This window comes from Lepidochelys kempii, chromosome 1 (assembly GCF_965140285.1).
Source record: "Lepidochelys kempii isolate rLepKem1 chromosome 1, rLepKem1.hap1, whole genome shotgun sequence".
Classification (NCBI taxonomy): domain Eukaryota; kingdom Metazoa; phylum Chordata; order Testudines; family Cheloniidae; genus Lepidochelys; species Lepidochelys kempii.
The window spans coordinates 163,327,127-163,615,484 of NC_136380.1; the positions used below are offsets into that span (position 1 = coordinate 163,327,127).

The 288,358-nt window shown below is 42.2% G+C and overlaps 5 protein-coding genes, 1 long non-coding RNA gene and 2 pseudogenes across 22 annotated transcripts; 2 read left to right on the forward strand and 6 right to left on the reverse strand.

The window, feature by feature from the left end:
• Window positions 1–8,383: 8,383 nt before the first annotated feature.
• DOP1B (DOP1 leucine zipper like protein B) lies at window positions 8,384–96,130 on the reverse strand. 7 transcript variants are annotated; one of them, XM_073361204.1, is made up of 37 exons: window positions 95,916–96,130; window positions 90,656–90,830; window positions 70,410–70,591; window positions 70,151–70,321; window positions 66,610–66,799; window positions 63,547–63,645; window positions 62,573–62,696; window positions 60,012–60,112; window positions 59,421–59,529; window positions 54,053–54,173; window positions 53,320–53,439; window positions 52,037–52,139; window positions 50,090–50,281; window positions 48,172–48,865; window positions 46,241–46,509; window positions 44,290–44,442; window positions 43,098–43,198; window positions 42,160–42,350; window positions 39,028–40,645; window positions 38,655–38,766; window positions 37,362–37,550; window positions 34,455–34,580; window positions 32,886–33,020; window positions 31,037–31,092; window positions 30,045–30,149; window positions 29,887–29,953; window positions 27,280–27,424; window positions 23,065–23,147; window positions 20,762–20,871; window positions 19,646–19,792; window positions 19,149–19,210; window positions 17,259–17,387; window positions 16,723–16,859; window positions 16,281–16,336; window positions 15,671–15,829; window positions 13,564–13,693; window positions 8,384–10,724 (listed from the first exon to the last, which is right to left on the reverse strand). In XM_073361204.1, exons 2-37 carry the CDS (start codon window positions 90,791–90,793, stop codon window positions 10,467–10,469), a joined length of 6,882 nt encoding a protein of 2,293 aa, XP_073217305.1. In that variant the 5' UTR covers window positions 90,794–90,830; window positions 95,916–96,130; the 3' UTR covers window positions 8,384–10,466. The 7 variants fall into 7 exon arrangements, with proteins under 7 accessions (XP_073217305.1, XP_073217315.1, XP_073217296.1 ...); XM_073361214.1 differs by having other exon boundaries at window positions 39,028–40,642; window positions 46,241–46,512; XM_073361195.1 differs by having other exon boundaries at window positions 46,241–46,512.
• On the forward strand, window positions 22,840–26,386 carry LOC140917809 (uncharacterized). Its single transcript, XR_012161006.1, has 3 exons — window positions 22,840–22,891; window positions 23,759–23,844; window positions 25,225–26,386. It is a non-coding gene; the product is annotated as an uncharacterized LOC140917809 (long non-coding RNA).
• Window positions 96,110–174,226, forward strand: SETD4 (SET domain containing 4). Of its 10 annotated transcripts, XR_013636406.1 has the most exons (14): window positions 140,541–141,119; window positions 141,594–141,677; window positions 142,128–142,232; window positions 143,317–143,412; window positions 144,766–144,803; window positions 145,476–145,564; window positions 149,452–149,881; window positions 151,740–151,914; window positions 153,235–153,316; window positions 153,786–153,866; window positions 154,660–154,783; window positions 160,698–161,723; window positions 164,806–164,967; window positions 166,101–166,294. XR_013636406.1 is itself a non-coding variant. In XM_078854610.1 (12 exons), exons 3-12 carry the CDS (start codon window positions 142,160–142,162, stop codon window positions 160,830–160,832), a joined length of 1,323 nt encoding a protein of 440 aa, XP_078710736.1. In that variant the 5' UTR covers window positions 140,541–141,119; window positions 141,594–141,677; window positions 142,128–142,159; the 3' UTR covers window positions 160,833–164,767. The 10 variants fall into 10 exon arrangements, 2 of the variants coding, with proteins under 2 accessions (XP_078710736.1, XP_078710737.1); XR_013636405.1 differs by lacking the exons at window positions 164,806–164,967; window positions 166,101–166,294 and adding an exon at window positions 171,706–174,226; XR_013636407.1 differs by lacking the exons at window positions 164,806–164,967; window positions 166,101–166,294 and adding an exon at window positions 173,045–174,226.
• Window positions 99,100–108,737, reverse strand: LOC140905350 (carbonyl reductase [NADPH] 1-like; annotated as a pseudogene).
• On the reverse strand, window positions 111,456–136,322 carry LOC140917797 (carbonyl reductase [NADPH] 1-like; annotated as a pseudogene). The gene is made up of 4 exons (XR_013636409.1): window positions 136,236–136,322; window positions 122,613–122,918; window positions 115,404–115,514; window positions 111,456–112,283 (listed from the first exon to the last, which is right to left on the reverse strand). The product of XR_013636409.1 is annotated as a carbonyl reductase [NADPH] 1-like (transcript).
• LOC140917787 (uncharacterized) lies at window positions 118,976–122,581 on the reverse strand. The gene is made up of 2 exons (XM_073361337.2): window positions 120,208–122,581; window positions 118,976–119,618 (listed from the first exon to the last, which is right to left on the reverse strand). Exons 1-2 carry the CDS (start codon window positions 120,764–120,766, stop codon window positions 119,095–119,097), a joined length of 1,083 nt encoding a protein of 360 aa, XP_073217438.1. The 5' UTR covers window positions 120,767–122,581; the 3' UTR covers window positions 118,976–119,094.
• LOC140917794 (carbonyl reductase [NADPH] 1) lies at window positions 133,861–140,497 on the reverse strand. Its single transcript, XM_073361350.2, has 4 exons — window positions 140,242–140,497; window positions 138,710–139,028; window positions 136,236–136,343; window positions 133,861–135,417 (listed from the first exon to the last, which is right to left on the reverse strand). The coding sequence occupies exons 2-4, from the start codon at window positions 138,993–138,995 to the stop codon at window positions 134,981–134,983; spliced, it is 831 nt and encodes a 276-aa protein (XP_073217451.1). The 5' UTR covers window positions 138,996–139,028; window positions 140,242–140,497; the 3' UTR covers window positions 133,861–134,980.
• Window positions 167,922–169,637, reverse strand: LOC140905394 (myb/SANT-like DNA-binding domain-containing protein 7). Its single transcript, XM_073328691.2, has 2 exons — window positions 168,842–169,637; window positions 167,922–168,288 (listed from the first exon to the last, which is right to left on the reverse strand). The coding sequence occupies exons 1-2, from the start codon at window positions 169,422–169,424 to the stop codon at window positions 168,203–168,205; spliced, it is 669 nt and encodes a 222-aa protein (XP_073184792.2). The 5' UTR covers window positions 169,425–169,637; the 3' UTR covers window positions 167,922–168,202.
• Window positions 174,227–288,358: the final 114,132 nt, after the last annotated feature.

The following is a 288,358-nucleotide window of genomic DNA, read 5'->3' on the forward strand; positions in this document are numbered from 1 at the left end:
TCTATAAAATTGGTAACCACCTTCTCTGTTTGCCAAGCAGGAAGGAACTGCGTGAGGCTAGCGCAGGGCCTGTTTGTGTGTGTTTGTGAGAGACTCGCTAAGAGGAATGCATAGCTCTTAATGTCTAACATTGGAGTTGTGTGCTTAATATAACCCTTTACTGCTTGTGTCATTCCTTCTCAATAAGATGCTGTGTACTGAAGATAATTACTGTGGTCCTTTTTCACTGATAGGACAGTAATCTGCTCTACCAGGAGCCAGTAAAGATCCATTTCAGGGGTAGTAGCACCACCTGTTGTCAACACTCATGTATGCTGATATTATCCACTTAAAACAACATTCTTCATTAGCGTAAATCAGTTTTCACTCAAACATCTTACCCAATTGGAATTGATGACTTGCATGATGACTTTAGTATGCTGTAAAATTTCTTCAAATGTATACAGCACCTATTATTCAGTAGAATTTTCCAAATACTATGCAGCACAGCTGAACCCTAGCAACTTCGAGAGGACAATTGAAATTATTTGTTTCACAGTACTGCAAAGGTGTGCTAGGAAGGCAGAGAAAGAAAGGATAGAAATTTTAATACAGTGACTTTCAGTTCTGAGCAGTAGCAGAATCATTGAACTTAGTTTTAAAATCCAAAGATACAATAGACAAGGTGGGGCATAGAGCTTTTGGTGCTTACACCATATGGAGCAGTTGCTTAAGACAGACCCTGTCATACAGAGCTGTGCATTAGAGCTTGCCAAGTTGAAATGAAATTCTGAAGAGACTTTTGAGTCAAAGAAAATAAAATGATCTGTGAGGACAGCCTGTCAGAAATGAGTAGTAAGACAATTAAAGTTCCATTTGAAGAGGTATTTCAAAATAACATTTAATGTTAAAAGAATTACATTCAAAAAGATAACACTGAATACACGTAAGGCCTTTATTTCATATACCACGTTTCAACTTCTGCTGTTCTTTCGCAGTAATCACCTTTTTCTTCTGGAAAATTAAGCTTTAAACCTATGTGACTTTGAAGTTGCAGTTTCTATAAAAACCAACTGAACTAGTGTTTCTGCTTTACCTCATTAATTTTGCAAAGAAAGTATCCTTACTGGACACATACTAAGCAAAAGTATTTTTTACTGTTCCTAACGTCAGGCTTTATGCTCAAGTTTCTTAGGGCTTGTCTACACCCAAGTTATATACTGCATTATCCATACCAATATGGCTAACGTGTATATAATCTCCCTAGTATGGCTGCATTCATCAGTCTAATCTACACAGCATCAGATCAACACAGCATGGCAATACGCACTAGAAGATGTGATTTCTAAAGTGTACCAACATTTGGGGTATGTCTACACTACGAAATTAGGTCGAATTTATAGAAGTCGGTTTTTTAGAAATCGGTTTTATATATTCGAGTGTGTGTGTCCCCACAGAAAATGCTCTAAGTGCATTAAGTGCATTAACTCGGCGGAGCGCTTCCACAGTACCGAGGCAAGCGTCAACTTCCGGAGCGTTGCACTGTGGGTAGCTATCCCACAGTTCCCGCAGTCTCCGCTGCCCATTGGAATTCTGGGTTGATATCCCAATGCCTGATGGGGCTAAAACATTGTCGCGGGTGGTTCTGGGTACATATCGTCAGGCCCCCGTTCCCTCCCTCCCCCCGTGAAAGCAAGGGCAGACAATCATTTCGCGCCTTTTTTCCTGAGTTACCTGTGCAGACGCCATACCACTGCAAGCATGGAGCCCGCTCAGGTAACCGTCACCCTATGTCTCCTGGGTGCTGGCAGACGCGGTACGGCATTGCTACACAGTAGCAGCAACCCCTTGCCTTGTGGCAGCAGACGGTACAGTACGACTGGTAGCCGTCATCGTCATGTCTGAGGTGCTCCTGGTCGCCTCTGTGAGGTCGATCAGGAGCGCCTGGGCAGACATGGGCGCAGGGACTAAATTTGGAGTGACTTGACCAGGTCATTCTCTTTAGTCCTGCAGTCAGTCCTATTGAACCGTCTTATGGTGAGCGGGCAGGCGATACGGACTGCTAGCAGTCGTACTGTACCATCTTCTGCCAGGCAGGCAAGAGATGAGGATTGCTAGCAGTCGTATTGTACCATCTTATGCCAGGCAGGCAAGAGATGAAGATGGCTAGCAGTCGTACTGTACCATCTTCTGCCAAGCAGCCATGAGATGTGGATGGCATGCAGTCCTTCTGCACCGTCTGCTGCCAGCCAAAGATGTAAAGGATAGATGGAGTGGGTCAGAACAAGAAATAGACCAGATTTGTTTTGTACTCATTTTCCTCCTCCCCTGTCTAGATCACACTGCAGTCACTCACAGAGAAGGTGCAGCGAGGTAAATCTAGCCATGTATCAATCAGAGGCCAGGCTAACCTCCTTGTTCCAATAACAACGGTAACTTAGGTGCACCATTTCTTATTGGAACCCTCCGTGCAGTCCTGCCTGAAATACTCCTTGATGTACAGGCACACCCTTTGTTGATTTTAGCTCCCTGAAGCCAACCCTGTAAGCCATGTCGTCAGTCGCCCCTCCCTCCGTCAGAGCAACGGCAGACAATAGTTCCGCGCCTTTTTTCTGTGCGGACGCCATACCAAGGCAAGCATGGAGGCCGCTGAGCTCATTTTGGCAATTAGGAGCACATCAACCACCACACGCATTATCCAGCAGTATATGCAGCACCAGAACATGGCAACGCGATACCGGGCGAGGAGGCGACGTCAGCGCGGTCCCGTGAGTGATCAGGACATGGACACAGATTTCTCTGAAAGCATGGGCCCTGACAATGCATGCATCATGGTGCTAATGGGGCAGGTTCATGCTGTGGAACGCCGATTCTGGGCTCGGGAAACAAGCACAGACTGGTGGGACCGCATAGTGTTGCAGGTCTGGGACGATTCCCAGTGGCTGCGAAACTTTCGCATGCGTAAGGGCACTTTCATGGAACTTTGTGACTTGCTTTCCCCTGCCCTGAAACGCATGAATACCAGGATGAGAGCAGCCCTCACAGTTGAGAAGCGAGTGGCGATAGCCCTGTGGAAGCTTGCAACGCCAGACAGCTACCGGTCAGTTGGGAATCAATTTGGAGTGGGCAAATCTACTGTGGGGGCTGCTGTGATGCAAGTAGCTCACGCAATCAAAGATCTGCTGATATCAAGGGTAGTGACCCTGGGAAATGTGCAGGTCATAGTGGATGGCTTTGCTGCAATGGGATTCCCTAACTGTGGTGGGGCTATAGACGGAACCCATATCCCTATCTTGGCACCGGAGCACCAAGCCGCCGAGTACATAAACCGCAAGGGGTACTTTTCGATAGTGCTGCAAGCTCTGGTGGATCACAAGGGACGTTTCACCAACATCATCGTGGGATGGCCGGGAAAGGTGCATGATGCTCGCATCTTCAGGAACTCTGGTCTGTTTCAAAAGCTGCAGGAAGGGACTTTATTCCCAGACCAGAAAATAACTGTTGGGGATGTTGAAATGCCTATATGTATCCTTGGGGACCCAGCCTACCCCTTAATGCCATGGCTCATGAAGCCGTACACAGGCAGCCTGGACAGTAGTCAGGAGCTGTTCAACTACAGGCTGAGCAAGTGCAGAATGGTGGAAGAATGTGCATTTGGACGTTTAAAGGCGCGCTGGCGCAGTTTACTGACTCGCTTAGACCTCAGTGAAACCAATATTCCCACTGTTATTACTGCTTGCTGTGTGCTCCACAATATCTGTGAGAGTAAGGGGGAGACGTTTATGGCGGGGTGGGAGGCTGAGGCAAATCGCCTGGCTGCTGGTTACGCGCAGCCAGACACCAGGGCGGTTCGAAGAGCACAGGAGGGCGCGGTACGCATCAGAGAAGCTTTGAAAACCAGTTTCATGACTGGCCAGGCTACGGTGTGAAAGTTCTGTTTGTTTCTCCTTGATGAAACCCCCCGCCCCTTGGTTCACTCTACTTCCCTGTAAGCTAACCACCCTCCCCTCCTCCCTTTAATCACCGCTTGCAGAGGCAATAAAGTCATTGCTGCTTCACAGTCATGCATTCGTTATTCATTCATCACACAAATAGGGAGATGACTACCAAGGTATCCCAGGAGGGGTGGTGGAGGAGGGAAGGAAAATGCCACACAGCACTTTAAGCACAGCACTTTAAAAGTTTACAACTTTAAAATTTATTGAATGACAGCCTTCTTTTTTTTGGGCAATCCTCTGTGGTGGAGTGGCTGGTTGGCCGGAGGCCCCCCCACCGCGTTCTTGGGCGTCTGGGTGTGGAGGCTATGGAACTTGGGGAGGAGGGCGGTTGGTTACAGAGGGGCAGCAGTGGCAGTCTGTGCTCCAGCTGCCTTTGCTGCAGCTCAACCATACACTGGAGCATTCTGGTTTGGTCCTGCAGCAGCCTCAGCATTGAATCCTGCCTCCTCTCATCACGCTGCCGCCACATTTGAGCTTCAGCCCTGTCTTCAGCCCGCCACTTACTCTCTTCAGCCCGCCACCTCTCCTTCCGGTCATTTTGTGCTTTCCTGCACTCTGACATTATTTGCCTCCACGCATTCGTCTGTGCTCTGTCAGTGTGGGAGGACAGCATGAGCTCGGAGAACATTTCATCGCGAGTGCGTTTTTTTTTCTTTCTAAGCTTCACTAGCCTCTGGGAAGGAGAAGATCCTGTGATCATTGAAGCACATGCAGCTGGTGGAGAAAAAAAAAGGGACAGCGGTATTTAAAAAGACACATTTTATAAAACAGTCGCTACACTCTTTCAGGGTAAACCTTGCTGTTAACATTACATACATAGCACATGTGCTTTCGTTACAAGGTCGCATTTTGCCTCCTCCCACCGCGTGACTACCCCCTCAACCTTCCCCCCTCCCTGTGGCTAACAGCGGGGAACATTTCTGTTCAGCCACAGGCAAACAGCCCAGCAGGAACGGGCACCTCTGAGTGTCCCTGAAGAAAAGCACTCTATTTCAACCAGGTGACCATGAATTATATCTCACTCTCCTGAGGATAACACAGAGAGATAAAGAACGGATTTTGGTTGAATGCCAGCAAACATACACTGCAATGCTTTGTTCTACAGTGATTCCCGAGTACGTGTTACTGGCCTGGAGTGGTAAAGTGTCCTACCATGAAGGACGAAATAAGGCTGCCCTCCCCAGAAACCTTTTGCAAAGGCTTTAGGACTACATCTAGGAGAACCGCAAATGCCAGGGCAAAGTAATCCTTTCACATGCTTGCTTTTAAACCATGTATAGCATTTTAAAAGGTACACTCACCAGAGGTCCCTTCTCCGCCTGCTGGGTCCAGGAGGCAGCCTTGGGTGGGTTCGGGGGGTACAGGCTCCAGGTCTAGGGTGAGAAACAGTTCCTGGCTGTCGGGAAAACCGGTTTCTCCGCTTGCTTGCTGTGAGCTATCTACAACCTCCTCCTCCTCCTCATCTTCTTCGTCCCCAAAACCTGCTTCCGTATTGCCTCCATCTCCATTGAAGGAGTCAAACAACACGGCTGGGGTAGTGGTGGCTGAACCCCCTAAAATGGCATGCAGCTCATCATAGAAGCGGCATGTTTGGGCTCTGACCCAGAGCGGCTGTTCGCCTCTCTGGTTTTCTGGTAGGCTTGCCTCAGCTCCTTCAGTTTCACACGGCACTGCTTCGGGTCCCTGTTATGGCCTCTGTCCTTCATGCCCTGGGAGATTTTCACAAAGGTTTTGGCATTTCGAAAACTGGAACGGAGTTCTGATAGCACGGATTCCTCTCCCCAAACAGCGATCAGATCCCGTACCTCCCGTTCGGTCCATGCTGGAGCTCTTTTGCGATTCTGGGACTCCATCATGGTCACCTGTGCTGATGAGCTCTGCATGGACACCTGCAGCTTGCCACGCTGGCCAAACAGGAAATGAGATTCAAAAGTTCCCGGTTCTTTTCCTGTCTACCTGGCCAGTGCATCTGAGTTGAGAGTGCTGTCCAGAGCGGTCATAATGGAGCACTCTGGGATAGCTCCCGGAGGCCAATACCATCGAATTGTGTCCACAGTACCCCAAATTCGAGCCGGGAACGTCGATTTAAGCGCTAATCCACTTGTCGGGTGGAGTAAGGAAATCGATTTTAAGAGCCCTTTAAGTCGAAATAAAGGGCTTCACTGTGTGGACGGGTGCAGGTTTAAATCGATTTAACGTTGCTAAATTCGACCTAAAGTCCTAGTGTAGACCAGGGCTTGGTGTACTAACTGACTCGTACAGACCCTGTTGGCACACACTAAAAGTTCTCTAAGTGCACGTTAACATAGTGCAACAGCACATTAGGGAACTTTTAGTGTGCACCAGCCGGGTCTACACAGTCCAGTTAGCATGCAACACATTAGTGTGCTCAAGAAGTCACACACCTAGTACATATTGCTGCACCACGTAGGCAAGCCCTTAGAGTGCTTTAAATGGATACAACTATTCCCATACAAAAAGAGGAATAAGTTATGCTGGTATAAAAGTGTTTATCTGCGTCCACACTAATGTGGTTGTACTGGTATAACTATTTCAGTAAAAAACCCAACACCACCCATAACCAAACTAGCACATAGACGACCAATGAGACAGTCTATATCCCTCTGTTCACCCCCTTTTACAAAACTATAATGGATTTTGTACAAAGTGTGCCTTGTGAGGTATCATTTGAAAACTCACAATGTGCTGATCATTATTGTCCTGGTACAATGTGTGTGGCAGCATTGTATGTAAAGTTAAGATTCCTCTGTATAACAGTACTAAGACATATTTCATGTTTAGAAAAGCAGGCACCAACAGGTTCCTCGGAGACAAAAGGCAAACTGTCTCTGCCTCAGCCAGGTGTCAGTGAAGTCAAATGGACTATCACCTGGTTAAGCAGCCAAAGAAAGGGTGAGAGTAAAAAATATACATCTTGGCAACAAAACAGCTGGAGGTTCCCATCTCCCCAGACTTCTTGTCTCCTAAACCCTAGCTGGAGATGATTTTCAAAGAAATAGAGCTGTAAGAATGGGAAACAGAGGCCCCCAATCTCTCTCCCTTCATGTCTACTCTCAACATCAACAGCACCTGAAGGACAAGGAAATTAACACTGAACTGAGGGAAAGATCCTGGCTGAAAGGATTTCAGCCATAAGACTGCTAAAGCATGTGGTGAGAGAAACCTTTGCTTGTATTTACTTAGCTTGTTAAGTTAGGTATTAGTTTGCATTTTGCCGTTATTTCTTTGTAACCAATTCTGACTTTTATGCCGCATTACTTGTAATCTCTTAAAATACCTTTCTGTAGTTAATAAACTTGTTTTATTGTTTTATCTAAACCAGTGTATTTGAATTGAAGTGTTTGGGAAACTCTATTGGTTAACACAAGATTTGCACATATCTTCTATTAACGAAATGATGGACTTTATATGAGCTTGCATCGTCCAGGAGACTGCTGGGCATTACAAGACGCACATTTCTGAGGGAAAGTCTGGGACTGAGAGTTTACTGCTGTTGTCTGCAGCATAATTCACGGGTGGCTGACTATAGCACTCATACAGTATAGCTGGGACTGATTTACTTGCTGGAGGCTGTGTGGGCAGACCAGGAGTGGTGGCTCTCACAGCAAAGCAGTGTAAAAGGTACCCCAGGTTGAAGGGGACATAGCTGTTCATCAGCCCAGATTGTCTGGGTAAATGTCACAACCAGGCCTTAGTCACTTAAAAATATAAACATGTTTTCTTCTTCAAAGTCAGCTGGCGCTGTAGTGCAATTAAATCATTCTACAACTATGGGTCGGTGGCCCCCAGACACTTCTCTAGAGGTCCTTAAGGACCATGAAAACAAGCAGAATGCCATATGGAAGTTGGGGGGATTTAGAGCTAAGTGATACTCAAGGGGACCTTGTCTTTACAAAGTGGCCTGCAAAAATCAAGTACGAGAGAGAACCTGTGGTGGAGTGGTTAATGCTATTTGGCTGCTATGTGGGGAAATGTGTTTGAAAGTGACAGAACTCTAGTACTTGTGACAGCTGAAGCTTGGGGAGTCAAAGGTGATACCCCCTGTCTCACGGGATGTGGAAAGGAGAGCAACAGAAAGATGAAAAACCCAGGGAGACCGGTCCACCACATAAGTAATGCTGGTACTGTCAGTGCAAAAGGAATCTGTTCAGGCAGCTGAATAGATCTACAACTGAACTGTGGACCTAGAATGAAAGATTTGGTGGTGAACCACCCCGGACAGCCCTCTTGACATAAGCACTTCATCTGGGTTAGGCAGGAGGAGAATCCCTCACTGAAAACAAAGGGTGCCTCTCGCCACAAAAATTAGTTTACAAATAAAACCATCAAAATACCCTGAGTGTAGCCTGATTTGCCGATTACACTGAATGAAAAAATTCTAGAAGTAACATACGTACTTAACTTTAATAAATGTTCTGCTTCAGTTTGATAGTGATTTATGATTGAGAAGAGATACTACATCTTTGTACCCGTGATTAGGCCAACAGCTTTCACAGATCTAATTTGTCAATAAGTTACATTCGGAAAGAAGTCTGATAATTCACATTCATAATGAGTAAACAATACTACCCTTAATTTTATTTTTACGAGTGACTTAATTGTACCAACGTTTACAAATTATTAAAGTTCAACATAGGACTATAAGTAAATAACTATTCTTTAGTCAATGGTATAGCACAATTACAGCAAAGCATGTTTTGTACGTTTCACCATTTTATTTTGTATCAAAACAGATGAAAAACCTAAGTTTATCTGGAGGCCAACAAGAATTGCAGAGTAGCCTCCCGTGTTTCTCTATAAATCTTGAAAAAAAAAAATCTGTCTGCACCGTCCAATGCCTTTACTGTTTACGGAGACTTTTTTAAATAGAAAAGTGTGATAGTGTGTTTGAAATCAAAAGTCTTGGCATGTCTAGCTTGGCATTGAGGGTTCCAATTACCACTAGTAGCAGTGGCCAACTGCTCAACAATATTGCACAAAAACAAGTCTTTAGAGATGACGGTACTAAAACAGAACAAGTAAAGATCTTCTCCCTGACAAACATGAAAAATGTAAAAAGCCCCCAAATAATTCAACCTACACAATTTATTATCTTATCTGTTGATCTTAATGATTTTATACTTCATTGGATTAATAGGCAGTTTGAAAATTCAGCAACATTTGCTTTCTCAATTAAAAAAACCCAAAAACTTGTAATCCTTCTTCTGCAGGTAACTGCCAGGATGCTCACCATGAGGCCACGATCAAACACATGGCATCCTAGGCAGTTAAGACATATAGCCTTACTGTGTGGAGGGAGAATAAGCCAGTCAATCCCTTTCCTCTAAATCCATCAGAAGTGCTTTGCCACCAGAATTCAGAGGTTGCTCCTGAGCCTTTCAGTCACAGCCCCATGAACTGTCTCCTCCTATCTTTTGTGCCACCTAAAGCAGCAAAGACATTTACCTGTACAAAGAGTCTTTAAAAACTGTAAAAGGTTTTGCTTTTGATCACCTATGAAAGAAGTCTCTACGAAGGACATAATGCACATACATTTCAAGATGTGTAAGTTTCTTATATACAATCGTTTACATTTTTACAGGACTACCTTACTTAAATTGCCATTCAAAAGCTGTAAAGTGATTTTAGACTCTGAAAGAACAATTCCTGAACAAAGTTTTCATTTTAGGAAAGTGACCATTTTTGAATTATGGGAATAATTTAATTCAGCGATATAAATTGCAATAAATGTTACTGAATAGGTCTGTCTTCTAAATTAAATAATCACTGATCTTACAGAATATATTACTATAATACAGATTTGAGATTACAAATGCAGTACATCTGCACATTACTTACATCATCTTAAAGCTGATAAAATACACCTGTTGGTAATTTAAATTTACTTCTGTAGAAGTTTAGTAGATAAATATGTTTGGGCAATTGTTAAAGAAAGAGCACCATAATCAAAATTTAAACAGCTTCTGGAAAATATTTATATATGCAAACTGACTGTACACGGACGTGCAATTTTTGGAAAGTTACATTAGTTTCTTTTTACCTTTAGAAGAAAGGTTCTCAGAGTCAGATTAAAATATCTTCCTAATTTGTTAGATAAATAGTAAATTTGTCGCTTTCCTTCATTAGTCAAAATATTTCTACTTTAATTTCAAAAAGTTTTCTTCAATCCTATTCATGTTTCTATTGTGAAGAAGACTATAATGATAGCTTATCACTGGTACTAAATTATGTTACCTTTCTTTTCCACAGAAGCTGAGCAAAAATCCTCACAGTTCAACACAAAGCAAGAAACAAGACACAGGGAGGTGTACTTTATACCAGTACAAAAAAAAGATGAACTGCAGTTTCAAAACTGGGAGTGTGTGGCAGAAAACACAAAATAAAAAATCAGAAACAAATCTCTAACAATGAGGTTGTAGCTTGGTTTCACAATTTATACCAACATAAATCAATTCTCCTGTAATTGCCTTAACTTTCCAGATTTTCCAAAAAGTCACATTCAACACTTTCTTCTAGTTGTTTCAAGATCCTTGTGCTGTTGCCAACAGGATATTCCACTGACAGAGATGCTGAACTCTGTGCATTTTGGGACCTGTTACTTTGTGCTTTGAAAGCACAGCTCAGGGTCCTAAAGAAGGGCATTAACTGTGTGATGCTGGATATAGAACGAAGGTTCAAAAGAGGATATTCACATTTCTCTGAAGTTCTCTCATTAGTGTTTGTTTCCTGCAAACAAGCATACAAACCAGAAGATTCACTGAGTATTATGCAGAAAGCTAGTTTATTCTTCTATGACATAACTTGGTTGAAATTTGCACTAGATACTATTTGTCAATCAATGTGAGATCTGCAGCCTGCTACACCAGGCATTTCTTGCATCACAAGAGGATTTGTACAGCTGTTGCCTTAAAATGGAGTTTTACTTTAAAAAGTGAGTTTCTATCAATGGTATGTGGTTCTATATTCTCTCTCCCCCACAAGTAATCCCTGTTGGTCACCTGCTTAGGAACGGTCAGTGAGTGCTGTTCTGTAGACATATTAGCAATAGATCTTGAAAAAGAACCAAAAGGACTGGGTAGCAGCTTTACATCTTTACTTCTTGGAAGGTGTTGCATACATACTGGAAGGCAGACATGGAGTAGTATGGGAGAAGGATGACAAGTGGAGAAGGATGACAAGTGGATAATGGAGGTTAGAATAATTAACTGTGTGTGAGATGCCCTGCCACAATAAGGTTCTGTGTATGTAGTAAGATTCTGAAGTCCAATTCTACCCTATTTATTCCTCACAACTCTGACTTCAAGGGGGTTGCAAAGGTGTAAATTAGGGAGCACTTAAAACTTTGATACTGACTCTGTTGATGCACACGCAGAAAGAAAATATAGCTCGTTCACTGAGCTGCACTGCTTGTACTGAAATAGCAGAATTAGTAAAAACACTGACAGGTTTCAGAGTAGCAGCCGTGTTAGTCTGTATCCGCAAAAAGCAAAGGAGGACTTGTGGCACCTTAGAGACTAACCAATTTATCTGAGCATAAGCTTTCGTGAGCTACTGCTCACTTCATCCGACAAAGTGAGCTGTAGCTCACGAAAGCTTATGCTCAGATAAATTGGTTAGTCTCTAAGGTGCCACAAGTCCTCCTTCTCTTAGTAAAACATTGTGACGCTAAGACAAGCACATATTCCTCTGAATAAACACAGGAAGCAGATCTGAAGTTAGAAGATGCATTTCTAAAAAAGTCACTTTTCTGAGTAGAGCCACACATTAAATTTTCTTTTGTGAACAACAGAGTTCTTTGAGTGCGCAAATGCACTTTTAAATCATACTTCCTAGCCACAATCTGCTTTGTCTTCCTTTATAACCCTCCCCATTTTGCGAGGCTATGTTGCAGTATCTAAAGTGATAAATTAGTTTAGTTTAAAATACACATATGATAACTGTGTATTTGAGGCTATATTCTAGTCTCATTTGAGATGGTCATTTTTTAATATATTTGAAAGATTTCCTGTATTAAAAGAATTCCAATTTTTCTTAAGTTATCAATTCACAGTGCAAGATATACATGGAGATCCCATCCTTCAATATCCAACCAGAAGACCTAAATAGCTGCAGTATCTATTATGCCCAGGAGTGAAATGAGCAGGGTTGCAGTAGTTTAGCAAGTTGGTACTTTCCCCTGGAATTCATTTCATACTCCAGAATTTCAGCTTCCATGAAAATATTAGCCCTTATGCTTGCAAAGCTAGATCAGCTTGCAAATGAGACTGGATGGAAAGTGATGGCAGTGTATGCGTGATTCTACAGACAACCAGAAACAATAGCCCTGAGAATCATGAACACCCCCATTCATCTTAATGGGATTTTTGATGCTGAAGCCTAAAAATTTAAAATACCAATATTCTTATCAACTACTTCATTTTTGATCAAAGCATGTAAGATCATAATATTGTTAGTAAATGTTAATCTTTTATTATTCTTTGGAATATTAAAATCATGATTCTTTGGCTAAACTTCCCAGAAACATTTCTGTATTAGCCAAAGAGCTGTCTAAACTCTCATGCTAAAGAGTGCTTTGTTTTAGACTAATGAATGTCTGTAAATCAATAGTAGCACTGTATTTAATTATCCGCTCTGCTTTTTACCCTGATCTTGCTAACCTAGTACAGATGCCCTGGAAGGACTTCTAATAATTAACAAAGGATGCTTATAAATGCGCACTGTAATCGAGAAGATATTAGTAATAGACAAGCTGCACAAGGAACATTTGTTATAACAGATGTGTTCTACAATCAATGTAACAGCAAGCCACTGAGTAACGTATTGATTAATGTCTAAATGATTAAGAGCTAATTATGGTTACAAATGGTTACAAATGGTCTCAGTAGTAATAAATTAGTTATAGATGTAATTTACTTTTTGATTAGGTAAGTTCAGAATATTCAAAACAACACATGAGAAAGGATATTTCAGCAGGGCTAGCCCTGGAAAAGAAAAATTTTGAAGGATTTTCTTTGATCTAAACCAGAATACAAGGGATGAATTTGGGGGACTGAGTTAGAAGTGAAATGAGCTGCCAAACTTCTCCAGTCACAGACTGATATGTATGTTTTCTTCATTTCTGTATAGTGTTGTATTAAGTAAGACAAATCAATCAGTACTTAAATAAAACTTCAACTGAGTTGTTATTTGACATCAAATCTTATTAAATCTGAACACGTAACACTATGAAGACATGCCAAATCTCCTGTGATTAGTTTCTCATTTTGGGGTCATGAATGGAGGGAGTTTCCAGTCTGACCCTGGTCAGAAGATATTACCTGCATAATTGGTAGATGTGTCTATAGTGAATCACCTGAAATAAATGGCTATCTGGAATCCTCCAGGTAAATGTAATATAATAGGAATATTGTCAAGATAGATCAATTTTAAAGCCAAAGAGCCTTTTAATATGGAAACTGAAATCTACCGCCCAGCTGACTTTTCTGAATGAATAAAAATGGTTCTTTAAAGTTATCAGATTTAATGTTAAATAGAAAATATGTATCTAATGAAGCATTATCTTTACCCCATATTTCATCTTTAACGAGTCCATGATTCTAATGATATGTGGTTTACATTCCTGGTGATTTTCCATTAGATGAGAGGTCATGGTACAAGCCTCTGTGTCCACTTCTGGAACAAAGGCCCATCTGTACCTGAAACAAATGAATTGTACAAGTCAGAAATCATTCATGAGAGTCCCTTCCCTAGAAATAAATAAAAAATGCTGAAAATTACAACACTAAGCTTTCTTATCCCACTGTTTTAATAGCTGTGCTGACCATGCTCTGTTATAAGAGCTGTACTTTGTGGTCAGTCTGTTTAAGTATTGAAAGGATAGATAAGAGTGAAAATGAAACAGACCCTTGCTCTTTCCCAACAATTCTCTCAGTGTTGGAAACAGCAAAATCTTCTCCAAGTCTGATATCTAAATAATTGTCAGATATCCAGCAGGTTATGTCCATATGGGACACTGTCGGATTAAAATATAATTATGCAAACCACTGTCAGATAATTGCAACGAATCTTGTACAAAGTGTAACGTATGGCCAGAAAGGGTTAAGCAGCTTGCAGGCTAACTAACCCAGAGCCAGCTGTAGAGACATGTTAGAAATGGTAATTAAGGCCATTCAGTGCTAGATAGGTTTGCATTTCAAAGTTCTAGCCTACATTGTTAAAAGTTCAAAATGATTTAATAATTTTATTAAGATGATGTTGAAGTAAAAAGAAAACGGTACAGAGTTTAAGCATAGAAGTTTCTGGTTATCAGGGAATAAGGTACAGATTATCAAGGGATACAAAATTTGGTTTAGGAACGGATACGTAAGGAATACGTAATCTGCAATCTCCCCGATTGGGGGTAAAAGTTTAACAGGTCAAAGTACAGACATTGAGATATGGGGGTATGTTGTTCATATAATGGCTACGTTCAGGTGTGGAGTATAATGAGTGGATACGATGATGAGGATGGATTTACCCTCATTTGGTGGGATTTAATGTTCGGTGAGACGAATTGTATGTTTACTTATAGATACTAGCCATGTAAACAAACAGTTTTTGTCTTTCACTATAGCTATTGATTCAGAGATCAAAAGGGAATATTAACATTTAGATGAATCTTGGGTGAAATAATGTCACTGTCTATATGTCTCTTTGAAGTTTGTGATAGATTGCTTAATAGATAAATTATTTTATGTTAATCCATGTAGATAATTACCGGCAATGCTTAGGAAATAGACCTACTTCAAAGTCGCCCTGATTGCCCATTGTTTACCCAGGACTGTATGGTCAAGTGGATGCGAGCACACTGTGTAAAAGACCTTTGGGTCGTGATCCTGTCATCTCAGATCTGCTTGAGGTTTCATGCAGGGAAGCCTACGCCATAAGGATTGAGATCCCAGTCCTAAGATGGAACACTCTGAATATAATATTGGACTTTAACCTATGAACTAAATTCTAAAAACGCTTAAGCCTACCATCTCTGCTATGAATCTGAACCTAAAGAACTGAACTCCTGCCTGTATGTATATTGATCTTTTAACCACACTCTCTCTCTCCTTTTTTAATAAATTTTAGTTTAGTTAATAAGAATTGGCTGTAAGCGTGTGCTTGGGTCTGATCTGGAATATTCATTAACCTGGGAGGTAATGTGTCCAATCCTTTGGAACTGGAAGAACTTTTTTATATGATGAATAAGATTTTCATTAATCCTCATCATATCTGACTTGGGTACCTGGATGGAGGCCTGAGGCTGGGTTACTTTAAGGGAACTGTGGTGTTGGCTTCTGGGCAACCAGTGAGGTAATAAAGAAGCTATTTTGTGCTGGCCTGGTAACTCTAAGTATTGGAATATCCACCAGCTCAGGGGATTGTCTGCCCCATTCTTTGCACTTCACCCTAATTGAGTGACCTCAGCTGGCTCCCCTGGGAATCCAGTCACACCATACCTATATAAAAACTTGTGGATGAGGAAAAGATTGATGAGAGACACACACGTTTTATTAACTATGGAGGAGAAAATAAGAGTCTTAAGAGTACATTTACATATTTTTAAATGGTGCACAAATAGTATGTTACCTACAGTACTATATACTGTATAGCTATAAATTAAAAAAAGGAACTTGAGGACTTACATTTGAAATAACTGCATCTTGTCAGGTGGAAAAGAAAGTGCTGTGTCCAGGAACTTACAAGCTGATAAATACAAGGACAGTTCATTCTGTTGTATGTCTGAAAGTAAGGGGCCACTGCCATCAACTGAAGTTTTCTGTCTGCTTACTTTGCTGTTGCTCCTGTGTGATTAACCAGGAAGGAAAGCACTATTAAAAAAAACCCACTAAATATTTAAAAAACCCACTAAATCTGCCAAAGGATTACAGTCATCTATAAGGGTTCATTTGTACTATCTATTTTATCTTCAGACATTTATTAAAAAAACAACTACATGGTAAAATAGTCAAAAACTGATTAATCTCTTCACCCATTTTTTCCTGTAAGTAGCCCATTTCTAAAACATAATTGCCACATCAGCTGTCCAATGACAACATTTACTGTATGTCAATGCCAGACTTCAATATGCAACATTGCTTGCAAGCTGCAAATGCTATTGTGATTTTCAGAAATTCCAGCCAGAAAGCAACCACAACTCCTCGTACAAGATTCTGAGCCTCGTACAAGATTCTGAGTTTCTTAGACATGTTTTGTTAATTTGTTTCTGTTTTTTGGGAGATAAACAGTTCTTACTTTGATGGTTCATCCTCCTCAGCTAAGTCTTCTTCCAGCTGTATAAACGTCTGAATCTTAACCAAAAATAAAAAAAATAAAAGGCACTTTTTTTTTTGGAAAGTTGTAAACTGTTAAAGTGTATACACAACTCAATCATGGAAAAGACTGCTTCATAAGAGATTAGGAAACGCAGGATAAGTTTTATTTTAACTTTGTCATTTATAAAACACCGTCAGCCTATCACAAGAATTAGTTCTTTGAACAACAAAATTTATAAATGAAAAGTAAAATATATTTTCAAACCACAACAGTACCCCCAAATTATCTAATTGAAAATGAAGATGTAAAATCATAAACCAGTTGCACAAGATGGAGTGTGTTTGGAAGGAAGGGAAAGGTGGGTATGGAAAGCAAATGGAATATTTTCTACATTGGTAAACGTAAAGGCATTATTGCTTACCAATTCAGTCACCATGATTGGCCACAGTGAGGTTAGATGCTGAGGAGAAATTCTTAGCAACAGAACTCTGAAAAAGAGAAACATCTGGGCAGCAACTATAGAAGTCTGTCCAACACGGAGGTTCTCTGTCAGTCGTTCTGAAACACATTTTCAAAAAAAAAGTTATAATTTTTCCATGTACATAAAACTAGTTTTGGTAAATTAGAAATGCAGGGAAAAAAATGTTGTTTGCTTTGATTATGTCATCCAGTTTTGATTGGCCGTTTTTTTCACTCCATCAAAGAAATTGTCAGTTTTTCTAAACATTTTCTCAAAACACGACAATGATTTGGAGATAGATTAACTTTTGTTTGGGTTTTTTTTTGTCAAAAACTAACTATGTTAGAGATCAGAGATTTTAAAGGTTTCTTCCCCCCGCCCCCGAACCTAGTAAACATTCAGAGGTGGTAGGGAAATAGGTAATACAACAAAAATATGTAACCTATAAGAAGACTGTATCTATGGAAACAAGGCACATTTAAAACATATACTCTTACCTTGTATTAATGGAAGGTAAAGGTGATACTGATCGATTTCTCCACTAAAGACAGCAAAAGCCTGACGCTTTAACAACATTGCTTTTTGCTCAAAACTTGGAAACATTTTTAAAGAACTGCTCTGCATACCTACAAAAAAGACCATATGTACACAGTTTAAGAGATACATCTTTACTTCAAAAACACAAGTTATTTTTAGGGCTATCAAGCAATTAAAAAAATGAATCATGATTAATTGCGAGATTAAAAGAATTAATTGTGATTAATCACAGTTTTAATCGCACTGTTAAACAATATTAGAATACCATTTATTGAAATATTTTTAGGGGGGGTTCTATATTTTCAAATATAGGGTCAAGGTAGGGGCTCTGGGCTTCAGCCCCCCTGAGGGCATGGGGTTTCAGCCCCTCTCAGGGTACAGGGTAGGGCTGCAGAGCTTCAGCTACTCTTGGGGCTCCAAACCCTCCGCACTTCCCCCCCCCACCCCCAGAAGCTGCGGATTGAGGCTGCTTCAGCCCCCTCCCCTCCTGGCCACTGATGCTTCCTGCCCTACCCATAGGTATGCGATTAACGCACTAAAAATGCATTAATTTTGCTGTCAATTAATTGCAGGCGTTAACTGTAATTAATTGACAGCCCTAGCTATTTCTTAGGCCGTTAAAACCCATTGAAAGGGGGGACAATTGGCACAGTGTAGGACTGCATGTATGGGTGGGGAATTCTGGTTGCAAGAGAAGCACTTCAGCTGCTAGGAGGTTGCCCAGCAATTCCAACTCCCACCTCCACCCCTGTGTGCCCATCTCTCCTCTACTTTGAGTTCTTATACGTATGATTTTGGATCTCTCAGAAAGAGCTCTGTGACACTGAAATACCTGCCACGGATTTAAAATCGATGGGTCCAAAATAAATTAAGGGTTTCTTTTTAAAAGAGTTTGTATCTTCGTTTTTTTTTAAAAAATTTAAAATGGCTTAAGGGGTATATGGAGGACAGAGACCAAAGTATCCTCCCCTCAACTCTCATGTGTGTTTTAGGGGTCTTCTCATAGAATCATAGAATATCAGGGTTGGAAGGGACCCCAGAAGGTCATCTAGTCCAACCCCCTGCTCAAAGCAGGACCAATTCCCAGTTAAATCATCCCAGCCAGGGCTTTGTCAAGCCTGACCTTAAAAACCTCTAAGGAAGGAGATTCTACCACCTCCCTAGGTAACGCATTCCAGTGTTTCACCACCCTCTTAGTGAAAAAGTTTTTCCTAATATCCAATCTAAACCTCCCCCACTGCAACTTGTCTTGTCCTCCCTTAGGCCTTGAGAGTTGGAGACTTCCCATAATTTGGTCGAGCCTGGTGAATGATGTTTTAGAGTGTGAGGGGTCAAAAGAATGCCAAAGCCTTCTGCTCTTATGATGGTGCTCCCCCCTGCATGGAGCTCTTTTCTATCCTACAGACAGACTCATGCAAAAATACGATAGCAGGAATCCCTTATCTGAGCTATATGCAGGAGGTGCTACAGTAGGGGGTTTAAACTCCCCAGCAAGATGAGCATCGGTAAGTGACGTGTACAAGTGGCAATAATTCTGATGAAGTCTGTTTGCAGAAATCCAAGTTTATCATACATTTATCACCATTTCTGAAAAGAGAAATTTTAGAATATCTTCCTGAACATGGCTATTACTCTCTACCATTTTGAGCATGTTAATAGAGAAGGATTTCCATGAGTAAATTATTTAACTATAGCTAATCAAGGTTGGTAACATTATGAGCTGTGAAAATGCACTGAAGATAACATATTACCTCCTTAATCTAATGTAAGACAAAATATACGTTTGAGAGCTCACCAGAATATAAAATCCAAATTATTGTAGCAATAAATTACCAGCAACGAATACTTACTCATGAAATCTTTAAACATAGTTTTCTCATGTGTTAGAAGATGATCTATAATGGACCTCCAACTGAATAAAATATACAAAGAATTAAAGATAAACACAACTTGTCAGTGTAGACACACCATCATACAAAAGAGACCCTAGGATAACATTTCATACAAAAGAAGCACATTTTACCATTTCATTTTTGATTTGTGTTTGAAATGCCAGACATGGTTATTTTATGCTCTTGAACCCGATTATGTGAGGATCCCAAAGTTAACGTGGAGAATATGCATTTACACGATGTGAAGAGAAGTTATCCTGCCTCTACACACTGCTGAAAACCTAATCTTTTTATAAAACAATTTGCTAGGACTAGAAATTTGGCACTTATTTCAGTGTTAATATATTCTGTCGGGAAGTTCAAGATAAAGCTTCTTTTCAATAATAGTAGGCTTCCCCTTAATATTTTTGGAAATTTCCAACTGAATTACAGATGACCACAATTCCATTTCTTACTGAATGCATGAAGTGTCCATTTGGAAGAAAGCGGGGTCCACAAATAACTCCAGAACTTCTTTTTTCCAGGCTCGTTTAGTGTAGGCATATCCACTTAGGGAGCTGAGCAACCGAGCACCAGCACGGAAGCTAGGGGTGTTGTAGGCACTGCAAATAAACTTCAAATATTAATATTCATGACAGACATGCCCACCAAATGAGTGCCTTTCTCCCCAGAACTCCAAGCCTAGTCCTGACAGTAATAATTTACTCCAAATTCTGTTTGCTAGATATAGAAGAGGGTTTATTTTCCCTGAGGACTGAGGAAATGAATGTCTCTTCAATTATACAGATGAATTGGAATTAACCATTACATGGCAAAATGCTATCTCAGCTCTTTTCAGATGGCCTGCCATCTTCTGCAAAATTTAAGATTACTGAAGTTTCTAGTCCTTACTCTAAACTGAAGGACAGAGTTTACAGACTTAAACAATAGCATTAGTACCCCACTACTGCCCTGGTTACAACAGAGTCACTGTGACAGTTGCGCAGGGCACTTAGGCCATGCCTACAGATTCTACTCAGAGAAGGGGTTTGGTATTATTAGCAGTTAGAAAAGATCTAATCATTAGGAAAGTGCACGCCTAAACAAAACAGAAGGTGTGTGCCATCCTGCTATTGGCTGATGACCAACAACTAAACTACAGAAGGGATTCCTGCATGGGCAAGGGCATAGATCCACTAAGACTACCAACTGAGTAGCCTTGCAAAAATTGTTATGAACGTTTACCCGATCGCCTGTGTTTTGTGATAATCATGATTAAACTGTGTTATACTTTATGTTAAAAAAGTTACCTTTATTTATTCAGAGTCCTAAAAATGCTAAAAAGGGCACACACCTTATTTATATACTGCAAGTACCCTTCACATATGTTAAAGATACATCCTTAATTTAAGGCAACCCACATCAAATCCGCTTTCACCCCAAACAAGTCCCCACCCATTATAGTTTCCCTTATGCCCCCATCTCATAAATGCATGGGAAATAAAGTTGAGCCTTACAACATGCCTTGAAGATCAGATTAACATTTAGCATGATTTAAAGAAAATATAAATATGTACAGCAAGCGCTATTACCTGTGATTGCGTAGATATGGAAATACATAATACAGCAGGCGTGAAATTAATGGCACAGCTTTCTCTTTTTCATCACTACGGTAAACCATGTCCAGGAGAGAAGCAAGAACCTTCAGAAAACCCAAATCCCACATGTGACCAAATGCACCCCTGTATTCACATCCTACACACCCTTACAATAATTTTGTACAAAATATGCCTTGTGAGGTATTATTTAAAAACTAATAATTATATGGTCAGTAACATCAGGGTGAAATGAATGTACTAACATTATATATAAAGTTATGAATGTAAGATGAAATCATGACTGAAGTGTGTTTATCAGACAAGTCTGGGGAGTGAGTAAACCTGTTTCTCAAAGACACAGGAAAAGCTGACACCTCTAGACAGGTGTAACCAAAGCTCCTGGGCAATCACCTATCAAGTGGGTACTCATGGGCAAGGAAGGGGGCAGGAACAGACAGATTTGCGTCTTAGCAAACAACAGTATGTCTCTTTCACCACCAGACTCCTGGTCTTTGTCCACACAGCCTGAAGGAACGTTATCTGGGTATAACTCTCAGGAAAATGCATTTCAAAGGGTGACTGGACTACAAAAGTGAGGGGGCAAAAACACCCCAAGTTCTCTTGCTATCCACCTGTCTTTCTTTCACCTAAGATGACAAAAGAAACAGTCTTTGGACTTTGGGGCCGGATCCTCAACTGGGAACTTGGTCAGCAATGTTACTGGGAGCACGTGGTAAGAATTTTATCTTGAACCAAGTCTAGTCTGCTAAGTTTTAAGACTAGGAAGAGTTATCTTTATTTCTGTTTAACTATTTCTGACTTTAATGCATTATACTTGTACTCACTTAAAACCTCTCTCTTTGTAGGTAAATAAACTTGTTTTATTCTTTAATTAAAACTAATCCAGGATTGTTGATTGTGCAGGTAACTCCATTTAGGGTAGCAGACTGTTACATATTAATTCCCTTCAAGGGACAATGGACCTAATATATATGCACTACCAGCAGTGGGCTCTGCAGAACACAATTTTTTGTGGAAAATACAGGACTGGAAGTGTGGTTGGGTCATCCTGCAAGTGGTAACCAAGGCTTGTGGAAGCCAGAGTGTGACTGATGTGTGGCTGACAGGCTGCGGCGAGACACAGATACTCCGGGTGTTGTCTGCATGTTGCAAGGCTGTTTGTGAGTAGCCCAGGTGGGAGCTATAGCAGCAAAAGCATTGTGAGGCACCCAAGTTTGCGGAGAAGGGATGACAGCACCTCACTGGTCTGGATTGTATCCTGGAATGTCCTATCATATTAAGCTGCAATAGAGACTTTTGGAGAGGGAGGAAGGTTAAACTTCAGAAAAAGTCAAAAAGGAAAACGGTCTCACCTTCACTATCATACCCCAGAATAAACCCCACACCTTAGTTTAGCTGTATCAATTGTTAACCACTATATAAAGAAGAATGGCAAGCATCTATCTTGTTAGCTCATATGCCTGACTCCCATAAAGCTTTACGAAGTAATGCTATGGGACGGTTGTCATATAGGCCTAGGACTCCCAGCTCTGTTCAGGGAACTAAAAGGTAAACCTAACTTTGAGCGTATTAAAAGTACATAAGGTGTGCTCTAAAAGCAATGGAAATGTATCTATTTTTACAGCTGCAGAAGGCACTTTTAACTGCATATGTGCTAGCAAATGCAGCAAATATGCTTGGTTTCAGTGCTTGAATAACAGGTTATGAAACTGTAACCAAGACCAAGAGAAAAGGATAAATGGGTAAACAAACATAACTGGAGGAAATGAATTCAGTACTAAGCATGAACCTTTGCATACATTATCGTGAAAAATAATGGAAAATTACTCATAAGTGAGCTCTGTATTGAGTATAGAACAGAACATATAGGGGACATGAATCATCTTGCTTGTGTACAGGAAATGTTACCTTACTGTCAAATTTGTGGTTATGATTAGATAATGTATGTATGTAACGAACTGCAAAGGGCAAAGTGAAGTAACTGTTTAGAAAGTGTTACATAGGAAACCATAAACTGTATAAGTACATAAACAGCCAGGGTATAAAAACCCCACTGAATTGCAACAAACTGGGACCAAATCTGCAAAGCTGTCCCCAGGAAGGGTAAAGTATCAATCTTTGCTTGTGTTCTGTATAGTCCTGATTAATCTTAGATGTAGTCTTTGATTAATAAATTGATTGAGCTTGATTTGAGTCTTGTTGATCAGTGATACAAATCTAATTCCTCTTACAATTTTGTCCTACTTAAAGAGATGTGTAGGAACTTTATATCTTACTTCTGCAAGGAGAGAGAGAGCTTGAACACTGTATATTGAGGGAGCAGAGGCGGACACCATTGAAGATGGTATGAGTGAAGCATCTGAAAAAGACAAAAATGTTTGATTTGCATTTTGAAGCAGAACTTATTGTGGCAAACCTATAAGTTTCAGGATTTGTTTGGTTTCCATCTGGGTTATAACTTGCATAGTGAGTTGCAGTGAAGTATTGCTGGGAACCCTGCCAGCTCCTTATATACATGCCCACCCTTGATCTTACAGGGATTATACATTATATCATTTTAAACTTCCTTAAAGCCATAAACATAGGCCAGTTTCCAATAAACAGGTGTTAACAGAGCTAGCATGTCTGTGGATACAAGCTTCTATCCTCAGATCTTTAAGTTACAGGATTTGAAAAAGAAGAGTAAATGATTATTGGAGACAGCCAATGCACTACTGGTCACATTACACATGTGCATTATACAAGTATTGATGATTTGAAAATTCTGCAGCCTCTATCTGAATGCTTTACATTTAGCAAAGACCTTAGGAAAAATGAAAAATTTACTAGAAAACACTTATTCAGCAACGTTCCTTAGTCAAAACGGGGCATATTTTTCACAGATGATTTGAATGGATTTATGAATCAAGGGTATAAAAGGCAACATGTACTGACCTGTATCTCTCCATTTCCTACCCTACTGCGAATCAGGTGAAGGTCCAAGCACAAGGAAAGGAGGGCAGACTGTGGACTACCCACAGGGACCACACATCTCAAAGAACTTCAGTGATTATAAGGTAAGTAATGCTCCTTTCTTCAAGTGCTGGTCCCTATGGGTATTCACAGTGGGTGATTCCAAAGCAATGCTCATCAAGGCGGAGGATGCAAGAAGTGTTCTGCACCACAGATTGTGAGATCACTGAACCAAAAGAAGTTTCCTTGAAAGAAGCTTGAACCAGGGCATAATGCCTAGTAAAAGGGGAAAAAAAGAAGAAGTGAATGCCTAATCTGCTGCTCTACAAATCACCGAGAGGGGAATTCCAGAAAGGAAGCCACCAAGGTAGCCTGAGCTCCAGGTGAGCGAGCCGTGACAGTCTGAAGGAGGGATGCAGCCTGAAATCCATTTATAGAGCCTTTGGGAAGACTGCTTCTTCCTTCATACCTCTTGGCAACGGAGATGAATTCAGATTCAATCCAATAATTATATAGCATGTGTGGGGGTTAAAAGGGACTTTTCTGGATTTTACTTGAAGTCCCAAAGAGTGAAAGTGGTGACTGCAGCCTGCACTTCCTGATAGGACCATCCCATGAGCAGCCAATGCTCTAGGTAGGAACCTACTGGGGTATCTTGTTGATGCAGGTATGCTGCCACCATGACAGTACCTTTGTGAAAACTCTCGGTGTTGCAGAGTAGCACTTTGTATTGGAAATGTTCTAGAGGCCCACCACAAAGTGCAGGGTGTATGTCTATATGAAAACAGGCATCCTTCAAAACAGAGGGCCGCAAACCACTTGCCTTTGTTCAGGGAAGGGATTATGGAGACCAAGGTGAACTGAATCTTGAACATCATATGATGACATTTAACTGTCTGAGGTCCAGGATGGGTGGGGTTGGGAGGGGGATGAGAAAGTATCTGAAGTAAAAGCCCTTCCCCCTATGTTAAGAGGGTATGGGATCTATTACCCTTACCTGGATTAAGAAGTTCACCCCCTGTATGAGAATCCTCTCATGAGAGAAGTCCCTGAAGAGAGACAGGGAGAGGGGTTTTGGAGAAGGGGCAGAAAGGAATTCTATCATGTAGCCAGTTGAGCTTATGGCCAAGACCCATTTGTCCAGTGTGATATGCTCATGCATCAGGAGGAAATGGGCCAGGCAGCCACTGAAATAGGTGGGATGAACTGGCTATGCGGACACTGGCTGGTGGTGCTCGAGCATCCCATCAAAATGCCTTCTTGGTATGCAGGTTAGTCTGAAGAGGGGGTGGCAGTAGTGTGGCATGTCTGCTTTGCTGTATCCTCTGGCACTTCTGAGGGGGCTCATAGGCCCTTTGATGACAGAAAGGCTGAAGGGCAGGGTGATACCTTATGAAGAGGGGGCTTAGAATATTTCCTGTGGAGTGCCAGGAGCGAAGGGTTATGTGAGAGTGAAGTGACTTGTCTGTTTTCTTGCTAAGCAGGTTGTTACCCGAATCACCATGGGGAAACCCAAGGATTGCAACCAAGAAGCCTGGCTCATAACTACCAAGGTTACCATGGAACGGGAAGCCACATCCTCTGCATCGAGTGATGCTTGAATGGACAATCTGGCAACCAGTTGCCCTTTGTCCAGGATGGCCTGGAATTGGGGCCTATGTTCCTGTAGTATCTTATTAGCAAATTACGACAGTATATTGTAATTAATAATGTCATATTTGGACATTAATTCCTGGTAATTTGCTATTTGCAGTTTGAGTTCAAATGCTCTGTATAAATCAATCCTGTTTTGTGTGTGAATGAGGAATGTGTGTGTTAGAAGATAAGTGTGAAGGCCATCACTGGACCAGATGGTCTAGGGAGGAATCGAGGACAGACGTAAGGGCGCCAGGAGATTGCAACACATCCCTATTGAAATGTCAGAGGAGGACAGATTGACCACTCTAAAGATGAGACAGGCATCTACCAAAAGGGACAAGATAGCTGTGATCAAAACCAGCATGGGATAACTCCCTGAGAGACTTAATGAAAGAACAAGATAAAGAATGAGAAAGACAATTTAAGAAAACAAGCACTCAAACGACAATTGAGTACAGCATGATGGTGCAAAACCCATTGGTCCCAAAGAAGGAAAATCACTATATAAATGGGGGGCCTTACCATGAAACTTTGGGTTCGTCCTGCCAAGACTTCCCCAGAGCATCGTGTTGCGACTGACGGAACCCAGCTCCTCCATACCCATGATCAACCTAGCTGGCCACTAGATTGATCCAGACTCTAGACTGGTAACTATAACATCAACTGGTGCGATTGTGTGTGAGTGAGTGTGTGAGTGAGAGAGAGATCGAATGCATATGCTAATTGTTGTATTTCCACTAAATGCGGCATATTGCCTTCTCCTCTGAAAAAGATCCTGTGTGCTTCTTATATGCATAACACCTGCCTGTCCAGTTGGAGCCAGCCAACATGGGATTGAGCATCCTGGGGCTAGCTCTGTTGTAAGTATCTGATCAATACATATAACTACATGTTATTGTATAAATGTGATAACTGCTTAGGCATTCAAGACCCATTTGGAACAGCTATATAAATATCATTTGACCTCTGGATTTAATAAAGGAATTTATGCTTAAATTGTGTTGTGGTGGTATACTGTAACAAACAAACTCACTCGCTCTACCAACTTGCTGGAGGATTCCGATCTAGAGGGCACCAGTGCCAGAGAGGCACTACACAGAGGTTCAAGTCAGTGAGATGGGGAGCGGGAGAGCCCAGGACCATATTGGGGCCCCATGACAGCTTCATTACATGCTTATGGAGCCTAAACTCCAGCGACTGTCTGATAGAAGGGAGAAAGGAATGGCGGATGTCACATTTTGAGGGAACAGGGGATTCCCCAAGGTAAGTACCAGCTCTCGTGGGAGTTGTTAACTGGGAAGACCCAGGAACAGGCAGACAAGACCTGAAGCCTGGAATCTTGGGCATACTGCGTGCCCTGAACAATAGGGAACAAGGGGGGACCCCTTGAACCCCTGAACTAGCTAACTAAATTAACTAACAGCTAACTAGCTAAAGATAAAACTGTTTACACACTATTTACAAAGTTCAAGTGGGAGTGCTACAAAGGCTACTGACACAGAAAGGTTCTGTTCCAGACCATGAAGAGCAAAAAGGAACTGGAAAGGCGGTGGCTCTGTGACACCCTTTATGCCTTTGGTTCGGAGTATGAGGAGGAGTAGGGTGCCGGCACGGACCAATGAACACTACTATGGAAGAGTTTTCCAGCCTCAAGTGGGCGTGCAACCACAGTGAGTACCCATAGGGACCAGCATTTGAAGAAGAATGTAGAATTTCCTGGATTTCTAAAGTTTAGCTTTCATTTAAGAAAAAACTAAAACTGTATAGTTCTTTAAAAAGGAATTTGCCAGAAATATTACAGTTATACCCTATTAATCTCTACACCAAATAGCTCATTTGTAAATGGTAGAGAAAAGTGGCAAGGTCAGAAGTGACACTGGATCCTTAAGAAAGAACCTTACCATACAAGTCATCTTCAGCACTGGATTCAACTAAAGAGATCTGAGGCTGGGCTTTCACCTCCAGGTTCCTGCTCAGCCAGCTAGTCTGTTCCAGGGAGGAACCAGCAACATTCCCCACAGCTTCCAAGATTTTTTGGGTCACCTCCTGAAAAGTAATCAATACAACACTGTATCAGATGAAAGCTATTGCGACCTGGCCAGACAAGGAAGCTTTTGTTTTATTTGGAAACTGGCAGTGTTTTGTACCTGGTACCATATCTATAAGTATATGGAGGTGAGTAACAACAAACAGAGCAGAGAAACATTTATCAGCACTCTGCAGGTAGTAAAGTGTCACTCATTTCATTTGGTAATAGGCATGAACAATGAAAAAGAATGAAAAGCTTTGGATTAGAGTAGATTCACGTACAGGTCTTAATCTTACCTTTCCATGTAAAGGTCATTATGCACATGTGTATGCACGTATGCTCATATCTGGGCTAAACATTAATATACAAGAAAATTAATCTATGATAGCAAAAAATATGTCACACTATAATTAATCTACTCTTGATGACTATCCTTATAATCATAACGGGAAGGGGGAATTTTTCCCTTTTGACAAACATGCTCTTCAACTGTGGTATAAAAGTTAAGCACTGGCAAGAGAATAGCAGAATCAAAGATTAAAAAATGGAGAAACAAGCAACCCATTTCAGTTTTTCACTTCCTGTGTAGATTGGCATACACTGAGCACACACCAGAACAAGTCTGTTTAGAATGTCTTCATTCTTTCCACTTCCTCATTTGCCTTCTGGGCATTTTAAATTGTAATAATTTACATCAGCAGTTTAGTAGAATCTGTGTCACAGAAGCCATGGGTCTTGTTGCAGACTCTGTTGTATTTTCAGTTTGATTGGGACACCTATTGTTACCATTACGCCCCCTGACAAGTTTCTTTTTTCTAGCTTGAGCCAGGCTAGATGATTAGTTTATTCTTTATGGATCTTATCTCCCACTGCTTCTCTGGCCATCAGGATAAGAGTGCACAACCGGAGCATCCAATAGGAATACAATAGTACTGTTGTTAATGAGATAATCAGGGTCCACACACCCCATTGGTGAGCAGGAGGGTTGAACCCCAAAGAATCCCAAAATGTCTCTCACAACATTTTCCCTCATATACTTTTTTAGGTCACAAATTTGAAACATATTTGGGATTCATTCTTACGATAACTGATAAATTCAAAGGTTTCAACTCACTGCGTATTTCCCTAATTGTTCACAGTATGGACTCTTACCTGATTCTCCAGATTTCCAGTCTTTTACCTGCCAAGTTACTATATTTTAAAGGAAAAGTTTTTGTCCCCTGAGGTTTCTTAACTTTGTCCCCTTGGAGGGCCACAGAATTTATCTGATCAAGATATTTTTCAGTTCTAGTGGAGCAGTCATCCAGTGGGTTCAAATGAAGATTGCAAAGTTTTCATTATACTGCATTAATAAGCAGTCCTCTCTCAAAGACTTGTACATTCTGAATTTATTCTTCAGATTTTCAAAAAAAATTGTACCAGTACCCTCTATTGTTCTTTAGGCTCTGAACTGTATGGTCTGAAAACCTGTCTGCTTTTTTCCTTTCCCTTCAGCTACAGGGCTTCCATGTGTTATTAAATTAGATGGGGTGTTGGTTACTTTTAATTGAGTGATTTAACAGTGTCGTTTTATTTTTTGGGAATTCATCTGGCCATATTTAAGTCTTCCCATTGTAGGGTTGGGCCAAACCCTACTTCCAGACTCATGTTTGAGCAACGGAGTTATTCACTGTAGGATGGAGACTCTGGTTCGGAAACTTCAGGTTTCCCTTCCAAGGTTGCCAGAGAAATCAGATCACTCCTTGGTAATGCTGTAAGAAGCTAGGCATTCGCTACACAATTATCTTGCTGGCCAGTTTATGGAGTAGAAGTGGAGGAAGTCACTCACATCTCTACCATATCTGCTGGGGAGCACAAGCACCACAATCACAGCTATTAGAAGATTCACTTTTCAACACTTCATCTTAAATTCAGAGCCAAAGATGATCGTGACAAGTCTGTGGTGCTTGAGCTAGCTTGGCAAAAGCAGAAACAGTTGGAGAAAAGAATCCATCTCTAATCCTCATCTCATTTCCATAATAGGTGAATGGATAAACAGTTGTTGAGATTGCCAAAGCCAACTAGGGGACATAGCTATACAGCTCCCATTGACTTCAATGGGAATAGTGCACCTAATTCTCCTAGTTGGTTTTGAAAATTTCAATGATAATGCAAATGAAGGGATCTGATGACATCATATTTGTGTTATGAATTTAAATCTAGAGGATGACATCACAAAAGACACCCAATCTGAATACAGCACTGGCCAATCAGTATCCTGAGCCATGTTAGAACTTTATCAAAAATATACAATATTGTTTTGTTAGCTAGAAGATTATGTTTTATGAATTCTCACACATTTACTTACCGGCTTGCACCATACCTAAACTTTCTCAGAGTATGTGGATGTTCAGACATGGAGTTTGGTTTGGGCTAATCTCTGTTTATAATGAAGAGTGCAGTGCCAGATCTGTGAACTAAAAGTGTGCATATACAGTACCTGCAGGTCTTTTTGGTCTTTTTTATTTTCCAGGTTAGGAGTTCTGGTCACACAGTCATTTAGAGTACTGTAGGAAAAATAATTCATCCCAAATTAGTAATATGGACAGTACTACTCAATCTATCAAATCAAACCAAACCACCTTGTTTGTGCTATACCTCAGAAGCAGGAAATATCCAGGTGGAGCCAAGTTCAGTTGCACAGATTCCTTCAGCACTCCTAACAATGACTGAAAGTTCTCCTGCAGGGCTGACACAGGAAGTCTGCCAAAAACAACATGCAAGTCTGATGTCAAACAATACACCAGCCACAGATGCAGATAGTGCTGGCTCTGGGAGCTTCCCACCAACTTTAGTCTTCTAGTTCTCCCCAAGTCTAATTAACTACTATCCACAGTATTTGTCTACGTACCATACCATCCTGTCAATACATGATGACACTTATATTGCATCAACACACTACTGTGATTGGATATCAAAGTCAAAACAGTACGCGGAATTAACTCAGGTTGTCCTGCAAACTAAAGCTAGGCTTGGAGCATATGGAATATGCCAGTGCTGTGAAAGAGGAGGGTCTCCAGGAATGATATAATGAGGAGAAGGCTTTGCAGACAAATATCCTAAGGTATTCCATGCATACACAGCAATGTATGCTAAGAAGAGTTTTGATCACCCCCATGCTGTCTAATATGATGAATGCAGAGTATAAATTGGAAACACAAGGAGCCCTCCCTAAGAAAGCCTGGAAGGGAGATTAAGGAGAAGTATCCTTCATACACTCTTCCAGCAGCTGGGAACAGTGTCAGAGCTGGAGAAAGGTAATACAAACATTTCAGCATAATGTCCTGACAACCGTTTGAGAAGGTTACAGCATGCTGTTGTGTCAGTACACAACGACACTGTCACAATGACACAAACACCAATACATCAATGCAATCACAGAACACCACACCACACAGTAATCGTATGTCTGTCATTTGACAATGTAGTGGTTGTCCAGTTCTGCTTCAGTAAGCACTGATGATGTAGAGGTTTCCTGTGGCAAGCAGATATGAAAGTCAAAGTAAAGCTAAAGTAATAATGCTAGCTGTTAGTTGCTGGAATAGCATTTGTAGCTAAATGCAAATCACTTTATGTAACAACCTACTTACCTTTGAATGAAAGCGTAGCTGAATCTCAGCACTGGGATATCCACTAGAGAAGATTTCTGAAAATAAAACAAGGAATTATGTTCTTGCTTTATAACAAAATGAAATTTAAGCTGTTAGAGGACTCAATGTTTAATGGGAGACTTGTTTTTTTTTTCCCCCTGAGAGCAATCTGTCTCCCAGTCTTAGACTGATAGGCTGTGCCTTGTCTGTGTAGATATAGTAGGTAGTTCAGAACTTTTGCTAGGGAAGTCTGGAATAAAAAAAGACACATCCTTTCTGTCCACCAGATACGTTCTTCCAAAGCTCTAGAAATACTTATAAATGTACCTCTCTGCATGGTAACAAGGCAGGCTTTGTTAAACAGCAGAATCACCACAGAAGCAACCTCACTAACTAGAATCATTGGAAGTCATTGTTATGCCAAACTGCTATCATGAACCTGGGAAGTGAAGTTTTGTAAAAAGCTCTGAAACCTACATTTCCTGGATAACCAGACCAGATGACAAAGGTCTCTTAAGTTCCACTTACAATTTTAACAGTCTTATTTAATAAAAAGGAAGGCCCTCAAAAAGTTTTACTAATGAAATTACTACATAATGAGTTTTAAAACACTCACTAGGATTAGATTTTGTTTAAAGCTTGTTTTCTGTTTGATAGGCAGGATGATTGTACCAATGTTAACTATCCATTTCTGTTATGCTGAATTACAGACATATACACACAACTGTACCTTAATACACACATATTTACAGTTTCTAGGTGTTTATTTTATGCAAGTTACTCAATTTGAAGGGAAACATTGGCTCATCATAAAAACCTGAGGAATTTTGGTGTCTGCTTTGTAAATGCTGTTTCTAATGCTTGCTCCAATGTTTCAATGGCTCAAGAGTACTGGGACATAGGTTAGGCCCCAAATTAGAGAGGATTGACCAAACCTAATATGAAGAGAAATATTTTCATGTTTGTTAAGATTTCAATGAAAAGTTAGATTTTATTTAGATTTAAACATTCTCCAGAAGTGTTTGGAGCCTAGATAGATCAGCATTGTAGTCCATGAGAACCAGAAAGTGAAGCTACTAACCAAAATACTTAGTTCTGATATAGCTCTTTTCTTTCTCAAAGTGCTTGGCAAATGTCTGATAATCTTGAAGGGAAACTTAATATTTAAATTATCCAAGCAGAGTGAAATGCAAGAAATACAATAGGATAAAATGGAAAAAAATAAGTTAGATACTTAAGAGTTATTTCATTTTTCATAATCTGAACTATGAATTTAAAATAGATGGAGCCAGATCCCTGTGAGTTGCCCGTCTGTACCCCAGGATGGAGTGGGGTCAAGGTGTTTTTTACACTGGAAAGGCCTTAGTGCAGCGTCAGGACTGCTGTAAGTTGCAATGACAGGAAACAATCCCCCCACCCCCAGGCTGTTACAGCAGCTAGTGATCAGACAAACAGAATGGGTCTCTGCCCATGCCCCCTTTGCTGAAAGCAAGGGGGCTAGAACCACTATACTCGCCTTATGAAATCTGGAGATTCCTCTATGCTGGGAGAATGCACAAGAAGTCTGTTACGCTGGCTTTACCTCAGCTTTGTGCTGCCAAAGTAACACAAAAACAACTAACGACTACTCTTGTAAAATGAAAATCAGAAACTGTATACACATTGAGTACACCTTTAATCAGGTACAGAATATGATGAGGAAACAAATTCTAATAATAATTACCAGTAACAAAAAAATAATGAATGTTGAAAACCTCTTTCCCATCTAATAAGGTTAGCAGAGATGTTTTTCAGGGACACCTTGGAAGAATGAAGACCTAGTAAAGCTGAGTATTATTTTAGCAGTTACCTCTTCGCCTTTGATTTGGGATGGTTTCTTGACAACTTCTTTTACCAGCTGTAATATAGTGTCAGTCTTCAGAGTGTTAAGTGCACACACTAAGTCCACAAGAATAAGCTGAGATGCACTTGCCACTGGAAGAATCTAAATGACACAAACATAATTAAGTTCAATGTACCAGGGAACGATGGAGGAAAACAGCATTTCACACTACTAACCACATGCAAACATGCATATGAAACTCAAATAGGTGATTTAGGAACTACGCAACAAGTTATCATAAAAGGACCCCCAAGGGGATCAGAGTTTGGGTCTCATTCTCTCTCTCTTTCTGACCTGCCCTGGTAGGCTGGGTGCATAATGAGACAATGCATTCCGACTAAGGCAGATTAGGAAGAGGGCTTGTACTTAGTAACCATGTTTGGCTCCAGAAGGAGCTACCTCTAACTTTCCTCCTCTGGAAAGGTTTCTAACCTGGAGCCTTGGACAGCAATGGAGGAAAACTGGAGTTGTCTGGGCTTCAACAACTCAAAATAGCTTGGTATTAAAGTGCTGGACTTGGCTTGGCACAGCACATAGTGCTTACTGATAATTGTTCTTTGCATCTATGCATGAAAGTGGAGATCACCACCTTGGTATCCAAGAACTTTTCCTTTGCAGTTGTTTCTAAAGCTGGTCAGAACATTTTCATCTAAATGAAATTTAGTCAAAACATGCTGTTTCAAAGCCAAAACATTTCATGGAGATTTATATTTTCAATTACATGTCTCCTGGAAAGGATTTTGCGATTCCTTTGTTCAAGTCTGACCAGAGAGACAGAACAAACTGAAAAGCTGAGCTTTTCAATCTGAATACAGCTATTTTGCAAATTCCATTTTGCAAAAATGTTTGCGACGTTGTGTTTTTGTTGCAGCGTGGAATGAATGCAAATTTTTAAACCTTGAAAGTAGTCACAAAAGAGAAAGGTCACTCTCCGGACAGCTATTTAAATCTGAGATAAGATTTTAAAATAAATTGTAATAATGTGCAGAATGAGAGTCCTGTTTCAGTTTGCACATAAATTAAAAAAAAAATGGTATTTAACTCACTTTTCTATTTTCATTTCCAACACCAAGTATTGACCAAAGTAAATAAGTTCTACTATTTTATAAAAAATAAAATATCTTTTTCCAGAAAAGGGGAAGCCAGTAAGATTATTTTTGTCATGGGAAAGAAATTCTTCAGGTTGTGTTACAGAAGTCTTCAGGTTGTGTTACAGAAGTCATGCCCCAGACAAATGGTCTCTTGATTCTTTAAGTAAAATACTTTCTTCTTTCAGTATTTTTCTTCAACACGCAAATTAAAATCTTTATTTTTCCTATTTGTTTATATTTGTTCCATTTACTTAGAGTCTTCACGTTTTAAATTTTAACCATTATATTGAATTCAAATTCTTATCTAATGGATTGTTTTTGTCACTTGTACAACAAAACCAAAATAAAACAAAACGTGGGTCTTTGCAGTGAACCTAGGAACAAAACCTCTGTCTTTTCATTAGAAAAGAAACTATCATATGAATTAACATTTCTTTAACTTCACCTTTATTTTACTTTGATTCTTATGAGCTTTTTTGTTGTTCCACACTGCTGCTACTGCTGATATTAACTGGACTCCAAGGTGTGGCGTCAGCGGATTCAAGAAATCTAAAATTTTATTTTTTATTGTCTATAAAAAAAAGAGATTAATATGTTATTGCTAAACATTGTCAAAAACGTTCAAGACTGATCTTCATTGTTCATTTGGAGATTCTGTGGCTTTTTTATGTGGGATTCAGAAGTTATACTATCATTAAAGAATAGTACTGTACACTTTTGATTCAGGTTAATTTAGATTATTTCTCATGGATTCATTCTCCTCCGTTATTAAAAAGGTGTGATCTCAAATCCTGGAAAGCTAACAAAAACAAAAATCTATTTTTCATCATGCATATTCTCTGCCCAATCATTTTTCATACACAGTACTTCCTCATTATTAATCAATGTCTGTAAAATGGGGGGAGGAGGAGGAGGAGGAAACTAGTAGTATACATAGAATGACAAATATATAAAATATTTTAGAAAGAGTAGAGAATTGGATGACAATTTAGTAAAGGAGGATGGGATGAGGAAGTTAGTGAAGAGGGCAATGTAAGAATTAATGGAAAAGTGAGTTTTCAAGGAGGGAAGAAAGGATTTGAAGGACATGAGAAGAGTGGCAGGGCCAGCTTGGCAGAGAAATGAAAGGCTATTCCAAGAAGAGAGAGAATATACATTTTAAGTAGTATTTTTTAGGAAACTGTAAGTACTATGTTTAGAGGACAACTGGAACACTAATTTTACATTTTCTCATTTGCTTCAATGGACTCTTTGCTGCCTTCTTCCTGTAAGAATCAAAAGGTTATAAGAGTATAGGAGCTCTTCAGTAAACCAGATATGTGTCTCAGATTCCCAATTGTTCTGACCTGAGTGGCTTCTTGAAAGAAAAAATGATTCAATATTCTTTGTATAAATGTTACCAAAGCAACAGATAAGCAAAAACAAAGTAAAGAAAACAAAGGATTATACTTCAATGTAAACGAATGATCAACTACCACAACTGTCTAAAAATAAAACCCTTACATACTCTGTTGGGGTATGTAAGGGTTCAGTAAAGACCTGGGTAACTGCTATCATGGTAATAGGGAATAAGGCACAGGCAAGCACTATTTCTTTGCTTGATAAAATTGCCATCCTCTTCCCTTCCCTTCTGCTTGTTAAGAATAGATAAGCGTTGCAGCTGCATAAGGAATATGGTTGTCTGAAGGATACCCTTTGTGTGGAAAAAGTGTGATCTCCCCCCTTCCTTCTTCTCCCAGGTACATAAAGGAGCTCAGGGTCATGGCCCCTTCCTCCCTCCCCTGTGAACTACTGATTAAGGAAACTTATGCTACAATTACTGCAATGAAATGTATCTTCAAGGTAAAATGTCTGTATAATATGCTTAAAGCTGTAAACAGGGGCGGGTTTAATTATATTCAGTATATAGCTATTAATATTCATTATTATTAAATAAAGGTTTTGCCAGCATTGCAGTAAATGTGGGTATTTACATATTAACTTAAATAAAAAAGAGTGTGATGTAATTAATTTGGGGGTTACTCAACAATTGGGTCGAGGGGAACAAGTACCGTAATAAAGAAGCCCGTTTACTCAATCTGCCTCTGGGTCCTCCTGCTCCTACCTTCCATCTCTAACAAACTTGGAAGTTAGCTCATTGAATGAATACAGTAAACAAACAATCTGTACAAATCCGAAACCAACATCCAAGGAGGCAGCTGTCTGTTTGGTCATATCCCCCACTAAAAACAAAAAAAAACCATCGCCCCCACAACTTTCACCCATGGAAATATACTCAAAAAGGAAGAAACACAAAATTGTTTTCAAGCAAGTTGCCCATGCCCCCGCGCCCCCCCCCCAATGGAGTAGACAACCACATCAATGTGTAATGGAGGGCCTCAACAGGCCCACAAAAAATAAGTAATTGCTCAACAAAAATACAGCTTCTCACCCAATCTTCTTATTCACCCTCCAATATTTCTTAAAATAAAATTTAAATCACACCTATGACAAACTGTCACATCATTCTTCTGCCCACAAAAGAATTGGGAAGCTGGCAGTTACAGGCTGACTAGGTGAAAATTTAGAATGGCTTCACTGGGCAAAGTTCACAGCTTATTCAAGAAAATAAAGATTAACTTCAATACAATCATCAAAAATTAAGATAAATTTATACAAACCCTATCTCTCATACATACTACTTATCTTACCAGTATCAGTTATTCAAAAACTGAGTGTAACAGTAGTTAAGGGGAAAATATGCAGTGTGCTGTGTCATGTTTATGATGTCATCAGCTTTAAAACTCAAATGTTGATCGATATGGCAAAATCTTATTACAATTCATAACAAAAGCAGAACGAATTCTAAATACTTAAGTAAATGAAAGAGCACGCATAGCTCAAGTTCACTCCAGACAAGCCAGAAACTGTTAACTTGCATGAGGTCCTCTCTCACACTCATTTGGACAGACACCTTGTTTCTGGGTTGCAGTGTTTTTGTTTTGTTTTTGAAAGAGAGAATGGAGAAAAAAATACAAGGAAAGGAAGAGGATTTAATAGCGGGGCGAAAAGCACATGTATGGGAAAAAGGGGGCAGAAAAAAAAATCACCAAAAGGCAAATTAATTTTATACAAATTGTGCATCAATTTAGGTTTGGAAATCTGACACTTTGCAACTGACTTGCACAAAAGGTGACAAGCCTTTTATAGTAGGAATTCTGCACCTTTGACCAGGAACATTCTCTGCAGCCTATAAATTTCAGAAACTGTAAAACTACTTTGCTATTTTGAGAATGGCAAAACCATATACAAGAACTTTACACAAAAGATAATGGGGGGCAGGGGAGAAAGAGTGCTTGGAAAGGATTCCTACTTTGGTTGCCTTAAAGTAAACTGAAGAAGAGCCTTTGGTTGCTCCAAGAAAGTCAACTGGTCTTTTTTGAGAGTCTTCCCTTTTTATAACGCTCCAAAGAAGGGCCATTGTGTTAACAATACGAGGCAATTCTTCCAAAATGGCATTCCTGGCATTTCTCAGGTTTGTGGGGTCAGATATAGGGGACACCTAGGAAAACAAATATCTATATTAAACAACATATTCTGTGGACAAACACTCAAGTGTATGCAGATTCATTATTCTTAATATTGTTACACAATCTTTAGTGCGGACATCTGCTTTCCATCCAAGAAGTCTTTTGTAATAATAATTTTGCAAAACATTAGATCATTCAGCTGTTGTGTTTATAAACTTTATTATCACTTACAGAATGGGTAAGTATGTGTAACTAGAGTATAACATTCTACTGATTTTGCTTTTGATTGAAGAGTTCATTTCTCTGTTTGAGACCATATCCTCTTCCAATACATGGTGCAAACTACATATCTCCATTTTCCACATAATTTGTAACAAAAAAAAAAAGAGCGTGAAATGCATTCTCATTTAGAATACATGCCACTAAATATACTTCTGATTATTTATTCTGTGGCAACTTTCCAGTTAAACAAATGAAGTAAAGTAACTTGGGAATAGAGCCACAAAATGCATGAGTATTTGGGTGGGGAAGATCAAATTAAACTTGTTCTGGTTTTGCAATATAAGGAAAAAAAAGTGAGAAAAAAGGATGCATATAGAGTTGTCTGCAGTGCGGTTTTTCAGATGTACAAATTTTGTTCACTCACTTTCATTTAACAGCATACTGAATATATTTATATTTATAAATGTAAAATTCATATTGTTCTAGAGAAATTTTTAGAAAAAATGCCTTTATAGCTTTTTTGACAGCATGACATTCACATTTCTTTCTTCACACATACAAATTACTTCAGAATAATTTGAGAATATTGTACTTTTTCCATAAACGAGTAGTGTCCAATAATCCAAATATATTTATTGTCAGCACACACTGAGTTGGGGTGAGAGAATAGTTACCTTATCATCTGCAAGCAGAGGGTTCTCCTCTACACAAGCATGTTCCTCTTCCTACATGGAAGGAGATTCTGCTATCCCTATGGTAACCGCCTCTCATTTTTGGGCCCACAATAATAGACATTAATGGTCATGATTCAGCCAAGAACGTAAGTACTTTGCTGAATTGAGGCCAAACTGTCAAACGTATGGTTGGCATTTGGAGACAGATATCTACTGAAGTAATAAGAAGCAGTCTACTACCTTTTTGGCTTGATTAGGATGATCCAAAAGGCAAAAATGACCAATGGTTGTTAAGCCTTCCAAAAGTGTCAGAGGATAATCTGGCGTAATGTTCTCCCTTTTAGAAGTTACACTTTGGAGAAGAACACAAAAGTTATTAATAGTACAATTGGATATTTTCATTCTTTACATGACTACTATGGTCAAAAGAGTATTTGGTTCTATGTTCTAACTGCTGAGGTATCAGAAAGCAAAGCTTTTAAAATAACTTGTCAGACAAAAAAAAGTAATTTTAGAATACTTTAGACAATAGTATGAGGTTTGAGAAAATAAGCTTATCAGTACTTTGTACTGAATAGTTAAAATATCAAAACTCTGCATTTAAGAATCTTACCTCACAGACATCTTCACAGTTTCATTTTCATATTGTTTAACAAGTTCATCCAGGTTTTTACATATCTGTATGATAAATGGTGCCACAGTCCAGCCTAAAGATTTCCCAAAGTATGGCAAAGAATGCGTGACTAAACCTACCCAAGATGGATGCATCCCATAGCCATACTCTGGCTGCAAACCTCTAACTACAGCAGAGACAAATAATCCTTGTGAAGTTATTGGGTGTGGATGCACATACTGCACTGCACTAATAGCCTGCTGGAAATTAAGAGCTCGTTGCCATTCCTTCGATAGGTCTGGCTGGTTCTCCTGTTCCTCATGTGTCTGTCCAAGATGGTGCTCCAAGGCAATCAATATTTGCAAAAGCTTCAGCAGCTCAATCTGAAGGGGGTGTTCACTCCATATCTGATCTTGCCCAAAATTGATAAGGCTTTCTTCAAAGAGGCTCTCTTCGATGACACTATTAATTTTATCAGATGTCATCAGTTCATACCGTTTTTGACTTGTATACATAGAAGCAGACAAAGAAAGAAGAACAAACTCTTGAATTTTGCATCTTCCAAGCAAGTTGTGTATAAACTCGATATTCTTGTTTTCTGCTGACTTTAGCATTGTGGCCAGCTGCACCATCATTCTAATCAAGACTTCTACACTTTTGACTTGGACATCTCTGTTGCCAAGCACATCTTTGTGGGTTACCTTCAAGTAACATGGATAGTAAGAGCGCAGAAAACTCAAACAGAGGTAAGCCAGCAATTCTATTAATAAAGAATGGGGACACATGGTTGGTGACTGAGTCTGAAGCTTACCATAAAAGCTCTGTCCCACAAGAGTTTCCTGGTGCCGAGCTAGAAGATTATAGATGAGATTTAAATGAGCTGTAGAGCTCGTATCCATGCTAGTACTGGCCACAGCTTCAATGAATTCTTTAGGGTTTGTTTTGAGTACTGCCTCTAGCACAGAAAAAGCATACAAAACCCTCTTGGAATCATAAGGCTGAAAATACAAGAGAATGTGTTTAAACAGAGCCTCTATCATCTCTTGTTTTTCTTTCTGCTGCTTGAGCAGCCTAGAAGTTGTAATCGCTTGGAGTTCCAAATCCACCTCCTCATCACTTGATAGTGATTCCGACGCTTGAGTTTTCTCAGAGTCTGCACGCACAAGATTTAATGTAGTACTGGGTTTGGAGCCATGAAGAGGGAAAGCATTAGATGAACTAACATTCTTCATGTTTTCTCTGCAGTCGATTGTAGCTCTGGAGTTCTCCTCATTGCTCATTTCCTGTGGATCCAGAGAAGGAGAAAAAGATGATGTATTTTCACTATCAATATGTCCTGTGCTGGTATCTGCTGATTCTGTGTGTTCACTGTTATCATGATCACCACTGGTATCCTGTGGAGTTTCTGTACAGTGAGAGAGTTCGTTTTCAGGCAGTCCATTTTTTAGCTGAGATGTCTCTGGATCTATTTCCACTTCAGCCCAAATAGCTTCCCTGTCCACAGTTGTAAATTGGCTCACTGGTATGTTTTCTTCAGAACTGCTTTCATGTAGCACAGAGGCTCCAAATGACTCTTTGAAAGAGGCACTTTTCTTGCTAAACCAATGATGCAAGTCTTCTGAAAAAAATATGAAGATTTCAAAAATTAGTGTTTATTATTACAGTTAAAACATTCAATAGCCTTTATGCTGAAAGACAAACTGTAAGAGAAAATGTAATGGTGATCAAGTAACTGACTTTACATTAAAAGTTAAAAATCTTATTTATGCCAAGGAAATAATTTCATTGAGCAGTTATGTTTTATGATGGAATTGTACAAGTCAGAGATACCATAAACCTTCTCAGACTGTAAACTCTTTGGGACAATGACCATGTCTACTTCTATGATTGCACAGCAGCTGGCACAAGAGACTCCCTTTGGGTGCTACTATAATGTAAATAGTGAGAACGATGATGTTTCGCAAGTCAATTAGATAGGAAACAAGGTAGAAAAACTGTTATGCAAACAGATAGCTGGATTAAAAAAAGCAATTCAACTATTAGGAGGTCTAGAAGCTTCTTTTGCAGAAATGCTAACCCAAAAGAAGATACTGATGGGCCTTATACCTTTAAAAAGGTATGACCTACTCTATAACTGCGTTTAAGCATTATTAGAGGTGTAACTGAGAAGAGTGATATATGCAGCTGGCATCGCTGCTTATAAGGAAACACCTCAAACTGAAGAGTATGACACCTAACGTCAAAGACTGGCTTAAAATGGAGTAAGGTGACTGTCAAGGTTCCTCCCCCACTCTGAACTCTAGGGTACAGATGTGGGGACCTGCATGAAAACCTCCTAAGCTTACTTTCACCAGCTTAGGTTAAAACTTCCCCAAGGTACAAATTAATTTTATCCTTTGTCCCTGGATCTCCACTGCCACTACTAAACTCTAACTGGGTTTACTGGGAAACGTAGTTTGGACACGTCTTTCCCCGCAAAATCCTCCCAACCCTTGCACTCCACTTCCTGGGAAAGGTTTGGGAAAAATCCTCACCAATTTGCATAGGTGACCACACACCCAAACCCTTGGATCTGAGAACAATGAAAAAGCATTCAGTTTTCTTACAAGACGACTTTTAATAGAAGTAAAGAAATCACCTCTGTAAAATCACGATGGTAGATACCTTACAGGGTAATTAGACTCAAAACATAGAGAATCCCTGTAGGCAAAACCTTAAGTTACAAAAAAGACACACAGACAGGAAGAGTCATTCTATTCAGCACAGTTCTTTTCTCAGCCATTTAAAGAAATCATAATCTAACACATACCTAGCTAAATTACTTACTAAAGTTTTAAGACTCCATTCCTGGTCTATCCCCGGCAAAAGCAGCATACAGACAGACAGACACAGACCCTTTGTTTCTCTCAATCCTCCCAGCTTTTGAAAGTATCTTGTCTCCTCATTGGTGATTTGGGTCAGGTGCCAGCGAGGTTACCTTTAGCTTCTTAACCCTTTACAGGTGAGAGGATTTTTCCTCTGGCCAGGAGGGATTTTAAACTGGTTTACCCTTCCCTTTATATTTATGACAGTGACTAACTGTTAATTGACTTAACTCAAACAGTTACATTTTCAGCCTGAGAGCAGCTTTACCTGCTGAATTCTTCTGTTTGATGCAATGGATGGATGTGCGCTGTGTCTTTGGATGAAGAAGCAGCAATAGTACTGGCTCAAGAATTCGTGCAACATCATTAAGTGAGAGAGCACGTATCAACCAGCCCTGTGCTGCGGCACCAATTGCACCATCTGAACAATTTAGACTGTCCAACACCACAAACAGAGATCTGAATGGAGAAATTGCAAAGGAGAAGTAAAATTACAAGCCCTCTTTCACAACACATTTTTAGACTCCACTCCTGCAAATACTTGCCCATGTTTCAGCTTTACTCCTGATAGTAATTCCAATACCCAGAAGTAGTGCCACTGAGTTCAAAGTCGAGCACATGTTTGCAGGAGCAAGGCAAAACATACTATGTGTGTGTATATTGCACACACGCTATCTCCAATTAGAGAACGTTTTTATAATATCCTCTCCTACTTCATAAGGCTTGAAATTTTTGGCTCATATTGTATAAGACTGAGGAGCACAATGAGTAACATGCCACCCTTGCATTACTTTAACAATATTTTGAATGTAGTTGCTTTTGCCGGGCCCTTTTATCCTTTCCTAGGGAAAGGCCCCATCTTCTTGATGTAGGAAGCCACTCCTATTAGAAGATGGGCCTCAGCTGTTCACTCTTTGCTGACAACACGGAAAGCAACTCCAAACTCCTCCCCTTGAAGCACCAAACAAAACAAAACCAACCAAACAAAAAACCCCCACAGCACAAGTACTTTATTACTTTGGGTGAGAGTGTGTTACCAACACAAATAGGGGGTTTTATTTTTAAGTTAAAAATAAATAAATATTTGACGGCCTTACTTTGGTTCATGACTGTCCAGGAGATTTTTTTTTTCTAGCAAAAAAAGTATAATTTCCCTAAATATATTTATATAAACATTAAGCCAGGCAAATCAAAGTACAGCAATACCTGTCAAAGGATCGATTGTGGGAAGTGACTCTGCTGCCTTGGATTTCTCTGGTCAAATGCCATATAACAGAGAATCTGAACAGTGCCTCCAGCCTTGTCCCCTTTACAGAAGAAGACAGAAACTTTTTGATTCTGAGGTACATGTAGTAAGTTTAGTGAATTTAAAAGGCTCTAGTAAAAAAAATGCTTATTGCATAGATTACTTCTAAAATCTTAAGAATTCTGCACCTGTTTTTCCATTTCTAGATAGGATTAACATACAATGTCATTTTCCTGCCATGCACTCACAACCCAAGGCAATCAAAACAAAAAAGCACCTAATGCACAATAAAGCTGATGATTTCAAAGAAAAGACATGTTTGGAATTCCCATTTACAGTATTTTAATCTCTTGAGTTATTGGGGGTTGGATGACAAAGAAGGGTGATACGAAGGGACTGTTATTAGTAGGCAGACCTTACTGAGGATTATCATCCCTGAATGTGTATAAGAGTCTAAAATATAGGATTTCAAACTCTTGACTATTCAGATACCCACAACCCCTATATAGATCTTAATATATAAGAAGTTTCAGAATTGTGAAAGCAGATTAGATAGATATAGCTATATATAAAAATCTATCGTAGAATGTTTAAGACTGCGGTTATAGATTAGCATCAGGTTGTGACCTTTTACTTAATTTACATGTTAGCTGTCAGAAAAACTAAGAAAGAACTGATCGATCTTGAAAATAGGGAAATGAAATTGCTAAAGGGAATTGGCTCATTTTAAATACAGTTTGACTATTGCCTGGTCTAGGAGCTGTTCAGTGCTGTCTCAGACACAGGGTCAAATGACTTATCAGAACATAAGGTTGGGAAGAATAAGTCAACGTCCAGCTCAAAGTGTTTTCAGACTTACCGATGGATCTGGAAAATATTTAGAAATGCTGTGAAGGATTGCTAACTTTGGAGAATCTGTGATTTTAGGGAAAGTGTATAGCATCCAATGACTAAGATGGGTCCTATGTTGATTCATCCAGAGACCCTGAGGGAATTCACCACAGGGAGGAGTGATAGAGATTCTCAGCTGTGGTCTCCAGAGAAGCAGGGGTTGAGAAGCCCTGAAGCTATATGGCTAGGGAGCTGAAGGTTGGCTGGAACCAGAGGTAAGACACTACAATAATGAGGCAGCCTAGGAAATACAGGACTTACTTTATCGTGATCCAATAGCGTATGACAAATAATATCTTCACAAATATTAGCTGATGGAGCCAAGCAGTGCAGCCTATAAAACAGTTCCACACAGGTGATGTGGTGCTCCCTTGTCTCTTTGTTCAGCTGATTCCAAAGCACTTGAGCGACTCTCTGGGGGAACAGATAAAATACATTGTACCACCCCCCACTGATTTAAAAGCTTGGTATAAACACTAAAGTGTTTTGTATTTGTGAAAAGGGTAGTTCATATTTTCCTATCCTACATATTCTCAGTTTAGGGAAGAGCAAGAGGCTGATTCACAAATCCGGAACTAGGGGAACACAATAGCACTGTCCTGGAGCTGCAATCAACTCATGTTTGTGCACTAACGGGTGAGGAAAGCAGAGTTCTGCTTCCATTTCTAACTTTAATCCCAACCCTAAACATTCATAATTCAGATGATATAAACAATACCAAAAATTGCAACACAAAAGTGGCACACACGTAAGAAATGGAACACTGGGATGGTTTTACCACTTTGGCATACAAAGAGGAACAAAGTTGAAAGAAGTGGTAATGTGATAGAGCCATCTTTGCCTCACATGACTAAACAGTAGCTCCCAATTAAAGTTTAAGAATTGAATTTAGAATATCCCCCACACCGCACTTCGTTTTAAGAACTAACTAGCTGCTTAGACATGCCCTTCTCAAATTACCTCTCCTTCCAGCTACGCCTCTCAACTGCCCTTCACATTAGCTTTTACAAAGAGTTGAGAATTGACGTTGGGCTGAAGCAGAAAGAAATATTAAGATAACTTTACAGTTGTCCTTAGAAATATTTCCTATAAATAACATGGGATAGATCATAACATATTGCAGAATAAAAAAAATGACTATGGTATTTGATCAAAGAGACACCCATTGGATTTAGATTCAATATTTCGTCTATGAATAATATGGATGCTGATTGTCCAAAGCCATAATCCAAATGAAGACATCCTATCTATGATTAAATATCCAGTGACGCAGAGGTGTAACATTTCCACCTTATTACCAGAGTATATAATTTTAGATAATGGTATCCAGTCTCTTTTCCACTATCCTCCATCCCATCTATTTCTACCATACGGTTTTGTTCTTGTTTTGTTATTCCTGCTTCCCCTATCCCAGTTCATTAGCTTTGCAGGAAAGGTAAGAGAAACTGATGAGGTTAAAAAAAAAAAAAAAAGCAACCATTTTAAACTTCTTTTCCTGCCCACTATGTTTTGCCTTTTAAACAGCATTTTGGGGCCCACCAGCCAGGTGAAATTCTTACTTTCTATTATCAATAGATAAAATGGAAGCTGTTTAAAAACTCTCAGTGAAGCTCTTTTACAGTAGTAGTTGACAGTGGCTATTGGACCACAAACAGCTACTGATAGGGTACCCTTCAGAAATATTTTTATTCCACATAAGGGGGAAAAAAAAAAAAAAAAAGGAGAGTACTTTGATTTTTTCCCCCCATTTTATCCACCACCACTAATTTTTCATACTGGGAGCTCAAAAGAGCATAAAATCCTTTCAAATTGTAGTTTTCAAGTTCAAAAAACAAAATCAACTGAAGACATTTAGAGTTAGGGATCAAGATTTTCAAAAAGTGACTAGTGATGTTTGATGCCCCACTTGGGACACCTGGGTCTTTATTTTCCAAAAGTGCTGAGCATCCACCCTCAAACTCAGAGATCTTTAAATCTGTGCACAAGAAATTTTCTAAAAATCTCCACTGACTTTTGAAAATATCAGCCATGATCCATTACAAGAGACATAAGTTATGTCAGAGTGTGTATAACTATGCCATACATGAGACTCTCCAGTAGACATGAAGGCACTACCTTCAATGTTGTGTTAGAATTATCCCAGAAAATCCATTTAATTATGACTAACATATATTTTAGCTAAAGTATATTTGTACAGTAAAGAGTTTGACACCTGATAGAAGTCTGTTTTCTCCGATATTAGCTTTAGAACGCCAGGAGCAATGGGAGGAACTGTGACCATCTGCAGTCTCCCAAAGAAGGGGTTGTGTCCAGAGATTTTATACCGCTTCATTCGATCTTCAATCACAAGTGCCAGTGACTGAGAATGGTTGATAACTTCAAGCAGTGTGGAGATGGACACATTCTGAACATAGCAGTCATTTACGCAGCAGCATATCGTCATTAGGGATTTAAGCCACAGAGGGAAGCTGGTATCACAACCTCCTCAGAGAAGACAGAGGGAAAAAATGCCTTTATAACATTTAAACGTTAGATTACTTTATCAGACATTTGTCAAATCTGAAGATGCCATGGAATTTACCTTCCCTTCTAGGCTGCACAAAATCATGAGCTTTATAACGACTCTTATATTTCAATGTGTAGCAATAGCTTGACCTACTAAAATATGTTATGTACTACACTTTTATTCTTTTAAATTAAAAAACATTTATACATATATTTTAGGCACTTCTAACACCAGTTAAATTTTATTATCCACTACGTTATCATGAAGCAGCCCAAAAGACTAGGAAAAAACATTAAAACAGCTAAACAACATAGCAAATCTCAACATTCTACCAAGAGCGTCATCCTCTCAGCACCTCCCCACCAAATGCACACATTTTCATTTTATATTCTGTTACATTCATGATACGTCCATTAACAGCTAGACTAATTTGTTTGAGAGAGAGATATGTTGGGGTACAATTAGAACTAACTAAATATAAAAGTCCTAAAACACAAGCACCTCAAAAATTGTAACAGGAAAGCCACTGACAAGATTTGGTAATAATTACAAATATAAGGCTTTGGATTTTTAGTAACAAAACCCCCCTGACAAATCCATACTTGTAGAAGAATGCTAGTTCCTCATGATCTACTCTGAGCCCAGACATTCCTCTCACAATCAAATGAAAAAAGACCAACCAATCTGAAAATTAAGAATGTGCATGAAGATGTAATTTTTTTCAAATTAACGTTATTCTTTCTCCTATTCGTGTAGCTTCTGTATGAACTCTCTTATAGAAAGTTACTCACCCCTCCCTTCCTTACTACAAATTCTCTGATTTGGGAGTGAGGTTCTTTTTGTTTCCCTGGAAACTGTTTACTTTGTATGGACTATAGAGAGTAAAAAGCCCTAAAAGTCAGATTGGAACCAAGAATGCCTATATTGACTCCAACATGATATTCTGGGAACTCAGACGCTGTATGACTCTAAACCCTTTAATTATAACACTTTACATAACTGAAGTGTCTTCCCTCTGAGCATCTCAAAGAACTCTAACGTTGAAGACTCAACTGCCCAGGGTGCAGGTAAGTATTATCCTCATTTTACTGGGATGAGAAATCTGTCGCAAAGCCAGAAGCAGAACCCAGGTCTCCCATTTCCTCACTCCTGTGTCCACCACAAGCCTGTCCTTCCTAAAGGCCCACTCTTACTCCCCTGGAAGAGGATATCTGAACTGTCAATGGGAACCAGCCCTAACTATGCAAATTGTTCTGATATTACAATGTTAGCCTGTGTTGACTCTTTCCGCAGGGAACCCTGAGGGGGTAGGGCGAATTGTTTTATCCAGGACCGGAACACCAACGTATTTCAAAGGAGAACAAAGTGGATTTAAAAACTGCAACACAAGCTCAATTCTAAAACATAAGATGCACTCTAATATTGGCATGTCTTGGCCATAGTAAGCAATTTGCCTTTAGTCTCTTCCCATGTCCCTCCAAATACCCAAAATGCACTATAACTGCATTCATAATACACACCCTGTCACATTATATTGTGTACACATTCTTGGTTGTGCCTAGTACATAGTGCACTTAGTTTGCAGTACAATTTACATTTTGGGACACTGAAGTTATTTGTCTAAAGACAATTCTTACCAGGAACTTGAAACAGAGATAAATACAATTGTTCTGTTTCTTTCTCAGAAAGGTAGACTGGGAAGGTAGTACAATCCAGTAGAAGGTGACAAGCAGCAGCAAAGGCCTCTCTGCAGTCTTCTTTCATGTCCCGCAAGTCAAGCATTACCTGGTCAATGTCCCATTCTTCTTCTTTTCCCTTTTTGCTACCAAGGTCATGGTTTGCAGGGGAGAGAGGCTCCAGACTTTTCTGTTTAAATGGTGACCCTCGAACTGTGAACAAGTCTGAAAGCATTTGTTTAAACTGAGGTACGGTAATTTGCTTTCCTTCCCAGGGGTTCTTTTTCTTGCTAGCATTTTCAGCAACTCTGTAATTATTTTCTTTCTTCTCTCCTACGCTCATGTTTGCTATCGAAATTCTGCCATTTCCTGGGTCTTGTAAATGCACCCCAAAAATGTATTTACTAGCAAACTTATCAACTAACTCTTGGATACAGTGCAAAGTCCTCTGAATACTCCCTCCATTTTTCCAAACATCATCCTTCTCAGGAGTCACTCTTGGCAATCCTAAGTGTTGAGAGAGCTCTGGGGATGAGGCACTTAGACCTATGCCACTGTCTTCAGACTTGAGGGGAGCGAAAGCAGCGTCATCTTCATTCTGTACTGCAGGCTTGGTTTCTAAAGTTATATCACCATTTTCTTGTTTCAATGGGCTCTGAAATGGAAGCAGTGGGTGTCTATTTTATTACACTGTATTTTTGGAGTTACTTTAAATAATTGAAATCACACTTGGGGCAGCAGGGGGAAAAGAGTGTAGGACAGGAATCCCTTCCCTTCTGCCTTGATAACTTGTGCTGTGGCTTTGTGAAAGTGGTATCAATAGACTTGTAAGAGTTATGGTCCTGCTGATGATTGCTGTTTAGCTAATATTCTCTTTTTGGGGGAGGAACATTCTATGGCCTGTATTATACAGAAGGCCAGATTACATGGCCACAATGATCCCTTCTGGCCTTGGAATCTATGAATCTCCTGAATTTATGAATAAACCTCCTTATCTGGCAATTGTTGGAGCCAAAGAGATATTTACATGAAATAGATGCGGCTACTGATGAGCGGCTCTGTTGCCTTTAAGACAAAATTATACTTGTTTTAAAACTATTCCTCACACCTCCTCCTCTCTGAGGCTCTGGGCCATGTTCAGCACCTTCATGATCTAATGTTGCGCAATAGCAGCCCAACAGGAAATTTAAGAAGTGATAAAGTGTGGAAGGAAAGGGTTTCCTTGTTATGCCATTGATTATAACGTCAATAACGCAGCAACTGCCAAGTCTGATTGTTTCTAACTTATTTCTATGCTTGTATTATTGCTCATCATTAGCAAACTGTGAAGTTTGTTTTCTACCTTATCACACATAAATTATTTGCCCTGTTCTTGTGAGCTTGTTTAACCATTTGTAGTATTAAAGTGCATCTTGTAGCAGGTCAGGTAATCGTGATAACAAAAAGGCTGGGCTTGATCTGGCCACTTGCACTCTTTATTTCAAATGCCCCAGGGCATCTTACCACTGCATTGAGTAGCGTCCACAGAAGACCAGGCTCTTTTCGGCAGATGGGATGGAGCAGGAAAGGGGTTTGCACCACATCCTAGTTTTAGACAACACTATGCCTTTGCATGGCTTGGACAACAAGTCAGCTAAGGTTGGAGTGGGTTCTCAAAATGAGAACAGCTCAGACACATAGCACAAAGTGACTCAGAGTGTATGAAAGGGGCCTACATAGATATACTGCCGCAATGAGTAACCTAAATTTCAGTTAGAGTAGAAAAGTTAGTAGCATTCCATAAAAGAATTTGCATTATTAAAATAAGGTGAGTACACCACTCTTGATTTGTGAATAGTTATTTATAATAATATGCAACAGGCCTTGCAGCAATACCTACCGAGTTTCCACTTCCAGTCTCATTATCCAAGTAGGCAGGAGGCATTTGTACTTTGCTAAGCACTTTGAAGCAGGTCTTTAAAGCATGAGTGAGTTCTGGTAAACTTAGAATCTCCACATTCTCCAGAAGAGACTGTACCATGTAACTGAGCATCTGTGGGAGATACTGAGTCTGCACTTCAGAGTAAAGTTCCTAAAATAAGCAGGGATTTAAAATAATTAAATGCTAAATAGCTTAGCAGACAGAAATGGATTTTACCATTGTCAAGCTGCCTAATATAAAGTCTAACTTCAGTGAGCACAGATGTGACTAATATATGATGCACATTGAGTTAAGTTGCATATGGTTGCTTTAAATAGTGCTATTACTCCACCCAGTGCTGAACGTAGAACCAGATCCTAGTGTTGAATGGAATTTGACTACTGATAATAGCCTTGCAAAACAGCCCAAATAACAGATCCACCCAAGCAGCAAAGTGGAAAAAAAACCTGACAACACATGACTTTTATATCCTTTAAAATAGGATACAGTTAAAGAAATTTTTTTTGATGGGCAAGTAAAATGAAAAGTAATCGCCCACAAGCAAGTGGGCATACAGAACTTTGCAAGACTGATAACTCATGCATGACCGTTCTAATTTCTATTTCAATAAATTACTGTTTTATTATAAGGATCCAGTTATAATTAGAAAATTTCAGTAATTTTCTCTTTTCACAAGTTCATTATTTGTATGTAAGTCATCTAATCAATATATTGTGTGATGGGGCAAGGCCAGATGGCTACAGAAAAGTAGTGGGAGATAGATATATTAGCTCCAGGCTCAACAAATCCCTGGTACCAGGTTAAGTGAAATGGAAGCTGCTCCAGGTCAATTAAGACACCTGGGGCCAATTAAGAACTTTCCAGAAGGCAGGGAGAATGCTAGGTTGATTGGGACACCTGAAGCCAATCAGGGGCTGGCTGAAACTAGTTAAAAGCCTCCCAGTTAGTCAGGTGGGTGTGCATGTCAGGAGCTGTGGGAGGAAGTTGTGCTGTTGGAGAGTGAGTAGTACACACCATATCAGGCACAAGGAAGGAGGCCCTGAGGTAAGGGTGAAGTGGAGCTTGAGGAAGTGAGGGCTGCTGTGGGGGAAGTAGCCCAGGGAATTGTACATGTCATGTTTCTGAAAGATCAGCTATCATAACTGATGCTATTAGGGTCCCTGGGCTGGAGCCCAGAGTAGAGGGTGGGCCCGGGCTCTCCCCCCCGCCACCTTTGCCCCCTGATTAATCACTGAGACTGGGAGACAGAGACTGTGCAAGGAAGGATAATTTCTCCTCACCTCCCTTGCTGGCTTATGATGAAAATGGCTCAGTAGACTGTGACCCTTGTCTCTAGAGAAAGAAGGGTTACGTGGAGGGTTACAGTGAGCCTCTGAGGCTAGCGAAATCCGCCAGGAAACGCAGGACCCACGGAGGCAAGGACAGAGCTTTGTCACAATTGATTTTCCAAGAAGTGCTGGTATTCTGAGACTGGAGTTTATATGTTTGTCAGATAACTTACGAAGATATTTGCCTATTAGCTGAGAAGCTCAAAACCATTCTTATTAGGAGGATGTGTTGCATACAATGCTGATAGTAAACCCCCCATTAACACCTCACTCTTATACATGCTGAGAAGATTAGGAACAAAGTTCTACTCTTGGTTTACATGGCATGAAGTGGTCTTGAATGGAACTCCTCACACGAGTAGAGTGGGCAGGATTTGGCTCAAAGCATTGTGTATTTATTCATTGGTATTCTTTTCAAATGAAAATATAGTTTCCCCCATTATATAAATAAATAAATAAATAAAAATGTATCCACCAAAATAAAAGCAATGCTTCTGTGAAACTGAAACTTATCTGATAAAAGGAAAGAAAATGAGTCAGGATCTGAATGATTAACTTTAGGTCAAACTTGCCTTACCAAAGGAATCACATCAAGAAGGAACAACAGTAGTGTGCAGAGCTCTGAAATCGTAGGAGTGTTGACATTTTCAGTAAGGTATCTTGTCTGCATGGATTTATTCCTGGTATTGAAAGAGAATGTGTGTTCTTTCAAAATACACGATTTACTGCAGGATGTGGGTTTTTTTGTTTTTAAAAAAACCTAAACGTACTTTATATTGGCATCCGTGCTAACTACACAAGCCAAGAAGGCCGATTTGTATCCACCATCAGCTTGGCTATTTAAGTCAAGTTCTTATCAACATTTTATTGTGATCACAAAGTTGTATACAGTTTAGAATCCTACCATATGGTAGTTGAGAAGTACAAGAACACATTGTATTATCTTAATCAAGATAAGCACGAGATTCTTCTCTTCTTTAAGGCTCATATTAGATACTCAGCAACGTTACCTGTTAGTCTAATTCCTCTCTGCTGTGCTGAGGAAACCCCCAACTATTAGTAGCCTAGCATATAAAGGGATATTTTCTGGGAATTTCATCTTCTGAAGACAAATTTATAAAACTCACAGAGACAGGAGTAGAGTAAAGGAAGAGTGCTATTATGCCATTCCAATAAATATTGGCTCATTTCAAGCACTAGTTATGGTGCTTAAATACTATGCTTACTGAAATGACACCTCCTTTCAATTACCTAATTAGGTTTAGAATGAAAACACACTCATACTTAATTGCACACTTTGGAGGAAGCACTTTCACGTTAAAATTTTGATTACAGTAAAATAGGTTCACCTATTATAAAAAACAAAATATTGGCCACCTTGTGTGCCTCTTAAAGAATATTAATTTATTTCTACATAGCATGTGAGAAGACACTAGTCCAGATTTTTCTATATGGGGAGGCTGCTGCATGCTGTATTTTATGTACGTTAACTGAAAAAAAACAAGTGGCCAGGAAAGCTCATCCTAGGGGATAAGTATGATCTTATCCCATGTGATCTCCTTGCTTTCTACTTATGAACATGCAGTTTTTTTCTCCAGAAAACAACCATGTTGCTTTTTGGAAAGAGTGACCAAACCATGGCAGTTTATTTTGTATTTAGACAGATAAACAACTGCCTCAGATTTAACTATTTACATTAGATGGTTAGTTCAGTATCTAACCATGCATCTCTCTGCCCCTTTGGTTAGGATCATGACACTGGCATTTGAATCTTTCATTGACACTTCTGTTGTCCTAGCTGTTGTCCTATCTATGTAATTCTTAATTTATCTTTGCATTAACGCCAGACAGCATAACTACCTGAAGCAGTCCTCAAAACATCTGGTCATATAATCCCATAGAAAATCTGTACTTAGGGATGTGATCAACAAGTTGACTGTTTTAACAATTTCTGAGGCACTTCTATTCTCTTTGATCGCACTGTAAGAAGAACAAACAAATGATCAGTGAAGACTAAACAACAAGCATACACATTTTTGTATTATTTGATCTGTTCTTAGAAAGTTGGCCTGAAGAAGAGACATGAAGTTCCTTAATTCAAAAATTAAAACCAACCATTTTGGAATAGCTAAATTTTGCAAGTGTTTCTGAAGCCAAGAAAAATCTTTAAACCTTTAATTTGATTTTGTGGACTAAAAAGTTGAGTTCTATCAATACATTTTATGTAGTAAATCTGATGTTAGAGAGGCACAGTGGGTGTATGTATTTATGTATGTAACACTGCACACATAAATCTGATGTTATCAGCCAAGAATCTAAATCAATGATCTCAAATTCTCTTGGTTGGAAGAGAAAAACCCTGTGATGCCAAAGGAGACTCAAGGTAGGAAATATAAAGGAAAATAAAAGAGAGAGATTGGAAAAAAAAAATCAATGATTTTCAGCCTGTTTACATCAAAAAGACACTGTTAGAACTTATGTTATTAATAAACAGGTAAGATTTACCCAATGTGATTACTGAATAGTTTACTTTAGTAAGCTCTCTTATGAAAGATACAATTTCAACTATTAGGTGAAAATGGTTACGGTATACCTTGTAAGTACATTGCCACTTTGACTGTAGCTAAGTTTAAGATCAGAACCCAGGGCATCCTGGCAATAAGAATAAAAGGCTCGAATCACTTCAAGGAACAAATCCCCAACAACTTGTGGCCCTGCAATCAAAGGAAAAATAAATCCAGTAATTACTGCAAACTGATTACAGTATTAATCAATTACAAGCTTTTAGTCTAAAACTGAAGTTCTGATTATAAAGAAAATGTACTATCCCATGGTTACTTACGGGAAATAAGGGGATGAGAAAATTTTCTATGACATTTTAAACTACTATCCAGATTCCACTTGTGAGATCAAAGGTGTGTGTATTAAATAACTTAGTTCTGTACTACTTAATAGAATGTGAGAGCCAGAATTTTACAATTTTTTGTGAAGTTGCTTGAAAGGTTGGGCTATTTATTCCATATTTGACTTCAAAAGATCACATGGTAGTTACTTAATGAATGCCTGCACTGTTTTTAAATCACTTCAGACATTTATATAAATGTGTGCTAATGACCTATTTAATATACAGTGTGCATGTCTCAAATGACAATTGTGCAATCAAATTCCAGAGTCCAGATTCAGGGGGTTCCCACTGCCAGTTTAATATGCTGGCATTACAATGAAGTCTTCAACTCCATTCATGGAAATTAGAACAGTTGGTAGGATCACACAGGTTAATACATGGAGAAGAGAAAGAAAAAGCCTATCAAGGAAAAAAGGATCAGAAATACACTAAGAGGGCCTGATTTTCAGAACGGTTGGCAACTGTAGTTCCCATTGACTTTAACTGGAATTGTGGGTGCTCTGTGGTTTTGAAAAGCAAGTCCATAGTGCTAACAGCACATCTGAGGCCCAGCCATGAACCTAAAGAGACTGCATAGGAGTACTACTTCACGCTTATGTGACGCATGGCTAGAAAGGGTTAAACAACCTGCAAAATAAATAACCCTCAAAAGGCATGTGGGGAGATATTTGAAGTTTTGTGTATTTACATATATATGAATAGGGTCAACAATGTAATCAACAGTCCCTATTAATGTTGTACTCTTAATACAGAGATCAAAAGAACATCCTGGCATTTAAATGAATTGTAAACATGGGATATCTCTGTATTCATCTCTCTTAAATGTACAGCAAGTCATCTGTGAATGGTGGAGGAACAAGCAAATAGCTATATGAATTAACATAAGGCAAAGTACCAGGGATGGACCTCCTTCAAAGTCCTGCTAATTACCTTTTGTTCCCAGAGGAACTCCAACTTGTTAAAAAGGACATGAAATTGTATAAAAAATCCTTGGGTCCTGATCCTGTTCATCTCAGATCTGCTTAGGCTTCAACTGGGAAAGTTTGAGTCGCAAGACTGAGGTCCCAGTTATGCTGGTACACCCTGAATATGATATTTGGACACTGGTCTATAACCTATGGACTATTTTTGAAAACTCTTTGCAACTAAAACAGCTCACCATCTCTGCACCTCAGTGAACTGAACTTATGTCTGTATGTATATTGACCTTTTAACCATACTCTCATTGTTTAATAATTTTAGTTTAATAAGAATTAGCTGTAGTGTGTATTTGGGTAAGATCTGGAATATTCAATAGCTTGGGAGGTAATGTGTCCGATCCTTTGGGATTGGTAGAACCTTTTCTTTTATATGATCAAAGAAGATTTTCAGAAATCATCGTATTTGAATTAGGTACCTGGATGGAGGCCTGAGGCTGGATCACTTTAAGGGAACTGTGTTGTTTTGGACTTCTGAGTAACCAGTAAGGTAATAAAGCAGCTGTTTTATGCTGGTTAGGTAAATTTAAGTATTGGAATATCCACCAGCTTTTGGGGGATTGTCTGTCCCATTCTCTGCAGTTCACCCTAATTGAGTGACCTCAGCTGGCCTGCACTGGGACCCTGGTCAGAGCTTATATAGTGCTTTTTGTTCATAAATCTCAAGGCACTTCACAAGGGAGTTCAGCATCATTATTTCCACTGTATAGATGGAGAAAATGAGGCACAGATAGATGAAGTGACTTGCCCATAGTACCCAACAGGCCAGTGCGTGAGCCAGGAATATAACCCACATCTCCTGAGTCGCAGTCTAGTGCTCTATCCGCTAGGCCACACTGCCTTGAAGAAAAATATTCTCTAAGTTACGTTTTGTTGCATAGTAAGTACCCTTGGAATATATTGATTTTGAAATTAAGTGTTTAATTCACATTGACTTATAAGTTTCAGAGTAACAGCCGTATTAGTCTGTATTCGCAAAAAGAAAAGGAGTACTTGTGGCACCTTAGAGACTAACCAATTTATTTGGAGCATAAGCTTTCGTGAGCTACAGCTCACTTCATCGGATGCATACTGTGGAAAGTTTAGAAGATCTTATTATATACACACAAAGCATGAAAAAATACATTTGGGGACAATGTATACCTTCAGATCAATGGCACTGCTATGGGTACCCACATGGCCCCACAGTATGTCAACATTTTTATGGCTGATTTAGAACAACGCTTCCTCAGCTCTCGTCCCCTAATGCCCCTACTCTACTTGCGCTATATTGATGACATGACCATCTGGACCCAGGGAAAAGAAGCCCTTGAGGAATTCCACCATGATTTCAACAATTTCCATCCCACCATCAACCTCAGCCTGGTCCAGTCCACACAAGAGATCCACTTCCTGGACACTACAGTGCTAATAAACGATGGTCACATAAACACCACCCTATACCGGAAACCTACTGACCGCTATTCCTATCTACATGCCTCCAGCTTTCACCCTGACCACACCACACGATCCATCGTCTACAGCCAACCTCTGCGATACAACCGCATTTGCTCCAACCCCTCAGACAGAGACAGACACCTACAAGATCTCTATCAAGCATTCTTACAACTACAATACCCACCTGCGGAAGTGAAGAAACAGATTGATAGAGCCAGAAGAGTTTCCAGAAGTCACCTACTACAGGACAGGCCTAACAAAGAAAATAACAGAACGCCACTAGCCGTCACCTTCAGCCCCCAACTAAAACTCCTCCAACGCATTATTAAGGATCTACAACCTATCCTGAAGGATGACCCAACACACTCTCAAATCTTGGGAGACAGGCCAGTCCTCGCCTACAGACAGCCCCCCAACCTGAAGCAAATACTCACCAGCAACCACATACCACACAACAGAACCACTAACCCAGGAACCTATCCTTGCAACAAAGCCCGTTGCCAACTGTGCCCACATATCTATTCGGGGGACACCATCACAGGGCCTAATAACATCAGCCACACTATCAGAGGCTCATTCACCTGCACAGCCACCAATGTGATATATGCCATCATGTGCCAGCAATGCCCTTCTGCCATGTACATTGGTCAAACTGGACAGTCTCTACGTAAAAGAGTAAATTGACACAAATCAGATGTCAAGAATTATAACATTCATAAACCAGTCGGAGAACACTTCAATCTCTCTGGTCACACGATTACAGACATGAAAGTCGCTATTTTACAACAAAAAAACTTCAAATCCAGACTCCAGCGAGAAACTGCTGAATTGGAATTCATTTGCAAATTGGATACAATTAACTTAGGCTTGAATAGAGACTGGGAGTGGCTTAGTCATTATGCAAGGTAGCCTATTTCGCCTTGTTTTTTCCTATCTCCCCCCCCCCCCCAGACGTTCTTGTTAAACCCTGGATTTGTGCTGGAAATGGCCCACCCTGATTATCATACACATTGTAAGGAGAGTGATCACTTTAGATAAGCTATTACCAGCAGGAGAGTGGGGTGGGAGGAAGTATTTTTTCATGCTTTGTGTGTATATAATAAGATCTTCTAAACTTTCCACAGTATGCATCCGATGAAGTGAGCTGTAGCTCACGAAAGCTTATGCTCAAATTGGTTAGTCTAAGGTGCCACAAGTACTCCTTTTCTTATTGACTTATAAGGCTCCAGAAGCTTTTTAGTACTTTTTTGTGTACTACAGAAATAGGAATATTTCTAATTTTGTGGTTTAGATGAATGCAGGACAGGTTTTATTTCACTGCTTTTGCTCCTGGATTATAGCTTAATACCTATTTTCTACACTAGGATATAAACTGTTTGATTAATCCAATAGTTTTGTTTAACAGTGTTTTCCTGCTCAGAAATTTTAAAAAATAAAATAAAATCCATACACCAAACAGTGCTTATACATAACAAAAGGCTCTAAGTGTAACAACTTATATCATACAAATATTTCTTAAGCAAGAAAGCACCCTTTAAAAAGAAATCTGTGTTACAATGTGTCTAAAAGAAAGTCATGCCTGGACAAGAAAAACACGTATCCTGTCACATATAACTAAGCATCTGAAGGAATTGTTACTTTCACTCAAGAAGTTTGCTTCCTCTGTAGACAAATGAACACTGAGCCGAGTGCCTTGAACAAAATCTGTACAAGAAACTTTTCACTCTGTAAAGGACAGTACACGTGCATCCTGGTTTTTCACATAAATGCTGTCTGATGTTTTGATGAATTTGTAAAAAACAATGGGGCAAATGCATTGAGAGAGGCAAACAAAGGTATTTTCCTCCATCCATGAAATAGGAGAATCCTCCAGACAAATACTAAATAATTTAAGCCACTGTCAGCTAAATATTTATAAGTTCAGAATGTGAATTATTCGTTCATGGTATCATCTATACAGATACTGTGATAAAATCTTCAAAAGCGGGGTTACCATGCCCAGTTTCCTGCACAGCATTAAAAAACGTCATTTACTACAGGAGATGATTTACAGACATGGGATTCCTTCACAGAGAAAACAAATCTCATAAGCAACAAGTTGCCAAAGAGTACACAAGTTTCAAATAACCACAAGTTACTCATAAGCTTCTTATGTCTGTCACACATTCAAGTACAGTAAATACTTCTGAGTAGGTTTTACAAAATATTGGTACATACAGAAAATCAGGTATGTAATCTTGGCATCTGCATAGTGTAGGAGGATGTGCTGGCCCTTTTATGTGTGAGGCACAGCCAGTTTGCATTATAGGACTGTGGATCTTTTAAGCACATGACAGACTGAGGACCTGACTGCTGCAGGAAACAGGATATGCAGATCAGTCAGGGGAGACTCTGGAGGAGCAAGATGCGCCTGGGAGTCTCTTTATACGGGCCTAGGGAGGAGGCTTGCCAGGGACAGCCAAAGGTTGGGAAAGACACTGTACACAAAGAGGAGAGTTGCCCAAAAAACAAAGATAAACGAGAGAAGGCAGGTGGCACTGCACCATTTGGAGGTGATTAGCAGAAAGCCTTCTAGACATCATGTCATCACTATAGTATAACAGGTCTTAGCAGTCTGTGTCAGTAGTAATATTTAATATTACCTATTTCAGGTTTGTCAAGGAGACTAATTAGGATACGGAAAGGTTTCAGATATGCATGATCTTCTAAGGAAGACTCTGAGAACTTCTGATGCAATATTTCAATCAAAGCCTGTTAAAAGAAAAGAAAACACCAAAATGTGACAACTACTAAGGAGAGATACTGTCATTTTATTAATAATGTTAGGTCTTGATTCTTGCACTAGGTGCCAAACGTAGTCAAACTTTGATTATTGAAACAGAATGGGGGAGAATAAATTAATTCAGATAATCAAGGAAATTTTCAGTTTATTTAATACATACACAAGAAAATTTGGAATAAACAGGATTTATTTTTAGTAATTCAGGTAGGCTAGCGAAGATGGAACTGGCAGTTTTCATTAGATTCCATTTACATCACAGGCCCATAAAATGGAACAAAACAGCACAACATGAGTTCAGACTTCCTGTCAAATGAATACAAAATAACGATCTCCTCCCATCTGTTATGCTTCAGGAAGAGAGGCCATGAAGGACATACAGTGAACAAGTTGAAAGGCAGTTTGTTCTGAGGTTAAACATAGCATATAAAAGTTATGTAGAATAAATACCAACCTCAACTAAAAGATCTTTGGAATATTTTCCAAAAAAATAGAGGGCATGATCTTCAAAAGCTGCAGAATCTGGAGCAAAAGTACCGCCTTTAATATCAGAGCCTACAAATTAAATAAAAATAATGAGTACAGAAAATACTGATGTAACATACATACCATAAAACAAGCAGTAGAAGCAATTATATTCATTTTAACTTGAATTTGTTCAAGATGTAGTTTATGTTCCAGTCTAGGCTGAATGCCTGCAAAAAAAAGTGTGCTTATGTGGAGAACAACCACCAAGTAACCTGTGTGTCATCTGCAGCTTGGGCCTCTATCTAGGTCCTTTAATACAGGCTATGACTGAATCATGCAAATTTTTCTGCATAACATCTGAAATACTTTCCTATCCATCCACACAGCTAAAACTCTTGTGCAGGCTCTCATGTCTATTACTGCATTTGTCCAGGCCAAAGAGAAGAATGTTGCAATCTTGCCCCACTCGGATTCACTTAGAAAGTTGCTGCAAAGATCATTTTCCCTGCTGGTTGTTTTGACCACATGACCTCTCTTTTTGCATCCCTTCACTAGGCTCCCTCTCCTCTAGTGCATCAAACATAAGCCATTTGTCCTCATTTTCAAGGCCCTTCATGGCCTGCCCCCGACATTCACTACTAACATGTCAGCTCCTGCCTCCAATTGGTCAGTGATGCCAGACTCCATTGCCCATTAGTTAAAATTTTCAAACAAGCACCTTTATGCCTTCTCCCACATTCCTGAGATACTCGGGAGGAAGTCCCCATAAACATCTGCAAAACTGTCTCACTGATATCCTTTAAAAAAAAACTCTTAAAACTCCCCTTTTCTGTGATACCTACACAAAAAACTTGATAATGGCTGTGATGCTGGAGTGCTGAGATCGATGCCTATCATGCTGATCAATATTGTCTCATTGTTTCCTGGTTCTCCCACCCTCTCCCTGTCTACATCCATCTGTCTCTTGCCTTAAACTTAGATTGTAAGCTGCTTGGAGCGCGCACCATCTTTTAGCTGTCTTTGTCCAGTGCTAATCAAGGACTAGAATTCCTAGGCATTATGGTAATACATGTATCACCATCATCGACAGATAATCAAATCTCTCCCAACCCTTGAAATGGTGTCAGCCTGACGCACCCTTCTGGAAGTGAAAGATAGAGATCCCCACTTCAGAGCCTATCTATCAAAGTTGTCGCCTCCTCTCTCCCCACAGAGAGTAAGCAACTGGATGGAATTCTGGCTCCATGATATCAATGGGAGTATTGCAACTGACTGCACCAGGGCCAAGATTTCATCATGCTATTTTCTGTGCCTCTCCCAAAACCCTGACAGCCCTGTGAGTTATGACTGAAACTCTAGATCCAACATCAGTTCTCTGCAGAACAGAGCATTGCACTAGCAATAAGAACATACGAACAGCCATACTGGATCAGACCAAAGGTCCATCTAGCCCAGTATCTGTCTTCCAACAGTGGCCAATTCCAGGTGCCCCAGAGGAGATAAATAGAACAAATAATCATGAAGTGATCTATCCACTGTTGCCCATTCCCAGCTTCTGGCAAACAGACACTAGGGTCACCATTCCTGCCCATCCTTGCTAATAGCCATTGATGGACTTATCCATCATGAATTTATCCAGCTCTTTTTTGAACCCTGCTATAGTCTTGGCCTTCACAACATCCTCCGGCAAGGAGTCCCACAGGTTGACTGTGCATTGTGTGAAGAAATACTTCCTCTTGTTTGTTTTAAACCTGCTGCCTATTAATTTCATTTGGTGACCTCTAGTTCTTGTGTTATGAGAAGGAGTAAAACAACACTTTATTTACTTTCTCCACACCAGTGATGATATAGTGGACCTCTATCATATCCCCCCTTAGTTTTCTTTTTTCCAAGATGAAAAGTCCCTATTTTATTAATCTCTCCTCATATGGAGAGAACAGACAACCAAGCCAGCCTGGTATTAAGATGTCTTATAAATGGAAGACTAACTTGGTAACTATTGTCATCAGTTTGTTACTCAAACTATGTTATACTCAAACTATGTTATCACTTTTGTAATTTTAATTGAGATAAGATTTTGATTCTGATTCACTACTTTAAAGCAACCCTTGTTCTACTTGACTGGAGCTCACATACTACAGTTTAAGAATTGCATCTGTACAGAATTGTTGTAGATACTCTTAAATGCTATGGAATGTAAATCAAGATTTACAGATTACAAAGAACAATCATTTCTGCTTCAAATTCAGGGATGTTTGCTCTCTGACTAAAGTTATCCCTCAAACTTGTTATAGACATTCCAAGACTGAACTGTGATGAGGGATATCAAGCATTTGTTAGACACTAAGATTTAAGAAGGCAGAATTTATTTAATTTATCATCTGAAATAATATTTGCTTAATAGAATTCTCAATTGCAAAAGAGTTGTCATTTATGAACAGAATGAAGAGACTTATGTTAATCATCTCTGGAAAAGTATATTCAAATGTAGTGGACAAAATACAAATTAGATATTTAAACTGAATGTCACCACATATTGCACAGTACCTAGCAACCACGCATATAGTCTTCTATTTAGTGACATGTCTCTCCTCAAGAGTGTCTGTGTAGCTGCTGAGAGAATATGGACTACATCAGACCTGAGCAGTGGAACAGTGCTTTCATTGTAGTCCTAGACAAAGAATAAAGACAACTTAGCTGTAGGTGAACTGTAAAATTCACAATTAAATAATTTCTAATGGCTACCAGTATCAGATATAATACTGACAAAGATATGTTAATAGATCTAGCCTACTAAAGGAGAACAGGGACAAACCATCAACAATCTACAATTTAAAATCTCAGTAGAATTGATCCACTGAAGTCTTCCTTTAAAATTGTGTGGTCATTTTCAAATTTTTATTGCATAACCACAATTAAGACATCAAGCCTTGGTAACCACCATGTGGGACTTTTGGGGAAACAAAGTGGATGCCTGACCCTGCTGAAGTCCATGGCCAAACTACTGACTGCAAATGTTGCAGGATTAGACTCAAGGCTCTATCTACATAGGGTGGGGAAGAAAGGGAATTTAAAAACAAAACCCCCTCACAAGCCTGCATCAGCAAGTCTCAGAGCCCGGGTCTACAGATTTGTGCTTGCGGACCCCATGCTGTGGCACCAAAAATAACCACATAGATGTTCCAGCCTGGGCTGGAGCTCAGGATCTGAAACCCACTCCCCTCCCGAGGCTTCAGAACCCAAAGTCCAGCCCAAGCCGAAATGTCTATGTGGCTGTTTTTAGGGCCACAGCGTAAAGTTCCATGAGATCAAGTCTGTAGAACTGAGCTCTGAGACTTGCTTCTGCAGGGCTGTTTTGGTTTCTTTTGGCCATGCAGAAATATCTTTAGAAAGAGAAAATAACTGGTGTGTATTCACAGGAGTATCTAGATTATATAGGATCCTACAAGAATCTTTCCTCAGTAAGATCTTATTCTTCCTCCAATAAAGTAATCATAATGACATTCAAATAATGCTCTTACCAAAGATGTATAAAATGGGAAAAAGAAGAGAAGCACTTCCAAAGTGTTTCGTTGCACAAGAACGTTTGAATCCAATACTGACACACGCAAAGATTTTACCTGTAATGTGAGAAATAAATATAAACAAATGGTTATAAATACTGTTGATAGCTACTAAATACTTTATCTTCTTATAGGAATACCAACATCAGTACCTTTACTTGGTGTGACATTATATCATTAAAATGTGAGCATGTACATCATTGTTGCTACCACGGTTATCCAATTGCAACAAATCTTGTACAAAGTATATCATGTAAAGCAGGGGTGGCCAACCTGAGCCTGAGAAGGAGCCCGAATTTACCAACATACATTGGCAAAGAGCCACAGTAATACATCAGCAGCCCCCCCATCAGCTCTCCCTACCCCCCACGCCGAGCGCCTCCCACCCACCAGCAGCCACACCGATCAACACCTTCCCCCTTCCTCCCGATCAGCTGTTTTGTGACGTGCAGGAGGCTCGGAGGGCGGGGGGGGGGGGAAGAGGAGCGAGAGCACGGCAGGTTCAGTGGAGGGGGTGGGTGGGGGCAGGGCCTGTGGTAGAGCCAGGGGTTGAGCAGTGAGCACCCCCGGCACGTTGGAAAGTTGGCGCCTGTAGCTCCAGCCCAGGGTCGGTGCCTGTACAAGGAGCCGCATATTAACCTCTGAAGAGCCGCATGTGGCTCCGGAGCCACAGGTTGGCCACCCCTGATGTAAAGTGTCAATGGAAAAGTTATGATTTGCTGAATATGATTATGTTTGTATGCATAGATCATCTGAAGTTATGAGTATTGACTACATACCTGTATTTCAAATGGGTTTGCTCTTGTGATAACTTACTTAGTTAGTTTACACCTAATCTAGCTAGCACAGTGTGAATGGACCATTCAAGTTGATGGCCCATCAACGAACATAATGGGCCATGGAAGCAGCTTATCCCTGCACAATGGGCCTTCATAGGCATATGGGTAATGCTCCTGGTATGACTCATCACAGCATGCAACGGCATGAACTTGCTCAAGTGACTCTGGACTCCATCTTGTTCCTGTACTTTTCCACAAACTAAGGGTTTGTCTAGACCACCACTTTTGTCGGCCAGGGATGTGAAAAAAGCACCGCCCTGACAGACAGAAGTTTCTGTGACAAAAGTGCTGGGGTGGACAGCGCTATGTCGGCAGGAGAGGCTCTCCTGTTAACATGGCCAATGCCACTCGTTGGGGGTGGTTTAATTATGCCAGCAGAAGAGCTACTACACAGGAGACCTTACAGCAGCACAGGTGTACTGCTACACCTGAGCCGCGTAAGGTCCGTAGTGTAGACATAGCCTAACACTGAGAGTTTTCCCTCCACATGGGAGAAAGTATAAAAGGCCCTGGAAGCATCTCTGTTTTGCCTCTCTCCTGCTCTGATCTCTGGACTATAGACTTACGTTAAAAGGAGCATTCTGATCAATGGACTAAGGACCTTCCAATCTTTCGGATGTTACCAGAGACATAAACCAGCAGTTCATTCCATCACTGCTTCAAACCCGATCCAAGAACTTTGCAATGAGTGTACGTATTTGATTCCTTTGACCATTTGAACTCTCTCCTCTTTCTTTTCTCTTATAAATAAACCTTTAGATATTAGATTCCAAAGGATTGGCAACAGTATGATTATTGAGTAATTTCACAGCAGTTTGCCCTGCATCTGGCATCTTCAGCCGTGACCCACCGAGGCACGGTGACACTTGAAAAGCATTGAAATCTACATATTTAAAAAGAACTTTCTTTCCACAAATAGGAGAACATAAAATTGCATTGAGCTTCATACTGTTTCATATATCATGATTAGCATTTCTACATATCTGGGTAGGCCACATTTTGAATATCTGCTGCCTGCCAATGATAACTAATTTGTTTAATATCTGCATCTTGAGACAACACATCCTGTCTGATAATTAGTTATGGTTATTCCAGTATTTCTGGTAAAAAGATAGGTGATTTAAAACCTATGAAACATTTTTCAATTTCAAGAAAGGAAATTAAATACAAGACAATAGATACTGGAGTTCTTCTGTTGGTTTACTGCTGTTTGGTTTAGTTGCACGTTATTTTAAATAATGTGCAAAGGTGCAGGGTGTTAAAGTTAAAAAAAAAAACAAGAAAATCTTAAACGCTGTGTCTGATGTACAATGACAGAGTTTGACATTCCATTCCTAAAGGCAAAATGGAGTAAGCAAAGATGGTCATATCAGCTTTATTTTTCATTTCTTGTCTTTTCTGATTTAGACCACACCAAATCCTTAATGCTGTATTTAATATTCCTGTAACCAAAGAAATTGCAGCCCAAGGTGAGCGCAGAAATGCTGGTGTTGTAAAGGAGTTTGGTTAATAATTATCAAGGACATGCCACCCTTAGGTAGTTCACTCCCCCACGCACTGCTTCTCTGCTCATTTCCTATTTTTCACATTTTGTCCTACTTTCTGGAGCCAAGAATGATGAGACTCTCCAAATCTTCTTCTCTCAAGCACTTCTGGATGACTGCAATAGGGTAGGCAGCTAATATTAGTGGTTGCAGAGGATAGTCTTTTCATTAATTGAAAGAATACATTGGATCTCACTCCACCTCCCCTTTTTAGTTTTTTATAGAGTATAAAATGGATACTGATTTTGAACTGTTTGTATACAATGCCTAACACAATAGGGCCTCAATTCTGACTGAAGTCTTTGTGCACTGCTGCAATACAAATAAACAGGGTTAAATTAGTTTTACTGTAACAAGGCAACACCATCCATTCCTTTTTTGTATCATTGACCATCTTTTTAAATTACCTGTTTGCCATTCTACATATTGATCAAAATTTGCAAGAATTATTTTTCATTATTACCACTTCAGTTGAGATTCTCCACTCATTGAGCAAATTTTGAATTAGACATTTCATTCTCTTACTGATGCTCTTTAAAGAGCTTGGGACTTTAATTTGTACTGAGAAGGATACTGTTTTCGACTGTGTCAGCATTATCGTAGTTGAGAATATCCCACTAGCAACGTAATGAACTTACTGTGAGCTTATAATCAGTTCCCAGCATGTACTTCTGCTGTTTTCCAGACAACTCTCTGTTGATATGACTAACAACAAACAGAGAAGCAGGAAGTCTTATAGAAGGGCTGACCAGAACACTCCCCCAGATAGCAGCATAGAACACTTCTTGGCCTGTTAGTACAGACAGCTTCACAAGCAAAGCATCTGTTCTGTGTGTAAAATAAAAAAGAGGAAATAATATTATAAAGATTTACCTTTCCATGTAAAATACGTTAATTCCATTGAAGTCTGTCACTGAATTCAAGTGCAATACTTTCAGTTTGTTAATACCCCGTAGCTTTTTTAATGTCCATTTCCAATTTCCTCCCTTTATTTACATTTTCAGTGTTACCCTTTCCGAGATGATTTTGCCATAATGGCAAGTGCTGTAACAAATCTTTTATCATCATGCACACTCAATGGAACGTTTGTCTGCCCACTTTGGCAACTTCTCCAGTAACTACACGTTTTGCATAAATGTCACACAAACTGTAACTTGACAGTAAATAATGCAGTAGTTTTTGGTAGCTAATTCCTGAACCAGTTGGACTGAAAGGACTTGCACAGAATGATTATTTTTAGCTGTTTGTTAAGTCACTCTGTTTCAGTGAAACATCCATGCATTTCAGTGTTTTCTCAGTAGCTCCTCTCCGCACTAATGCAATATAAATACTTTAACTTTTCTTCAGTTATGAAATTTGTACAGTGTACACTTTAATACAACATATTGGGTGATCAGGCTCAATACCTATAGTAGCTAAATTTATTATTTTAAACATCTAAAAACTTAGTGATAATTATGCAGAGTTTAGCCCAAAGGATCGCAGGATCATCACATCCCCTTGCCTGAGGAAGCAAAAAGTAGCATGTGAAAGCCTTTTCACAGATAGGACAATATCCTGGACAAACCTTATAGAATAAAGAAACTTTACTGAATTAAATTAACCCTTTCTGAATTAAGTTTAATGCCTTTGGGGATCCATTGTATTAAAAAGGCAATTGTTTATATGTTATTGTGGAATTGTATGCCACTTCTCTCAGAGTCTTGACTAATGAAATCTTTGAATAGTAGTAAGAGCTTCAACTTTTGGGACAGTAAGCATGAAGTAGATTTCCTAGCAAATACTGGAGGTGAGGGGAATGCAAGTGACCCGCCTCTGAGTCCATCCTTTTGAAGCTTTGCCTTGACCAGAAATCCATTGTCTGGCTGACAACCTATTCGTAGTCTCTTCAAAAGGCCCAGACTGGGCAAATGAGTGCCTCACAATCTCATGAGGGTTCTTGTTCTGGGCAAAAGGATGTTATGATCTTGAAACCACAGGAACACCCAATGTGGGATTTTGAAGGACTGCAGGGGCATATGTTGGAGTTGGGATGAGGGATCTCTAGAAAGTTTACTAGCATTCGTGTAGGTTTTTTAAAATTTTTTAAATAGTTTTAAATTAGTTCTCTCTCTGTAATGCTTTTACCTTAAGACTAAAACATTCTTGCTTAGAAAGAGCCGTGTGGAACCTTATATCTGTCGCAACTACAGTGTATCGTCTCTGAAGAGAAGACAAAAGAAGCCTGCTTAGGGAGTCTTTTGTGGAGGATTTCACAGTATAGTCAGGGGACTGAAGTGTGGAAATCCCTTACTCAGAAAGAAAGGTATGTGTGTGTCTCTACCCAAGAGAGGCAATGGCTGGGGAGCTGAAAGCTTAAGGGGACCATAGAGGGGAAATACAGATGCAGTTGACCTGCACTGTGTCAAGCTTCTTCCATCTTTTATTTCCAATTGTCTGCAATAAAATTGCATGTAGAATATAAAGCTTGGCTCTACTCTAACAAGCAACCATGTAAAAGAGAAGCACCTTCCCTTAAGAAACCCGATTCCAGTGTACATTCAGTTAGCTTATTTACTTTAATGACCAGAATTTTCACTCACAAAAATTGCTAATCTTGCACAACCAATATAGCTATGAGTATGTGAGCTGCTAGTCTAGTTTATACACAGAATTATTAACTACATTCTGATCGTAGCAGATGTATTACTGCTAATGTCTGAGCCAAAAAGAACCTAAATTGACTTTCAGATTCTAGCGTCAGCTTACTGGGGGTGCAGTTGGAAAATATTTGTACATGTTAATTGAGCAGACTGAGTTTTAAATCATAAAATGGACACAAATATGGGATCACATGATATCTTTTTGCAAAGTCGCTTTTCACAGTATTGCTGCACTTAATGGTTAAATTTCAGCCACGTTAAGGTAACATGACAGAATGTATAAACCACACACACACACACACACACACACACTTTCAACTCACTTTTTCATGCAGCAGTTGTAGAAGAGGCAACACTTATATTTATCCATCTGCCTAACAGCCAGTAATTCAGCAATTGAAAGCTATTTACCAGAAACTAAACAAACACAGCTTATTCTTGTTCACTCATAACAATAGATGCTAACTGTCAATGTAAATAAAGCTTTTTCTACACCTTCATGACTTGAGACTTTTACAAAGAAACATTACGTGAAGCTAAACAAAACATCTTTTGTCAAAACAGACAATTACAACTAAACTCAATTCCACCATTTCTTGGGAAGGAGAACAGAATGCATCAATCTGGAAAACACATATGTACTGTATACGACAAACGTATTTAGTCACTGTCTAAGTAGAGAGAGTATTCAGTGAAATATAATGAAAGTTATCTAGTGGCGCAATTCCTGCAACAGGTTATTGCAAAATAGTTTTGTTACAGCTATTACTTGATGGAAGTACAATCATTACATAACCAAAAGTCTAGTGACTAAGTGTACTGCAACAGTACCTCTTCAACCAGGTATCTAGATGCATTGATACAAAGTGAGTTGAACTTTGTTGAACCAGACCACACCAGCTGGTCATCATTTTCAACACTGCATTAAGAGGCTTTGGGTGAAAAAGACATTTTTGATAGTGAGTTTTAGAAGTGGTACATTTACTAGTGCAGCCAGGAACACAAGGTGGTCTTCTAATATAGAATGCTTGCAATCTAGATATGTACAGAAAACAGGAATTCCCCTTTAACAAAAGATTTAAAGAGTGCAAAAAACACAGGCTTAGTTTAGTCTGTCAAAAGATCTCCTCAATGCCCCATTACAGATTTGAAATGTAAAGATAAGTATTCAGAAATTTTGAAAGGAGAGCTGTGTTGCTTTCTAAATATAGTGGACGACTCAACTTGATTTAATGCAACTTTCCCCCCAAAGTTTAACTACACAATTTCTTTTTATCCTTTTATTTCTTTTCTCCCTTACTCCTGCCCCACTTCCCCTTGCATTTCATGCATCTGTCTTTCCTCCATTCTCTTCCAACTTCTAGTATTTTTCCCTTCCCATCCCATCCCTCAGTAGCCCTGCATTAGACATCCTCCGTCTGGATGAGGATTTCTAGATATGGGTTCCTTCAAAAATAAATAAATAAATAAAATTCAATAAATAGGGAAGTGATTGAGTATTGCATTTTACGTTTCTCAAGTAACATAAGCAATCCACCTGTCATAAATTTCCGACCCCTCCTCCAATCCAGGCAGCAGTCCAATTACAAAGGCTTGAAGACTTGGCAAGAGGGACTTTTGCAGAGGAAGAAAATATTTCTCATACAGACCAAGGAGAATAGGCCTCACTGACATTGCTGCATTTGCAAGCAGGGGAAACAAACCAGAGCTTTAAAAAAAGAAAAAGAAAGATTTTGTCATTTTATAAAATAATCTATTATGAAATTTTAAGTCTGAGTTTTCAAAGAGCAAGTTACCTGTAGAGGAATAAGTCTTTGGCAAGCCATTTTGTCCCAATAATTTTAAAGATGATTTCATAGGTCTCTAGTGCTTTTAAATGCACTCCACTAGGTAAAGCTGGATGTAAACACTGAGATAATCTCTTACTGATAATCAGACGTCTTGGCAAGAGGGAGTACTTCAAGTTACTTTGAAGAGCCTGTACAAACAGTGGGGATGGGGGAGAAGGAAGGAAGGAAGGAACAAAAAGTTATTGTACATGCACAACATCCAACATTAATCAACCAACATTTTAACTGAAAAAAGGTTTTGTGATAGAAAATTTACTTTGTAGAATTAAATAAGGCATTCAAGAGTTTTCTTCCATAAATGCATAATATTACATTAACAGAGCAGAGATCACTAGAGTTGAAGAATTGGTGTGGAAATTCTTTTCTTTGGAGGATGGAAGACAGCAGTCAAAGGCTGACAGTAAATCGGATAGGAATTGAGGAACAGAAGGAAGAATTTTTCTCAGCATTCAGGGTCTGGGAAAGGAGGAAAGAGTTCAGTAGTAACAGACTCTTTCCTTGTTGCACACAACCTGTAAGCGTTTTTTTGTTTTTGTTTCACATATAAGGATGGCTGATTTTGTTATCTCATATTGGACAATAAAGTGTAAGAAGTGTGGCAATGTTTAAAGAACATGACTACAACAATCATTACTAGCTCTAGGCCTTAGACTGAAACTACAGTAAAAGTGAAGATTCTTAGAGCGGCTCCATGTAAAGGACTGGTATGTTACAACATACTGAAAAACTGATCATCACTTAAAAAACAATTTAGCTGGACAAAATACACACAAATGTAACATTTGCTATGTAGAGGACTCATTACAAATCTAAATCCAAGTATTATCTCTTCTATTCATGACATAATAAAACTTTACATATAAAATTAAGGTAGAACACATTTATGGAGCGCCCCTTCAAATTTTAGAATGTTCATGAAAGATTCCTCTACATAATGTTAGTAATGCCTACAGCAGCAAGGTACAAAGACTGCCTGAATGCTGGACTTTGGTTGGTATACTTTCACAATCTTAACAAATGGCTCACACCCCCTAAATATATACTTAAATTGTTTACTCTAAAAGTTCTAACTCATCCGTAAAAAGAAAATATCTAGGCTGTAAATACTTTTTCTTCTTGTTCTGACTTATTCAAATCAAGACAAATACCATAATATTCTATCAGTAAATTAACAATTAAGTTACTTATTGACTAGTCATGAATGACACTATTCAGTAAAATCATGGAACAACTTGAGGTATTGCAAAAATATCATATTATATAGTACGTGTCCCTTGTACAAATTTACTTTCTAATGACTGCAAGTAATCTTCCCTAGCAGAATAGGACACTTAAAGCCCTGGGAATAACAAAAGAAAAAATACTCCTGGCATCAGCAAAAGCTGGGTGGAGGAAGGTGTGTAACTAATTCTCCTGCACAACAGCAAGTCTGTAATGTTTGTGTGTCTTCTGAAATTTGGACAAACATGAACTAGTCTACATTCTCCTAAATCCATGAGCTATGCTGCCTGCCATTCCTCAATCACAGAGCACCTGTGTGAGAATTTTGCTCAGTGAGTGAGCTCTCGTAAGAAGGGCTTTTCCATTTGAATCACAGCTTCACATGCAGGCTGCTTAATTCACCGCTTCTTAATGAATAATCCTACACTAAGCATAGAATCATAGAAATGTATGGCTGGAAGGGACTACAAGAGGTCATCAAGTCCAGACTTCTGTGCTGAGAAGAACCAAGTAAACCTAGACCATCCCTGACAGGAGGCTGTCTAACCTGTTCTTAAAAACCTCCAATGATGGGGATTCCACAACCTCCCTTGGAAGCCTATTCCAGAGCTTAAACTATCCTTATAGTTAGAAAGTTTTTCCAATATCTAATCTAAAACTCCCCTGATGCACATTAAGCCCATTACTTCTTGTCCTGACTTCTGTGGACATGGAGAACAATTGACCAGTCCTAGTCACAACAATCCTTAATATATCTGAAGACTTACCAGGTCCCCACTTTGTCTTCTTTTCTCAAGACTAAACATGCCCAGTTTATTTTAAAACTTTTCCTCACAGGCCAGATAGTCTACACCTTTTATAATTTTTGTTGCTCTTCTCTGGACTCTCCAATTTGGCCACATCCTTTCTGAAGTGTGGCATCCAGAAGTGGACACAGTACTCCAGCTGAGGCCTCCCCAAGGCTGAGTACAACGGGAGAGTTACCTCCCTGTCCCCAATGTTTTATATAAGACATCTGTTAATACACCCCAGAATGGTAACAGACTTTTTTGCAATTACGTCACATTGTTGATTCATTCAATTTATGATTCACTATAACTTCCAGATCCTTTTCAGCAGTACTATCGCCAAGCCAGTTATTCTCTATTTTATAATTGTGCATTTGACTTTTCCTTCCAAGTATAGTACTTTACACTTTTCTTTACTAAATTTCATCTTGGTAATTTCAGACCAATTCTCCAATTTGCTAAAGTTGTTTTAAGTTCTAATCCTGTCCTTCAAAGAGCTTGCAACCTCCTCTCAGCTTGATGCCACCTGTAAATTTTATAAGTCCACTCTATTATCCATGTCATTAAACGAAAATACTGCATAGTACCAGACCCAGGACTGACCTTTGTGGGACTCCACTAAATGCATCCTCCCAGTTGGACAGCCAGCCAGCCATGGATAACTACTTTGAGTATGGTCTTTCAACTAGTCATACATCTACCTTATGGTAATTTCATCAAGATCACATTTCCCTCGCATTTCCTTAGCCTTTCCCACATTTTATGAATGCATAAAATTATGTGCAATCATCAAGGCTTACTTCATCCAGACTTCCTTTCACCAAACTGGAAGAATTCGGAGATTAATTAAATTATTTTTTTGAAAATGATCTCATGCCTTCAGGATTTTTCTGGGGTAGTGGGTGAAGATTGTTTTTAAATCTTTTCCTCATTAGCAAGTTGCATTCTAATACTCTACTCAAGATGGACACTAGTAAGCAACATTAGATGAAAATACATGTATTACAGGTTAAGACTACCACTGGTTTTCCAGCAGATACAAAATGCCTTTACGTCAGACTGCAGAATACATTAGAATATTATGGAAGCACCAGTCACAGTTCCATTAAAAAAGGCGGAATTGTTTTAAACTTAAATCTTGGATTCAACCACTTCCCCCAAAATTGCAGAAATTATTCTTTGATTACAGATAAGAAATTTAGCAGTCTTTGTCAGAGCCTTTTTGTCCTGAACAAGTGGAATATGGCAGGCTCTTCACATTTTCCGTATTGTTAAAGCTCCTTGAAACCTCCTGCATAAGCAACATTTGAAGGAATTATGTTTTAATTAAGCTAAATTACTAAATATTTTATCTGTTACAATTAGAGGTTATAGACAGGGTCAGGTCAACAACTCAGGATTTATTTACACAAAAATTGGCAGAAGTTAATTTTAAGTAGATTTGGTAAAACAGGTAGGTTTTATTTGAAAGATAGGATCAATGGTAGTTTGTTTTGTTATTTTTCTTAACTGAAAGTTTATCCCTCAGTATAGAGTAGCTCACTGAGTTAGGAGAAATAATAGGCATATCTGGAAGATTTGAAAAAAAAAATCTGTCCTTTTATTTCTTTTCAGTTGTTTTTGGAGTCTTACTGAGCTAGAAATGATGGACGGCTGTTTTGTGGAAGGTAAATGTGTGAGGAAGAGGCAGAATTAGCCAGGAAAATGGAAAGAGTAGGTGGAGCATGAATCATTTATGCTTTACTTATTACATGTATAGCTACTGTAGCCATGGCAACGAATTCGAAGAATGTTGGTTTATTTTATAGAATTATAAACTTTACTTTAAAGATAGGATGCCAAAAGGAAGCCAATGTTATTAATTGGACTCTAAAATATGTCCAACTATACTGGAGATCAGCTGACATGTCAGAAGTGACAGAGAACCAGAAGCTGAGTGAACATTTTCCAACTCAAGTGCTTAGCCAATATTCACCAAATTTGACATTATTCCTAATTTGGATTGCATACAAATAACTGTTAATTTGTAGAATACAAACATAAGTAACAAAGACCTTGTTAAGAGTACAATAGAAAATTCCTAGTCATTTTCCCAGTTTCCCTCCCACAATTGTCTTAAACATATACATTAACTTGTTCTAATTCAGTAACTTTCCAAGTTCAACAAAATAGAAAATATTACAGCAAAGATCCAAATCTACATTTATGTTGTAACCTATATTTTACTTTGCTTAATGATATATTATGCATTTGAGTTCATTAGTTGCATTGTGTGGGATTGAACAGTATGGCCAGTAAAGGTTAGTCATATTATGTATGTCATTAGGATGTGCAGTCTTGAACAAGATCCAAGGGACATTTTTAGTAAAAGGTTACAATTTCATAAGAACAATTATATTTATTTTCAGACCTTAAACCTCTTTTCTGCCATGATGCCTACCAAAAAAAGTGACTGTTAGGTAGATGGTTTGCTATGTGGCCACTGTTCTTCATGCTGAACACTGTCATTTAAATTGTTTCCCTGTGATCCCCCATCTGGTTGTTTTTAATCTACCATTACTTACAGCATTACACTTAGGTCATAACCTCTTTGGGGCAGAGGTGTGCTTCTGTTATGTTTCTACAGTAGCTAGCACAGTGGGGTCCCAGGCTCAAAGCATAGTCATCTTCATTATAATACTCAATTTTGGGGGCAGGCATGAAAAGGAAGAAAGTGTATAACTGGAACAAATATACTACACCATAGTTAAGTACTCGGTTAACTTATTTCAGTACACTTAATTGTGACGTTTGGGAATTTTAATGTCGCAAAACATGGCTCACGGTAACTATCTAATACTACTTGGGACTTTGAACATGAAAAGTGCTTTACAAACATTACCTACTACATCCTTACAACTGTCAAATAAGGTATGTAAATTAACTTCATGAGGCAGATGGAGAAGCTAAGCAGAGCAGTTAAAGGCCGGATTAGCGCTCACAACTCCCTGTGAATTCAATAAAAGCTGTGGGTGCTCAGCACTGTTGAATCTAAAAGCCATAGATCGGGGTTTAAAACTGAATTAACGATGAACTAAAATTATGATAGCACCCACACCAGATGCTGTAAAATGAGCATTGCCTGATCTACTGATTGTATATTGATTAAATTACTGATTTAGTTTCCCCATTTAGCACACTGAAATTTGGTTGGTTCTTGTCCCAAGATCAGGCCCAGCATTATCAGAATTACCGTTCAGCTATGATCCCCAATGTGCATTGTTTGCAATGCTCTCTCACTTAGCACATCACACTATAGTTATAATAGTCTTAACAACACACTTAGCAAATTCACACACACACACACACACACACTCACTCACTCCCAATCCAGCAAGGCAGGTAGAGGTAATAACAGAATGAGCAGAGCATCCCGATATTTACACCATCCCTTGCAAAACAACCTGAAGTGTTAGTTATCTTCCTCATCTTCTCCCTCACCGTCACCACTGGTAGTCATCCTGGCCTTTCTCAAGAGCTACATCTCTCTCTTCCCTCGCACACAGGCTGGGATATAACTTTTATGTGTTACACTGATGCCACCATGCCTAACGCATATTCAGTAGGGGTTTCAGCCTTTTTTCCTTATTTGTAGTTCCTCACATTGCTAATGTTGGCATGCCCTTCCCCCACAGGTTATTACTCCTTTTACCTTAAGCTTATTAACATATACATCACTTAGTTACCATGGCATCCTTGTGGTCAGCTGTCCCGAACTAAAAATAGCCCAAGCTGTTATAAACTACCACCTCAGTGATTACCTACCAGCAGTTTAGTCATCACAGCATTCTATGTTTTGATATCTTTTATCTAGGATTAGTCTTGGTTAGCTACTTTTGCTAATTTTTTTGGGCCTCATGCCTTAATTAGTTTGGCCAAGTTATTATCTTACAGGCCTTGAGCCTTGTAGGCTTACTGCATAAATTAAGGCAATAATACCTTACCTAGCAAATACCTATACCTGCTCTGAACAACTTCCACCTGGTTCCTAGTGCAACACTTGCAATAGACTACCATAGGTTTAGGAATTTATGATAATTTGCCAAATATATTTCTGATTCTCATGAGTCAGTGAAATCTGACTTCAGTTTCTTCAGATACATAGTTGCTTATGCTCACTTAGGATACATTTTTTTCCAACTGCTTTCCAAGTAACTGGGGGGAGGAAGAGGAAAAGTGCTAAACATCACAAAATGTCCATGTAGTTCAGCTTCTCAAATCAAATATTTTACTGGCAACAAGTTTCCTAACATTCATAATAATTCTATAGAGTTTTGTTCTTACAGTTCATTGAGAAACTACTGATTCTACAAATCTATAAAACATTTGAACTAGTCATATAGTCTTAAGAATTTTGTTCTTTCCCCACCTCCAAGCCATAAAAAAACCCCATGACAAATAAAGTTTAAGCTGAGAGGCCCAAAATGTTATTTAGCACAATTTTTTGTTGTGTTTTTCTTCAAAGTCCCCCCCCGTGCTCAAAAAACATTTACGGCTGCTTGTAACAGTGTGTTCTACATATTAAAATGCCCTCAGTGTAAATAAATTTTCCTCGATTTCTTTGAAGATTACCTGAAAACTATTCGCCCTTTTTTGGCAATAGGTAAAGGAGGCCTGGAATATAAATATAATATTTTTTAAATTTATTTTTATTTATTTAAGAGACAGTCCAATCCTCATCAATTTACATTCAGGTCTTATCTATACTGATTCCCTAGGACAAGGGTGGGCAAACTTTTTGACCTGAGGGCCACACTGGGGTTGCAAAACGGTATGGAGGGCTCGGTAGGGAAGGCTGTGCCTCCCTAAACAGCCTGGCCCCCACCCCTTATACGCCCCCTCCCATTTCCCGCCCCTGACTGCCACCCTCAGAACCCCTGACCCATCCAACCCCCCTGCTCCTTGTCCCCTAACCGCCCCCTCCTGGGACTCCCTGCCCTTAACCAGGCGGACACAGCAGGGGAGGGGCCGTGGGCTCGTCTCCCCAGCCGGGAGCTCAATGGCCGGACAGGATGGTCCCGCAGGCCATAGTTTGCCCACCTCTGCCCTAGAAAGACTATAGACAACTGGAGAACTAGTACAATTATGACTGAATCATCAAGAAAAGAAAACCCAAACAGCAGAAAGGGAACATGGGTTTGCTTGTGTTTTTGTAAACATGTATTTAAAGCAAATGCTTGCAATGCAGTTACGGGAAAAATATTTGCTAAAGAATCATCATCCCAAACTTTCAATTAAGAGCTTAGAAGATTCCCATTCCTGCTCCCTTCTCCTCCAAGATCTCCAGACAAGAGGATATTCCCAATATTTATAAAGGTAAAGAAACTGCAACAGTACATACATCACACAGCAGCAATGAACAAAACCCCTTTTTAATGACAAGCAAAGCAGAGGGAAAGGACTGAAACATTCCTATTTTTAAGCCTGATGGTATGAAATCTCAAATGATTTCATGGCAGCAACTCGTTCTCTACCTCAGATTTCATACATCTCAATCAGGTACTATTAATCACATCTAACTTCATTTTCTTAACCTTCCCAGCACTACAAACCCATGAGAATATTTAAATTGGAGTCTTTTGCATCTCTCCCTATTCTTCAGTATTCCTTCTGTAATGCAACACATACAACTACCACAACTACGTGCTTCCCCATCAGTGTTACGAATGTAAAATCAGCCCAGATAAAAATGTATACTTTATTAGTATTCAGGGCTCTCTTTACTTCAACAAGTAAATAATGAAATAGTTTTCAGTAACACATACATTTAGAAACTTATTTAATACATTTAATTTGGACAACAGTTTGCTTCCAAAAGCCAATTTACTTAGCTAATATATTGAATGCATCTGATGAAGTGAGCTATAGCTCACAAAAGCTTATGCTCAAATAAATTGGTTAGTCTCTAAGGTGCCACAAGTACTCCTTTTCTTTTTGCGAATACAGACTAACACTGCTGCTACTCTGAAACTTAGCTAATATACTGTTCATCTTCTTAAATGCAAATCCCCACCATATCAACATCTTCCCTTTATAGCTGATAGGTGAAGGTCATACACATAAAACGTTCTTATTCCCTAGGACTTCAAAACAGAATGTTTTTTCTGAAGGACAAATAATGTTCATGTACAGTACTGAACTGAACAATGTGATAAAGCGTGCTATTGTTAAACAATAGCACCACAGGTCAGTCTGACCAATTTTTGCTGAAATTTAACAACCAAGTAGGAGATCAGATTATATATATATTTACACACACACACTTACTTTTTAAGAGTAGACTGGGCCTTAACAGTTGATGAATCATAAGTTTTCAGTTTATTGCCTCTGTCTCAAACAAGTACGTTGTTAATTCTTAATTAGAGCTAATGCTATAAATTAAGAAGTGTGTTCTGTATTATAACCACGATCCACATACTTCTTAATTTATAGCATTAGCTCTAATTAAGAATTAACAACGTACTTGTCTGAGACAGAGGCAATAAACTGAAAACTTATGATTCATCAACTGTTAAGGCCCAGTCTACCCTTAAAAAGTTACGTCAACATAGTTATGGTGCTCGGGGGAGTGAAAAAGTCACACTGCGTGCCACAGTTGAGCCACCTAACCCTTGATGTTGACGTGAGTAAAATCAATGGAATAATTCTTGGGGAGGTGGATTATCTAAAATCCATAGAACAAACCCTGTCGATGTAGGAAGTGTCTACAGTGGTGCTGCAGCTGTGCTGCTGTAGCACCTATACGCGCACAGGGTCTCAGAAAACAGGCACTGAAGACATTTGCTATAAAAACAGGGGACAAGAGTTTTTATGGTTTTCACAGATAGTGGTGAGGATAGAGTAAACAAGGAACACGAGTTTAAAAACACTTCCATAAGCTGTTTACTTGTGATTGCTGCGCAGAACAAACACCTAAAGCTAACATTCCATAGCCCTGCCCGCTGCCTTCATGTATTGGGAATACTGATGTTCTATTTAAATAAACCATGTTTCATGATCTGATTAAAAGGAAAAAAATCTGACTGTTCCTAGTTTTCTTAAAGACTTTTCTTCACTGGAGGGGACGTGTACTTACCTAGCGTTAAAAATCTGGGGAGCATAAGACAGGGTTTGTAGTTTTCATGTGAGTTAGCAGGTTAAATTACAGACAATAGAGGACTGGAGCCTCAGTGTTAACGTTTTATAGCTATGACAAGGTCTTGTATTATCGTGGATAAACCCTTGCTGAATTAAGTTTAACATCATTGTATCATTTAACTTCATTGTACTAAAAATGCAATTGTCTCTGTGTTATTGTGACAGGTTTCAGAGTAACAGCCGTGTTAGTCTGTATTCACAAAAAGAAAAGGAGTACTTGTGGCACCTTAGAGACTAACCAATTTATTTGAGCACAAGCTTTCGTGAGCTACAGCTCACTTCATCCGACGAAGTGAGCTGTAGCTCACGAAAGCTTATGCTCAAATAAATTGGTTAGTCTCTAAGGTGCCACAAGTACTCCTTTTCTTTTTGTGTTATTGTGGCAACTTTTTTTAAGGGAGGTGGGGTATGCTAATGGAATGCCTCTGGTTATCAGCCCTTTGAAGCTTCACCCTGGGGAGGGAACCCATTATCTGGCTGGATTACCTTTCGAAGCTTCAAACCGGATTCTCTAGACTAGAGATCAACTGACAAAGAAAGGACATTGGGATAAGTAATTTAAGTTTAAACTGACTCCGGGTTTTTGTTCTGATTCAGCAAGCAGACAGACTGGTCCCCAGAGGGCCCCCAATCCTTAGGGAAGGTTTGGAAATACTTTGTCCGACCAAGGCCCCATAAGACTGGATTCTTGTTCTGAGCTGAAGCTACGATGAACCTGAAACCACAAGAAAACCCCTGGGTGGGGTTCTGAAGGACTGCTCCTGCCAGAGCCCATGCTAGAGTTAGGGTGATCTCTAGTAAGCTTATTAGCATGGTGTAGGTTCTTTTATTATTTTAAATGTTTTCTGTGTATTGCTTTTACCTTATGAATAAAATATGCTTGCTTTGAAAGAATAGCGATAACTTATAACTGTGGCAATTACACAGTTAATTATCTCTGAAGGGACCTGCTTAGGCAGACTGTCTTTCGCAGAGAACAAAACAGCAAAGGCAGGGAACTGTTTACCCTGGAAATACACGTCACAAAGGAAAGCAGCAGTGGCCTCCACCCAAGTAAGGCAAGGGCAAGGGGGCTGGACCACTACTGGGAAACAGGTGCTGCTGCCCTGAGCTGTAAAAAAGGCAACAGTGGAATGCTTCCTATATAGAATTAATCTCGTCTTCAAGCTACAGTATTTATGTCTTTGTCTATGATTCCCTCATCTCTCAGAGGGAGCCATAATATTGCTATAACCTGAAGAATGTGGGCTTGCTCATCACAGCCTCCTCATGAGGATCTCACAGGAGCCAGGAGTATAGCCTAAATGGTCTCTACAAGATCCTTTTTACAGAGTTCAGGATGGCACTATTTACTACAATGTTCTCAGAGTATGTATTTACAACCTGTCCCAGTACCTTCATATTTGGGGCTTTCAGAAATCTTCCCAGGAAAACTGATTCGTCCCACCTCCAACTTTTTTTAAACTTGCTTCAAAACTGATTAGAAATGCTTGTATTAAAGTATTTATATTATTTCTTGAACTATAAAATACATATGATTGTGTGTTTTGGAATTTCTTCTCTTTAGAAACCATTTTAAAAAACAGTGAAACATGGAATCTTCTATCTAGATGCTTAATGTCTAGCCATCACCGTGGTCTGAGTGCAATCAGTGTAATATGATTTTCTGTAAGCTTTAACCTTTGTCAGTTTAGTTGGAGTAGGTTTGCGTGTTTGTGAGCTAACTAGTTCTGATGGCAGAACTTAAATGTGTACGCTGTGACCAGGAAGAGGTGAGGCACATGTTCTGGCACTGAAAAACTTATACCTGCTGGGGAGCAAGTGAGAAAGATGACTTTGTCTATGCTACCATATCAAAAAGATTATATCCAACTAGGGATGGTGGAAGATTTGCGCCTGCAGTCAGTGTTACTCCTGCAAGAAAATAAATGGAGGGTAGCATGGAAGCGTGGGGCATAAGTTCTGCCACTCCCTGTTCCTTTCCTGAGGTATTACTAACTGAAAGGCTTGTTGGAGGGGATCCTACAAGGCCACGGAAAAGGAGCTTGTTTCTGAAGAGTTTGCCTTCTGTCTCTCCGAAGTTCTGCCTCATTTTGCGCCAGCCTTTCTGCCCCCCCACGGCTCAAGTAAAAATATCACCAGTGGCCACAAAAATTCCCCTTCCTTCCAAACTTATTCAGCTTTATGTATGGTAGCATATTCTAAATCCGAGGTCACCCTAGTATTGCACAATTGGTAGAGGTATTAGTCATGGAGCTCAAACATTATAGGTTCTGTTATTGTTCCAATATACTTTACCAATACAGAGGTAAGCACCATTGCTATAGGGTGGACGGGTGGAAATGCTAGCCAAATTCTCCACCCTATCTCCCATCAGTAATTGAAGATTCTGCTGCTGCCAGATCACAATCAGAAATGTGCACATGAACAACAATCACCATCATCCACCTCCGCTGTGAAGCTTCTGTTGCTAGCTTACCAACTGCACTCATTGGTAGTCTGGTCAACCAGAGCCAAAATGGTTTTCCCAATGGATCTATCAAAAGTTATTGAATCAAAGAGCAGGGTGAATAAGAAACAGTGAGAACAGTTTGGCATATTCCACAACCATAAGCCATTCAGCACAAGGATTCTCTCTTTTTATGCTTGTACAGAACCTAGCATAATGGGTTGCAACCTGAAATGGAGCCTTTGAGAGTATTTACTACTAAAAACAACTACCACCACCAGCTATCCCTGCCTCTCCCTGAGGATAACTTGATACAAATTTTAATATATATATTTTGAGTTTTGATATGACACTCCAAATAAAATCAAAATATATATATTTTGAGTTTTGATATGACACTCCAAAAGCAGAAAGCCTCTTTAAAAAACCCACACCACTTTCGTGTTTCTTGTGTGGCTTATCAGATGAACCTCGGGGTTTGGTCAGTGATCCAAACTGGAGGCCATTTGAGCAGAAGGTTCCTGAGATATAGCTTTTCTTAAAGCTGACATGTTCTGGCAATGAATTTTGCTGCCCAGAGAGAGATCAAACAAGGGCTGAGATCATCACACCAGGATCTCAGACACCTGAGAGTTACCCCAACAGGGTTCATGCCACTCATTAGCCCTCTGGAGAAAATCAGATACAATGCTATTAACCAAAGACTTTAGCTCTTTAGTTTGGATCATCAGCCTCTGAAGTTCTTGATGTTGCACCAAACAAATGAGCATGTGTGGACAGAAGAGTTAACAGGGTTTTTAGCCTTGAAAGTTTTAAGCGGCTTGGATGGCTTAAGAGAACAACCAGTAGTCCTTTGAACTTGACCTACCCAGCCAGTGTGAGCCTGAGTCCCACCTCATGCAAAAATCTGGAAAAGGTCAGAAGACCTACTGCTAAAAATCCATCTCCATCAGAATTGTGGGGGTTTTGTTTTTTATTTTTTTGGAGAACAAAGTATTTTTGTAAAACAAAATTAAATGTGCTTGCTGACAGGGGAGGGCCATTGTAGAGGGTGGAGGAGGAATGGCGTGAGGGGGTGGGGCCTCAGGTGAGAGGGAGGGACATTGGGAAAGAGACATGAAGGTGAGTGACAAGGGGAAGGGGGCAGGGAATAGGAGCAGGAGTGCCTGTGAGCCCTACACTCTCCCCTTTTGTGCACACCAGAATCTGGGGACCCATGTATAGCAGTTTGACCCCCTTCTATGCCCCTCCTTATGTAAGCCAGGTTCTCGGGGGTGTTAACTTTCTAGGGAGTCCCTCTTCCTATCCCTCCATAGGATTGGGGGTCCCTGCCCCTCTGGGAGTGTTTGAACCTCAGTCCCTGCCCTCTTGTGTGTGCCAGGAGCCAAGGGGCCCTGCCCATCTATGGTGGTCTGACCCCCATCATGTGAGCCAGGTTCTGTGGGGACCTGCCTTTTTGGGAGGGGGTCTGAACCCCACACCTTACATCTATGTGATCTGGGGGTCTCTGTCCCCATGTGAGCCAGGATCTGGAGAAGTAATGTCCTTGTGGGCGAGGAGGTGAGAACAGACGTGCTAGGAGCATGTACCAAGAACACACTGTTAACACTGGGATGAGGAATTGAGAATGGGCATGCTTGACACATCAGAGTCTCTCCAATCAAGCAGATCACACATCTCAGAGTGGCTATTTCAGGTTGTATTCATCTCCCTGGGAGGTTCTCATTTAGCTGAGACCATCACATGGAGATGACTACTGCCGTCTCTGCCACTGGCCTGCTGGGTGACCTTGGTCAAGTCACTTCCTTATTCCCAATTTATATATGGGAAACAGGTGAAATAAAGTTCTTTGAGATCTATTGCTGAAAAGCACTGTATAAAAGCTATGTCTTTTGAATACTATCCAGCCACAGTAGTATATCAACTGCATACTGAGGTGAGAACTACAACTGCCTAAATGGCCACTAACTTCTATGAATATACGTTTATCCAAAAAAACAAAAACAAACAAAAAAAAACAATCCCCCCTCCCCAACCCTAGAAAACTAAATTGCAAAAAGCTTAATTAACACAGAGTTAAGGTTGCCTTTTCTGATAGTTTGTGGCCTTTTAAAACAAGGAGTTTATCAAAACTCAAACTTCTGAAAACCAGGAAATACAGACTTAAAGAAAACACACACGTAACCTGAAGTATGCCCTCTTTGAGAGATGCCACAAAATACCATAACACACATACACATACTCTGCCTTTTTACTGTACTGGACGGCTGCTCTCTACACTGTGCCTACTCCCCTGAAAGGTTTCAGAGTAACAGCCGTGTTAGTCTGTATTCGCAAAAAGAAAAGGAGTACTTGTGGCACCTTAGAGACTAACCAATTTATTTGAGCATGAGCTTTCGTGAGCTACAGCTCACTTCATCGGATGCATACCGTGGAAACTGCAGCAGACTTTATATACATACAGAGTATATAAAGTCTGCTGCAGTTTCCACGGTATGCATCCGATGAAGTGAGCTGTAGTTCACGAAAGCTCATGCTCAAATAAATTGGTTAGTCTCTAAGGTGCCACAAGTACTCCTTTTCTTTTTACTCCCCTGAAAGAATACCAAACTTGTTAAATTTAACAATTTACAACCCCCTTCACACATGCACACAGGATACCACCTAAACCTATGCTTTCCCCTACCCACCATTAAATCCATAGACTGCTCTCCTATCTCATCACTACTGACAATACCCATAGCAAGACCACCCCAGTGCCCTTCTCCTGACACAGCCTACACAATTCCATATTGAAATGATGCCAGACTGGAACCTCAAGGTACACATGCACCTCTTTTCTTTGATCACACATCTCCTCACATCATCTCAATGACAGCTCTGTGATGCTCCTCAAACTAAATCCCAGATCTCCTCATATCACAAACACATCTGCACCAACCAGCACAGCTACACCTAACACGGGGACTGCAGCTGGAATGCATGCAGATAGATCCCAGTGGCTCTTGCCAGTTCCAGGGGACAGAGGTAAGACTGGATGGATATTTTATATTGTAAAATACCTCGTATTTCCTGGTTTTCAGAAGTCTGAATTTTGCTGAACTTTACATTTTCGAAGGGCACAAACTATCATTGGGCAACCCTAACTCTGCATAACACAATTTTAGATCATTTAATTAAAGATATTTTGGCTATGAACATGTATGTTAAAAGCACTAACTTTACCGATATGCCTACACACAATGAACCAGCACCAGTTTCCAGACAAAAACTGCTGTTAGCTTCTATCAGCAGTAACTTTACAGAACCTCACCCCATTCTGTTAGCACACAAAGGCAAAATCTGCAATAGCACAATTACATTTTGGCACCAGGACTATTAAAAAAAAAAAAAAAAAAAAGGATTACCAAACCCTGTACACTGCAATCTGTACTGAACATTCTAAATACCGGCATTCATTTTGTTATTTAGCAACAAAACAATATTTTCCTAGAAGTTAACACACACGTGTATATAGACAATAAAAATGCTGGTGAAAGCACTACTCGAGAATAGGAATGAGAAAAGAATAACCTTATTTCTAAAAATACATAGTGAACTAAAAAGGTATAAAAGCCTCATGAACAGTTTGTCAAAATCACTGCTGTGAAATAATCTTTCCACAAGACCTTGTATATTTCAATTATACAAAATAGATTAAGGGAATAAGGATACAGGATTTATTTTTATAACACTCAAATTTAATTGGACTCTTAAGTCTGGTCATACTGTGCATCCACAGTATAGGAAATAAGCTGTTTAAATCCCATGAAATGCACTTACATCAAACAAGGATTATGTTTTGAAGTGATACATAAGGACAAAGAACACATAAAATTCTAAGCAACAAAGATCCCATTTTCATGCTAAAGAGAAATATGGAGACTTATCTATAATTGAAATGTTTTTCATAGTTTTCCCACGAAACAAAGCAAGTCTTTAAAACACTGACGAAGGTGTCATTATTTAATTTTTGGTAATTAACACAGTCCACTTCCATGTATTTGGAATAGACCTTTTATAAACATAGTACATTATTTTCTACAGTAGTGCTTGAAAAATCCACTTGTAAGTGACAAATGGAAAGTCTTCCCTGGCAATCACGGGGTCATAAATCACCAATTTCCACAGACTTTAAGCTTTCATTATAAAAAATGAATTCTCACCGTTTCAGGGGAACTGCACAGAAATAAGGTCTCCAGGGTCCACTCCAGGAGCACCTAGTCAGGTCTCAGGCCTCCAGTTGTCACCTGTCTCTGCGCAGGGTCCTGTGTCCTACTCCCTTCTGACAGGGGATTTTAAGGCTGCACAGCTGCCTGACATACTCTGTGATATCCACAACTACCCAGTCTGCCTTAAAGCCAGCATCTAGGATGAGCTTTCTCTCCAAGGACTATGAAAGGTGTGATTTACCGGTAAAGCTCTTTCTAAACAAGCACACTTATTCTTAGGGCAAAAGCATCACAAGGAAAAAAACCAAACAATAAAAGGATTTTAATGCTCACTAAACACACCAGGAATCGCCCATCTTTCACTTGGGGCATCTGGTAGACCAACATTCCCTCTAACTAGGGTGACCAGATGTCCCCATTTTATAGGGACAGTCCCGATATTCAGGGCTTTTTTTTTTTTTTTTTTTTTTTTTAAAAATATAGATGCCTATTACCCCCCACCCCGTCCTGATTTTTCACACTTTCTATCTGGTCACCCTACTTCTAACCCTTCAGCAAGGATTGAAGTCTTACCTCTTGGACAGAAAGTTTTGTCCATTTGTTGAATCAAAATCAAAGTGTCTGTTTAAAGTCATCTTTTTATTAAAAAAAAACAAACAACAACAACAACTTGTTTTGTCCCCCAGTCTCCTGAAAACAGATAAAATCAGTCCTTCCCATAACTCCCCAGGCCAAGCTTCAAAGCTCCTCCCCCCCTTAAAAACACACAAATACGTATCACTCACACTGATACCAAGGGCTATGAATATTCTACAGCTAATAATGTCTAGCCCGTCTCAATATAATGGCTATTTCACATTCACGCATTAAAACAAAATACAACATGGTGCCCAAAAATACTGCACGTGGTTGCAGTATTATCACAGGGATCTCTAATCCTTACGGTTGCAATAAGCGTATTAAGAACATTAAATGAGGTAGTGCTGTATTTCTCAGTCTACGGACTACTCTAGTGCCACTGTTGCAGTTTTGTCAAGCAGCAACGGACTAAAACGAACAGAAGTCCAGTCGGCTTCACTGCTGCTATTCAGAACCCTGGGGGCAACAATGAAATTGCAAAGAACCACATCAGCTTCATGCTGCTACTGCTTGATAAGACTAAGCAGCAGCAGAGCGAGACATTGGAGATATTCACAGAGGAGAAGCACAAAAAAAACCCACACACAGCAGGGGGTGGAAAAGAGTGCTAGAGTTGCAGAGCTCTTTTCTCCCCTTGCTTCACCACAGCCACGAAGCTGGAGGAGGGGTAGTGGAGAGCTACTTCTTCTTCCCTTTACCCCTCATCCCCACAGGCACCAGTTTACCTTCTTAATACAGGAAGAAATGGAGATTACAATGAAGTTGAATGGCAACAAGTTTATACACCCACCCCCACAATTATCTTGTGGAATTCACTACTGCAAAAATCCGTGAAGCCAAGAGCTTAACAGAATCTAAATCAATCAAAATATAAGAACGTTGATAACTACATGAAATAAGAGAAGATTAAAAAGTTAAGAGAGATTAATTCTGATGCTTCTCCCAAACATCTCCTTGCCATCACTCATGCTACCCAGTATGCAGGAAGGATCTCCCTGAGCTTGTCAGCAAAGCTCCCCATTCTTTTCACATTCGAGTTCCTCCTGAAGGCCCACCTGTCACGATGCCAAGAAACTTGCTGTTAAGCAACACTGTCATGCTCATAGAGTATAACGGAGTATAAATTTTCATGTATTTTTAAAATACATCTATTAACACAGCAATATTTGTTGCTTCCCTCCGCACTGTAACTTTAGGTTATAAAATCCCTGCCCAGGGGACTGCACTGCCTATATAAGGAAAACACCAGACACTCCATGGGCACTCCTGGAACTAAACAGTAATTAATAATTATCTTCAGGCATAAGACAGCTAGTAATTGCTTAGGCAAGAGGAAACTTTCCTTACAAGCAGATTATTTTGTAATTTTCCATCAATAGGTGTTTTGGACCTTCCTCTGAAGCATCTGGTATAGTCTATAGCCTCAGACAAGATACAAGACTAGAGGAACCACTGGTATGATCCGGTAATTTTTATAACCTAAGAAGATTAAGTCTAAAAAATACCAGGGCAGATGGACTGACGTAACAGATAAAAGCTTTTTGTTTGGTTTGCACTATACTGCTGCATGTTTTGTCAGTTACACATCTGAGCAAGAGTTTTCAGCTAGTAGATGTCAGCTGGCCCCAGTGAGCAAGACTAGCCAAGGTAAAAGATCAGAGCTCATCTTCCTCCACGTGCAAGTGCCCAGTGACATCTGGAAATGATCAGTGGAACTCTCTGAAGGTCCCAAGTTCTCCTGGCCATTCCATTCAACCTCTCTCTCTTGCAGGGACTAGCCTATCAGTCCAAAAAAATGATGAAGGTTTGCTGAGGATGCGAGGGTATAACTGATAACTCGTGCAGCCCAGGTAGCACCATCCAACTTCTCTCTTCTGAAGACAGCACACACTGAAGGCAGTTAGTAAACCTACTAACTCCACTTTTTGCACAGCTGTGGAGATCTGTTAGTAAGGTTTACACAATGTAGCCAAAGAAGATTATACTAGTAAATGTGCAGTTTTGCTAGTATAACTGCATCTACATTGGAGGCTTTTGCGGACACATCTGAACTTGGAGATCTGCAGTTTCCACACCTGCTTCAACTGTATCCCTTGCAATGAGATACACAGATTTCTCATTTTCTCCTCCTATATATACAGATAATCTTCTTCCTCCTGTGTATATAAAAATTACTACAACAGTTTACTCCTGAGGGAATTCTGCACCAAAAAACTACAAATTGAGCACAATATTTTAAAAATCTGCAAATTTTATTTGTCAATAAATAAATGTGGAGGCTCCAGCATGGCAGTGGGGAGCACAGTCCACTGGCTGCATGGAGGTGGGAGATCACCCTGCAGCCCCCTCCCAAGACACAGACTTGGTGGTGAGGCTGCACCTGACCCTGACACAGCGCAAGGGCCGGGCCTGCCCCAGAAACACCCTGAGGCCCTGCCCCTCCATACCAGGCGCACCAGATGTGGGCAGACAGGTGCAGCCTGGCAAGATCCAAGTGTGGAGGGGCTTGGTGTGGGGTGAGAGGGTTCTGTGTGGGGCAATCTGGGTGCAGGCGGCTCGGTCAGGAGTCCGGGTGAAATCTGGATGCACAGGGCTTGTTGCGGGGTTCTGAGGCAATGGGACTCTGCATGGAGGTCTAAGTGAAGGTGGTTAAGGCTCAGCAGGGTGAGTGTGGGTGTAGGGGGGGATAGGGCTCGGTGAGGGAGGTCACTGGGGGGGTGCAGATGCTGGGGGAGTGGGACTTGGTGAGGTGGGGGTCCAGGTGCACCTGGTTGGGGTCAGTGGACTGGGGGTCCAGGCAGCTGGGGCTGGAGCTCGTCACGATAGGGGTTTGAGTGTGGGGAACTCAGCAGGCGGTGGTCTGGGTGCAGGGGGAGTGGGTCTTGGCAGGGAGGGCTGGTGCAGAGAAGGTGGGGCTAGGTGGGGTGGGGGTTCGGGTGCTAGGGGTCCAGATGCACAAGGATTGGGCAGACAAGGGAGCAGCTCCCCATACAATTTCCTCTCCCCCAGCATGGCTGAGGAGCGATGGGGGCAGGAAGCAAGGGGGGAGGGTTGCGGAGCCAGGAGAGGTTTCTGGGGGTAAGTGTACCCGGTCCTGGCCATTCCATGCAGGGGAAGTGAACTCCTCACCCACCCTGAGTCAGAACTATCAGCTGAGCTCAGTGCAAGGTAGGAGCCCCAGGTGGGGCTGGGGAGGGCCAGGAGAGTGGGGCTCCGGTGCAGGGAGACTCTGGGTGAGGCTTGGCGGGTGTGTGTCTGGTAATAGAGGGTCTGGATGCATAGGGATTGGGCAGATTGGTTTAACTGGCCCCAGTCAGGGCGTACCCAGCCACACAATTTACCTCTCCGCTGGCTGCTCCAGGCACCCAAAATGACACGCCCTGCTCCTGGGAAGGGGCACGTAACCACTCTTGAAGCTTCCCTGTCAGAAAGTCATTTCTGCAATGGACATGAATTCTGCACACACGCAGTGATGCAGAATCCCCCCAGGAGTAATAGCTGCATTAACTGAAAAAGCCCTTGGAATTTTTTGTTTTTTAAAAACAAACTTCCCACTATTTTGTCAACCTATAATTGTTCCCTAAGTTGTTTTCTGGGCTTCGACACATTATTAAAGAGATCTTTAGCTGTCCTAGTCTCAAAGCCAGCAATAAAGGGTAACCCTAATAAAAAACAAAACAAAACAAAAACACTTCCAAGATAGAATACCTTATTGAGTTTGCCAAGTGAAGATATGAGATCTGCCCATTCGCTTGAAGATTCAAAGTTCCTCAAAGCTTTTTCAATCACTGAAGAATAATTTCTGTATCTGTAGTCCCTGAACAGCTCCTGCTCTTCTGGATCCATCTTAGGTTCTCATAGCAAGCCAAAACTACCTGGCAAACTAAAATGAATACACACTGTTATGAAAAATTAACCAAGAATTAAATATTGACAAAGCCTACACCTGCAAAGATTGCAAGGGTGTAGTAAGTATGCAGACATGTTTGAAAGGGAACTGTAAACAATTTATTTAATTTAAAAAACTGAATTAAAAGTAATTTAAGGCATGACACCAATTTCCCATTGCCAACTTTCGTGGTTTTTCAGTCACAGTTTCCTATTTTTAGAAATGCTCTCTCCTATGTCTGAGTGATTCTTTTATACAGTACCAGTAGGGGAGAGTCACTACACAGAAGAACTCATTATACACAAAGTAAATAAACTGGGGATGAATAAGGGAAGGAGAGGAAGATATTTTTCCTATTTTTTCAGCTATAGTAATCGATGGCATTACCTGCAGCAACAGAAAGTTAAAAATTCACACTAAAGCATGATTTTCTACTATGTGCCAATTTGCATGATTTTATTTGAAGTCTCACAATATTTAGTGTTTCTCTTAAAATCCCAGCTCCTGGAGTTGTACAAAGTGAGAATATCAGTTCTCACTTTTTAAAAAAAGTTTTGAGTCTTCATGGTTGTAGAACAAAGCCTTAAAACATTACCTGAGTGCATACCAAAGGCTCAAAAATCAGAAGTAAGTTGAAAGAACATAAAACATATTTTTTTAGAATCTCATGATTTTTAGACCCATCTCATAGTTCTGAGGCTCCTGATTCAAGTTTCAAACAGCTGGGATTGGCAATACTGACAAACTCACTAAAAAATGTTCAGTGAGAGGCTCCTACTTTAGTCATTAAAATAAGTCTGTATCTGAAAACAATTCTAATCAACTTACTCTTTAAAATGTTGGTAGTTAAGGGACAAGTTCTATTCTTCCCTCCATCAAAGATAAAGCCTTTCCCCCTCCACCAGCAGAGCTTTAAGTACAAGTGCATTCAACATTCTGGAAAGGTAATGGCACCGCCAGTCAATATTAGCTCTGCATTAATGAAGTTTCTAGGCAGTGAATACATTAGGCTTCATCTTCACTTCAAAAAAGGTCTTTCCTTAATTGGTGATAGAGAAGACCAGGCAATCTGTAATTTTCACATGTTGGCTGGTGGAGCTGTAACCCAACCTCTTAACACATATGAAAACTACCTGCTTTTCTCTAGGATTTTATGTTGAATTAACTAGGTTGAGTTAAGAATACACCCTTTTTTCCCCTCTCCAATGAATATATGGCCTTAGAAAGTGGCAAATTATGAACAAACACTTGAAACTATAACACAACTTACTTATATTTCATCTTTCAAACCCATTTTTTAATCTTCAAATAGAAATGCATGAAAACAGGAAGAAAGATGTGGTTACTACCTCACTATCAGTTAAGAAGTTAAAAAGCAAAATTATCTGACATCCATTCAGGCTATGTCTAAACATACACCTACTGCGCAGCAAGCTGGGATATAAATCTACAACACTTCAGCGTGTTGTGTACTAGCTCTCCATGTGGACCCCGTTCTTACACCTTAAAAGTTCCCTCGTGATCTCTGACATATGCTGTTTCAAATCTATCTATTCAGCAGTGGTACTTTATGACTGGAAAAATTTGTGAGTGGGCTTGTACAATAGGGTTGCTTGTGATAACGGGGGGGAGGGAGGGGAAGAAGGGGGAGACAGGGCTCAGCAGTTCTGAGTGTCTCTTCTGAATCAAGTCAGATGTTCCTAAAAATCTCATGCTTCAGGGCTTCAGCCAATCACCTGCAGAGGTCAGGAAGGAATTTCCCTCTACTCCACCTCAACATATTCTGTTTTTTGGTCTCCTTCCTCTGAAGCATCGGAGATAGCCAGCTGGAGACAGGATGCTGGATGGGGGAGGCTGGTACTCTGAGGAGGTACTGAGTATTCACTCTCTCAGGTGCTTGGCTGGCTGGTTCTTGTTCATATGCTCACAGTCCAACTGATCACCCATCATATGTGGGGGTCAGGAAGGAATTCTCCCCCAGATCAGACTGGCAGTGCCATAAGGGTTTTTCCACCTTCCTCTAGAGCATATGTATGTGGGTTGCTTGCTAGATTCATCTGGGTATATCTCACTTAATCAAGTCCATGCCACTGCAGGGGCCATGGGCACTGGTGCAACTTGGTCCCTCCCATCCTTTGCCTATGGCACATAACAGTTTAGTCTGAGAGTTGTAATACCTTGGTCTAATTTCAGTTGCTGGGTTATGTTTCTAGCCTGTGATATACAAGAGGTCTGACTAGATGATCTGGTAGTCCCTTCTGGCTTTAAATTCTATGACTATGACACTTGGGCTTGGTCTACACTAGAAAATTAGGTCGGCAAAATGACATTGCTCAGGAGTGTGAAAAATCCAAACCTCTGAACAGCATATTTAAGCCAATCTAAAGCCCCATGTACACAGCAGGGAGGTGGATTACTTACACGGACAGGAGAATTCCTCCCATAAGTGTAGCTAGTGTTTACACTGAAATGCTACAATGAGGCAGCTGTAACATTTTAAGTGTAGATAACCCCACTGATCTATAGTATGCAAGCAACTTTATTTATTATTACTTAAAATAAAGAATGCCATTTTTTTTTTAAAAGAGAGTTTACCTTTTTCAGGCCCAATTCTCTCTCTCATTGTATTACATGCTTTATAAGTTAGAATTGTCTAGAGTGATGCTAAACATAGCAATGCCAGCTTTAACTACTAGAATCAGGGTACTTGCACTGCTATACTAATTGTGATTAGTCCTGCATCCTAGTGTCACTGTACTCCGAGGTAATATAGAAAATACAAACTACAAATAATAGCTATATTTGCAAAACACACCTCGTGTGGACACAGCTATACCAGCAGAACTGCACAATTTTCCTGGTATAAAACTGCGTCTGAGTATATTTAGATTGGAATTTATTCAGCCGAACACTTTATGATCAAATTATAAACACATTTAACAGTGACTGATTTTCATGGAATCACAAATCATTTTCAAATTATAAAGATGTACCTATTTCTCTCAATGGACCATTTGCCATCAAGAATCCATTTTTGTACTTAAATGTTTAGTAGTTACACTCTCATCCTATATAAAGTACCTCCACAATGCACGCCAATTTCAGAAATAATAAGGGTATTTATCCAAAAGCACAGTAATGTGTCTTGTGGAGAAAATAAATAGGGAAATGTTATTTACTCCTGTTATTGACGTCTGAAGTCAATTTGAGTTGTGTAGCTAGATGTCAACAAATTTACATTCAATTTTAATAACTGCAAAATAATATTTGAATGAAGGCAAGATTGTATTATACAAGAAAATATTCTGACAGCAACAAGTAATTAAATAATACTTTTTATTGGTGACCCTAAAGCCCACATTCCATTGCTAGAAAGCCCCATTTTAATTTGTAAACTAATACATTAAAATTTACTCTATAAATCCTACCTTAAAATATTAAAGATTAATGTGACAATCTTAGGACTATACTTCAACCTGTAGGCACAATAGGATGTGGAGATTATTACTATACTGATGTGCTCACTATTGGAGTAACACCTTAACTGACATTTTTTGTGCTTTTGTTTTGTATCAGACATATTCAATTGTTTCATTATAAGACTATTGTTGAAAAAAAGTATTAAATGATCCATGTTTTGCATCATTTACTACTTTCAGAATTATCTTACCTTAGAATCTAATATACTGGAGTAAAGGCTTTAGTTTTATTTCCTTATGAATTCTCTATTCTTTTACTTTAATCTCTTGCTACCTCACTGTATTGCTCTTTACTTTAATCTACTGTGTCAACACAGTAGATTACACTAAAAAAAAGTTTTAAAAATCATATTATAAATCAAAATCTCTGTGATTTCTTTAAATGACAAAAGCTTGCTTTTAAAACACCCCAGCACTGATGAATAAAAGTGAAATTTGACCAGCCTGTTTTCATAGTTAAAGATAAGATCAATGAAAAAGTACATAGACTGAATAAATTATGTAAAGTAATTGAGACATTTCCTCCCATTTTTATCTATCTTTGATGAAAGAGAGACAAGAAAATACGTTTGGTTTTAAAATATTACTTTTAACCTGAGATGTACCTTTAATATTTGTGGCTGATCCCTATAGATAAACACTTGCTTGATAAACAAGAATGTTTTTGTCCAAACACACCATAACTTGGTTTAAGTTTCTCTGTTCTCTTTCCATTTCCTCTATTAATAATGACAATGCAGTGTATACGCCAAGTTCCAACCATGCATCACTGTGCAGACGGCAGGGCACTTTTGCTCACCAGGAATCAGGGGCTCCCTTTCCCTGGGTGCTAGACTAGACACCGTGCTTTGGGCAGAAGTTCACCCTAAGTCAGTGGGTACCGTTGGAGGAGGAAACCCTGCAGCATCTATGCAGCAAACAGGGCCCACACAGCCCTCCCCCGCAGCATCTAATAGCCAGGCACTATGGCAAAGACCACAGCTGTTACAACAGCTTGCCAGTGCTGCAGGGAGGGGAGGGTGTGAGCTGCAGCATCTCAGACAGTCTGCACTTCTGCACTAGAATAGGCGTGTACATACATACATCCTCCCTCCCGGACACAGACACACAGATCCCCTGCTTCTCATACATAGGTATACACACACACACACACAAGAATGACCATACTGGATCAGACCAATAGTCCATCTAGCTCAATAGGCTGTCTTCTCACAGAGCCCAGTGGTTGGTGCTTCAGAGGGAATAAAGGGAACAGGGCAATTACCGGATGATCCAGCCCCTGTTCTAGCAACTGGAGGCACAGCGAGACCCAGAGCATGGGGCTGCGTATTGTGTATATAAATCTCCCCACTGTATTTTCCACGGTATGCATCTGATGAAGTGAGCTGTAGCTCAGGAAAGCTCATGCTCAAATCAATTTGTTAGTCTCTAAGGTGCCACAAGTCCTCCTGGTCTTTACACACACACACGCACACACACACACACACACACGGGGGGGGGGCGGGCACACACCGCTCTCCCTGTGGGTCCCGGCGGGGGCGGAAGCGGCAGGGTAGCAGGGAGAGCGGGGTGGGGCGGCGCAGGGGCCCCAAGGACCCACCTGGCGAGGCGGCGGCGGCGGCTCCGGCCGGGCGCGGACGCTGCCTCTTCCCAGCGACTTGTCCGTGTCCGTGTCCGGGGCGGGGCCAGGGCGAGGGGGGGAGTCCCTCCGTTTCTACGGTAACCGGGCGGGGTCTCGCGCCTGAGCTCGGGGACCCGCCTGCCTGCCCAGCCCGGGCGGCTCCGCAGCGGCCAGCTCGGGCAATACCATCCTGGACTGGCGAGGGGGGAGCCTCAGCCGCCGGAAATGAGGAAGTCCGGTCCACCTTCCCCCTCCCTCTTCCCCGCTGTCAGGGATGTGGAGCTGCTCGGATTCATGATGATTACATTGAGATGTATGACCCTCCCCCCCCCGTAGGGCCAGGGTAAGTGGTACATTCCGGTAGCCTGCCTGTGTATCTGGCGCCACCTGTCGGCGAAGGTGGGGAAGCGCAGCGGCCCCGAGCGCCCCCGCTCCTGCCGCTGCAGGCAAAGCCGGGGTCGCCCCTCGGGACGCTGCTGCGGGGTTGCGCTCCTTCAAGCCGCTCCCAGCGCCGATCTCTCACGCCCGCTCGCTCTGCGGTGGGCAGTGCATCTTGCGGAGCAGGTGCCAAGGCCACCTATGCAGAGGGGCGTTGTTCCTGTAACACAAGCGACGGCAACGCCGCCTGCTGAAATGATCAGCAGTGACATAATCGGCACAATAGAAACAGCGGTCACTGGGGAGTCAGGTTTCAGAAGGGTAGCTGTGTTAGTCTGTGTCAGCGAAAACAAGAGGCATCCTTCTGGCACCTTAGAGATAACAAATGTATCTGGGCCTAAGATTTCGTGGACTAAACGCCACTTCATCAGATGCATGGAATGAAAAATACATAGGCAGGTATATATATTACATCAGGTGAAAAGGTGGGAGTTGCTTTACCGTGTGGGGGGGAGTCAGTGCACTGCTGACGAGGCCAATTCAATCCGGGTGGATGTGGCCTATTCCCAACAGTTGACAAGAAAAGGTGAATATCAACAGAGGGATACTCACACCTTCTTGTCAACTGTTGGGAATGGGCCACATCCACCCTGATTGAATTGGCCTTGTTAGCCCTACAAAAAGTAATAGTCCAATGCCATTTCTATTGGTTTGCTGAAGGGAACATTTCTGAGAACCCAACAATGAAGTGTGAGGAGGAGAGCAAGTCTAGAAGAGGCTCTGCCTCTCTTATGAGATGGGGTATCTGACAGAAAAGTGTAGAACCACTACTCTACAATAAGGCTGGATGCCTACTGGCTTGCCAACAGTGCCTAAAAAGGCCAAGTACAGGCAGCACCTTGCAAGTGGTGAAGCCTAGGAAGGAGCAGCGGGTAGAGTGGCCTTTCTGTCACCTTTGCACCTCCAGAATTCAGGATCCAGTCAGGGACATATCTATCCCATAACAGGTCAGACCAGCCTCCAAGGCTACTCTAACTTAAGCTGTTTGTATTGCAACAGCTCTTTATGGATCCACATTACCTCCTGTTCCAGCATGTCCCCAACCTTTCAACTGCCTACAAGGTCCCTACATGAGAGAGTGCCAGCACAACAATGGCCAGGGAAACCCCTAATGCAGGGAGTATTCCTTGGGCATCAGTTCAGCAGAAGTGCTATAAAGTGTGTGCAGCAGAATCCAGGAGGAGAGGGGACAATGTTTAACAAGCTGTTGCCAAACCAGGTTATATCACAGATTGGTAACTAGTATAAATGGAACTAAAAAGAGTGTTGGAACACCCATAGTTTAGCCTAGCTGGGAGCCTAGGGGTGCAACACTCTTCTACTATAACTAGATCCCATTCACAAGCGCTGGTCATGCCTTGTTAGAATCTCTTTGGACTACAAACATGTCTAATCTGATCATAAGCAGGGCTTGAAAGTCAGTGCATGTGGAGCCCAAATTGATCTCTGCTGGGCAACTTGACAAACAACTCAGAGCACTGGGGTGAGTTAGGTTATGGGTATACCTGTGACATTGTTCTCCTTTCAGTCTTCTCTGAAATTATAAAGGAAAAAGGATGGCTTAGGTCTGATATATATGCTAAGTGACTAGCTGAGTTAGTGCATTAGCCTTTGAACACTAGAGGCTTAGATATAATAATCTTTGCTTAATTCTCAAGCAAAAATAAATGACTCCATTTGTCAACACAACAAAAACACAATGCAACTAGGTAAATCCATTTGACTCAAGAGAAAGACAGGAGTGGACAAGAAATGTTACATGAAAGAATTTTCATTGCATACATCCCATGAATTAAAGGAGACTTAGACTATGCCTATTTCACTGTAACTATTGTATTGAAAGATCTTAATATGACACTTTAATAAGCTCCAAGTTCACTCAGGTTTTGGGAGGGAAAATAGCTGGTGCAAAAGGACACACTTTAGAGACTTGAATTGTGGTAGATATTATTTCAGATACAGCTAACGTTGTATAATAGATGCACTGAACTCCCAAGTAACTCAGTACATCAGCTTTGCCACTTAATTTTGTTTCATTCATATGCACATTTTGTACTTCCCTTCTGTACATTTTTGTAGAAGTTAATCCAAACAATTTGAGATATATCTTACAAAAAACATTGTAAGTCTCAAGCAGTATTTATGATTTAAAAATAAATAATCACATGTAAAATTTATATACACATTGGTATCAAGCCAATTCATGGACACCTGGTTACACTGATAATATGTGATCACTTATATCTTGTAGTGTTAATCTATTAATGTCTAGTTGCATTCTCCAATAATATTTACCTCTCATATAGCAACATTCATGTCCAAAACTTAATTCTTTACAAACATTAACCCACACTGTGGCTTTAAGCCAGGGCCTGTGTTGAGGTGAAGGGGGTGAGAAAAAAACATGCAGCAACTGCATTCCCAGAGAAAATGTGGGCCAGCAGTCCAAGCACACTTTGAAAAGGCACTCTCTCACAACAGCTCAGCTCCACCAGCTGGTGCAAAGGGGAAAGTCTCTGGTCCACAATGCCTTTGGAGATTCTGATGCTGGGGTTGGAAATAGATTAGCATAGTACTTGCAATCCCCAATGTCAACGTGCCTGGCCCCTGAGCAATTTGAAGGGAAAGGATATAAAGAAGCTCCTTGTTCTCTCCCTTCCATACCCACCCTAGGCCACAATCCAGTTCATAATCTAACTTTTTTATGCATATGACACACAAAAAGTCACCACATGTGAACTGTTTTTTCACTAATCAACTGCCCATGGAGCCTATCAATATCAGAGGGTAAAACAGCTAAATATACTGCATTCTGAGCTCCCTCATCTGGAGTTTTAGGAGCATTCAGACCTACCAAGTCAGTCTTCAGTCATCTGGGGCAGTCAGAACTAAGAATTCTGTCAAATTTCTTTTTCTCATTCATCATCCTGGTTTGAGTCTTGGACAATACTACAATTCCTATTTCAGACATACTGTAGGCTCTATGTGGTCAGCCCTCCTTCTCATGTACTCCATTCTTGGTATCTTTCACAAATGTTTTCCATAAGCTTCACTAGCTGCTTCTTAATGATTGTATCACTGTGAAATTTCTGCTGCTGATCTTGGCTGCAACTTGCAAATGCCCAAACACCCATGACATTTGATATGTTTACACCTTTGGTTATAACAGGGAAAATACCATATTTCAATTATTGACAAAATACTGTATAATTTTAGAATAATGGAGAAAGAAAAATGATTGATTTCAAATAACATATCTGTCATTAAAATGAAAGAGTGAAATAGCATTGCAAAAAGTTAAATAGAAGAGTTTCTGGACAATGGTCCTAATTATAAAAAATAAAACCAAATAAGATTCTAAAGAATAAATTTGCAGATGACACCAAATGGAGAGGGTTTGCAATCACTTTGGAGGACAGGATTAGAATTCAAAAAGACCTTGATAAATTGAAGAATTGATCTGAAATCAACAAAATTAAATTCACTAAAGTACAAAACTACATTTTAAAGGAAAAATCAAATGCACAACTACAGAATGGGGAATAACTGGCTAGGCAATACTGCCAAAAAAATTCTGATAGTTATAGTGGATCACAAATTGAATGAGTCAACAAAGTGATGCAGCTGTGAAAAAGGCTAATATAATTCTGGAGAGTATTAATAGGAGTGTCATATCTAAGACACAGTAGGTAAATATTCTGCTCTGTTGAGACTGGTGAGGCCTCAGCTGGAGTACTGTGTCCAGTTTAGGGCACCACACTTTTAAAAAGAGGTGGACAAATTGGAGAGGGTCCAGAGGCGAGCAATAAAAATAATAAAAGCTTTAGAAATCCTGACCTATGAAGAAAGGTTAAAACACCAGGCATGTTTAGTCTTGAGAAAGGAAGACTGAAAGGGAACCTGATATATGCAAGGGAGTTGTAGCTGTGTTGGTCCCAGGATATTAGAGACAAGGTGGGTGAGGTAACATCTTTTATTGGACCAATGTATGTTGGTGAGAGAGACAAGTTTTCAAGCCACACAGAGCTCTTTCTCAGGTCATGATGGATCTGAAGAAGATCTCTGTGGCTCAAACACTCTTACTACCAGAAGTTGGGGGAACCTGATAATAATCTTCAAATATGTTGAAGGCTGTTACAGAGGATGGTAATCAATTGTTCTCTATGTTCACAGAAGGTAGAACAAGAAGTAATCAGCTTAATCTGCAGCAAGGGGGACTTAGGTTAGATATTAGGAAAAACTTTCTAATTATAATGATAGTTAAGTATTGGAACAGGCTTCCAACGAAGGTTGTGAAATCCCCATCACTGGGGGTTTTTAAGAACAGGTTGGACAACCACCTGTCAGAGATGGGCTAGGTATACTAGGTGCTGCCTTATCATGGGGTGACGGGCTAGATGACCTCTCAAGTTCCCTTCTGGCTTTACATTTCTAAGAGTCGATGAAGACTATGGCCCAGAGCTTCAGCTACAGCCAAGGAGTGCACATTTCAAGAGGGAAGTACAAAACTGAACTTTGATCTCTTCTGAACATGAGCCTGACCTGATAATGGTCCAGCCCTCTGGTGAAACTTGGGGCAGCCTACAGGATTCCTGTAAGTTACACCCCCAGTGATCAGCAGGAAGTAGGGACCTTGCTGGCTGAAAAGGAGGAGTTTGGTGTGAGAGCTGCAATACTGGCATGAAACCACTAGAAGACTCCCTATGCTAGCTTTAGCACCAAAATCTGTTGTCAGCAAATTGTAAAACCAGCCACACCAGAGGATCTGGGCCTGTATTTCTAAGCCCTGGTCTACACTAGGACGTTAGGTCGAATTTAGCAGCGTTAAATCGATGTAAACCTGCACCCGTCCACACAATGAAGCCCTTTATTTCGACTTAAAGGGCTCTTAAAATCGATTTCCTTACTCCACTCCTGACAAGTGGATTAGTGCTTAAATCGACGTTGCCGGCTCGAATTTGGGGTACAGTGGACACAATTCGATGGTATTGGCCTCCGGGAGCTATCCCAGAGTGCTCCATTATGACCGCTCTGGACAGCACTCTCAACTCAGATGCACTGGCCAGGTAGACAGGAAAAGAACCGGGAACTTTTGAATCTCATTTCCTGTTTGGCCAGCGTGGCAAGCTGCAGGTGACCATGCAGAGCTCATCAGCAGAGGTGACCACGATGGAGTCCCAGAATCGCAAAAGAGCTCCAGCATGGACCGAACGGAGGTACGGGATCTGATCGCTGTTTGGGGAGAGGAATCCGTGCTATCAGAACTCCGTTCCAGTTTTCGAAATGCCAAAACCTTTGTGAAAATCTCCCAGGGCATGAAGGACAGAGGCCATAACAGGGACCCGAAGCAGTGCCGCGTGAAACTGAAGGAGCTGAGGCAAGCCTACCAGAAAACCAGAGAGGCGAACAGCCACTCTGGGTCAGAGCCCCAAACATGCCGCTTTTATGATGAGCTGCATGCCATTTTAGGGGGTTCAGCCACCACTACCCCAGCCGTGTTGTTTGACTCCTTCAATGGAGATGGAGGCAATACGGAAGCAGGTTTTGGGGACGAAGAAGATGACGATGATGAGGAGGTTGTAGATAGCTCACAGCAAGCAAGCGGAGAAACCGGTTTTCCCGACAGCCAGGAACTGTTTCTCACCCTAGACCTGGAGCCAGTACCCCCCGAACCCACCCAAGGCTGCCTCCTGGACCCAGCAGGCGGAGAAGGGACTTCTGGTGAGTGTACCTTTTAAAATACTATACATGGTTTAAAAGCAAGCATGTGAAAGGATTACTTTGCCCTGGCATTTGTGGTTCTCCTAGATGTAGTCCTAAAGCCTTTGCAAAAGGTTTCTGGGGAGGGCAGCCTTATTGCATCCTTCATGGTAGGACACTTTACCACTCCAGGCCAGTAACACGTACTCGGGAATCATTGTAGAACAAAGCATTGCAGTGTATGTTTGCTGGCATTCAAACAACATCCGTTCTTTATCTCTCTGTGTTATCCTCAGGAGAGTGAGATATAATTCATGGTCACCTGGTTGAAATAGAGTGCTTTTCTTCAGGGGACACTCAGAGGAGCCCATTCCTGCTGGGCTGTTTGCCTGTGGCTAAACAGAAATGTTCCCCGCTGTTAGCCACAGGGAGGGGGGAAGGTTGAGGGGGTAGTCACGCGGTGGGAGGAGGCAAAATGCGACCTTGTAACGAAAGCACATGTGCTATGTATGTAATGTTAACAGCAAGATTTACCCTGAAAGAGTGTAGCCACTGTTTTATAAAATGTGTCTTTTTAAATACCGCTGTCCCTTTTTTTTTCTCCACCAGCTGCATGTGTTTCAATGATCACAGGATCTTCTCTTTCCCAGAGGCTAGTGAAGCTTAGAAAGAAAAAAAAACGCACTCGCGATGAAATGTTCTCCGAGCTCATGCTGTCCTCCCACACTGACAGAGCACAGACGAATGCGTGGAGGCAAATAATGTCAGAGTGCAGGAAAGCACAAAATGACCGGGAGAAGAGGTGGCGGGCTGAAGAGAGTAAGTGGCGGGCTGAAGAGAGTAAGTGGCGGGCTGAAGACAGGGCTGAAGCTCAAATGTGGCGGCAGCGTGATGAGAGGAGGCAGGATTCAATGCTGAGGCTGCTGCAGGACCAAACCAGTATGCTCCAGTGTATGGTTGAGCTGCAGCAAAGGCAGCTGGAGCACAGACTGCCACTGCTGCCCTTTTGTAACCAACCGCCCTCTTCCCCAAGTTCCATAGCCTCCACACTCAGACGCCCAAGAACGCGGTGGGGGGGCCTCCGGCCAACCAGCCACTCCACCACAGAGGATTGCCCAAAAAAAAGAAGGCTGTCATTCAATAAATTTTAAAGTTGTAAACTTTTAAAGTGCTGTGCTTAAAGTGCTGTGTGGCATTTTCCTTCCCTCCTCCACCACCCCTCTTGGACTACCTTGGTAGTCATCCCCCTATTTGTGTGATGAATGAATAAAGAATGCATGAATGTGAAGCAACAATGACTTTATTGCCTCTGCAAGCGGTGATTGAAGGGAGGAGGGGCGGGTGATTAGCTTACAGGGAAGTAGAGTGAACCAAGGGGCAGGGGGTTTCATCAAGGAGAAACAAACAGAACTTTCACACCGTAGCCTGGCCAGTCATGAAACTGGTTTTCAAAGCTTCTCTGATGTGTACCGCGTCCTCCTGTGCTCTTCTAACCGCCCTGGTGTCTGGCTGCGCGTAACCAGCAGCCAGGCGATTTGCCTCAACCTCCCACCCCGCCATAAACGTCTCCCCCTTACTCTCACAGATATTTTGGAGCACACAGCAAGCAGTAATAACAGTGGGAATATTGGTTTCGCTGAGGTCTAAGCGAGTCAGTAAACTGCGCCAGCGCACCTTTAAACGTCCAAATGCACATTCTACCACCATTCTGCACTTGCTCAGCCTGTAGTTGAACAGCTCCTGACTACTGTCCAGGCTGCCTGTGTACGGCTTCATGAGCCATGGCATTAAGGGGTAGGCTGGGTCCCCAAGGATACATATAGGCATTTCAACATCCCCAACAGTTATTTTCTGGTCTGGGAATAAAGTCCCTTCCTGCAGCTTTTGAAACAGACCAGAGTTCCTGAAGATGTGAGCATCATGCACCTTTCCCGGCCATCCCACGTTGATGTTGGTGAAACGTCCCTTGTGATCCACCAGAGCGTGCAGCACTATCGAAAAGTACCCCTTGCGGTTTATGTACTCGGCGGCTTGGTGCTCCGGTGCCAAGATAGGGATATGGGGTCCGTCTATAGCCCCACCACAGTTAGGGAATCCCATTGCAGCAAAGCCATCCACTATGACCTGCACATTTCCCAGGGTCACTACCCTTGATATCAGCAGATCTTTGATTGCGTGGGCTACTTGCATCACAGCAGCCCCCACAGTAGATTTGCCCACTCCAAATTGATTCCCAACTGACCGGTAGCTGTCTGGCGTTGCAAGCTTCCACAGGGCTATCGCCACTCGCTTCTCAACTGTGAGGGCTGCTCTCATCTTGGTATTCATGCGCCTCAGGGCAGGGGAAAGCAAGTCACAAAGTTCCATGAAAGTGCCCTTACGCATGCGAAAGTTTCGCAGCCACTGGGAATCGTCCCAGACCTGCAACACTATGCGGTCCCACCAGTCTGTGCTTGTTTCCCGAGCCCAGAATCGGCGTTCCACAGCATGAACCTGCCCCATTAGCACCATGATGCATGCATTGTCAGGGCCCATGCTTTCAGAGAAATCTGTGTCCATGTCCTGATCACTCACGTGACCGCGCTGACGTTGCCTCCTCGCCCGGTATCGCTTTGCCAGGTTCTGGTGCTGCATATACTGCTGGATAATGCGTGTGGTGTTTAATGTGCTCCTAATTGCCAAAGTGAGCTGAGCGGCCTCCATGCTTGCCTTGGTATGGCGTCCGCACAGAAAAAAGGCGCGGAACGATTGTCTGCCGTTGCTCTGACAGAGGGAGGGGCGACTGACGACACGGCTTTCAGGGTTGGCTTCAGGGAGCTAAAATCAACAAAGTGGGTGTCTTTACATCAAGGAGTATTTCAGGCAGGACTTCACGGAGGGTTCCAATAAGAAATGGTGCACCTAAGTTATCGTTCTTATTGGAACAAGGAGGTTAGCCTGGCCTCTGATTGATACATGGCTAGATTTACCTCGCTGCACCTTCTCTGTGAGTGACTGCAGTGTGACCTAGAGGAATGAGTCCCCTAGACAGGGGAGGAGGCAAATGAGTACAAAACAAATCTGGTCTATTTCTTGTTTTGACCCACTCCATCTATCTTTTACATCTTTGGCTGGCAGCAGACGGTGCAGAAGGACTGCATGCCATCCACATCTCATGGCTGCTCGGCAGAAGATGGTACAATACGACTACTAGCAATCCTCATCTCTTGCCTGCCTGGCAGAAGATGGTACAGTACGACTGCTAGCAGTCCGTATCGCCTGCCCGCTCACCATAAGACGGTTCAATAGGACTGACTGCAGGACTAAAGAGAATGACCTGGTCAAGTCACTCCAAATTTAGTCCCTGCGCCCATGTCTGCCCAGGCGCTCCTGATCGACCTCACAGAGGCGACCAGGAGCACCTCGGACATGACGATGACGGCTACCAGTCGTACTGTACCGTCTGCTGCCACAAGGCAAGGGGTTGCTGCTACTGTGTAGCAATGCCGTACCGCGTCTGCCAGCACCCAGGAGACATAGGGTGACGGTTACCTGAGCGGGCTCCATGCTTGCAGTGGTATGGCGTCTGCACAGGTAACTCAGGAAAAAAGGCGCGAAATGATTGTCTGCCCTTGCTTTCACGGAGGGAGGGAGGGAATGGGGGCCTGACGATATGTACCCAGAACCACCCGCGACAATGTTTTAGCCCCATCAGGCATTGGGATCTCAACCCAGAATTCCAATGGGCAGCGGAGACTGCGGGAACTGTGGGATAGCTACCCACAGTGCAACGCTCCGGAAGTCGACTCTAGCCTCGGTACTGTGGAAGCGCTCCGCCGAGTTAATGCACTTAATGCACTTAGAGCATTTTCTGTGGGGACACACACACTCGAATATATAAAACCGATTTCTAAAAAACCGACTTCTATAAATTCGACCTAATTTCGTAGTGTAGACATACCCTAAGAGTTTGTTAGTTTCAATAGCTTAATTTCTTACAGTGGAAAATGATCCCAATAAAAATGTGAGATTCCCTTATGATCCATAGATCATAATACAAAATAGCAAAATTTCTGAGAAGAGCTGTTTAATGGTTTGTGGAGTTCATGTTACTGGAGGGGATCTTAATTTGTATTTATTTATGCATTTAAAAACATTTATTCAACACAATAAAATTAATTATTCAGTGCTTCAGGGTATATTTTGTCACTGCATGAATTTAACTCCCATTAACCTGAATTGGAGTTATACATGTGCACTGAAAAGAAAACACATTTCTTAACTCACTAATCTGTGTTACTCAGACCAACGTTGTAATAAACATAACATTTTATATTGTTGGCAATCCACTCGTGATGCCTAACAGTTTAATTGCAAAATTAAATACCATGTGTCCTTATTAATACACCATTACCATGTGTCCTTATTAAGTATTTTTACATCAAGCCTTTTTCAGATCAAAAGTTCAGATTCCCCAGTCCCCCATCTACATATTTTTACTTATCCTCTCTGTAAGGCTCTGTCTATAGTACACTTTTTTCTTAGTTTCCTACAGTTGTTGCTACCAGTGCATCTTCATTGGTGTTTCCACCATGATAGCTTATGCCGGCCGCAAACAGGTCTAGACAACACGGTGCTTAAAATGCTGCTGGGTGCTGCACCTTGATTATGCTAGTGCTTCTACTGGTGGAACTGAACCAGTGATAGAAAATGTGAGTAATTTTAGGAAAGTGAGTCTACTGGTGATGAAGCTGTGTATGAGCTTATATTTACAGTAATAAAATCTCCTCAGTTTACAAAATGAGATCGTGAAATACACTGCAGTGATCTAGTACCTCACCTCAGTGTGGAAGAGATTGTCACAATATTATGAGTTGAGTTAACCATGTGGTTTTGTGAGTGGTAATAATTCATTGCAGACCATCTCTCTGCCTGCAAAAAAGTTAGTTTTTAGTGTTACCTCTGCTTGAACGTGAAATGGTGTGGGATCAGCAACACCTTATATGGCAAGAAAAATAAAAACCACAGTAATGAATCAAGCTACCATACTGTACAAATACAGAATTCCAACATGCACATTATATAACGCATCACATCCCAATTCCTGTTTAGAAAAGGAGAATTTATTGACCCTGTTTTTCTCCCCCCATCCCTGCAGGGCTGGAGCTATGGGACAGACTTCACCCCCAGAGGGGCAGCAAGAGCACCTACTCTTGCACACAGGAGCATCCTGAGCACACAGGTGGGGAGAAATATCTGGGTGCAGCTCCCACTCCAGCTGTGCTCTTTAGGCAGGTCCTTGCCCTGGGCAGACAGTGGCTATGGGGGAGGAGCCTGGAATCTTCCCCATCTCTGTGGGGTAATTATCGGGGTTACTCTCTACCTCAACCCTCTAGGGTGCCTCTCGCGTGTCTGATGTACTGCATCTTGAATGCAAGCTTTGTTGGTGCATCAGCAGCTAGCTCTTGTAGGTGCTAGCCCTAGTGGGTCCCAATAACTGCTCAAACACATGGCTAAGGGAAAGGTTTTTACTAGGGCTGGCAGGAAGGGGAAAGGTTGCAAATACCCTAGGTCAGTGGTTCTCAACTTATTTACTGTTGTGGGCTGTATGTGCAGCTCTCTGTGTGTTATGTGGGCTGCATCCACACAATATATATACTGCTTGTATGGCCCTGAGGATGTCACACAGGCTGCAGCAGTGTGGTGATTGGGCCTCAAGTGCTTACACAGCGACAGCTCAAAATGTGCAATAACAGTTCTTGTTTGGGTCCCTGGGGCAGTCCAATTGAGAGTCGGCATTCTTCAGGCTGAGTGCCCGGGTGCCCTCTCCAATCCAGTCTCTGTTCAAACAAATAAGCATTTGTGGGTTTCCCAGCCAGGCTCAGTTAGTGAAGGAGGCATCACCACAGGGAATGAGGGAGCCAGGTGCCTCCACTCAGCCACATCCCATATACCTTCCCTGCTTATGGGGAACAGATTCTTTATTGTTATAGCCAAGGGAGAACTTACCCTCCCTCGCTCCCTGCAGCTTGGGTGAGATGGTACATTCCAGCATCAGGTGAGTGGTAGGCGGGAGCACTGCAGAGCACTGTGGGTGGCTTCCTAAAGCTGGCCTGGGGGAAGGCCTGGGTACCACAGGCTTGTGCCTACGACTCTGTTCCTGCAGTTACGCTCTTAGGTCCCAGCAATGTCCCAAGAGCCGTAGTCTAGCCCAGCTACCCTGTTTCCCACTCCCAGGATTGTATTATGAGCCTCAGGCTATTTAGTGATTTTCCAGAAGCCTCAGCTCCTGGAGTCCTGTGATTAAGTGAAAATTTTAGGTTTTTAAAATAAGTTTCTTGCTTCCCTGCCCCCTAGCCCCGGATGAGCAGAAAAGCTTGAAAATGGGATCTGCATGTATCTTGCAAGCTCAGAAACCAGAAGGCAGATTAAAAGGAACCAAAATTTATGATTAAAAATAAATCTAATGATTTTTTAACTGCTGGGGTTAGTAATAGCATAGCTAGGAGTATAGGGTTACGTAACGGGGTAGGTCACCTCCCAAATGTTCCCACATGGTCAGGTTGGCCAGTAGCCTGCCTCAATTTCCCTCTTCAACAGGGCTCCTTAATAAATTCCACACACCCAGGTCATCTTCTTCTTACCAGATGCGGAGTTTGCCAGGTCAATCTGCAGCAGCCTCATCAGTGAAGTGCAAAGCCCTCAGCGAAGCAAGCTTGAGTCCCCCTTTCCTTCCCCCAGGTGTGCTCGACCCCTGTCCCCGGCAGCTAAGCCTGGGCAGGGAATGTACCACCACTGCCTCCCAGCCAGGCTCTCTCAGACATAAGCGGCTCTGTCCCACTCCTCACCAGGCTGCCAGGGAGAGCAGCTGAATGTGTAGGGGTGGAGACCCAGGGAGAGAAGGACAGAGCCCCTCTCCCTACCAGGCAGGCCAATCTGGGGAGGGACACTTGACCCTGCATACCCTCGCTATGCGTTGCCTTTGAACTGACCCTCTTAGTTCTACCCCCTCAGGCTGGGAATCAGCTGATTAATTATGGCACAAGTAGGGCTGGCCCTAGGGTTGCCAACTGTCTAATCACACAAACCCAAACACCCTTGCCCCGCCCTCTGCCCCACCCCTGCCCTGCCCCTTCTCTGAGGCCTGCTCTGCTCACTGCATCCCCCCTCTCTCCATCACTTGCTCTCCCCCACCCTCACTCACTTTCACCAGGCTGGGACAGGGGATTGGGGTGCAGGAGGGGGTGTAGGGTGCAAGCTCTGGGAGGGAGTTTGGGTGATGGAGAGGGCTCAGGGCTAGGGCAGGGGGTTGCGGTGCGGGAGTGGGTATGGGGAGTGGGCCCCAGGAGGGGGCTCAGGGCTGGGGCAGGAGATTGGGGTACGGGAGGGGGTGAGGGGTGCAGGCTCTGGGAGAGAGTTTGGGTGCAGGAGGGGGCTCTGGGCTGGCGCAAGGGGCTCTGGTGCAGGAGGGGGTGCAGGCTCTGGGAGGGAGTTTGGGTGCAGGAGGGGGCTCAGAGATGGGGCAGGGGATTGAGGTTCAGGAGGGGGTTTGGGATGCTAGCTCCAGGAGGGGGCTCAGGGCTGGGGCAGGGGGTTGCAGTGCAGGAGTGGGTGTGGGGTGTGGGCTCAGGGCTGGGACAGGGGATTGGGGTATGGGAGGGAGTGTGGGATGCAGGCTCTGAGAGGGAGTTTGGGTGCAGGAGGGGGCTCCGGGCTGGGGCAGGGGGCTGGTACAGGAGGGGGTGCAGGCTCTGGCAGGGAGTTTGGGTGAAGGATGGGGCTCAGGGCTGGGGCAGGGTGTTGGGGTGCAGTGTGCAGGAGGAGTTTCGGGGTGCTGGCTCCAGGAGGGGGCTCAGGGCTGGGGAAAGGATTTGGAGTGTAGGAGGGAGAGAGGCATGTGAGCTCTGGCCAGGCGGCGCTTACCTCGGGTGGCTCTCTGTCAGCGGCGCAGCGGGGCTAAGGCAGGCTCCCTGCCAGCCCTAGCTCCGTGCTGCTCCCAGAAGCAGCCAGCACATCCCTGCAGCCCCTTGGGGGAAGGGGACTCCACATGCTGCCCCTGCCTTCAGGCACCGTCCCCACAGCTCCTATTGGCCGCAGTTCCTGGCCAATAGGAGCTGTGGAGTCAGCACTCGGGGTGGGGGCAGCACGCGCAGACCCCCTGTCCTCCCCAGAGGCCGCAGGGACATGCCGGCTGCTTCCAGGAGCAGCATGGAGCTAGGGCAGGCAGGGAGCCTGCTTTAGCCCCGCTGTGCCACCAGACTTTTTTCAGCGTAAAATCTCCCAGTTTGGCTTCAGTAGCCTCTGGGAGATAGAGCCTGATTCCAGGAGACTCCCGGTGAAACTGGGAGGGTTGGCAACCATAGCTGGCTCCCATATCTCCTTAAAAGGGCCAGTCAACCTGTAACAAGCTAGAACACTAATTTTGAACACTCTTCTACTAGCTTGATCCAATCTTCAATAGCCAGTCACCATTTTACAACTCTGTTTTGCTCTAACCACCTTTAAACTGTCCTCAGTTTGAAAACCCATGTCAATATAACCCAAATTTATCTTGGCTTGCCCAACAACCAACTCAGAACACAGGGCTAAGTTAGTTCATGGGTACATACATATGTGTTGCCTCTCAGTTTGTTCAAACTGAATATGATAAAGGATGGTTTGGAAGATAGTCTATAACTCTGTTCAGGCAGAGAGCTGAATGGATGGACCCTTATACCTGCATGGAGCCCCAATGTCTTCAACAGAGCTCCATGCAAGTCCAGGATCTGCCCTCAGGATGCTCCTGGCAGGATCAGGATCTAGGTATCAGTCTGAGTTACCACTGTACTAGCCTTGAACTCTAGCGGTTTAAACCATAATATTGGCTGAATTCAAAAGTAAAAGTAAGTTTGGTGCCATTCTTGTCACTGTTTGTCAACTTCCATTTTGCCCATGTAAACAGGCAAATCTGCTTCATTGAGTATCTCATGAAACTCATTCCTGTCTTGGAACATTACATTGCCTGCATTACAATAAACATACAAGGAATGCTTGCACAATGCATAGTTCACTTTTGCTATTATATGGAAAACTCTTCGCCTTACATTCTGATGAGCACTAAATTCGCATAGTTTCCAGGATGTATATCACAACTTTGCACTTGCTTACTTTATTTTCATCCATGTACACATTCTGAATTTCATACATTTTCTTGTTGTAAAGTGGGGTGGATATTGATACATAACAGTAACTTAAATGATTTTGTAATAAACTGTGTGTAATAATAATTTGTGCATATTAGGGTGCATGCCCTCAACCTTAAGATGAATTTATGGTTTTAAATCAAAAAGTAATCACATATTAGAGTTACATATACATTAATATTAAAACAAGTTAGTGACTTGTACTGTTATTAGTGTTAAATCATAGCAAATATGTTGCCTAATTCTGTCATATAGCAATGCATTTTACAAACATTGGCCCAGATTGTGGCTTTAAAACATGGCCTGTGTTAGGCAGATAAGAGAAAAAGCCACGCAGCAATCATAGTTTTATGGAGAATCTCTACTACCCCATGAAAAGATATAGTACGTGCCCCCTCCACCTACTACACAATGGTTCAGCTCCACTGGCTGTTTTGGTGAAGGGTGTCTAGTGTCAAGCATGAAGTTAGATTAGTACCATGCTTGTAAGCTTCACAGTGATTTGTTACTGGTGGATGGGAAGAGAACTCTTTGTAACTTCACCCTTGAACATCTACGGAGGGACAGAATCTCATTATCACTTGAAGAGAAACACACCCAAAAATTGCTGTTCACCAAGTCTGTACAGCTTTTTCACTAACAAACTGCCCGTGAGGCCCATCAGCCTCAGGGGCTAAAAGCACTAAGTAAACTAGAGTCTCGGCTCCCTCATCTGGACTTTTAGGGGCATTGGGACCTGCCATGTCGGTTCTCATCCATCCAGGGCAACAGGCATTCAGAAGAATTTGATCAGCTTTCCTTTCCTCGTTCAACATCCGAGCTTGAATTCTGGACAAGACTGTGACTCCAATTTTAGACACACCATAAGCAGTATTTGGCCAGCCCTCCTTCTCATGCACTCCGTTCTTGGTATCTTCCACAAACTTCGTCATGAGCTTCACTAGCTCCTCCTCAGTGATTGTGTCACTGTGAAATTTCTGCTGCAGGTCTTGGCTACATCTCTTGAGTGTCCGAACACTTATGAAACTGGATACATTCACCACTCTGCCTATAAGAAGGAAAATACCACAGTGCAATCATCATCAAAATACTGTGAAGTATTAAAGTAAACAAGAATGGAAAGTGACTGATACCACAATAATTTGTCTATTAAAATAGATCAAATATTTATTAAAAAATAAATGGTCAAGTAGCATTGCCAAAAACTAAACAAAAGAATTCTGGACTAACAGCTGATACAAATGCTAAAAAACGAATAAACCAAATGAGAGTCTAAAAGTAATTTATAATGTATATATATTGTTGCTTAAGAATGCTAAAGACAGCCACAGATCCTCAGCTAAGACCAAGGAGCATGCAGTTCAGAAGGTGTGGAAACATGGTCTTTGCTTTTCCCCAATCCTGTACCCGCTGGGTTTCAGCAGGTCCCCAGTGTAATTTAGAGCAACGTACAGGTCTACAGACTCCTCCAACTTACTCCAGCTGCCAGTGCCCCAATAGAGTAGATGCAGTACCTGGGGATTAGCCAGGGACTATCTGTCTAACCACAAGGAGACGACGAAGGGGACATGCCCCAACATTTTAGGCATTACCTTTTGTCCTTTTGTTACTTTAAATGAGAAATGGATGATGGTGCAACTTTCACCAGGTTCCATTTCTTATTTAAAGTACCAGTGTGCCAGATTGAGTGAGACAAGCGCTCCAGAACTTTTTTGGGCTGGGAGGGCCTCTCCACATGATGAGGAATGCTGACCGTGGTTGTTATGCAGCAAGCCAGCTACAGGGCCAGAAGAGGCAAGCACCATCCCTCCACCAGTGCCTGTACCCTGGGGGATGCCCATTTAAGAAAGTGCTGGGGGCAGCCTCCATCTTGGTAGCATAGCTGGAATTATACTGCAAAAGAGGATGGGGCTGGAAATCTCCAGAGCCATCGCAGACTCAGCACAAGGTCTCTGTGGTGCTGTCTTTGCTCTTCTGTGGATCACCCAGGGTGCTCACACAGCTTGACAGATTCACTGGGTTCTGGGATGTTATGTGACCCTGCCTCAGCCAGTTACTGACCAGAATCTTTAAAAAAGCTATTTTCCATCTAAGAGAGCAGTTCAGACTATTTTGGGCCACACGATCCTTTCTCAACCAACTGTATTTCTCAGCCCGAGAGCGTGTAATAAATATAGTGGGCCAGATCTCAGCCGGAATGAATCAGTTAATGGAATGAGGTCACTTTCTAACTGCTGAGGCTTTGGTCCAGTTTTTATTATATTGTTGTAGATGTGCAGCTTCCACATTAGTCACATCCAACAACTTTTATAGCCAAACAGCCCAGGTCAAATGTCCACTTGTAAGTGTTTTTACACTCAAAATATCTCAGAAGTTTTTTTCTTCCCAAATTTGTATGTGGTTCCTTCTTTGTTTCTAAGGGCCTGTCTACACTTAAAATGCTACAGCGGCAAATCTGCACAGCTGCAGCTGCACCATGGGAGCACTTCAGTGTAGACGCTACCTACGCTGATGAGAGGGGTTCTCCTTTCGGTGCAGTTAATCCACCTTCCTGAGAGGTGGTAGCTAGGTCAACGGAAGGATTCTTCCATTGACCTAGTGCTGTCTATACCAGGAGTTAAATCTGTTTAGCTACATCTCTCAGGGGTAGGGTTGCCAACTTTCTACACGGAAAAAACTGAACACCCTTGCCTCGCCCCCCCTCCAAGGCCCCGCCCCCCGCTCACTCTGTCCCCCCTCCCCATTGCTCGCTCTCACCACCCTCACTCCCTCGCTCATTTTCACCAGGTTGGGGCAGGGGGTTGGGGTGTGTGGGGGGGTGAGGGCTCCGACTGTGGGTGCAGGCTCTGGTGTGGGGCCGGGGATGAGGGATTTGGGGTGCAGGAGGGAGCTCCAGGCTGAAGGGTTTGGAATGCAGGAGGGGGCTCTGGGCTGGGGCAGGGGGTTGGGGATTGTGGGGAGTAAGGTCTCAGGCTGGGGATGCGGGCTCTGGGGATGATGGGGCTGCAGGAGGGGGCTCCGGGCTGGGGCTGAGGGGTTCAACGTGTGGGAGGAGGCTATGGGCTGGGGAAGGGGGTTGGGGTGCAGGGGGTGTGAGTGCTCCAGATGGGGATGCGGGCTGTGGGTGGAGCTGGGGATGAGGGATTTGGGGTTGCAGGAGGGGGCTCCAGGCTGGGACTGATGGGTTCGGAGGGTGGGAGGGGGATCAGGGCTGGGGCAGGGGGCTAGGGCACAGGAGTGGGTCAGGGGTGCAGGTGGTGCTTACCTCAAGCAGCTCCCAGAAGCTCTGTGCTCCAGCTCCAAGGGGAGGTTCGGCCAGCAGCTCTGTGCACTGCCCTGTCTGCAGGCGCCGCCCCCACAGCTCCCATTAGCCGCAGTTCCCAGCCAATGGGAGCTGCAGAGCTGGCGCTTGCAGCATACGTAGCCCCTTGCCTGCCGCTATGTGTAGGAGCTGGAGGAGGGACATGCCACTGCTTCTGGGAGCTGTGTGGAGCCAAGGCAGGCAGGGAGCCTGCCTTAGCCCCGCTGTGCCGCTGACTGCACTTTTACCGGCCCGGTCAGTAGTGCTGACTGGAGCTGCCAGCGTCCCTTTTTGACTGGGCTTTCCAGTCGAAAACCAGACACCTGGCAACCCTACTCAGAGTTGTGGATTTTTCATGACCCGAGAGACGTAGCTATACTGCTGTAAAATCCTAGTGTAGACCAGGCCGAAGGCTGTGTCTAGACTAAACCTTTTCTTAAAATTACCCACCCTACTACCAATACAACTTCACCTATGGTAACAACGGTGGGAGTCTCTCACTGGGAGAGTTAATAAAGACTGACCACTGCTGTTTTCACTACTGCGCCAATGGACTTTGGTCAGAGTGTGTATATATGAATGACATGGTAGTTAAATGCTGCCAGGTGACTCTGCCCTGTTTATTCTAGTGCTCTCACATTGGGACCACTGATGGAGCTGAATCAGTTGTAGCAATGGTCGGAAATTGTAGGAAAATAAATCTAGTATACAGATTTGTAGTACTAAATAGTATGAGCAGTATAATAGTAATAGCATAATACTAAATATTGGCTACTTAAAATGTATGGCAAAATACACTGCGGTGGTCTAGTACTTCACCTCATTGAGGAAGAAGTTGTGACAATATTGTGAGTATGTTGAGCTTACCATGTGGTTTTATGAGCGGTAATAACATATTGCAGACATCTCTGGTTCCAAAAAAGTTGGTTTTCAGTGTTCCTCTGCTTGAATGTGAAAGGGTGTGGGATCATCAACTTTTTATAGAGAAAAAACAGCAACAACACAGGAGAGAGTCAAACTGCAAATCTGAACAATTACGTAATTATGTAAAAATTGACAGACAGGAACATGCGTCACACCTGAATCCCTATCTAGAAAAGGAGAATTTATTTGGGCTGGGGTGTGACTGTTCCCCTAGTGCAGTCTGACAGTTTTCTCCTTAAGAGACATGCAGGTAGTAGCCAACAGGAGCTAAGCATTCTCCCCACACTCTCTCCCACCAGGATCAGCACCTCTTCTTTTGTCTGGAAAGGCTAGTTGAGAATTTTGGACTACAACTTTGACTATGATTGGTAGGTTGCATAGAGAGAAAAAATAAATAAACTGGGCTAAAAGAACATTATTAAAGTTGCAAAATCAAGCGCTCCCAAAAGTTAAGAAATGCAAAAATTAAGGTTTCTTGTGTATATGCTGTCGTTAATTATATCACATACTATCTTTTCCCACACCTACGCAGGGAACGTTTTGCGGCATGAGAGGGCAGGGCATGGAGTTCTTTGGACCACTGTAGCCAGCAGCATTTAGAACAGCCTTAAACTCCTGCAAGCCCCAGGCTTGGGGTGATAGAAAGGTGGCATAGAGACACTCTTCCACATCTCAGCTGTCCCAACTGTGAGCTTGATGTAGATGAGTATTCAACCCAAATATTTCAAACAGCACTTACAGTGGAGCAAACTCAGATTCAAAAATTCAGAAGAGTCATCTGACTTATTTAGGGTATGTCTACACTACGGAATAAGGTCGAATTTATAGAAGTCGGTTTTTTAGAAATCGGTTTTATAAATTCGAGTGTGTGTGTCCCCACAGAAAATGCTCTAAGTGCATTAAGTGCATTAACTCGGCGGAGCGCTTCCACAGTACGGAGGCTAGAGTTGACTTCCGGAGCGTTGCACTGTGGGTAGCTATCCCACAGTTCCCGCAGTCTCCGCTGCCCATTGGAATTCTGGGTTGAGATCCCAATGCCTGATGGGGCTAAAACATTGTCGCGGGTGGTTCTGGGTACATATCGTCAGGCCCTCGTTCCCTCCCTCCCTCCGTGAAAGCAAGGGCAGACAATCATTTCGCGCCTTTTTTCCTGAGTTACCTGTGCAGACGCCATACCACTGCAAGCATGGAGCCCGCTCAGGTAACCGTCACCCTATGTCTCCTGGGTGCTGGCAGACGCGGTACGGCATTGCTACACAGTAGCAGCAACCCCTTGCCTTGTGGCAGCAGACGGTACAGTACGACTGGTAGCCGTCATCGTCATGTCCGAGGTGCTCCTGGTCGCCTCTGTGAGGTCGATCAGGAGCGCCTGGGCAGACATGGGCGCAGGGACTAAATTTGGAGTGGCTTGACCAGGTCATTCTCTTTAGTCCTGCAGTCAGTCCTATTGAACCGTCTTATGGTGAGCGGGCAGGCGATATGGACTGCTAGCAGTCGTACTGTACCATCTTCTGCCAGGCAGGCAAGAGATGAGGATTGCTAGCAGTCGTATTGTACCATCTTCTGCCAGGCAGGCAAGAGATGAAGATGGCTAGCAGTCGTACTGTACCATCTTCTGCCGAGCAGCCATGAGATGTGGATGGCATGCAGTCCTTCTGCACCGTCTGCTGCCAGCCAAAGATGTAAAAGATAGATGGAGTGGGTCAGAACAAGAAATAGACCAGATTTGTTTTGTACTCATTTGCCTCCTCCCCTGTCTAGGGGACTCATTCCTCTAGATCACACTGCAGTCACTCACAGAGAAGGTGCAGCGAGGTAAATCTAGCCATGTGTCAATCAGAGGCCAGGCTAACCTCCTTGTTCCAATAAGGACAATAACTTAGGTGCACCATTTCTTATTGGAACCCTCCGTGAAGTCCTGCCTGAAATACTCCTTGATGTACAGGCACCCACTTTGTTGATTTTAGCTCCCTGAAGCCAACCCTGTAAGCCGTGTCGTCAGTCGCCCCTCCCTCCGTCAGAGCAACGGCAGACAATCGTTCCGCGCCTTTTTTCTGTGCGGACGCCATACCAAGGCAAGCATGGAGGCCGCTCAGCTCACTTTGGCAATTAGGAGCACATTAAACACCACACACATTATCCAGCAGTATATGCAGCACCAGAACCTGGCAAAGCGATACCCGGCGAGGAGGCGACGTCAGCGCGGTCACGTGAGTGATCAGGACATGGACACAGATTTCTCTGAAAGCATGGGCCCTGCCAATGCATGCATCATGGTGCTAATGGGGCAGGTTCATACTGTGGAACACCGATTCTGGGCTCAGGAAACAAGCACAGACTGGTGGGACCGCATAGTGTTGCAGGTCTGGGATGATTCCCAGTGGCTGCGAAACTTTCGCATGCGTAAGGGCACTTTCATGGAACTTTGTGACTTGTTTTCCCCTGCCCTGAAGCACATGAATACCAAGATGAGAGCAGCCCTCACAGTTGAGAAGCGAGTGGCGATAGCCCTGTGGAAGCTTGCAACGCCAGACAGCTACCGGTCAGTTGGGAATCAATTTGGAGTGGGCAAATCTACTGTGGGGGCTGCTGTGATGCAAGTAGTCCACGCAATCAAAGATCTGCTGATATCAAGGGTAGTGACCCTGGGAAATGTGCAGGTTATAGTGGATGGCTTTGCTGCAATGGGATTCCCTAACTGTGGTGGGGCTATAGACGGAACCCATATCCCTATCTTGGCACCGGAGCACCAAGCCGCCGAGTACATAAACCGCAAGGGGTACTTTTCGATAGTGCTGCAAGCTCTGGTGGATCACAAGGGACGTTTCACCAACATCAACGTGGGATGGCCGGGAAAGGTGCATGATGCTCGCATCTTCAGGAACTCTGGTCTGTTTCAAAAGCTGCAGGAAGGGACTTTATTCCCAGACCAGAAAATAACTGTTGGGGAATGTTGAAATGCCTATATGTATCCTTGGGGACCCAGCCTACCCCTTAATGCCATGGCTCATGAAGCCGTACACAGGCAGCCTGGACAGTAGTCAGGAGCTGTTCAACTACAGGCTGAGCAAGTGCAGAATGGTGGTAGAATGTGCATTTGGACGTTTAAAGGCGCACTGGTGCAGTTTACTGACTCGCTTAGACCTCAGCGAAACCAATATTCCCACTGTTATTACTTCTTGCTGTGTGCTCCACAATATCTGTGAGAGTAAGGGGGAGACGTTTATGGCGGGGTGGGAGGTTGAGGCAAATCGCCTGGCTGCTGGTTACGCGCAGCCAGACACCAGGGCGGTTAGAAGAGCACAGGAGGGCGCGGTACGCATCAGAGAAGCTTTGAAAACCAGTTTCATGACTGGCCAGGCTACGGTGTGAAAGTTCTGTTTGTTTCTCCTTGATGAAACCCCCCGCCCCTTGGTTCACTCTACTTCCCTGTAAGCTTACCACCCGCCCCTCCTCCCTTCAATCACCGCTTGCAGAGGCAATAAAGTCATTGTTGCTTCACATTCATGAATTCTTTATTCATTCATCACACAAATAGGGGGATGACTACCAAGGTAGCCCAGGAGGGGTGGTGGAGGAGGGAAGGAAAATGCCACACAGCACTTTAAGCACAGCACTTTAAAAGTTTACAACTTTAAAATTTATTGAATGACAGCCTTCTTTTTTTTGGGCAATCCTCTGTGGTGGAGTGGCTGGTTGGCCGGAGGCCCCCCCACCGCGTTCTTGGGCGTCTGGGTGTGGAGGCTATGGAACTTGGGGAGGAGGGCGGTTGGTTACAGAGGGGCAGCAGTGGCAGTCTGTGCTCCAGCTGCCTTTGCTGCAGCTCAACCATACACTGGAGCATACTGGTTTGGTCCTGCAGCAGCCTCAGCATTGAATCCTGCCTCCTCTCATCACGCTGCCGCCACATTTGAGCTTCAGCCCTGTCTTCAGCCCGCCACTTACTCTCTTCAGCCCGCCACCTCTCCTCCCGGTCATTTTGTGCTTTCCTGCACTCTGATATTATTTGCCTCCACGCATTCATCTGTGCTCTGTCAGTGTGGGAGGACAGCATGAGCTCGGAGAACATTTCATCGCGAGTGCGTTTTTTTTCTTTCTTTCTAAGCTTCACTAGCCTCTGGGAAGGAGAAGATCCTGTGATCATTGAAACACATGCAGCTGGTGGAGAAAATAAAAGGGACAGCGGTATTTAAAAAGACACATTTTATAAAACAGTGGCTACAGTCTTTCAGGGTAAACCTTGCTGTTAACATTACATACATAGCACATGTGCTTTCGTTACAAGGTCGCATTTTGCCTCCTCCCACCGCGTGACTACCCCCTCAACCTTCCCCCCTCCCTGTGGCTAACAGCGGGGAACATTTCTGTTTAGCCACAGGCAAACAGCCCAGCAGGAATGGGCTCCTCTGAGTGTCCCCTGAAGAAAAGCACTCTATTTCAACCAGGTGACCATGAATTATATCTCACTCTCCTGAGGATAACACAGAGAGATAAAGAACGGATGTTGTTTGAATGCCAGCAAACATACACTGCAATGCTTTGTTCTACAGTGATTCCCGAGTATGTGTTACTGGCCTGGAGTGATAAAAGTGTCCTACCATGAAGGACGCAATAAGGCTGCCCTCCCCAGAAACCTTTTGCAAAGGCTTTAGGACTACATCTAGGAGAACCGGAAATGCCAGGGCAAAGTAATCCTTTCACATGCTTGCTTTTAAACCATGTATAGTATTTTAAAAGGTACACTCACCAGAGGTCCCTTCTCCGCCTGCTGGGTCCAGGAGGCAGCCTTGGGTGGGTTCGGGGGGTACTGGCTCCAGGTCTAGGGTGAGAAACAGTTCCTGGCTGTCGGGAAAACCGGTTTCTCCACTTGCTTGCTGTGAGCTATCTTCTTCGTCCCCAAAACCTGCTTCCGTATTGCCTCCATCTCCATTGAAGGAGTCAAACAACACGGCTGGGGTAGTGGTGGCTGAACCCCCTAAAATGGCATGCAGCTCATCATAGAAGCGGCATGTTTGGGGCTCTGACCCAGAGCGGCTGTTCGCCTCTCTGGTTTTCTGGTAGGCTTGCCTCAGCTCCTTCAGTTTCACGCGGCACTGCTTCGGGTCCTTGTTATGGCCTCTGTCCTTCATGCCCTGGGAGATTTTCACACAGGTTTTGGCATTTCGAAAACTGGAACGGAGTTCTGATAGCACGGATTCCTCTCCCCAAACAGCGATCAGATCCCATACCTCCCGTTCGGTCCATGCTGGAGCTCTTTTGCGATTCTGGGACTCCATCATGGTCACCTGTGCTGATGAGCTCTGCATGGTCACCTGCAGCTTGCCACGCTGGCCAAACAGGAAATGAGATTCAAAAGTTCGCGGTTCTTTTCCTGTCTACCTGGCCAGTGCATCTGAGTTGAGAGTGCTGTCCAGAGCGGTCATAATGGAGCACTCTGGGATAGCTCCCGGAGGCCAATACCATCGAATTGTGTCCACAGTACCCCAAATTCGAGCCGGCAACGTCGATTTAAGCGCTAATCCACTTGTCAGGGGTGGAGTAAGGAAATCGATTTTAAGAGCCCTTTAAGTCGAAATAAAGGGCTTCATTGTGTGGACGGGTGCAGGTTTACATCGATTTAAGGCTGCTAAATTCGACCTAAAGTCCTAGTGTAGACCAGGGCTTAGAAGAAGGAAGTGAAACTGGTCTTTGGGAGAATGGTGGAGTTTATTTGCCATTTATTTATTCTTCAGTTATAATCAAGTCACCCCCCTGGTGACTCAGCTATCAGTCAAGATAGCATGCTGACCCAGTTACAACAGTTAAAAGTTGTACAGTTAACAGGACCTAGTTGCACTGTAACCAGGCCCCTGTAAAAGGGGCCTTAATCCTGTTGGAGGATGGGAAAGCTGCTTAAATTGATTGCAACCTGCGTGACAGTCAATCAAAGGAGGGATTTGGCCCCAACTCAGTCACAGAACAGTAAACTTTCCAGGGCAGATTCAAATTGCTCAGACATTGGTTGCACAAGAAATTGAAGTTTGAAATGTGATACTTAGTTAATACACCTGGAAGTATTATGTGTGGTGAACAGTATAATTAAGTGTGCAATACAATTTTCATGGTATCACTCTGCTTCTATGTGCTCAGAACTTTCTGGAGAATTCCTCACATCCCAGTCCTCAAAACACCAGCTCACATGCTTAATTTGATGATTGTAATCAATGGGACTATTTATAATAATAAAGTTAAGTATATGTGTGAATGCTTTCAGAATCAGGACTATAGTTTGGAAGTTTTCATGCTTATTTTTACTCCAAAAATGGAAGAAAATTCTCCCCACCTTTTTGGAGATATATAAATGAAGAAAAATATCCCTTTGTCAAAAAAAAACACAAGTAACTCTTGCTAATTTTTGTTACCTCATGTAAGTAAAAAACAACAACCAGAAACTGAATATTTAATTTTCAAAATGTAATATTGCATTGACATAAGTTTATTACTTGCTTTTCTATGTTTTAAATGTTAGTACTGAATTGCATACAATACCTACAAGGCTGTTTTTCTTATTCCCTGACATATTTTGGATCAAGAGGATCTCCAGCTATGTCTTTTAGGGACCATAGCACGGTCTGTTTGTTAGCTCTGTTTTCCAGAGCCATAACAGTGTGCTTCTGTTGGATTTGCACTATCAGCAGAGCTAGTTTCTTCTAAAATGGTCAACTGGATTGAGGCAGTGAACTTCCTCTTTGATATTATTTGTTATTATGATGATTTAACTTTAAAATAATAATGAAGTTTAAATGGAAAATTTAAGGAAATCAAACCAAGTTACCACTCCACTCCTCTACCCAAATTCCACTAATAAAATGTGTGCATAAATTTGGGTACCATAATAGAGCCCTGATCCAGATAATGGCCTCCTGGTGTTAATACAACAATAATTATTAACAATTATAACACCAAGCACAAAGCAATGCACATTACACCACATATTTTGCTACTATCCTAATCTTATGTACACTGAAGCCCTGTCTGCACTAAAATGATAGCTGTGTCAGCGAATCGAGTCACTACACAGTGTAGACATAATCTAATTTTGTCCATGGAACCACGTTCAAACCTTGCTCAGGCCAAAGCAAGGTCTTGTCAATCAGCCAGCATTCTATCTTTGAACCAGAATCCTGTGTTGTTAACCAGCACATTCAGCCCTCTGTATTTCTCCTTCAGGAAGTTGGTGATGTCCAGCTGGTGGAAAAGCGGGCTCAGTCCCTCCTCCTGCAGCTTTGCCACCACAGCTTGATCCCGTCCTGGGTCCCGGGCTGTCAGGTACACATCCCCAGTGAACTGCTTACACAGAGCCCGCACAATAGCAAATCCAATCCCTTTGTTGGCCTCAGTCACCACAGCTACTGGTGTGCTGCTGGACATCCTCCTGGGCTAGTAAATTCCAAAGCAAAACTCACTGGGGACTACTTCCTGCAAAAGGCAAAAATAGGTCTGCATCAATGGACTTGGCACATTAGACCATTATTACCTCTCTGCCAGTATGCTGTATAATTCCACTCACAGGTGCCAGGATCTGAAAGTAACAGAAAACTCTGAAGGTTAGCAAACCTCAGTCACACAGCAATGCCTGCTCTGCACAGCCTGTGCTCCACCTCTGCTCCCATCCCAGCCTGAAACCAGCCCCCTCCTAGCAGCCTGCCATGCATAATACACAGTCCCAGGCACTCCTCCTGGCTTCCTTCTAGCACCCTGTGGGGGAAGGGAATAGGGAGACTCAGCATGCAGTGGGGATATCTATGCCTGTAGTAAGTAATTTAGCTGATAACATAGAGCCTATGGGTATTTGGGGAAGAGGGTTTTTCACTCCAATTTCTATCATCAAGCAAGTAGCCCATCAGGAGGTAATGTGGCACTAGTACTCTCATGGCTGCACCAGTCAGACATGCTTATTGGTGCTGGGCTACTTCACTTGTAGCTGAGGCATTGAGCAGAGCTGAGTTAGAGCAGATCTAGTGCCTGATGTTGCCCCTGCTCTCAGCCTAATGCCCGCTGCTCCAGTTATTGCCCTGTCCCCAGCGACTTGCCTGCAGTTACTCCTGAGGGCATTCTGCACCAAAAAATTAAAAATTCTGCACACAATATTTTAAAATTCAGCAAATTTTATTTGTCAAATAAATGTGGAGGTGCTGGCAGTGGGGAGCACAGGCCACTGGCTGCACAGAGGTGGGCAATCACTGTGCAGCTCCCCCCCTGGAGACACTCAGCGGTGAGGCTGCACCCAACCCTGACACAGCACAAGGACTGGGCATGGCCCAGAAACACCCCAGGGTCCTGCCCCTCTATGCCAGGTGTGGCAGGTATGGGCAGGCAGGCTCAGCAAGACAGGATCCCCCTACTGTTACTCGTACCTTCTTGTCAACTGTTTGAAATGGGCCACCGTGATTGCACTACAAAAGTGATTTTTCCTCCTGTTGATAATAGCTCACTTCCACTTTAATTGAATTGTCTTGTTAGAACTGACTGCCCACTTGGTAAGGCAACTCCCATCTTTTCATGTACAGTACTGTGTATATATATTCTGCATACTGTATTTTCCACTCCATGCATCTGATGAAATGGGTTTTAGCCCATGAAAGCTTTTGCCCAAATAAATTTGTTAGTCTCTAAGGTGCCACAAGGACTCCTCCTTGTTTTTCCTGACACAGACTAACACGGGGACCAGTCTGATACTCTGTGCAAGTTTTGTTGCAAATGTAAAACAGTGCTAGCAACAATGATCTACATGGTCATATTTTAATCATATAATGTCACACCCTGACATCTAGTTTTGAGCTGGGGAAGAAGACATCAGGAACTGACCTTGTGTACATTGACGCACTCACTCTGCCTAGGTGCGCAGCATGATGGAGCCGTTTGCCCACATGACCTCTTTTGGCTGCTGTTGGATCGCCTATCACTTTGTTACTGGGTGCAAGGGTAATAAAGTGTTGTTACCCTTGTTGTGTGAGTAAAGGGCAACAGCACTGTGCTTGACATGCCCTGACTGAGGAGTTCAAAGTCAGCTGAACTGCACTTGCTAAGCAGAGGATAGGGGTGCCAAAGCCCAGTGGAGGAGAGGGAGGGAGGGGAGAGATGTTTCTGTCTGGTCCTTGCATAAGGGTCCTAGACACTATTTGAAACGCACCCCCCCCCATTTAATGACAGAGCTGATTAAGGCTCAATTGAAAGTCTTTTGTTATGGATACTAAAGCTGAAATCACTGATAACCAGGTCTAAGCGTTAGACCTGGTAGGTGACAGTCTCTCTAGAAAATGAGACTGCCCAGCCCGCGGTAGCAGTGAGGCTCCCCCACACTAACTGCTGAAATCCCTGAGAGCTGAAAGAATAGAGTGGTGGGATCTCAGGACATTCCAGAGGTTGCAGGAGAGAGGGCAGTGGTGGAGCGAGTAGCCGTGGAGCATGTGGCGACTGGGCGAGTGGCCAATGGCAGCGCGAGTGCTGGCAGAGTGAGTGGCCAACGTCAGAACAAGTGGTGGAGGAGCAGCATTGCTCAGTGCCTCCCTCCTACCCTCCACAGGTAGGAGGGGAACTCACACAAATGGACCTCTGAACCTTTGCTGACTAAAGACAATTGTGAGTGGGGTGCGGTGAAGGGAGAGGGGAGTGGTGTGTTAAAGCATCTTTGTCAGACTTTCACACTGCAAGGTGAGAGACTGAGGAAAAGGACACTGCCTAGCATACTCTGGGGTGGGTGTTTTGTTCATGGTCATATGTTTTCACATCATGCTTGTGGTGTTTTCCCAAATTTCCTCCCTTGGTATCCTACTGTTAATTGAATTGTCTCACTAGACTGACCTCACACTTGTAAGGCAACTCCCATCTTTTCATGTATTTATACCAGCTCTTGTATTTTCTACTCCATGCATCTGATGAAGTAGGTTCTAGTCCACGAAAGCTTATGCCCAAATAAATTTGTTAGTCTCCAAGGTGCCATAAGGACTTCTCTTTGTTTTTGCTGATACAGACTAACACTGCTACCACTCTGAAAAGTTTTGCATGGTGGCTGAAAAGGACTTCTGGTATGGATCTAGGAAATGTTATTTTAACTGGCCTATGTGTTGTTTTACACCTAAATTTCCTGTGGTGATAAATGGAGAAAAAAATCTATTTTGTACCAGTTTTTTTTACAATTCAATTAAAGTAAAAGCAAAGTTAAAATTACAGAAGGCTTCTTTACAGGTGTAGCAATCTTAAAATGTGGGATTACATCCTGGTGGATTATTCCATAGGTTGTGATCTTACACCCCCTGGTTCGTACTTTGAGCCTAGTATTATGGTGATTCAAATAATTCCAACTATTGGGAATGTGTTGCAAGGTAATAAACTTAAGAAGGCACAGAAGGACAGGAATATGATGCAAATGAAATGAATAATTATGGAGAAAAGAAAAGAAACAAAAAGAAGAAAAACAGTGGAATATAAAATGGCTTGACATAAGTAATTGAACATAGGGGAAGCCTCATTTTTTGGAAGACAGGATTAGGGAGGTAACTGGATCAGCAGACTGAAAATGGAATGTTTTTGCTAAAATAAGCAAATGGGTCAGTAAGCTAAAAAACAGAAAGTCTGAGCTTGCTAATATAAGCAGGGGAACATCCAGGGAACCATTTACTAAGAACAAGATACCAATGGACAAGAGAAATTGGGAGTGTAAAGATGAGGCAAAAAGTAAAGTCAAACATGGATAGCATGTGGACAGAGCATGCTGTACAGAGATTGGTTCCTGCAAAGTAACCAAGCCAATCCCACATATGATGCAATGTATAGTGAATGAAATGTGAAGAGTAAATCTACATTAAGGAAGGAGGTTTGGATGTGTGGTATCCCTTGTACCCACTCCCATTCTTCATCCTGATCTACTCAAATATAGTTTGATTGTGTGCCAGTAAAGAAACCTCAGTAATGAGTTTGGAGTAGAGCGGAGTGTGACATTGCACCCCATAAAGCTTTATGGAAAAATGCTTATGAATGTATATATGTCATAAGTGAAATATGTTTTATGCTACATATATCATGTAACATATCTCTGTAAAGGTTAAGATCTACTGAATCTATTCATCCTAGTTGTATGCATGTATCATTTTTGTATTCAAAGTTATGAATATTGGCTGTGTACTGGTTTGATTTTAAGTAGCCTTAGTAAGGCATTTGGGCAGCTTCTTTAGAAAGGAATTTGCAAGTTAAGTGCCCAATCAAGAAACACTTAACGAACAATGGATCTTGGAAGGCTCCAATCCACATAAGAAGTCAACTTGAGGATGTACAAGGTAGCATGTGAACTATGGCTGCTACCTGTAAGTTCTGAGTCATGCTGGGCATGTGTCTTGCCCATGTGACTCCAAAACTCCATCTTGTAGCTGGGATTCTACAGAGGGGGAGGGAGGGGTGTCCAACCACAAGAGAAAGTCTATTTAAACGCCTGGGAGAGCCCTCCATTTTGTCTTCAGCTGGCTCAAGAGATAGCCTCTCCATCCCCAAAGGATACCTGAAGGAAACTGGAACAAAGGACAGTAACCACAGGGGGTGTGAGTGATTGCTGGACCCAGACTAGAAGGAGACTAGTCTGTAAAAGGAAACTTACTGGAACACCTCTGAGGGTGAGGTTTTATATGTATTCAGTCTTCTTATGTATTAGGCATAGGCTTGCATGTTTTATTTTATTTTGTTTGGTAATTCACTTTGTTCTGTTTGTTACTACTTGGAACCACTTAAATCCTACTTTTTGTATTTAATAAAATCACTTTTTACTTATTAATTAACCCAGAGTATGTATTAATACCTGGGGGACAAACAGCTGTGCATATCTCTCTATCAGTGTTATAGAGGGCGAACAATTTATGAGTTTACCCTGCATAAGCTTTATACAGGGTAAAACAGATTTATTTGGGGTTTGGACCCCGTTGGGAATTGGGCATCTGAGTGTTAGAGACAGGAACACTTCTTAATCTTTCAGTTAAGCTTGCAGTTTGGGGGACGTGGTTCAGACCGGGGTCTGTGTTTGTGGCCGGCAAGCATGTTTGGCACAACCAGGCAGGGTTCTGGAGTCCCAAGCTGGCAGGAGAAGCAGGGGCAGAAGTAGTCTTGACACATCAGTTGGCAGCCCCCAGGGGGTTTCTGTGATCCAACCCGTCATACAGAGTTCCTGGGAACCAAGCTGATGAGGTCTCAGGAACCACCCCAACATACTCCTGAGTGGATAAGAACATAAGAATGGCCACACTGGGTCAGACCAAAGGTCCATCCAGCCCAGTATCCTGTCTACCGACAGTGGCCAATACCAGGTGCCCCAGAGGGAGTGAACCTAACAGGTAATGATCTACTGATCTCTCTCCTGCCATCCATCTCCACCCTCTGACAAACAAAGGCTAGGGACACCATTCCTTACCCACCCTGGCTAATAGCCATTAATGGACTTAACCTCCATGAATTTATCCAGTTCTCTTTTAAACTCTGTTATAGACTGAGCCTTCATAACCTCCTTAGGCAAGGAGTTCCACAGGTTGACTGTGCACTGAATGAAGAAGAACTTCCCTTTATTTGTTTTAAACCTGCTACCCATTAATTTCATTTGGTGGCACCTAGTTCTTATATTATGGGAACAAGTAAATAACTTTTCCTTATTCACTTTCTCCACACCACTCATGATTTTATATTCCTCTAGCATATCTCCCCTTAGTCTCCTCTTTTCCAAGCTGAAAAGTCCTAGCTTCTTTAATCTCTCCTTGTATAGGACCCTTTCCAAACCCCTAATCATTTTAGTTGCCCTTTTATGAACCTTTTCTAATGCCAGTATATCTTTTTTGAGATGAGGGGACCACATCTGTACGCAGTATTCAAGATGTGGGCGTACCATGGATTTACATAATGGCAATAAGATATTCTCCATATTATTCTCTATCCCTTTTTTAATGATTCCTGACATCCCGTTTGCTTTTTTGACTGCTGCTGCACATTGCATGGACGTCTTCAGAGAACTATCCACGATGACTCCAAGATCTTTCTCCTGATTAGTTGTAGCTAAATTAGCCCCCATCATATTGTATGTATAGTTGGAGTTATTTTTTCCAATGTGCATCACTTTACATTTATCCACATTAAATTTCATTTGCCATTTTGTTGCCCATTCACTTAGTTTTGTGAGATCTTTTTGAAGTTCTTCACAATCAGCTTTGGTCTTAACTATCCTGAGCAGTTTAGTATCATCTGCAAACTTTGTCACCTCGCTGTTTACCCCTTTCTCCATATTATTTATGAATAAGTTGACTAGGATTGGTCCTAGGACTGATCCTTGGGGAACACCACTAGTTACCCCTCTCCATTCTGAAAATTTACCATTTATTCCTACCCTTTGTTCCCTATCTTTTAACTAGTTCTCAATCCATGAAAGGATCTTCTCTCTTATCCCATGACAACTTAATTTACGTAAGAGCCTTTGGTGAGGGACCTTGTCAAAGGCTTTCTGGAAATCTAAGTACACTATGTTCACTGGATCCCCCTTGTCCACATGCTTCTTGCCTCCCTCAAAGAACTCTAACAGATTAGTAAGACATGATCTCCCTTTACAGAAACCATGTTGACTTTTGCGCAACAATTTATCTTCTCCTACGTGTCTGACAATTTTATTCTTTACTATTGTTTCAACTAATTTGCCCTGTACTGACATTAGACTTACCGCTCTGCAATTGCCAGGATCACCTCTAGAGCCCTTCTTAAATATTGGTGTTACATTAGCTATCTTCCAGTCATTGGGTACAGTAGCTGATTTAAAGGACAGGTTACAAACCATAGTTAATAGTTCCGCAATTTCACATTTGAGTTCTTTCAGAACTCTTGGGTGAATGCCATCCGGTCCCGGTGACTTGTTACTGTTAAGTTTCTCAATTAATTCCAAAACCTCCTCCAGTGACCCTTCAATCTGTGACAATTCCTCAGGATTTGTCACCTACAAAAGACAGCTCAGGTTTGGGAATCTCCCTAACATCCTCAGCCGTTAAGACTGAAGCAAAGAATTCATTTAGTTTCTCTGCGATGACTTTATCGTCTTTAAGTGCTCCTTTTGTATCTCGATCATCCAGGGGCCCCGCTGGTTGTTTAGCAGGCTCCCTGCTTCTGATGTACTTAAAAAACATTTTGTTATTACCTTCTGAGTTTTTGGCTAGCTGTTCTTCAAACTCCTTTTTGGCTTTTCTTATTACATTTTTACATTTAATTTGGCAGTGTTTATGCTCCTTTCTATTTATCTCACTAGGATTTGACTTCCACTTTTTAAAAGATGCCTTTTTATCTCTCACTGCTTCCTTTACATGGTTGTTAAGCCACAATGGCTCTTTTTTAGTTCTTTTACTGTGTTTTTAAACGTGGGTGTTTTTAAATACATTTGAGCCTCTATTATGGTGTCTTTGAAAAGTGTCCATGCAGCTTGCAGGGATTTCACTCTAGTCACTGTACCTTTTAATTTCTGTTTAACTAACCTCCTCATTTTTGCAGAGTTCCCCTTTCTGAAATTAAATGCTACAGTGTTGGGCTGTTGAGGTGTTCTTCTCACCACAGGAATGTTAAATGTTATTCTAGTATGGTCACTATTTCCAAGCGGTCCTGTTATAGTTACGTCTTGGACCAGATCCTGCGCTCCATTCAGGACTAGATCGAGAGTTGCCTCTCCCCTTGTGGGTTCCTGTGCCAGCTGCACCAAGAAGCAGTCATTTAAAGTATCGAGAAATTTTGTCTCTGCATTTCATCCTGAGGTGACATGTACCCAGTCAGTATGGGGATAATTGAAATCCCCCGCTATTATTAATTTCTTTATTTTGATAGCCTCTCTAATCTCCCTTAATATTTCATCATCACTATTACTGTCCTGGTCAGGTGGTCGATAATAGATCCCTACTGTTATATTCTTATTAGAGCATGGAATTACTATCCATAGAGATTCTATGGAACATGTGGATTCATTTAAGATTTTTATTTCATTTGATTCTACATTTTCTCTCACATATAGTGCCACTCCCTCACCCCGCACGACCTGTTCTGTTCTTCCGATATATTTTGTACCCCGGAATGATTGTGTCCCATTGATTGTCCTCACTCCATCAGGTTTCTGTGATGCCTATTATATCAATATCCTCCTTTAACACGAGGCACTTTAGTTCACCCATCTTATTATTTAGACTTCTAGCATTTGTGTACAAGCACTTTAAAAACTTGTCACTGTTTATTTGTCTGCCCTTTTCTTATGTTTCAGATTCTTTTTGGAAATGTTTCTCATCTGATCTGGCCCATACTTTATCCTCTTCCATCCTCTCCTCCTGACTAAAACCTAGAGAATCTCTATCAATAGATTCTCCTCTAAGAGAAGTCTCTGTCCGATCCACGTGCTCCTCTGCAGCAATCGGCTTTCCCCCATCTTAGTTTAAAAACTGCTCTGCAACCTTTTTAATGTTAAGTGCCAGCAGTCTGGATCCACTTCGGTTTAGGTGGAACCCATCCTTCCTGTATAGGCTCCTCCATCCCAAAAGTTTCCCCAGTTCCTAATAAATCTAAACCCCTCCTCTCTACACCATCGTCTCATCCACGCATTGAGACTCTGAAGCTCTGCCTACCTACCTGGCCCTGCATGTGGAACTGGAAGCATTTCTGAGAATGCCACCATAGAGGTCCTGGATTTCAGTCTCTTTCCTAGCAGCCTAAATTTGGCCTCCAGGATGTCTCTCCTACCCTTCCCTATGTCATTGATACCTTGGATATGGTCATTGGATAAGGTCTCAGAAGCTACCCCAACAACGTAGAGCCACACTTGTGGTCTTTCACTGTGCTGGAGCAGTGTCCACATGGGACACTATTGTGCAGCAAGCTGGTGCACTGTAGATTCACATCCTGGCTTGCTGCAACTTGCTGCGTAGACAGGCCTTTATTAGTTTTACAATCAGTGTAGCAGTGAGCACTATCAAGTTGGTCTCATCAGGCCCTTGTGTTCAGGTTGCATTTTCCTTCATGACTATTTTTATTATTAAAATAGGTTGATTTCTTTGGGAGTAAATCAACAACTGACAGCTTGTATGCAAAGAGCATTCTGGAAACTTTGACCAGTAAAAATACAAGTATTGCAGCTACACATCCTAAATATCAAGTACACACGGCATATCATAGTATCCTGACAATATTTATTTCATTTATGTTTATGGACCTGTATTCAGGATAACGTGAAATTGTTACTGACTGTCTAGAATTGTGTTCTCACGTTTTTTGGTGCCTGGTGAAATAGAAAGTGGCTATAATATGCAGAAATGTAGTAGAGCTCCAATAACTTGTTTATGCTCAGATCGCAAACATTGGACAGGGCCAGATTGAGTGGTATTTCTGTGTTGCTGAGTATGCCTGGGAGGCAGTTTGAATTAGTTTTTCATTTGGTATTATTATTAAATTATATTTATTACAGCAGTGATACTCAGATCTCAGTGGTTCAGGAGCCAAATTAGCGATCAACATTACCAAGAAGAGCCACAGTAGTGTGAATGACAGGGGAAATATTTAGTTTTATATATCTAAAATATTCTCACAGCAAGTAAGTTGATAACTTAAGTGGCTGATAACATAGTAAAAGCCTCCTGATGGGCTAATGATTAAACCACAGTGTGTTAATATGTGCTGCAGAGAGCCGCAGGAGACACATTAAAGAGCCACTTGCAGCTCGTGAGCCCCAGTCAAAGTGTCACTGTGTTACATTTATGCCTAAGGCCCCATTGTACGAATGCATAGTAAAAGACAGTCCCTGTCCTAATGAAGTTACAATCTAAAATAATCCTGATAAATCAGGTTTACCCGCTATCCTTACAATTCAATCTGTGCATAGAAGCCTGGGGATGAAAGTTTGGAAGAAAGATTAGGGAGAAAGAATTATAAAAATACTTAAAAAGAACAAAAAAAAAGTTTCACTGCCTCTCTTGGGCGTATTGGTCAGGGCATTCAACACAGAGCTGGAATAAATTAAAATAATTTGTTTACATGGCACTTATCAAGCAGTTGAACTGTTCATGTTTTGTAGTATTAGAAGAGTGAGGTGAAAATCAGCAATAAAATGTTATCCTATTTTTTGTGTTACCAGAGGAAATAGGTTAATTTATTCTGAAGCTGTGGACAAAAGGCTAGGACTACCTGAATTTATTAATTCACTGTGGGCATGAGAACAACACAAAATGTGAATTAATTTACAATGGGCTAAAAATTACTCTCAGGGTGAATCTGAGTATAGATCTAATATCTCCAAGCTTTTACTTTGAATTATCAAACTGCTCTTTAGCTTCAGAAGATTGAGTATCCCAGATGGGTCCTACTCTCATTGAAGTCAATGGGATTTTGCTGCAGACTTCAGTGGGAGCAGAATGAGGCCCTATTTACTGAAGAGTTTGAGGAAGCATTCAACCAAACAGCATATACAGTTTCTTGGGGACCTCTGGGCTGAGAATATAATGATTTGCAGGAACGGTTTAGCATTAATCAATGCCAAGCCATCCATCTTTCCCATCTCACTTAAAATGAAAAGACTTTCTATTCCAGAGGTGGGCAAAATACGGCCCACGGGCCACGTCTGGCCTGCGAGACTGTACTGCCCGGCCCCTGAGCACCTGGACCAGGAGGCTTGCCCCTGGCCCCTCCCCCACTATTTCCCCTCTCATGTAGTCATGCAGGCAGTGGGGCTGCGAGCCCCTCTCCTGCCGCTCTGAGTGGCATGCTAAGGGGGCGATAGGAGCGCGGCAGTGGGGGGGTTGGGTAGAGGGTCCCGGGGGGCAGTCAGGGGACAGTTGGATGGGACGGAGGTTCTGGGGCGGTCAGGGGCTGGGGAACAGGGGGGGTTGGATAGGGCATGGGAGTCCTGGGGGGCCTGTCAGGGGGCGGGGGTGTGGATAGGTCAGGGAAGTCAGGGGATGGGAGCAGGGGGGTTGGATAGCAGGTGGGATCCCAGAGGGGGCGGTTTAGGGCAGGGGGTCCCAGGAGGGGGTGGTCAGGGGACAAGGAGCAGGGGGGGGTTGGATGAGGTGGGGGTTCTGAGGGGGACAGTCATGGGGCAGGAAGTGGGAGGGGGCAAATGGGGCAGGGGCCAGGCTGTTTGGGGAGGCACAGCCTTCCCTACCTGGCCCTCCATACAGTTTTGCACCCCGATGTGGCCCTTGGGCCAAAAAGTTTGCCCACCGCTGTTCTATTCCAGACTGATCTGGTTACTTTTAAGATCAAATAGTTAGACATTATAATCTCACCAGGAACAGTATGTGAAATCACTAAAAAGGAACACACCTTCGCCCCCCCACCTGCTAAAAAGAATATAAATTTCAACAAATCAATTTTAGCTTATTAAACTACACTTTATTTAAACAGTTTTCATAGTTTTAAGAACTAAATTAAGGCACAGTTTAATTCATGCATTATTCCAAACGGCAATTATTTTGTAATAGCAGAAACCTTGTGTGTATTCTATAAACCCTAATAAGATACTAGAAATGGCAAAGACATTTACAGATGCTTAATTATTATTGGTACCACAATAAAACAGTAATATCTGATACTGTTTCTGGACTGCATCTCACATATACAGAACTCCTCACTTAATGTCATAGTTATGTTCCCAAAAAATGCAACTTTAAGCGAAACAATGCTAAGTGAATCCAATTTCCCAAGAAGAATTAATGTAAAGGGGGGGGAGGGGTTAGGTTCCAGGGAAATTTTTTTTCCACCAGACAAAAAACTATATTATAGTTTATTTTTATATATATATATATAAAATAATAAATTTGTTAGTCTAAGGTGCTACAAAGACTCCTCATTGTTGTTAATGTAGCCTCACACTCTACAAGGCAGCACGAATGGAGAGAGGGGAGACAGCATGGCAGACAGAGACAGACACACACCCTGTGTGTGTGAGAGAGATGAATATTGCCCCTTTAAGTAAGTACACTGCCTTTAAAAAGGATCAGGAAGTTGAGACAGCCGCTGTGGTCCTGTCCCCACCCTGCTACATATGGAGAAGGGGTAAGGGGGGGCAGGAATAGGGGGGAGGGGGACACCCTGACATTAGCCTCCCTCTTCCCGCCCCCCCTGCACAGCAAGCAGGAGGCTCCCAGGAGCAGCTCCAAGGCAGAGGGAAGGAGCAGCACACGGCAGTGGGGGGAGGGACAGCTGAACTGCTGGAAATTGGTAGCCTGCTGGGTGGCTTCTGTACAGGGAACTTATGGGAGTGGGGAGCTAATCGGGGGGCTACCAGTCCACCCTGGTTCCAAGCTCCCACCAGCTAGCTGCAACTGGCTGCTCTTCCTGCAAGCAGTGGACAAAACAGGCAGCTGCCAAACAATGCTGTAAGGGAGCACTGCACAATTTTAAACAAGCATATTCCCTAATTGATCAATGTAACAATGAAACAACGTTATCTAGGACAACTTTAAGTGAGGAGTTACTGTATAAATAAAAGGACTGTCAAGGCAAGTTTACTGCTTTTGCACCTTTTTTTCACTAACGAACTGCCCATGAGGCCCATCAGCACCAGGGGCCAAAAGGGCTAAGTAAACTGGAGTCTCGGCTCCCTCATCTGGACTTTTAGTGGCACTGGGACCTGCCATGTCGGTTCTCACCCATCCAGGGCAACAGGCATTTAGAAGAATTTGATCAGCTTTCCTTTCTTCGTTCAACATCCGGGCCTGGATTCTGGACAAGACCGTGACTCCAATTTTGGACACACCGTAAGCAGTATTTGGCCAGCCCTCCTTCTCATGCACTCCGTTCTTGGTATCCTCCACAAACTTTGTCATGAGTTTCACTAGCTCCTCGTCAGTGATTGTGTCACTACGAAACTTCCGCTGCAGATCTTGGCTACATCTTGCCAGAGCTGATACGCTTACCATGCTAGATACATTCACTACTCTGCCTATTAAAAGAAAATTATAAGTAAATATATAAACCATGCCCATACACAATGTTAGGTCTTGATCCTGCAAAGTGCTCCACAAAGGTCTATGTATGGTGATTGCTTTGAAGAACCACAGTTTAAAAACCAAACCAACAGACACTGTTTGATGTAATGGAATTCCAAGCAAATATTTGACATGACCCACCGCTACAATTTTAAATAGGGATATTTCTGAATAAACAAACAAATCTGATCCTGCAAATACTCACTGCCAAACACTGTGCTTACTTCCGTGAATAATCTCATTAAAAAAAAAAACACAACAAAAATGGGCCTATAATGTACATAGAGTGAAACTTCTCTGCAGGGAGACAGCAACAAGACTAGGGAGCTGGGTTTCTTCAGTGACTGTGGGTACAAGTCTGTACAGCACACTGAACTCAGCCTCAGTGCTCCATTTTTGTGAGCAAGTAGGACATAGAAATATCTCCATTTTCTCCTGTCTGAAGCAAGGACAGATGAGGCAGCTAGGCAGTGTGGAAAAAATATTGACAGGCCTTCATTTCTGCATAACGGCACAGATAAGCACTTCCGGAATAACCATTAGTAAAGAAAAGGATTGGAATAGAAGCAACTTTAGATTTAAAAAGCAGAGACATTCTGTGTGTCAAGACGTGCATGCAAGCTATTCTTGTCTTTTTATCTTTGATGCAGCAGAAATGCACTGGTACTCCTGTGGGCAGCGAATTCGTAATAGAGGGTAGGGTTTGCTGCCTTGTGAGAAGCAAGAGAGTCTTTCTAAAATGATACTTTGATATTTGTTAGGTTATACTTACCATGAGGCTTTATGAGAGGTAGCAACTCCATGCAGACATCCCTTGTTGCAAAAAAGTTTGTCCTCATTGTAACCTCCGTTTGAGTAGCAAATGGAGTGGTATCAGCAACTGTTCATAGGGAGAAGAAAAAATATATAACACTGAAGTTATGCTTACAGGTTAATGGGAAAAAACAGGTCTCTGAAAACTAGAGTTAATCCTAATTCCTTCTACAGTAGTCATTTCTGGTTAAATTAGGAAGCAGATGTTTAACAGAGAAAGTGCAGAAAAGCAACAGGTACATGGTGCTGCAAAGATTAACATTTTAAAATGCAAAGGCCCAAATATGCAATATTAGATTAGTAGAAGATTGAGAAGATTTTCCCCTGCTAAGAACTCTTCGTTTAGAGTTCTGTGCCCCCCCCAACCCACAAGAGCTGATGACATAACTGATGCCTCAAAACAGAGCAGGGAGCTGCATTCTTTATACAGATTTAGAGCTCAATCCTACGTATTAGGCAATGGCTGGGTTGTTGCTGGTTGTGTTGTCGAGTTACAGCATGAGTTTGTGAGCCAGGATGATGAGTGCTGTGCAGAGATAGGATTCCCATGCAGCAACATCAAGCTTTTGAAGAACTGCAGCAAATGGGGGCAACGAAGCCTGTTTCTTTGTGGCAGGGAAGGAAGCAACAGGGAGCACTGTCAATCTGTAGTAGGTACTCAGATTTAAAAATTTTATTAAGACGATTTAAAAAAAAAAAATCAATGGTACAGAGTTTAAGCATAGAAGTTTCTGGTTATCAGGGAACAACAGAGAGATTATCAAGGGGTGCAAAATTCGGTTTAAGATTGGGTGGCGTAAGGAATACATAATCTGCAAAATCCCTGATTGGGGGTAGAAGGTTAATGGGTCAAAGTACAGACATCGAGATATGAGGGTATGTTGTTCATATAATGGCTATGTTCAGGTGTGGAGTATAATGAGTGGATATGATGATGAGGATGGATTGACCCTCATTTGGTGAGATTTAAGGTTCAGTGAGTTTATGGGTCCAGTTCATATGGTCCAACAGAAGTACTACAAGGATGAGGGCTCTTCAAGTAGTGTAAATAGATACCAATTGTTGTAGTCCCCTTGCTAGATACAACATACCTGCAGGCAACTCTAAGGTGTAGCTGTAACTGAACACCTATTGCTTAAACTAATGGAGATATTCCTTAAAGGCTTTGTTAATAACCACCTTAACTGTTCTCTTGAGCAATGTGCCAGGGCACCACTATTTGCAGAACACTGAGCAGTATATTAACACTGAGACAGGAGGCCCAATTCACCACTGATTTCAATGGTTTCAGCATCAAACAGCAGTAAAGCAGTGGTGGGCCAAGATAACAGCTCCCAAATAAGAAATGTAAACTGTAACTAGGGTGTAGGAGTTTTTGTTCTTTATCAACATTTGCAAGATTTACTACATTTTAAAATCTCTTTTAAGCAGATTTCCCCAGAGCTCAGGGCAGATGGCTGCGGTTTGTGAGTTGTCGCCAAAAAATATGTATTATCCACTCTGTGTGACAAATAACCTTTGCTAGAATCCCCAAGCACTATTAAGAGTTCTGTGCAGTCATTACATGGCAAGCACTTCCCACTATGCGTACATCTTACAAAGAGATGTTTCTGTTGAGACAGTGATTTATGCATGAATACATTGAACAATAAATCAGTTTAATGCCAAATCAGGTATCTGAAGGGCAACAATATTCAGGCCACAGAGGAATTCTTTAAAATGGTACAAGAGGCAATCAGAGTAACAAGATTAAATTAAGGAAAGGACAATTTAGGCTAAACATCGAGAGAAACCTCCCGACAAAAAGAGTCCTATAATATTTCAGTCTCCCAAAGTAAGTAGAGGAAACTACAATGGCAGGAATAGCTTCTAAGCAGTCTGTTTATTTATATAGTGCTCATCACCATGGTAATTGGCTCCCTAAGGGTATTTCTTCCCTGCAGAGTTAAATTGCATTATCTACACTCCCTGGCCTCTCATGCCTAGATAGAAAGAGAGCAGCCACTCTGCAAAGCAACCCTTCAGCTGCACAGAGTGACTGGCTTAGTAACAGAGTAGCAGTATCCTCACTGCATTACTTCAGCAGCACTTGAGCATGAACCCATGATCCCAGATGGGCCAGCTAGCTCAAGTTTAAAGAGCCACTTCTCTCAAGCTAGAGATCTGAGTGTGGGGCCAGGAGTTGGGTTATATAATTTGAGTTATTTCTTGAGCTAACACAGCAGTGAAGACAAGATCAAAAATGTGATCTGATAAAACACCAGAAAAATGTCAGGTAGGGAACAGTTCTCTGCTGGCACGGGGATGAGCTGGGTATCATCATACTTGGTTGCCTCTCTAGCTAAGCATGATACTTGTAAAAACAAACAACAACACCTACTCATCATTCTTCAATTTACAGCTCAAAGCCTTGCCAATAAGTCAGCACTGTACCTTTGAAAGCAATCCCTGCGTTGTTAACCAGCACATTCAGCCCACCATACTTCTCCTTCAGGAAGTCCCGCAGAGTCCGGATACTCTGCAGATTATCAATGTCCAGCTGGTGGAAAAGCGGGCTCAGTCCCTCCTCCTGCAGTTTTGTCACTGCAGTCTGACCCCGTCCTGGGTCCCGGGCTGTCAGGTACACATCCCCAGTGAACTGCTTACACAGAGCCCGCACAATAGCAAATCCAATCCCTTTGTTGCCCCCGGTCACCACAGCTACTGGGGTGCTGGACATCCTCCTGGACTAGTGGATGGCAAAATAAGCTCACTGCAACAGGCAAAAGAATATAGCTGTATATATTTGGTTATTGTGATTATGCACACCTTCCTGCTCACTCTCTATGCAATTTTCTGCCAAGGTACATTTCTCTCCAGTTGCCAAACCAAGAAATAATTGGGCAAAATGAGGTTGGTCTCCAGTTTTTCAAGAAAAAAGAAAAGGAGGACTTGTGGCACCTTAGAGACTAACAAATTTATTTGAGCATAAGCTCTCATGCGCTACAGCTCACTTCATCCGTTAGTCTCTAAGGTGCCACAAGTACTCCTTTTCTTTTTGCAGATACAGACTAACACGGCTGCTATTCTGAAACCAGTTTTTCCAGGGCACTCATCCAGGAGCTTCCTTCTTCAAAGTGCTTTGCAAATGGATGAGAGGCAAAGAGCAGAGTAGGGCAAGCAGGGACAGGGCTGGCCTTAGGGGTGAGCCACCCTGCGATCGCCCAGGGGCGCCATGGTTAAGGGGGCGCTGTGTGGCAGTGGAGAGATATACACTACCAGTGTTGAGTCAGAAGCTGCTCCCAGCTGGCGGGGGAGTGCCTCGTGGGAGGCACCCAGATTTCTCCCAGACCCTGCTTCATACCGCCAGAGGAACATGGGGGATATAAGTGATGCACAGATACTGCTCTACTCTGCCCCGTTCCTCCTTGTCCCCCTGGGAGGCTGGGCTACTGCTGTCCCTTCCCTTACGCAGCCCAGATAGGGAAAGTGCCCAGAGGTCACTCCTTGCTCCACCCTCCCGGCCCCTTAGGGGTGTGTGGAGGAGCAGCATTGGAGGGGGGAGTGTGAGTAGCAATGCCAGTTGCTCCATACCTCCAGGTTATTTCCCCATGTAGGCACAGGAGGGGGGTGGTGCATGGGTTAGGAGCAAAGAGGGCACAGTGCAGGGGTTAGGGGTGCAGGAGGGGGAACGGGGCAGGGATTTGGGGGAACAGGGTGTGGGGAGCCCACCGGGGCCATGAGCAATTGGGGGGGGGGTGGCACCATGCCCATGGGGACCAGGGGCACCAAAATACAAATTCACCCAGGCCACCATTTTCCTTAAGGCAGGTCCTGCACAAGAAATGAGGTCTGATCTCCGTAACAAGTAAAGGCAGGCTGCAAGGAACGCTTTATGCAAGCTGCCCCCCACTCCCGTAGGCGGGTGGGTGGGTTGGTTGGGGAAGGGGCTGCTAGGGGGGGAAGAAAGCAATTTGCAAACTCACCTCTAGCAATACGTAGCTTAGCCTCTGGCAATTCGTAGCTCAGCCTCTTTAGCTGCTTCAGGCTCCTGCTCTAAGAGCCAATGGTGTTTATGCATCAGCCTGGAAGGGTTGATCGGAGAGGGCGGGGAGCTCTTTCCGCAGATAGGGACGCTGCTCCCGCCTGATCAGAGCACAGCGAGACAGCAGAGAGCTGGAGGCGGAGCGAGTGTTAGATGGATGGCTTTGCTGGCGGCCTGCAGCTCCGCGCTGGGAGGGTCACTGGGGGAGAGGCGGCAGGAAACACGTGGCTGCGCGGTGGCGGAGGCGGGGTGGGCGCAAGCAGTCTGGCCCCCGGGGCCTGGCTTGGGTGTACGTGAGGCTTTTGCTTTACCATGTGCTCGCTGTGCGAGACCTGAAGCTGGAACCGAAAGGCCGTATTTTAAATAGGATTATTGGCAGGCATTAGCGGGCTGGCTTTTTTTTTTTTTTTTTAAAGCTCTTTTTCGGATTGCAGCTCGGGAACGAGCCAGAAAATGCAGCCAGGGGTGCTCCAGCCAGCGATCGGAGCTGGGAGCGCGGTGGGTTGGTGTAGCTCTCTCCCGGGCTGCTAGAGACGTGTTCGTGAGTTATTGAATCTCTTGCGCAGGGCTCTGAAAATCCAAGGCGCCGGAAGGAGTACAAGGGCACAGTAGTATTTATTATGGTTACTCCATTCGGCATGCAGTTGATAATGCAACCGGGGCTCAGGGGCGGCTCTACCAATTTTGCCGCCCCCAGCAGGCGCCGCCGAATTGGCGCCGCGTTTCTCTCCCTTCGAGTTAAGCTATGGTTCAGTTCCGAGAATGACAGGAGGGTCACGTGGCACGGTCCACATTGCAGTAGCAACCACGCGCTCACCTGTAAGATGTGCTTACAAGTAATTTAGTCAAATATATCAAAGGAATATGTGTAACTTGCCTACTTGAAATTTATAAATTCGTTAGTCTCTAGGGTGCCACAAGTACTCCATAACTCTGTAGGTATATTATGAAATATTTTGTATGTTGTGGGTTAGAGTTAGGGTTGTTATTGGAATAACATGTTAATTTTTTCCATGCCAGTATTGTCATTCATTGAATAAATGGACTGCAAAGGTAGTGGAATATTTATGTAAATTACGTGTGTTATGTTCAGACTTTTAAATGCAGTGGTGGTGTAGCTGTGTCAGTCCCTGGATATTAAAGAGACCACGTGGGTGAGGTAATATTTTTTTTTATTGAACCAACTTCTGTTGTAGCTTGAAGGCCTGGTTCACCCACAGAAGTTGGTCCAGTAAATTTTATTTTCTGGTTTTAATATGCTTTAACTTGCAGTCTTTCTTTGTCCATGTTTAGCTTTGAGAGTTCTGTTTTCTGGTTGAAGGATGATACTGTAGCGTGAAGGCCTGGTTCACCCACAGAAGTTGGTCCAGTAAAAGGGTACTTCCTCACTCACCTTATTTCTCTCATACTTTTTAATTGAAGATAGTTATTTTAAGTGTTCTTGCTGTGAATTTTATCTGTGGGTTATATTATTCACTGTATCAACATAACTGTAAATTAATAATGTTTCTGAGTGGACACTTTATTTTTAAATGTAGAAATGGGAGCATATCTGTTTCCCAAGGGGATTATGCCCAGTCCTTAGGTAAGGAGGGCAGCATGGGATGGAAGCTTTTTGCTTCCCACTCCTCTCCTTGCATTGCTCATTCAAGTGCTTATATGTCCTATGTTTTCTGAGATGAAAAGCTGAAGCATGTTGAATATGAAGAGCTTTAATTTCTTTTGTGCATATTTGTAAAAGTTTGGAGTGAGTCATCTTCTGTATGTATGCAGGAACTGAAAGAAATATCAAAAAAGAACTTGGCTGTTTTCCCATTTTTCATTCAGGTTGTATACCTAAGGTGAAGTCTTTTCTTACCATGAGGAAAAATAAAGGTCGGACTGGTAGAAAGAGAAGAAGAAAACAATACAGCAGTTTGCCTTCAAATGGAGGTACTGTATGTTTTCATCTAGTCTTCACTTGCATTCAGGGAAGGAACAGAATAATTAACTACTTGGCAAGGGATCTTTCTACAGTCTGTGCATGTTAGAACTCCTACATGTCTTCATAGAATATTAGGGTTGGAAGGGACCTCAGGGAGGTCATCTAGTCCAACCCCCTGCTCAAAGCAGGACCAATCCCCAGTTTTTGCTTCAGATCCCTAAATGGGCCCCCTCAAGGATTGAACTCCTAACCCTGGGTTTAACAGGCTAATGCTCAAACCACTGAGCTATTACAATAGTAATCATGGATATCAGTTGTTATGTGTGAACAACCATTTTATTTTTTGGTTTTAATATGCTTTAACTTGCAGTCTTTCTTTGTCCATGTTTAGCTTTGAGAGTTCTGTTCTCTGGTTGAAGGATGATACTGTATTACTCTTGAGTTTTATCTAGTAACATGCTGAGTGATTCCTGGTCATGCTAAATACCCTCAATTTCCAGTGAAATCAGTGACATTAAGGGTATTCAGTACCTAACAGAACTGATGCCTTTTTTTCACTATCTTATGTTGTGTCATGTTATAAAATACCATTCTATGTATAAGGTAAAAGTCTACTACAGCAGTACTTCTCAACCAGGGGTACTCAGAAGTCTTCCAGGGGATACATCAACTAATCTAGATATTTGCCTAGTTTTACAACAGGCTATGTAAAAAGCACTAGTGAAGTTTGTACAAACTAAAATTTCCTACAGACAATGACTTGTTTGTACTGCTTTATATACTATACCCTGAAATGTAAGTACAATATTTATAGTCCAGTTGATTTATTTTAGAATTATATGGTAAAAATGAGAATGTAAGGAATTTACATTTACAATTTAGTGTGCTGTGCCACTTTTGTATTTTGATGTCTGATTTTGTAAGCAAGTAGTTTTTAAATGAGGTGAAACTTGGGGATACGCTAGACAAATCAGATTCCTGAAAGGGGTGCAGTAGTCTGGAAAGGTTGAGAGCCACTGTACTACGGTACAAGTGCACTGTGTTTTTAATTAAACTATATGCTATAAGTTAATCACTCGTCTCTTCATTTAGTAAACCAGAGTCACAAACTGGAATATATACAACTTAGGAAGTGGCTGAAAGAGAGGGGGTTTGATGACCGAAATTTAAGACCAGCACAGTTTTCGGGTAATACTTTAATTGCTTATTGATCCTAGGTTGTCCGGTTCTCACTGTGGTTTTATCCCCATCTGGCTGGTTTTCTTCAGGAATGAGTCTTCAGCGTACAGACATTACAGACCCAAATCCTTCAAATGCATGCATGAGTAATTTCATGCACACAAGTAGACTCTGGCCCACATACTGCCCGCTGTTCCTCATGAGGGGGTTCTTATGCTATTGCAAATTGCTACGGAAGCCAAAGGGGCTCTGCGTGGGCAGCGGGGTACACTCAGGTAGTACTTCTTGTAGGATTGTTGTCATAGGCATTAAAGAAGCTAGTCACATTTGAAAAATACTGTTGCTTAAGTGTTTACCGGTTGAGGGCCTAAGCTTGTAACCATTTCCTCATTTGTTCTGGCAGACTAACTAAATAAACCTATCAGCATTTAGAGATGGAATGCAGATAGCAACAATAATAAATAGTTCAAATTTGAGTGGATTGTTTACTGTGTGTGTCTTTAATAATAATAATCTTCAAAAATCTTTAGAAAATTAAATTAGAAGGCAGCAGATAGTACGTAGTATAAATTGAGAAACAACTGCAGAGATATTGCAGGGTGACAACTAAAACACTAAAAGAAAAGGAGTACTTGTGGCACCTTAGAGACTGTTAGTCTCTAAGGTGGCACCTTAGAGACTGTTAGTCTCTAAGGTGGCACCTTAGAGACTGTTAGTCTCTAAGGTGGCACCTTAGAGACTGTTAGTCTCTAAGGTGGCACCTTAGAGACTGTTAGTCTCTAAGGTGGCACAAGTACTCCTTTTCTTTTTGCGAATACAGACTAACACGGCTGCTACTCTGAAACTAAAACACTGAATGTAAAATAACTAGCAAGAAAAGCTAGAAGCAGGGGAGAAAAAAAAGTGGTTTTTAAGCCAAGATTTTGGGAAAAAATGAGTGAAGCTGAGGGACACAGGAAGATTGTTCAGATGGCAGGAGTTGCAGAGCCGAAGGCTTTCTTTCATAAGTGATAAGAATGTGGGAGACAGCAGAGAAGAGATTGAAGCTAGAGGAAGAAGGAGAGAGAGAGAAATAAGAGCCCATATCTTCAAAGGTAATTAGGTGCCTCTCATTTAAATCAGTAGGTGTTAAGTGTCTAAATACCTTTGAGTAAATCTGAACCAAGATCCATACATAAGCTTCAACTAGTCCATGGGGGACTTTTAAAAACGGTTTTTATGTTATATAAGAAATATGTTCATTTTCATGACGTTTCCTTTTTCAGACTAGTTTTAATTCATAGTGTTTTGTTGTAGTCTTATGGAAAAGTCTGAAGATTGTATACTGTATTGTAATCATTCTTTTTGTTCCTGCTATTTCAGATACGGGAAGAGGCCTAATGACCACAAAAGCCTTTCAGGTTAGTATTTTCTTTGTTATGGCTTTTATTACATGTACTGCAGGAGCAGCTGGAGACTTTCTGGGCCCTACTCAAAATTGCTTCTGGGAGAGCCTAAAAGTCTAGAGGGGAGTCTAAGATGATATAGTTTATAATCAGGAGCTGGAATCCCCCATGCTAATATAAGGCTACATGTACTCTGCACGGCAGTGTGGACTACGGGGGTGTGAATTGCAAAGGGCACCAAAATGTTGTGCTTTAACTATCCTGTGTGGACACTGCAGGCATGAACTAAAAGGTACCTAGTTTGTGTTAATGTAGTCCTGTTTGAAAGGGACACAAAGGAGCCATAACCTGGGTGTAAATGCTCAGTAGAAAATTCCCCTATCAAAGGGGTCTCGCTCCAAGTATGGTGTATTCTGTTCAAGGGGAAAGGTGATGCTTCTCAGCCAGTCACCAGCCTACACAGAAACTGTTTATCCTCTGTCAGGACATCCTACCACACACTGCACAAACTTCCTACATTGCTGGACCACCAGAATTTTACAACTACAATGATCTCCGCTGAAGTTGTGGTCATATCTGTTTGCCTCCTGGCTCTGATGTGCTCTGGGACATTTCTCTACACTTATGAATTGTGCATCCATGGCTCATTTTCGATCTGACTTTTAGTCTGTTTGATTTTTCTCAAAGGCAGGGGAACTGATTATTTCGTTGCCGGAGAAATGCTTGCTCACCGCTCGTACTGTCCTAAGTAGCTACCTTGGGGAAAACATTGCAAAGTAAGTGTGGAGGAGGGAAAGAAAATCTCTTAAGATTTCTGTTGGTATTTATAGGGTGCTCACACACTGGTAGATTATTCATTTGAATTTGTGTTAGGGCCTCAATCTGTAAAGCCTAATTTACACATGTATGTGACCCAAGAAACTCTGGATGCCAAATGGCAACAGGTACAGGGATCCTCTGGGTTCACCAAATAGGGTGACCAGACAGCAAGTGTGAAAAATCGGGACGGGGGTGGGAGGTAATAGGAGCCATATTAAAAAAGCCCCAAATATAGGGACTGTCCCTATAAAATCGGGACATCTGGTCACCCTATCACCAAATAATGTCATGTAAGGTCTCTAATGGAAACTTGTGTCATAATAATTGCAAAATGGATGTATAGATACACTGAAAATTCAGGGACTGATAACCGGAAAGGTGAAAAGCAGGTTTTCTTTCTGGCAAGAAATGTTTGGTTCAAAATGGGTATCCATTTATAGTCTGAGCTGAGTGCTAATGAAGGATTGTGGAATCTTCAAAGACAGGAAATTTACAGGAAGAAGTATATGAGCAGAGGAGAGCTCTGTTTCCTAAGTAAGGACAATGAACTTTGGGGCAGTGTTCCCTCTAATTTTTCCCACCCATGTGCAGAATGAATTCTGTTATGTGCACCAATATGGCGGTAGTGTGTGACAGAGTGTGGGGGGGGGGCTCAGGGCTGGGGAAGGAGGTTGGAGTGCGGGCCCTGAGGTGGGGCCGGGGATGAGGGGTTTGAGGTGCAGGCTGCCCTGGGGCTATGGTGGGGAGAGAGGACTCTGCCCAGCTCTCCCGCTCAGCCCAGGTGCTGCTGCAGGGAAGGAGGGGTGACTTTCCCTGCCGGGGCTGGAATTGGGGGAGGGGCGCCTCTCCCTCTCCCACGGCCGCAACAGGTCAGGCCTGGGCTGGGTTAGGGCCAGAGGAGGGGCGCCTCTCCCACGGCAAGTCTCGGCTGGGCTGGGTTGGGGCTGGGGTGCCTCTCCCGCAGCCATGGCAGGTCCGTGGCTAGGTTGGGTCTGGGGAGAGGTATCTCTCCCCGCCAGAGCCCTGAGCTTAATGAGCTGCTGTGTGAGCATACAGCTTAGAAGGATCTTAGTTTGGGTGTATAACTAAGGGGTTTGGAGGTACACCCTCATCCTTCATCTAGGAAGTAAACTGACAGAGGGTTTGCTTCATGAAAAAGGGATTTCTGCCAGGGTTGGTTGAAAACTCTTGAAATAAATTTGGGTAAGATGTCCTGCTTTAGACAGAAGGATTACTTGTTAAGTTTAGGGTTTAGAATGCATGTTATGATTTTGTTGTAAATGTAACCATTTATTCCCATTTCTCACACTGGTTTTTATTTGAATCTCCTCTTAAATAAATTTTCCTTTTGTTTATAATTGACCTCAAGTGCTGTGTATAATAGAGGGGAGCGATAGTCTAAGGTAAAACTGCTAAACCATGGTAAGAACATGAGAACAGCCATACTGGGTCAGACCAAAGGTCCATCTAGCTCAGTATCTCCTCTTCCGACAGTGGCCAATTCCAGGTGCTTCAGAAAGAATGAACAGAACAGGTAATCATCAAGTGGTCCATCCCTGTCGCCCATTCCCAGCTTTTGGCAAACAGAGGCTAGGGACACCATCCCTGTCCATCCTGGCTAATAGTAATTGATGGACCTGTCCTCCATGAACTTATCTAGTTCTTTTTTGAACCCTGTTATAGTCTTGGCCTTCACAACATCCTCTGGCAAAGAGTTTCACAGACTGACTGTGTTGTGTGAAAAAATATTTCCTTTGATTTGTTTTAAACCTGCTGCCTATTAATTTCATTTGGTGACCTCTGGCTCTTGTGTTTTGAGAAGGAGTAAATAACACTTCCTTCTTTACTTTCTCCACACCAGTCATGATTTTATAGACCTCTATCATATCCTCTCTGTCGTCTCTTTTCCAAGCTGAAAAGTCCCAGTCTTATTAATCTCTCTTCATACGGAAGCCGTTCCATACCCCTAATAATTTTTGTTGCCCTTTTCTGAACCTTTTCCAGTTCCAATTTATCTTTTTTGAGATGGGGCGACCACTCAGATACTGCACGCAGTACTCAAGATGTGGGCATACCATGGATTTATATAAAGGCAATATGGTATTTTCTGTCTTCTTATCTATCCCTTTCTTAATGATTCCCAACATTCTGTTTGCTTTTTTGACTCCTGCTGCACATTGAGTGGATGTTCTCAGAGAACTATCTACAATGACTCCAAGATGTTTCTTGAGTGGTAACAGCTAATTTAGACCCCATCATTTTATATGTATAGTTGGGATTATGTTTTCCAAAGTACATTACTTCGCATTTATCAACATTTGAATTTCATCTGCTATTTTGTTGCCCAATCACCCAGTTTCGTGAGATCCTTTTGTTGCTCTTTACAGTCTGCCTGGGACTAAATTACCTTGAGTAGTTTTGTATCCTCAGCAATTTTTGCCACCTCACTGTTTACCCCTTTTTCCAGATCATTTATGAATACTTTGAATAGGACTCGTCCCAGTACAGACCCTTGGGGGACACCACTATTTACCTTTCTCCTTTCTGAAAACTAACCATTTAGTCCTACCCTTTGTTTCCTATCTTTTTAACAGTTACGAATCCATGAGAGGACCTTCCCTCTTATCCCAGGATAGCTTACTTTGCTTAAGAGCCTTTGGTGAGTGTCAAAGGCTTTCTGAAAATCTAAGTACGCTATATCCACTGGTTCCTCCTTGTCCACATGCTTGTTGACCCCCTCAAAGAATTCTGGTAGATTGATGAGGCATGACTTCCCTTTACAAAAACCATGTTGACTCTTCCCCAACAAATTATGTTCATCTATGTGTCAGACAATTTTGTTCTTTTCTATAGTTTCATCCAGTTTGCCTGGTACTGAAGTCAGGCTTACGGGCTTGTAATTGCTGGGGTAACGTATGGAGCCCTTTTAAAAAAAAATTGGCGTCACATTAGCTATCCTCCAGTCATTTGGTACAAAAGCTGATTTAAATGATAGGTTACAGACTACAATTAGTAGTTCTGCAGTTTCATATTTGAGTTCCTGCAGAACTCTTGGGTGAATATCATCTGGTCCTGGTGATTTATTACTGTTTAGAACACTGGTACACTGTTTCTTTGGGAACAGAGGATTTGGTATTTCTGTGGGTGTCCAGTGATCAGGGGCTGGTTAGCACAGGGTGACACTTTGAAGGGACGCAAGGCCTGGGGTGCATCTATTGTCAACCTGCAGGGCAAATGAAGGGCTAATATAGTCAGAGGAGAGTGCTATTATGATGGGCTGGTTGTGTTAGAAAGCTGACATCCAGTTGAGCACAGGCAGGACTCCTTCGTACTGGCGGCAGGTGGTAACAAGGTGACTCATAGCTCTGGGTGACCCAAGAAGCATCACAACATATTCCCATTGGTCTCAACAAGACTACTTGCATACATGCGGATTGCTCAATGAGTAAGGTTTTGCAGGATGGGGCCCTTCTTAAATGGAATTGTAAATGATTTGTTTCAAATTATTAAATGTGCATGTCCTAAAAGAAAGGAATTCAAATATGAGACTACGAAGTGCTATATGAATGCACCCTTTCAGCAAATTCATAACAAAAGGTGATATAGAGTATAGAAGACTATTTTATATTTTTGTTTAAACAAAATCCAACGTTTTACTAGGTACAGTATTTTAAGAGCTTGTCAGTAAAATAAATTTAAAATCACTTTGAAATAATGAAAAAACGTTTGCAGGTAAACTACAAAGAAGTTTAAAATATTTATTTAAAATCTCAAAGTATTAAAAGGATATGTGTGGTTGTATTTTATCCATCTCACTTCTGTGTATCTGTTATGTTTTTGATAGGTGGAAGCCTCCCATATCTCCTTTGATAGCACTGTGCACATTTTTAATAGCAGAGAAATATGCTGGTGAGCAATCTGTGTGGAAGCCTTATCTAGATGTTTTACCAAAGACCTATACGTGCCCTGTTTGTCTGGAGCAAGAAGTAGTGAGACTTCTTCCTGAGCCCTTAAGAAGAAAGGCTGAGGAGCAAAGAACAGTGGTCCAGGAACTGTATACCTCTTCCAAGACTTTTTTCTTTTCTCTGCAGTCTTTGTTTACTGAGAATGTAGAAACTGTTTTTAACTACGATGCCCTGCGGTGGGCTTGGTGCACCATTAATACTAGAACAGTGTACATGAAGCATTTACAGAGGGAATGTTTCTCTAGAGAGCCAGATGTTTATGCACTAGCGCCTTATTTAGATCTGCTAAACCACAGTCCAAATGTTCAGGTAAGAAGCTGGAAAAACAGAACCATAGTTTTTGTGATGTACAATTCACTGACTCTGTGCAGAACCCACATTCTTGTCTCTGATGAATTCGGAACACAGCATACCACTGAAGGGTCATGACTGGTGTGTATAGTGTAGTGTTTGTAGAACAGCTGTAGGCTCAGTAGATACACCACTAAAACGTATCATGTAACCCAGAGTGAATTCACAAATAGAATTGATTTTATGAATCAAGTGGCAAAATAAAGATGGGGGAAAGGATTCCACGCCTCTGCCCACCCCCAGTACCCTGGTGTGATGAGGTGTAGCAAACCCACACTCAACCTGAAGGGATTAATGAAAGCCTGTGGGCACAATCAGCGTCACCCCACTACACTTGCAGTATGTGTCAGACGTGAAGGAGAAGTTAAAAGGGCTGACCCTGGCTCAGTTAGGGGCTGACCAGGAAGGAGAGCAGATTTCTGGCTCTCGCTCAGTGAGAGAAGCCTGGCTGGAGTCAGGGAGCTGGGTAGGGTTGCTGGCAGACAAAGCCTCCCTGAAGGAAGGTACCTCTGCAATGGAGACACTCAGGCAATTAGGAAAGAAAGTGGCAGGAGGTGAATCCACCCAGGTTTCTCCCCAGTGGTGGAGGGTCCTGCAAGGAGCAGGAAGACTTCTGCCAAGTCAGGGATTGCCCTGCCAGGGGAGTGGAAGAAAACCCCTCTGCAACAGACCCAGCTGGGTAGCAGAAAATGCTAAGAAGGCCTGCAATGACCCTTTGGAAAGCGGCTTAGAGTGGAGCTGATATACTGGGAGCCTGGGAAGAGGCTGAGATAAATGCCCAAGACAGGATAAGGTAAGACGTGGACCAGGAGACCGCAAGGGCCTTGACTACGTAATGAGGGTCCTTGGTCTGGACCCAGTGGAGTCGGAGGGCCTGAGTTCTACCAGCCCACCAAGGAAGAGGGGGTGTCCCCCTCTCTCCCTGAGGAGTAAGGACTGCTGAACTCCCCTGATACTAGAGAGGAGGACTGGTGAGTCCGTACTCAGACTGACTGTCCAACGTGAGTCGAAGGACCACTAGCTGGTTTACCCTGGTAGGGGTGGGACTCTACGTGAGCTGGAAGGAGGGGGGCTGAGTTGCATGAAGAATCAGACCGCAGTAGGGGTGGAATGGCTGTCAGCAGGGGGCGCTAAAGGAGGAACGTCTTTACACCATGAGGAACGTCTTTACACCCAGCCACCAGGTGGTTTGCCGACCAATGAGTCACATGTTTATGCCTGCGCCAAATGCCATTATTTTGGCCCATGTCTCCAGAAATGGCTTGGGGAGAATTTCCCCAGCAGAGGGGCCCTGTAAGCAGCTCTGTATTATCCCCCTCACAAGGCACAGTGCAGGGGGCATGTGGTTTCTATAGTGCCTGGCACTAGGCTTGAAAGCAGCCTATGGCAACCTCATCAGGACTGCCTATAAAGTTACTCTGATTTATGCCAGGGACCACAGTGACTCACATGACCGCGCAGAATCAGGGTAGCACAAAGGTGGCTTAAAGCTAGCTTTGTTCCCGCTTCCCCTGAGCTGGACCTTCTATGCTCTGCCTCCTGGAGGCAGCACAGCCTTGAACCCAAGGATTTTATGTTTGTTCTGTTTTAGTATTTTAGAGAATTTTTCCTCTTCTTCAGATAAGATCCTAAGTGCAACAAAGACAATCCCCAGTCTTCAAAATCACTTCAAATATTTCATCATTGAGTTCTAGACGTTTATAGCCTTTTGTCACAGTAAGAAAATATTACTGGTCTTTATCAGTCTAGGTCTGATGGGTTTTTTTTCCCCCTCACTGCTATAGAGGAAATATTGTCTTTTTAAAATTTCTCAAAGGTAAAAGCTGCATTTAATGAGCAGACGAGATGTTATGAAATCAGGACAGATTCACATTGCAGAAGACATGAAGAACTGTTTATCTCTTACGGCCCTCATGATAACCAGCGACTTCTGCTAGAATATGGGTTCGTTGCCATCAACAACCCACAGAGTGGAGTTTATGTCTCAGCAGGTTGGTAGCTTGATCTTGATATTAAAATGTGAAGTACTAGTGAGCCAGGCAGCTTTATCTCTTCATCTGGATAAATGTGGTAATTGAGGGGCAGTGAGGAAGCTTACATAGTTTCACTCTGCATTAGGCTGTAGCCAGTATGATCAATTTTGGGATTGTTAGCAGCATTAAAGTGAAATATAGGGTTGGGTTGGTTCCATTTTTGTCTTTTTGAACTACACCCAATAGGAATTTTTAACTAAAAGAGTGTGACTGTGTGTTTGTGTTAAGTGGCTATCATTTTTGTGGATTTGCTCAGGTTTTATTTGTTACGCTGTGAAACTTAGTTAGCTTTATTCTGAAAACTCTTACGTGTTTGGTTAACCTTAAGCACAGGAGTAGCAACACTAGCTTCAATGGGACTGCTAGTGCGAGTAAAAGTTAGGCATGTGCTTAAGTGTTTGCAGGATTGTGGCTTTAGAGAATAATTTAAGGATGGAACTGGAAATGCTGGGAGATCTTTGCAAACTACCCTCAAGTGTGTGTGTGCATGCATCTGTATCAGATTAAATATTGATAGAGCCTTTTCATAGGATGCTCGCATGTCTTAGAAGCCCCAGTTCTGCAAAAGTTGGTTTTAAGCATGTGCTTAAGTGCTTTGCTGAACTGAGACCACAATAAGAGAAACCCATGCTATTAGGCAGCCAAGTCATTGTTATAGAAAATTAATAATTATGTGGTGAAGACTTGGTTATGAGTTGGCCAACAAGCTGATTGGAGAGCCAAAAAGTAGCTTGGGAAGTGAATTTTTTTGTTTTTTGTCAGTGAGCCTTGGTTGCTTATGCAGGCATGTGAAGAGAGAGAGACAGCTGTTTGGAAATGAGTATGCAGTAGACAAGTTACATTTTTATTATAAAGCATTGAGGTTGTTTAAAGTAAGATTTGCAGCTTGTATAAATTAGCTCCATTTACTTCAGTGGAGTTATGTGGATTTACCAGCTGAGCATCTGGCTCTTGGTGCTTTAGAACTGACTATATGTCAAAAATTGTGTTAAAATAACATTATTAAGGTTGCCAGGTCAAGTACTCAAAAGTTAGGAAATGCCAGAATTAACTCTCTCTCTGGGTTCAATCCTGCAAGTTTCTGAGTGCTCTTCAGAGGGGTTCTTCAACTCAAGGTAAAATTCATTAAAGTTTTGACATTATCTGAGTTGGTTTTTGTGTACTGTTCAGTTGGAAGATTGATTATAGTTAAAATATAAGAAAATACTTTACAGTTCAAGTTAGCTTGTTTTCAATGTTAACTGGTTGCTTAAGGATCTTTAAATATATATTTTGCAGATATCCTTCTTAAGCATCTCCTTTCGGCAGACAAGCAGAGAAATATGAAGCTTTCCATTCTAAAGGATCATAACTTGTTAGAGTAGGTATCTCTTTAAAACTCTGGTTTCCATTTGAGAAAATAGTTACAACAAAACTGAAATAAAAGTTCAGATGTTTTTTTTTTTAAACTTGCAAAAAAATTGGTTTATAAAAATATATAGGTTTTCTGTTTCACTCCTTGATAGTGGAAGAGAATTTAAGTGGATAAAAGGCAATATGAAAGCTAAAGATCAAGGTTAGGGGTCAGCACAAGACAATCTATACCATCCTGTTTCAAGGCTGTGGGAAGCAGCAGAGGAAAGGGAGCTGGGGAGAATCCTTTTGCCCTGGATGCTACAGTGTAGTTCCCACATGGACTGTGGATCGGCTTCTCCTTAACTATGTTCTAGGGTGGGAGGAGGCTGCCACTAGGCAGACGTTTTGTTGCCACAGTTAGTGTTAGTGTGAAGATCACAAACTGTGTAATGAACTCCTGCTTTCTACCTTTTGGTAATTTTTGACACTTTTAGAAATTTGACGTTTGGAAGGGATGGGCCATCATGGAGACTCCTCACGGCTCTCAAGTTGTTATGTCTTGGAGCAGATGAATTGTAAGTTTCAAATACACTTATAGAAATGTGGTCATTTATTTAGAGGGCTAGGAGAGGCATTATTTTCTAATCTGTGTCTTCTCACACTAACTAACTGAGGTGCAAGAAGGATTTGGAACAATCTATAATTTAAAAGTTGTTGTCTGCTTGTTGCATCTATGACAACTGTATTCAGTTAAACACCAAGCATTCTGTTGTTGTTCCCTTCCTACTCCAAGAACTGTATATTGCTTTAATGTTAGGTTTCTGTTTCTTACATTTGTCACTTTGATGGGTCCCATGAACTCAGACATCAGTCTGATTTCTCTGAAAAGTATATTTCAGGGACTACTTTTGAAATTTCAGGGCCAAGTTCATCACTGAAGTACAAAGGTTCAGCACCAATGTCACAAAATTAATCTTGCTTATTTCAGCAGTGAATTTGGCCTTCAAAATCTTGGTATTGTTTGCAGATGGGTAGGTGAGCTTTGTCAGTTATCAAATATGTTTTAAAATTAAAAGGAAAAATATTTACACTCCTCTACGCTGTGAGGGTTTAGTCCTCGATAGAACATGTTAAAGTAGCTGAAAGATACTGAGACCCATCTGTCTTTCATACCATGCAATATGTGTTCTGTTCTACTCAGCGGCTTAAACCATGCACATCATTGTGGTATCTGAGTGCGGTGGGTCTAACTTTGACTTAGTTATCTATCTGGGTTTTTATTTATTTATTTTGGGGTATAACTTCAGTTTAACTTCTGGCTCAGGAATGCAACAAATAATCACTTATCAAACATATTTTTTGCTTTAGTACCTACTGGAAGAAAGTGCTGCTTGGTGATAAAATTTCAGCCAGAAATGAAGAGAGCAGTTTGAACATAGCAGCAAAAATATGCTTTTCTTTAATAGAGGAGACACAGCACATCCTTCACCAGGTAACTTGGCTAGAAGAATACAATGGGGCAGACGCCACCAAGGGGCTTGCCTATGTGGTGCTGTAGTCTGGAACAGAGGGGTATACATTTTAGTCCCCACTAGCATGTTGCGCACTAACAGGCCCATGTGAACTTTGCTGGTGTGCACTAAAAGTTCCTTTGTATGTTAACATACTGCTGTTTGAAACAGGACTACATTAATGCATGTTAGGGAACTTTTAGTGTGCACCAGCACAGATAAGTTAGTTTGCAACACGCTAGTGTGGACTAAAATTTGCACCCCTCTAGTGCAGACTACAGTATTGTGTAGACAACCCAGCATAAATTGGTAGTAACACCATTAACTTCAGTGATGTAAATGAGGGTAGCATCTGGCTCTGTGTGTTTTACAGGCAATGGTTTGACTTACAATTATCAGTTTATTTCCGGCGTTAGCTAAGTGCTTATTTTTGTGGGCAAGGTGCCTTTTGTTTTTCTATTCAAAGTGTGCTTCAGGCATAATATACTCCAGATTTACACCAATATAACTGAGATTGGCTTCTGGTACAGTAAGGGTGCCTTAGTTTAGGATTTACCCTGCTTTGGGGGAGTTGGAGGGGACTGTCACTCTTTTTGGAATATCTTGGTGTACATTATGCATATGGACCTTAAATCAATGGGATTATTTCCATTTAATTCAAGTGGGTTTTTGATTAGGAACACTTGGTAAAGCATAAAAAGGTGGCAAATGAAAAAAGCCCCTTGCTATTGACCGCACTGAAGTGATTCTGGATTTACATCAGTATAACTGAGATCAGAAAATGGTCCAACGGTTACAATGATTTTCTTTAAAAAATGCATGCAGTAATCTTCTTGCAGTGGTGATAGGCTTTAACTCAGGAGGAGTGTAGTGGCCATCATATTCCTTTATCTGGTGTTGTGTACCTCACGGCCATCTGATGTGAAGAGAGAAAACCAAGTAGGTGTACTTTTTATGAATTAAGTAAGAAAATAAATAAGCAAATACAAAGCTAGTTAACGTAGTGCATTTCCCTAAAACAATGCGATAATAAAATTGAGGTTACACTGGAGATCAGATGAATTAATTAAGGGATTAACAATAGCGTAAATTGACATCAATAACTTGACAAGAAAATAGATTGAGAATCAGAGCCCCCCCCCAAAAAAAGAAAAAAAAGACAGGGACTGTTCAGCTTGGAAAAGAGATGACTAAGGGGGGGATATGGGAGAGCTCTATAAAATTATGAGTTGTGTGGAGAAAGTGAATAAGGAAGTGTTACTTAATCCTTCACATAACACAAGAACCAGGGTCACACAATGAAATTAACAGGCAGCAGGTTTAAAACAAACATAAGGAAGTATTTCTTCACACAACGCACTGTCAACCTGTGGAACTCTTTGTCGGGGATGTTGTGGAGGCCAAAATTATAACTGGATTAAAAAAAGAACTAGATAAATTCATGGAGGACAGGTGCATCAATGGCTATTAGTCAGGATAGTCAGGGATGCAACTCCATGCTCTGGCTGGCAGAAGCTGGGATTGAACAACGGGATGCATCACTCGATGATTGCCCCGTTCTGTTCATTCCCTCTGAAGACAGGATGGCAGGCTAGCAGGACCATTGGTCTCCCCCAGTATGGCCGTTCTTATGTTTAACTGATCAGATCATTGTAGGAACATGATCTGTAGTCAAATCATGAAACCAATATAACAGAGTGAATCCTTTCACCCCCCCCCCCGCCGTTCCCCTTTCCCCAGCTCCTCCTTAGCCCTACAGGTATTGATACATCCTTTTGGAGAGCCTGTCATTGAATGGCTTATTCAGGACTGGTCTACACTTAAAATTTAGATTGATGTCACTCAGGGCTGTGAAAAATGTTTGCATCTTGAGCCACGTAATTTGGTCAACCTAATCTCTGATATACATGTGGCTAGGCCAATGGAAGAATTCTGTTGAGCTAGCTACCGCTTCTTGGAGAGGATGGTTACCTAATCCGCAGAAAAAACCCTCCTGTTGCTGCAGGAAGTGGCTACGGTATGGTGGTACAGCTGCGGTGCCGTGCCACTGTCGCGGGGACGTGTCTGTGCCCCTTCCCACCCCCATTCCCACCTCTCTACCTTCAGTACACTGGAATCAGGAGTTCAAGATTCCTCTCTCCAGCAGAGCGGTTTGTGCTAACACCTCTACAGACACAGGATGACCCCTTTCGATCTAGGGTAGGATTTGCTAAGAATTTAGGTTAGTCTGAGTCCAGTTATTGTTTTCTTATATGGATTAACCAGTATGTGATTCTACTGTTACTACTACCTCCTCCCAAACAAATGGTTAGGAAAAGTCTATTAGTTGCAGGCATCCCCGCAGTTATCTTAGAAAAGAATTCAAAAGAGAAAAATACTTAAAGGATCTACTCTTCGGCTTGCTTAGTCCCGTGGAGCCTCAGAGTCAGTCGGGAACTGTAGTTTGGGGAACCAGATGATGTCTTTTGGCTCAGATTGGGGATTGGTCCTGCTTTGAGCAGGGGGTTGGACTAGATGACCTCCTAAGGTCCCTTCCAACCCTGATATTCTATGATTCTATGATATCTTATGCTAATATGTGTCATCCTCTGGTCAGCTGGCTGGTCTAAGAGAATCTCTCTCCTCTTTCCTGGGGACTGGCCCAGGAAAAGTAGGGTATCAGCCATCTGGCTGTCTTTGTGGTGACACATGAAGCAGCACGCTTAGCTTTTTAAGGTTGTAATAAGAGTTGGTAATTCTCCCAGTACCGCCCAGAGATTTTTCCAAGCAAATGAGAGATCACAGGTTCCATATCTCTTGTAGTAGGAAGAGAGCTTGAGACAAAAAAGCTCTTGTATTAGAGGCCTGGTATGGGGCGGGACCTGCTTACAGCATCTGGCAAGAACAGGGCTAGTATTGCAAAAAATACACGTTTCTAAGAAGTGCTAAGCCCAGACTACTCACACAAACACATCCCGATATTAAGTGGTACCAGAACATTCCCATATCAAGGATGGTACAAAAACATCCCCTAAGAATAACAGCAACGCATCCTAAAAGATAAGGTCAGGATGACAGTACGTAATAGAGATGTTTTGATTGAATTAACATATACAAGGTGATGGGTGATAACTAGCCACGTCAGGGGGCAGTAACTAACTATGGGACAGTAATAACTTGTTTGTATCAGGGTATAAAGATGTATCTCAGAGGGAATATCTTTGGCCTAGGGAGGAACAGAAAGTCCCACCGTTCACTGAGCTGGTCCATTGTTACGGGCATATGTGTATCCGTGGTCCGGTAGAGTCTGCGGGATACTAGTACCGAGCTTTGTAGACAATAAATCTGGCCTGGTGCTTTCGGACCCTAACAGATCTTGTGGTCATTGGGCAGTTCGCTCGAGGTCTGCTGTGCCAGCTGTCTGCACAGAGCTGGGGCAACACACAGAAAACACACACATATGCAGCCCAACATTTAACCACACTGGTGACCCCGACTAGTGTGTTGTCCAATCCTTGTTGAGGGTGGTCAGGCTTAACCTTTGGTTCACTTTTGGGGCCTTCCTTCCTGCAAGCAGTTTTATCACCACATCTATCTTAAACTGCGAGTCCACGTACTTCCCCCAAAAACCTTATCTGGGTTAACAGTCAGTGGGTCACAGAGGTTCTCAGGCAGTTAAGGCCCAGTCATTTCCCTGGATATGACTGGTAGCCCATTGCCCTTTGACAGATAACATTGTCAGTGCCCAGACTCATTCATGCATCTCATGTGCGCACTTCCTCAGCGTTGCTTAGGGCCTCACAACACACAGAAAGAAATGACCGAACTGTCACCCTGTGGCTAGACTGGGCAAATGTATGAAAGGGCATCTTGCGCTACCAATGTCCTGTGGACAAAGCTGCTTTTGAGCTCTTGTTAATATAAATGTCATTTAAAAATACAACAGATCAAAACACCTACTCAGTGTCGACTCTACTATAGACCAATGTGCCATATATAATTGCCTACAGTAAAATTAAATTACTATTTCCCTGAGAACAAAATGCACCTCTGTTAAGAATGTTATAAAAATACATCCTCAGCAAAGAAAACATGTATGCACACAGTTCAAGCAGCTCATGGCCCTCAGAGCCTAGGTACAGCTTATTTAGGCCTGAACTGGAGGAGCAGAGACAGAATCATTTATAGATGTGGCATATAGGGACATTGTAGAGCAAGCCCACCTCAGAGCTGACTTCCCTGGTCTTCCAGTTGAGGAAGCCAATCTTATGATGGAAGTGCACCTAGCTGAAATGGAAGGATACACCTTCTTAGATGGGATTTCCTTCCCACTGCGATAATGGAGATGAACAATTCCTCAGACACCAAAGAGGTTGTGTCAGGGGATGGAATTACAGGCAGCGGCATGGGATTAGATCATCAGGAATAGACAGCTAGGTATGTCGTTACTGAGAGAACAGTGTAGTGACTTGCCTGCCCGTTGCAAAGGTGGTGGATATTACAAGACCCTAGATGGACTTCTGGTGAATGCTGGGGAGGAGCCTATGATGGTGGTACATGTTGATACCAATGACATTGGGAGCTGTAGGAGAGAAGTCCAGGAAGCTAAATTTAGACTGCTAGGTAGAAGGCTTAGGTCCAGATCTGGGGGAGGGGAGCATTCCCTGAAGTCCTTCCAGTATCCGTGTGGGGTTGAGAACATGGTGCATAGAAGAGGGGTTTCATCTTAGTTTCTGGGGAACATTTTTGGGAAGTGGGAACCTGTACAGAGGGGATGCAATAATTTTAAAAACAAAAAGAGTGAACTAGAGTGCCTGGCAGTGGAAGAGGACCTTGATGTAGTAGGCATTATAGAAATGTGGTGGAATGATTAAAAACCAATCGGATATGGTTACAATCTATGCAGGAAAGACAGACTAGACTGAAGAAGTGGGGGAATAGCGCTGTATATAAAGGATTCCATTGAACATAGCTAGAAAAAATTAAGAGAGGAGAGGACTACATAGTTGAATCTATATGGATACAAATTCCAAATTGTAAGAATGTAAATGTATTAGTAGGGCTATGCTATTGTCCTCTGGATCAGGAAAAGGAAACTGAATACACAATGTTGAGAGAAATCCGAGGCAGACAAGTATAATGAAATGATGACAGTGGAGATTTCAGTTCTATAAGTTCAGATATAAACTGTTCAAAAGGCACAATGGGACAGTGTTGAGTACTTGTGTCAAAACTTTGATCCGTTAAGAGTTTGCTTCTAACAAAAGCTAGTTCTAGAGGCTATTCTTGACTTTGTCTTAACTCAAGCAAGGGAGCTAATTCATGAAGTAACTAGCCGAGTCCATTATTGAAGTTGATTGTGGTGTCCAGAAAGTAGATGCTGGTGTGGCAGTGTTCTAGAGAGCGTTGAGTGGATGCGGGGTGGTTATGGAAGTTGTGGTGGAAATTATGAGTAGCTTGAGTAGTATTGGTGACTACAATATAACTAGGCTTACCATCTCTGACCTACTGTAGGAGGCAGATTGCTGAACATCTGCTTACCGTCTGTAAGGTTCTTCTGAACCTTGCGGTGCTGGCCACCGGTGCGAACAGAATACTGGACTAGATGGACCTTAGGTCTCATCCAGTCTGGCAACTCCTATGTTCCTATGAACACTGGGCTACTTAATGAGGAACCTGATATTTTCTTAACGTTGGGTTTAGTCTGTGTTTTCTGTCTGTGTTGTGGATTTTGAATGAACGCTTTTTCATTTTGCCACTAATTCTGTTTTCTTGATAAGTCATAAAATGTAACTAGTACGCATTTTGATGTCACTTACCTCTGGCACAAATTAACTAGTCGTAAATGTCTGTTTATGGGCTACATCTATTTTTATTACTGAGTTTAAATATCCTCTTGGTTTTTATTCACTTCAGATTTCCCAAATGAAAAAGGACAAGGTGAACCTTGAAAACCAGCTGGCTTTGGTAGAAGTACTGCGCCTGGAAGATCTGACAATCCTGCAAACATCAGCAGCGATTCTGTACAACTTGCACACTGCAATAACTTGACCTGTTCAGAAAGCAGACCATGACTGTCACAACACAGTGGCGTTTACTTACCAGGAGCTAGAGGCCTGCTTGACCCAAACATTTTTGATGACCAGTAGCATCAAGGAATAATGTAAAATTATGGTGGAAAAGCTGTCCAGTTTCATTTATGGGTGTTGGCATCAGCCATAGGGCCATATTCTGTGCCTCCTCTCCTGAGAGGCGCAGCCTAGAAAATGCAGGGGGCAAGAGTAGCTTTGTCACCTTTGTGTCATCTGGATTCTGGGCTGCTGTGGGGACCAAAACAGGTTCTGGCATAATCAGAGCAGTCCCAGGGGCTGCAGTCCATAATCTCCACAGTGCCAAGCAGCTACTCCCTGGTATGTCCCTACTTTTGTGGCTTACAAGGGAGGGCAGTGCAGAGCTACTTGCCTCACCCTATGTTATTTGTGTGCCAGCGTCATCCTCTGCTGACCCTTTTCTATCTCATTTATGGTCCCTGGACTTGGCCTATGCTCCAGACCTTATATAATCATCCCCGCCAAGTCAGCCCCAGAATGACTGAAAAACAATCATCCAGTGCCCACCCAAATGCATGTATAGTACACTGATGCTGGAGGCTCGGGTGGTGGCCATCATGCAGAAGTTTGGATTTCCCTCCTCCATTTTAAAAATCTCCTCCAGATTGTTGCTAATCTATGTGATTATTGCTCCTCTTCTGAACAACAAACAGATGTGCTTGAGTTATTTTGAGCTGTGATGTTGTAACAGTTTGCATGTTGGCTATTCAGGAAATCCACTCTGATACTTTCCACCAGTCCTGATTGTCACATGGAGAAACTTCCTTCGCCTGTCCCCTTTTTGCCTTTCCTGATCAATCTGGCTGGACATCATAATTGTTGGAGGGTTAGGGTAAGTATTGACATTAGGACCATACCTGTGTGAATGATCTTGCATCTTACTACTTTTTTGTGTGCTTTCCTGCAGGCCCTTGGTCTCTGACTTTTGTGTTTTCTAGTATGGATCTGCTGCATGTCATCCATTTACTAATACCCTGGTAGCTTTGGAAAAGCTAATGTGGGATAAAGTCTTGGTCAAGGGAGATATGTGCAGGTGATGGGCAAAGCTTGAAGAGGGAAGGAAAGGGGATATCTTAGGTTCCATGGCTATGGGCTTGGTATAAGGACATAGATAAATGGCTACAAAGTCGGTTGAAAACTGTCATGTGCACAGGGCCTGTACAGCTGGGGAGCTGGCTGACTTACAGAGTTAGAGGCAAAAAGGGACACTTAGAGTATCTAGTCTGACCTACTGTATATCATGAGCCACTACATTTCACCCAGTTACCCCTGTATTGAGCCTAATAACTTGTTTGACTAAAGCCTATCTTCCACTTTGGCATCCAGTCTTGACTTGAAATCAGTAAAGATGGAGAATCCACCACTTTTCATGGTTCCAGTGGTTAACCACCGTCACTGCTAGAGATTTGTGCCTTATTTCCAGTTTGAATTTGTCTGGCTTCTGCTTCAAGCCATTGGTTCTTGCTCTGCCTTTCTCTTCTAGTTTAAAGACCCTTTTAGTACCCAGTCTTTTCTCCCCAGGAAAGAACTTGTGCGCTGTAATCAAGTCACCTCTCAATGTTTTTGATATTGAGCTCTATAAGTATCTCATTGTGAGGCATTTTCTCCAGCCCTTGAATCATTTTAGGGAGCTCTTTTCTGCACCCTCTCCAAATTTTCTACATTGTTTTTAAATTTTGGATACCAGGACTGTAGGGGCAGAATTCTAGTATCGGTTTCACTAATGCTGTGTACAGAGGTACTATCCTCCCCCTATTCCTACTAGTAACTTTGTATTTGTCTGGATTAAAATGCATTTTGTCTGAATGGGGCCAGCTTTACCAAGCAATCCAGATCACTTTGAATGACTGCCCTGTCCTCATTATTATGCCAATCTTTTTGTGTCATGTGCAAATTTTATCAGCAGTGATTTTTTTTTTATATTTATTTACTTCCAGATCATTGACTCCTTGGTGCCGGAGCCTCTCACTGTGGAGGGAAAAGGCTCGGGCAGTGGGACGTGAAACTGTTAATAATAGAAGCATAGATGTGGGTGTGTAGAGAGCCTGTGCTGGGTGTATATACCACGTGGTTCAAGTGTGTAGGATACTCTGCTCACCTAAGCAGTTCCTCCTCATTTACACTGCTGTTTATATGTGTGCTAGCTGGGCGTGCGGTGTCTCTACTTTTATGGCAGCATGTAGACATACCTTAAGTGTTACACTGCCACAGTTCAGATCAGCGGAGGTACCGGAGCTAGAGTTCTTTCATTTTAAGCAGGAGGACTTTCTCATAGCAGGTCTCTCTCCTCTGTAATTTCCCCCTACCCACCCTTGGTCTACCAATGCCTGAATTTATTAACTTTTCCATCATGCTGCAAGACTCTTCTGTTCGCTTGGGCATTTGGAAAGATGGGTGGAGAGAGAATTTTATTTTTGTCAGATAATTACTGAAATGGGATGAAAAGCCTAGATGATGTGAATAGAAGAGACGACTACTCTGGGAAGGGGCTGATTGCTACTTTATTGCTCTTTTTACGGTACCCAATTGCTCTTTGCTTGCTATGTTACAGCAGCTCATGGCCTCACACTGCATCTTGTAAGGAAGTCTTACTATAATGTTAGTCATACGTAAAATGAACTATACAAAAATAACATAAGGCTGTATTTTTATTGTGTGTTTGAACAGCTCCTAGCATACCTAATAGGAGCCTGGGCCATGACTAGGGCTCATATATGTTACGGTAATACAAATAATAAGGTAATAAAAAACTGAACGAACATACATACATACATTTTTAGTTACATCCGCAAAGCCCATCTATTAAACACTTCTAAAATAACTTAATCTCTTTGAAGTGGTGGCAAGAGTCTCTACAAATCACTCCCAGCATTTTACACTCTCGGTTGTACCATCGTGTAACATGTCCTAGGGGCCCTTGCAGCAGCTGGGGAAGGGCCAGAGTGTTGCGAGTTCCAGCCATGCTTTTGCCTGCTCTGACGTGACCGCTGTCCCCGGAGTGTTGAGAAGGGGTGGTGTGAAGCTGGCTATGCTAACTCTGCTCCAGCTGAAAATTCTCCTAGGTCAGGGGAATTCTCAGTAGCTCATGTGGATCCTTTTTGTAGCACTGAGGCGGTTCAAAGAGAACTTCGGTGCTGAGGAGCTGGCCTGAGGACTTCAGGCCGTTAGCTGTGACTAATGCCAGGAACTGATTTTCCGCTTAGTTTCATTTAATAAAATTATCCCTAGAGAACGTAGGTGTGACCCTGAGTTGCTATCAATCTGCATATTTCTGTGTAGTTAATGGAACTAGGCCAATGTATACCAGCTGAAGATCTGGCCTTGTGTATGTTGAATAGTTAATAGCAGTGTTTTACAGAGTTAGAAAGAGAGGGGTTTAGAAATTAGTTTGAGGTGATATGGGGCTATAATTAAGATTTTTTTGGGGGGGTGGGAGATTGCTTAGAGCTATTTCCATTTCTCTAGGTATGCTAGGTGGCCTTGGACTTGCAGGAATACACTACCGTTTGACATTAGTAGACTAACGTCAAAGGCAAAATCCTGCCCCACCCTTAAGTATGAAGTCACAACCAGTGCCTGTGTAGTATGCTTCAACATCAGCTTTGCTGAATTGCAGTCTTAGGCACATGTGTAAGACTTCAATGGGGCTTAAGTGGTTTGCTGAATCAGGGTGTAAAATACATCTGAGCTAAGGCATCCTAAGATGGTTTACCTAACCACTTTTGTACATTCTTAGCTTCTCTAGCTCTCATTCTAGAAGCTCAAAAGGACTCTTGTTATCTTAGTAGCTTAGTTTTAGTAACTTGCTGTTAGTTAACATTTGGCTCAAAGAGTTTAATCAGTCTGTCATTTAAACGTAGCTCTATTATGAAAAGAGACACTGTAAAAATAGCCCATTCTCATTCATTCCACAGATCTACTCCCTGTGGGTGTCCAAGGCAGATCTGCAAACTTCAGTACCACCACTATGGTTTTTACTACATTTTACTCCTGTCAGTGATGCAGCACCACTATAGATATGGGGGAAGCAAGCTATATTCAGATCTGACTTGCACATCAGCAGCAGAACTGTTAGGGTATGTCTACACTACGGAATAAGGTCGAATTTATAGAAGTCGGTTTTTTAGAAATCGGTTTTATATATTCGAGTGTGTGTGTCCCCACAGAAAATGCTCTAAATGCATTAAGTGCATTAACTCGGCGGAGCGCTTCCACAGTACCGAGGCTAGAGTCGACTTCCGGAGCGTTGCACTGTGGGTAGCTATCCCACAGTTCCCGCAGTCTCCGCTGCCCATTGGAATTCTGGGTTGAGATCCCAATGCCTGATGGGGCTAAAACATTGTCGCGGGTGGTTCTGGGTACATATCATCAGGCCCCCGTTCCCTCCCTCCCTCCGTGAAAGCAAGGGCAGACAATCATTTTTCGCCTTTTTTCCTGAGTTACCTGTGCAGACGCCATACCACTGCAAGCATGGAGCCCGCTCAGGTAACCGTCACCCTATGTCTCCTGGGTGCTGGCAGACGCGGTACGGCACTGCTACACAGTAGCAGCAACCCCTTGCCTTGTGGCAGCAGACGGTACAGTACGACTGGTAGCCGTCATCGTCATGTCCGAGGTGCTCCTGGTCGCCTCTGTGAGGTCGATCAGGAGCGCCTGGGCAGACATGGGCGCAGGGACTAAATTTGGAGTGACTTGACCAGGTCATTCTCTTTAGTCCTGCAGTCAGTCCTATTGAACCGTCTTATGGTGAGCGGGCAGGCGATACGGACTGCTAGCAGTCGTACTGTACCATCTTCTGCCAGGCAGGCAAGAGATGAGGATTGCTAGTAGTCGTATTGTACCATCTTCTGCCGAGCAGCCATGAGATGTGGATGGCATGCAGTCCTTCTGCACCGTCTGCTGCCAGCCAAAGATGTAAAAGATAGATGGAGTGGGTCAAAACAAGAAATAGACCAGATTTGTTTTGTACTCATTTGCCTCCTCCCCTGTCTAGGGGACTCATTCCTCTAGGTCACACTGCAGTCACTCACAGAGAAGGTGCAGCGAGGTAAATCTAGCCATGTATCAATCAGAGGCCAGGCTAACTTCCTTGTTCCAATAAGAACGATAACTTAGGTGCACCATTTCTTATTGGAACCCTCCGTGAAGTCCTGCCTGAGTTCCTTCCGTGAACTCCTTGATGTAAAGACACCCACTTTGTTGATTTTAGCTCCCTGAAGCCAACCCTGAAAGCCGTGTCGTCAGTCGCCCCTCCCTCTGTCAGAGCAACGGCAGACAATCGTTCCGCGCCTTTTTTCTGTGCGGACGCCATACCAAGGCAAGCATGGAGGCCGCTCAGCTCACTTTGGCAATTAGGAGCACATTAAACACCACACGCATTATCCAGCAGTATATGCAGCACCAGAACCTGGCAAAGCGATACCGGGCGAGGAGGCGACGTCAGCGCGGTCACGTGAGTGATCAGGACATGGACACAGATTTCTCTGAAAGCATGGGCCCTGCCAATGCATGCATCATGGTGCTAATGGGGCTGGTTCATGCTGTGGAACGCCGATTCTGGGCTCGGGAAACAAGCACAGACTGGTGGGACCGCATAGTGTTGCAGGTCTGGGACGATTCCCAGTGGCTGCGAAACTTTCGCATGCGTAAGGGCACTTTCATGGAACTTTGTGACTTGCTTTCCCCTGCCCTGAGGCGCATGAATACCAAGATGAGAGCAGTCCTCACAGTTGAGAAGCGAGTGGCGATAGCCCTGTGGAAGCTTGCAACGCCAGACAGCTACCGGTCAGTTGGGAATCAATTTGGAGTGGGCAAATCTACTGTGGGGGCTGCTGTGATGCAAGTAGCCCACGCAATCAAAGATCTGCTGATATCAAGGGTAGTGACCCTGGGAAATGTGCAGGTCATAGTGGATGGCTTTGCTGCAATGGGATTCCCTAACTGTGGTGGGGCTATAGACGGAACCCATATCCCTATCTTGGCACCGGAGCACCAAGCCGCCGAGTACATAAACCGCAAGGGGTACTTTTCGATAGTGCTGCAAGCTCTGGTGGATCACAAGGGACGTTTCACCAACATCCACGTGGGATGGCCGGGAAAGGTGCATGATGCTCGCATCTTCAGGAACTCTGGTCTGTTTCAAAAGCTGCAGGAAGGGACTTTATTCCCAGAGCAGAAAATAACTGTTGGGGATGTTGAAATGCCTATATGTATCCTTGGGGACCCAGCCTACCCCTTAATGCCATGGCTCATGAAGCCGTACACAGGCAGCCTGGACAGTAGTCAGGAGCTGTTCAACTACAGGCTGAGCAAGTGCAGAATGGTGGTAGAATGTGCATTTGGACGTTTAAAGGCGCGCTGGCGCAGTTTACTGACTCGCTTAGACCTCAGCAAAACCAATATTCCCACTGTTATTACTGCTTGCTGTGTGCTCCACAATACCTGTGAGAGTAAGGGGGAGACGTTTATGGCGGGGTGGGAGGTTGAGGCAAATCGCCTGGCTGCTGGTTACGTGCAGCCAGACACCAGGGCGGTTAGAAGAGCACAGGAGGGTGCGGTACGCATCAGAGAAGCTTTGAAAACCAGTTTCATGACTGGCCAGGCTACGGTGTGAAAGTTCTGTTTGTTTCTCCTTGATGAAACCCCCCACCCCTTGGTTCACTCTACTTCCCTGTAAGCTAACCACCCGCCCCTCCTCCCTTCAATCAGCGCTTGCAGAGGCAATAAAGTCATTGTTGCTTCACATTCATGCATTCTTTATTCATTCATCACACAAATAGGGGGATGACTACCAAGGTAGCCCAGGAGGGGTGGTGGAGGAGGGAAGGAAAATGCCACACAGCACTTTAAGCACAGCACTTTAAAAGTTTACAACTTTAAAATTTATTGAATGACAGCCTTCTTTTTTTTGGGCAATCCTCTGTGGTGGAGTGGCTGGTTGGCCGGAGGCCCCCCCACCGCGTTCTTGGGCGTCTGGGTGTGGAGGCTATGGAACTTGGTGAGGAGGGCGGTCGGTTACAGAGGGGCAGCAGTGGCAGTCTGTGCTCCAGCTGCCTTTGCTGCAGCTCAACCATACACTAGAGCATACTGGTTTGGTCCTGCAGCAGCCTCAGCATTGAATCCTGCTTCCTCTCATCACGCTGCCGCCACATTTGAGCTTCAGCCCTGTCTTCAGCCCGCCACTTACTCTCTTCAGCCCGCCACCTCTCCTCCCGGTCATTTTGTGCTTTCCTGCACTCTGACATTATTTGCCTCCACGCATTCGTCTGTGCTCTGTCAGTGTGGGAGGACAGCATGAGCTCGGAGAACGTTTCATCGCGAGTGCGTTTTTTTTTTCTTTCTAAGCTTCACTAGCCTCTGGGAAGGAGAAGATCCTGTGATCATTGAAACACATGCAGCTGGTGGAGAAAAAAAAAGGGACAGCGGTATTTAAATCTTGTAAATCTTGCTGTTAACATTACATACATAGCACATGTGCTTTCGTTACAAGGTCGCATTTTGCCTCCTCCCACCGCGTGACTACCCCCTCAACCTTCCCCCCTCCCTGTGGCTAACAGCGGGGAACATTTCTGTTTAGCCACAGGCAAACAGCCCAGCAGGAATGGGCTCCTCTGAGTGTCCCCTGAAGAAAAGCACTCTATTTCAACCAGGTGACCATGAATTATATCTCACTCTCCTGAGGATAACACAGAGAGATAAAGAACGGATGTTGTTTGAATGCCAGCAAACATACACTGCAATGCTTTGTTCTACAATGATTCCCGAGTACGTGTTACTGGCCTGGAGTGGTAAAGTGTCCTACCATGAAGGACGAAATAAGGCTGCCCTCCCCAGAAACCTTTTGCAAAGGCTTTAGGACTACATCTAGGAGAACCGCAAATGCCAGGGCAAAGTAATCCTTTCACATGCTTGCTTTTAAACCATGTATAGTATTTTAAAAGGTACACTCACCAGAGGTCCCTTCTCCGCCTGCTGGGTCCAGGAGGCAGCCTTGGGTGGGTTCGGGGGGTACTGGCTCCAGGTCTAGGGTGAGAAACAGTTCCTGGCTGTCGGGAAAACCGGTTTCTCCGCTTGCTTGCTGTGAGCTATCTACAACCTCCTCGTCATCATCATCTTCTTCGTCCCCAAAACCTGCTTCCGTATTGCCTCCATCTCCATTGAAGGAGTCAAACAACACGGCTGGGGTAGTGGTGGCTGAACCCCCTAAAATGGCATGCAGCTCATCATAAAAGCGGCATGTTTGGGGCTCTGACCCAGAGCGGCTGTTCGCCTCTCTGGTTTTCTGGTAGGCTTGCCTCAGCTCCTTCAGTTTCACGCGGCACTGCTTCGGGTCCCTGTTATGGCCTCTGTCCTTCATGCCCTGGGAGATTTTCACAAAGGTTTTGGCATTTCGAAAACTGGAACGGAGTTCTGATAGCACGGATTCCTCTCCCCAAACAGCGATCAGATCCCGTACCTCCCGTTCGGTCCATGCTGGAGCTCTTTTGCGATTCTGGGACTCCATCATGGTCACCTGTGCTGATGAGCTCTGCATGGTCACCTGCAGCTTGCCACGCTGGCCAAACAGGAAATGAGATTCAAAAGTTCGCGGTTCTTTTCCTGTCTACCTGGCCAGTGCATCTGAGTTGAGAGTGCTGTCCAGAGCGGTCATAATGGAGCACTCTGGGATAGCTCCCGGAGGCCAATACCATCGAATTGTGTCCACAGTACCCCAAATTTGAGCCGGCAACGTCGATTTAAGCGCTAATCCACTTGTCAGGGGTGGAGTAAGGAAATCGATTTTAAGAGCCCTTTAAGTCGAAATAAAGGGCTTCATTGTGTGTACGGGTGCAGGTTTACATCGATTTAACGCTGCTAAATTCGACCTAACGTCCTAGTGTAGACCAGGGCTTAGAGTCCCAAATACAGAGCTACATTCTGCCTTCAGTTATACTTGTGCAACTACAGAGAAGACAATAGGACTACATAGGTGTAACAGCAGCAGGAGCAAAATTTTCATGGCTGGTGACAATACTTGAGGCAAGAAATAACTCAGCTTGACTCTCAGATCCTAAGGTGTGCTGCTGGCATTTAGCGGGGGAAAAGTGGGTTTTTTTGTTTGTGTGTGTGTGTGCGTGTGTATATGAGAGCTGAACAAATGAAATCTGGATTCACTGAAAAATTATAAACATGGCACCCTACAATGCTATCTTCCCTGAGTCACTTAGAATAGAAACTCACTCTAAAGTGAACATCCTGTGGATTTTCTTTGATCTCTTCTGGCGAGTGGCTTCTGGTTTTCACATTTCTTTAGCGATAGGGTAGAGATCATTCATAATTTCTTAATGTTTTTAGATCTAACTGTTCAGAACAAGATAAGATAGCATCAGCTCTCAAGCCCTGTTAATTAAAACTTTACGTACACGATGAAAATGTTTAAAAAATGACACTCCCTAAGGAAGAAATCTTTAAGTGAAGGATACATTGCCCCTCTGAGGTTGAACGCTCCCTGCAAATATAAAATCTTTTTGAAGACGGTCCTTGGGAATTAATCTGAAGTGGTTGCAGGCACTTAGTGCATCTATAATTATAGATGAAGATGATAAACAGAATGCTGGGAAAGGTTTGCTGCACCAGCTGCCTGGTTTGTTTAATTATACAGTACACCTAGACTAAGTTTGCTGAACACTTTGCAAACCTACCCTTGTGTTCATTTTTGCAGCAAAATCATGTGGAATTCATAGTGTTTCATCATTTCAACATGAAACCAAGAGAATCTTGGTATTCGTGACTGGTTTTAGTTATATCTAAAACCCAAACTCATACAATGTTAATTCACACACTGAAATGGAAAGAAATCACATAATTCTCTTGAGTTTTATATTTTAATATTCTTTAGGATGTCTAAAACACTGCAATGAAGTTCTGTATTATTATTATTCATTTATATTATATATTGCCATAACGCCTAGGAGCCCCAGTCACAGACCAGGACCCCATTGTGCTAGATGCTGCACACACAGAACAAAGAGACATCCCTACCCCAAGGACCTTACAATCTGCATATAGAACATGAGCTGACAGCTAGATACAAGCAGATGAGGTAATACAAGGAAACTGAGGCAATACTGTGCAAATAGACAACATAGTCATGGTGGGGGAAGAGGTAGAACACACAAGCAGAGTGAACAGTGTGATGGCAGCAAATGGCATATGTTAGTTATTTCCATAAGTTTTTGGAGGGAGACAGGTTGGTGGATTTAGTTTGGAGGGGATCAGCTAAATGGAAAGAAGGGAAGGAGAGAGTAGAAGGGGCAGGTGTTGAGAGGCTGAGGTGGAGAGACCTGCAGAGGGGAAGGGGAGGGTTAGAGTGAACAGCCAATCAGCACAGGACACAGAATTAGAGAACATTCTCATTTTGACTGGAATGCCCAGAGGTTTCTACTTTGCCATTAGTCATAATATACCAGTAAGCAAAGAATTAATGTGAAACAATTTCTCATTTATTGTTTCTGCTAACCACACAATGTGCTAAGTTCAGAACAAACACAAAGGTGTTCAAAAACACAATACTGATCAAACTGCATGAAATTAGTGTAATTTCTGTAGATGTCCACTAGATGATGCAAATGTACTGCAGAAAGAGAGGAAACTACATTCTATCAAGAAATAATTATATTTGCTGTATTTTATATTTTAATATTAGGGGGAGAGTATCATTTTTTCAGTGGGCTGTTACTTGATTTCCATAGTCAAGAAAAATATCCATTTGTTTAGTTGCTGTTAGGATCAAGTTACAAAGCTTATATTCTAGTCTGCTTCAATTTTGGTTCCAGGATACTAAGAAACATGGGTGCGAGGTACACAGAAGAAGCTTGTCTCTTCCACCAATAGAAGTTGTCACCTCAACCACCTTGTCATTTTAGTCCTCTGCATTTAGGACACAACAGAAGCAAAATGTTTTGAAGGAACATTATCTCTTATTCGTCATGCTTCCATCTTTTTATGTTTTATCTATCTTTTTTGTAGTAGCCTCCCCAAATTTAGAGCATGTCTGAAACTCCAGTCCAAGACATGGACACAGACCTTGGGTGAATTCTGGTCTGATGCTATTCTGGTTCAATCCCATTGACTGAGGTCTAGTCTATGCTACAGAATTCGCTCAACACAGTGCAGCAAAAGTTGACCTAATTCTGTGTCTATACTAACATTACACTCCTGCCAACATAACTGCCCTGCTATGATAATAACTCCACCTCCATGAGAGGCATAGAGTCAATGTCGATGTAGTTAGGTCAACACAATGTCAGTGTAGACTCTGTTGCTTACATTGACTTTCAGAAGGCATCCCAGAATGCCCTACACTGACAATATAATTGGGACAAGCACTCCTAGTTAGGATGTGCACTGCTGACACAAGAAGTGTAGTGTAGACACGTGAAAGTGATTTAATTATTGCAGTGGCTGTATGCCGACCTGACTGAGGTTGCCATAATTTTGTAGTATAGACATGCCCTTAATGAGGTTGCCCTGGTGTAATTGAGTACTGTCCACTCTTCTTTTTCACAGATTCGGGTCCTGAATTCTCCTCTTATTTACACTGATGTAGCTCCATTGTCACTGATTGGACATGTACATACTTGGGGCTGCCAGCCTCATGTCACCTGCAGCTACATTCCATTTTTAGTGCATTACCTCAATCAGAGCTAGCACAAGTATGTCTCCTCAAATTGGGAATTATACCTCCAGCTCAAAGTGTAGCCATATCATTAGATATAGAGAGAAGTGCAGTGCCACAAACACTGCAACTTTTGGTCTGCAAAATGCCAAAGAAAGTTCTAATACCTGGCTGTTTTAATCATTGTTAAAATCAAAATGCTGAAAACCCACTGTGACACTAGCAGGCCAGGTGCCAGCTCTCGCCAAGGCTGCAGGCATTAGCTAAGAACTGACAAACTCATAGCTGGAGACCAGACCTGTTTACTTTTGTGTTAGTTTTGCTCAAAATAGGTATTAGTCTTACAAGAATGTATTTAGTGATCAGACTCTTATAGAGTGTCTATTTGTGCTGCATGCATTAATCGTATTTGTAATGCTTGTATTCCATGCTATAAAGAAATATGTAACTTTTGATTTATAACTTTGAAAATGTTTGCTCTAAACTTGTGAACTCAGATGGGAAGAGTGTTTCTCCCCAGCCATCCAGAAAAACTATCAAAATCAGATGGACCATCAAGGAATGTCGCAATACAAAGGATTGGCGAATGGCCCTGTTGCATCTTGGAAATGATACGTGCAAGGAAGCTTGTCCTATGGACTTGGAGGCTGAATCTAGGAAATAAAACAAAGATACAAACAAATTTTCCATCTCTGCTGTTTGAACATCTCACAGGGACAGAAATGCTAAACTGAGGCCAAGATCCCCAGGGTTTATCCTCTGGGACTGCCCTGAAAGACCTCTTGAATTGACAGATCATCACATCTCTGTCATCTTTAGGAACCATAAAGGGTAACTCATTTGTGTGTATATATTTGCTTGCTTTAACCTGTATTTAACTCTCTTGTTTCTTTTTCCTAGTTAATACATAGTTTATTACAGGATTGGCTACAGGCATTGTCTGTGGTGTAAGATTGAGGGTACCAACTGATCTGGGGTTAGTAACTAGTCTCTTGGGACTGGAAACAACCTGAATATTTTGTGATTTTTTGGTGTAAGTGACCATTTATCATTAAGGCCAGCTTGCCTGGGTGGCAAGATATACTGGAGAGTCTAAGGGTACTGTCTATGACTCCATTGTAAGACTGTTACAGTGATCCAGGAGTTCACATTTGTTACTGGGTTGGTGAAACCTAATTGTAGAACACAGTCAGTCTGTCCTGAGGCAGGCACTCATGGTCGTGAGCCAATCCAGACAGTGTGACACCCACTTCCCATCAGTTTATGCTCCTTGAATACTTTTAACCTATCCTTAAGGGTCCCCATGAGTGACAAACATTTTAAAACAAATGCCGATATTCTATAGTTGTTACCAGTTGCAGGTTACAACTTGGATGACCATCAAGAGTCTGTGAGAGAGAGATCCTCTGTACACGCTACATGCATTTTGACCATTTTAATGAATAATTTTCTCCATTAGACCACTTACATTGTAAAGAATGATGTAGAACAGAGGTATTTGCAGATCTCCCTTTGTTTATAACTAAAAAAGAAAACTCTGGCTGCTTTAAAAGACATGAGAATGAGTTTTGTCTTCCTTTCCTATTACTGTCAAACAAACTTTACCTCAGCCCTGAATATCACATGGAATTTGTCACTGACAGGAAGTATAAACTTTATCTTGTGAATATATAACTTACAGTCACTTCTTAAGAATAAAAAAAAATCCTTTCATCATGTAAAGTTTTCTTCACTGTTTTATTTCACTTAAAACATCACTCAGTGCCAAATGGTATTTGTCAGAAGTAATTGTCAAATGCTGGAGGCAGTTTTCAAGGCTGTCTGAATGGAAAATCTCAAGGCAGTTGTCTGGGTTGAAAGAAAATATTACATTTGATCTTTTTATGATTCTCACAGACGATGTATGTCTGCATTCTTTAGCTTGAAGAATTCTTGTTCTTTTTAACTGACAGGAAGTAAAACTTCACTATTAATTGACAGTATTGTCTGAGAAATAACTACTCTATACAATAATGTAATTTTTTTTTTACTCTTTACAAAGATTCATTTTTATTAGCCATTTACTGTGGTTTTGCTTGTTGGCAAGTTGTAATACTTTGAATGACGACTCTGACTACATTTCATCTACACTTGTATTTGGAAAAATATTTCTTCCAATGTGTTTCCTCTGAGTAATGAGTCTCACTTAAAGATTGTCTTGCAGTAAATCACCTTTTCCTTAGTGGAGTCATATAGATATATTATTGCTTTTCTCAATTCTGCCTCAGTGCTTTCCAATGATAATGACAAAGGGTAGATAGCATGGTAGATTAACACCACAGTATGAATTCTGAAGGCTAGATCCTCTTTCGGGCTGACAGCAGATCAGTGCAGGGAGGGATGGTGGGAGTTTAGGTTCTAGATCTCTGATTCTCAGAGCAAGGCCCAGTCTGAATGCAATTTAAAGCTGCTTTAAGTTGTGCCAATGGTGCCCCCTCTCCCTGTCCCCTACACCAGGGGAGGAGGCATAAAAGGGCAGGGCCCAACAGGGGTGTTCTCAGCTGGGCATTTGTGCCTGGGTTGTGGCTCCTTTGAGTCACTCAAGTGGCACAAAGGGGCTGTAAGCCCAACTTGTGGACCTGGTCCAAAATGATTTATCAGTGTTGAAATATGAATGGAGTTCCACTAATGTTCTCAGCCATTTTAAATCATCATAATATTAAAATGTGTGGTAACTCTGCTTACTGTCCAGTGTTAGACAAGTTTCAGTAATCATTGTGAGCTGGGTGTTATGCACCATGAAATACCAATTACCTTTTTGATGTTTATTTTCATTTTGGCTGGGGATCTTCTCCATTTCCTTCTTTCTGCCAACTTCTGTAGCTGAGGATGTGGGGATGGGGTCCTAACTTCCTACAGAGCCTGATAACCCCACTGTTGGCATTGGCCAAAAGAAGGGGTCTGGAGGTTAGTGGATCTTCCTATTTTAGGGAAAAACCTCAAGTGCTGAGATTTGGGTCTGTGTGGTCAGGTAAGGCTTCAGCTAGGTCTCTCTCCTGTCACAGTCTCCTCCTCCGCTACTGATTGGAAGCTCATGGGCTAGGGGAATATAGCACCGATTTCAGCCAGCCATAACAAAGACAAGCTTTCTGCAAAGTTCTCTAAAGAGCAATATTGCCAACACCCAGGAGTCACAAGTCTTGAAGTTGGCTTGAAAATAATGAGATTTCTTGTTTCTGAGTCACTGGGCTTCACTCAGTTCACATTATCTCTGCAAGCATCAGTACCAGAAACTTACTTCTAAAAAAATAAATGAAAATGAGATTCTCATGTAATCGCTTAACTCCAGAGCTGGGGCTTTAAGAAACATATTGTGAGACTTGCAATACAATAGTGGGAGTTGGCATCACTGAGACAGTTCTGCAGACTTACCTCAGTTATTATGACACATCAAATATTAAAATGTTGCTGGTCTCCTGAGAGAAAATTGCCAATTGTGTCAGTACATTTGCCATAATTATACTAAATCCCTCCATTCAGTTGAAAAATACACTGAGAAACAATATTGCTAATGATTGTTTGTTTGTTCTTTCTTCAACACACACTCACAAGCAATGTGTAATCCCTAGGGAGGGAAGGGTGAGGTTATCTGGAAACAATGCTGTGTTTGTTTTGTTCTTTATAGAAAATTGCTTGACATGAGTAATTTTACACCTTTCTAAAGGGTTGAAGGTTTTGCCACTGACTCACTGTGTGACCAGGAGCCACGTCGTGTACATCAAAAATGTCTAAAAAAGCCTGCAGGCTTACAAATGGCAGTTCAAAAGGTGTTTGCGTTGCTCCTGGGTGCGCGCACAGCATTTCCAGAAAGGGGGCTAGGGCCTGTCTTCACTGCAACAGCTAGCTTGAGTTAGCACACTGAAATTACTCAAGCTAGCCTAACTTGAGTGAGAGCTACCACCATGCAAAACAACTCTGGAGTTACACAGAATGATTGGATTAGCCGTTGATTAACCGTTGTATATCACCACTGCATTATTAGTTTGAGCATCAGCATCACGTGAGCTCCAGCCACCACCCCTCCTCCTGCCAGGTTGTGTAGCTTGAGCTCTTAAAGCACCCACTTAACTTAAGCTTGAGACTTTTGCATCCAGTACTGAGACAAAACTGGATGTGGTTTTGTCCAATATCAAGAGTGTGCCACTCCGTCTGCGCTGGGTGACCTTATGTGCACCGGGCATGCGAGGTCACACCGGGGGGGGGGGGCACTCGCTAAAATATCATCATGTGGCATAACCTTACGTGCACTATGTGGTGCAATCTCATGCCAGTGGGAGTGGGGCGATACAGGCGGGGATGGGCCCACGCTGTTCCCAGAAATACCCGAATGGCCAGCATTCTGGAGATGCATCTGTGGCTACCCTGCCCACAGACCCCATCACACACCGATTAGATGACTACTAACACTCTAAAGGGAAAATATTTTCAAACTTCTGAGAGGGTACGGCGAGTATCACAAGCAAGTAAAAGCTCTAAATAAATAAAAAGTTAGAAGCTATCAGAATAATTGAACGTTTGCTTTTAAGTGACAGTTTGCTAAGATCTACATTAAGTCTCAGCAAAGCTTCTAGCTGTCAGTGCACTTCTAACCAGTGGTGCCCAAACTTTTTCTGTCACGCCCCCCTTCTTACCAATAACGGAATCTGTCTGCGCCCCTCCCTCCACTACAGCACAGTTGACTCAGCAGAGGAGCTCGGGCTGATGGCAGAGCTGGGGGCAGAGCTGGGGATGGGGGAGGAACTGGGGCTAGAAGTAGAGCTGGCCTGGGGGCAGAAAGGGAATGAGGACAGAGCTGGGCTGGGGGCAGGGCAGAGGGCAGAGTTAGGGTTGCCAACTTCGTAATCCCACAAAACTGAACACCCTAGTCCCACCCCTTCCCCGAGGCCCTGGCCCCCGCTCACTATGGTCCCCCTCCCTCTGTGGCTCGCTCTCCCCCACCCTCACTTGCTTTCACTGGGCTTGGATGGGGGGTTGGGGTGGGGAGGGGGTGAGGGCTCTAACGGGAGGTGCAGGCTCCAGGGTGGGGCCAGAAATGAGGGGTTCATGGTGTGGGAGGGGGTGCCAGGCTGGGGCAGAGGGTTGGGGTGTGGGAAGGAGTGAGGGCTTCGGCTGGGGATGCAGGCTCTGGGGTGGGGCCAGGGATGAGGGGCTTGGGGTGCAGGAGCAGGCTCCAGGTTGGGAGGTGGGGCAGAGGGGTTCAGAGTGTGGGAGAGGGCTCTGGGCTGGGGCAGGTGGGGTCAGGGCACTATCTGGGGGTGCAGGCTCTGGGGTGGGGTCAGGGATGCGGGGTTTGGGATGCAGGCGGGGGCTCCAGGTTTGGGGGGGGTTCAGGACTGGGACAGGGGGTTGGGTCTTACCTTAGGTGGCTCCTGGTCAGAGGCACAGTGGGTGGGGGCCGGTGGCTAAGGCAGGCATCCTGCCTGTCCTGATTCCACACTGTGCCCTGGAAGAAGCCAGCAGGTCCAGTTCTTAGGTGGAGGTGTGCAGGCGGCTCTGGGCACTGCTGTTGCCTGCAGGCACCGCCCCTGCAGCTTCCATTGGTTGTGGTTCCCTTTTCAACCGGGTGTTCCAGTTGAAAACCAGACACCTGGTCACCCTAGGCTGCAGAGTGGAGTTGCAGCTCGGGATGGAGCTGGGCTGGGGGCAGAGCAGGGGATGGAGTGGAGGGAGCTGGGTGGTGTTCCCTCAGTGCCCCCGTGGGGGCTGGCCTAGGCCCCGCCACACACTCCCCCAAACTTTTCTCCATGCCCCTTTAGGGGGATGTGCCCCACAGTTTGGGGACCACTGCTCTAACTCCAGAGCAGAGACTGTCCAGTAGCAAATTCAAACTGGTCTTGCTTGATTTTATTTATTTTGCAACTGCATTGCCCCTTTTCTTGTTCACAGGGTCTTTTGCACGTGTTTTTAGTCATTTTTATGGATGCTGTTATAGAAGGCTAGCTCTGTTCCCTTGTTTAGTGTTCAAAGCAATAGCTCTGGGGAGAACAGCACTTAACTTAAACAAACAAAAAAGCAAAAACAGTTTAAGTCCCAAATGGAAGTCTCAGCCTACTATGTGGAGTTTTGCTGGAACATGGACACCTGTATTAATTGTTGCTCTGTGTCTTTAAACACACAAGACTTGGCATTTTTTATAATTCACCTGTGAGATCTAATTCTTGAAAGCATTCTCCCATGGAAAAATCCTGTATGTTTCTGAGCAGGGATCACTAAAATATTCCCACACTTGTTTTGTCAAGTTCAATAGGAAACTTGATTTGAGGCTTGTGTCTTTAACTATTCAGCTACATTTACTGTGTTTAATAGTGGAGTTATGATTGTTACACCATTACTATTCCCATTGCGGGCTATCAATTTTGAGTTAATACAAATTGCAGAACATCTTGGGCAAAACTAAACCCGATCTTTGATGTCCTTATGTCACTAAAATTTTTGGAAGCCTTATTTAGTAGTTATTCTCAGTGTATGAGCATTTTCAGCTGTGTTTTGTATGTTACTCATGTCACCAATCAACAGATCAATAAATGCAGAAAGAACCATTTACTCTTTTTCTTAGCCAGGTCATATGCTCCCATGTGCTGTGTGATGTGGCACAAAGAAAATTACCATAATCTTTTACAAAGAGTACCAAGCAAGGTTTTCCATCATAAAGATAGTCCTAAATGGCATGACGCCAGACCCAGTGAAAAAGAACTGCATTGCACAAATTTTGAGTTATAGGACTGGAAGGGACCTCAAGAGGTCATCTAGTTCAGTCCCCTGCACTCATGGCAGGACTAAGTATTATCTAGACCATCCTTGACAGGTGTTTGTCTAACCTGCTCTTAAAATCTCCAATGATGGAGATTCCACAGCCTCCCTGGGCAATTTATTTCGGTGCTTAATGTACAACATCGTCTGTTTTCACGCCCAATATGCACATGGGGGTATGATTTGTGGAAAGATGAGAGGAATCAAATGAAAAAACACAAGTATTTTAGAATATCCTTTAAAACAGTTGAAAATAGTAGGGCTGGATCCATACGAGAACACTGGATCTAAAATCTTTCAAATCTTGGGAAGCTTCAAGTCAGGCTGGATCAGAATTTTGTGGTTCCGGGCCATCTCTAGAAGAGGAGGCAAGTTTGCATGTTTAGATTGATGTAAGTAGACAAAACTTGAAATGGCAACACACATATTAGATGGCCCCACCAATGAGCCCAGAAATGTTGAGACACTTCTGGTATGTTACAGGAAGTAGCAATAGAGGAAAAAGAACTATGGGACAATTGCACTGACAGTCTCTCTGTTAACAGGGGTTGGCAACCTTTCAGAAGTGGTGTGCCGCGTCTTCATTTATTCACTCTAATTTAAGGTTTCGTGTGCCAGTTATAATAATCCATGCGATCCATGCTGAGCTGAGCCCCCTTTTGGCCCTGTCTGCACCCCTCACTGCCCCAGGCTGGGGACGACTGCAGAGACCCGGGCCGGGGGCCAGGACCCCGGGCCGGCAGCAGAGCCCCCCAGACCGGTGGCTGGGACCTGGGGCTGCAGCGGGCTGAGCGGGGCCAGCGGCCGGAAGTCCAGGCCAGCAGCAGAGCCCCCCAGACAGGTGGCCAGGACCTGGACCCGGCAGCGGACTGAGCGGGGCCAGTGGATGGAACCCTGGATGGCAGAGGGCTGGCAGATGGTACCCCAGGCCGGCAGCAGAGCCCCCGGGACTGGTGGCCAGGACCCAGGCAGTGTGAGTGCCGCTGAAAATCAGCTTGTGTGCCGCCTTTGGCACGTGTACCATAGGTTGCCTACCCCTGCTCTATAATAAGACCACAAAAGAGGCATATGTGACCAGAAGACATACAGGAAGGTGCATTTTATAGTCACAGGAGTTACTTTTGACTGCTGTGTTGGATTTCTGGAGAATATGATCCTTTTTGAGTATACCCACTGTTTTTTGGACAAACTTTTTGGGGCAGATGTGATAGGATGCTATGGCGCAACTTACTATAAGTGTTTGGCATCCAGTATAATGCCTTGAATATGTTTTTATACAGAAGGCTAGCTTACATACCTACAGCATAGATGGGATCTGTTATTTCTTATTATTCACATTACAACAATGCATAAAGGCTCCAATCAGGATCAGGGCTCCATTGTGCTAGGACATAAACAATCACATAGTAAGAGATGTCCCTGTTCTGAAGAGGTTACATTCTAAATAGACAAGATAGATAAACGGTGGGCGAAAGACATACAGTATAGAATCAGAGTGGTGGATGGCAAATGTCATGTTAATTCCATGTTTTTGTCAGTGGAATTGGTGGAAAGATTAATGTCCAGAAACAGTATTGCATTTTTTGATTGAAAATGAAACTTACACAAATGGTTTCTAAGCCTAGAAATTCTAGGAATATGTATTTGCAATTATTCTGCTTTAATAATTAATTACCAACATGTTTTAATCACTGAGAATATTGTTTTCATCATTAAGAATTTACAATGTAAAGATTGTTTCAAGGTCAAATCTCAAATGTTAATCATCCTAACATAATGCATGTAAATCTCTGCTGAATAAGAAAAAGAAATCATTAATTCCACCTAGCGTGCTTACTGGAAATTATCTTTTATGGTTCTGTGATATGGTTCAGGGTCATTTCTCTAGTCAAGAATCTCTTAAGATCTACAAAGTCAGCAGGAGAAACAACAGCATTGAAAATGTACAGTATTCCCTCCCCACCTAAAAGTGTTTGTTTATTGTCAGAATAAACAAAAAAGCACTTAAATCTGTCATGTGTGCATTGTGTTTCTCACCTTTTAACCAAAAATAGAAGAAAGAGAGCCTCTCTCACTGTTATGGTTGCCAACCCTCCAGGATTATTCTGGAGTCTCCAGGAATTAAAGCTCAATCTTTAATTAAAGATGTGTTATATGATGGAATATGTCCAACTGAAATTGGCAACCCTAAAGTGATGCCAAATAGGTGTTCCGCAATTCTAACCATCTTGGGTGAAGTTCATCCCTCTGTGGAGGGTTTGCACAGTGCCTATCTACCACTTCAGTCCCACCTACAATTTATTTAAAGGGATTTACGTGGGACTTAAGTGGTGCATAAGACTCGTGCTGGCCTTGTGCATGGGAGGGAATTTCACCCCTTGTATATTTAGGGGTCTATTTGGTGGTCAGTGTGCATGTAAAAATCTATTTCACTTCAAAGTCTATGCTGTATTTAACCTGAATACAGACTGTAGGATTTGATTCTCTTCATTGTACTGGTACCAGTTTGTAACTGATGAGTTGCAGATCCTCCAACAATTGACAGGCAGCAGCTTCACTAATCAGCACCAGTAGATGTTCTGTTGCCATCTCTCTTCCAAGTCCATAAATTGAAAAGTAGTAGGTGAGTGTGACATGCCTCTGGACTACCAATTGGGTCCACAAGCTGCTTTCTAACTTCTACACAAATATTTAAGTGCTCAAATCATACTCAAAACAGATAAAAATCTAAGTGTGCAGCTGCATGTGACTATATTTCACCAGCCAATCACTTGATTCACCTAGATGAGTTGCTAAAAGATGTTCAGTGAATTGGACAAGCAGAATGCTGGGGGTGGGGAGCATATTGACCAAGAGGAGTGTATTAGCAAGATCGTTTCTGATCCTACAAAGGATCAGCTCTAGAGAAAAGCCTTAGAAGCAGCCTATGGGTTGGATTATTAAGGACAGAGAGTGTGCTGGCATTTGCTCAGGAAACCTAACAAAACCAAAATCCATGAACAAGCTCTTAATGACAAGGAAGTCATAACATTTTAACTTGTCCAAAATCTATTAAATAGTAGTGCTGCATAAAAAGGCCATTAAAACAAAAGAAGGATCTGACATAGGACTGCAAAAGCTTTTAGAAGACCCAGTTCACAATGTAGTCTCTACATACATTAGCATGTGACACAAGTGTATTATGGAATCTTGCAGTACCTACCAGATTCTTCTTTAAATAGCCCATTGTACTTGTTGAGATGTACACGTCTCGTTCCTTTGTGCAAACGATACTGAATTTTGTGATTTAAGAATAGATTTAAGAAATATTTGACATGTTTATTACTTTAAATCTTAAAGAGCCATCCTTTACTGAATCCTCCCTGAATGATACATTCATTTTAGTCAGGACATGCTTTTAAGGGAAAAGGATTAGCTATATAACATCATCTTCTTTCTTAAATTGCATATAATTTAACATAGTGTAACCTTTAAAGTAGAAATATGACCTGTTTTAGTGTATTCCAGTGGCATTTGAGCAGCCTGTATGCCTGAAAGCCCATCTTAAAATAGACAGGCATTTAGTTTCAACCTCATAGTCTTCTTGGAGATATTTTGACATCTAAATAATAGTCCTGGCATTTCTTTCAGAGTTCAGGTCAATAACATTGACTCAGTGCATTCCTTGCTCTTATTTTCATCTCTCCAGATAGAATTATTTAGAATAGTAAATATTAATAATTGTTTTTAAGATTCCCCAGGCGTATGTTTAGGTTTGGTATTTTCTCATTTAGCTGCAGTCATCATTTTGAGAGCCTCTCCTACTAACTGTAACACTGGCTACTAGTTATGCAGGATTTAAATGACTGTGTTCTAGAGTTGAAAGCTACGTGTAACTGTTTTTAGTATTTGACTTGCATGATTGTTATAATGATATGAACATATCTTGCTTCTTTTTCTTTTCTGCGCAGGATGCCTTTGCAAATGAAATTCTTCATCAAAATAAGATCTTCCTGTTTGCATAATTTTAAATAAAGAAATACATTTCCAAAATTGTGCATTGGTAACTCTGCACTGACAATGAAAATGAAAATGGGCCCAGGAAACATAAGGCAAGGAACCAAATCTGACAAATACTGTATGTGTATAGGGCAGGTAGCGCGATCCATTAGACAGGGAATCAGTGGAGTTGGCGTCTACTCCCAGTTCTGCCACTGACTCACTGTTTGCCCTGGGGTAAGTCACTTAACTTCTATGTGTCCCAGTTTTGCCATTTGTGAAAATCCGAAAAGATGATGATTATCCACATTTTGAGATTTATGTACCAAACTAACGCTATATGAATGGCAGGTATTATTTATATTAATGTAAAATAGGGAGAATTATTCAATGGAGAAACTTTTGTTGTTGATCTCAGCATAAAACTACTTTCTGAGTGAAGGTAGATAGCGTTTTGTTTATCGAATTGACAACAGTAAAGTAAAAGAGTTTACTGATAACCCACGGGGCAAGATTCTCCAACCCTGTGGGGGCTCTGTCCTGCGCAGCAGAGGCATCTCCTACACCAGTTGCCCTCCTCACCCTGGTTTGGTGAGGGCACGTCATGTGTGCACTGGGAACATGATGGAGCAGATCTCCATGATGCCAATACCCCGCTGCTCGAAGGTCTCATGCCCAGGGATTCCCTTCTGCACAAGTAATCCCAGCTGGCCAGTTAAACAAGTTTTTCATCCTTTCAAGGGTAGCAAAGGAGAGAACAAGGGAAAAAAGTGGAAAAAATTGAATGCGAATGGCAGGGGAACAACATTTTTGTTTTGTTTTTTGGCTGGTTTGTGTATCTTTGCACACTTTTTCCTTTAACATAAAACACTTCTGAGACTCAAGATTTTTTCCCCTTTCATTTGTTTTAGCTTTCATCCTCCATAAAACTATCTCAGCTGACAAAGAGGGAGATTTGGAATATTTGTGTGTTGTTCTTTCACTTTCAGTCCTACTTATTATTATTCATTTTGGGGAGGAATAAAAGAGCTACAATACCTGTTCTAAATAAGGGATTCTTCAGCTCAGCATTCTATGGTTAGATGAAAATCACAGCTTTACACAGCACTTGTACAGTGCTGTGTAAAGCTGTGATTTTCATCTAACCATAGAATGCTGAGCTGAAGAATCCCTTATTTAGAACTGGTATTGTAGCTCTTTTATTCCTCCTTATTTTATTTGCTTTTATAACATATACATGATGCAAGGGGGTCAAATAAGATAGGAGGGTATTTGCTTATCTTTGGGCTTGTTTGAAGACCAAACCACAGCCATGTTGTGATAAAACAACTGAGGTTAGATAGTGCTAGTATAATTCAAGGAATGCCTCTCCTGGCTTACCACGAAAACCTCAGTAGTGATATAGTGATGTGTATACACTGCAAAAGGGCAGTAATACGTAGAAAATAATTGAATGCATCATCAATATTGACTATAACTGAATGTATTAAATGCATCTGTAAGTGTGTGAGTGTGTAAATGCAAAGTGAAACAGGTATAAGTCCCTGTTCTATGCTAGCGTATTTCCCAGCAAGTTTACCCTCTGGCAAATGTAATGCTCAGCAAAGCATGAAGGCTGGAATTTTCAAAGGAGCCTAAGGTCTCATGGACGGTCAATAGGAAGGTCATTACTCCTTTAGGCTCCTTTAAAAGTCCTAGCCAAAGGCAAACACTAGGGTTTATTCTTTTAACATACATGTTGGGGCAACAAGAGTTAAGGGCTACAACTTTACAGTGTTTCTGAGTGTAATAATTGTTTGTAAGTTTTATGATGGACAGACTACTGTACCTCAGGGAAACAAGGCACTCTGTGCTGCACTACTGAGAGACTCTGGGCATGATTCTGCACCTTCTATTACCACTTACATCTCTGCAAAGAGGCAGGTGTAGAACTACTTAATGAGGATGGGAGTGTTTTCCACTCACTTTGCACAGGACTACTTGACTACACAAGCAACAAAACTGGTGAGGATAGTTTCTACCTTAGTCTGTGATGGGAATGAAAGAATTGACATGGATGCAAAATTTTCCTTGATTTTTGTCTCTCACGACACTTGTTTGTCTGCCTACCATCCCCTGCTGTGGGAAGTCATCACAGTGAAAAATCAACTCTCTTTTAATTTTCTTTCATATTTCTGGGTGTGAAATTTTTAGTAGCGTAGCTAATAACACTATAGGTTTTTTGTGTAAGTGACTTATTGCAGAATGGTGGGAGAGGGTTTCAATATAAACAGGAGGCACTTTAAGTAATTAGTTGATAGGAAAGGCAGCACCATGGGACTCTTTGTCTTTAGGCCAAGCCCTGCTTATATGCAGGATCCGTTGGATTCGTTATTCTTTAGCCACTTCTCTCTCAGTGATATGAACAATCCATCCAAAACAGGACAGCAAAAGCTTGTATATAAATGACAGAACAATGATCAGTTGCACTCTGACAACAGTAAGCAATTCATGTTTTTTACAGGACAAATTGGAGAGAAAAGGTCTGCTATTCAGAAGTAGTTATCCATTAAAGGGAATTTCTGTGTGTGGAATTACAAATACAACATTTGGGTGGGGGGGGGGGAGGGATTTCTATTGCATGTAGGGTGAATCCCATAGAAAGGTATAGAAGATACAGTTTATCTTGTTGGTTCTAAGGACATTTTGATTGTGTATTAATAACTACATCATTTCAAACCCCACAGAACTTCATCTGTGATTCTCTGATCATCTCCTGTTCCCCCTAATTTATACAACTGCAAGGGATAGATTGGCACTCTCCTTGCATGCATTATATTTTGAATCTGCCTCAGTCTCCCCACCCTGTAAAGTGGGGATAATACTTACAATTGCCTACTTCACAGGTCTGTAGTGAGGATTAACTAATGTCTATGAAATGGTTTGTAAACTTAGAGTGTTGTAGCATGGGAAGGAACCAATTTGCAGCCCCATATCCAGGACTGGTAGCAAAGTTATCAGCCACATTGTTTTGGTCATTTAAAAAAAAAAGTTTCCTTCCAAGTTTTGCTCTTAGAAGTGATGCTGGGCAGGACTGCCCATATAGAAGATAGTAATAGGGCATTGCTAGATACTTGAGACGTAACAAGGGAATACATGCCAAACTCCCTGATTTGAAAGACCATAACATGAAATAATAATAAACCCGCTCTTCTGTGGGTGTGTTTGCAGTGGGGGCTAAACCTGCTGCTGCAAGAGACCCCAGGATGTGTGCATATGTGCCATCCATCCTAATCAGGTTTCTTTGTTTTTGAAGCTTCAAGGGTCCTCTGTTACCAGTTCAGCCAGTGCTAGTTCCCTCTGTAACTCTAGGATGCTGCACCTCGCAGAGAGTTATTAACAGCAGGGATCACAGTTCTTTGCAAAGTAGGTGACTACATGAGCAAATTTTGTGCATAGCATCACAACCTGTCTCTGTCCCACTCATGGGACAAACCCCAGTCTGTTGTGATTGGATCCAGCCATTGGATCCCACATGCTTGTAAGCCCCCTGGTGCACACAGTGACAGGGCAATGCTCCTAGCTCTACAACTCAGGTGCTCTCCCCCATGGGCACAACCCATGTCTGACACCCTTTTCGTGGGCAGTGGGACCCCAAGTCCAACTGCCTGGATCTCAGAACCAGTGCCTCAGCTTTCCTGAGTCCCAAATGCTTAGACATGTTCTCCCAGAGCACACCTGGCTGTGGGAGCTTTGGTTTCTGAGTAACACCATTCAGAGACAACATGGCAATAAAGCAAGAAACACAGACACTTTTAAACACCACTACAGTTAACAAATCTTAGGAAAACAACAAACTCCTGAACGCAATCCCTCTCAGTCTGAAATCACCACCTGTGAGAGTCCTAGGTTTGCTCCTGCCTGCTTGGGTGGTCTTCTACATGTGGTGTTGGAATGGCTCTCCTTCTCAGAAAGCATTCCTCTTTTAAAACTAGACTGTCACCTTTTCTGCCCATTGCTTCCTTGGGGGAATTTCTAGGCTTCAGCCCCTCCATCCCTGGCTTCTGTATACAGAGTCATTCAAAGTCTACCTGCTGGTAGAAAACCCATTGTACCAATAAGGTAGAGCCATTCAATGCTGATGGTTCTGTCACAACTTCCCAGACATTGTCTGTCTACTTGGTGTCAAGTCCTTGCTAGAAAATGGATGCTTTAAGCCACACTGAATGTCATCTTCAAAATGGAGATTGAAATACAATAGGGTATTCCAAAATAAATGTCACACATAGAAATGGCATAGTTATTCTATGCATCCAACTGACTTATTGGAGATCAGACCCTTAATACTACCAGAGCAAGTGCGAGAACAACTGACCACAGGTACAGTTTTGTGTCTGGTCCACTTCTAACATTTATCTGGTTCTTCTGCAAAACATCCTTCAGACCACAATACATTACTTGGGTTTCAAAAGGCTGTTCTGACAAGCCACACAAAAGAGTTCAAATGGGCAGAGTTCATTAGCACGTTTCAGCTACATGATCTGATTGGAAACCCCAGTGCTTAAAGGAAAGGAAGAAAACAATTAGATTTATTTTCACTGTTAAGCATGAGTCGTGGTATCTCAGCAACGAAAGCTGGAAACATAAAAGAGAGGAGAACTGCACACCCGCTTTGTAAACTCAGTGCAGGTGGCTGAAAATAATACCTGAACAAATATCACCAGTCACTTATGAAACTTTCATTGTATCAACATTTGCTGTTGGCGGTTCACACGTCTATTGGTTTTTTCCAAGAAAACAGCTTGATTCAGAACAAACAGAAAAAAAAACAGAGGCTTGCAAGGAATGATTATGCATTAGTTAACCTTACAGATAGTATTATCAGTATTACTGTTTCAACTGTTATGAACTATTAATGTTTGTTCTACAGCTTCAACCTCAAATAAGATTCTTTCTGAGTAATGTTGGCGTTTGAAGGTGTTGAATTTTGTCTGCATGTTTTGAAGACTCCTTAGTGACCTCAATTTATTGTCCTTTTGTGGCCAACCAATATCAAATATTTCAAATTATACACTCTAGGCCCAATTCGGCAAGGTAGGAAGGGTAATCTATAAGGCAATGATTGAGGACTAAGGAGACTTGGCTTCAATTCCTGTCTCAGCCACAGCCTTCCTGTGTGACCATAGGCAAGTCTCACAGGCCACGACTACGCTACTGGCATTACAGCAGCACAGCTATGGCACCGTGCCTATGACATTGTAGCCACTGTAGTATAGATGCTTTCAACAGCGATAGAAGGGGTTTTCCACTGACAGAAGCTTTCTTCCATTGACCTAGCCATGTCTACACCAGGGGGTGTGGTCAGCTTAATTATGGTCTTCAGGGATGTGAATTTTCCATACCTTCTGAGAGAAGGAGCTGTGTTGATCTAAATATTAAGTGTAGACCAGGCCGTAGTCTCTCTGTGCCTCATTTTCCATGGGGTGATTACATTACTGTTCATAGTCTGTGAAGCAACTTGAAATGCCTTGGCACGACAAAATGCTTGGTGAGTCAAGCAACTTTTGAGTCCTGAACGCTACAGAATTGATTTTCAAAAATGGGGCTGTCACAGGGTGGCTTACCCCCTAGGGTTGGGGTTAGCCAATCCTGAGTACAGAATGAGCCAGACCCAGGATAGATGAAGGTGATTGCCCTAAAAAGAGCCATAGGAAGGGGCAAAGCTCAGGAAACGGCCACAGAGACTGCAGAGAGTGAGGGAAGGCTCATGCTGGGAAGACCCTGAGCTCAGTGGATTTGCTCCAGGCAGGGAAGCCTGGGATAGGCCCTGACCAAGCAGGGGAGAGACTGCAAAGAGCCCAGGCAGGGAGGTCTGGGAAAGATTGCAAAGCTCCCCAGGCAAGAAGGTCTGGGAGAAGAAAGAGAAACCTTATGTTGTGTGAACTTCTGAATGGACTTTGTTTGGGATTTTGAGTTTATTTTATATGAATAAACCCAATCCCAAGGAGAGGTATTTTTGACCAAGAAAAAGCGAGACTGAAGTTTTATTTGAACACTCTAAGAGGGAAAGCTGAGGCAGGTGGCTTGTATCAGACCCTAGGCCACGAGGCGGTGCATGGGAGGCAGCCGGACTATTACAAGGGATAATAGCACTAGTCTACCTCACAGGGGTCTAGTGAGGATAAAATCTATTAATACTTGTGAGGTGCTCAGATACAGGGCTAATTGCCTAGGTAGATGAGAAAGTGCTGAGAAATCTGTCCTTCATCCAGCTAATCTTAAACTTTAAACATGTGAGTAGTCCAATTGATTTACAGGGTCCAACTGTGCTCTCAGTAAAGTCAATGGCAAAACTCTCATTCACTTCAGTTATAGAAAGGAATGAATGAATCACATAATAGGCTGTAAATTCCCAATAACTGCCTTCCTAATGATATCCCAAAACATGTCAGAGTGATTAAAAACAATTGCTTCTCTGTGCTCACCTAGAGAGAAAGGAATAACCATTTACAGAGGCTTATAAAGATTCTGATCCACGATAATGCAACAGGTCCTTTGTCTTTGCACAATATATGCAAAAGACAAGACCAGGAACTTAAATTCATAATTCTGCTGGACACTAAAAATCGTGGACTTAACAGAGGTACTGGTTTTATGGCTTATTACAATGTACAAGGGCTGGTAGCCATGCTAAGTGTGGAAGCTTTGCTAGGATGGAGGCATATGACTTGGGTTGGCCACGTTGTACATATGGATAATAATTGACTGCCTAAGAGAGTTCTGTACAGCGAATTCGAAAAAGGCAGTAACAAGGTTAGCCAACCCCAAACTCTGCTACAAGGATTTATCAAGTGGCACATACAGTTGGCCGGGCTGGACTTAGTGATCTGGGAGGATACGGCCCATGACAGGTGAGCATGGCACTCTGCTATGAAGGAAGCAGAACATGCAACAGAATATTGTCGCGCCGCCTTGGCCAGGAGTAGGAGGGAATGTGGACACCAACTTGCCTTGGCACATTTCCTGAGCCCTACATGTGGAAACTGATTTCCAGTCATAGTCCTACTCGAATCCAAGTGACAGTCATTATTATTATTATTATTATTTTATTACAACAATTTGTAACCCACTCTGCTGCCTGCTATCCCTCCTTTGTCCCTAATACTGCAGAGATGTTAAGTGCCGCTTCATTTTAAGTAGTCTCCTACAACCTGTACAAACCCCTTATGATTAACAATCTGTCCCAGCTTGTATTTAGCTCTGTTTACCTCCTCCAGATCTGAGGAAGAACTCTGTTAAATTCAAAAGTTTGTCACCTCCAGCAACAGAAGTTGGTCCAATAAAAGATATTAACTCACCCATCTTGTCTCTCTGTTATATATCTGACTAGTAGCCAGAACTTCATGCTAATACATGTGAAAAGCAGATTTTTGAATTAGAGAAATATATATCTTATGAAGATAACTTCATCTGTATGTTGGTTGGAGCAGTGGTTCTCAACCTTTTTTTCTTTGCAGACCCCTAAAACATTTCAGATGCAGGTGTGAACCCCTTTGGAAATCTATTGTCTGTATATATAATTGAATTCTGTTCAGTCAGTTTTCAATCTAAGTCTTTTGTGGACCCCCAGGGTTGGAGAACTTGGAGAACTAATATTCAAAATTTCTCTCTCTCTCTTTTTTAGACTGCAAAAGTCTACTTCTTCTAGGCAGTCCAGGCTGAAAGCCCGCAGGACTGTAGGGGGTCTTCAAGTCCAGCTGATAAATATTTTAAATGAGTCTGGGTTGAAGCTCCTTTCAAGATAAGGCCCAATATCCTTGGCAATGAGGATTTCCGCATACAATCTAATGGAATTCTGATGCCTCAACAGCTTCTGTGCTATTTTCTGCCTTTTTCTACTCGCTTTTCATTCTCGCATCACATAAGTCCACTATGTATTATTATTACAGTAGCTCCCAGAGGTCTCAATCAAGATTTGATCACCATTGTACTGGCGGCTGAACAAACACACAGCAAGAGATAGTCCCTTCTCTGAAGAGTTTATAATTTTTTTTACTCCATAGTTAAATATCCTTTGTAGCCTTTAGTTATTAGTTATTGCTGTCTTGGTGATCAGATGTATACATGTATCATTAGTGTTAATATTGCTGTGTACAGACACAGTGACCATGAGCACTTACCTATTTTATCTTTGACAATGTTGAGTCCTGGAGATGATGGGGACATGAGGTTCTATCAGAAAAGGGAATTCCACACAAGTTCTGAGGTGAATTTGTAACTGCCACTAGTGAATGGTCCCAAGTCTATCTTCTTCAGATGCCAAGTATAGGCATAGAACTATTACAGATTTTGCTTCTTTCTTTAGCTTTTACCTGAAAAACATGCATCTATTCATCACTGCAGCCACAATAGTGGTTTATTGAGGGATTTTCTTTATAAATCTTTTTTTGGTATGTGCACTAGTCACAAGGGGCTTATTGACTTCTACCATCTTGTGCATTTCAGATGCCAAACTGCTTTGGGCCTGATCAGTACTTGGACTGGAGAATTCTAGACTTGGGCACTTCAGGAAGTGGTGTTAGTAATACAGTGGGTGGTATTCTTTGCTCTAAGTTAATAATAAACCAGTGTCCCAGGATGGAGTTGTTGTTCAAAGGAGACACAAATAAGGTGCCCCCATGTTCATTAATGATCCCATGACTTTTTTTTTTTTTTTGGCAAGTGATATTAACCCTAGTGTCCTGTCTAAATTGTAACCTGGGTAATCACATTCCCCATACAACAATACCTACAATTCACAGCAGCAGCATTTGGATATGGGAATGTTTACTTCCTGTTTTAAGATAGGCTTTGTTGTACTGTATTCCACAGGCAGCTGCATTTCTGCAGTGAATGCAGGTGATCCCTGTGTATGGTTTAAAGCTGTAAAATACTTTGGGATGGATCAGTATTATTTATATTGCAATAGCACCTTAGAGCCCCACTCAGGGACCAGGACCCCATTGTGCTAGATGCTGTACAAACACAGAAGAAAAAAGATGTCTCAAAGAGCTTCCAATCTGAAGATGTAAGGATTCAAGTAAGGATGACAGGATAAATTAGTATTATAATATTTTAAACCAATTGCAGCTCTAAGGTAGTACAGGGATTAGGGAATCTTAGATTAAAACTCATGACAAAGTAATCTGTTTCACTATAAATCATTGCTTGACACTATTGTTGTGCCTATCTGCTCAACTATCGGCAGTCACTGTTGGGTCCAGAGTGAATTTTGTCAAACATATGTTGAAATAGAGATGAAACAGACATTACACAGAATAATACAGGCACCACAGCAGACTCCATGTAGCTTCTAGATCGAGTACACTCCATGCTTCTTTTCAGAAATGAAAATATAAACTTCTAAGGACCCTCTATATTTCTTTTCCAGGCACTCCTCCGTGAAACTGATTTACTGGGTCTGTAGGTGTGGTCTGTGACACTGCATCTTTCAGAAATTCACTGGAACTATTTACCCAGCTGTTGTCAGTTCAGAATGCTATTTAGATTGCTCTATAGAAAGATTTGCCTGAAAGGTTTGCATATTCCAAGAAACCACAATGATTAAGTACACATGAAAGAAAGCATTATGATGAATAATCAGAACATAATCAATTATACCCTTTTTGCATTATAAATGATGAAGTTTATATTCAACAGCTTTTAGGCAGAGTGTGGGTGTGACAGTTTGAAAAACACTATAAAGCATGATATGAGACCTGTCAGTTTCTAAATGAAGTATTTAATGACCTGCTTAGCATGTAAATGTTATATCCACCAATACATTTTAAAATTTTTTTGGAGAGAACAAAAAGAGAGGGTGTTTTGCCATTACTTATTCCTATTAGCTGAGATTCAAAATCGGTTCTGTGCACAATATAAAATAACATCAGATCTTATAGGGGGTAGGAGAGAATTGTTTCCAGAATCTCCAAGAGGCCCCTCCAGGACATATCGCCATAGGAAAAGTCTTCATAGCAGGTAGATGGGTGATAATCTTCCCCCCATGTAGGTCTCACGCTAGTCAGAGATTGGTTTAAAAACTCTTAAGCATGAGGTTCTATATCTTTTCCCAAATTTGGTAGCATTTATGATTATAACTTTGGATACTCATAACATACCACATGCAGATGTATTGTCCATTTCATTTGAACAGATATTCAGGGGATCTGTGATATTTGTTTAACTGGATTATAAAAGAGACTCATATTCCATGCTGGGGATGCTCACTTACCTTTCTTTATTTTGGAAGCCTGTAAAGTTGAAAGCTGATTAATAACTAGATCCATAATAAATACATAAATAATAATTATAACAGCTAAATTACTTGGTCAGAAATGGCATAAATATGAACTCCTAACAAAACCATTTTTTGCCTGTATTGCTACAGATACACTTTAATTTTCTACCCTGGATCAATATGCCCACTCACTAAAATGGCCACTTATTTGACCTTGTCTTACTCAGTGCTGCTGGCTCCTTTTCTCTCCTTAATTTTCTGTAACTGGGATGTTCCACTCTGATCACAACTTCATTTCCTTCAGCATCACCCACCTGCCCCTTTTGTATTGTCCCTCCACTTGACCCTTTCATGATCTTCAGTCTATCATTGCCCATAGCTTCACAGTTCCTCTTTTCCTGGCTCTCTCTCTTCTCTCAAGCCAAACTAAGGCCCTCCTGAAGCCTGACCCTCTTCCAGTCCAGCTCTACTCCTCATACTTCAATCCTCTTCTGCCTCATAACCTCCCTTGACTGTATTCTCACCCCTTGCCTCATCCTTCTCTTCAGCCTCTCTGGTAGAAAGGGAGCAAGAGAAAATTGAAAGATCTGAAAATAATGTGTATGTGTGTATGTGTGTGTGTGAAAGGGCAGCACATGAAGAGAACCACATTGGGCTCTAGAGTGGAAGGGGAGATGTGTGTGTCTGTACAGAGAACACCAGTGACAATGGCAAAGTATTTTAAAAGCAGGCTGCCTTCATCAAAAAGGGAGGAAAATTCAATAATTCTTTAATGATTTAAACACAGCCCTATTTGGATTAGCTGCAGCCAAGTAAATGGTTGGGCATTGCATCACCACAAGTGCCAAAGTCAACTTTTAGGGGTTAGCTGTGGCCAAGAGGCCCTTTGTGTATTTTCTCCTCTCAAATGATTTGAAGTCCATGCTCAGAGGCTTAGTAATAGGTGAGCAGACCTATCAGTATTGTTCCCCCTCCCCGAAAATACTATAAACAATTTTCTTGTATACTAATGCCCCTTTCCAGCACTTTGACAGAACAAAGGGGCCTTAATGTGGGAGTAAACTGTATAAAGGGGCCTTCTTTCCAAATTGTGGTCAATGTTGACTTGGATATCTGATTCAAGGGAGACAGTACTACAGGCTGCCGGCTCATCAGGAAGGGTGTGCACATGTACATGGATTAAACATCCTGACACGTAGTGCACATAAACAGGAGAACCATAAGAATGATCTGTAATGACTGATTTCTAGTTTGAATTTTAGTTTCAGCTTCCAGCCAGGAATCTTGTTATGCCTTTGTCTGCTACATTAGAGAGTCCTCTGCTATCAGAGACCTCCTCCCTGTGTAGGTACTTAACTGGGATCAAGATGCCTCTTAACCTTCTCTTTGAGAAGTAAAATAAATTGAGCTCCTTAAATCCCTCAGTATAAGGCAGGTTTTCCAGATCTCAAATAATTCTTGTGGCACTTCCCTGAACCCTCTCCAATTTTTTAATATCCCTTTTGAAGTGTGGACACTGGAACTGGAAACATGGTTCAGTAATGCTCTCACTAGTGCAATTTACAGGCTTACTATCACCTCCCTACTTCTATTTCATATATCTCTATTTCCAAGTATTGTAGTAGCCCTTTTTGGCCACAGCATCACACTGGTGACTCACGTTCAGTTGGTTATCCACCATGACCCTCAAACCCTGTTCTAAGCCACCGCTTTTCAGAATACAGTCCCTGTAGCAGAGCTGCCACACCAGCATGCCCCTTCCTAGTTGGATTGGCCTTGCAGCAACCTTTTGCCTCAGTCCCCTCGCCGCCCATCTTCTTTTGGCCTGCTCTGGCCACAGGAGTGATCTGGTCTTTCAGCCAGACCACTTTACATAGTCTGTCTCTGAGGCCCTGGAAGGACTTTTAACAATGTTTAACAAAAACACGAACACAACCAAACCATCAGCCCAGCCAGGCTTAGCAGGCTGTCTTTTCCTCACAGGCACACCTCAACTTCTGAAGTCTTTTCCTCAGACTTAGGGTGACCAAATGTCCTGTTTTTAAAGGGACTGTCCCATATTTAAGCCCTCCTGTCAGGTGTCCTGACTTTTTCTTAAAAATGGGCAAATTGTCCCATATTTTCTGTCTCCCCCCCATCAGTACTGGTGGCCAGATCCCTGCTCGCCAGCTGCCCGTCCACCAGCAGTGAGTGGGGGGGAGGTCCAGGAGCTGATGATGGGGGGGTTATGCAAGGCTGGTGGCGGGGTGAAGATGCAGTGCATGGGGCTGGCCGCTCCCCCTGCTGGTCCGTCAGCGCAACCCGTACTGCATACCGGCTCTCGGCCAGCAGGGCCCCGTCCCCTGTCCATGTCTGGTTGGCTTTGGCTTCGTGCTGCCGTGGCTGGTGAGTGCTGGTAGGTGCCAGGCAGTGGCTGGTTACGTGTCGCCTCTCTTGCCCACCCATCGGCCCTTTATGTCCTCCTCTGTCCTCTCCCTGCTTTGCCCCTTCACCTTCCCCCCCAGCCCTGCTGCTCCTCCATATCCCCCCGGCAAGGTGCAACCCACTCCCAGCGCTATGTGGAGAAGCAGCCCCTGGTTGTAGCACTCAGCTCACCAACAGCCTGGCCAGCAGGCTCCTTCCTTCCCCCACTGCCTCTGACTGGGCCAGTGTCCCGGGAAAGCCCAAGACACTCTGGCCCAGGGTGCTGGCCAGAAGGAGCTGAGCCCTGCATGTACCAAATCCCCACACAGTGCTGGCATGGGGAAGCCTCTCTGCCCCTCAGCTAAGTTCTGGAGTGTGTGTGGGGGGCAAGTGATTTCCCGCCTGTTCACGCCCCAAATCTGCAAGCTCCACAGCAGCCCCCAGGGCAGGGGGTTAGCACCATCTTCACCCCTGCACCCACCCTGGGCCCTGCCCCCAGGGAGCGTGCTGCTGCTCCATCCTCTAGGCACCCTCCCCTGCTGAGCTACCTCTCTGGCTGGGTTCACTGAAGCCCCTGCAGTCAGGTTCCCTGGGTCCTGGTGCACAATGCATCCTTAGGGCTGAACTCCTTCCTTCCCATGCTGTAGCTGGGGGAGAGGAGGCATCTGTGTTATGTTGGTGGCCAGCAGCAGCCTGAAGGTGTTAGCTGCCTTTCAGCACTATGCAGGCAGGAAGGGACAAGCTGCTTCCAGCCACAGGGGAGGAGATGGGGAGAAGAAGAGATGAGCTCTGCAAATACATGGGACAGATCATCCCTCCCCCCTGCTACACGCCCTGTGGCTAGAAGCAGCTCCCATCCCTTCCCTCCCACACAGTGTCGAAAGGCTGCTGCTGGCCACATTGTGGTGTGAACCCTGGCAGAAGTCTGGGGAGGAAGGGCATGAGATCCTGTGTGCCCCTCCCACGTGTTGCTGTGGGAAGACATGGCGCCAGGTACCAGGAGAGGCAGGTCCGTCCCGGGGGCCCAGCCAAGCATGGAGGGCTGAGAGCGCTGGGCAGGGAGGGTTGTGTTGGTTGGTCACCCTTCCTGTGTGAGAGAGGTGTATGGTAATGTGTGTGTCACCTGTCCTCGTGTGTGTGTGTGGGGGGTAGGGGTATGTGAGTCACCCCTCCCCGTGTGACCCCCAAAGCCTTAAAGATAAGAAGGTAAATAAAAATAATCCAACTATGGAGTATTTCTTTTTAATGGGGGCTCAGTCAACCTGATGTTTGTTTGTAATGCAGAGTTCCGATTGATTGCCGTTAAAGTCGCTTGAATACGAATAATTTTACCAGGTGTCCCGTATTCAGCATAGGGAAATATGGTCACCTTACTCAGACCTCACCCCAGATTCTAGTGCCTCCAGCTTCCCTTCTGTCTAGGGGCTGTCACACGCCTCCTCCCACTCAGATGTTCACAGGCTTCAGCTCCTCAAGTTTCCAGCCTCCAGCTCACCCTGGGAGTAACCTATGTGATTTTCTCTTTCTGCTTCTCAGCCTTCCTTTAAACTGCTTTCCAGAGAAAGCGCACTCCTTGTTTCCTCTTTCCAACTGGGCTCATGCAGCCCATCGGAAGGAGTGGGGAAAAAAACAAAATCCCCAGCTCTGCCCCAGCTGGGCTTTATCTCTAAATAGGCCTGGCCCACCTCCAAGTGTGCTCAGGGGGGTTAATTGTCCTCTCTGGCTAATATTGATCCTTTCAGGGCATGTGTCGGGTAAACACCCCATCACAGTCCCCAATCCTGTAAGCAGGACCTATATGTTTTATTGCTAGATGTAAGACCTTGTATTTTGTCATTGTTTACAAGCCATTGAGGGGGGGAATCACTGAGTTCATTCATAGGATTCAGACTTTACTGCAGGTCTAAATTAGCTGGCTACCAGATGAACTGTATCCGATCAGTGGTTCTTGTCAAATTAATTTGAAGAGTCACCTAATGGCTGAAATAAATGTTTGACATATTTCCAGATTAGGGTTGATGTAGTAGCAGCAGAGTATACAGGGACTTTCATTGTGCTCCTTGGAACTATTCTGTGTGTTTTTCTTTCAGTACTGTAAATCTTACCTTTGATATGCTTTTGAAATCCTGAAAGGTTAAAATAAACAAGGCACAGCAAGTCATGCTGTCTAAAGACAGCTGGAACATATGGTAAATCTCATGAGATTATAACTAAACAAAGGCCATTACCTAAGTGCCATCATAATGTAATATCTGCCCTGAACGTGTATTAAGATGAAACCCCACTTAGATGTATAGTGTACTGAATGAAAGACAGAAGAACAAGTATGATAATATGACACTGTCTGGGACACTTTGTATCAGGGAAGCTTTATAATCACAGAAAATTCACCGTAATACTAGTTAAAATCAAAATGTAAATGCATTTTCCATTTTGGTATTGATGTGTCTGATACCAGTGGCTTTGCCTCTTTGCGCTAACTCCTAGATTTCAATGAAGATTTATGTCCATTTATTGTATGGCTGAATGGATATTTTTTGCTTAGGACAGAATGAACAGCGCAGGTGTGTAAATTAAATGTTCTATACGAAGTATTGTGTGTGTATTGACTTGAGCTGTCAAATGAATGGGCAAATAAAAAACCTCATACCCTGAACTACAATAATTATTATGGGGTTCAGGTCACCTTGTTTGAAGGCTGAATTGTTTCCTCTTAGTTTCAAGCAGGTTTTCCAAACTGTGCTGGTACACTTTAAATACAGATTACTTATAATATTTACTGTGTTTTAAAATGTAAATAAATATTAACACATTTTGACCGAAACATTTACCAGATTCAGACACCGTACCTCTACAAACTATGTCCTGAGCCCTCCTGCATCATAGAAAAGACAATGCCATGCTCACACCTGGGCATTATTATTGTAATCTGTACTACAGTGGTGCTCAGTGGTCTCAGCTGAGATTGGGTCCCCATTGTGCTAGGTGTTATGCAGACACATTGAGAGAGACAGTACTTGCCCTGATGAGTTTACAGTTTGAACAGAGAAGACAGACAAAGGGTAGCAGGTGAAAAAGAGGCACAGAAAGGTGCAGTATTTGCCCACGGTCATGCAGCAGGTCCGTTGCAGAATCAGGAACAGAACCCAGGCTTCCTGACTCTGAGCTCAGTGCCCTATCAAGGATCAAATAATCGATTGAGGGCCAAAATTCCGAGTCCTTAACTGAGCAAAATTCCCATTGATTTAGATGGTAATTTTGCTCATTTAAGGATCATGGAATTTGGCTCTAAAATATTAATAGACAGTGACCTGGTGCTAGATGGCACAGTGAGCTCATACGCTGGCCTTTATCCTCTGGATACTTGAGTTTGTTTGCTGATTTGGGGTCAGAAGTGAAAACAAACTACTACCACAAAAAGAAAACAGACCACTGTTTTATCAGATAAACGTACTTTATGGGCCAAATTCTGGCTTCCTGTTGTGAAAGCATGTGAATCGTCAAATATATGATTCAGGCATATGCCACAGCTCAAACTCTCACCCACAGCAGACTGGGACTGATTCAAAGCTCACTGAAGTCAATGGGAGCCTTTCAATAGACTTCTAAGTAAGTGGTGGTATGGCCACACACAGCATGTAAGATTACCTCAGTATGTAATTTATTCCATCCCTAGGTGAAGTAATTCCTTTGAGTGTCGTGAGAAGGGCTATGCTAGCCTCATGAAATGAGAGCCAGAAGGCCATTATATAAAGCTATTGTAACACAATTGACTCCTAAAACTCCCTCTAGCGAAACATTGAGGTTCACATTACATATTAGCATTTGTTAATGTCTTTTAAACAGGTGCTGTGGGCCTCAGAGGTGGTATGGAAAAAGTTCCTTAATTTTTAAGTATGGTATTCTTCCCTGCTGACCCCAGCAGTGTAAACTCCTACATCAATAGCCCATGTGAAGGTGGTGGAGGTCTCTAACCAACTTCATTAAAAAAAAATATTTCTGTTTCTATTTCTATTTATTACCAGACACAATCGGGTGTCAGGGGCTGACTCTGTTTTATTTTGGTTGAAAGATCTTTTGGGGATGTAATGGTAAATGAATCATTTAAACAAGCATATTGTGGGCTTTAAAATGAAAACAAAAGACAATCAAACAACCCCCCTCAAACAAAACCAAGTTCCCAAACCTATAATGCCATAACAATAATTTTACTTTGGTGCATTTTACAAGTGTTATACATTACATACTGTGTCTGAATAAACGGATCATGTAGGGCATGATCTTGCACCTACTGAATCAGTGGCAAAACTCCTGTGACTTCACTAATACTAGGTCAGGCCCATGACATTATAAAGGGGCCTGATGGATTTTGGTAGTTAGCCTATGACTTCAGTGGGCTGTAGGTCAGGTCCAAAGTCACTGTCATGTCCTTTCAATGTTGCTCTTTCATGATGGGATCAATTTTCTAATACCTTGTAAATAATATCATTTGTCTACTAGTGATGTCACAACTAAAGATTAAAATGACCTGAAGCCTTCCTCTTGGAAAATGGTATTGCACTGATTCTTTACTGTTCAGGAAATCCAGGGTACTTTCCATAGCTACAAAATTATTAGCATCACTACATACAGCTATTGGCATGAATGTCTGTATTTATATTAATGCCACATTAGCTCATGCCAAAATGCATTACTAGATAATCCATTTTATTTAGCACTTTTCACAATCACATGCCTTATCTTTCAGTAAGATGGAGTTTTACTGAATCATTCTCCACCCTCTATTCAACCTGAATTTGCCGTGGCTTCTCTCAACCACGCAGTTCCAAGTTTGTTTTCTCATGCTGTACTACAGACATGTAAACAACAAAGTCCTCTTTACTATCCTGGTTCTCTCTGGGAAGGTTTAGCTGTTAATCTGCCCTCATGTTTTATATTACATTTGGATTTGTAAGGGCCAAGCATTTAGGGCCTGATCCAAAGTCCACTGACTAGGGAGGAAAGACTCGTATTGAGTTCGGTGGTCTGGGATTAGGCTGTTGATCTTTTCTTCTTGTTCACTGGTTGCAAGTTTTTAAAATTTAATAACAAACTTTGTACAGAAAGTGTCTTTGTAATTTGACACAGTGTGGGGGAATGATTCTATTTTCTTTAAGTATTATGTCCCCTAATATCGTCACATTCTGGTGCTGAACTTTGATGATTTGATCCACTCCCATCTTTTGTACATAGAGCTACTTCATGACTATGGTCAGTCTGGGTGTAGGTCAGGGAAGAAAATGATGGTATTTATAAAATCACCAATTTTAAAATCACAGATTGATAAAATCATCAGATCAAGGGAGTGATATCCCCCACATTGTTACCCCAGAACGTATTTTATAGCATTGTTAACTATAGAATTGTGCAGCATCACCAAACACATCATTATCTTACTGTAGGTCTCAGAGTTACATATGTGGGTGGCAATATTGTTTGCATAGTCAATTGCTCACAAATTTTAAATGCTGACTATTAGGAAACACGGACAACTTTTGCACTGTAGCTCCACTCACTCTTTAGCAAGAAAAGAATGAAATTACAAATGCCTTTTATTATCAATAGGCTCAAATAACAAGTAAAACTGTAAACATTTTTGGTATAGTAACGTGAACATCCTGGACTAAATTCTTTGCTGGTGCAAATGGGTGAAACTCACCACTATTTACTCATGAATAAAATGTTATCTATTCTGACTCTAGAACCAGGGTGATACTTTGTAGTTTGATTTAGCTGACTGAGCTGTAGCCAGCAGCTGAGGTGCTCCCCTGTGACTACACCAGGAAAGAGGTCAAGTTTAGGTTGGGCTTAGTTGGCTCTTGTTAAGCTAACCAAATACAACCATTTTTCCTAGTCAAAACAAAGCCTGAGATAATACACCCTTACAGCAAAATATTGCAAATAAAGGGTCATGCACCTTTGGGAGAGGACGAGGAATCTGGTGGGGTAAATGGTTTGCAAACACCTAAGGTCAGTAAAAAAGGACATGGGAGGATCAGTAGTCTCTACACATAAAGGAGTCGCAGCCAGTGAATGAAGGTCCAGGATGGCACTGAGTGAATTCTCCAACATAAGAGGTACAAGGTTAAGGTTACCCGTGGCTATAAGGAGATAGGGGGTACCTTTCTGATAAAATGCAACCTTGCTAGAAGTTTGAAACCATGTACTTTTCATATTTAGGTCCTGATCCTGGGCTATATCTAAACAGGCTGTGGTGTGATTGTATGGGACAGAAGTGGCCTTCCTATGAACTGCTACAGAGGTTCTACACTACCTCTGGTTTCCCCACATAGGAACAATCCTCCACTGGCCAGATAAGCTGACTTTAGTGCTTCTTTGCTCCACCTGAGCAGCAAGGAGCAGACCTAGTGGAGCCAAGTATCTGGTTCCTAAAGTTTATTGCTTCCATAGATAATGTTGGAAATAGCAACCTATTTTCATGCCTGTAATTGACATACACTTTGATTCTGGTGCAGAAACAATGCATTTTCTGATTTTCAAGCTTAATTCAACTTTCCATGTTACAATATTGTATTAGATAAAGGGCAGTTGCACCTGGTTACTACCTTAAACTTCATATGATCACTCTTAGACTGGTGTAACCTCCAAAACCATGTGGCTCTGAAAAATCCTGCTCTGAAGAAGGCACCTCATGCTTGTGAGAATATATTGTTCTCATACATTGGCACATCACTGATTTAAGAGATGCTGAAGGTTCTCTTGTATTAGTTACTATTTATAGTATATACTGTTGGGTAAGTCATTTGTATCAGTATTTCACATAGACCAAATCCTGAGTCCATTTTTGAAGATGCAGTAGGGCTAAGAATGCTAAAAATGCTGTTTCCACAATGTTGGTGGCTGAAGCCATAGAGAACTTTTAAAAGGGTACTGCTGCATACACTTCTATGCTGCTGAGGAGACCTCCATGGTAGGTCCCCACAATACACTGCAGTGGGGGAAATATGGGTATGAGCACCCACAGTAGTGGATCAGTTCCCTTGGGGAACCAGAAGTTAACGCAAGAAAAAACTTGTTTTTTCTTTCTTTCATCGTTTTGCTTTTGTAAAAAGGGAATGTGATAATTAATTCTGGGTGTTCTGCCAAGGCAAAGATAAGAACTTCTATGTTTGCAAATGAACGGTAACACCCATTGGCAAAGAATTCTTTTCTTGGTTTGTGAGTGAAATGAGTTGTAAATGCTCAATTTTTATTCATGTTCAAATAAACTAATTTTAATTTAATTCTAGAAATTTTTTCTCCTTTACTTATGCCTGCACCACATTATCTGCAAAGATGAAGAAGCTGTGATTCCAGGACCAGTTTCCAGACTTACTCGGATGGAAAAAACAGAAACTTTGATTACTCACACCAGAATACTGATTCAGTGATTTACATCTCCATTGATACGTAGACTTTACTGGCAAAAGATTTAAGCAAAATCAGATATGACAATTTTCAGAAATGGTGTCTAGGTTATGCCAATGAAACAACTATTAAACTTCATGAGATTGTCACCCAACTAGAAGTTTGTTTAGATTCAAAAGCTAGAGGGGAGGAAATTACTTTATTCAGACGATGGATCTGATCTGTAGTTGGTCATGTTGCACATGCTAGAACCAAAGCTGCTATATGGACTGGTGGAATCAATCTTGCTGTAGGACTGGGTACTATAATTCAGGATGGAGTGTTGCCACATGAGATAAACACTTTTAACTCTTTTGGCTCTTGAGATCAATACAACATTAACTGACAAAGATCCACACTGGAACAGGAGTAGCATAGTGGGTCCCGTCCATAATTCTGCTGGGCGTAGGAGAGTAGTTGGAAACAACCTGGCTCTGTGTGAGCCCTGGTCTTTCCAATCATTTTGCGGCTTAGGATTCTGTCCTCCATTTTCCCTGGAATTGACAGACGCACAGCCCTCTGACTTGAGCTGTTCTCTGTGCCCTAGGACTGAGTGAACACCCCACAAAGGAAATGCTGACACTGAACAGCACTGGCTGTTGGCACACTGGATTTCTGCAAAAGTGGGAATTGTATCCAGATCAATGAGAGGGGAATTTTCTTCAAATTGTTGTTGACGCAAATATAACAACTTCTAGAGTGGTGACAAAATAGGTTCCATTCAGTGGTTGCTGATGGAATTAACTTCAGCATATTTCTGTTGGAAGCTGGTTTGTGTTGTTTCTTCTGGTAAACTACATATTAAAATATTTGGTGGTTTTTTCTTGGGCAGTAGTAGTGAAAAGAAGAGAGTAACTATTACACAGATGTTACAGTAATAAATAGTTTTACTTCATTTGCAAAAATGTCTCTGCTTTACATTTGCTGTTGGCAGCAACAAAGCTAGTGTGGAAAACAATGCTACACCTTTGAAGAACAAATCAGGCCTCTTTCTTCTACAGCTGACAGATTTTTTTACTATGTCTTTTCAGGCTGCTAAATTGTTGTCTAATCCTTACCTCAGGGCTAAAAGCCTTTCAAGAGAACAAACACATGTAATATCAAAAAGAAAGTGTCTGTACTGCGCTCCAAAGCAGTTTGTCTACAGATAACTCCTTAGAGTTGCATTCAGATGAGAAAATGTGACAGAAGTGCATTCAGTAATAACAATATCCTCAATCAAAGGCATCATCTGCATTCACATCCGCTAAGCTTGACTTTTGAAGCCTTTAAAGGAATGGGAAGTTAGTGCATGTAGGTACTGTGCAGTGTTTGCAAGCAAGTTTGAGTAGCCTCACATTACAGGGTGTGTCAGGAACCAGAAGAGCTCAGAATTCATGAGACTTTTCTGTAGTGTGCCTGCATATCTGTCTGGGACTGTCTGATGAGATGTGTCAACCTTCCTACTCTCAGAATTATGATGATTTAATAGCCTCACTTCACTTCTTTTCTTTTAGATTGTGCCATTCTGTGGCCAGATTGTACAGGGCTCAGCTAACTGAAGTATTTTTTTGGATGAACTGTATAATTGGGCTCTCCCACCCTGCAAAAATTGTTTTACTTTGGACTTTTGTCCTCTCTGTGGAAAGAGCCAGGCTTCGGTTTTCTGGGAGCTCCGCCAAAGTATTATAGGATGACCTCAGGCAGACTTCCCTCACATGCACACAGAACAATCTGGAAGTGTGGATGGGCTTTGATACCTCGTTGGGCTGAGACACTTGTTACTGGAGAGGGTTGTGTGAGAATTTCGGCAGAAGGAACTGTAAGGCCTTTTGTCATCACTGAGTGTCAAGCTGGGACAGGGTTGGAGCATTTGTTGATGGGAAGACAGGTTGGTTCAGGTCAGGGCAAGGGTGGAGAGAGGCTTTACACAGGATGAGTTGAGCAGCTATTACTGGTGGAGGTAATCACTGGGATGCCTAATCAACATACCTTCAAATTCATGTAGACTAGAGTGACCACTCCCCCACCAGTCCTATGCCAGGCCTCCAGCCTTCTCTAGTCCTATAGAGCCCTCCCAGACTTCTGTGTTTAGCTCCATGTACTCCTAGCTGCCTCTGCTGGGCTAGGGTCCCTGTATGATGTCTTTGAATCTTTACATACTTTGCTATATGGTAGAGCTGGGGCACATCAAATCCCCAACTGCAGCTGATTATGTAGGAATGGGCTCTGAAATGTTTCAGAGGGCACAAATAATTCATGGTTTGTAACTTGCCCATGAACAGTTTGTTGTGAGGATATGAAATGTAAGCTGTTTTGACTGAGTGCATAGGGCACTGAGGGTAATTCTGTTCCCTGGCTGGATAAGGGTACTGCTTAGAATCAGGTTTCTCCTCCAAGATACTCATGATTACAAATTAAAATTTTGCTTTCTGGTATATTCTTCAGTATTTACTAAAGATTTATTATTTCAGTGAACATTCCTGCCAGTAAAATCACTTGCCAGAATATCAGCGTGAACAGTCAACGGAAACTCATTTAAACATTCCAACAAATTTTCATGAGAAATTTTCTACAGTATTCATCCAGCTCAGGAGGAAATAAATGATCAGGAATTATGTAGTCATTGCCTATATTTTCCCAGGAAGAATAAAATCTGCCCACGCCATATCTCTTTAAAATTTAGACGTATGGTAATAATCAAACTTTGCCTTTGCTTTTATAAGTATACAAGAGACACACAGTTTTGAAAACACAGGATCTGATTCAAAGAAAACTGAAGGCAATGTGAGTTACTGTAGGCTTTGGATCAGGCCCTATGCTCTTTTACTATCTTAATATTGTCACAATGATGCTGGAATATATGTAACAATTCTTTCGTACTAGTGATGCTCTGTAATAAGGTAACTTTGACATCTATTCTCACATAGAACGTCAGTAATTTGACCCTAGCTTTTTACAACTGTATTTTTCTCCTAGGTAGTCATTTTATAAACATAGATAAAGAAAAGGTGACATGAATGATTACAGGATACATTTCCAGTAGCAAAGACAGGCTGTTGGTCAGCTAGCAGAAGCTATGCTGGGTAGCCATATATCGGTTTGCTTCATGTGTGGTCTGTTTGTGTGTGTGGATCATTTCTGTGAATGAACTGGAAGTTCCTAATGGTTTTGGAAGCCTCAGATTGGATTGTGGATAGCCCTGGTTTGGCTAGGTAGGGTTAGAGGGTGGACAGGAAACCTCTCTCCATCCCTGGTGCCACTCACAATGGCAGTCACTGTGCTCTGGGGAGTGCAAGAACTGCTTGTTCCTGTTCTCATCAGGGAGCAAAACTCCCAAGAGGGGTTAGGGATGGGTAAGGAAATCATGTCTACCCATGCACTGGCTCACCCAATAGGGCTCGCGCCCTAGTAGTGAGCAACCGATTCCATCCATTGCAGTACCACCAACCCTAGGCATTCCAGAGTCATGAGTCAGGCACCCAAAATCATGACTGGCTGAAATGTCATGAGTTTTAAAAAATGTTGAGTTCTTTTTATTTGCCAGTGCTAGACTGTTTAAGGTTCACATCTTCAAGCTTTCTCTTCAGCCATGAGGGCCAGAAACTTCCTTTTAAAAAAAGAAGCTGATATTCTCAGGTAATAACCTGATTCCAGCAGCTGGGCCTCTAACAAAAACACTAAACACTTGCCAGACTTGTGATAAAATTGGGAGAGTTGGCAACAGGGCATAAGGATGATGCCAGGGCAGAATTTCCCCAATGTACTTCATGGGTGATGCAGCTTTGCCCTGCTTCCTCATGTACAGGTGCTACCTAACCATTAAATAACATTAATGAACTACTCAAAGGCTGAGTCACTTTTTAAACTTGAATATAAGAGTGTCCTCTTCATCACCTCGATTCCTAAATTAAAGGAAAAACTTATTTAGAATAGGCAGCTACTTGTGGCCCTGTTACAGGCTGGCCAGCCCTTTAATGGTAGCCTGCCTGCTGATTGGAATTGGCTTAGAATGTGGTGGCCTTGGGTAGTGACTGGACTCTGCTGAAAGAGTGGGAGGGTTTGTACAAAAGGCTGAATCAGTTGGTGAGAGGAGGCTCAGAAGAGGTTTTATGTCCTGGGGAGTGGTTCTTATGGGATAGGACAGGAAGAGACTCCAGAAGTGGGCTTGAGAAAAGGCTAACCCACAAGCAGAAGGCTGTAGGGGTAGACTGGAGTTGAGGATCCAGATTAAGGGGCAAGACTGCAGGGAGATAACCCCTGATGGTCACTGTCCTGAAGAAGAATGAAGAACTGGGGAGGGCTGAGGATGCATTAAAAGTTCTAACTAGGTGGATGGGGGGAAGTTTTGCTTTTCTTTTGAGTTTGGGTGAGCGAGTCGAGGGCAAAGCCCTGCAGTAACTACTCTGATAGAAGAGTAGAATGGAAGAGGAGCTCTAGAGAGGCAGAAGATGCCTGACTGATGACTAGTGTGAAGGATTCTATCTGTTGGGGGCATTGATACTCTGGAAGGAGTGGGAGGGGCTATAAGTGTCCTGGCTTGGGGCTGAGTCATGAGAAGCGGCAGACCACCACAGGGTTGGAGTGGTTCTCAAGAGAGGGTACTGGAAGAGGAGTACCTGCTATCCCATGCCTGACCATGAGGGGATGTGGCAGGGGTGAGTCCACTCTCTGGCAGTCCCCAACTGTGTTTCTACTGTGGAAAAGCCAGTGGTACTGTTTTTGTCTATAACCATCCTTGCATATCACCAAAGGCAACACTTCTAACACCAAAGGCACAGGTAAAACAACAAATGGTAGAATAGGCTGAAAGTGAAATTACATGGGTAGCAAGTAAGTGCACCTCTACAGAAGACCTAACCAAAGAGGGTGATGTGTAGGGTGACCAGATGTCCCGATTTTATAAGGACAGTCCTGATATTTGGGGCTTTTTCTTATATAAGTGCCTATTACCCCTCACCTTCTGTCCCACTTTTTACACTTTCTATCTGGTCACCCTAGTAATGAGAATAGTGTGGGCAGATACCGTATGTACAACTTACTTGCTCTACTGCTCACTGATGGTCAGTTGTTTGTTCTATGAAGCTCCTCTGCTCAATGTGTTTAAATAACCCCCCCATTTTTTCATCTATTTTATCCCAAAGAAGCAAATCCCTCACTGGCATGCCAGCACTATGGTTTGTTTGGTTAGTAATACAGCTGTATAGGTTCTCCCCCCATCCCTTCAATGTGGGCTTCAATCAGAAAAGAAGTAGCAATCAGGCACTGCACACAAGCCTGTATTCTTGTAATTAAAATGTTGAAAGACCAGTGTTGAAGCCATATTCTCTGGAGGGGCTGAGCCTGGCAGGGGGAGTTGGAGGTTGAAACATTCATTGTCTGTTCTGCCACCCAAAGGAAATCAGCTGAAATGTAGCCTGCTCTGCCCAGTAGAGACCCACTTCAGGGGGATTTCCAGGGATAGCTGGTGGTGGAAAGAGCCATGGCAACACAGCTTCATTGGCTTCCTACAGATCTTGGGGGATCCACGGTATGTGTTGTCAAACCTCCAGCTTCTATGTGTGCAAAGGAGCACCCCTTAAAGGAAGAATCAGGCAGAAATTGTGCAAGGGGAAGCTTATAGTTTTACTCCCCGGAGCGCCTTCCCGTAGTTCTGCCCCTTAGCATTTTGAGTGTGTGAGGAATGAAGGGCTAGGCCCCAGAGAATAACATCTGAAACTACTGAGATTGCAGATTTGCCCTTACTTTACTCGTAATTTTGTTGGATGAAGAGTCGCATGCACCTCCCCCTGCCGCCTCTGCAAGCTTTTGTAATGTTAATACTGAAAACAACTACTCATAGGATCTGATTTTTAAAAATAAATTTTCATAATTTAAAAAAAAAATGTCCACAAAACGTAAACATTTTAAAAATTAAAAAAATGCATCTAGATCTGCTGTTCAGATTTAACTTTGATGCCCCAAATACAAACTCGTTGTAGCCACAATGGGCCAGATTTTTAATGGAATTTGATTTCAATGGGAGTTAGATGCCAGAATGCATTTACCAATTTGTCACAATATATGTCACAGAGTGACTGGCCCCTGTTAGCGGAAATGGTGATAGCCCCAGCTGGGCCATAATTAACTGCCTACCAGCCTGAGGGGGAGGAACTACTGGGGTCAGATGTTAGCCTGATGAACATCAGGGCCTCAGAGAAAGGGCTGAGGTGCTGTAGGAGGGTTAGTAGAGAGTCTTTTAGGAGGGAAAATAGTAGGGACTTGCCATTGAAAAGGGGCCACCTGGGAGGTCGTGCTCAGCTAAAAGAACAGGGAAGAACTCTGCAGGGCCTGGGACTAGAGGTGAAAAGCAGGGAACTTCAGTGAGTGGTAGAGTGTGAGAGGGACTTCTGGGAAAGAAACTTGGTAGTCAGTGCTCTTCTCTACAACCAAACTGGGAAAGATTTAAAGGTAGTCCAGGAGGGGCTGAGAACTGAGCCTAGAAGGTGGACAGATCAATGTTTGTGTTTGTTTGGAATTTGAGTCAGACTTCTGTTATCCTGGATGGAGACCGAACTTGAAAGGTGACTGGCTGGAAGGCTGGGCTGGGGTGATGGGACAATTTGTATAGTTGGCATGGTAAAAGCCATTGAACTAAACTGTAAACTGCATCTGATGGAAACCCCTTCAAGCCAGGGGGTGCGGCAGCACCATAGTTCCAGCACCTATGGGCTGGGCCATGGAAGCTGCAGACTTCTGTAGAACCACCATGGCAAAAATTAAAGGTGCTGGCATAGAAAACCCCCCTGCAATGCAGTGTCTTGGCTCAAGGGTGCTCTGGTGATGAGTTCCACTGATCACATGTTAAAATGTTTTTTTTGAAAAGGTGTTTTATTAATGTATTTGCATAAATTACATTTCATGCTCTGAATACTTAATTAGAGATGAAGCATGATCCATGACCATTATTAACTTGATGTTTGACCACACTGTTGTTTAAAATCTGGATTTGTAGCATTTTGACAAATGTAGCAAAAATAATTTTGCATATGATCTTTGTTTTGAGGAGATGTTTAGAACTGAATTTGGTAAATTTTTAAATAGGAAAGTGAATACCATGGCTCTTCCCTAATGATTTAGAATGGTCATTTTTATTTAAGCAAATAGCATTCTATTTTAGAACTAATACGTTTAGCATGAGGGCAGTATGATTTCTAGCTGGGAGAAAATTATACTGTTATAAATCCCTGGACTAAAGCCAGGGGACCATATTTTGCCTTCAGTTACATGGTTGGGACCCTGTTGAGATGAATGGGTTTTCATGAGTTAGGCTGCACAGGTGTTACTGAGTCCAGAATTTGGACTATAATGTTTTCCTGCATTAAGTGAACTGGTCGCTAGATGTCACCAGTTATCTGCGCTAACAGTTGTTTCAAGTGACTGGGCTGTATGATATTTGTGTGTGTGAGAGAGAATTAATATCAGTAGCAAGTTTAAATCTATTCTCTGATTTTATACATGTGATTTAAGTATACAATTCAGAAATAGGCTGTATGTTTAACAAGTAGAAAGCTCCCTTTATCCCCATGCTGAAAGCCTTTCGTAAGAAGGAACCTCATGTTTCACAATGAATCCAGTTGTGCATTGTAGGCTATACCACCCCAGAAATCTTGAATTAGTTTAACCCTTTAGGTGTCCTGGAACCAATGCCCCCAACACTGGGGTTCACTTGCACTGCATATGTAGGAGATTAGGCCCATAGCTCTTATCACCAATGAGAGGAGCTAAGCTCCACTGAATTTTTACCTGCATGTCCCATCAGGGATCAGTTGTATGTCATTAATGTGGCTCAAAGTGAGCTGGGATACTGTTAGGCCATTTGAGCAATCTCCTGGGGTCACTGCAGGATTATTCCTTGTATTGCATTTAATGTTTTGTCCAGTCTAGATTTAAATGTCCCAAGTAATGGGGCCTCTACTACTTCCCGTGGAAGACATTTCCACAGCCTTGTACGTCCCACAGCTGAAAATACAAGGAGAAACTTAATATTGTCTTGACCTCGTTTTAGGCCAATACTTGTAGTTGAACTATAAGGCTTTGGAGAAGTGGGGAAAACTGGGAGAAGAGCAGCTATACCGAAGGTTGCTGAATCCCCTCTGCCTCTCCAAAAGAACAGCTTTCTGGTTTTTGTTTTTCAACACAACCCAATCTTTTTTACCAAAATGCATTTTCCCCATGAATATCTGTTTAGTTGAAAAGCCATTTTCTGTCAAAAAGTGTTCAGATGGAAGATTTTTGACCAGCTCCAGTGCAAATTCCTTAAAAAAAAAAAAAAAAAGACTAATTTGACATATTGAGAAAAGCTGAACTACTAACCTCTAAAATCAATGAGTATGTATGCATTTTTTTCTGAAGAGCTTTGACATGCATTAACCTCAAACTGACCTAGAGATCAGCTGGATACAATATGAACTTAGATTACAGATCCTGGTGGGTCAGAAAGACACATTCCTATAACGGGATCAGTAAGAGCAAAATTTGGCCCAGGAAATCTAAATATGGTGGAATTTGGGATTAAATCAACTCAAAACCAGAAATTCTGAATGAAAATGCGTCAAATCTCTTTTCTCGCCTCACAAATCAGGGAGTTGATCGGTGTCATCCTTAGTTTTAAATTTTGTTGCTGTTTATTGATTTGTGTCATAAGTGTAATGGTATATGAAATCAAGCTTTAGTTACTGTGGCCTTTATCCTGCAAACACTTAAGCATGTGAACAGCTTTACTCGCATAAGTTTTCCTTCTAGTTTCAATGGGACTTCTCACTTGAGTAAGGCCATGTCTACACTACAACCTTTGGTTGACCGGAGTTACAGTGGCAAAAAGCTGCTGCAGTTAGGCTATGTCTACACTAGCATTTGTCGGTATAATTTATGGTGCTCAGGGGTGTGAAAAAAACATCCCCCTGAGCGACATAAGTTACGCCGACAGAAGTGCCAGTGTGGACAGAACTATGTTGGTGGGAGACGCTCTCCTGCCGACATAGCTATCGCCGATCGTTGGGCGTGGTGTAATTATGTCAACGGGAGAGCTCTCTTCCCTCTGCATAGAGCAGCTACACGGGAGATCTTACAGTGGTGCAGCTGCATCAGTACAGCTGGGCCGTTGTAAGGTCTCTAGTGTAGACATGACCTTAGTATATTGCTTGTGCGTGCATACTTAGCTCCTTGCATCCACATTGTGTACACTCACCAGGAGTGCTTGTCGATGCTCAGTGTGGTGCACCGTGGGTAGGCATCCCAGTGTGCAACTCACCACTGTCCAGCACACTGACTTCTGGGAAATTTTGGCAATGCAAGGTGAGGCAGAAACGAGTTGTGCTGGGGTGACAGGGAGCAAGGGGTCAACCTCCCAGTGTACAACCGTCTCCATCCCATAATGTCATCTCTATCCCATAAATTTCATGCCTCTTTTAAAAATCCCATGTGGCTGCGTGACCCCCCTTTGCTGTCCTCCATCTCTGACAGAAGCATGGAGCCTGCATAACTCTGCACTATTGTTGTAAGTGTTGCAAGCACAGGACACACGATCCTCCGGTATTTGCAGAGCCGGAAGAAGAACTGAATTAGCAGGCAATGTGATGATTTCATGGAGGACAGGTTGCTGTGGGACACAGTGAGAACCAATTCAAACTTGTTGGCATTCGCTGAGCAGCTGCAGATGGTGGGGCGCTGCTTCTGGGCCTGAGAAATGAGCATGGGCTGGTAGGGCCTGTTAGGAATTGTGTGGTGCGTGGTGCACATCTGTGAACATAACACTGTCAATGCACCTATTAATTTTGCTGTGCATTTATGATAATTATTGTGATCCTATGAATTTTCACACTCTACAATAACAAGCGGGTGTTTTCAGAACTGCACTTTGCAGCATATGTTGTGAACTAATGAAGATGAATTATTTTCCAAATAATAGAATTTTATTCAGTAACAAAACCAGCACACAAAAAGGTGCAATCTAAAAGCAAATATATTAAAAGCTTAATGAATTCCTGGCAGCAGAACTTAACAAGGGGCAAGAGCATTCATCTCCATTTTACCTACACGTATAGCAACCATGGCTTTCACAGGGCCACTCACAGTACCAGCCATAGTGAGTATGGCCCACCAGGGGTGAGGGAAATAAGGAGGGAATTGCTCAGTTACAGGAAATTATGAGTCTAGACCAGTGGTTCCCAAACTTGTTCCTCCGCTTGTGCAGAGAAAGCCCCTGGCAGGCCAGGCTGGTTTGTTTACCTGCCGCCTCCGCAGGTTCGTCCGATCGCGGCTCCCACTGGCCGCAGGGTTCGCTGCTCCAGGCCAATGGGAGCTGCTGGAAGCGGCGGCCAGTACGTCCCTCGGCCCGCATGATCGGCCGAACCTGCGGACACGGCAGGTAAACAAACCGGCCCGCCAGGGGCTTTCCCTGCACAAGCGGCGGAACAAGTCTGGGAACCACTGGCCTACGATAACGGCACCCACTGGTGACACCATTTTCCAGAGGCAGTGGTGATTTGTTAGTGTTCCAAAGTTGCCCGGGTCCGAATGCTGATCGCCTGTGCACTGCAATGGTGCCTGTTGAAGTTCTTACTGACTGGAGCGGGAATGTGTCTGGCTGTGAAGGAAGAAATAAGGCAAGCTGGAAGGTTTCTAGAGAGGAGAGCTTTGCAGAAATTTCATTGCAATCTCTGAGGCGGATTCAAGGGACATCCCTGTGTACATAATCAAAGTACTCCGCGTGGGCCCCTTTGCTTAACTCTACGGGGGAAATGAAAGCAGATGATAATGCTACCTCCTTGTGGTTGTACCACTACCTCTTCTGGTATGAGTAAATTTATGAAAAGTCAATAGCTGTGCCCTGTTAAGTTGGGGGTGCCATTGGTATATCATTGTAATGGGAAATACATTTACACACTTACCCTAGAATCCTTTCCCTGCATTGGGCTTGCCTGTGCTCAACTGTTGGAACTGACTGGACGACTGTGGAGTCTCAAACAGGTCCTGGATCATGGCAAACCTGGGTCCGTCCCCTCAGTCACATGTCCTCCATCCTGCACCTTTTCTTCCTCCTGTCCTCACTGTTCACACCAGGACCCTGTGGTCTGGACTCCTCAGAAGTACTGGGGGTGATGGTAGGTCTCTGTCAAGTCTGGCATGAGCCTCTTTGTAAAAATAGCAGGTCTGCAGCTCAGCACTGGATCGACTGTTAGCCTCCCTGGCCTTCGGGTATGCCCGATGCAGTTCCTTTGGTTTCTTGTGCCACTGCTGCTGATCCCTGTCATACTCCTCGCTTGCATCACCCGAGCCATCTGCTTGTTGATGCTGACGTTTCTATGGCTGGTCTGTAGCTGTGCCCGCACAGCCTCTTCTCCCCACAGGCTGAGGAGATCCAATATATCTCCTGCCCACTCCCGGCAGCAGTGTGTCTGGAGTGCGTAGCCAGCATGCTCAGCTGGGCAGGTGCACACAACGATGGAGAGTTGCTAGGTGTGCTCGCCAAGCTGGGCAATCAGGAAATGGCATTACAAAAATTCGTGGAGCTTTAAAGAGGCGGAGGGGGTGGGGATTCAGATTTCTGTGCTCCTGGGCAGGGGAGTTCACAATTGTGACTAGAGTGCTCAGTGTCTGGGCATTGGGGGACGGCTGCTGGAGAACTGGTAGGGTAGACCTAAGTAACTCAGTGTTGATACTCATGCTGTGTCAACCTCAGTACATTGACTAGCTCAATGCTGCTCAGGGAGGTGGTGTTACTGCATCGCTGTAATGGGGTGCTTACATCAGTGGGAGACAAATTTAAGTGTAGACACATGCACAACTAGGTGGAGGAAGGTGGCTTACGTCGACCTAACTTTTTAGCGGAGACCAGATCTAAAGTTACACATATGCCTAAGTGTTTGTTTGCATGATATGGGCCATGAATGACAGGTTACACATGTTGAAAAATCTATGGTGTCCTACAGAAGTAAAGCAGAAATTGGAGCTGTATGGTACCTATAACTCTGTTTCACCACTGGAATATACAGGGTCTGTGCTGGGGTTCTTTGCAGGGATGGAAGGAGGGGATGGCAGGAGAGCACCAGGACTAAGGACTTGGAGTAGTATCAGGCAGCTCCATGCCTGTCATGGTATCATTAGCGCCTAGCCTCGAATCCTGCTGCAATTCCCTCCACAGTGGGATGGCTGGTGGATCTGCATAATCCTGTTCCTCCCTTTCTCACCACAGCATGGTAGGAACCTCGGAAGAGTCTGTTCCATAGCATTCAGACTACACCTCTGTGTGGGGTCCTGAAACCCTGCCTTATCTTTGTAGAAGAACTGTATTGGGTCTACTGACCTCAGAGCTATCTGCTCTAGGGGGCAGGGTGGAGGTGGCAGGATTTGCCTCATACAGAGTGCAAGTCTTAGATAAAGGGATGAATTTCAGTTTATAATAAACCCTGAGCCTGATCAATGAACCTTGTAATTTTATGCCCATGAATGACTCTTTTCATGCTACCCTAACTTGTGTGTCACTAAACTTTTTTTTTATTCCTCCCAGGCCTATTGGTTAACTGAAAATGGGATATCCATGTTTTATGCTATTTGACCAGGCAAGTGTTTTCCATTTTAATCAATTTATGATTCTTCCTACTTTATTATGTATGTGGGGAAAGGAAAATCCAGCTGCTGCTTGATACCTTGTTAGTGCAGCACATTGATGAAGATAAGTCAACTTTCTCTACTCATCTCTAGCTTTAAATGAGCTTATGATAAATTTATGAATGGGATTCCTGCAATATCAGGGGACTGGACTCAGGATTGGAAGGGACCTTCCTGGTCATTATGTTCAACTTGTCTTCTGCAGTTTCTCTAGTGGAGTTTAAAGCTGGAAGTGAATTTACAGTAGGTTTGGTGATGTGTGTGTGTGTGTGTTTTAAACCAAACACACTCCACACAAATTAGACAGGCAAAATATGTAACTTCTCTTATTTCCTACACATTAGCATTTTATGATGGGAACTGTGACCAGCCGTATTATGTGTCTAGGTGTCGGAGGACTCCAGACTCAGGAGTTGGAATTATCTAAGAAGATATGAACTATATAGCTCTCTTTCAGATGCCTAGCCTGAATGAGAGGGATTCTATAGTTTACCTCTGCTTTGGTGACCCCAGTCTCTGGGTTTGGAGTCCTGTTGGTGCCAGACAGGTAATACATCCTGTCACAAGAAGCCAGTGCCGGGTTTAGAATTCTGAAAATGTTGTTGAGGCTTATTAACCTAAAATCCATTGGACTCGCTACAAATTATACATTTCCAACTGTTGAATTATCTTCTACTCTGAGACCAGAACACTTCCCCTGCTGTCAAACTCTGAAATCAATGGGAGTGCTTGCGTGAGCAAGGACTATTCACATTAGAAAGGGTCTGCAGAATCAGGCCATCTATATATTTTAACCGATTACAATTCTTGATTCTTGTTTTGTTCTTTCTGGAACTGCCTTAGTAAAACAATTTCACACACATGCACCAATCACCTTGGAATGCAGATGAAATCTGGAGCCATGTTCTCTAGTTGCTAAAAAATATTATAATAAATCAGTTACACACACTAGCCTAGGTTCAAGGTTTTTGTGGGATGGGTCATCGCAGCTGCCAAAGGCTATCACTTCTTTTACAAAATATGGTAAGATGAAGGCAGTATCAATCACTAGCTTATATGGAGTTATATCATCCTTCATTAGGCCTTTTTAAAGAGAACGGAAAGTATAGTATCTTCATCAGTGGGGTTGCAGTCTGTAATAACTAAGCTTTGTATCCCTCCCAGAAATTCCAGAATAGTTTTATGGGTTATGAGATCATACTCAAACATACCTCTGAAAAATGTCCATTTTGCTCATATAGTTTATCTTAGGGTAATCCTTCTTGTCCTGATATTGGTTTAAGGGGAAGTGATAATGCCTACTAAATTAGTGTTTTATAGACTAAAATAAAGAGATTTTTCTCTTATTTCATCCTTCCCAGATCTTTAAGGGACACTTAAATGTATTTATTAATAATACCTAACTCCCATATAGGAGTATATTTCAAATTGTTTGGCAAAGGAGGGCCATACTTCCATATGGGGAAACTGAGCCACAGTAGTGCAGTGACTTACCCAAGGTCACCCAGAAGGATGGCAGAGCTGGGAATAGAACCCAGGTTTCCTGAGTCCTAGTTTAGTGTTTTTTCTATTAAGTCACACCACCTGCTTTAGGATTGTCTGAGAATCTGACCCAGTTCAGTAGTGACCATAAGTCCTAATCAGGTGTGACAGTTGTAGAGCAGCTTATGTTAAGTAATAGTTTCAGTCTAGACCATAGTAAAAGACCTCTGTGTGACAAAACCCAACAGCACAGTTAGTACTAACTGGCCTACTTATTTGCAGTCTCAGCCAGGACTGGCCTTAACCTTGTGTTCTAAGCTTCCAAAAAAGTTTGTCACATTCAACAATAAATTAACTGGCTCTTGTCCACCACACTCTGCTTGAATGTAAATGATCCACACAATAGCAGGTATTATAAACAAACAGGGCAACTCTAGGGTCCCTAAAAACTAGGGAAATGCTCTAACAGTCATGGCCACTTTCTATTGTGCTGGTTTTGGTAAGCCCTGGCAGTCTGGTCACCTGAAGGAGCTGTCAGCCAACTGAACTGGAGAAACTGACAGCAGGCTGGGTGAGAATGTATATGCTCCTGAGGCTACTCATGGGTCTGTTAAACAATAATGTTATTACCTTGCCCTCCGAGGAGTCCTCAAGTCAGCCCTCCCCAACATAAAAACAGAGCCATGCAGAGGATCACCAAGCGAAAGGCAGGGCAAGAGCACTAATGTGAGCAGAACACACAACTCCAGAGAAGAGAATTAAAACTCAGAGCCCTCGTGTTGAATGGCAAGGCTTTTCCCCAATATGGTGACTGCAGTGCTCTGGTTGTTGCTATGAATGAGGGCCATACAGGCACTGCAGTTGTCTTATCACTATATGGAGGAAGCTGCCAACTGGGGTGTGGGGGTTTGGGGAAGGGGTGATGCCAGAGCCCATGTCTCTGCTACCCTTCTCATACTACCGGCAAGCACTGGGTAGGGTATTGGGGTGGTGATGAGGCAATCAAAGGGACCAACGGGGGAGACAAAGGCCAAGAATAATGTTATAGATATTGAATAAATGAAGCTGAGAAAGAGGGGGAGAACAATATAAGTATAAAGAAAGGGTGAGAACCTGGATGCAAAGGGAAAGAGAAAAAGGATCAGAGGAGAAAGTGAAGCAAAGGCCAAAGGAAAGACAAAAGCATAAAAAATGAGGGAAGAATGAACAGCTTTTTTTTCTCTTGCTCTCTCTTCCTAGCTGCCAACACCTCCTGTGTATGTACCCCTTTCTGACACCTACTAAAACCACGTATGTAAGCAGAGTCAGGATGAGCTCTACCCTGACATCTGGTGGCGAGCTGTGGCGGGTTGTGGAAAAGAACTTGGTGTGGAAATGATCTCATTTGCATATGTACACCCATCCTGCCTAAGTGGTCACTTTGGCTGCTGAAGGAGCCCCAGTTTCTCTGTTACTGGGACAGGAAGAATAAACTGTTATTATCCTGAATATGTGAATCAAGGACAGTGGAACTGTACTTGGCCTTTTGTTATGATGGAGGGACTCGCCATCAACTAAGCAGCACTCAAGGGTCATGGGTTCCAAAACCCAGTGAATTGAGAGAGGTTGGGGACAGGTATTAATATCTGGTGGTATGGGTGTCTTGTCTACTATCAGAGCTAGTTCCTGTTCCATTAGGAGTCTAGTTACAGGCTGCTGAGCTGAATTCACTTTGGGTCAATGGTGCACCAGCACTGATGCTCCTCTACTAAAGGCTGAAATCACTGAGTGCTGTGTTAAGTAGTGTGGGGAGGGGCCCTGAAGATATATTGTGGAGCAGTTCGTGGGACGGCTGGCAGAGCAGAGCAGCTGGCAGAGCGGAGCAGTTTGCAGGATGGCTGGAGCGGCTCACGGGATGGCTGATGGAGTGGAGCGGAGTGGCTGGTGGAGCAGAGTGATTCGTGGGATGGCTGGTGGAACAGAGTGGACTGGAGCCCCACGGAGAGGCAGGACAGTCAGCTTTGGACCACGTAAGGTGCCCCTTAACCCTTTCATTTCCACCCAGGCTGGGAGGTAAAACTCTGCAGATAAACTGTTGAACTCTGGGGCTGCACTGATCAGGGACAAAGACTTTTGGGTTGTTGGACTTTTGGGACTTTGATTGACTTTTGGGTTGCTGGACTCAAGAACCAAAGGGAAAGGACATGGCCCAATTTGCTTGGGGTGGGTTTTTGTTCATGGGTTGTGTTATGAGTCCTGTTGGTGGTGTTTCCCCAACATAATGCCACATTGTTTCTCTCTCTAAAAAAAAAGGAGAGGAGTACTTGTGGCACTTTAGAGACTAACAAATTTATTTGAGCATAAGCTTTTGTGAGCTACAGCTCACTTCATCGGATGCATACAGTGGAAAATATAGTGGGGAGATTTTATATACACAGAGAACATGAAACAACGGGTGTTACCATACAGACTGTAACAACAGTGATCAGGAAAGGTGAGCTATTACCAGAAGGAGAGCGGAGGGGGCGGGGGGACCTTTTGTAGTGATGATCAAGGTGGGCCATTTCCAGCACTTTACAAGAACAGTAGAAGGGGAAATAAACAAGGGGAAATAGTTTTACTTTGTGTAATTACACATCCACTCCCAGTCTTTATTCAAGCCTAAGTTAATTGTATCCAGTTCGCAAATTAATTCCAATTCAGCAGTCTCTCGTTAGAGTCTGTTTTTGAAGTTTTTTTTTTTTTTTTGAAGAATTGCCACTTCTAGGTCTGTAATCGAGTGACCAAAGAGATTGAAGTGTTCTCCAACTGGTTTTTGAATGTTATAATTCTTGATGTCTGATTTGTGTCCATTTATTCTTTTACGTAGAGACTGTCCAGTTTGGCCAATGTACATGGCAGAGGGGCATTGCTGGCACATGATGGCATATATCACATTGGTAGATGCGCAGGTGAACGAGCCTCTGATAGTGTGGCTGATGTGATTAGGCCCTATGATGTGTCCCCTGAATAGATACGTGGACAAAGTTGGCAACAGGCTTTGTTGCAAGGATAGGTTCCTGGGTTAGTGTTTTTGTTGTGTGGTGTGTGGTTGCTGGTGAGTATTTGCTTCAGGTTGGGGGGCTGTCTGTAAGCAAGGACTGGCCTGTCTCCCAAGATCTGTGAGTGATGGATATTGGTGGGTATTGTAGTTGTAAGAACACTTGATAGAGATCTTGTAGGTGTTTGTCTCTGTCTGAGGGGTTGGAGCAAATGCATATGTATCGTAGAGCTTGGCTGTAGACGATGGATCGTGTGGTGTGGTCTGGATGAAACTGGAGGCATGTAGGTAAGTATAGCGGTCAGTAGGTTTCCGGTCTAGGGTGGTGTTTATGTGACCATCACTTATTAGCACCGCAGTGTCCAGGAAGTGGATCTCTTGTGTGGACTGGTCCAGGCTGAGGTTGATGGTGGCATGGAAATTGTTGAAATCATGGTGGAATTCCTCAAGGGCTTCTTTTCCATGGGTCCAGATGATGATGTCATCAATGTAGCACAAGTAGAGTAGGGGCATGAGGGGACGAGAGCTGAGGAAGCGTTGTTCTAAGTCAGCCATAAAAATGTTGGCATACTGTGGGGCCATGCAGGTACCCATAGCAGTGCCACTGATTTGAAGGTATACATTGTCCCCAAATGTGAAATGACATTCAAAAACCAGTCGGAGAACACTTCAGTCTCTTTGGTCACTCGATTACAGACCTAAAAGTGGCAATTCTTCAAAAAAACCAACCTTCAGAAACAGACTCCAACAAGAGATTGCTGAATTGGAATTAATTTGCAAACTGGATACAATTAACTTAGGCTTGAATAAAGACTGGGAGTGGATGTGTCATTACACAAAGTAAAACTATTTCCTCTTTTTTATTTCCCCTCCTACTGTTCTTGTAAAGTGCTGGAAATGGCCCGCCTTGATTATCACTACAAAAGGTTCCCCTCCTTTCCTCCCCCCTAACACGGCTGCTACTCTGAAACCTGTCCTTGTTTCTCTCTGTTATTAAAAGGCTTTTGCTACACTCAGACTCTGTGCTTGCGAGAGGGGAAGCATTGCCTCTTAGAGGTGCCCACGGGGGATGGTCCATATTTTGTCCCAGGTCACTGGGTGGGGGCTCTAGCCAGTTTTGCATTGTGTTATTGGAATGGAACCCCTAGATCCTGAACCCAGCCCTTGTGGCTGCCAACTCTGACAGGTAGAAGGGTTACATGTACATAGAACTTTATAAACACTAACTACTTCTTTATCCCAACCCCACATCAGCAAGATAAAAAGTATGATCCCCATTTTACAGATGTGGCAACAGAGGCACAGAAATGTTAAAGCTAGAGCTAGGAAAACAATTTTTTTTCCTACAGGAAATTTAAATCAAAAGTGAAATTTTGCTGTGGAAAGCAGGCACTTTCTACACATTTTCATTTAGTCTAAAACTCAATTTTCCTTCAGAAAACTACTTTGGTGCAAAACTTTTGACTGGCCTTAGTTAAAGCCAAAATGTTCAGCTCTGGATGTATAAAATTAGGCACCTCAAACTCCATCTCTGGATTTATAAATTTAGGCATCCAGATCTGAAAATCAATTAGGCACCCAAGTTTTGGCATCTGTGACTCAACAAAGGCCACAGATGGAGTGACTGTGAGAGCTAGGATTAGTCTCTGAGTTCACTCGATCATGCTACCTTTTATGCTATTGACCTCTCGTACTATTGTGGTCAGAGGTCACACTCATTGCTTAGTGGAAGAGCTATGTCAGCTGCACGTTGTTAAGGAGCTAGTCCCAGTGCTATCAAGTAGCTGGGCACTGCTGATCCTGACAGCTGAAAACCTGATCTGTTCTATGGATACATTGAAGAATTCAGTTTCCAGAATGCTCTGGCATTTCTATCAATATTAAATTAACATAAACTACTTGAGATAAACAAGAATTCAGTGGCAATTCTCATAGGTAGGAGGCGTGTGTGTGAACAAAAAAAGGTTTGGTTTTGGGATGACAAAGTCATCACCATTATTCTGTCCACCAAATTTTCAGAGTCTCACAAACAAATGCAGTCCAGGCCCTTGCCATCCACTTCACAACTTGAAAATGCTTCTGCGTGAGAAGCTTTATATGGTCTGTTCGCCATGGGTGAGATTCACTTCACCTGTATCAGGTGTTATGTGAATACAAGGTTAGGTTTGTGAGGCAAAGTCCACCTCCCATACTTGGGTCCAGGCATAGGCACAGAACATGTTTCTTACTGTGGCTGCTGCTCCAACCTACTATAAGGTGGTGCAGCCCCTTGCACCACTTCCACAGGGGAGTGCAGCTACAGGAACTGAGTAATTGCAATTCCTGTGGTTCTCTATCTTCACCTGTCCCCAGTATTGTTCACCCCTCATTATGACTTAATGGCATACTGGCCATTTAAAGCCAGAGGAGTTACCTGTTCCATGTGTCTGGGGAAGCAAATGAAGTCATTCTTGGAAGAGAGAAAGATGGCTCTGAGGAGCAGTTGGTGTCAGGTAGAAGAGGAAAGGTATGGGGCTATCCCAGCCCACTGTTTCTTTAAGGGTCTGGGATGAGGAGCCTTGTAGAATGGGTGGGGGCAAGGCTTCCATCTCTCTCCCAGCACAGACAAGCGTTTAGGGTTATTAGAAGGATCAAAAGACTGACTTGTTGACTGGGCAGGTGCTCCATGGGTGCTCCAGCTCAGCACCCATTGGCAGCCCCAAAGATCAGCTCTTCGCGGCCAGCTGTCCCACCCACTGGCCAGCCCCACCGATCAGTGCCTCCTGTCTGCCGCAATCAGCTCTTCAGTGGTGGGCAGGAGACGCTGGGGGTGGGGGAGGAGCGGTGGCAGGAAGAGGCAGGGGAGGGGGCAGAATGGAGCGGGGAAGGGAAGAGGTGGAGTGGGGGTAGGGTCTGGGACAGAGCGGGGGGCCAAGCACCCCCCATGGGACCTGGGGAAGTTGGCGCCTCTGGGGCAGGTGGCTCAAAAGGATGCTACAAGTCCAATGAGGTGGATAGTTGTGAGAGGAGCTGCTGAAGAGAAGGAACTCAACCAGGACTCAGCCCCAGGAAAGATGGCTATGCAACCTCTGAACCCAAGGGGAGAGTCTATGGGCCAGGGAGGCTAGGACTGGAAACTCAGTCCCCATAAGGGCTATGACCCTAAACTTGAAGGGTGAGCTATGGGATGGAAAGGCCAGGACTTGAAGCCACAGTCCCAAGGAAAAGGACTGGGAACTCTAAACCTGAGGGGAGAGTGGAAAAGGGCCTTTTGGGAGATAAATTATATTTAACAATATAGACCCCAGAAGAGGCAGAATATTGTTTCAAAGACCATGACCATGACTGGATTCTTGTGGGAGCTCAGAGGGAAACCGAGGAAAGATGCCTGCAAGGATACCCCAGGCCATGTGGGGGCATCCTGGGATGGTACCTGTCTACAGTGACCTATGAGGAACTGGTGTGGGGACTACTCTGTAGTACGCAAGGGATGTGGAGGCCTTTCGGTGGGTGTTCTATCTGCAGCCCATCTACTATATAACTGCACTGCACAGCTTAAGTAGCACAAAAGATCTTGGCTGGAACACTATGTACCTGGGTGAGTTGAATAATCCTGATAAAATGGATTTTTCTGGGACAGGAACACGTCTTTCTCCTACATTTTCAGGTTAACAGGGTTTTCATATATTGTAACTGGCTTCACATATAGAATTTTCCTTTCCAAAGTTCACTCTTCCAAGTTGCTGAGTTGAACTTTTTTTGTTTCTCTCATTGTGTGTGTGTATACTTATATTATCTTTGCAAATAAACTTTTCTTGTGTAAATATGTTGTGGATAACCATGTACATAAGATATTAATATAGCATGTATGTCTTTGAATTCCAAAGAAGAGGCAGAAAAAAGAGAACCTCCATTCATAACTAAATACTGTATTTCAGAGCAGAGTAAAAAAGCTTTAGTGATGAAAATGTGTTAAGCCTCCACACAGTTAACAACATGTCACTTTGTGAGAGAATTTTCATAATTAATGAACCGGTTCAATTTGCTGTGCCGTTTGACTTTGATTAATACACTTTTGAGTGTTCCCACTGGGACTCTGTCCAGTTTGTTTAGTAAGCTCTTATGTCTATATCCAGTTCACGTGTATGGATCTAAGTGTTGGCACCAAATAACTACAATGTTAGGCCAATGCCCAGCCATTCTGACTCCATTTAAAAAGATAATCTATCTTAGACCATGTTCTCTATGAATCATTTTTTTTTTACAAGGAATTTTACACTGTATTATATGGAAGTGCTGCAGCTTCAAAAAAGCCATCTCATTAATTAAAAATCTATATTTCAATCTAGTTTGTAACTTTTGCGCTGGCCTGAAATGACAATTTCTTCAACATTAAACACAAACTTATGGAACTCCTTAAAATTTACAGATGTAACAAACATTATCCATCTTTCTGAAGCTGACTGTCTCAGTATTAGATATTTATCTCATAGTCCTGTTCCTGAGATACAAAAAAACCTGTACTGAGTATTAAAAGGGACCAAATCCAGAATTCATTAAAATCAATGGCAAAATTTTATTAGACAAGGATTTGGATTAAGGTGTCCATTTCATTCTGAAAATGGCTATGGTCCCAACAGGAAAGGAAACACTTAAGTCTTGTGCTGTTCTGTGAAGTTCTCTCTCTCTCGTTGCCACTTGTCTCTTTAGAAGTTATCTCTTTCTGCAGGCGATACAGAATGACCATTATCGGCCAAGATTTTAGCTCCGTAGGAGATGGACAACACAAACTTCAGGTATGAAAGGGCTTTCTTATAGGGAAGAAATGACTAACTTCATTTAGCGGTTAACTTTTTATTTAGAATGGATTGTCATCTTTGAAAAAAATCACTCATTTTGAAATACCATTAAGTATAGTCTTGCTCTGGTGCATGAGCATGAATCCCACCCCTAATTAATGCTAATGGGAGTATGTGTAGGAAGGAATTTCACACTCCAGGAGGAGAGAGCCTGGCCAAATCCTGTGCACTGCTTAGGTGCTTAAACAGAGCCAGCACGAGGCTGAGGCACCATTTACAAGGGTGAACTTGACCTTGATGGAGCTGGAGGCATCCAAACGAATATCAAAAAAGCGTTCAGAAATCCTTTTTAATAGAAAAATATGGGAAGGCTTCAACAAAGCCTTGCAACACCACCTGAGTCCACATCAGCCCAGAGTCATTACAAAGAACCTTGCTTGCGGAGCTGTACTTGGAAGTTACGGCAGCAGTTGTATATTTCAAACCCATAAAGTTCAAACGAATCAGAGAAATTCACCTGAGTTCCTTCTCCCACTTAGTTGGAGGTGCCAGACAGGTCAGCCATTAATCACCAATTGTAACAACTGCTGTGCCCAATGCACTTTTTGTTCAGATTTTTATAAGGCTGAATGGTATTGGATAATAAACAACAGAAGACAAACCGATGGAAACAAGGAATGTTGGCAGACATGAGTGCACGTTGTTCTCCTACTGCTCCCTAAACAATTTCAGAGAGTCTTCCAGGACCAGGAGTTTCTTATGATGACTCCAATTCCAATAATGTTCCACACAGTAGATTTGTATCTTAGATGACATTACAGATTTTAGCACTACATGGGCCCTAACAGATAATGAAGCAATGATTATATCCAGCAGTTCATCTATTACATTTATGTTAAATATTTATCACCTTGTTTAAGCACTAGCAAGTATTCTTCTGCCCAATAAAAAGAATGCATATACCATACTGTCCATGGTAAACTGGCTGTCCAAACGAGTTACAGAGATGAGCCCTCACTTATTAATGGTTTTAATGTCTATTTTTATTCCATATGTTACAGAAGGCTTGACAGCAAATTATGAATTTTATAATACATTGGAAGAACTGTAAAACTAAACCACTCTAATTAAACTAAGCATACTGTCTGGGACCATATCCCCAAAGATCCCATGCACCAATAGCGTAAGGGTTTGGTGAAGCACATCTTCTTTAACCTCTTCACTGCTATAGACCTATAGACATGTCTCAGCAAAAGTTTTAGTACCATGTCCCGTTCACTCAAGGAACATGAGCAAAATATAACAATGTTTTCAAGGCACTGTAAAATGTTAAAAGGACCATCCACTTAATTACATTTCTGAATTAATTTATTTTCCTTTTGTTATAGTAGTGTTTAGTGTTACTTTTAACTGAGAGATTAGAAACAAAACGAGTTTCTTTTTTCAGTTTGTTTGCATTGTGTAGTCAACAGTAATTTGTGCATCATCTGTTTTACTTTTTGCCCGGGTGTGATTGGGTGTGTACCCCACACGGGCACTGCATGGGTTAATGTGGGCCTGAGTCCACGTGGAAGGAGAGCCGGGCTCAATTGATCATGAAACCCAGGTGGGCAGGACTTATGGTTAGCATAAGTTTGTAGCAGAAAGGGGATGCAGGGAGGGAGTCTGCAGTCATTCTCTGGGAACGGAGAAGAGGTGAGGAGGAAACCCAGTGGGAGAAGAGTGGCTGAGATCCTAGTTCTGAAAGAAGGGTCAACCCAGAGAAGTTGTGGGAAAGAGAGCTTGAGGGAGGCTGGGTAGGAAGAAGCCTAGGGAAACAGCAGCAAGGAGTGGGATTGTGTGAACCTTGGCTGTCAGCTACAGAATCCAGTGTAGAGGGGGTGCCTGAGTTCTTTAGCAGCCACTCGCAATGTGGCATGAGCCTAGAATTGGGGGCCAGAGACCTGACATGAGGTCTTTGAATTATTATTTGGACTCTTGCTTGTTGATCTTTGTCTGCCCCTTTTGGGGTAAGAAATACTGTGACCTGGCCGGAGGGCCAAGTTACATGAGAGACCACTACAGTGACTATCAGTAGGGGGCACCAGAGTGAAAGGCAGCTGTTACACCATGCCTGGCCATAAGGAGGCACTCTTGTGGTGTGATAACCCCTTCATATCGAGCTAAGAAGGCAATTAGTTTCCCCCCTTGTCTGGGAGTCTTTCAAAAGACAATAGCAGAGAGAAATATGTTTTTTTAAAAATATGATTGTAAACCCACAAAATTTGGCAGGAGGTTTAGAAGCAGGAGTAGTATCTACTTTTAACTTATCTATCTGACATCAGTTTAAAAAAAAAAAGGTAAGGTCTTTTTAACTAATCCTAAGAACACTCCATGAGGTAGTCTGGTAAATAGTGTTTCCCCCCCTTTTACAAAAGGAGAAATAGAAGCAGAGAAGAGAAGGGACATGCCCAAGGTCACAAAATAACCTAGCAGCAGATCCAGGATTAGAGCTCAAGAATCCTGCTTCCTTGTCATGTCCTTAGACTACTAGACCATAATGTCTCTCCCACAGTGAATACTTGATATATTTTATGACTGATTCTATTTAGGCAGTAGATTTAGGTCTTGAAAGCTGCTGCACTACTAAACTACTATAGGATGCCTAGGAAATGAAACCCCTCTTCCCCCAACAGCCGATTAAACCATCTTCAGGACACATGGCCACTTAGCATTGAAATGGTTAATGGAAGCTATGAGGGTATGCTATTAAGCCTTCTCGGTAAGGTATCTACTGCAGTTCATCAGAATTTATTGGCTTCACATTCAAGGTATTGTCTGACACTAAATCAATTATTATAATTCCTTTAATTTGATTCCTTGTGGCATTTACAACAAATCACGTTTCCCTCCCAGCTTCTCAATTTAGAGGGCCAGATTCGGATCCCCACAAATTCAATGGCCAAACCACTTCTGATTTTTACTGCATGTTGGATGAGCCCCAGGATACAGGGCACTAACATATCTGTCTATTGTAGCAATGGATCAAACTGGATCTTGAATGTGACAAGTTACGTTCAAATCAGTCCTTTGTCTTCTGGAGACAGTGTCCTTTTACACTGGAATTTTAAGATCACTTTCCTTGGGTCTTCAGAAAAACCTTTTTTGAGCCATTGTCCTCCAGAAAATCGAATGTTACCTTCTGTGTTTGTGGCTCCACCATGGAGGCTCTGCCTCAGGTACAGAATGCGGGATGTAGTTGAGAGATCAAAACAAGTGAGAATTTAAGTAGGGGAAATAACTAGAAATGAATAAAGAAAGTGAAATTGATATAATTGTTTCAAAGAGGATGAAGTCCTGGAAAGAAGATGAATGTAGTTGCTGAGATGAGGAGTGTGTGAGAGGTATGAGTGTTAATACTCATGAGAGCAAGTGAAAGCAAAATTCAAATATCTATTGGCTAAAGTTGATGCTGAAAGGTGTCTAGCACTTTGAGAACTGCTATGTGCATCAGCTCCAAATGAAATCAGTGGGAGTTGAAAGTAGACACCTTCAGGATAGGGCCAATGATTTTTTAATAGAACCTTATAGGGTGCTTTAACTTCCTTGGGTCTTCAGTATGCTAACTCAGCCAAGAGAACGGAATCTGTGGTCAATACACCATTTCCTTTCGTTTTTAAATAAATGAAAACAAAGTAAAAATCTGCTTTGGCTGATGATGAATAAAATAACTTCTCCAAGTAAGTTAGACTCTTAGGCTGGACACTGGAGTACTATAAAATAATGTAGCCTTCACGTTTAGGGTTTATTGAAAAATGTTTTATAAAGCAGCAGAGGTGGTGATGTGTCCCTCTACCTCAGGGTAGACTGATGCTAATGAACCTGTACGGATTTAAGGCTTAAATGGGTGGCTGAGTCTTTCTTTTGTGTTTTTTTTTCTTTTCCACTCATTTTCTGTTGCTGAAAATAACTCCAGTTTCCCTGAAGGGTCCGAGATGTAAATCAAACAAAAGGAATCTCCAAGGAATAAAGTGGATGCTAATATACTGTCTCTCTGATGCACCTGTTGCATCCTTTGTATTAGCCTCTGTTGTAGAGATTTCTTTTTTTAAAGAAGGGATTCCTGACACTGAATGTCATCCAAATTCTACCCCTCCAGGGGCAAGACAGTTGTTTGTGATGATGCCAAAGTGGTGGGACTAGCACTGCTCCTGCAGTCAGGAATAAGGGGTGTGAAACGTAACCTGGGGCAATAGGAGAGGTATTGGAGGGTGTGCCCTCTTGTTTCTGGGTTGCTCCTAGTCCTGTTTATGAAGGAGGATTTGTCTTCCACCTTGCTGCCATACTCCTCATTTACCCATATCACGGTCTGCTGTAGCATGAGAATGAGCAGGGCTATGCTGTGAAGCAAGAGCAGTGAACCCATAGCATGCAATGCCACTTACGGTTGTGATTTTCAAAGGTAGCCAAAGAGGATTCGGTGTCTGAGCCTCAAAATAGGAGTTGGGCATCTCATTGCTTTAGGCTCCTTTTAAAAATGGAGCCTCCATTGGTATGTGCCCAGAGTAGAGCTTTGCATCTCGGGGATTTGAAATTAGCAGTGAGGACAGAAAAAAGCATGAAAGAGAAGGCAGGGACAAAAGAAGCCTCGCTAAGTAACTCACTCAACAAGCGCCCACCTTATTTTTGGTGTTTGCACTCAAAAAGTTTTGCCACCTCTCTACTTGGGCACATCAGCTTTTCCTCATTAACTCGCTAAATCATAAAACTTATACTCACTATTTCATACCCTTGGGCCACAGCAGGAATGGTGAAGCCTTCTCCAAGTGATCTACCTTTCCTACTCGTGCCATGTAACAAATGCTCTCTGATGGCCAAACACAGAGAGGGCGTAGCCAATCAATGGGGTTTCCCCCTTAGCGATGGGACTTGGAGTCTTGCACATCCTGCAACATTTCTGGTTCTGCAGGAGACCTGACTAGATGACCTCTCGAGGTCCCTTCCAGTCCTATGACTCTATGGTTGGAAATGAAATACTTATGATCCCTATGCAGAAGCTCTCCAAAATGAGCTTCTTAAGTCCAAGTCAGGAGATGCACTCTGCTAAGTTGAACATTTCTCTTTGTATATCTCAGTAAAACCATTTGGGCTCCAGCTGTGAAGTACCCTTCCTAATCCAGATGACTGATACTGTTTGTAATTAAAGTAAAAATTTAACCAGGACAAACACAGACCAAAAAGATGGTGCCACCCTGCATCAAAGAGCACAGTTTTAAAATCAATTTAAGAAGCCTAGAATGTCTAGGGACTTGAGGGCAAGTGCTGTGCTAACTTTGAAAATGCTATGCTAACTTCCCTGGTTCTGCAAAAGCATGTGGGAAAATACTTCTGCCTACTCAAAACAGGATCTGTCACTATCGTCTAAAAATGAAGTACTGCAACTTTCATTCTTTGTTTCCAAGAACAAAGGGAAAGGAATGATTCTACTTTCTTGTTTGCTTACAACAGACACACAGATCTCTGACGCATGGAAAATAGCATTTCATTAGCTAGACGTTTGTATTATAAACATTATTCCCAGACAAGCAGGAAAGTCCCAAAATTCTGAGTCACTGATGTTTGAATAGATGTTTTGTAAAGCTAAGTGTGGGCATTCATAAATAAAGCATTGATGAAATAAACAGTCCTTTTATATGAAAAGGGAAAGTGTTTTTAAAAAATATATATGCACTCATCCTTCATAAGACAGTGCCATGATTCAGAACTTTTTAATTTGTATTCCCATCAGGAAACTTTCTTTGCCTAATGGCCTCCTAGTGTTAAAGACAACTGCTTTTTTCATTGAGAATATACCTGCTCAAATACATGTACATAGGCTTATAATTGTTTAATATTCCTTACTCTAAATCCAGGCCTTGACCTTTAACCTAAAAGTTAATTTAGAATAACTAAAATACTTCAAGACAAGTTAATTGCTTGAGAATAGGGATAGATGAATCTCATAGTTTTGGTTTGTAAACCTCAACTGTTTTGGCAGGCTAAAATCACTCAGGGAAACACTCTTCTCCCAAGGAAGATTTAAGGTTCTTGTTCTCTACTAGACCTAAAACACCCCAAAAGCTAAGGAGGCATAAGCAGAGGTCCTTTTATATGGTATATAAACTAGCAATATGGCCTAGGTAGCAGGGCACTGCGTAGGAGGTAAGAAACCCACATTCTATTTCCCTCTCTGCTGTTGACCGGCCTTGTTACCTTGGGTGAGTTCTATGCTTGATCTCTCACCCTTTGTCTGTCGTCTTGCTGCTGTGATTATAACCCCCTCAGGGTAGGGATTGCCTCTTATGTGTTGTATAACACAGCACCTGACCTCAGTTTGATGCCTCTAGATGATGCTGTAATATGTTTCCCTCCTCCTACTTTCAGTTTCTGTTTTTCACTGCAGAAATTGGGTCTGATTCTCCAACTGGGCCCTGCACAGTACAGACACTACACCTGTGCAAAAAGGGTATGAAACTATTGTTTGCATTTGATACAGTTTCACACTCACTTTCCACAGGTGTGTCTTAAACATCAGGGAAGGCAGAGCAGAAATAGGCCCACGGTAGATCACCTCTAAGATAAATCAACACTTGTAGAAGCAGTGGCTTATGCCCTCTGATAGGAAGTGTAGACAAGAAAAGTATTGGTTCACAAAGGGCCCAATCCTGCTCCCATTGAGGTCAACAGAAGTTTTGCTGCTGAATTTATGGGCCTGCTTCTGCTCTCATTAGTGGAGGCTGAGAAGCAGGATGCAGAAAAAGCAGTGTGGGAGAGAATGAAACCCATTAAAAGTGACTAAACAAATTAAGCTGGGATGCTGGTGAGAAAGTGGGTAGAAAAGAGACAAAGGAATATTATGTTCTAAAATCATTGAAAAAAAACAAGTGTTTGGTACAAACTACACACCATCCTTCTCTATTTCTTTCCTTTCATATATGCTGGGAGAGAGGATAATAGAGGGTGAGAGAATAGTGAGATTCTGTGCGAAAAAAATAGGAAGAGTGAAACCTGCAGTTTGGGTCTATATGGCAGATTGACATATGTAGCAATGATTCTATAATTTCTTGTTTGGAACTTCAAATATTCTAGTCCTGCCTGAGTGATGGGGGGCAGGATTGTTAGGGGATTCAAGATGGAGGATCTTAATGTAAAAGTCATTCTGCTTTCTCTGTTATGTAGATTTTATATTTGTTCTTGTTTAGTTACTTTAATTGGAAAATTAAATCTTTATTGAAAACAGATGCTTTGTTCTTGTGTAAATGGCAAACGTAAAGAGTTATTGAAGTCATGTGACAATAAGCAGATACTTAATTTATTTATCTCTCTAGATATTTATACTGTCTAGGAGCCAAATGAATAAAAATGAGCCCAAAGGTTGCTGCAAAAGACAGTTTTCCAATGCAGCTAAGGAATGAGGGTGCCATGGGCTGTGGTAACAACCAGATGAATAATAAAACCAAAGAGCCTATTTGCATGGAACCCATTTGTTTGACTTTTATGGGCTTTGGCAATCTGGGGTTGAGATTTTAGGCAGAGCTTCAGTCAGCTAAAAATGAAAAGAAACTTGTATCCGGAGGGCCTGAGAGCTAGACACGCACACTGGTGTGGGAACTGTAATTTACAGACAAGCATTTCCTTTCTACATAAAATGTACTAGAGATGTGGAAAGGATGTAATTGGAAGAGAGAAGTCAGGTGATGAGAGATCTGGTATATATGTTGCTTCCTACACATGCAGGCCTGTCAAGAGAAATTTGGGGCCCCACTACATCGTGTTTCCTGGGGCCACACTCCATCCTGCTTCTCCCACAGTATATATCCAGCTTTACTGCTGATGAGTTCAATAACATTATTATCTAAGACAGAAACTTTAATGAAAAGATATTATTGAAATAAACTCAGTTGTCAAAAGCTAATGGATGGCATAATTAATTGTCAGTTCCAACAGGTTAGGAAAAGTGTGAGACTCAGTCTCAGACAATTTCTCTTTCTCCCTAATAAATTGGTTTATTTCCATCAATTCAGCTGTTCCTGAGGTTCTTCAACCCCTCCTAGACTGGGGAGGGGCCTGCTGCAGGGTCCCCAGTCTCCTGTCCCCCTTCCAGGTGGAGAGGGACAGATCCAGGGGTCCCCCTTCCTTCTCCCTTCCAGGGCCGTGTGCTGCTGGGGGCGGGAGAGGGTAAAGAGCAGAGGAGCTGTCCCCACCCACTGGAGGGAAATGGGGAGGAGGGAGTGGAGCTGCTCTGAGCTGCTGGGCTTCTTCTGCTCCCTACTCCCACTCCCCTCCTGTCAGAATTGGGTGGAGGTGGGTGGGAGGAGGTTGTTTGGCTGCTTCCTGCAGCAGCTCTGATTGGGAAGCATGGCCTTAGAGCTAGGGAAACTTCCACGATACTGGCAATGCTGCCGTGAACTCCACTTATCCTCAGACAGTCAGATGTGAAGTGTGTATACAAGCCAGGTGCCCAAAAAAAGAAAGGAAAGGCAGAGAAAATTTTCAGTACAAGGAGCAGGGAAAAGAGCTCTAGAATATTTTGGATGGAAACCAAGGACTGGGGAAAGAGAGAAAGTTGATGTTAAACCTCTGAGTTCTGCTGTAGCAGAAGCACATTTGGAGGAGGCGGAGGAAGAACATCTAGAGGATAAGGATGAACACCTAATTTTTCTGTTGAGAACATTCTTTTAAGTGCAGGACCTGTAACACAGGTTAACATAAATAAATTTGTGCTTCTTAACTGGTAAGATAAAAATCCATCCAGAATGGGATACCAAAGGAAAGCTGTTTCCTTATGCACTTCTGACCTACACTCTTCCTAAATGTGTAAAAGTTGAACTTGACAGCAGTGACACAGCATACTGCTTGTTGCAGTCCACGTCAACTTTTCCCTCAGGATGCAACAAGTCAAGGTGTTCTTCCAACCTTAGCCATACTCACTGGATGGACTGAACATCACAGCTGGCACTGGCTGTATAAGCAAATCCCTGACCATGAAAAAAGCAACACACAGAGAACATGCTATATAAAATGGATGGATGCAAGAAGATAAATGAAAGGTGGTAAAATCATCCACTCAATATTGGAGATAAATTTTGGAAATGAAAAAGAAGTGATATGGAATTCTGAACAATATTTTCTTTTGTTTCTTGGAGAATGAGGATTAGCCTTCCATGGCACAAGTTGCAAGCTGGGTGATAAATCCAATGGCAGTTTTTGGGTATTATTGATTTATTGGCCAAGTACGATTAGATTTTGGGTAACCATGTTGACCAGGTGAAAAAGGCACAAGTGCAATCTCAGAGTTTAAGTACACTCCTTATCACCTGAGAGCTAAAATGAATTTATTCAAGAATGTGCAGGGAAAGTCATGAAAACAATCCCAGGTTAAGTTAAAGAGGCCAACTCCTTTTCAATAATTTGATGCAACATCAGACAGCTCACAGGAACAAACCCTGTTGATCAGATATGTGAATCAAATATCAGCTGGTAACTTTGATTCAGAATGTGTTTTGTGCTTTACCAAGAAGCCTGGCAAGGAAATAGCTGAAATAATATGCAATATCCTAGCGAAACATAAGTTAAATCTCAGATTCTGCTGTGGACAAACTTATGATGATGATGGCAATATGGATGGAGAGTATCATGGAGCTCAGGTGGTGCTTCTCTGACAGAATCCTCAGGCACTTTTTCCCACATGTGCATCGCATACACTGAACTTGGGTTGTTATTGATTCAGCTGAGTAGTCAATTGTACTATGTTCTTTGGATGTCTTCAGTCATTGTGCAATATCTTCAGCTCAGATCCACAGAAATAGGAAAATTTGAAGGAAAACATTCCTGATTCACCCCCATTCAATGTCTGGTATGTGGTGGGCTGTATGTATTGATTGTGTGCCTTATTATTTATTATTATTTATTATTTGCCAAGAACCTGGAAGGCCTACAAATGGCATTGAATGAGTTTTCTGCCAAAACCAGAAGTGATATTGCTGGACTAGTAAAACACATGTCAAAATTTTAAATGTGTTCTACTCACCTTAGTTTGGCTAAAATTCTAATCCCTGTCAATGAACAGAATCTTGTCCTTTAGCACCACGATGCTACACTTGATGTTAAGAGACAACACTGAAGACCTTCTCACTGAATTGGCATGAAATGGAATGAATCAGTTCTGTAGGGGCAACAAGCCCATCCCAAAACAGAAGAGATGATGCAGGTGATCAAGAGAAGCATGTAAAAGATGGTCTTCAGGACAGTATTTTCTTGTGTGTCTCAGGCTCTGTCATAGGTGGCCTCAAAAAGTGCTTTTCTGCGCTTGCGTGTGTATGTCCAATTTTAATTTCTATGGACCTTTCTTGAAGAGGATGAATCTGGGACACCTCTTCCATCTCCTGCTAGGGGTTGCTGCTGCTGGAGGAAAGGCTGGGAAACCCAGAAACCGCTCAGCTAGGCATCTGATGGTCCTAATGCTTTCACTTATACCCAGTGAGTCCTTCCCTCACTAGCCTGGGAAGAGGGGGAGAAGTAAGGAAGCAGTGTTTCCCCACTCTAGGGGGAAGAAGAGGAGACCTTCTGCTCTGCTGGCATCTGTAGGGGAGCACAACTCCTTCTACTCTATCTCCCTTATAGCATTTTCATGCTAATATAGAATATTTGAATGTTCTGAAGCACTGAAAGGAAGGAACTTTGCAAGATACTGTGCGGTGTCAGCAGAGCAGGGAAAGAGCCAAAGGAGACCACAACCAGTTGAAGAGAATGTGTGTCAGAGCTGAATTAACCTTTTCTGTTGGGGGGAGGGAAAAGAAAGGAATACCCAGAACTGTGGAGGATGCTAGGGAAATGCTGCCAGCAACATTATGCAGTTGCAACCATCTGAAGGGGAGAGTTGGAGCACAGAGCTGGATGACCTACTCCAGCTCTGAGACATGCCATCGGCAGACAGGAAGGGGAGTAAAGAAACCATGCTAATTTCTTGCTCATCAGCCAGTGTCTTGTGGAGGAGTCTGCTGTGCAGCAAATGAATGTACAGCAGCTTTAATTGGCACACCAGCATCCTACAGCTTGAGCTAATATCTCTTGGAAAACAGAGTCCTCTGCATGTTAAATATTATGCATGGAATAAATCATCCTCTGCTGATCCACTCTAGAAATGGACAGAGTTCAGTGTTACTCAGGCTGCCTCCTTTCTGGTGGTCTAGCTCTTGCACATTGAGCTCAAATCTGAGAACAAAGACAGAAGCTGGGAGTGTAACATATTGCAACCCAATGCGTTGCTGTCTTGAACATTTGCACATCATCTGAGCAGCTGAAGATATGTATGTTTGTTTTTTAAGGGGTGACAATTACTACATTTATTTCAAAGTGACCTGCTACATCTGTTGTATTTTGAATGATTTTGTTGGCAGTCTAAGAGTTTTGAGCACTTCCAGCACATCTAAAAAAGACAAAGGAGAAACATTAATCAGGAATGGGATAGGATGGTAATGGGATTTAGTGTGGAATAGGACAGACTGTAAAGTGGAAAAATCTGTGAGCACCCAGAAGGGCATAAATGGACCTTGGAGGCTTTTTTTCAAAGGAAGTAGAGGGATTTACTTACCTTCCTTAGCACAAATATCTACAAATATCTTCCATCTATACTTGGTACTAACTTTTCAGATTGACTTCAATGCCATAAACACACACAAAGCAATATTAGTTTTGTGTTCTGTTGGCATCAGCCTTACTCCTGCAGAATGATGGCATAATGCCCGAGTGTTCTCTAGTCCCTTGTGCCCATGTGAAAACAGTGGGATATTTACTGGGACTCCTACTTTCTAAATAAGCACTTTGTAATAATAACCCTCATTATTATTATTATTTATTATTATTATTTTGTTTTATTTTTTTGCTAATCGTGCTTGCTGTGCTTTGCCTACAGTGAAGGTGGAAAATTCCTTTTTGGAGATAATGTTGCTACATGAGATGATAGCCACAATCTTGGCAGAGGTATGATAGCAAGGAGCCAATTAAAGCTGAAACCTCTCAGCTGAAATGGTCCCTATGCTCAGCAGTTTTCCTTCGTAGTTAGAAAGCACAGCTAGCAGGAGAACCCTCTCTTTCACATTCTTGATCTTAGGCACATGACAAAAGGAACCTATTTACAGGCACTATATTGCACACAGATTGAACCTTTTTAAAGGAATAGCTTGAGTGTCAGTAGAAGTATCAGTCTTTGTGGGGGAAAACAGGGATAAAACAAACAATTTGTTACCCTGGGCTAAACTCAGCCCTTCCACTGAAGTCAACTCACTCTATTGTTGTAACTCCACTGACTTCAAGAAAGTTACATCAGGCATGAATTTGGCCTTTTAAATTTATCTAGGGATTAATGAAGTATAAGAACATAAGAAGAACGGCCATACTGGGTCAGAGCAAAGGTCCATCTAGCCCAGTATCCTGTCTTCGGACAGCAGTTAATACCAGGTGCTTCAGAGGGAATGAACAGAACAGGTCATCATCAAGTGATCCATCCCATGTCACCCATTCCCAGCTTCTGGCAAACGGACTAGGGACACTATCCCTGCACATCCTGGCTAATGGCCATTGATGGACCTGTCCTCCATGAATTTATCTAGTTCTTTTTTGAACCCTGTTATAGTCTTGGCCTTCACAACATCCTCTGACAAAGAGTTCCAAGTATTGGTGAGACCTGAACTTGCAGTCCTTATTTAAACAAAACTCTCATTATTGATAGTATTACCTAAGTAAGGACTGAAGACTCTTTAAATGTTCTTAGTATAAATAAATGCCAGGCCTGTCTAATAGCTAGATTAGCCAATTCTAAACGTGAATTTCATCCTTCTGATCATGGTGCACAAGCTTAATTTTTTGTGTGAGAGAAAATAAGTTTTTGCCATTGAAAGTTGTTTGTCATTCAGAGAAAAGTATGTGAAACAGCACAGGGCAAAGTGACTTGTTTTTCCTGTATGGATAAACCAGTTCATATAAAATGAACTTTTCATATATTCTCCCCAATACAATGAGCCTGTCCTATTTCTCCCAAAACTTCAAATAAACCCTATATCTTTTTTGCAGTTCACTTAATTCCCTCTCCCCTTCCCATTTTTCCCCATTTTCTTGCACCCTTGGCTTCTGTCTGTGACTAGAAACAAATGTAATACTGAAAGAAAGTCATCTCTCATGGTGTTTCTGGACCATCTGTGACAAAGAGGTACTGGAAATCTCACAAGGAGTGTTCTCATCAGATCTTCAGTCCATCCCTGTACATGCAAGGGATTAAGATAGGCGTATCTAAACATTTAGAGGTTTGCCCCTGTCAAGGTTCCTTCCCCATTCTGAACTCTACGGTACAGATGTGGGGACATTCATGAAAGACCCCTAAACTTATTCTTACCAGCTTAGGTTAAAACTTCCCCAAGGTACAAACTTTGCCTTGTCCTTGAACTGTATGCTGCCACCACCAAGTGTTTTAAACAAAGAACAGGGAAAGAGCCCACTTGGAGATGTCTTCCCCCCAAAATATCCCCCCAAACCTCCAAGCCCCTTTCCTGGGGAAGGCTTCATAAGAATCCTCACCAATTTGTACAGGTGAACACAGACCCAAACCCTTGGATCTTAAGAACAATGAAAAATCAATCAGGTTCTTAGAAGAAGAATGTTAATGAAAGAAAAGGTAAAAGAATCACCTCTGGAAAATCAGGATGGTAAATACCTTACAGGGTAATCAGATTCAAAACCTAGAGAATCCCTCTAGGCAAAACCTTAAGTTACAAAAAGACATAAAAACAGGAATATACATTCCATCCAGCACAGCTTAATTTTATCAGCCATTAAACAAAAAGAAATGAATACGTTTCTAGCTAGATTACTTACTAACTTAACAGGAGTTGTAAGGCTGCATTCCTGATCTGTTCCCAGCAAAAGCATCACACAGACAGACAAACCCTTTGTTCCCCCCACTCCAGATTTGAAAGTATCTTGTCCCCTCATTGGTCATTTTGGGTCAGGTGTCAGCAAGGTTATCTTAGCTTCTTAACCCTTTACAGGTGGAAGGGTTTTGCCTCTGGTGAGGAGGGATTTTATCGCACTGTATACAGAAAGGTGGTTATCCTTCCCTTTATATTTATGGCAGCCCCTTACTATATATTAACTTTTTTTTAGTCTCTTATTATTTAAGGGCTCTTGTTTGTAGCCCTTCCAATATTATTTTCATTATGATGGGATCTCCCATATTTGTTGCAACTATAGGCCCTAATCCTCCAAACACTTAGCAGGAGAGTAACTTTATTCATGTGAATAATCCCACTCATATATATAAAGTAACCCTGTGCTCTACACTGTAGAACCCTTGGGGCTCCTGTATGCAGGGACCCATGGGATATGTCTACACAACAAAGAAAAACCCATGGCTGGCCCATACCAGCCGACTCAGGCTCACAGATCCTGTAGACTTCCAGGATCAGGTTGGAGCCTGAGCTCTGGGACCCTCCCAGGGTTCTAGAGCCTGGGCTGCGATCCTTTGAGGTCTACACACCAATGAAACAGCTCTGAAGCTGGAGCCCTGCAAGTCTCAGTTGGCTGGCATGGGCCAGCCGTGTGTGTCTAGTTGCTGTGTAGACACACTCAGAAAAATCAGGCTGAATGAATTAAAGGTGTGAATTTAAAGAGGATTAAACAAACTGCATTAAATCTCTGTGTGGATGCTGTTAGTCAGAATTAAAGTGGCCTTAATTTGATTTTAGTATTAATTCACTTTAAATTACAATAAAATCAAATTAAGGCTACTTTAATTCTGACTAAAAGCATCCACACTGAGATTTTAAATGCAGTTTAAATTCACACCTTTAGCTAATTCATATTCAATTTTGTGTCCCTGCATAGACAAGCCCATAGTTGTGCATGTCTTATGCATGTGTTCTAGCAAACTACTGCCCAGTATCAACCTTTCACTTCTGAGTAAGCTCAGAGGAGCTCATCTAACTGAAGCTAATAGTCTAGACCGGCAGTATCTGGATTTGGGCCAGGATGTGGAATGGAAACAGTTTTAGTAGCACTGATGGAAGATCTCCTGCTGTCAAGGGATAGATATTCCTTCTCTTTCCTCCTTCCCTTTTTCCTGGACTGGGGAAAAGGACCGGTAAGTCTTTTTCCTGTTGTTCCCTCTTCACTTCCATTCCAAGCCATTTGGCCATTATAGTGAGGGGTTTGTATTAATAAAAGGGGGGAGGAAGAGCAGCTCTTCTGGCCCCAGCCCCCAGGGCCCAAGGAGCTCTCTCTCTTTCTCCCTGCGGTGAGGGCAGAGGAGCTCTGGGACTCTGCCGATTATTGGGGGGCCCCGTGCCTGGTTTGCCCTCCCTTGTACATGCCCCTGCGCAGGTGGACACACACACATGATGAACTGTCAGTCACCAGTTGTGGTGGGTTGGGTCACAGGGACCCCCTTGGGACTGCCACCTGATGTGCTGAGATTACCTCTGAGACTGTTTTCCCTGCCAGCTTGGGACTCCAGTATCCTGTCTTGTCAAGCCAGACACGCTAGCTTGCTGCAAACACAGACCAATGTTGAATCACGTCCCCCAAAACTGCAGATTTAACTGAAAACAGCATAGAAAGTGCTCCTGTCTCTAGCACCCAGATACCCAGTTCCCAATGCGGTCCAAATCCTAAATAAATCCATTTTACTCTGTATAAAGCTTATACAGGGTAAACTCATAAATTGTCCTCCCTCTATACACTGAGAGAGAGAGATGCACAGCTATTTGTTCCCCTAGGTATTAATCACTTAGTCTGGGTTCAATAATAAAAGTGATTTTATTGAGAATAAAAAGTAGGATTTAAGTGGTTCTAAGTAATAACAGAACAAAGTAAGTTACCAAGAAAAATAAAGCAAGTTTAAGCTTAATACATTAAGAAACTGATTACAGATAAAATCTCACCCTCAGAGATATTCTAATAAGCTTCTTTCACAGACTGGAATCCTTCCTAGTCTGGGTCCAATCCTTTCCCCTGGTACAGTCCTTGTTCCAGCTCAGGTGGAAACAAAGGGGATTTCTCATGACTGCATCCCCCTTTGTTCTGTTCCACTCCCTTATATAGCTTTGGCACAAGGCAGGAATCTTTTGTATCTCTGGGTCCCCACCCCTCCTTTTAAATGGAAAAGCCCCAGGTTTAAGATGGATTCCAGTACCAGGTGACATGTTTACATGTCCTGTGAGACCCCAAGCCTTCATTCGTTCTGGCCTGACTCACAGGAAGGCTTGCAAGTAAACAGAGCCATCTACAGTCAATTGTCCTGGTTAATGGGAGCCATCAAGATTCCAAACCCCCATTAATGGCCCGCACTTTGCATAATTACAATAGGACCTCAGAGTTTATTTCATATTTCTAGTTTCAGATATAAGAATGATACATTTATACAAATAGGATGACCACACTCAGTAGATTATAAGCTTTGTAATGATACCTTACAAGAGATCTTTTTCATGAAACATATTCCAGTTACATGATATTCACACTCATTAGCATATTTTCATAAAATCATATGGAGTGCAACGTCACACCTGTAACTTCAGAATTTATTAAGTCATGAGAAGCAGACCTGAGAACCTGGAGCGTAGTAGAATTGGAAAGGCAAACTTCCCTCTTTTTCCTTGTGTATCTAAGTGTTTTATGTCCCCTGAAACCTTCAGATAAGTCATGTTATTGTGTGATACAGCTACATACTCACTATATGTGTATATATACATCTGTGTGGTTCAAATACAAAGCTCGTTTTTTTCAGAGCTTTTAAAATGCTAATGTGCACAGATGGAGCTTTTAGTGCTGTTTCTCTTTGACTTGTGTCAGATATAATAAAACAAAACAAATCTTTTGCAAGTGTTGCTTTTTTACTATTGTAGTAGGCAAAAGAAAAAAAAGAAAAGAAAAGACTTGTGTGCCCCTGACTGGTGTCAGATACAATAAACATAATTAGTCATCACAAACAAAAAATAAAATTACCTAAGTGCTGTTTCACTTTTTGCTTTAGTTCTCTCAAAAGCCTCATGTATCTAAACAAAAAAAATCACTAGAGGCTATTGTATGGGACATAAGGGCTTCTATTGTTATTGTACTTGATCCTGCCTTGTTATGGGGAGCTGGACTAGAAGATGACCTCTTGAGGCCCTTCCAGCCTTACATTTCTAGGATTACTATTGTTGTTGTGGCATCAGTGGCTCAGTTGAGATTGATGCTCCATTGTGCTTAATAAAGATAGGAAAAAAAGACAATCTCTCCACTAAAGGGATTGTTGTAATACACAGACATTACCATTTGTTCTAAGTGGCAAAGATATTTGTATGTGGGAAAATAATTGTGGTCCACCAACGCCCGGAATTGGTTTTGACCAGATCTAAATATCTTTAAAAATGAAACACATCTACCAATTTTAAAGTCACTGAACATTATCCTGTGTTCTGAATGTCTTTATTTCTTTCTAAGGTACCTTATCTCAGACTATCTCCCTTTGGAGTACAGAAGGAGAGGGTGCAGATGGGAGGTTCACTTTGAAAGACAGTTGGAACAGATTGTTTGGGATGCTCCATTTCAGACTCTTGGATTCCTCCTGCCCATTACAGACTCCTTTGATGTTTTCTCTCTTTCCTTTTTCTTTCTGTCCTACTAATCTCGGGACCTATATTCCCCTCTAGTTTATAAACGAACAGAAGGGAACAAAATAATAAAAATAAAAAGTCTTTGAGGTTTTTATCAGCGCTGCGCAAACTTTAAAGGGAGCCCTGGCGTCTACCCCTGAGATTTTGTTAGTTGGAAAGATAATATTGTCTGGGTAGGCTGACACAGTTTTTTAAAGGATCTCAGTTCACATATAGGAGCCCAAATAAGGCCAGATTTTCAGAGTTTTTCATCACTGGATGTGCTGATCCCCTTTGAAAATCTGGCTCCTTCTTTTAAAGCCTGATTGAGAGCTGAACATTTTGATAATCTGGCCCATAATGCGTCGGATGAGCAGGTGATTTTCTTGACTCAAATTGCCTCAGATGTCACCTGTTTTAAAACATTGTTTAATGGCGCACTTCTTTCTTTGTTACTTACTGCTGAAAGTCATTGTGGGAACACGTTAAGATACAGTGTACCTTGTGTTCCCACAAGTCATTGTGGGAACACGTTAAGATACAGTGTGTTGAGGGATATTCAAGGGGAAAGGGACAGAAAAAGCCCCTGAAATAATGGATCCTCAGGAAATTTCTTCCATCCTTCACCAAACTGCTCTGCTCTAGTCTTGTCAGCACACACTGCTCTCAGCTTGGCTGCACTGTCTTCTCCCCAGCTCCTGCTCTCTAGCATTGTGCCAATGGGGAACCTTTGACTAAGTGTAAAGTAGAAGGGAGTATATGCTGCCCAGAGGAGCTCTTTTCAGCTTTTATCCCCATTCCCTGGCCACAAGCAGTTATCTGCACAGCCTCTTGGCCATGTGGCTATTTGAAGAGGGGATGGACATATCTGTTTAGAAGTGGGGACATCTCATTTAGCCATGGGTTGGCTGGCCTCTGCACCAAAGCCTCCCCAGGATGCGTGGTGTTTTCCTCCCTTTCTTTCTGACACGCCAGTTTTATGTGCAGAATGAGGCCCGGGTGCAGGAAGCCCTCGTTCTGAACATTTTCATTCACCTCATCGACCTGTGCATTTGACAGACTTCGATTTCCCAGCTACCTCATTGGCACATGTTTTCATGGGGGTTTTGTGAAGGTCTGCCCTTTACACCAGAAAGTGGAATCCTGGCCCCACTGCAGTCAGTGTGGGGTTTGCCTTTGGCTATTCAAGGTGGACAGGCTTTCATCCCAGAATTTAAAGGGGCAGGCTGTAGGGAAGAGTGAGCCCATGGAATGAACAAAAGAAACACGGAGAGAGGGAGGGAGAAGGACCGGTGAACTTTGTTAGAGTTTTGAACTTAGGCGAACATCCCCTCAAGTAGTTCATTTAAAAAAACAAACAAACACCCGCCCCCCCTAAAAAACCCCACCCTAGCATATTTTTGGCCTTCATTTTCCCTTGAGCAATAATCCATTAGCTGTGATTCTCAGGCTGTGTCTACTCTACAAGTGCTATGCTGGCCCAGCTGTAACTACACTGCTGTCCTGCTTGTAATGACACTTGCAAGGGTTTTTCTGTTGCTGTAGGTAATCCACCCCCTCAAGAGGCAATGGCGAGGTAGATGGCAGAATTCTCCCATTGACCTAGTGACATCAATACTGGGGTTTAGGTCGACGTAACTACATCTCTCAGGTGGCATGAATTTTTCACCCCCCTGAGCGACGTAGCTGCCGATGTAAGGTTTAGGTATAAACCAGGCCTCAGTTACACTCTGACCCCTTGTCGCCAATTTCATGGTGCATAAGGGCTTTTAAATGGGCAAAATTACCTCCCCTACCATCACCCTAGGCAGATGGCATCCTGACTATGCAGAACTGATGTCAGGGTTCTACAGTGTAAAACCCGGGGCATGTCAGAAGCATGGTTAGAGTGCACAGCACTGTGGCTATTTTCTGCTTTCTGGGACCAAGGGGAATAAGACAGTAGCCCTGAGTGGCAGGGGAATTCCTAGTTGGCCAGTTACACTCAGAATCCAGCTATTTTGTACCACTTGAGAGGAGTAAAGAGCCTGGACTAGATTTAAGAATCTAGCCATTTCTTTCTAAAACTGAACAAAGTAACACTCTATGGTGTGGTTCATTGATCAAACTGTTCATGTCTCTGGTGTGCTGATGCAGAACACAAATGGTGTCCCCTATAATTGCTTACTCCATATATTTTATTGTTATGGTTTTTTTTTCCAAAGAGGAAAAAAAGCCCTAAAAGATTTGTTTGGCAAATGCTGCTGCTCCTGCTTATTTGTGTTTAAAATTTTCATTAAAAGTGGACCTTAAAAATAAAAAAGCAGTACCTAAATCCAACTATTTCAAAAAGACAGATCTAGCACTTTGCCTGACCTGGTAAATCCTCTCTTCATACCCAGGAGAGTGGCAAACATGGCTTGTTGTGAATTTACTTATAGAATGTGCCATTTTGCACAAAAAGGTATTGGGTTAAGATGACCAGACGTTTCTTTTTAATGTATTTGATGTCTGGGGCAAAGTATACCTACGGCATTCATTCTTGGAAAATAATGTTGCATTTCCCCTGTTCTGAAGCAATTACAATGTGCTTGATCCTAAGTACACCTGACTCAAAGTGATGGTACTATTTTCCTGGCCTATGCATTCATGAGAGTCACTCACAAATGTTAAGAGAAAACAAATAGAAAACACTGATGCCTCATTTTTTTTCCTCCTTGATTTTTTGTACTTACTCTTAACACGAAAGGACAAATTTTGTTCTGTTACATTGATGTAAATCCAAGGTTACTCCTTCATACAATTGATGTTACTTTGGATTTCTATTCATGTCACTGAGAGCAGATTTTAGCACATAATTTTCAACTTTTCCAATCTTGATTTTTTTAAGGGCAAATTTTTAAAAATAATTAGTGCAGCAGCTGCAAATAGGTGCCATAATTAGCACCACTGTGTTGCTCCAGTTTTACGCCTATGTAAGTGCATTGATTTAACGGAAGTTGCACTTGGGTAACAAAGAAGTAACACAGTGTATAATGAGGCTCATTATATGCACTTTGAGCCCAATCTTGGTATCAGTTATACGAGGGAAATTAAAAGTCTCTCCAACAAAGTCAATGGGCTTATCCTTGTGTAAAACTGGTGAGAGATCAGAATCAGGCCATGGTTTCTAAGTACATGAGGAGTTTTTATATGAACAGCAGGAAATATTTAGAAAAATTCTGGGTATTTCCAAACATCTGACTTCCCAGATGGGTAAAAATATAATCAGAGTATTTCCTTTCAAATCTGCATCACTTTATGATTAGTCAAAGGTTTTGCAGAGTGAATTTCCTTTTCAGAAATGTTTTATATTACAACTGTTCCTTTTTTTTAGTGACCTAATTAAATTCCTCTTTCATCAACATGGAAAATTTGGTATTACTGCTTTTAAAAAATAGATTTTATACTATACAGAGTGCTGTAGCAAATATCTAATCTTCTAAATCTTACCACTGTCTTATAATTTTAAGGTATGTCAAGTTTCAGCTTGAAAAATGTGACTGTCCCTTTCCATATGTTCTTTGCTTCCCTCTTTCTTCAACTATAAAAGCTTTATATGAGATGTGTTGTGTAATATCACAGATTTTATTAGATTGAAGATCCATAGCACATCTGGATTCACAGTTTGGTGCTGTTTATGATTTAAGGTCTTTGTCATTTTCCTTCATTTAATGTTTTTACTGTATATACATGAGCCAGCACATTTGCCCTGAAACATTTTAAATATAAGCCTTCAAAATTATTGGACTAATCTCACAATTTAGAAATATTCCAGTATTTATGAAACAGTCCAGTCCAGGCTAAATGATAGAGATTTATGTTCTTTTCATTTTATTGCTTAGGAGTTATTTGAACATGTAAAGATTTTAATCTTTTCTTCTTTAACCACTGTGCACTCCTTCGAATCAATTTGAACCCTACTGTAATATAAACATTCTGGGCCAAACCAAGGACTGCAGTGCAAAGCACAGTAAATATGCTTTGTTCTTTGGGCCTTAGCAGTGGTGGTTTGCTTCTGTCTATGTGCAGAGCACCAGTGCAGCTCCTGCTAGAGGTTCATGGTCTGTAGGAATAGGCATTTCACTTTAGCTTTGTGGGAGTTTTGCACAATGGATCTGGGGTGAAGCACATCATTCCTGGCTATTCCTCTGCCTTCCCTCAACATCCCTAGGTTTGTATAGAGGGAGCTGAAGTGGAACACAGGGACTGCAGAGCCCTGAACGACTGCTGTAGGGTCTGTTTCCCCCGACAGAAGAACAGTCACTGAAAGGACCTTCCATGGCTGCAGGGCTAAGTTTGGAGGCGAATGCAAGATTTGTCACTTAGGGTATGTGTACATTGCATCTGGGAGTGAGTCTCCCAGCCTGGGTCCACACTTGTGTTAGTTGGGCTTGTACTAGTGCTCTAAAAATAGCTGTGTAGATCTTGCAGTTCAGGCTCTCAAGCCCCACCCCCGACTTCAAAGCCCAAAAGCGCCAATGCAAACCCCATGCCTACACAACTATTTTTAGAGTGTTGGTGTGACCCTCACGGGCACAAGTCTGTGGACCGGGGTTGCGAGGCTTGCTCTCAGGTGCAGTGTCAACATGCTCACGATGTACTCTGGCTCACAGCATGCTGCCTTCCTGACAGAGAATTATACTAGAATTGAATGACACTTTCATTTTGTTTGTTTTTTGTTCTGTTGTAGATGAGACAAGAATGGTGCATACTCAGGCCTTCTTTGAGACATGGTTAAGAAATATAACATGCTGTTTACTTAGATAGTTCAGAGTTTTCCAAACGATGGTAGAGGAAAATGCTGTCTGTATGACTCGCATCCTATCATCTAAATTAATCGAAAGGTAATATCAAAAAAGAAAACAAAGATTTTTCTTTTGACTGGTGTGACGTTGCACTCCATATTTTTGTAAAAATATGTTTATAAGTGTGGATATGCTGTAACTGGAATATGCTTTATGAAAAAGGTCTCTTGTAAGGAATCATTACAAAGCTTATAATCTACTAAGCGTGGTCATCCTATTTGTATGAATGTATCATTCTTGTATCTGAAACTGGAAATATGAAATATAACTCTGGGGTCCTAATGTAATTCTGCAAAGTGTTGACCATTAATGGTGGTTTGGAATCTTGATGGCTCCCATCAACCAGGACAATTGGTTGGCTTTGTTTACTTGTAAGACTTCTTGTATACGTGTGTCCCAGCGAGTGGGTAATGACATGTGATCATGTCACCTGAACAGGAATCCATCTTTAACCTGGTGCTTTTCCATTTAGAAGGGGGTGGGGAACCCAGAGGGAGACAAAGGATTCCCGCCTTGTGTCAAAGCTATAAAAGGGGGTAGAACAGAACAAAGGGGGCTGTAGTCATGAGAAATCCCCTTTGTTACCACCTGAGCTGGAACTATCAAGAACTGTACCGGGGAAAGGATTGGGCCCAGACGAAGAAGGAGTCTAGTCTGAGAAAGAAGCTTATTGGAACATCTCTGAGGGTGAGATTTTCCTGTATTCAGTTTCTTAATGTATTAGGCTTAGACTTGTGTGTTTTTGCTTTATTTTACTTGGTGATTTACTTTGTTCTGTCTGCTATTACTTGGAGCCACTTAAATCCTGCTTTTTATTCTTAATAAAATCACTTTTGTTTATTATTGAACCCAGAGTAAGTGATTAATACCTAGGGGAGCAAACAGCTGTGCATCTCTCTCTCTCTCAGCGTTATAGAGGGTGGACAATTTATGAGTTTACCCTGTATAAGCTTTATACAGAGTAAAATGGATTTATTTTGGGTTTGGATCCCATTGGGAACTGGGTGTCTGGGTGCTGGAGACTGGAGTATCTGCTGAGTGGTTTTCCATTAAAGCCTGCAGCTTTGGGGACGAGGTTCAGACCCTGGGTCTGTATTGCAGTGGAGTAGTGTTTCTGGCTCAACAAGGCAGGGTTCTGGAGTCCCAAGCTGGCAGAGAAAACAGGCTCAGAGGTAGTTTCAGCATGTCAGGTGACAGTACCAAGGGGGTCTCTGTGACCAAACCCGTCACAGTGACTGGACAATAAAGTAATAGGAAAATTAAGAAAATGTTGAAATCCTAACTGACACAATCTAAAATATGTATCCAAAATATGGGGGTCCTTTTGGAAACCTTCCAGACTTGGAACAAAAGAAGGGAGGCTAACCAGAGGGCTATTTATCATATGTAACCAACTGCCAGTTATCAATAAAATTCCCCAAAAATGCAGTTGTGGGGGAGGAGTCAAGGGAGGAAAAAGGGGGTGGTGCTGGCCCGATAGCCTCAGAACAGTACTTGTCAGTGTCACATCTAGCTATTTCTGCGGCCTCTCTCCTTAGGGGGCAGGAACTGAGAACTCAGTGTTGGGACAGCGAGAGTGGGCCATGCAGGGCTGGTTCGGGCCATGCAGGGCTGGTTCAGACAATGCGATGGAAACCCATCTCTTTAACCAGGGGTGAGGGGCAGATTAGAAGTTCGGGCCTCACTCCACCCAGGACAGCTTGAAATACCTGTGTGATAATCACTGCATGGTGATATTACTCTGGTGTATTGGTGCAGAGTGTGAGCTGATTCATGTTGACTGAGCTCTGTGGTGATAGCGTGAACTCCCTGGTGAATCAGGGTGCCTTCCTGTTTATCACAGCTCTGGCAGTGGCATTTCACCAGTTCCCCCAGCTCCTGTTTAAAAGAAAATCTTCAAAGTGCTCTCTCCCCCAAATCTCTTCACACATACACCCTCCAGGTCTGTACACATGACCCATTCCCTGACTTCTCCTTCCTCATGGGCGTGACCCTCTCTAACAAGCAGGTTTGTGGCAGATGGAGTTGGTGGAGAAGGCTGTACACTTTGGCATTGTGGCTGGGGAGTTCAGATTGCAGGTAGCCCCAGATTTTTTTGGATTGGCTTTGTTGTCACTCAGCAAGAACCCAAGGGTTGGCAGAAGTGTCAATGAACTCCAAATGGAGTCCCACCCAGGCCTGTATTCTGCCAGGGGACTGTGCCTGGGCTTTCGGGAATTGTGGGTCTGTAAAGTACACAAGAGAAAGTGGAGGAGGAGGAACACCAGGGCTCTGACAGAGTCTGAGGACTCTGGATGAGAGAAAATGAAGTAAACCTTTCCACTTAAAAACAGATTGTTGTTGGCAAAATGTAGAGGTTGCAACATTTTGGTTGCTTTAGCTAAAATATTAGCACTGTGCACTCTTCTGAGAACACCTTAAAATAAAGATTCACTTTGGCAATAACAACATGCTTGTAAATAAAATATTTTTGAGAGATGTTCTTAACTGAAAATATTTGCATAGAGCCCCTGTGGCTATTTTCCTTTACTCTATCTACAGCATAAAGAGTCACAAGCAGATCATGATATTTTTGTTTTTTGCATTCATATGTTTTTCATTGTCAGTTGAAATAACTATATTACAATCAATTTCTGATATCAAAATGAGACTCAGAAAAAAGATTTGTTTATACTGAACCAGAATAGTTTAAGAAATCTGGGGCAAATTCAGAACTGACTTAAATAATGTAAATTACACATCTGTAAATTGGCATAAGTAAATGTGAGTGTAAAATGGTGTAAATTACTGCTGAGGTGGAAGAAGGGTAGGGCTGTAGCAGGAAAAACAACCACCAACAGATGGTAAAGGTGTCCTATCTTAGAAAGGTGGCTTCAAAGGAGAAATTATGAGCTTAGAGAGCTGCTGTTATATTTTAGTGCATTGTTCGTAACCGCAAAATATTGGTATCACAGAACATTCAAACACTGATTTCTGAGTCTCATTGCATTGGTAAAAATGGCTGCTGGATCATATGGTAAAATTTTATGCAAAGGAAAGTAGATGAAGAAAACACACACACTTCTAGGGTGCCATCAGAAGAAAGAACTTTTCTTTTAACTGTTAAGTCTAAAGCTTGTGAAGGAGATTATTCAAAACTGCACAGATAGACCACTCTGGTTTAGAGTCTTTAAACTGCACATCCCAAGTAAACCACAACAAAAGCTTTAAGAGGAAAGGTCAGACCTGCGAAGTGCTATTTGTTTTCACTGAAACTTCATCTCCCACTTTCCCCAGCCTAACCAGCAGCGGAATCAATTACCACTTGTCAGACTGAAACCTGACCCAAGAAATGAAAGAAGGACATGACCTCTGGGGGAAAAAGAAACCATGAACAAGCCACTTTCTCCTGTAATGAAGGGTTAATAGGCCTGATCCTCGCCTTTTCGTTCTTTATAATTCTCGATCAATACCGCTGCTCTGTACATTTGCTCTTCCTTTCATGAGAGGTGGTCAGTAGGACAGTGAGGTTATTGAGATTAGGTTACATAAATTACTCCATTTAATAATTGAAGACAAAAAGATTCCATACTTTTTAATAGCATTTAGCGTAACCATTCAAATTGGTGGGAATCATGGTAGATCAATTTCAACTGCCATTACCGTTTTGGGTTACACTTACCATAATTAACGGACGCATGGTATCAGCCTGTCAAAAAGTGGTCATGTTTAAGGTAATATCATCTACTCTCCCCATTTATATAAATCTGAAAAGAGCATTCTCCAAAGGGTGCCCATGTGGCACCAGGAAAACCTTTGTTAGTGAGGCTAGTCTAGTGGCACCTTAGCAGCTGAGAAGTCTTTCACTGGAAAAGGCCCAGCAGCATTGTCTCATATTTATTTCAACTTCTAAAAATATATAAAAAAATCACCTCTCCAACACACTAGGTCAGGTTCTCTCAGGCCTGGTCTATGCTGAAAAATTACATCTGCAAAGCTCCGTCTCTTAGGGGCATGCGAAATCCACACTGTGACAGAGGTGGGTAAGCTGATCTAACCCCTGGTGAAGACTCCATCGACCTAGCTACCGTCTTTTGGGGAGGTTGATTACCTACAGTGGTGGGAGAAGCCCACCTATCGCTGCAATGAGTGTCTACACTAAAGTGCTATAGTGGTGCAGCTGTGCCACTGTAGCATTCTCAGTGTAGATGTAGCTTCAGTGGAGCCTAGACAGTGTCTGGGTGTGTACGAAAACAGATGTCATTTTTAATTAAAATCTTGAAAATAAGGAATTGCAAATTGTTGCTTGGGATTTCCTTGTGGCTTTCCTGTGTGCTTAGTCCAGCTCCACAGAAAATCTCTCTCATGTGTCTTGCAGGGATAGAGCAGGGTTTCTCGCTCAGGGTTTCTCTCCTGGCCAGTGGGGGCTGCTGCGATGCCTGAACAGACAGAAAGGAGACTGTCTATCTGTCCTCTGCTCTCAGTGCTGTTCCTGCCAGTGCCCTGCCAGGATGTAGCTTCTAGAGGGAAGAGAGAGTGGGGACCTGACCACCACCACCAGCAGCACCTACTGGTGTCACAGCCTTGCTTGGAGGGAGGGAGATAAGGAGGCTAGGATAGAGGAGCAGGGACTCAAAGGGAAACAACCTGTGGTGAGGATAGAGCTCCCTTTGAGCCCATGTTTCCCTCCATTCTGGTCCTCCTTGTTCCCTTATCCCCCCAGCCTGCTTCCCAGGTCATTCTCCATTTCCCCTTGGGTTGATCTTTGCACAGTTAGTTAAGCTCTGTACACACATCCAAGCTCGGACCATTTCACTGAGGTGAAGATCAGTATAACTGCATATACTTCACTCTTCTAGTATTTCATCAATAATTGATTTTCTATCTGTGGCTGTTGTCTCTTGGATATGTGCTGTTGGGGCCTGAGCTCATTTGTAAAGATAACAGTGGAAACTGACAGTAAAAAATGTTGAGAGAGACTCCCTGGCCGAGGCGCTTTTGGTGTAAATTAAAAAAAAAAAATTCTGAAAGTGTTTTTGAAAATGTAGAACAATCTAGGACAATACAGATCACAGACCACTCTTTCATGTACATCTGCTTAAACTTTTTATGAAGATGTATCTCATGCCCACCGTTTGCTGTCTGATACCACACCTCACTTACACATACCAATTCAAAACCAGATGCAGCACCACATACAGTGTAGCTTATGGAAATCCACACCCATCCATTATTAATAACCAGCGCTCTCAGACTTATAGCCTGTAAAGATGACTAGAGTTCCAGGGTGCCTATTGGCTGCCTAGGATGAAGATGGAGAAATGTGGGCTGTGGGGGGAGGGTGGGAAGTAGTTGAGATTGAGAAGAGGGGCCGGATGTGAAGGTGGGGCTCTGAATTACTTAACTGCTTATTTCCTTAATTTTTATGGTTTGCATTGGTAAAAGCTATGTTCCAGCAATCTTAACTTTAAAATGACAATGACTTTTTAAAAATGGAGTCTATAATAAAAACAATCTGGAATTTCTTATACAGTCTTACATGCAGAAAAGTGTTAGAACAGATTTAGGCATGTGACAGATGTATGAGAAATATGTAATGTTTTCCATATGCCTCTGGTATGGCAGTCGGTAGTTTATTCACACACCTAATTAACATTGTCACGAATATGAAGTAGCATAGGAAGGACTGGATTGACTAACATTAGCAGTCTGTGCCCTGATATATATTTAAGTTTACAAAATACATCAACCAACAGAACTGTGATGAGACCTTTAAAAAGGGAAAAAACACTTTAGAGCTTTTAGATTTAAAACAACTCCTCTTTTTCAAGGGAAATTACTTAAAATGCTATAAAATGTTTTCTAAATAGTTTTAATTTTTGGCATCACAAAATAAAGACAGAAAAAAATCTCAGACTTAATACCTACGTGGCTGGACACATCCTCCGAGGATGGATGGGATTTCTTGGCATTGCTTTCTTTCCTCTCAGGGTCCCTGTTCTCTTTCAAGGCTGGATCTCTCATTCCCTTTCTAGGTCTCTGAGGTCTCAGCTCCACTTCTAACTTCTCCTTGCTCAGGTTTTCAAGGTTGACCCCCCCTTCTCTGGCTACCATCAACCAACCCCTCCTTTCTTCTCTAAGGGAACACTACATGACAGCTGGGAGCGTGCTTCCCACTGCAAGCTGACAGACACACACTAGCTCTGGTATGGGGAGATTTGCATGTGGAGGGCTCTATCTGGTCCCAGGACAAGAAAGTATCTCTACTCAACGCATGCTTTGTGCAACATGGATGGAGTTAACCATGACTTTAAGTGCTTTCCTGAAGTGGGGCCTGAGATGACTGAAGTCATGATCAGGAATCATGGCTGAGCAGTCATGTGATTATCTGGACATGTGTCGAGATGCATTGAGTTGAACAGGGCCAATATCAGCAAAGGAAATGTCTATTTATATGCAAATTGAACTTTGACAGCATTCACATTGCTTTTGGGTTCCCTGTCCATGAATATTCTAGCAGACATGTTTATTGGAAGGAAACTTTGTCAAAAGAGTGATCTGAAGTGAATATTAGAGAATTTTTTGAGAAAGCATATTTAATATTCATACCCACCCCAGAAACATGCTTCTAAGAGTTGTGCTCACCCAGTCAGGTAAGAGAACAATACCATGTGGCCCTCAAGTCCAATTAAAACAGTTCATGTTTAGACAACCAAATACTTGCAACGAATGGCCTGTGAACAATCTACAGGCCAAGAAATATTTGCACAAATTGTTTGGCAAATACTTTCAAACAACAAATAAATTCAAGAAAATCCTGATCTGTTTGCAGACAACTCCCAAAACAGGGAAAGAGGCTGTGAAATGGACAAATATGAGGAGTGCCTGATAAGTACCCGGAGCACACAAGGGACAAGAGGGTCAGATTCTTAGCTGGTGTAAATTAGCATAACTCCATTGAAGTCAGTGAAGTTATGTCAATTTACATCATCTGAGGATCTGGCCCATTGTCAATAATTATTAACTCATCTTTGTAGTATAAGAACAGCCTGAGTTTTTCTTTTTTTTAAAAGAAATTTACTGGCATGAAAATGGAGTGTCACTAAAATAAAACATTAGTAATGGCCATGTCATGTAAAAGTTTCCGAAGGGGTGTTTCCATCTTGCTAAACTGATTATAGGTTTCCTAAAGTATTTTCATCTTCTTGGAAATTAATGTTTTACAAATCAAGTGTTGTGAAAATGTTTCCAAAGTCTTTAAATCCATAGAACTGCAATCTTTTTAGGCACATGTGATTAATTCATGAAATTATAAGCAGAGTCTGTCTTTCTCAGATTCAACTTTGCTAAATTAATATAGGCTATCTGTGGATTTAGTCTACATTATAACTATTATAGGAATGATAATAAAATAAGTGACTTTGTGCTACTTGCCATTAAGGTGTACTCAGCATTCCTATGGCTAGAAGCTATTCTTAAATCTGAGGTGTTAGATTTGGCTTGATGGCTGATATGTGTCACATTGCTATTTTTGTGGGGTTCTGGCTGGGATGACACACAATAGGATATGTGAAAGGTATAAAGTTGCCTGTTTCAGTTCACAGAGTTTTAGTTGGATTAGGCTGGGAAAGCACTTTAGCAGATTAGCTAAATAAAACAAAATCTCCTAGTGGAGATTAAAGTTTATTGCTAAATTAAAATTTCATTGGGTAAAGGCCACTTGAATGTATTGTGTATGCACTGGTCCCAGCTGATGGCTTCTGAAACTTGGATTAGCCTTGTTGGTTTTTCTCATTATCAGACGTATATTTACACAAAAGAAATGCGAGTTACAGAACTGACAGCCCAACATTTCCTAACCTTCCTCCTTGACAGAGTATATAGTAGTTTTATTATGAAGTAATTCATGTGGTAAATCTTAAAAGCCTGAACTGAAGTGCTAGAAAATTATATCTGTAAATACATGAGTACAGTATAAATGCAGACATTATTTTTTACTGACTAAATTATCAGAGGATGGAAATGTGACTTGCTAATTGATTTTAAATTCATTTTTCCCTTAACTGTGATTTAAACACCAGCTTACCTATATCTTTTGATTCATGGTTATTATTTTCTCCTTCTGAAACCAAGTTGCACTTTAATATAATAATAGATATTACTGCATAATCGAGGTGGCATTTTTGACATTTGATTCCTATTATGTAGTATCCATAATTTATTTTGCAGAACATTTGTCTATTGTGAAAATGGCTAAGCTATAAAACTAAAAGATGGATTCTCAAGACATGATACCTAGATTTTATTTGTAAAGGTTTTTTCAGTTTGTCACTCTCCTTGTACTCACTTAGGCTCCAATCCTGCATCTTGATCTACCAGTGTGGACTCTGCACTCACCTGGAGTCCCACTCTCTCTTGCTCTGAGTTTTATATAGTTAATACAGGAATCTTTTGAGTCTGTGTTGAAGTTCTGCTACCCTCCAGTAGCCCTGGGGCATGCCTAACAGCCTTATTGTGTGACATCATTTCTGGAAGTACCATCTAAAGAATACTACTGTACGAACCACTTCTGTAGCACTTGATATGTTCAGAGCATGGCACAAACATGAATTAACCCTCACACACCCCTGTTTATACATTCAGTTTAGAGAGGGGGAAAGTAAAGCAGAGAATCATTTGAAGTTGGAGGAAGGCTGTGCTTCCTATCTCAATTGATCGGGTAACGTTTCTGGGTGCTGCAACGTCATTTTGGCACTCTGTCTTTCTGTGACAATATTTGGCTTGGCATAAAATGCACCCTTCTCCATTCAAAAGAGATGAAGGCAGTAAAACTACATTCTCAGACTTTCCCAATGCCATTAACTGGAAGTGCCTAAATTTTAACATAATCTCTCATTTCCCTTTTATGATTTTTTGAAAAACAGTTTTAACGCAATACTGTTACCCACATCATAATACCATAATAATACCATAATACCACTGCATTGGTGCCTGAGACATAACATAATGTTACGTCTGGGTATCCCATGTATATAACTGCCATAAAATTATTTTAATGGAAGAATCCAGCAACAAACACTGAGTTAATGCCTGTTCAGGGACCCACAGGCTGAAGCTCTTTGTGTGCAACATAAGTATGCTGCAAAAGCAGCATTAATATACAATATAATTTTGTCTGGGACCAGTACCATGGCCAGATTCCTATTCCTATTAAAATTAGGAATTAGCTACGCAGGAGGAAATGAGACCATGCATAGAGGTCATTGTTTAGTCAGTGAGCGTGGGTTTTTTGCTGATGCATGTTGATCATCCTGAACTGCTGTTGAGCCAAAGGGGATTGAGAGCTCTCACCACCCCCAGGAGTGCTCGGCACCTTGCAGAATCTAGTCCCATCTGAGCATAAGTGTGCAAAGTATTTTTTTAAAAAAAAGATGTTAAATGACATTTGGCACTTCTAAGTCTGTCCTCACATGCTGAAAAAAGTGATTTAATTGGGATGCTGGCAATGTCAAAGCCCAATAGAAGGGAATGCAAACCAGCTCATAACTTGTTTTAATATTGCTTTAAATTCCAGAACAACTGTTCACTATTTTAAAATTAAACGCTTCATTGATTAATGAGAAATAATAAGTTGTTAATACAGGCCCCAATTGAAATCCCTCACCCCTTGTGGTAGGGCTTGAAGATAAATATAGGAAGAGGTGGTCCCTGCCCTGAAGCGCTTACAGTCTAAGTAGACAAAACCAGGGGTGAGCGTAAGGAAGCATCATTACAGTATGTCAAGAACTAGCTTGGGTTCACACACGACTGGTGTCAAAAGTGATAGCCTTGCTAGCACAAGGCTTCGAAACACCAATTGCAATGTGAATGGCATACTTATGCAGTTCATTCATAGTGAGAACTGCCTGTTACCCTGACGACTCTCACAGCATGGGGCTGAAGAAAATGGGTGCAGTATTCCTTTGATAGCATGCTCATTATTGCCTCCGCAAAGCGTCTTGTAACGGTAACGCAGACATTGCCCAAAACTTAAACAGCTCCATTATAATGGAAAGTGGTAATTGTCGCTAGTGATTATGATCATCAGTTGAGGTCTGTAATGGCAGCAACATGCATGCATATGTCCTTTAAATGTCACCTAATACATCATATTACTTTGACAGGAAGTGACATCACTTCAGACTGACAAGGCTTTATATTGTATCCATTATTTAGTGTATTATATTGTCGTGGGGGAGGGATTGAGCACCAAAGGGAGATATTTCTTGAAGGAAAATAAAGGAAGAGAGAACAACTGATTGGTTACTATTATCAGACACTAATGGGTGTCATGTTGATAAGGGCGGTAACCAGATAGCTTGTAGAATGGATTTTAGCACTAAGTACTCTATTGCCTTAGTGCAATGCATCATTTCTGCACTTGGATCCCCTACTCTGTAAATTTTTAATCAGCTTACAGTTTTTCATCGAACATTTCACTCCTTTTTGCTTGCTCTCTTTTTGCCCTCTTTGGGTCTTGAATTGAAGTGGAATGCCTGTGTGACCAGGTGTATAAGACTCCAGTCTATTGTCTTCCAATGCACAATGCCCTTGTGTAGACAAAAAATGCTAGCTGCAAATCCTTGTTTCTTGCAGGGATTGTCCATGGGGGAGGTGTGCTAGGACCCAGGGCTGGGGACAAACAGTATTTCCCCAGGACATTATGAGCTCCATTCAACATAGTTCAGTGGTGATACCAGTTCAGAGGGGCATAGGAGAGACATAAGGTCCCAAGGTGAATAGCTCTAAGGCAGGTGGTGCAGAGCAGATTCCATCTCTTCTGTGTGGTCTCTGTAGAGGCCCCAGTGCAGGGTGGATTCTGTGGTGCGCTGGGAGTGTCTTGGGGAAGGCTATCGGGGGAGGGTGCTTACCAAGGGCAAGAAGAGGCTTGGTCAGAGCTGTCCTTTGGTCTTCAGTGGTGGGACTGGATGCAAATTAGAGCAGCCCTCTGGGCCGCTGTAGTCAGTGCTAGGGAAACAGTAGTTGGAAAAAGCCCCTAACTCCCCCACAACTCCAAATGTTTTAGATATAATTGAGTTCTGGCTGCATTATTCTGGCTTTTGATTTTTATCATACAACAGGATTGAAGGAAAACCTTGTTGAACTCTCCATTTAAACCTCTGGCTGTGGGAAACCCTTTTTCTGTTGGCTGGTTTTGATTGGGTTCCAGAGAAGTCCGGATACACTTGGGATTCCATACCCTGGGGAACTGGCTTTTATGAGCTCTCCCAGGAGGAAATGGCCTCATGTTGTGGAGACTGCAGTGTTGTTCATTAGAGGTATTGTATAATTTATTTCAAGATACTCATTCAGTGTGAGCAATCAGATTTTCTGAAGGGGTATCTCTTACCTCAGACTTGCATTGTCTGTTTACAGCATTGATTTTCATGATTTTGCTTTGCCAGATTTTCCCCTTATTATAAGGAATTAATCATCATTGCTTCCTTTCCAAATAAATGAATCCCTAAAAGGGATCCAAGTTTTTCTCTTTGAAAAGGTTTCTTTTGCAGGCTGAAGGATACAGTATCACTTCTGTGATTCCCTCTGAAAACATCTGAGTCACATTTGTGTGAGTAATGGGACATAATGAAGAGCAAATGCCATGTCTGGGATAAGTGAGCTCACTGTCCCAGATTGCCAGACTAATGTTTATAAATTTAAATAAATGTCACATTTACCTTTTCAGCTTTTAAGATATGTCTGAACATGAGGAAGCACCTTGCAAGCTCATGCTACTGAGATGCTCTTTGATGACATCAGCCAAGGAATGGTACTTTTTAAAAAAAGACACCACTTTCTGTGTTGCCTGGCCAATGGTCATACATGTGACAAAGAACCTCTGAGCAGTGCCAGCTGGCAGGACCTACAGTAACTGGCAAAGCACAATCCAGCACTGGAATTTAGCTGTCAGGAGTAGGAGTGGGAGAGTGGGAGAAAGAGGAAGATTTACATTGTTAAATTTACCTCTCTTTCCTGTTTTTCAATGCTTTGTGAACCCATCCTGATTTGTACAATTGTATTTGGTATTCATAAAAATCACCAAATATCTTGGATGAATATTTTTCATCCTATGGGTTGTTTGAGAATTGTTCAGTTTTGCACTTTTTTATTCATTATTTATGGTGTGAATTTCCCCCCTCTTTCTTGACTGGATGATTGAAACATTTTAAGCAAGAGAATAACAACAAATGTTGTATGTGGTATGAATTTTCAGATGAATTCCCACATGGGTTAAAATTCATGAAACTTTTTGGATTTGCAAACTTTATCATGAATAAACTAGTCATTCAAACACTCACAAACAATATAACTCCATGAATAACAGTGGAATTAACTCTCCATATTTATGTTACTCCTGGGGGAATGCTGCGCCACTGTGCAAGCGCAGAATTCATGTCTGGTTCAGAATTATTTTTCTGTGCAGAAAAAAATATTTTACATGAGAAGTGGTGCAGTTCTGCCTTTCTCCCACTAGAAGCTGCTGTGGTGCCAGAACAGAGAGCAGCAGTTGATCAGCAGAAACACAGCAGCTGGCTGCAGTCATCAAAACACCCTGCCCGAGGAGCCAGGTTAGGAAGCATGGGATATGGGAGGGGGATAAACAGAGTGGAGCACATGAGGCTGCTGGGGGGGTCATAGACTGGAGTTCAGAAGAGCTAGTGGGGGAGACAGATGGGGGTGGGGGCTCAGGAGCTAGTGAGGTGACAGCATTGAGCCAGGGGCAGGGCCACACGGGGACAGGGTAGGGGGGCTTCAGGGACATATGGAGATATGCAGGGACATGTAAGGTCGGGGGGTGCAGGAACACACAGGGACAGGAGCTGATGTGCCTGACTGAATGGGAGAGGCTCAAGGGTCAGTCAGGGTCTGTATGGGGGAGGCTTCCCAACTCATTAACAATCCCCTCCCCCCAAAAACCCTGTTCCATACTTCTTCCACTGATACGCAACAACCCTCCAGGTTCACTCCCAGGCTCCTTCCCTCTCCCTTAGCTCCTCCATTGCCCCTGACTCCCCCCAAGCATTTGCACTGCTTCTGAAGGGTATGGGAAATTCATTTCTGTATTGTAGTTTAAATGAATTACTCAAAGTTCTATATTAATTTGCCTAGTAAGGAATGTATTTGTCAAAAAAACCCAACCATTTCCTGAATCTTTTTTTTGGTCTGTATCATTACAGACATACTTGCTGACAGGTATTTTGAAATAAATTACCAAAATAATGGAAAGTAGCATGATTATATTGTGTTATTTTGACAAATAAAAATATGCAGAATTTTAAAATATTGTGTGCAGAATTTTTAATTTTTTGGTGCAGAATTCCCTTAGGAATCTTATGTACAAATATATTACCAAATATAGTGATAGATTGAGCTCCTTGAGTCTATTTAGCTTAACAAAGAGAAGGTTAAAAGGTGACTTGATTACAGTCTTTAAGTACCTACCTGGGGAAGAAATATCTGATAATGGGCCCTTCAGTCTATCAGAGAAAAGAATAACATGATCCAATGACTGGAAGTTGAAGCTAGACAAATTCAGACTGGAAATCAGATGTAAATTTTTATCAGTGAGGGTAATTGACCATTGGAACAATTTAGCAAAGTTCATGGTGGATTCTCCATCACTGGCAACTTTAGTGCACGGTAGCAGGGTTCACGTGGACGCTTACTGTGTGGCATGACAGTGCAGTGTAGATTTACACTACAGCTTGATGAGAACTAAGTATTCACATAGACAAGGCTTTATAGATGGGGGCCCTTATCAAATCCTGGACCTCCCACTTTAGGAAGTTTTGGTTCAGGATTATCACTTTGCCACGCAGGGCCATCTCTGTTCTACAGACCAGTTAAACAGTGGCATTTTTTCTTTGCCTTCTTGTTGTCTTATGGTATTGCAGTGACATTTTCACATTATGGCCACAATCATGCTTCTATGTCCAAATGGGGAATGGTTGGGTTGGACTCTGGGGGGATGTATAGGTGGAAGAGGAGAAGAATTCTCCTCCGATGACGTGGAACTGCTCCTGGGAGCATTTTTTCTTTTGGTCCTTAAAGCCAGAGAGCATGTTGACTGCTACTTTAATCTGCGAGTTTCATTTTGCATTAGCCATATTGCAATGAACTGAGTTTTTGGGTTGTGCTATGCTGTATTAAAATCCATATTTCAAACAAGAAATGTTTTCCATTTATTCAGGCAAGTATCCTTTTCTACTGAGCCAAACTTTAAGGCAGCTAGTGAAACCTTTCAGTCATATAAAGCACCTTTTTCATCTTGTGCCAGCACTCTAATGCCTACAATAATTTACGTTTAATTTTTAATACCGTTATCTATCATGAGTAATTATGTGGGCTGCTCACAGTATTCCATTTTCTGTTATGTGGTTTTTCTGAAGACTTGAATGTTTTTAAATAAATACCTTGCTGATGAATTTCATCTATAAAGAGATACTGAACCATACTCAGAGGTACTGTGTGAGATAGTTTAAGTTATATCCCTTAAAGTAACTTGAATGCCCTTTAGATTTATGCCAATGTGCAAAGGAGTCTAAACTGATGTAATTTACCTCACTGAGGAGCTAGAACAATGTTTGAGAAAAGACAAGTTATGGTAAGATGTAGTCTACACACAGATTTTGCACTGGGATAACTGTTCCCATTAAAGGGTGTAAATATATTTTTTTCTTTAAATTGAAATAGTTATACAAGTACAATGCCTAGATTGGATGCAGTTATATTGATATAAAGGTGCCTTATACCAGTATAACTGATTCCCCTTCTCTTTCATATTGCCTGCAATGCTGTTACCACACTCCGACACTCTATAAAGCTTTCACTACCATCTCTAACAGATGATGAAAAGCAACTTGTACCTGAACTTCAGCAAACTCTCACTCGAACATAAAATCTCAACAGCAATCCCATATGCTCTCCTATAAACAGATTTGTACAGCTGACCGTCATGCCTTCGGGGAGTTATTCTGTTTTAATGTTACCTTGATCACTGTAATTACACACTACTTTGAACTACATTATAACTACAGCCAGTCTATTGTAGAGTATATCTTTAACATGCTTTCTGATCTTCAAGGATGGCTGTAGGGTTGCACCTTCTGAAAGCAAATGGAAAATATCTGGTCCCTCAGAGCCCTGAGCTACTTACACAAGCATTTTTTCCCCTTAAGCGACAGCCTGTTTTGCATGTACAGTAGGAGAAGTTGGGCTTAGTGGTCTATATTTGGGAATAAACATTGCACATGTATAGAAGGTTCATCTGAAGGGGCTTCTAGTGGCCACATGTGTTTTCTGCCTTGATCTCATTTGTGGATTTCTATACTGGGAAAATATCTGGACAGTATAATGTCAAAAAAAAAAAGTTCTGTCTTCCCTTCTGCTCTCTCCCCCCAGCCTGACCTGTCACACTCCCTATGCTGGGGATTCGATGTGGGACTGATGTAGGGCTGCTCCAGCAGAACTGTCTCATCAGGGCAGGCCTCTGATGCAGGGGGATTTCTAGCGGCTGTTTTAACCCTCTTTACGATACCAGACCAAAAGAGAATCAGCACCAACATTTTCCCTCTCATCATGAAAAGTGAAATGTTTAGTGTGTACACAATATAATGAACATTGTTTCAGCAAAACTTAAAATCTATAAAATATTCAGAATAAAATACTGAAAACGTAATAGGTGAAATCCCTGGCCACATTACAGTCAATGGCAAAACTCCCACTGACTTCAGTGGGGCAGAATTTCACCCATAATGTCTGAACTATCCAATTTATTTTGGTCGCAGTGCAGGGTTTAGTTATCATTTCACATGCTGTACCACATATATTCATAGCAGTGAATAATACAAGATGTGCAGGTAAATTTAAGGCTGTAATTCAATCAAGGACTTTTGTTGATGTCTTAAACTGAGAGTCGAACAGCTTAAGTAGTTTATGACCAGCAGCAGAATTCTGTCGATTAAATTACTGCGCGGGCATTCAATTGTGTAAGTGTATTGCTATTTATAAGGCATGCCAAAGGCTGAGTCTAAAGTTACTGGTGGCAGGTGGTAACTAATGGAGAAGGAACAATACAGTATTACAGTGCTATTTAAGAAAGGGAAGGGGATGGATCGCACTGTGTTCTATGTTTATATAAAAATAATTATCAGAGTTTTTCAGTATTCAAAGTACATTCACCTGCAAAAAAACCCCAGCGCAGCTGTTCAATTTTTTTGAATATTAACAATTGATAGACGCACCTGGTCCGTTAACTATGTGCATTTAGAATTTTACTCAATTTAATACAATCACTAGAAATGACACAGGTGTTGTAATGATGCTCACTCTGTAATATGGTAACACCCTGTTAAATAGAAAGATGTGATGACGATATTCCTATATAATATCTCTTCAAACAAAAGCTAACTATTGTTATTTTGTTTCTGATATTAGCATGGGAAGGATTTGTAAACTTGTTAAAACCTCCTAAATAAATAGTTAAAAAAACCCAATAACGATCAGTGCGCTATAGGGAATTCATTTCTTAATATATATTTGTTTGTCAGAAATGTCAAAGCATTTTCATTTTGGGTTGACCCGAAATGAATTTTATTTATTTCTTTATTTTTGGTTTTATTTGGACCTGCACTTGAATCAAATATTCAGTTACTCAGACAGCCCTAAGGAATACAGTACTCTAATGGATACAACAGAAATACAGTATGCTGCAACGGGTAGAAATCACTTGGACAGATATTTCTTATTTTCAGCACCTCAGTGTTGTAGAAGTGGGGACTCCCATGTCAGTGAAAGAGCTTATTGAATTCAAACATGCAAAGCCTCTCCTGCCTTAGAGTTTTTATGAACTTGCATTAACTTTATATACTGTAGCTTAGGCTGAAGTTGTTTCTTGCTCCATTTTAGGCAAGAAGAGCTTACGAATAGCATAACTTTACCAGCAGCTTTCGAAGGGAGACAGATATACCATTCAAGTCAACCCTTTTCTGAGGCAGTCAAACCTACTCAATTACACTGCAAGCTGTCCGTGTCATGGGCTGTCATTGCAAATTAGAGCGGACAGCTAGGAACTGTTCACATAGATTTCCTATTTCTCCTTTTAAACGGCCTGTATTAAATCACACCAAAAGGGCTGATGTCCTTAAAATCCATGCTATTATATCACATTAAGGGCTGTAAAAAATCTGCCTGCTTTCACAAATTTCAAAGTCACTTGACATATAAGCTTGGTAGACATATTAGAACCTTGAGACACATTATAACAGGCACACATGTGCATGTTCACACTGTATATAGAGCATCCATGCCCTCCTGCAGCTTTTGAATATACAGACCCAAATTTTCTCCTACATTTTTCTAAAATTTACATTGAAGGAGGAGCTTTTTTATGGGAAAAATAAGTGGCATCCAATTATGGTAGAAAGCTGAAAATTTAATTCAGGGATCCTGGTGACAATATGAACTATTTGAACATAATATAACACCTGATCCTTCAAACCCTTATTCAAAGGACTAGCCCTTGTATACATGAGTAGTTCCACTAAGGTCAAAGAGGTTATTCATATGAGTAAGGACTGCTTCTGTGAGTAAGCACTTACTTATTGTATTTAGCATGTCTGTCTCTGGAACCTAGAGAGAAAAACAGAGCCTTAGAAGAACAGTGTTTTAAAACATTTATAGTAACTGGATACAAATGAGAAAACACAGGCGTCTGATGCAAATTTTCTGACTTTCTCCTTGCCAAGTTATGAGATTTTTCTGGAAACTAACAGAATTTTGTAACATACAGTATACTATCTATATTTGCATAGCCTCCAACAGAATTCTTTCTCTAAAAGAGCGCTTCAGCAAAAAGTCTCCAGAAAGTAAATCATAGTACTATTATTATTTGTTGTCTTGTTGCAGTAGCATCTAGTAGTCCAATATATGGACCTGGACCCCTTTGTGGTAAGTACAAATACAGACAGCCCTTCCCCAAAGGCCTTACATTCTAAGTACGGATTAATTCATAACCTATAGTGTGTAGCATATAAATATTCACAATCAACATGTTTGTATCAGAATTGTATTTTTTCAAGCTTGTAACATACTGCTATTCTCACATACCACTATTCTCACACCTGGCTAGTTCTGGTGACTGCATAAGGGGTTCAGTTTTGGCTCCACTAGCCTGCTCTTGTTAAGACATGTTGGCCTTACTCTCCTGCTTGCCTCAAGCCCGCAAACCTCACGTGGTCCCAGAGAGCCCATTTCTATACCCCTTCTGAGGCTGCGATAGTCCTCCCTCCTCCCTCCTCCCCTGGTGTGTCTGATTTAGGGACAATTAATTCCTTAATGAAGGTAAATATTTAATGTAAGGATTGATAAACAAGCTCACTTTGAAAATATAAACCTAACAAACTAGCCAAACTTTCCTGCCTGCGGAGAGCTTAATTGAGACTCAAGAGAAAAAGCACTTAAAGATGTTCTTGGAGCTCAAGCTACACTACTTTCTTGCTCAACAAATGAGTGAAACAGTTCAAAATGTTCTTTCGAGGCTCAAACCTCTTGGTTCAAATCCCTCAAAATCCTTCTCGTGCTTATGCCTTGACATGAACAGAATGGGCCCAACGCAAACACAACACACATGCACAAAATCAGATTTCAAGTGGTATCATAGTTTCGCTGGTCCTTTTGGCCCATAGACTTTGGAGTCATCTGAAGTGTTATAAGATATTGTGGGAGACAAGTACCAGCTTTACAACCTACTTCATTGCAGACTGGCTTTGGCATTACTGCAAATGAAAGTGATCTCTTAAAATACTGAAGGACCTAGATCACTGGTGTTCAAATCTCTAAGAAAACAGACACTGCAACTGCAGTCTGATAAAGCTGATTTTCAGCTATACAGCAGAAAATTTTGCCAGAGCTAGCGAAATCTATCTTCTCTTGTATATATACGCATGATGTATTCTGGATCCATTGCTTCTGTTTGAAAGCAAAGGATACTTTGATAGAAATCTAATTTTCACTGAAAGTGCATTTTCCCTTTTGTTTATCGTTCTTATAATACTGCATGTTTTGGTGCAATAAGATGTGGACTCCTGGAAATCAGAGACTGCATATCTTTCATTTTGCCTCCTATTACTATAGTCAAATATGGCTCTTATAGTGTCATTCTAATGCAGCTGTGTATATATTTGGAAGCCACTTCTATGGTCACTGTTGATTACATTACCTCTGACCTGATGCTATGTTAAAGACTAATGTTGATTTTATAGGGACATGATAGTTTTCATTGTGTAGTTCAATATTTAAAATTAAAAACAAAAAATCAAACTGATTGATTTTAATCTTGCAAATGAAAAGTCACTGTCCTAAGGAGGAGCTAAGTCACGGCTTTCCCATGAGAACAGAGTAAGGGGCAGCGAGTTGTTGTGCTGTCCCATGAGCAATATGGGAGGGAGATTGTGACTCAAAGTTTTGCACCCCTAGTACCTTGCACCTCCATCAGTAATTTACATCAGTAGATAATTTTACCTCATAGCTTTATAAGCATCATCAATTGCTTTGAAGGCTCAGAGTCTGATTGAATATACCAAATCATGGAAAATGTTATATTCATTTGTACCATTAATGACAACAGCAAAGGTATTTCCCAGAGGTTGCCAAGGAGGGAAGATCTGTGTACTCCCAATCTGCAACTTTGGCCCTCTGTCTCTGGCACTAAGCCTGTACCCTCCAAATATACAGGTATGGGGAATGTGCCATGGAGGTGCCTGATTCCCCGCTACACATAGTAAAAGGAATATATCAGGACAAACAATGCTGAATCAAACTTCCAACCACTAAACAAATCAGGATGAGAATCAGTCAATTAATTTTGGTTTTAATTTTATTTTTCTTACCAAAAGAAAAAAAAAAGAGTCATGAATTCGTATCAAGTTTCCTTAAAGACAGGTTGGCATTGGCTCTGACTTTTTAAAATTAAAATTATATTGATTTTTCAAATTTATTAAATAAATGTTCCTTCTCGAGTTTGCTTTATGAAAAGAAAAATGTTTTCAGTTCAATTTCCCTCTTCAGCCATTGCCTGTACTTGGAATGTGGAATGCATAGCTGTGTCTTTCAAATTACCTGAACAAAGAGATTCCTGAAAAGGTGACTCATTTAAAGTTTGCGATCAGCAGAACTGAAGTTTTAGTCTCCTCTGTGTTAGGCAAAGAAGCAAACCTCAGTTACTGGCAAGTTTTCCCATATGATGCTTTATTATTTTGAAAATTGTGGATGAAATACTAAATATAGAACACATGCTGTTTGAGGTACCTGTTGTGTGAGTGGTGGTGAATATTCTATTGGCTCCTGAACTACTCCGTTCCCCTTTTTAATTCTTTCACCCCCAATACAAAACAGTAATCTTGTTTTAATTGAGGTAGTCAAGATGGCAAGTATTATGGAGAGGCCATAGTCTTGCCATAGTAAAGATTGCATCCAGCTTCATTATATAGCTCTGGATTAGCACCCCTAGAATTCTGGCTTGCAAAATTGGTTAGGCCTGACCATTTTCAGATTTGTTCTGAAAGCAAATGGAAAAAGCTTCTATAAAGTCTGGAGGCCTTTTCAACTTACAGCATGAAAAATTATACTGTTTTGAAAGGTTGACTTGTGTAACATTTTTGTCTCCCACTAGCTCAAAAACAGCTTGTCACTACCACTCCACAATTTTCATATAGTATTATGTCTTTGAGAACTTATACACCGGCTAGCTTATAAGAAAATTGATTTGAATTAAGCAAAAGTTATTAATGATTTTTGTTGATAGCCTGTAGGCACAATCTTGGTCTCATTCATTTCAATTTGGAGTTATGGTATCAGTCCTGCTCCTACAGAGTTCACTGAGAGTAGGATCAATCACTATATATATATACATATACATATATGTACGTATGTTAAATTTTATTGCAGTTTAGAAAGAACATAATGAACATAATGGCCCTTCTATAGCTGGCAGCTAATAAAGTTCTTCCTTTACTTCAGTGGTAGAAGCCTGTTTTTTGTTTGTTTGTTTGTTTTTGGCCGGGGGGACAGGGACAGGATGGGGACTATAGGACCAAGGGTCTAACCTAGTCTCTTTAGGTGCTTGTTGTTTGTCATGGAGAATTGGTAGCTTCCGAAGTGAAGGTTGCAGTGAGACTGATTTTAACCCCTCTTGTTGATCTTTTAAAAAAGTTCTCATACTGTTGTGTACATGAATGTGTGGCCAATTTAACTATATAGTAAATGTGTATCCTGGCAGGTGAACGCTGAATAACTCAGGGCTTTAAAGAAACCTTTCCCATGGCCAGTCATGTTTTAAAGTTAATAATGTGATACCCTGCCCCTCCTATCATCTGATCCAAAGGGAAAAAATGAAAAATGTTAAAATACAACCAATGGGAAATTCCAAAAGAAAAATTTTTGTTTCAAAAGCCAGTTAATGTTGCTTATTGACATAAATATACTTCTCCCATCATGTAATTTACAAAACCCAAGCACTTAAAAGCAAGGAAATGAATAATTAAGAACATCCTAAATCTTACACTGCCCACATGATAAAGAAACACATCAATCATAGAATCATAGAATCATAGAATATCAGGGTTGGAAGGGACCCCAGAAGGTCATCTAGTCCAACCCCCTGCTCAAAGCAGGACCAATTCCCAGTTAAATCATCCCAGCCAGGGCTTTGTCAAGCCTGACCTTAAAAACCTCTAAGGAAGGAGATTCTACCACCTCCCTAGGTAACGCATTCCAGTGTTTCACCACCCTCTTAGTGAAAAAGTTTTTCCTAATATCCAATCTAAACCTCCCCCACTGCAACTTGAGACCATTACTCCTCGTTCTGTCATCTGCTACCATTGAGAACAGTCTAGAGCCATCCTCTTTGGAACCCCCTTTCAGGTAGTTGAAAGCAGCTATCAAATCCCCCCTCATTCTTCTCTTCTGCAGGCTAAACAATCCCAGCTCCCTCAGCCTCTCCTCATAAGTCATGTGTTCCAGTCCCCTAATCATTTTTGTTGCCCTTCGCTGGACTCTCTCCAATTTATCCACATCCTTCTTGAAGTGTGGGGCCCAAAACTGGACACAGTACTCCAGATGAGGCCTCACCAATGTCGAATAGAGGGGAACGATCACGTCCCTCGATCTGCTGGCAATGCCCCTACTTATACATCCCAAAATGCCATTGGCCTTCTTGGCAACAAGGGCACACTGCTGACCCATATCCAGCTTCTCGTCCACTGTCACCCCAGGTCCTTTTCCGCAGAACTGCTGCCTAGCCATTCGGTCCCTAGTCTGTAGCTGTGCATTGGGTTCTTCCGTCCTAAGTGCAGGACCCTGCACTTATCCTTATTGAACCTCATCAGATTTCTTTTGGCCCAATCCTCCAATTTGTCTAGGTCCTTCTGTATCCTATCCCTGCCCTCCAGCATATCTACCACTCCTCCCAGTTTAGTATCATCCGCAAATTTGCTGAGAGTGCAATCCACACCATCCTCCAGATCATTTATGAAGATATTGAATAAAACCGGCCCCAGGACCGACCCTTGGGGCACTCCACTTGATACCGGCTGCCAACTAGACATGGAGCCATTGATCACTACCTGTTGAGCCCGACAATCTAGCCAGCTTTCTATCCACCTTATAGTGCATTCATCCAGCCCATACTTCCTTAACTTGCTGACAAGAATACTGTGGGAGACCGTGTCAAAAGCTTTGCTAAAGTCAAGAAACAATACATCCACTGCTTTCCCTTCATCCACAGAACCAGTAATCTCATCATAAAAGGTGATTAGATTAGTCAGGCATGACCTTCCCTTGGTGAATCCATGCTGGCTGTTCCTGATCACTTTCCTCTCATGCAAGTGCTTCAGGATTGATTCTTTGAGGACCTGCTCCATGATTTTTCCAGGGACTGAAGTGAGGCTGACTGGCCTGTAGTTCCCAGGATCCTCCTTCTTCCCTTTTTTAAAGATTGGCACTACATTAGCCTTTTTCCAGTCATCCGGGACTTCCCCGGTTCGCCACGAGTTTTCAAAGATAATGGCCAATGGCTCTGCAATCACAGCCGCCAATTCCTTCAGCACTCTCGGATGCAACTCGTCCGGCCCCATGGACTTGTGCACGTCCAGCTTTTCTAAATCATCCCTAACCACCTCTATCTCCACAGAGGGCTGGCCATCTCTTCCCCATGTTGTGATGCCCAGCGCAGCAGTCTGGGAGCTGACCTTGTTAGTAATTATAATCTTATATCTTATAAATCTTATAAAGTACAAGGAAGTACCCATTTCATCACAATGCAAGAACTTCCACTTTGACTCAAAGCACATACTCTTGTTTCATCAGTAATTCCCAAATGTAAACTCAACACAAAACCCTTCTGAAAAACATAACAATTGTCTATATACACACTAATGTGATATATTGATCAGCCTCAAATATATACGTCCACCTGCATACCTAATTTGACCATCATGTCTTCCACTTTTCTTATTTCAACAGCATTTGCACTGTTTGTAGGATTTTACTAAAAAATGTTCATCAGTTGATAAAGATATCATCTGATGTTTCCAGTTTAACAGAATTTCATGAGAAAAAGTTTTAGATACCCAAAATCAGGATAAAAATAGTGCATAAAACTGCCCAACATTCCAAAGGCCAGAGCTAAGGTTGTTGCGTTGTGATGAAATAAACATTTATAATTAGCTGTTGTAATAATAATGGGTGAAATCCTGGTTCAACTGAAATCAATGGAAAAATTCCCATTGACTTCAATGGAGCCAGGGTTACAACCAATGTGATCCTCATATGATCCAGCCTCCTTGCAAAGTTCAGGCAGTGGAGAGGTAGTAGGTTCTGGTCATTGTGGATGGAAATGCTCTACTGGGGTAAATCTGGTGGAGATGGCTCCTGTGTCAGCTGCCCCAATTCCAGAGTACTGTGTACGTCTGGGACAGGGCATGGCTGACTAGAACTCTGCTCCACATTCCTCCACTGATGTAAGATCTTGTAGAGTCTGCCTCGGTTGCTCAAACTGACATTGGCTGGCACAGAATAAGGGAGTAATAACTGGCTTCCTGTGGCCCCTCTTTCCCGGCGTAGTGAGCCAGTCTTGAACACTGACAGAGAAATGAGTTTTTGTTTATCCAGTGGGCAGTGTAAGACTAATGGCATTCTCATCTGTTCGTTTCTTTATTATTAAGTGCCTGGGGTTTTGTAAATGATCTGATAGGGTAAGTATGTTGATTTATATATATATATATATATATATATCTTCTACAATGCCTCAGGCACTTCCAAATTTGATCTTGTGGAATTATTTTACCTCTACGGAAAAAAAACACCTCAGTTCTTTGCAAGAGGGGATCAGGATCTCAGCACAATGATTTTACACATCTCGTTTGCTGATGCTATGAGCTATCTCACACAAATTAATAGAAAAACAGAAACTTTGTTTCCAAAGCCAATTAAGGTTGCCAAGTAACAAATATTTTAAATATATAATTAAATATCTAATTTTAAATATTTGTTACTTAGCAATCTTAATTGGCTTTGGAAACCATGGGGTCATGGTTACTTCAACCGAGGGGGTGTGACAGCACCTCCAGCACCCCTAGTTCCAGCGCCACTGGTTGGGTGGAGCTATGAGTGGGTCTAAACCATGAGTGAAAATTGAAGCCCTTTGAAGTCAATGGGAATTTTACCATTGACTTCATTAGAGCCAGGAGTTCACCCCCTGAGTGTATACAGTTTCAGAAGGACATAGTCCTGTGCCTGGAACATGGTGTGGCCTCGTCTACATGCCTGGACAAACTATGCAAAACTGTCTGGAGGAAGCTGAGTCTGGGAAAGTATTCAGCCAGAGGTGGCAGCATAACTGTACTGGGTGGAGCCCCAGGTATTAGGGGGTCAGGGACACAATAGGCTGTGTTCAACTAAATAAGCATATTTATATAAACATTCACTACACTTCTAGACATGTGGAATAGATTGAAGACTTGAAGCACCAAATTAAATGTTTACCAATCAAACACTGGCGGTAAACATCGCCTTCTATGATGAGATTACTGGTTCTGTGGATGAAGGGAAAGCAGTGGCTGTATTGTTTCTTGACTTTAGCAAAGCTTTTGACACGGTCTCCCACAGTATTCTTGTCAGCAAGTTAAAGAAGTATGGGCTGGATGAATGCACTATAAGGTGGGTAGAAAGTTGGCTAGATTGTCGGGCTCAACGGGTAGTGATCAATGGCTCCATGTCTAGTTGGCAGCCGGTGTCAAGTGGAGTGCCCCAGGGGTTGGTCCTGGGGCCAGTTTTGTTCAATATCTTCATAAATGATCTGGAGGATGGTGTGGATTGCACTCTCAGCAAATTTGCGGATGATACTAAACTGGGAGGAGTGGTAGATATGCTGGAGGGCAGGGATAGGATACAGAGGGACCTAGACAAATTGGAGGATTGGGCGAAAAGAAATTTGATGAGGTTCAATAAGGATAAGTGCAGGGTCCTGCACTTAGGACGGAAGAACCCAATGCACAGCTACAGACTAGGGACCGAATGGCTAGGCAGCAGTTCTGCGGAAAAGGACCTAGGGGTGACAATGGACTAGAAGCTGGATATGAGTCAGCAGTGTGCCCTTGTTGCCAAGAAGGCCAATGGCATTTTGGGATGTATAAGTAGGGGCATTGCCAGCAGATCGAGGGACGTGATCGTCCCCCTCTATTCGACATTGGTGAGGCCTCATCTGGAGTACTGTGTCCAGTTTTGGGCCCCACACTACAAGAAGGATGTGGATAAATTGGAGAGTGTCCAGCGAAGGGCAACAAAAATGATTAGGGGTCTGGAACAGATGACTTATGAGGAGAGGCTGAGGGAACTGGGATTGTTTAGTCTGCAGAAGAGAAGAATGAGGGGGGATTTGATAGCTGCTTTCAACTACCTGAGAGGTGGTTCCAGAGAGGATGGTTCTAGACTATTCTCAGTGGTAGAAGAGGACAGGACAAGGAGTAATGGTCTCAAGTTGCAGTGGGGGAGGTTTAGGTTGGATATTAGGAAAAACTTTTTCACTAGGAGGGTGGTGAAACACTGGAATGCGTTACCTAGGGAGGTGGTAGAATCTCCTTCCTTAGAAGTTTTTAAGGTCAGGCTTGACAAAGCCCTGGCTGGGATGATTTAATTGGGGATTGGTCCTGCTTTGAGCAGGGGGTTGGACTAGATGACCTCCTGAGGTCCCTTCCGACCCTGATATTCTATGATTCTATGATACTATGATTAATGTATGGAAGCAGTGTGAAGATTTCTTTACACAGTTCTCCTAATGCATTGCAGTCCTATCATTATTTCAGCTCTTCTCTGGCAGTTCCTCCTGTGCTATGAGATGGAAGACCTGGGTCATGGAGGGTCTTTCATTACACAAGGTGAATCAGCTAAGGGCTGGTAAGCAAATTCATGAAATGGTCTAGGGTGAAATTCTGGTCCCATTGAGGACAATGGGACTTTTGCCATGGACTTTAATGGGGCCCACGTTTCCCACTAGAAAGTTCTTAGCTCACAAATCTCACTTGATCACATCCTCCCAGGCAAAGTGACAGTGAAGACTTGGACTGTTTATGCTGCAGGCCATTAGAGCTTCTCATACCTCAGGTGACTTTATGGATATCTTATTTGACAAATTGGAGTTAAATGCATGTTGAAAAATGACTTTGTACTGTCAAAGCTCATTAGGTTTTATGCACAAAACAAAATCATTATTCAGAAATTTGGTATTGCTTTACTAAAGTGGGCATCTATTGAATATCCCCAATGCAATTGTTCCTTCTAATATGGTAATTCGTTATCTGTATTTAATTATCTGCAAGGTGAAAGGTTGCTGGGCAGAGTTGTTCAGCAAGAGCCCAATGGAAATTTTTAAGTACTTTCACTCTGGGCTTGCTGTCTTTACAAATCAATCTTCCTGCTAATGACAACCAATACTTTCATATGTGATTACAGACTAGCTCCATCTTTTCATGAGCCGAGACTCTTTGGAATCATATGTATTGATCTTTTTAATAGAAGTCAAGAAAAATGAAATTACCGTGGCTTCTTGCTGCAAAACTATGACAAATGGGAACTTGGAAAGTTATGGAAGAAATTTTTTTCCCGCTGTGGATTATTTTAATCACTAAAAATGATGGTCTTTTTAATAATGTTTGTCTTTCCATTATGCACATAAGCAGCAAAGCCAAATATTATTTTTATATTACTTTATGTAACCACATTTGAGCAGAGACATGTCAGAGCTACCTGCTGGGAAACTCAGGTAATGCCAAAGAGGATGTGGGCAGATTTGTATTTTGTTGGCATCTGCAACAAATTCAAAGCAATTTTTATAACAGCAATGTTTTAAAGGTCCACTCATAAGTACTTGTTTTTTGTATATGTTTTACCCTCCATTGCTTGTAATACTCTCTTGCAGTCTCAAAAGGAATATTTCTTTCCCCATTAACTTAGTTCTTTTCCAACTGGCACCCATGAGTTCCCCACCCCCGCTTCTTGTTTTCACTGTGTGGGGGGAAAGTATTGTTGACCTGACCCCATCCCATTCTGTGACCAGATCTATGCACTATATGCAGGATAGGCAAGAGCGGTAACGCAAGAGGCCTACAGGCCTGCATCCTGTAAGACTTAGCATAAGCTAACAGCATTTGCATATGCTGGGCTGCGATATTTTGACCCAGATAACGAACTAGGCCAACCTCTAGCCTAGCTCAGGTCCCTAGCTGTCCATCATATGCAAACCCCACCCCCCCAAACCTGCAAAAGCCCCTAGACAAAATACTGCCACAAGCAAACCACAGATCTTGATAATAACGAAGTGCGTCAGCGCGGTGCTAATTATGAAACTGTTTATTTTAGCTCCTTATAAGGCTTTATTAACAATGCTTGAGTGATGAAAAATTAAGGAAATCTATCATTTGACTTGAATGTAAAAAACTATCTAAGACTGGTATTATAGGGGCAGGACAGAGAGAGACCAGGGTGGCACCTGCGGGTGACCATCTCTATCTCCCTCTCCCTGCATGCTTGTATTCAATAAAAGGACCTCAGACTGTTTGAACCAAACAGATGGTGCGACTTGTTTTCCGCAACAACTGGAAATAAAATTAATGTGGCTTTGCTTTAGGTTTCATTTTTCCCCTTGTTTGTAAACCAAGGGCTTGATCCATTAGTCTTTACACAGCAAAACTCCTATTGTATTCAAAGTGTAAAAACTGTAGGACTGGACCCCAACATTAGATTATGCTTTAAATACTGTTTGTACACCTCTGCAAACAAAATTGTCTACCTTAATTTCTCATTCTTGTGCTATTTAGATGGCCAGCAAAAACATATTGAAGGTCCTACATAAACTGCAGTATTCCATTAGTTGATTAAGATAAATCTCAGTGATTTAGTAGCTGACAAAAAAAAGTGGCCAAATCCTGGGTGGTGCAAAGGATATATAATTCCCATTGATGTTAATGGTAGTTGAGAGTTGCCAAGCACCAATTAGGATATGGTAGATAGATATTTAGAATATGGGAACACTTCTCATCAAATTATACACATCATGTTTGGGGATCAGGCTATTTTAAAGTGACCTTTTATAAATCGAGATGTATTGCAGGTGGAATGTGTTAGGTGACACCATGCTGTGACATTCTGTACTAAAGAAACTACACTATTCCCAAATTACTTTAGAGAAACCTCTGTTGAAGAGAGCTCACTGCTAATAATTGTTGTGGATATCTTTAATTATTTTCATAGCAAATAGTGAAAGATGATTCAGGATGTCTTCAAACCATCCATACAAAGCAAGTACCACCAATATTTTCTGTATCATTCTTAGGCTTCAATTCTGCAAGCACTTAATACACATGAATAACTTCCTACCCATGGTTCAATAAGAATATTCACCTCTGTGAAGTTACTCACATTCAGACATGTTTGCAGAGCTGGAGCCCAAACCACTGATTATATCTGACGTGGAAAAGTCAAATTGCTCTGCCTGGGCCATTTTAGTCACAAAATGAACGACTTTGGAAAAAAATCACATGGGCTCTGATGGCTTGTTTTGAACCGTTGGAGCTCATTTTGTTAGCTTGTTTAAATACAGCATTGTGCTGCAGTTATATGCTGCAAGGAGTAAATATTGTTAATGAAGTTCTGTGAAACTGTGTCTTTGTCAGTGTTTTCTGTTAGTACAAAAATCAGACACCAGCTCCCTATTGTTCTATGCTTAATGAGGGGAAAAACAGGACAAGAAGAACACTAATGTTCCTCCATGCTGTTTATTTTAGTTCAGCAACCTTCTGGCATACATCTGTTCAAACTACAGTGTATTTTTCTACCGTTCATGGCAGAATATATATAATGCAATATATTACAGTGTCACAATAGTTAGGGATGAAATAATACTTTTATTGTAATGCCTCAATTCTGCAAACATTTAGGGTATGTCTACACAGCAAAAAACAAAACAGAAAAACCCCCACAGCAGCCAGTCTCCGAGCCTGGGTCAAACTGACTTGGGGTAGTGCTACGGGCAAAGAATAGCAGCGTAGACATTCTGGCTCAGGCTGGAGACGGGCTCTGAGGCCTGGTGAGGGGGGAGCTCAGAACCCTGCTCCAGCCTGAGCCTAAATGTCTATGCTGCTATTTTTAGCCCTACAGCAAAGCCCAAGTCAGTTGACCGAGGCTCTGAGACTCGCTGCTGTGGGGTTTATTTTTCTGTGTAGATGTACCCTTAGATACATGAGTGTTTTTAGTCAGGCAAATAGTTCCACTGAGCTCAAAGGGTCTATTTGCCTGAGTAAAATTACTCAGGTGTGTAAGTTTTGGCAGGATCCCTTGAATAGTCCTTATTTACTTGAGCAGTCTCACTGAAATCAGCAGTGGTACTTGAGTCAGTATACAGGGAATATTTGCATGTATAAGGATTTGCAGGGCTGGGCTCAGTTTGAATTTCTGAACTTTTTTTACCCCCAGTAAGTCAAACCTTTGGGCTTGATCCTGAAAACCATTACATGTATGAGTAGTCCTTATTCATGTGTAAGGGTTTGCAGGATCAGCCTTGTGATATTTTTCCCAGGGTGATTCTGTTTACAAACTTAACAAGAAAGGAAGAGTGTGCTACTTATTAGAGATAGAAGAACAGTCCAAAAACAAAGCAGGCATAACTGGGTGACCCATATGGGATATGTTGTATTTTCAAAATGTTATATCATATATGATTTCATATGAATTTTTTCTCTACTTCTCTCTGCGTCTTCTTTCAAAGTCAGTCTGCACAATTTTTCTTTCACTCTGTTCTTCTCCTCAATAAAATTATTAGCCTCTTCCTTAACCAGGTTACGAACAGGAGTAGCATTGTCTAATTGATTCACTGTTGTGAGACAGAACTCTGCTTCTCACTTCTCATCAGCTCAGTGAAACAAGTAACTCCATTTACCTAGAAGTACCCCAGTTTCACCTATTTAGATCTTAAATTTAGGTCATTAGATCCTTAGCTGTTCACCGTGTGTGACATCTTATTCATAAAGTCTATTTTTATTTAGATTTTATGGATATCATTATTAAAATCATTAAATTTTATGAATATCATTATTATCACTTGTATAGAGCTGCACATTTACACAACACTTTATAAATATACCATAGTTGCTGTTAGAAAGTCAGCATTGCCTTGTAGGTAGCACACAGGGGATGCATCCGATGAAGTGAGCTATAGCTCACGAAAGCTTATGCTCTAATAAATTTGTTAGTCTCTAAGGTGCCACAAGTCCTCCTTTAAGATATCACAGTTATTTTATTTCCTATTTGAAGTATAGAGAGAAACTGTGTTACTGTAGGTGACATTTGTGTGGTAACTTTTGACTAATGCTAAATTTTTAATGTTAACCAATGTATAATAAGACATTCTCTTATCCTGAAGCGCTTACAATCAAAGGCAGACCCAGACAAACCAAGAATGAGAAGCTATGAAACAATAATTCTGGGTAGAAAGACTACTGTGGAAGGGGAGATAGGTAGTATTCTTGGAAAGAGTAGCTATTATGTAGGGATTTGAAGGAAGAGAGGAGAGAGTGAATGCTTAACAGAGAAGAGAACATAAACTGTTCTAGGTAGAGGAGGTGACAGGAGCTGTGGCTTTGGTGATTTTTGTGTGTACTGCAAGTGAGTGGATGTGATAGCGAAGAAATTAACTCAGATTTTCACTGAGAATCTTGAATGTTGCCCACTGTTGTTGGATGGAAGACTGAAACTTAGTGAAAACAGTTCAGTGACATGAAGTGCCAGATTCTGTGAACTCTCACAAAGAGTTTCAATTCATCTGAGCTAATTGGGTTTCTCCCCATTTCAGGGTGAAAGAGTCTTTGAAAAGAAGTTGGTCAGGGTTTACAAAGGTCGGGTCTAGACATTTATACTGTGGTTATCTTTGTGGTATCTGATACCTTCTGGTATGGCAGAACTAGTTAAATCTCTCCTTATTATCACAGAACTAGAATTTTGGTCATTATCTAAAATGGGAAAATATTTGGGCTTGTTGAACATTTTTTGCTGAAACTGTTTTGTGATGGAAAATTGGTGTTTTGAGCAAAAAAAACCCACCCATTTTTTCATGAAATGTTTGTCTACTTTCTCTGGAAAATTTTATGTTGAAGACCCAAATGCCCTAAAGCTAAAAAAGATTTGTTCAGGATTTTTTTGGGTGTGGGTGTGGGGTGGGGTAAAGTGGGGAAAAAGTCAGTCAAAACCCAAATATTTTAATTTGGAAATGCTGACATGGTGTCTCATGAGAATTGCAGTTCAAGTGCCTCACACTCCCATTCTCCTCTGTGGACTGGGTTCCCCAGCTGGAGTATCTCCCATGATGCACCATGATGACTCAGCAACAGGAGTAACTGCGCTGTATCGTGGGAGATGTAGTCTTGCCAAGGGGTCCAGTGTATAGTGGAGAATGGGGATCTGAGGAACATTGGCAGCATTTCCAAATACATTTTTTTTGTTTTGGCTGAAAAATTTCAGTTTTCAGGAAAAAGTGTTTTGGTTTTTCACTGAAAATTTTCAGTCTTTGATTTTTCAGCCAATTTCCAAATTTTCTGCTGGATTTTTTTCCCCCCAAACACCTCTAGAAAATACAAACACCCATGACATTTTGATTTAAAAACCTGAAAAACTCTAGTACCATCATTGTTGCCTTTTTGGCCTTTGACCATCCTTTGACATTTCCTAAAAATTGCCTAGATAAAATAACAATCTTAGGGTTAATGTTCTGCTGACTAGCCTTAAATCATTCCCACTGACAGCTAAACTTCAAAGCTGTCAGTGACATGGGGACTATTTATTCCTTTATATACTCAACCTAATTAACAATGATCACAGTAGCAACATAAAGCTTATCAAACCTCTATCTCTATTTAAGATTCTAATCCTGCTTCTGTTGAAGTCCATGGCAACTTTCTGACTACAGTAGAAACAGGATTGGGTCTGAGAGCTTGCATGGATGTCCTGGATGCAATGAAAAGTGAGTGTCAATGTATTGAAAGCTGCTGATGGCCAACAAAGAGAAATTCATGTCTGTAAATGGAAGTGTGATAGTTGGCAATGGTCTCTCTAACAGAAATTGTTTTCCCTCTGGAATTTGATAACTGTTAATTCTTCATATACTTGGTTTCTGCCAACGTACATTGTACTTTTCACTGATAGGAAATTATATTGTTAAACTCCACATGAACTCCAAGTATTAATGTATAATGCTTACCAGCAAAAACGAACTGCAAATGTCAGAGAAAATTTAATAATTAAGGGTAATAAAATAAGCTTGTTTTTGAAATCTTGCTTTATACATTTTGGATAGAACAATCAGTCTTGTTAAAATTAAGCCAGGAGTGAAACGCAGTGCATTGTTAATTGTCAAAGAATCAATTGATTTAACAAGGACATTGAAAATACTGCTTGGAAAAAACTTTAAATGTAAGTTTAGAGTATGGTTGATTTAATATTATCTCTCTCTCTGTCTTGAGCTGTCCATATATTCATATGATATATGAGGAACAGGGTACTTGTTACTGTAATATGGTATGGGATTGTTATCTGTGTGAATTTGTGAATTTGGGGTAGCTGCCTTATTCATGACTGAGTGAGGCTGGTCATCCTAACTGAATGTTAATAAAACCTTTGCAGGACATCACAGCATATCATCATGTCTTCTGTACTTGCCATATATTAAAATATTTTAGAAATTATGTATAACATTTAAAAATGTTAGTGGGCCTTTTATTTGTTATTTCTCTACTTATAAAGCTAGGTGACTTAATGACCAGAGGCCAAGTCCTCTTTCTGTGAAAGACAATGGAACAACTCTCATTAGGCCAGATTCTCAGCTGCAGGCAAGGATCATTCAGCAAAACTCAGGGGAAGGGAGCAGAGCTGCCACCTATTCACTTTCCCACACCTCTCACTGAAATGTGATAGGTTGGCCTGCAGACACAAGTTAGAACTGCCTACAGACAGGAGCAAGGAACATGAAGAATGAAAGATCAGGAAAGTGGAGAAGATAAGGAATAAAAAGTGGAAAGTCATAGTGCTTTGGTTCTGCTGACTGAAAAGATGAGCAGTGATGTGAAAGGAACAACAACATTTGAGATCTTAGTAGAAGAGATGTGACACATGGGTTATGAAAGGTGTGGGGAAAGGAGGGATGGAGGAAACAGCAAATGAAAAAGACTGGAGATGGAGAGAATCATTCTGGTCACTGGCAGCTGGCAAAGGAGAAATACAGAAGGAGACAGTATTGGGGATAGTGGGAAGGGAATCAAGAAGGAAAGAGGAAGGGTAATAACGTCAGGAAGTTTGATAAGCATAAATGGTAACATGCAAGGACTGAAAAAGATTGATAGGATGGCAAGCTGGAGGAAATGATCCGATTAAGAGGTGTGAGATGATAGAACTCATCTATTGGACAACTAGCTATCAAAGGCAGGTTTATCATTTGGGGAGATTCTGAAGAAAGATGAGGGCAGCTGGTGAGGAAGATATGAAGTGGAGGAAGAAAATAGGGGCACCAGACAAATTGACGTGAGACAAAGGAAGGGGAGGGACTGACTGAAACTAGGGGAAAAGGATGGCTGTATGGAGTAGAGCTAGAAAAATGGGTCTAGGGGGATCCTTTTGCTGTGTCCTGTCTGGAGCTTGAGCTCTATGTGAAATGCTGAAGCTGGCAGTGCGTGCACAATGCTGGAGACTGTGGAGGGTTTTGGCACGCTGCCACAAACACGCTGCATCCCGCAACCCACAGGTAGGAAATGGCAATCTAACAGCTGATAACTTGGCCAAACGATGAGGTCACTGAAACTGCACAAACATTTAATTATTCTTGAATACTGTTGCTCTCTCTTTTCTGAGGGGCAGTTTGACAAACTGTGGATACTAGCAAAATATATATTGATGAGGCAAGTGTCAGTCTGCTCAGAAAAGCTTCCTAGCCAGCTGGGTTCCACTTCAGAGTTTTTCTGGGACATCTCAGAACTCTTGTGGACAATAAAGTGGCCAGATGTTCCTGAAGAGATGTCAGAGTTTTGATTTGAAGGAAGATGTCTTTGTATTTTTGTTCTAATGATTTCCATATGCCCTCTCAAATGAAGCAGTGTTTTTCATCTGTTTCTTTGGCCATCCACTGACTAATTCTGTATTAATCTTGAGTAAGTGTGACAGATATCTCGCCAGAATCTTTATTATGATGAAGCAGTGCTGAAGAGGACTTCGCTCAACTGTGAGATGAGAATGTGTTGGAGGGATGGATGGACTAATCTTGGCATTTTACAAAGTTCTGTGTTTATGAATGTTCAACATAAATGTACCGTAATCCAAGAAACTGGGACATATGTGGCTTCAGAACATCTATTGTGTGCCCTAATGTGCTATTTCAAATTCTGGCCCAGCTATACAGTTGCGGGAGGGGGGGGGAGGGCAGCAGGGAAGAAATGCACAAAACTTTTATTAGTTGAAAAATGCAGATTCAGGTCAATCAAAATGTTTAGCAAGTTCATGTTGATTTTGATGAATTGTTTTGGCTGGGAAAAAAAGAAATGTTTGTTGGACGTGTTGAAATGGTTCTTTTTCAAAACAGTTTTGTTTTTTAGGCATGGATTCACAAAGGGTCTTAAGCATCTAACTGCAACATTTAGGTGCCACTGGAACTCACAAAACTGAGGAGAAGTTGGCAGCAGCTGGTCCCTATTGCTAGTAGCACAGTGGTTAGGGCACTTCCCTGAGCGGTGGAGACCCAGCTGTGACACCTAACCACCAGGCCATCAAGTCATTCTCATTTTGAGTCTCACTCTAACCTAATGAATATTTGTAATTGTGTACACAACGTGGAACAGTTTCAACAGTAGAGACTGAGAGTAACCTACCCCAGAACAGCCAATAGCCTGGTGGTTAGGGCACCACGTGGGATGTGGCAGCCCAAGGTTCAAGTCTTCCCTTCAGAGCAATGATTCACACCCAAGTCTCCCAGAACCAAAGGGCGTGCCCTCACCACTGGGCTGTTGTGATAAGGGTTCACCACTGCCAGGTTGTCTTCTTCAATTCTGTGAATGGTGTCTAAGTCTCCTTGTGACTCCAGACTTTTGTTTCCAAATCTCTTTGGTTTTATTAAAAAAATGGATAAAAAGGCCTGAAATCCAAGAGAAACACTTCATTTGACCTGAAACTTTTTTTTGATTTTTAGAACTGTTAGTGAATCAGTTATTCACACCCAGCTCTAGTTCTTAGAGCCTGTGAGGATCCAGCTGCAGGACTAGGGCCTTTCTGAATAGTTGTAAATTTTGCATGATCACCCCAGTGTTGAAACTAGTGACTTTCTTATAGCTGCTTCTAAGTTTAGGCTCCTGCAGGATTATAAATAAGGCTGCGATTCTGTCATGGAAGTCACGGATTCCGTGACTTTTTGTGACCTCTCTGACTTCCGCAGCAGCTGGTGCAACTAACTTCAGGGCCGACCGAGCAGCTGGCTCTAGGGCCAGCTGCTCAGGCACCCCACGGCCAGCTGCACTGGCTGCTGCTGGAGCGACCTGGGGCCAGCTGCTCCAGCGGTCCCCGGGGCCAGCCACCCCAGCTGCTGCTTGGGTGGTCCTGGGCAGCTGGCTCTGGGGACTGTGTGAGCAGCGTCTGGTGCGGCTGGTCCCAGGGACTGCCCAAGCAGCAGTCCTGGGCAGCATCTGAGCAGCGGTCCCAGGGGCTGCACTGGGGCCAGCCACACCAGCCACTGCTCGGGCGGCGCCGGGGAAGCTGGCTCTGGGGACCACCAGAACAGTGGCCAGTGTGGCTGGCTCTGGGGATCACCCAAGCAGTGGTCCTGGGGGTGCCCTGGGGACTTCCCAAGCAGTGGCTGGAGGCTGTCTAGAGAGTGGCCCCTGGGAGCAGCAGCCAGGGGGCAAACAACCCCCAGCACTGGAGTAGGGCCCCCTTCCCCCTGAAAAGGCCCCTCGGAGCGTCGTGGCCCAGAAGTAGAGATTTATTTTGGTAAAAGTCATGGACAGGTCATGGACAGGTATTTTGGTAAAAGTCATGGACAGGTCACGGGCCATGAATTTTTATTTATTGTCCGTGACCTCTCCATGACTTTTACCAAAAATACCCGTGACTAAATCTTATCCTTAATCATGAAGTATGTAAAGTATTTGTTTTTAATTTAAATTGAAGTCAAAATGTAACATATTAAAAATGAGGTTTAATGGGTTAGTATCAAATTCTGGAAGTTTTGCCACTGACGCCGAAGTGACAAGTAGCCTGAAAACATAAGATAATAACAATTTACATACTGTTCAAGCAAGTATATAGGGCACCCATCAGTACTACTATTTTGCTCTCTATTAGGGCTCATTCCAACCCCCATTGAAAACTATCAAAAAATTCCCATAGCCTGAGTGGGCTTCTGATAGGCCTTAGAGCCCAGTCCTGTAAATACATGTGAGTAAATTTACTTTTGTGCATCAGTGTTTCCAGGATCAGAATCCTTAGTGTAGACCAAGACTGGTAATATATTTTGCCTCTGCTGGCTCAGTTATGACCTATATTTGCCTACTGAGTGGATGATGACAACATTTCCCTATGGGAAAATATTAACTACATAACCTATTCCCTCTCTTGCACATCATCATCATCAACAACATCAACATTGTCAGACGTCAAGTGCACCGTTGTGATGTGAGCTCACATTCCTTCTGTTCGGCATATACCATTGCCAGTCACACCCTCTGGATTCTTAACTACTGAGTGCCACTCTTTGTGTGGCTCTGTGACCATTAACCAGGTTTGACAAAAAGAATGTTTTTATGCACTGCTAAGGAAATCCTTGGTCAAGATAGCTTTCCCCTACTACTTGCTTGCTGCCGGGAAGCTCTAAATAGAACCACTGTGGCATTTTTTTTTTAAATTACTTCACATTGGAGTTCAGTTATGAATTTTGAGCCAGAAAAATTAACCTGTATTGACCCTGCTGAAACGCCACAGAGCTCACTGTCAGCGATGACGTTTCAACATTATGAGAGCATGTGCATATTGTTAATATTGTGACAAAGTTCCTCCTCTGTCTTGGTGGGTCCTGCGCTTATTGTCAGATTTGCTCACCTCAGAGATTCAAGGCAGCCCTCAGTTTGGCCACTTTTGCTAGTGGCTCAAACCTGCCGTTCACTCAGCTAACCTCCTCACTGGTCAGCATGGGGAAAGGGAGGAGAAGAATCCCCGCAGTCTCTGCTGACCCACCTAGTGGATCAGGGGACAGGTCAGGGACCTTCCCCTCTGCTGGGACCCACAGTCCAGGTCAACTCCTCTTGTATCAAAATAGGGAGTTGGGGGAATTGGGGGAATCCAGGCCCGTCGTCTACTCCGGGTTCCAGCCCCGGGCCCTGTGGATCGCAGCTGTCTACAGTATTTCCTGTAACAGCTGCATGACAGCTACAACTCCCTGGGCTACTTCCCCATGGCCTCCTCCCAACACCTTCTTTATACTCACCGCAGGACCTTCCTCCTGATGTCTGATGATGCTTGTACTCCTCAGTCCTCCAGCAGTATGCCTTCTCACTCTCAGCTCCTTGTGTGCCTCTTGCTCCCAGCTCCTGGCACATGCCTCACTAACTGAAGTGAGATCCTTTTTAAACTAGGTGCCCTGATTAGCCTGCCTGTCCTAATTGATTCTAGCAGCTTCTTAATTGGCTCCAGGTGTCCTAATTAGCCTGCCTGCCATAACTGGTTCCAGCAACTTCCTGAATTATCTTACTCAGGGGAAAGGGACATGCTTAATCTGGGGCTAATGTATCTACCTTCAATCACTCTCCTGTAGCCATCTGGCCTGACCCTGTCACAATATGTATAAGCATATAGATAGTGTGTGTATGTATCTAATATATTGGAGACACTGATATTGTCTATTAATGCCTATTGTTATTGCTATTATTGCCTAGCAATAAATCCCTTCAAAAGTTGCCTCTGCACTTTGTTCCCAATTAAGGTTTTATCAACACTGCCCACTCTGCTTTGAGCAGGGGGTTGGACTAGATGACCTCCTGAGGTCCCTTCCAACCCTGATAGTCTATGATTCTATGATTCTCCTGGATTTTGGCAACACAATGTTGCCTTCTCTCACAATTGTATCTGGAGTGACAGGAGTCATATGATGATATTTGTCATATGGGCCCAGTCGCTTGAATAGATTGCAAGAGAACCTCAGTTTTCATTTTTTTTTTAAAGTAAGTGTCTAGCCTCCTGTCTGTGGATAAAAGTGTGAAAATGTGAACTGAGTCCAGTCTAAAGGCCCAGAAACCAGGAGACAAACAAAATCATCCCAAATATATTATTTTAAAAAAAGTATGATGTTGAAGCCGACTCTCTGATTTTTGTGGTCCGACTCATGATTTTTAAACATTAGGGGTTTCCAGTACTGCAGCTGACAGGTGGGAAAAGGCTGAAATGAGAGTTTTCAACCAGCCTAGGTGTTTGTACATGAAAGACTATGAAAAGTGGCTGAAAGAAAAATGGTCCTATCTGCATTTCAGCTCATCTTCAGCAATAGGTTGGAGTGTTTTTTGGAAATTTGCTATTAAAATACAAATCTTTAACAACGGGGTGAGTGACTGATATGCTTGGGGAAAGAATAAACATATTTCACTTCAGATGAAAAAAGAGCAGTATACTAACTAATACTTTTTATGAGCAATCAACTTTTAAAGACCCTTTTTAAATCTAAGTAGTCAATGGCTCCGTGTATACATCGGTGGCATTCACAATGAGAATACGGGGATAAATTGAGAAGAGGAGGTAAGCCCTGGATAAAGGCAGCAGTGGCAATAGCAGAGCAATTAAAGGGATGTGGCATGTGACAGAATATAAACTGTACATCTCTGTGCTGCTGGTAAAGTCGAGAGTGTTGCAAATTGTAAAGTCATGGCAGCTAGTAGGGACAGGCCCGGGGATGAGACAAAGGTCTTTGGAGGGGAAGGGAGTGGAGCTGGTAAGATTGAGTAGCAAAAGCCTGACAACTGAAAGACTTTCCATTCTGTGTGGGGCTGGAGCTGTTGCTACATCACAGACTGCCCTTGTCCCCGCTCCCCTATTTCTAGTAGGGATTGATATTAGGAGGGAGTGCTGTTCCCATAAATAGAGAGCCCTCCCAACTAGCCAGCACCCCAGGATCGAGCTAGGAGCATACCTTCCAATTTTTGTTTTTGTTTGTTTAATGGGGTGGGTGGAAAGTGGTGCTAACAGTGGACTGGTACAATTCTACACAATGTAAAGGAGGATATCAGAATCTGGCCCTTCATCTTTCTATGCTTCAGCTTCCCCAGCTGCTAAATGGAATAAGTAACACCTCTCTCAGAAGTGGGAATAGTGCGTTACTGATCAATAAAATGCCAGGTGCGGCCCTGAGGAGTGATCACAGCACGGACAATCCCACTGTGGAAGACCAAGAGATGTGCTTACTGTTGTATATGCCTCAGGTGTCTTTCCCTTTGCCTAGGCTTTCATTTTTAAAATTAAGGTAATGAATTAGGGGTTGTGGATTGTGTGTGAAGGTTACACTGAGGGCTGGCCTTAGGGAAAATGGCACCCCTGGCAAACTTGTATTTTGGTACCCCTGGCCCCTCCTGCTTCCCTGGGCTCCCCAACCATACCCACATCGCCCCTGTCCCCTGCTGCCTTCCCACCCTCCCATTGCCCCCGGCTCCCCTACCACTCCCCTCCCCACCATTGCTCCAAGCTTTCTTTCCTGCCTCGCACCCCAGGCCGGCCCCTTCCTTGCCTTTTGACCACGGCACCCCCCTGACGACAGCACCCTGGGTGGTCGCCCATGTCACCCACCCATCAGTCCGGCCCTGGTTGTACTGGAAGATGGTGAAGGGAGGATGACCAAGTAAGTATTGTGGTGGGGCGTGGAAGGAATACAATAAACTCAGGAAGTTTCTGAAGTTTTACTGACTTCTGTCCCCCTCAGGAACAATG

Bases quoted from the DNA above. Each gene is read 5' to 3' on its own strand.
- DOP1B (XM_073361195.1), bottom strand. From the start codon at position 90,793: ATGGATCCAGAAGAGCAGGAGCTGTTCAGGGACTACAGATACAGAAAT. The intron at 17,388-19,148 runs GTAAGTATTCGT...TCTTTTTTGTAG, and splicing joins TATGTTTAAAGATTTCATGA to GTATGCAGAGCAGTTCTTTA. The intron at 16,337-16,722 runs GTAAGCAATAAT...TTTTTGGTTAAG, and splicing joins CAATCATGGTGACTGAATTG to ATTCAGACGTTTATACAGCT.
- LOC140917787 (XM_073361337.2), bottom strand. From the start codon at position 120,766: ATGCAGAGCTCATCAGCACAGGTGACCATGATGGAGTCCCAGAATCGC. The intron at 119,619-120,207 runs GTGAGTGTACCT...TTTCTCCACCAG, and splicing joins AGGCGGAGAAGGGACCTCTG to CTGCATGTGTTTCAATGATC.
- LOC140917794 (XM_073361350.2), bottom strand. From the start codon at position 138,995: ATGTCCAGCACCCCAGTAGCTGTGGTGACCGGGGGCAACAAAGGGATT. The intron at 136,344-138,709 runs GTACAGTGCTGA...CCCTATGAACAG, and splicing joins CGCAGGGATTGCTTTCAAAG to TTGCTGATACCACTCCATTT. The intron at 135,418-136,235 runs GTAAGTATAACC...TTCTTTTAATAG, and splicing joins ACCTCTCATAAAGCCTCATG to GCAGAGTAGTGAATGTATCT.
- SETD4 (XM_078854610.1), top strand. From the start codon at position 142,160: ATGAGGAAAAATAAAGGTCGGACTGGTAGAAAGAGAAGAAGAAAACAA. The intron at 144,804-145,475 runs GTTAGTATTTTC...TTTTTCTCAAAG, and splicing joins TGACCACAAAAGCCTTTCAG to GCAGGGGAACTGATTATTTC. The intron at 153,317-153,785 runs GTAGGTATCTCT...TGACACTTTTAG, and splicing joins AAGGATCATAACTTGTTAGA to AAATTTGACGTTTGGAAGGG.
- LOC140905394 (XM_073328691.2), bottom strand. From the start codon at position 169,424: ATGCAGAGCTCATCAGCACAGGTGACCATGATGGAGTCCCAGAATCGC. The intron at 168,289-168,841 runs GTGAGTGTACCT...TTTCTCCACCAG, and splicing joins AGGCGGAGAAGGGACCTCTG to CTGCATGTGTTTCAATGATC.